This window comes from Mytilus trossulus, chromosome 1, assembly GCF_036588685.1.
Source record: "Mytilus trossulus isolate FHL-02 chromosome 1, PNRI_Mtr1.1.1.hap1, whole genome shotgun sequence".
In the NCBI taxonomy this organism is placed as follows: Eukaryota; Metazoa; Mollusca; class Bivalvia; order Mytilida; family Mytilidae; genus Mytilus; species Mytilus trossulus.
The window spans coordinates 15,787,210-16,037,974 of NC_086373.1; the positions used below are offsets into that span (position 1 = coordinate 15,787,210).

Below are 250,765 nucleotides of genomic sequence, written 5' to 3' on the forward strand. Positions count from 1 at the left end.
GGGAAAATTGTATTTATATATTAGTCCTAAGATCTCTAGTTAAACATGAATATTCATTATTTGGTGTAAAATGTGGTGCATATGTTTGCAACTGCTTTGAGAAAAATCTTAAGAACTAAAATAAGTCAATTTGTAGCTTCTGATTTTAGCTCTGGACTTATAAAAAGTGTCTGAATACTATTTCATCATTACACAAATCATCTTTTTTTGAATTTTATTCTGTAAGCTTTAAAATCTATAATGGCTTCTTCCAACAGCTATTGCTTGAGCCACCCATTTTAGAATTTTTTGTGTGGTTAAATGTTAGAAAGCATACATGTATGAACTGTTGTATTTCCACTGTTTGATCAGTTTATATTCCGAGTGTGACATGTGATTCAGTCAGTCAAAAAGTGTTAATAGTATTTATGAATGGGTTCTTTTTTATGTTGTTCAAATTGATTTTATTAGGTTGTTATTGTTGTTGTTGGTCTGTTGTTGCAGTTAAATCATTGATTGATTTTTTTAACTGGAAGATAATTTTGGATTGGTGTATTACCTATTGAACCGAAAAAGAATCATGGAGAAAGTAAAAGTCATATGATATTAAAGCTATCCAGGTCAAGCATAGAATTTTATCAGATTTGCTTTGATTTTTAGTATTTAGGTGATTTATTTTTAATATATCAATGATATTAATGTGATTAAAGGGTAAATTTACAACTCAACAACCATAATACCTTGATGATATGTTCATCAAAATTATTTAGCATAGGTAGCAAGACTAAATATGAATGTGAGTTAGTCATTAATTTATGATTATAAATAGTTGACCCCTGAGGTCCATGTAATGAAAGTGAAAGTAGAAATTATTTTGTTGACAATCTTGTTATTTCAATCTTGGTATTGTGTGATTTTCTGTTAATTGAGAAATGAATGAGAGTCAGCGATGACAAAAAGTGGCATTTTAAGATATAAATTTGTCAACACATGTGATAGAAATGTGTACATGTATCCTTCCACATGAGTGATAAAAAAATTTGCATGTTTTTTTCCACACAAAAGATAGAATATGTTCATGTATCCGTCCACATGTGGGATAAAATTCGTGCATGACATTGTCTCCGTCCATTGTTTTGTTTAGTGTTAAATGTCTTGGGCATTGCCAGACCCCTCATGAGTCAAAATTGTTTTTTGTGTGTTCCATACAAATCAGATGATCATGAAATATTCTTTCTGTTTTCGTTGTCATTTCTATGAAAGAATATTTCACTCATTCAGATCCATTCATCAACATTGTTTACATGGGATAACATTTGAATTCATGAGAATTTTATAATATAGTGAACGTTATTTTAGTATCTATAGTATTGTACTCGGTATATCCAAAGCCAGTTTAACTGCAATATTAGCATATCAAATAATATTTGACAATTATTATATTTATATCAAGTCACAATTTATTGTTTTCATTTTTTATACGTTTAATTTATTCACATTTTATTTGTTACTCATTTTGTAAAACTTTATACATCAAAACAGTTATTTTAATAAAATATATCAAACAGATGTCTTTGTCAATATGCATTGTTACCATGGCCTGCAATTTAAATTGCTCTGGTTCCTGGCTACTGTTGTCACAATGCTAATATAGTTAAGTAAGTAATGATAAATGGTCATTTTGGCGTTTGTTTTGTGTTTGATTGTAAAGAAACTATGGATAAAGATCATTATGGTGTACATGTTGTGTTACAGAAACTAATGATATAAGGTCATTTTTACCTAACGGCAAACATTTGAAAAATTTGGTAGTATATGTGTATTACGTTGTTGTCGTCCAAAGACAGATGGTTTCCAGAAAATAATTTTAGTATTAGTAAAAAGAAATCCATAACATTTTAACACATTGTTTATAACCACAAAAGGAAGGTTGGTATTGATTTTGGGGGTTGTGGTCCCATATGGGGTTGGGGACAAAAACAAGCATTTATATAGTTGCAGGACAATAAGTGGTGTACAAGTATTTTAATTGCTCTGAAATTGTACCACAATGTTTAATACCATAAGTAGAAAATTGATTTATTTTAGGGGTTATGGGTCAAACAGTGTAGGAATTAAGGACCAAAAACAAGCATATTTCTAATTTCAGGACAATAACTTGTGTGTAACTGTATGGATCACTCTGACATTGCACCACAAGGTTCCATATAACGAAGGGAAGGCTGGGATTTAGTTTTGGGTTAATTTCCCTGAACATGTAGAAAAAGGGGCCAAAAAAAGATTTTTTTTTAGTTTACAGATACTTGTGTTTAAGTGTATGGATCTCTCTGAATTTATATAACAAGGTTTCTTACAACAAGGAAAGGCTGGAAATGAGTTTTGGGGTTCTTGCCCCCAGAGGATTTTAACCAATGGGTGTTTATACTAGTTTGGGACCAAAAAAGGGGCCACAATAAGCATTTTTGTAGTTTTCAGTCAATAACTTATATGTTTAAGTGTATGAATCTCAATGAAATTATACCACAAGTTCCCATATCACAAAGGGGTGGTTATGGGGATTATGGCTCAAATCATTTAGCAAATAGGGGAAACAAAGTTTTTTCTGGTTAAAGGACAATTTAGACAATTTAAAAGCAGACTTAGCAGTGTAAGGGAGGTAATCCAATTCTATATAAAGAATACTGTTGTATATATGTTTGATTAGCTCCCTTACACTGCTTGAAAATTTAGAAGTAATTATTCATTAATATTAATTTTGACCATGAGGCATGACTGTATGATATGTTATATTTTAATATTCTATGATGTATTTAAATAAATAGTTATTGTTTCAAACTCCATTAGAAATTTGAATTGAGATTATTTTTGGAATACAGGAAAGGGGAGGGGTACAATTTTTCTCATTTTAGATTTCAGATACATGTATTGAAAAAAATTTCTTCGAATATTTGTTTCTTTGAGGGGATTAATATTCAACAGCATAGTGAATTGCTCAAAAGCAAAATCCAAAAATTAAGTTCATTAGATCACTTTTATTCAGTGTCAGAAACCTATGCTGTATCAACTATTTAATCAATCCAAAGAGCTGTATCCAGCTCAAATGTTGTGTCCATACTTGCCCCAAATTTTTAGGGTTCAGATCTCTGTAGTTGAATAAAGCTGGGGCTGGTGGAGCAGCTGATTGTCGTTGGGCTTTGTGTTTGATAATAAAGAAACACTGGATAAGAGATTATTTTGGTATACCTTTTGTGTTCGATAGTAAAGATACTAAGGATTTTAGGTTATTTCAGCATTGGCTTTACTTTTCCCATTCTCAAGTTTCAATGTACCTAAAAGATTGACTAGAGTATAGGCTGGAATTTCATTGTTGTGATTTAAAAACTTGATTCATAAAGAAGCACAATATATTTCAACAAATTTTATTAAATATATTTTCATATAAAACATTTGTCATTAAATAGTATAGATTAAAATTATAAATTAAGTTTTATAACTGAGAGTAAATATACTCAACCTTAACTTCTGAACAACAATATAAAAAAAGGATATCAATAACAATTTTTTCATGTTCTAAAATTCTTATCGGTAAGTACATCACATATGCTTTAAGAAACTGTATAACAGTAACATGTGAAATAAGACAGCATACTTTATTTTTGAACACAAAACAAATATTCCCAGTAAGATGTAAATCAAACATAAGAATGAAATACAACACTTTTGAACATCCAGGGCCCTGGATAATAAATAAAAGTTAAAAAAAAAATAACATTTTTAAATATTAAAATTATTTTCCTATACATTGCTGATTATATATTTAATTTAATGTTGGAATTTGAAGGTATATGCAAACTGACTGATTGTCAATAGTTTAAAATCTTTTAAATTACAACAAAACTTAAAATGATATATATAGCATTAAAGTGGTATCTAATGCTACAGGGAGATAACTCTGTAAAAATACGCTAAAGGTTTTAGTTGTATTGTTTAGGAAATATTAAGCTTCTCAATGACCAAAATTAGGGTTTGTCAAAGTGCTATATATGCAACAAAATTTTCTGGTAAAGTATATAGTTCAAAGTTTTTGAAATTTTTATGTTTTTGTAAAAGGGTCCAAGTTAATATTTTGTCAAAATTTTATGAAAATTAAACAAACAAAATTCATTTGTAGTCGAGGTGTTTGGTACCACCTTTACATCCTGGATTTCAATAAATTGTTATTTATCCATATTTGTTTGACAAATAATGGACAGGAAAGATAACTAACATCTATTTTCTACCAAGTGTACAAATTCATATTAAAAAAATATATATAAAAATTATCAACCCAATGTCAATTTTGTGACAATAAATAAAATATCTTTCAATCTTTTTTTAAAATACAATAAATTAATCTCACATATTTAAAAAAAAATATATATTTATTTATCACTTCATATTTTGAAAGTCTAACAATGCTCACATAAAACCAACCACATAGGCCAACTTAATGATGGAACTTTATATCACAATATGTTGGCATTGGATCATTATGTTATGTAAAAAAAAAAAACATGAAAAAATCCCTTGCACAGCTGATATTATCAAAATCTTTGAAAAGAGAAGGTATTGAAAACAAAAAGCAATGAAAGAATTCATGTTAAGTTCAGTCACCTTTGAAAGCAAACTTTTTGCCTCAGCAATATTGACTTCAAAGCCTCTCAATTTTTTAAATAGCTGTTAATAAAATTAAAAACTAACTGACTCTCTGCAAGAAATTGATTCACATGTTTATGGTTTTGGTTCAAATTATGCATATGAAATACGCCAATCAAACTTTTAAATATACAAATAGACAAACAGTTAATGCCTTTTAACCTGTATAAATCGAGCTGAAGTGTGATATTTCAATAACATAATAGGCTTATATCACATCTTTTATTTCTGTATTTCAAAAATGGAAAAAAAAAGATAAAAGTTTAATACAACAGTACCATTTAAATAAATGAAAATATTTTAAAATTACACATTCTCTTCTAAAACACTTGACCATTCATTATTTTAGAGTTGACAACACTTAACTTTTCTTAACAGAAGGGCATTTAAAATGCAATCCTACAGATTTAACAATTCAATAAATTCTGGATAATACGGTATTCAGTATTCTTGTTGAATACTGTTAATTTAAGTTTCCCTGATCTATTTAAAGCTTCAGTTGTCAACAATGTACCGTTAGGTTTCACTGATCAACATAAATAACAACAATATAAGTAACACTGATCTATATAACATTCATCAACAACCACACCCTGACTGTGTAGCTAATACAGTACTTTGTTGCTTTAGATGGATGGCTTCAGGGTTGGTTGCTGCTTGTCTCATAGACTCTGAAAATCCTTCCATCTCTGTGTGTTTTATCATCATCTCTTCCATCAAAAATCTAAAATTACAAGGAAAATACATATTGCTTAGTTACTTTTGTTAACTATTCTGACATCAGACTTCTTTTGAGTTTTTATTGTGCATACTGCTATGTTTGTTTGATCTACATTGACTTGCAGTATAGGAGGGTTGAGATCTAATAAAACATGTTTAACCCCGCCAAATTTTTGCACCTGTACCAAGTCAGGAGCCTCTGGCCTTTGTTAGTCTTGTAATATTTAATTTTAGTTCATTTATATGTTTTGGAGTAGTATGACTTCCATTTTCACTGATCTAGTACACATTTTTGTTTAGGGGTCAGGTGAAGTCTACCTCAAGGTGCAGGATTTTCTTGCTGCATTGAATACCCATTGGTGGCCTTCGGCTGTTTGTTTTATTACTCTTTGGATACTTTGTTGTCTCATTGACACATTCCACATTTCCATTCTCAACTTTATTAGATAATTTAATACCAGTCTTCAATCAATCAATCATCCCTATTTATGACCTTACATGTGTTTTCTTTATTATCATCCCTATTTGGAGGACTATACTACAATGTGAATGTATTTCCTGCTTTTAATCCTCTATTTCAAAATGTCCTAATTAACTTGTATACTATAATCTTACTATTTTTTTGTAACAAACATTAGATCAGTGCATTCTTCTATCAAGATGAGGATTGTACGGTTGATGTGGACATTTCTTGGGTATGTATAGTGTGTACCTTATGTATTGATTATTTCCCTTACAAAAATGAAGGTTATTCAAAATTAAAACCTCTTTCTAAAATTTAAAAAAATATATATCTACGTTCTAAGACTTATTCATAATAACTAACCTCATTGGTTCTTCAATCATTATACCCTCTTTGACTGATATTTCAGTCCAGCCAATGAAATCATGTTCTCTACACATTTCTTCTATCTCAGACTGTTCCACTTCTCTATGACTGAGATCACACTATCAAAACAAAAGTATAAGAAAGTTACAAATACTTCATTTTCTCCATTACTTGAAGGAATATAAATTTAAAAGTTTGAGAATGTATTTTTTATGTCATGAGGAACATATTTAGATGATACGTTAAAAATCCAAGACTTTCCTTTTAAGGCAAGCACAATAGTCATGGTAAATAAAACTGAATTTCATGAGTCCAAAATTTTTTAATATGAGTTTTACTGTTCAGTTTGTTCTCAAGGCTAGTTTCCAGAATTCTATTAAACCATGAAATCAAGTTTCCACAAAAATATAATTTTTATCCTCATAGATTTAAATGAATCACTATATTTGTCTTATTTTTGGTTAATGTTATGAGAAATAATTGTTTAAAATCTCACTGGTTTAAAGTTACATGAATTTCAGGTGAAAATTGTCAACTAATCAATAATTACCTTGTTTGCTAAAAGTAAGCAAGGGACTGGGGTACCATCAGTTAATGAACACTTAGAATCTAGGTCCTTTTTCCAGTTTACGGCATTTTGGAATGTGGATCGTTGTGTCAGATCAAACATTATGACACAAGCATGGGCATCTTTGTAATAGACTCTGGTCATTGATGTAAACCTTTCTTGCCCTAAAAAAAGTTTTCAATATAAGGCCTAATATAAAATATTGTTTGCTTCCCCAATCACAACCGACCCTGCGAAAATAGTCGGACTCATAGAATTTTATTGTCAAAACTAAGTCAAATATTATTTTACTCATTTCTGATTTTCAGGCTTCAGATTAACCGATATTGTTCCAATATTTTGGAAAAGATAAAATTATTTCCCTACCAGGGTTGGCAAGGACAAAATTGGGGAAACAAGCAATATATTAATTTAGGCCTAAGTAAACTGTTAAGTAGTTTGATTACTTTTGAATTTTATTGACAATTAAAAAAAGATAAATTGAAAACATGTATGAAATAAAGAAATAGGAGATATTAATTATCTCTTATTGATCAATAGTCTTCATCTTTTTGATATGTTTTCTATCTGATATTAATTTTTTTTTTCTACTTTCATTTCCCCCTATTATAACACAGACTTTGCTAACTGCACTTTTTACCAGTATCTCTCCATATACTTAACTGTACCTGCTATGTCCCACAGCTGTAGTTTGATCATCTGGTTTTCTGTCCATTTCACAACTTTTAGTGCAAAATCAACTGTAATAAAAAATCAGTAACTTTTAAGTACTTGAGTCATATTTCTAATCGTCAGTTTGGCTATCGTAATTATTTGGAGTCTGACTTTGGAAAATTGCTTATCTTTTATTTTTGTATAGTTGGTTTATTGGGTTAAACAGAAGTGATTGTTTATATATCTATTTTTGTTGAAAAATTCTGACATTTACACCATACCATAAACAATGATATGCATCAATAAAACCAGTCCATGTCATGCTCACACTATCAAATTTTTACAAATAATTTTACTTTTCCTAAATCTCTCAGTCCATTGTCAGAAATTTAAAAATGTGTAAAAATATCTGTATTTTTATTATTATAAATAATTTATCTTATTATATAGCAATATAATATTTCCTACAGAAAGTAACCAAAAGTTAGCGTGCAATAAATTCCATTATTGCACTAGTGCAATAAATCTTCAAAATTCATGCCGTCATCAAAGACAAAAACTCAGTTTAAACCAATTTTTACTTTCAAATATTATATTGCTTTACAATAAAAGGGTTATTGCATGAATATTGGGGAATATTGTCCCTCGTAGAACATATATTGCACTCGCAAGCTTGTGCAATATAAAATTCTACTCGGGACAATACTCCCCAATATTCATGCAATAACCCTATAATATAGGTCTTATATCATTTCAACACACTCTGATCCATTTAAACAGTTTATCTTTAAATTGACCTTTCAATACCATTTCTTTAAAGGTCACTCAAGTTTAAATCCTCTTATTTCTTAGTACAGATTATAATGTTCAACATTCACCATTGTCATTATTGTTATCCTGTTTTACAAAAGAATGTAACTTTTCTAAATATTATGAAAAAAATATGTGTAAGAAATAAACTTGAAATCTCAAGTAAACATAACTTTTTAATTGTCCTAGTTATGCATTTAATATTTGCCACTTGACCTGAAGCAACCAACAATCAATCATCCTTTCCGTTTCGTAAAAATAATTTCTTATATATCATGCTTTAGTATGGAGCTTATTGAACTTTGATATGGATCAAGGGATTATCGTAACCAGGGAGGATATTGAAAAGAGACATGTTATAATCTTTTTATCACCATGAGTAATAACTCTTTTTATATCCCCTACCTTAATTCCTGAATCTTTTGACATATTGACAAAATAAGAATAACAAACAACATTATATCAAATTCTGATTTTTGATTTTTCCCCCATTTTTTTTATATAATTATACTACTGCTATTGACCATATATTTTTTGCACTTTAGATGTAAATATATATAGTTTGCATTTATTTTTATGGTAACACAAAATGGATCTCTTTTTACAGTATTTGAGTTGAGTCAGACTTCATCACTTAATATAGACCAAAATTTTAATATAATCTATAAAGATGTTATAATGATATTATTAGATCTTTAAAACTTAAAATTATATATCTTAAATGAAGATAAAACCCAAAACAAAAATATATGTTGAATAAGACAAAACAACATTTATCCTGTTATAATGGTAAACTGAACTCCAATAACAGTGTATTATTTTACCAGTTTCCACCGACATGACCTAATACAATCAATGTATGAGAAATATGTGTTTGTCATTAATGAAGTTTCTAACCAATGAACTTCTTTCAGTTGATTTGAAATAGATTATTTCATACACAAAAGAGATATATATAACTAGAGGCTCTAAAGAGCCTGTGTCGCTCACCTTGGTATAAAGGAAGCAGACAGTTCATGACAAAATTGTGTTTAGGTGATTGTGATGCTTACAATTATCTCTATCTATAAAGAATTTGTCCGTGTAGTTTCAGTGGAAAATGTTAGTAAAAATCTACAAATTGTATGAAATTGTTAAAAATTTATTATCAAGGACAATAACTTCTTTGGGGTCAATTGACCATTTTGGTCATTTTGACTTATTTTTTAGTCTTAAATTGCTGTACATTATTGCTGTTTACAGTTTATCTCTATCTATAATAATATTCAAGATAATAAACCAAAACAGCAAAATTTCCTTAAAATTACCAATTTAGGGGCAGCAACCTAACAACGAGATGTCCGATTCATCTAAAAATTTCAGGGCAGATAGATCTTCACCAGATATACAATTTTACCCCAGTCAGATTTGCTCTTAATGCTTTGGTTTTTGAGTTATAAACCAAAAACTGCATTTTCCCCCTATGTTCTTTTTGGAGCCGTAGAGGCCATCTTGGTTGGTTTGCCCAGTCACAAAACACATTTTTAAACTAGATAGCCTAATAATGATTCTGGCTATGTTTGGTAAAATTTGGCCCAGTAGTTTCAGAGGAGAAGATTTTTGTAAAAGTTAACTAAGATTTACGAAAAATGGTTAAAAATTGACTATAAAGGGCAAAAACTTCTAAAGGGGTCAATTGACCATTTTAGTCCTGTTGACTTATTGGTAAATCTTACTTTGCTGAACATTATTGCTGTTTACAGTTTATCTCTATCCATAATAATATAAGATAATAACCCAAAACAGAAAAATTTCCTTAAAATTACCAATTTAGGGGCAGCAACCTAACAACGAGTTGTCCAATTCATCTGAAAATTCCAGGACAGATAGATCTTGACCAGATAAACAATTTTACTCTCTCAGATTTGCTCTAAATGCTTTGGTTTTTGAGTTATAAGCCAAAAACTGCATTTTACCCCTATGTTCTATTTTTAGCCGTGGCGGCCATCTTGGTTGGTTTGCCCGGTCACAAAACACCATTTTTAAACTAGATACATCAATGATGATTGTGGCCAAGTTTGGATTAATTTGGCCAAGTAGTTTCAGAGGAGAAGATTTTTTAAAAGATCATGGAGATTTACGAAAAATGGTTAAAAATTGACTATAAAGGGCAATAATTCCTAAAGGGGTCAACTGACCATCTTGGTCATGTTGACTTATTTGTAAATCTTACTTTGCTGAACATTATTGCTGTTTACAGTTTATCTCCATCTATAACAATATTCAAGATAATAACCAAAAACAGTAAAATTTCCTTAAAATTACCAATTTAGGGGCAGCAACCCAACAATGGGTTGTCTGATTCATCTGAAAAATTTCCGAGCAGATAGATCTTGACCAGACAAACAATTTTACCCTTTGTCAGATTTGCTCTAAATGCTTTGGTTTCTGAGTTATAAGCCAAAAACTGCATTTTACCCCTATGTTCTATTTTTAGCCATGGCGGCCATCTTGGTTGGTTGGCCGGGTCAAAAAACACAAGTTTTAAACTAGATACATCAATGATGATTGTGGCCAAGTTTGGTTAAATTTGGCCCAGTAGTTTCAGAGGAGAAGATTTTTGTAAAAGTTAAGGACGACGGACGACGACAGACAACAGACTACGAACGCCAAGTGATGGGAAAAGCTCACTTGGCCTTTTAGGCCAGGTGAGCTAAAAATATCTTACCTCCAATGGTCATTTTATAATCTCTGCGGAATGAATCGTTGACATATCTCTGAATAAAGGATGTCTTTCCAACTGTTGGATCACCAATAATGATGATCTTGAATAAAAGTTCTGTCATTGTCTACATGTGTTCCTATGACATATCACTCTATCTGTTTATCATATTCTTGTCTTATATATTTGTACTTTGCATAAATGTATCTTTCTTCAGACTCTAAAACACATTAAAAAAAATTGATAAAAATTCTTGAAAAAAGTCAATTCATTTTTAGCTTTTAACTTTGTAAACAACGATTATCAGATCTTCAACCCTATTGACATTATTTATTGAAGAACATATCTTTTTTTCATTATACAGAAATTTAATAGCTCAATTTATTGTTTATGAGGATTGTTTTGATAATCTCTTTAATGATTATGTTAAGCTAAGCTGTAGGCAGTATATACCATGTATACATATCTCCTAGCTATAAATATTTCCTCATACACAATATGTATGCAAATATTTTTTGTTTTTGATTGATAAAAATGAATGAAACTATTTTATTTAATGTTCATGATGTTTGTTATACTTACAACTCTTGTCACATTTATTATTCAATGTCTGCTTAACAATGACAAAGTTTAAATAAAATTTCTGATTGTAATGTCACATGAAAAGTAAGGTCATAATTTGGGAATTGCTAAACTTGTCAGAAGCTTGAGTTCATTTGTACTAAGCACAAATTCGTAAAACATTATAATCATGGCATGTCATGTAAAACTGTCTTATGAAATACCTATTTACTGGATCTCCTAAATTGTCGACTGATATAAATGAGTTCTTAGCTAGGAAAAAGCGACAGTAAAGATACTCTATAAAATCCTCATTTGTGCATGTTGTGTTTTTAACTCAACTTTCACTTTACGATCACATGACAAAAGAAGCACACACGTGATTACCGGATGTGCGGTTTCAATAACGCGTTCTTTAAAAATGGGCCGGGTCCCCTTCGTACAACATGTTATCCTTTGATGTGTTTATATGCTAGGATGTTATATGTCTCTAGCTTGGATGATTCATATGAATAAAACTAGTTCTAGGTTCAAGCTGGTCAAATTTGAGAACCAAGTTAAGATACATCAATAGAATGTTCACAATGATTAATCATACATAAATAATTTCATAAATATAACTTAGTCATATCCAATCCGGCAAGGATTATAATATAAGTATTTGCACAAATCTTTGGTATAATAGTATCAGATATAGCATACCAGGTTAAGATCGGTAAAGAAGCGACAATGTTTTTTTTTCTTTATGACAATATCAAGTTTACAAATAAACCCATTACAATCCCTCAAAGGAAATAAGCAAATGCAAACTATTCTACCATAGATATATTCTATGATCATACGGATTAAGATTTATGTATCCTTGTTAATATTTGTTAAGTGTTCAACCTATATCCCAAGTGTAAATGTTTCAATAGAGACCATGCAGGAAAATATTTTACAACCAGTTAAAGGGCATAAGCTGTCAAATTCATGTTCACCTGTTTGACTCAAAATCTTATGTTTGATTTACAACATACCAAAACGTATATCCAAATTACAATAAAGTCTGAAATAAACAATTCAAAATACATGCACTGGACAAAAAAAAAACATAAGTTTGTGTGTCCTTTTATTCTAGACGTAATCTAATTAAATTTTAATCTTAAATATAAAGATGACCTCAGAAGACTGACGACGGTGACATAACCCGACTATAAGCTATAAGCATCAACATAAATATTAATAGATTGCGACCTCGTGCAAGTGGATTTTTAAGGTCTGTTTGATTTCATGTCATAGGTTAACAAACGGGTTAATTGTCATATTAATACAAAATACAGATATTTTTATTGGCACAAACTCGATCATTAAACAATAAATGGTTAAGACCTATCATGTATGGCATTACATATAACTAAAATAATTGACATGGTAGAATAAAAGGTTCCATGATAACCGATATCATGGTATAATGAAAAATCGTATTAAAAGAGTATAAATGTTACATTGTAAATTGTATATTCAATGCAAACTTGGACTATTAGACTTATATATACTTAGCATAAAAGTCGCAGGACTGAGGTGCAAACAATGGGGAAAAGTATATATATTCTTATTCTTATTCATATTCTGTATTCAAATCATGTACATTAAGACTGAGACTACTATAACACATGTGTTATAGTAGTCTCAGGTTAAGAGCGGACGTCGAAGAGAACACTAATAAATCTGCTTGTGAATATTCAAGTAATAATCCGAACGCACGTAGTTGACATGTAACAACTTCCGTCAACATGGCGGATACTATCAAGAAGAATTTGCCTTTCCTAAAAGAACAAGTTACAATGACTATAGGAAACAGCAGTGTGGTTGTCAAGGGTGTAACTGTTGCTGTGACACTGGGATACTTTTTGTCATTTGCCTCTTCAGCTATACCTTACCTAGCCGTAACACCAGGTTATGTCATGCCTCCAAATTTTCGATTTTGGACTTTCATTACTCATCCATTTATCGAAATGCACGTATGGGATGTTCTCATTGATGTTTCAGTTTTAGTCTTATGTGGTAAACTCTTGGAACCGTTATGGGGTGCATTAGATATGTTAATATTCTTTGTCATAATTAATACAGGAGTTGCCATAGGAACTGCGTTTGTTTATATTGCATTTTATTTAGTAACAAAAAATGAAGAATATTTATTTGAAACATACATCTATGGACTTGCAGGCTATATTGCTGGATTTTCAGTGGCAGTTAAACAAGCTATGCCTGATCATGTATTAGCAACATCGCCGTTTGGAAAACTCCGAAACACTCATATTCCTTTGTTATTGCTATTTGTAAGCATTACCTTGAGGCTGATTGGTCTACTAGAAGGACCATATCCATTTATGTTTGGATTTGGAATTTTAGTTAGTTGGATATACCTTAGATTTTACCAAAAGCACAGCAATGGGAATCGTGGTGACATGGCAGATAATTTTGGATTTTCAAGGTACACATGTATACATTTGACCTGCTGCGAGCTTTTACATGTACATGTACAATAGACATATTTACACTTGTATGCAAATTTGTCCGCCATTACATAACATCACACAGGTTCCCGTAAACTTTGACTTCATAATTCAAAACATATGACGTCACAACTAAAAAGTGATTTTTGCTTGACGTCAAAAGGTTATTCGGAGGTGATGTAAGGTCATTCGGAGGCAAAATACAGCTAAATACCAAAAGTGTAAATACGTTTATTAATGTATGATGGTTGTAGACTTTAATCTTCTAGAGATGACTCTCCATGGTTTAAATATCTTTATAAAATGGATATATTTAGCTACAAAAATGTATAAAACTACACCAAGACCTTACTACTTTTGGTTGAAGTAAGCTTAAAAAATCCTATTGCCCATTATTGCCTAGTACATGTGTACCCTAGTACATGTGTACATGTAATAACCATTTCTAGGTGTATTGCCCAGCCACACTTTGCCAAGCCTGAAATATAGCATGTACCTGTGGATTTCAAAAAAGTTGTGGGGGATTGAATCTTGATTTAATTTTTTTTTGTTCAGTCTCGTGCTACAAGACTGTACAACTACAATTTACATGTGCAACTATCTTTATAAGTTTTGTGCCTGTTGATCATGGCAATATCCTTATAAAATTTACTGTTAACAAAATGGTTAAGGAGATGAAACAAACATTTTAGAATAGAAATACAAATATCATCATTTCACTGGGAATATTGGAGTTCAACATACCTGGCAAGTTTTTAAAATGTCCATGGGGGTTGGTGCAAGATGGCTGCCATACGCCTAAAAAACCTTCAAGGGGGTCTTCAAAGACGGTGTAATGTTGTATTTTTTGGCTTCTTCATACTTTTATACGCCTCAATTCATTGTAAAATTAATTGTTTTATTAAAATTGTGGACATAATTGCTCTTTAAAAAATTTCAATTTGGGAGGCTCCAATAGTGACAGTTGGCAGGTACATGTATGGTTTCAAGGACATGCAATATGTGAAAGATAGATTTAACAAATTTAAATTTATTGTGAAAACAACACATGTTGACAACCTTCATTATAGACCTATATGTATATTTTATATAAACATGAATAAGGAGTCATATATACATGTAAAATTACCATTATACTGAACTTAGAGGAAAATCAAATCAGAAAGTCCATAATCACATGTCAAAATCAAATAACAAAACACATCAAAAACTAATGGACAAGAACTCTGGTTATATTCCTGACTTGGTACAGGCATTTTCAAATGTAGAAAATGGTAGATTAAACCTGGTTTTATAGCGCTAACCCTCTCACTTTGATGACAGTCTCATCAAATTCAGTTATATTTACATTGATGTGTTAATTAAACAGACACATTGAAATACAATAGTCATCATCGTATAACAATTTTAAAAGTAACAATTTAACAGAACACAAAAACATCTATCTACAAACACATTCATTGACTTGTGTGTCTGACTTCAGAAAAAATTATACGTCACATAGATTTGTCATTCAATGTAAATACAAACAATTTTAAAATTAACATATTACATAGTTATACATTCATTTATCAACATCATACATTTGAAGTAGTCATGTCTAAAACTTTAAAAACTGTTTCCCTTGTTTTTTTCAGCTTTTTTCCTAGCCAACTTCAACCTTTAGTCTCAATACTGGCAAACACTGTGTTCTTTGCCTTGGTGAAGATAAAAGTGTGTAAGAAGCCCCAGAGGAAGTACGATGTTAGTTCTCCATCAACTATCACTATAACTTTACCTGGTACAGACCCTCTAGATGCTGAAAGAAGGAGGTATTTATTCATGTGTTTCTTGTATTCCCACACAGATTCCAAGATATCTGTTAATTTCAGTTCAATTAAAATTACTTACATTGTAAGTTCCACCATTATTTTGAAATTCTTGATTTTCACAATAGTGTGGTTTAAAAACAGTGAATTCCTTTTAAACATATCTCTAAATTTTGTTGTTTTTTCTAAGCCATGTACATGTAAGTAAGTGACTTAATGACAAATTCAACATAAAAATAATAAGAAGAAAAACTATTGGACCACAGGGGTGAATCCATTCATTTTAAAAAGGGGGGTTCCCAAACTAGATCAAAGGGGTGGTTCCAACCAGGGTTTCCGCTGGCGGTCGCCATTTTCGCAATTTGCGAAAAAATAATAATTGTTGCGATTAAAATTCGTCATTGGCGAAAGAATTTGGCGAAAGAAATATATATAACGATTTATTTTCAGCCATCTTGTTTGTTTACTTTTTTCGGGTTTCTCTGACTTTACCGATCAGACAATACTCGGAATTCACCTTGAACTCGTTAAGATTTTGACAGAAAATCAGTAATCAGCTGATTGCATTTATAGCTATCGACATCAAAGGACTAATTAATAAAGGTGTTGATTGTATGATATGACAAAATGATATGGTTAAGTGGCTCGTGTCACATGTCTCAAAAGGGATTTATTTACCGCTTTGCGACGCACGTGTTTGAAGCAAAATTTTCGCTTCCTCTTCCTTCTTTTGAAAAGAAAATAATTGTTATGACGAAAAATGTTCAAAAGCTAGAAAGGTCTCTGATTTTAAACTTTTTCATTTAACTTTCATATAGATCATTGATTTGAGTAGGTACTTCAAAGTCGTTTCAGTAACACAGGTGTTTCAAGCATATAGTTTTACTTATTTACGATGGTCTAGAAAAGAAAACTGTCGTTATGAAGAAATCTATTTAAAGGTTGGAATGAGAGTAACCCTTCAATATAATGACTACACCTTACACGAGGGATCAATTCCAAGTAATAAGATTCTTCGTTTTGTTTTAAAAAAAACACTTCTTATTTAGGAAAGGGGGGGGGGGGGGGGGGGGCTGGAAAAAAAGAAAATTTTTAAGGGAAAATATAATTGGCGAAAAAAATAATAAAGTGGCGAAAAATATATTGTTTTGGCGAAAGAGGTGGCGAAAAAAATAATTGACCCAGGGGAAACCCTGGTTCCAACTATATTTTCCCATTCAAATGCATTGATCGCCCCCCCCCAAAAAAAAAAGGGGGGGGGGGGTGTATCTGTGGTAAGTGTGTGGTATCAGATTGATTCACCTTTATACACATGTGTGACGTGACATAAGATTTGTACAGTTATGTTGGTTTAATGTAGTATCAAATAGACAAAACCTGGTTATTTTTACTACGTAAGACATTTACAGAAATGGAATAATGATAATATTGTGTACTTTATACATGTACATGTATGTTATGAGGCATTGGAAATCAAAATGCTAAATGATTGTTCATTCTTTATTTTACAGACAAGTTGCTTTGAAAGCCCTGAATGAGAGGCTAGTTAAGGCTGAAGGTCAGTCAAACTGGCCTTCTTTAATAGATGAAGAGGAAAAAAGTGAAAGCAAAGGAAACATAGAAGAGAAAAAAGAAGAAGTAAAACTTCCTATTCCTGATTTTAAAGAAAATAGTACTGAGGGTTGAGAATTAAAATATGTAATATAAAAGATGTGGCTTAAGTAACCAAATTACTTACAAGTGTCAGAACTGTGATTCTTCTGGGCTTATTATTGGGGTGTGTATATTTATGAAAAGAACAAGTAGAGAGATTACCTAACACCATTTAATTGTAAAGATAATGATACTGATCGAAAGGAAAGCTATAATTCCAATAGCTTGTATATTCCAATCATGCATGTTAAGATAACAAATGTATATGCTATGAAAGCTGATGTTTTTCCTGCATTCTAATGTAAGTTGTCTTCTCTGAAGTCTTTTGGAATATTTATGCTCAACCTATTATCATTCCAATGAAACCTAAATTATTGTAAAACTCAGAGTCTGTTCAAGAAAAAATAAAGAGTGTAAGAATAATTTTGTACTGTTTTGTAATGCTTAATTTTATGTTGAATGACGTTGGTTCTAATTGACTTTACTTGTTTAAAACTGTTGTGAGGTGCTGCCATTGGAATTTCTCAATATTTTCATATATTATCTCATTATAACTAGCTATAGATTTCTGCATCAAATAATTCACAAAATTTTTTTTTAATTAACAAAATGATTTGCATTTATGGTATATAGATATATACTTGGGAATATTTTATACAAATATAATTATCAATCTGTAATAAGAATAAATATTGTATTTGAACTTTGTTAGTACAAGCATATATTCTGTCATACAGTACTTGTTTATACCCCTTACTTCATGCATCAAAAGCTGGATGATAATTCTTACAAGTTTGTGAGTAAAAGTCACAGCAATCATGTATTTCTTATTTTTTTTTAATTGTCATGTAAAAGTCATCTATTGGCCAGGTATAAACATATGTAGTAAAAGAATAAAGTCTTATGAATATTTATCATTTTAAAAAAATGCATACAGTTGATATATGTTTACCTATTTTATTCATGAATTGGGTTTGGATTTTGTTGGTAAATTTTAATGAGGGATTTTTGTATCTAAATGTAAACTTGATTCTTATGTATTAAATATGTTTCTCTTTTTTTCTTTTTTTTTTTTTTTTATGTTAGATGACTATTTGACATTTGGTTGAAATTGTAAAAAAAATAGTTGAACAGAAACAACAGGAATTGGAATTTGTTTGTTTCTAAATAATTTGAATGTTCGAGTTCTTTTTTTATTATTTAATAAATTTTCTCAAATTAAAGTTTTAGATAATTGATACTTCTCTCAAATTGAACAACTATTTCATAATTTTTATCATGGATTCAATTAAGGCATTGACACTTAAATTTTCCAACATGTTGATTTTTAGTGGTATATAAAAGAGACAAGTATTCTATCAAAATCAGACATGTGTTTAGTGTCTTCAAATATCAGTTGTATTTATACTAGGCTTAAAAAAAGATCAAATACAATCTTGAGAAAACATTACTGTTGTTTTAAATGTAGTACAAAACATCTTATATTTATCAACACTAAACACATGTGGTCTCTATTCTGAAATTAATACATTGTATGGGTTCAATTATTGCATTTACTTTAATATTTATGAACGTACTTTTATTGTAGTAATTTTCACTTCAAAGTGATTACTTTTTTTAGTATCCTACGGAGACCACACATTTTCATTATCACACATTTAGAAAATGACACATGCAATCAGCTAAAGATCTATACACCAACACGACCCAAACGATGACAAATTAAAAGTAACAAATTAATTATAACAATAGGTTCATGTAACAATGATATAATATTGTCAAGGTTTTGTGAGTAAATATTTGGTTTTTCCACTGTTCAATACTGAATGCAAGATGATTTGGTGTTGGCAAGGCTTAGACAATAATGTTGAGCATACAAATATAACAGCCATATCTGTTGGGTTGTAAATATATTTATAGTCATCTAGTTGATGGATAAATACAGAGTTTTCAATGTTGTTTTGTTGCATCTTTGTATAATTGCAAAAAAAGACATTTCTGTAAATTCATCTGTATTTGTGTTTCATACCTCATAGAATGTAGTTATAGAATGTGTATTTTTCCAACTCTTATAAAGAGGATTATATTTATTTAGATGTCTTATGTAGACATCAACTATCATGGTTACATGTTAAGAGTAGAAATGTGTTTTATTCATGTGTTATTATTGAAATATTTGAAATAAATTATGCTTCCATTATAAAGACTTCATTTTTGTCCAGCCTGTGACTTTTGTTGCAAAAGAGACATAGCGATCCTGCATTCTGTTGTCAGAAGTGGTGGCATCCACAAATATTCACTCTGAGTTTAAAGTTTTTGAAATTTTAATTACCAGTACTGTGATAAACTGACCTGGATTTCTACCAAATTATTTTTTGACATTAGCAATGATTCATATTTGATCAATGAACTATGTCAATGAAGTCAAGAACAGATGAACCCTGTGAGATGGCAGTATGAGGGGTCCTGATCCCGAATTCCCAGGCTTAAAAACGTGAAATCCCGAAATCCCGGACTTAAAAACACGAAATCCCTAGGTCCTGAAATTCGAAAAAAGAATTCCCAGATCCTGAAAGAGTCAATCCCGAAATCCTGAGCTTAAAAACACCTAATCCCGGAGTCCCGATAAAGGTCCTATCGCCCCTGCAGTATGCACTTGGTAAAATTGACAATTTGTAAAAACATCTAAAAAATAGACATTGCCATATTAACTTCATTCCATTCAGTGCTTCTCTAAAAGAAGAAATTTGTATGTATTTTTTAAAGTACTATGTTAAACTAAGTCCCCTGCTGGCTGCCGTCTTGGATGATGGATCAGTTACAAAGTAACAACATTTGGTGACGGTCAGCACCTGATAAGAAACATTCATGCTATGTTTTGTTTCATTCCATTCAGTGGTTCTCTATAAAAAGACATTTGTATGTATTTACCATAGGGTCTCATGTTTAACTAAGTCCCCCACTGGCAACCACGTGGATGATGAACTAGCTACAAAGTAACAACACTTGGTCAGCACCTCATACAGAACATTCATGTCATGTTTGGTTCCATTCCATTAAGTGGTTCTCTAGAAGTTCAAAATGTAAAAAAAAAATCATGATGACCATGACGGCTGACAGATGCCAAGTGATGAGAATAGGGAAGGGCCAGGTGAGCTAAAACCTTGAAGATATTTGCAAACTGGTTGTGCTTTCCTTTTAAACTTACCAATGAAGAAATATTTCTTTAAAACAAGATATATTGATTCTATTTAATCCATTTCCAATAAAAGTAACAAAAAAATTAAAGTTACATGTTTATTTCCCTTAAAGTAATAAAAATATAATATAAACAATCATAACAAAGTATCTTTTCAAAAAAAATGTATGCACATTTATATAAAGTAACTTCAGTTACAAAACCAGAAAAATACTATCACTTCCATGACAAATTGATTGATATAAAATACAAATTGGTAAACATATACAACCAAATATATATATCATCATTAATCCGGGATCACCACAGGCTAACTGAGGATGGTGTGTCTCATTATGAATCTCATCCCCTTATTTTTTGGCTACACCTATGAATTTTCAGCATAAATCTTGATTTTCTCAGCACCATTATAAATTATTTGATTACTGGTACATGTATATGCAAGAAAAATTAAAAATTGTGTTTATTCTTAATCAATTTAATTTTGAGTCACTATAATTTTATTTATACAAAATTACAAGTATAAAATATGTACAACAATTAAGATATTAGCACCACCCCTTGAAAATTTCCTCTGTAGTGATCCCTGTTCATATATGTACAATGTATAATTGGCAGTATCATAGTAATACAACAAAGAAAAATGTTTTCATCATCTAAGCTAACTTTATCTTACTTGTGTAAAAATACTATTATACTATCCTACACTTGGAAGACCAGGTCAAAGTACAAATACAACTTCAAAATGACGTATTTTCACATCTGTTGCCACCCTTTTGAAGATGGGAGCTCTTATTGTTAATAATTATGACAAAATAGTTTTTTTTCAAAAAGGAAACACTGAATTAAAAGAACAAGAGTACTGAATTATAGCACCTGTGATACTTATCAACAAAATTAACTTATGTTGAAATCCAATAACAAAATAAAAGGATTACTAGAAGTATCACATACATTTAACATTATTGATCCATATACAATGTATGTGAAATCAAAGCCAAGGGAACACAGCCAGACAGACATGCACACCTTACAATCACACTATAAACCAAATATTGTTAACCTATTGCTTATACATGTAATACCTAACTACTGAAATTTAATGTTGACCAATGAGTTATTTTAATGAGGTAAATCTTAAATGAACCATGCCAGACAGACATGATCACCATGAAATCTTTATTCAGTAAATATAGTTGACATAGCATAACAATGAAAACTTAACATTGACTTGTGATCCATTAAAATGATAGACCAGACGAACCTTCATTGCAGGCAAGACCATAACCATTCAGTTTCTAGCTTTAGATGTTAACAATCATCATTTATAAACAATGTTTTACAACAACAAATAAATTATAGGACTGTTATTTTAATCACTTTGAATCCTAATTCTATCAGCCTTTACAAATTATTTTTATATAAAAATACTGTTTGGTGATCCATTCACTTAAACAAAAACTTTTCACTACTTTCAGATGCATTTCATGCACACATCATAAATATCATTTTTTAAACACTCTTGTGGTGATGATAGCTGATGAGCAACAGGAATATGAAAAGTGCTAAAATTGTAAGATGAAGAGAAATATAAATAATATAGCAACCTTACAATATAAAGAATCAGAAATGAATATCTACTCTACATCAAATCTTATCAATATCACAGTACATACTGACATGTTGTCACAAAATACAAATATTATGCAGTGTCAAACAACAATACACATTGACATTCAAAGGAACATTTATGTATATAATATCAACAGTAAGAATAAAATGACTAGCACCCAGTATTATTTGAAACGACAGATTACTTAATGGGACATAACAAGGTTACGGGAGAATCTCTTTTTGAATGTGGAAAAATCAATTACATCATCCAAGTAAAATAGAATATAAAATTCTGTTTTATTTAGAAGCTTGGAATGTATTTATGAAACAGTTGACACACATTTTCCTGTGATTTATAAGAGTTGTTTTAACCAATGGTCAACCCCCTTAATTTTCAAGCTATGTTAAGTTTCATCAAACTCATCTTCCACAAGGACTGTTCTTTTCTTGGTTAAACCACTGTACCATGAGAAGGAATAATTAGCTATGGCACCTTTACATTCGTTGATGAACATAGGCAATATACAAACTATTGTCAACGCAATCTGTAAAAGAAGAAAAAAAATATTCACTAAAGTTTATAGAATAATTTATTCAAGAATATTTAATAATTTAATTTACTTATGAGCTAAATATATTTATTAATGTGCATTTTGGTCACTCCTTGAATATTTTTCAATTCTTAAATCATAAAGTTAGTAATTTTTTTGTTTAATGTGAATTAAGTAGAATATGCAAGGAACACTTCATTTTTTTTATTGAGTTCTGGCAAAGTGTTGATGCATCTTTTTTTTACATTGTCCTGATAACACCTACTGTAAATTCAGAAATAATGGCGATTTTATCATTTTACACTTGAATGCGGTTTTAATTTTTATGATTTTGAGAAAAGTCATGCTTAATTCAGTTAAAATATTACAAAATGCAAGTTTTAATTATTGCATTTACAACTCAGTCGCATTCTTTGCAATAATAAAAACCTCGCAATAATTTCTGAATTTACAGTATTGTTGTGATTTTACAAGGGAAATATCTGTTCTCCAGGATCAGTTAACTTGGGAATCATGATGTCTAATTGCATAAATTCATAATTTTATAAATATGATAGTTTTAGGACAAGGAGTGATAACCTACTTTAACCATATTGCAGACGGTTGACATCAATATAGTTCAGAAAATAATGAACAATACTACACTTACCATTATCATAAATACAACAAAAACTGACTTCCAACCAAACTTCTGCTGAATAATAGGTACCAGTACCTAAAATGAAAATCACACTTTAAGTTGGTGTTATAATTATAATCATAATGCAACAGTGTTAAAATATTAAAAAGAATAAGAAAAACTAGAGGCTCTAAAGAGCCTGTGTCGCTCACCTTGGTCTATGTGCATATTAAACAAAGGACACAAATGGATTCATGACAAAATTGTATTTTGGTGATGGTGATGTGTTTGAAGTTCTTACTTTACTGAACGATTTTGCTTCTTACAATTATATCTATCATGAACTTTGCCCATTAGTAACAGAGAACTATATTTGGTAAAAATTTACATAAATTTACCAAATTAATGAAAATTGTTAAAAATTGACTATAAAGGGCAATAACTCCTTAAGGGGTCAATTGACCATTTAGGTCATGTTGACTTATTTGTAGATCTTACTTTGCTGAACATTATTGCTGTTTACAGTTTATCGCTATCTATAATAGTATTCAAGATAACCAAAAACGGCAAAATTTCTTTAAAAATTACCAATTGGAGGACAGCAACCCAACAACCAGTTGTCCAATTTATCTGAAAAATTCAGGGCAGATAGATATTGACTTGATTAACAATTTAACTTCTTGTCAGATTTGATCTAGATGCTTTGATTTCATAGTTATAAGCAAAAAACTGCATTTTACCCCTATGTTCTATTTTTAGCCGTGGCAGCCATCTTGGTTGAATGGCCAGGTCATCGGACACATTTTTCAAACTAGATACCCCAAAGATGATTGTGGCCTAGTAGTTTCAGTGGAGATTTTGTAAAAGATTACTTAGATTTATGAAAAATGGTTAAAGATTGACTATAAAGGGCAATAACTCCTAAAGGGGTCAACTGACCATTTTGGTCATGTTGACTTATTTGTAGATCTTACTTTGCTGAACATTATTGCTGTTTACAATTTATCTCTATCTATAATGATATTCAAGATAATAACCAACTAGAGGCTCCAAAGAGCCTGTGTCGCTCACCTTGGTCTATGTGAATATTAAACAAAGGAAGCAGATGGATTCATGACAAAATTGTGTTTTGGTGATGGTGATGTGTTTGTAAATTTTACTTTACTAGTCTTGCTGCTTACATTTATCTCTATCTATAATGAACTTGGCCCAGTAGTTTCAGTGGAAAATGTTAATAAAAATTTACAAATTTTATGAAAATTGTTAAAAATTGACTATAAAGGACAATAACTCCTTAGGGGGTCAATTGACAATTTCATTCATGTTGACTTATTTGTAAATCTTACTTTGCTGAACATAATTGCTGTTTACAGTTTATCTCTATCTATAATAAAATTTAAGATAATAACCAAAAACAGCAAAATTTCCTTAAAATTACCGATTCAGGGGCAGCAACCCAACAATGGGTTGTCAGATTCATCTGAAAATTATAGGGCAGATAGATCTTGATCTGAGTAATAATTTTACCCCGTGTTGGATTTGCTCTAAATGCTTTGGTTTTTGAGTTATAAGCCAAAAACTGCATTTTACCCCTATGTTCTATTTTTAGCTGTGGCGGCCATCTTGATTTGAAAGTCGGGTCACCGGACACATTTTTAAAACAAGATACCCCAAAGATGATGATTGCCAAGTCTGGATTAATTTGGCCCAGTAGTTTCAGAGGAGAAGATTTTTGTAAAAGATAACTAAGATTTACGAAAAATGGTTAAAAATTGACTATAAAGGGCAATAACTCCTAAACGGGTCAACTGACCATTTCGGTCATGTTGACTTATTTGTAAATCCTACTTTACTAAACATTATTGCTGTTTACAGTTTATCTCTATCTATAATAATATTCAAGATAATAACCAAAAACTGCAAAATTTCCACAAAATTACCAATTCAGGGGCAGCAAACCAACAACGGGTTGACCAATTCATCTGAAAATTTCAGGGCAGATAGATCTTGACCTGATAAACATTTTTACCCTGTCAGATTTCCTCTAAATGCTTTGGTTTTTGAGTTATAAGCCAAAAACTGCATTTTACCCCTATGTTCTATTTTTTGCCGTGGCGGCCATCTTGGTTGGTTGACAGGGTCACGCCACACATTTATTAAACTAGATACCCCAATGATGATTGTGGCCAAGTTTGGTTCAATTTGGCCCAGTAGTTTCAGAGGAGAAGATTTTTGTAAAAGATAACTAAGATTTACGAAAAATGGTTAAAAATTGACTATAAAGGGCAATAACTCCTAAACGGGTCAACTGACCATTTCGGTCATGTTGACTTATTTGTAAATCCTACTTTACTAAACATTATTGCTGTTTACAGTTTATCTCTATCTATAATAATATTCAAGATAATAACCAAAAACTGCAAAATTTCCACAAAATTACCAATTCAGGGGCAGCAACCCAACAACGGGTCGACCGATTCATCTGAAAATTTCAGGGCAGATAGATTTTGACCTGATAAACATTTTTACCCCATGTCAGATTTCCTCTAAATGCTTTGGTTTTTGAGTTATAAGCCAAAAACTGCAGTTTACCCCTATGTTCTATTTTTAGCCGTGGCTGCCATCTTGGTTGGTTGACTGGGTCACGCCACACATTTTTTAAACTAGATACCCCAATGATGATTGTGGCCAAGTTTGGATTAATTTGGCCAAGTAGTTTCAGAGGAGAAGATTTTTGTAAAAGATTACTTTAATTTACGAAAAATGGTTAAAAATTGACTATAAAGGGCAATAACTCCTAAACGGGTCAACTGACCATTTTGGTCATGTTGACTTATTTGTAGATCTTACTTTGCTGAACATTATTGCTGTTTACAGTTTATCTCTATCTATAATAATATTCAAGATAATAACCAAAAACTGCAAAATTTCCACAAAATTACAAATTCAGGGGCAGCAACCCAACAACGGGTTGACCGATTCATCTGAAAATTTCAGGGCAGATAGATCTTGCCCTGATAAACATTTTTACCCCATGTCAGATTTCCTCTAAATGCTTTGGTTTTTGAGTTATAAGCCAAAAACTGCATTTTACCCCTATGTTCTATTTTTAGCCATGGCGGCCATCTTGGTTAGTTGGCCGGGTCACCGGACACATTTTTTAAACTAGATACCCCAATAATGATAGTGGCCAAGTTTGGTTTAATTTGGCCCAGTAGTTTCAGAGGAGAAGATTTTTGTAAAAGTTAACAACGACGACGGACGACGGACGACAGACGACGGACGACGGACGACGACGGACGCCGGACGCAAAGTGATGGGAAAAGCTCACTTGGCCCTTCGGGCCAGGTGAGCTAAAAACAGCAAAATTTCCTCAAAATTACCAATTCAGGGGCAGCAACCCAACAACCGATTGACCGATTCATCTGAAAATTTCAGGGCAGATAGTTCTTGACCTGATAAACATTTTATGTCAGATTTCCTCAAAATGCTTTGGTTTTTGAGTTATAAGCCAAAAACTGCATTTTACCCCTATGTTCTATTTTTAGCGGTGGCGGCCATCTTGGTTGGTTGACCAGGTCACGCCACACATTTTTTAAACTAGATACCCCAAAGATGATTGTGGCCAAGTTTGGATTAATTTGGCCAAGTAGTTTCAGAGGAGAAGATTTTTGTAAAAGATTACTTTAATTTACGAAAAATGGTTAAAAATTGACTATAAAGGGCAATAACTCCTAAACGGGTCAACTGACCATTTTGGTCATGTTGACTTATTTGTAGATCTTACTTTGCTGAACATTATTGCTGTTTACAGTTTATCTCTATCTATAATAATATTCAAGATAATAACCAAAAACAGCAAAATTTCCTCAAAATTACCAATTCAGGGGCAGCAACCCAACAACCTATTGACCGATTCATCTGAAAATTTTAGAGCAGATAGATCTTGACCTGATAAACATTTTTATCCCATGTCAGATTTCCTCAAAATGCTTTGGTTTTTGAGTTACAAGCCAAAAACTGCATTTTACCCCTATGTTTTATTTTTAGCCGTGGCGGCCATCTTGGTTGGTTGACCGGGTCACGCCACACATTTTTTAAACTAGATACCCCAAAGATGATTGTGGCCAAGTTTGGATTAATTTGGCTCAGTAGTTTCAGAGGAGAAGATTTTTGTAAAAGATTACTTAGATTTATAAAAAATGGTTAAAAATTGACTATAAAGGGCAATAACTCCTAAAGGGGTCAACTGACCATTTCGGTCATGTTGACTTATTTGTAAATCTAACTTTGCTGAACATTATTACTGTTTACAGTTTATCTCTATCTATAATAATATTCAAGATAATAACCAAAAACAGCAAAATTTCCTCAAAATTACCAATTCAGGGGCAGCAACCCAACAACAGGTTAACCGATTCATCTGAAAATTTCAGGGCAGATAGATCTTGACCTGATAAACATTTTTACCCCATGTCAGATTTCCTCTAAATGCTTTGGTTTTTGAGTTATAAGCCAAAAACTGCATTTTACCCCTATGTTCTATTTTTAGCTGTGGCGGCCATCTTGGTTGGATGACCGGGTCACGCCACACATTTTTTAAACTAGATACCCCAATGATGATTGTGGCCAAGTTTGGTTTGATTTGGCCCAGTAGTTTCAGAGGAGAAGATTTTTGTAAAAGCTAACGCCGGACGACGGACGACGGACGACGGACGCCAAGTGATGAGAAAAGCTCACTTGGCCCTTTGGGCCAGGTGAGCTAAAAATATGTCTAGAATAAGCAATTTAAAACTAAAAGCTTTATTTCAAACAGTTTAACAAACGATTATTAAATATTTTATACTTTTTGTATCTACCAGTAATACCTTTTAAAAGCATGATTTTTAAAAGCAATAAATGTTACAGTTCTATTCTGTTGTTCCCAAATTGAGTTACTTGAAATCCCTTTTAAGTTCACTGAAAAATAATTAAATTCTTATGGAAATGGTAGTTGTAACAGTTACCTGGCCAATGGCTGCACCAGCACTGCCTGTTCCATCAACAATACCAGTAACTGTTGCTAAGGCTTCAGTATTACCTTGTACAGGGCCTTGGCGACCTGTGTGTAAGATATAAATATTGCAGTACAGATGAACAAAATTAACAACATATAGATACAAGAAGATGAAGAAGATGTGATATGAGTGTCAATGAGACAACTCTCTATCCGATTTACAATTTGTAAAAGTAAACCATTATATGTTGAAGTACGGTCTTCGACACCAACATGCATATAAACAGAATTAAATTTAAAAAACAAACTTCAGTTATTCTTTCAGGATCAATAGAATCATGGATATTTTAAATGCTCATGTACATAAAGGTAAGGATGTTAAAGCATTAAGAATATAACAAAATGTGTCAAAAGGACATAGATTACCCCACCTATCTAATGTAGCTTGGAGTTGTTAAACAACATTCCATTGCATTTATTTGTGGAACTTTATTCATACGACGATGAAGAGTTATATTGCATTCTCTTGGGGAAGCACATAACAACAAACAATATAGACACCGACAGTTTTCATGATCTTTGTCATGTGCACGTTGCACACTGTGTCGCTGCATATAGTAGATTAAGGAGAACAAAAATTCTTTAATGTGCCAGTGCATGAACCGTCGTTAGTGAGAGCAATTTTTGTCAAAATTTTCTTCAGTTATATAAAAAAGCACTGAACTTTATTTTGTTATTGTACATATTGTAATATTATATTGTGTTATTATCATGTTTTGACAACTTTTGTAATTTGATCTGTTTACATATATGATTGTTCATTGAATCTCTTAATAGAGGAAATAAAGATATGAATGAATGAATGTGTAAGTTCAACATGTACAGTTATAGTTTTAATTTTATTTACAAATTTTTAAACACTCTCTTGAAATTCAAATGAACAAACAAAAAACAAACAACCAACCATTTAAGCAATAATCATATAGTTACCTAAATCTGCAGAAATAGCTGCACTAATGAGATTAGCTACTCCTCCAACAAAGAACCCTGCTACTGCCATTAATACACCATTTATTGTTTTGTTATTTGGTGAATCTGTAAATAAATATATACAAATGATTGTGAGTTGTCTATCATCTTATAATCAAAATAAAGTATGAAAGTATTGGTATCAAAAGTTAATTTCTAAATAAGAAATTCTTATCAGTGTTGGAAAATGAGGGCCTTGAGGGCCAAAAGATAATCTTTTTTTCATGATAAAATCGTACAATAAAAATGTTTGCCTTTGCCTGCCCAATGCTATTCATTTAATTATCACTAATTACAACCCCCTTTCACAAATCCTGGATCTGCACCTGTGTTTGGTTATTGTATAATACTATCCAGCTGTTAGGTAATAAAGATAACAATGTAAGTGAGACAGATCAGTATGATTTTTTTTATATTTAAAGTAAACTATAAAGATAATTTAATTTTGAAGATTTGACACAATAACTTAAATACACTTACGACTATAGATAAATAATGCTGGTATTGCTAGAACTAACATTGGTATTACTATTAGGGATCTTTTTCTAAATCTATCAGATATAAAACCTGCTATTGTGCCACCTGTAATAAAAAAATATACACAGATGTGAAACATGCTGTTCATACGAAAGGAATTGGACAAAATTGTAATTAATATTTTATGTGATAAACTAATAAGGTCATGCAAATATGAAAACTAAAACTTGAGGGGATTCTGACCAAACAAGGTCAGAGCTACACAAGAAGAGCCGACTCATAAAGATCTTTTCTCATTAAAAATCACCTTGGAACTGGACATCAGAGCTGCTGATAAATTTCAGGCAGAGATGAATTTGTTAAATTGCTGCTTTTTTCTTAATACCTGTCATAGAAAATTATTATCATCATGGGGAAAATATTTAATGTTTTTTCAGTAATAGACAGGACACAAGACAATGCTTGCTGATGTCAATCTTATGTCATCAGTGGGTTTTTTACAATTGAGTTGCTGTTTTTGTTCGCTAATTCTTTTATATGAAAATATATACAAAATATGACTGACTGCCAATCATACCTATTAAAAGTCTTAAGGAGGCTCCTGGGTACAAAAATTTTAGCAAAAAATTAAACCTTTACCTTTTCATTACAATTTTTATTTATTACACTATTAGTTGTTACTTTATGATATGGTACAAAAAACAACCCACAAAAATGATTTCGTTTGGCCCCAGATGACTTTAAAACTTGAAAAAGCTCCAAATTATCTCCCTTTGGTGCGAAAATGCCATTTTTTGGCCTTAAATTTGAAATATCTTTTTTAACTCATCGGTGACCTATATTTTTGAATGTAGGAAAAAAAGTCACAGGAAAAAAAGTCACGGAAAAAAGTCACGGAAAAAAAGTCACAGGAAAAAAGGTCACAGGAAAAAAAGTCACAGGAAAAAAAGTCACAATATATATATATTTTTTGCATGAAATAGTCATAGGATCTGCACATGCATGTATTAACAGGAGAAACATTCCCAATTTGTATTTTTTTTATGGAAATGGTCATAAGGCCGCACATATATATGAATATATTGGGAAACATTCCCAATAGATATTTGTTTGGAAATAGACATTTTTTAATTCATTTTATACGACTAGCTTTGGAAATTTAGATATAAATTGCAAATCATTTAAATGGAACATGTACATGATGGTGTACTAGATTGATACATGTTTTTAAGGATTTGTTGTAATTATTTTTGTTTTATATCTCTTAGAGATGTGAGTTTAACAGCAACAATTTCATTCAATTTGAATACAAGTTAGAAGTTCAGTATATAACTTGACCACATGTTTTTTTTACTTTTATAAAGATAAGTATTCCTGAATTTAGTGTTAAACAAACAACTCATTGTCATTAATAATAGCTTAGTATTTGTATACATATATATCTAGGGACTGTTGATATTGATGTGTGGCTTCTTATGGCACCTCCCCCCTTTGTAGACCTTCCATTTTCTGTCTTCGTAGGAAGCCATATCAATGAAATACAACTTATGCTCAATATTAAATAAAAAGACACAACCAGTTTTCCCTGTTTGTTAAAAAGTCAATTTTGAAAAAAAGAGCATTATTTATTCCAATACACTTTTATTAGTATATATATAATTCCTTTATAGTTTTTAAAAATTAACCACTGACGTAACTAAAATAGGTATTAAATCTGATACAAATATATTATGACTTTTTTTCAATGCATTCAAAAACTCCAGTTTAATTATTTATTGCCATGTACATAATGACCTTTTCACATGCATTCCAACATTATTTCGGACACATAAGTAGACTTAAAGAAATTGTGACTTTTTTTCCTGTGACTTTTTTTCTTGTGACTTTTTTTCCTGTGACTTTTTTTCCTAGGGATATTGTGACTTTTTATCCTGTGACTTTTTTTCCGTTTACCATATTTTTTAGTATTGTTTTCAAATAAGCTGTTTATAAACTAAATTATTGTAAAATTTAGGCGATTTCTTATATTAGGTTATTTTTTTATTTCGATATTTCCTCTTTTTCTCCTATTAGTTCAACAGAAAAAAAGGACACTTACAAAAATGTATGCTTTTTCCAGAGGCAGATTTTAGCTTAAATGAACTGTGACCCCTTTTTTTTATTTCATTTTTCTTTTTAAGTATATGATAAAGTTCATTTATGAAAAAATATAGCGAAATTCTATATTAGAAAAAAAAAATCATTTATACCCAGGAGCCCCCTTAAGTATAATAATACATTGTACTTACTTAAATATTTTAAGAGATCTTGTGATGAAAAATTGTAATGAAGTCAAAAATTGTATCAATCTGATACATACCTATAATTCCACCAACATCATACCATATAGATATGTCATCTGCTACTGTCTCCTTCCAACCAAAGGCTCCATGTAAATAAAATGGCAGCCAAAAGAAGAAGGAATAATTCACAAATTTCAGACAGGCATATGATAAGGCATACTGAAAAAAAAAAGATTTTTTAAGCTCAAAATGAGCATGTATAGTGGTAGCTCACCCAATATATATACAGAACATTCACTATAAAATCTTTCCATCTCATTACAAATAAAGTATGGTACTTCCTCCTTTTTGAAGCATATTTGATGACATAAATTGAGCAGATTCCCCAAACTCTGTCTGTCCCAATATGGTCTAAAAGTATTTGTTAATTGTTTGTCATTCCCAACCTTTATATTAAAAACATCAATTTAAAGTAATCTTGTTTGAAATACCATTTAGAAAGAAAATTGGTAGGAGCTCTTCACAAGCAGCAGGTCATTGTTTAATTATCATCTAACCTATAGCTAGATATAACTACTGTTTAAAAACACCAGATGTCAGATTAAACAGTACAATGCATGTGTGATGAAAAATACTTATAACTTACCAATATAACTCCAGGTAATAATAAAGCTTGAATAAAACCCAGAGCTTTAGGTCTTGTAACAACTTCTGTCTCTCGACTTGAGGATCTGCTGAGCAGACGACCACTTTCAGTATCATCACTGTCACTTTCTATAGATTCTATATTTTCTAAAAATAGAACACACAATTCAAATAAATACTGGTTAAATTAAACTATTATAGTGCAAAGGGTTTTCTCATCTTAAATTTTTTACAAATTGGCCCACGAGTCTCTGCTGTTGTTTTTTTATTTGGTCGGGTTGTTGTCTCTTTGACACATTCCCCATTTCCATTTTCAATTTTATTTATATGTGCAAATCATGAAAGCAGATTTAACACAGAGTATATAATAAGGTAGTTATTCATTTAACTGCACAAATATTGTTTGATAAATGAACATTAAAAATAGGTAAAAGAGACTTAATTGTCATTAAAGTTAAATTCCTTGGCGTTTATGAACAAGTACTATACAGTTGTCTACTTACCTGAAGTATTGACAGAGTTAGCATCAATGGTCACTTCTTGGTTTGTAATCATCTCATCAGGAACAGGTAAACCTTTACAGAATAAGTTATGATTAGCCACTATTTGGTCTATACAAAATTTGAAAACTGTTCACAACAGTTGAGACAGAGAGAGCCCTCTCATGTATGTAATTTCAATTGTGCAATGCAAATCTTTAAATTGGAATGGCAATTAAGTGCTTCCCTGATTGCAGCCTGGTAAAATGTACTGCCACAGAGGTCGAACCCTGAACAGTTGAGGCAAGTTTGGACACTATTTTCAAGCTTGAAACTGTCTGAATTTTGATCTTGATCAAATTTTATATTTTGACATAATATAGGTTTCTGACACAAAATAAATGTGGTCTAGAGTTTAAAATTGTATTGCACAATACTTTGCAATTGAAGATTTCTTCTTTAAGATTTCAAAAAAATTTGGAAGAAAAAAATATGACCTCCCCAAAAAAATCCCCCTCTTGGAGCTTTCACCCTCAAACTCAATATCGGCCTTCCCTTTGTGGTATGGAACCTTATAGTACAATTTTAGATAAATCTGTACACTTTAACACACATGTTATTGTCTAGAAACTCACAAATGCTTGGGTTTTTTTGCCCTTTTCGCCTCCAATTCCAACACTGTTGGTACCATAACCCCCGAAATCTATCCAACCTTCCTTTTGTGGTATTGAACCTTCTTGTAAAATCTCATAACGTTTTTTCACTTTGACTCAAGTTATTGTCCAGAAACCAAAATATCTTTTACTTTTTACTAAAAGAGGTTCCCCTGAACAGAACTAACAAAAACTTTAATGTAACCAGTAGATAGAAAAGTTTCAAATCATGAAATTAAAAAGTATGTCAATTATTTAAATGATCAAAATTTATTTCTTACCTAGTTCTTTAGGGGTACTGACCAAACCAAAGAATATGGCTACTCCTCCTGCCATTAGTACTGTTGATGATAATAAGAAAGCATACTGAAATGTAAAACATTCTCATTTTTTGGAATATTTTCTTTTATATTGTATATTTGCATTAAAGTTCATATTTTCAAACAAGATTTCTATTTTCCTTTTTCGTGAAGTTTAAATTTTCTGACACAAAGATTATCGCAAAATGTTTATGTAATGAAATTGGAACAAAATTTGCTACAAGAAACAAATCTATACCATGTATACCAAATGAACAAATTGTGGCACATATACTTACATCATATCCATAATCTAGTACTGCTGACGCTAGAAGTGCTCCTATGATATTACCAACAGATGCACAGGCACTCCATAACCCTAGCACAAAACCTCGACTGAAAGTACAAAAACATAGGCATCATAGTTTTGATTCCTGTTAGAATGGAAGATTATGTTTCAGATTGACATTATATAAGATTTTAGAGCAAATCTTCAGATTTAGTTGCCAAGTGCTGGTATGCAAGATACAAACTCTGGTCATGGTACAGTTTTTACTAAGATTATGGCAAACACATTGCATCAAACTTTCTGAGGAAAAAATAATTGAAGGATTAACATATAATTTTCTTTTATTCCACTATCAATGGAGACAAAAGAAATAAAGAGGAAAAAAACCTTAAACACCTCCACAATCATGACAATGGGAGATGTTAAACTTCAATATGTGTACAAACTTTTTTATACAGCCTCAAGGATCTTGGTTGAAAACTATAGATGTTGCTGCCATCAGATTGTTTAGTCTTTTTGTAATAGCAGGTGCACAACTTATGATATGTGTGTACAAGTAAGTTTTTGGTTTAGGAGTTTAGAATGACATCCATTTTCACTGAACTAGTACATATTTTTGTCAGTGGACAGCTAAAGCCTGCCTCTGGCTGCCGAATTTCACTGTGTTGAAGACCTATTGGTGGCCTTATGCTGTTTTCTGCTCTTTGGTCAGGCTGTTGTCTCTTTGACACATGTCTCTTAGACACATTCCCCATTTCAATTCTCAATGTTATCATTATGTTTTTAACTTAGTCTAATTATAAATCTCATTGAATCTTACCTTGATCTACCAAACCAGTTGCCCATTACAGCTACAACAGTAGGCCACCCTGTTGACTGGAGGAGTCCATTTAATATCCACACTACTACATATACATATTTATTGTAGTAACCAATCCACTCAAACAGAGTCCCAAATATAAATACCTAGGAAAAATAAAACACATAAACATAATTATCACACCTAGTGTAGTAAACAAATCACTCTTGACACTGTCTTAACATAAATATGTAGAATAAAAAACCATTGGTGGCCGTCGGCTGTTATCTGCACTTTTGGGTGGGGTTCCCTTTGAAATCTCTCCCATTTCCATTCTCAATTTTATATAATATCAAAAAAGATGTGGTATGATTGCCAATGAGACAACTCTCTACAAGTAACTAAAATGACACAAAAATTAAGAACTATAGGTCACTGTACAGAAAACATATTTATTGTAATAACCTATATGCAATTCACTCTAAGAAAAAGCTAAATATATAAATATCCAGAAAAAAACAAAACACATGAACATAATAAAAGCATTCATAGCATTAGAAAGTGCACACAATCTCCTTTATAAGTAAATATCACAGTACTTTAAATATTTATTTCTAACTAATGTAGCAAATAAGCATTATAGGGTTACAAGAATTAAATTTTTGGCGTTCATAACTTTGATACTATATGTTCCAATATTTTTTTGACCGATATATAAAATACAAAGCTATTGTGACAAAAAAAACTGCATAGGAGTCTGTTACAACAAAAATATCAAGATGGCAGACAACATCTTTTCTTATCTTTTCTCAAAGCAGTACAATGAACTGTGGTTGTAAACATCATTATTCTTTTATTCTTTGGTAGGTACAACATTGTATCATAATGACATTGGCAATCAATCTATATCTCTGTATTTTCATATACTTTTCTTTTGACCATAAATTTATTATCTTTCATGTGTTAAATTTGAATTTTGTTCACATTTTAATTCTTATCTTTGTAACATCTTAAATCGTATGTATTTATGAATAACTTACACTCAATCCTGATGACACCATCCCAAAAGACAGAACTAATCTCATATTCAATCTAAAATACAAATAAATCAATTTGAATACTACCCTAGGAATTGATCACCATGGCTGCATTTGGTAAAATCTTTCAGAACTTTGGGTCCTCAATGCTCTTCATCTTTTTATCATTCTATTCTCTTTTTTTTTAATTCAATCTTCACTGATGAGTCTTTTGTTGACTAAATGAACGTGTCGTACAAACTCATAAACCTTGTGTGTTTGATGAGTATTTTTGTAAATGATTAAACTTCATGTGTCAATGCATTTTCTTTAACATTTCTTTTATTTTACAGACATGACTTGTTTGAATAGACATATGGAGTCTGTATTTCTAATTTTCAGTGGTTGTCGTTAGTAAGAGAGCTCTCAAATCATAAAATACAGAAAACCAGCATTATTGCTTAGAAACTCTACTGTCATACCATACAAATGTTGATTCTGCATACATCATTAATCAAAATACCGTCGGTCTTCCTCTAATTTCAGATTCTTATTACCAAATGTATACTTTTGTTTTTTATATTTATAGATTTATAGAGGTGTAAACAGAATACATTGAATACAAAAACTTTAATTGGAGTTATCTCTCTTTAATGTCTTACCTGTCACCAATAATCCCACTGATATAGAGTCCCTGCAAATAAAATTGTTTTTTCTAATAAAACTGTTCCTTTCAATAAGATTAACTTCACATTTAATAAGGTAATATTTTTGGATAAGTACTACAATAAATTGTTAAAATATAAATACATATAAATCTATCAACAACAAAAAACTTAAATTTTACGAATGAAGATATAAAAATCTTATTGACGGAAATATATTAAAAAAATGTAGATTTCCACAATTTCTTTTCATTATCATAATGATCATGTTATTCAATGTTTTAACTTGAAGTTCTTTCCCTAAATTATGTCAGTTGATCTTAAAGGTAAAGTAACTCTCTGACAGAAATAATAACTTATTAATCAAATTATCAAATTCAGTTAAATTAAAGCATACCACAGCATAAGATATAAGAAAAGCCCCATCTAACATTCCAAGAAATGGTTCAGCATCTTTTGGATTGTCAAACATTGCGTGAGAATTCCATATCTGTTAAAAAAATAATATATGTATTAATATTTTTTTGTTGGTTACAGTCTGATTCTTAAACTGATCAAATTTAGTAACAAGTACAGTTGATAAAGTATTGAACTCCTATCTTAAGGAATTTATTGGTGTATAAACTGGACCTAGTCACCATCAAGCAAAAAAAGTCCTATGAATTTTATATGGTTGTGAGTGACATGGACCAGTTTATTGACAATTCCCTTAAACTTGGTTTAAGAAACTGAGTTTTCACACATGTAACCTTCATTACATGAAAATTGTATATTTGAATGATTGAATTGGCCTGGTGCATGAATATACTTTTTTGAAAAAAACAGATGTAAAACATGAAATAAACTTTTTGATAAAAATAAACCACAAAATTTTGGATGAATGTTTTGTGTTTATTTTATTCAATTCATATCAACGACAAAACATGCAAAAGCAAAGTGAAAATGTAGTGTTATCATCACCACCATCTTGTTTACATTAGGTACAGAAAGTCGTTCCATCAACATTGTCTATCTTGTTATCACTTGTGGATTCAAATGCAGTAGCATCCTTCAAATCAGTTTGTGAATATGATTAAAAGTTGAAATAGTTAGAATTTACATGGGTTCCTAATTTTTTTGGTTGACGTCACACATGTATAATAAAATAAAAAGAAAATGTGCATTTCCATATTACTCTTACCATTATAGATGCTTATAAAATCTCTGGTCTATCTATTAAATGTCTTAAAGTTAAACATATATTACCTTGTCTGGTTGAGTCTTGTTAACAGTAGAATTATGGAATGACGGTGTCCACTCTTCTGAAATTGTAGTTTTGACATTGCTGAAGGTCTTTCTTGTTGCATGGAAAAAGGCATAACTAACAAAATATAAATGATGAAATTGTTACCTAAGTTATAATTTAATGTGAGTTAGAAACAAACAGTTTTTAAGAAGGACTGGTTTTAAAATAAGAAGGTTTTTGTAGACTACATTTGTAATTTTCTCATGTGACTGCTTGTCAATCAGACTTACAGATTTTGACAAATTAAAAGACCACATGATAGACACATGCAAGATATCTTTGTACAGACATTAAAAAACTACCTTTTTACCATAAAATGGGCAAACTAACTAATGAACACTGTGTATAACAAGATTGTGACAAATTGCAGCCCTATACATGTATATATATTCAAATGTATGTACATGTAAAGGGCTGTTATTGATTATGTTTATAAAATTAGTGACTCTGAAAATAACACTTGAAAGAGGTTGGAATGCCAAGTATTAACAAATATCAAACTCTCATTTTCAGCATCCATTAGCATTAAATTGGTTAAAATATCATCGTCGTAGATCGCCAGATGTCTCAAATAGTAATCGATATCATTATTTTTGGACAAAAATATCATGATTTGTCATAGTTATATGAAACCTCCAATTAAAGAAAAAATATGCATCTTTTTTATAATTAGATGAATAGTTTTCATTATAAAACTTATGTAAAATATACCTTTTTTAAAAGAAAATTCTTTAATTTGTCCACACCTAGAAGAAGTTTACTATTTTTTAATTGCTTGCATGCTTCCAGGAAGCTATTCACCGAAACATTTTCTGTATGCAAGTGACCTAAGAGTGACCCTTCTTGTAAAAACCCGATGATTGCAATACAAATGTATGCATGGATCTGTCATTGAAATAAACTATTATCTGATTGTACAATCTACATGATATAAACAAGCTCAATGTCCATGCTTCTTTTTTTATATTGTTTACTGTAAGTTGACAATCTGTAAATTTTGGCTTCAAAACATAATCATCATGCCAACATTTTTAGCTTGTCCACTCTGCCCACCCATGGGAGTGGGCATGAAATTTCTTTTGTTTAATCAATAGACTTACTAGTACAATCAATTGACAAAAGCAGATAAGCATTTGTAATCAATATTTTTACAAAAAAAGAGATTATAGTTGGATTGGGACGGTAGAAAAAGCAAAATCCACCCGCGCTGTTGTATATATAAATGCATTGGTTTAAGAATTGGATAAACATTATTTTTCAACGGTCACTTGTTTCATAACTTTAAAATCTGTTGATTTTATAACTTATATAAGTGTCTAATAGAAAGTGTACATTTTATTGTCATACACCAAAAATTACCATTAACTTCATTTGGCAATTTTTTTTACCATAAACATTGATAAATCGTCAAAACCATTTATGCTTAAAAATTTACGTCCCTCTTAGTTTGAAGCTGATATCTTTTGTGTGTCTCCAGATGAAGTTAACAGTCATTTTTCAGGATTTAATCAAGTCACAGTACACAATCCCTTGTCTAAGTTTATGATGAAAAACATTAACAGGTTGTACATGTAATATGATGTATGAATAAATAAATATTACCTAAAAAATGTCAACAAAAAAACAACCACATGGTGTGTTGTAAATTGAGAGGTTTCACTCTTCATCTTGAGTTTTTCTTAATTTTCAATCATTTCATTAATTAATGTTCAAAACATCATCATCAAATTAAGCTTTTTAAAACGATAAACAGTAAATGTTATAGTTGACACATCTCTGAGATCATGGGACAAAATATAGTCAATGTCAACTTAGATCCCGTTTCAAGACTTTTAAGAGCTTGAAGTTTATGTTGATGTCAAACGCTCGTCTGATGCCGAGCACTTGTCATTAAACCGGAAGTTTATATTTCAAAGGACAACAAAAAAAAGAAAACAGTTGCACATGGGGAAAACAATTTAACATACGTACCAAATGGAAAGATCAGATAAAATCAAATTAGAAAAGTTGCTCGGAGAGGGTTCTTTCGGAATTGTATATCAAATAACAGATATTGAAACAAACAAAAAAGTATGAATCATTTGAGTGAGCAGCAACAGTTGGCACATAATTTTCTGAACAGCTGCCAAGTGAACTAAACAAAATCAATCTGTCAAACATTTTATCCCCCAGAGAACAGTGTTTATGTCTCTTCTTCTTCTTTTAGTACAGAGTTCGACTCTTCTTGAGTGTATGCCCTTTATAGCTTGTTGCATATAAGGCACAAAATGTGCACCTGAATATAGGTATCTTGTTTTGTAACCCCCATTCACATAATGGTTACATTGGTTACATTGGTTACACCCATACAAACTATCATTGATTATTCACAACTTCTCCAGTTTATTTGTAACTTTCCTTCACCTAATGGTTACATTGGTTACACTGGTTACACACATGCAATTTCTGTTACCATGGCAACCCGGACAACCCTTGCATGACGAATCAGGTTGGTTACATTCATGGAGAATCAGGGGGAATTTGGTTACAATGGTTACATGCATGGGGAATCTGGTTACAATGGTTACATATATGGGGTATCTGGTTACAATGGTTACATGCATGGGGAATCTGGTTACAAAATGGTTACATACATGGGAAATCAGGTTACAAAATGGGGAATCTGGTAACATGTACGGAGAATCTGGTTACAATGATTACATGCATGGGAAAGTTTGGTTACAATGGTTACATGCATGGGGTATCTGGTTACAATGGTTACATGCATGGGAAGTCGGGTTACAATGGTTACATACATGGGGAATCAGGTTACAATGGTTACATGCATGGGAAGTCGGGTTACAATGGTTACATACATGGGGAATCAGGTTACAATGGTTACATGCATGGGAAGTCGGGTTACAATGGTTACATACATGGGGAATCAGGTTACAATGGTTACATGCATGGGAAGTCGGGTTACAATGGTTACATACATGGGGAATCAGGTTACAATGGTTACATGCATGGGAAGTCGGGTTACAATGGTTACATACATGGGGAATCAGGTTACAATGGTTACATGCATGGGAAGTCGGGTTACAATGGTTACATACATGGGGAATCAGGTTACAATGGTTACATGCATGGAGAATTAGGTTACAATGGTTACATGCATGGAGAATCAGGTTACAATGGTTACATACATAGAGAATTAGGTTACAATGGTTACATACATGGAGAATCAGGTTACAATGGTTAAATGCATGGAGAATCAGGTTACAATGGTTACATGCATGGAGAATCAGGTTACAATGGTTACATGCATGGAGAATCAGGTTACAATGGTTACATGCATGAGAAAGTCAGGTTACATTGGTTACATGCATGGGGAATCAGGTTACAATGGTTACATGCATGGGAAAGTCAGGTTACAATGGTTACATACATGGAGAATTAGGTTACAATGGTTACATACATGGAGAATTAGGTTACAATGGTTACATACATGGAGAATTAGGTTATAATGGTTACATACATGGGGAATTAGGTTACAATGGTTACATACATGTAAAATCAGGATACAATGGTTACAATCTGTTACATACATGGGAAGTCAGATTACAATGGTTACACTACTTGTGACTATCTTTTTATTGGTGGCCATAAAACTATGTCCACCAGGATGGCTCTATGTGTCCATCATTATACCCCCTGTTGCTAATTAATACACAAGGTATTCAAGGATAAAGGGAATTCATGTCTGCATTGAAGTGTTAAAATTACATAACTTTGATACAGGTAAAGTGTCTCAGGTAAAATATATGTGTTTGTCAAATTTAATTACTGTGATTATGATCCAAAAAAAAAATACAAAAAAATTGAAATAAAAAAATCAGTTGAACCAGAGACATTTGAAACAGAGTGTTTAATCTATAATTCTATCAATTCATATAAATGTTATTTTTTACATGTACTTTTTGACAACTGAAGATTACATGAATGTCATCTTCATATGATAATACAAACTTTCACAATGCCTGTCTTTTTCTATTGAAAAGGTGTTTCTAAAATAATTTTCCAAAATCAAAATTGTTTATATTTAGCATGCTTAGAGAGACTGATCTGCATTCAATGTTGTTTAACAAATGTTTGAGATAATATTTTTAGGACTTATTTTTAATAAAATTTAGGCAATTCATTATTTCTCTATTGAATAAATATATTCAACATATATTTATTACACATACATGGCATATTTTCATAATTGATTTATTAATTATTACAGCAAAATTTTATAATATTTTTTATTGTCATATAACTGAGACTCTGACTACTAGCATGATTGGTGTGTCTAAACACTGCTTAGGAGTCCTTAGTGCACCAAGGACTAAGGACTCCTTAGCAGTGTTCAGACGCATCCTAAGTGCACTAAGGACTAAATGGGGTGCTGTTACATGTATTTTTTTTCATATTATGGTAAAAATTAATATTTAATGCATAAATTACAAATTTAATAGAAAAATAATCATAAATAAACGAAATATTCAACATTTTTAGACATTGGTTAGCACACATTAGCTTTAATGTGTTTTGTACAAGTATCTCTATACAATTTATTTTTACTTGCAAGTGTGCTTTAATGTGATAACAGGCGACGCTGGACATGAGTTTGAATAGACTGCAATGGAGCTAAAACACTTTCGCTTGTTTCTTGTGGTGCACTTTTCAAAATTTATTTTAATATATTAAGACATTAAGCAATGTAAGAAAAAAAAAGATTTAAAGAAGTTAAAGAAGTTGTAGTTGAGAATATTTCTGTCGGCTTTTTCATTTTTTTCATGTGATATATTTAGGTTAATATATTCAAATAATAATATAATAAAATCATATTGTATTACAAAAAAAGTATTTACACATCATGTAGTAAAGGCATATTTTTAAGGCATTCATAAGAAGGCAAGCATTCTCTTTCTCTGTCAAAATTATATTTTTAGCTCTAAATTAACACATACTGAAATTTTTTCGTAATACTGTACTAAAAACTGTGGAACATTTACAAAAAAATAATTTGTCTCTTTTATATATTTGAAAATGAAACTTAATCTGACTAAAAAATGGGGAAATGATTTTTTCAACTTCTTTTATACTTTTAGAAGAAGAAAAAAATGTCTAACATATACAAACAAATAAGTATTGTATGAAGCCTTGAATATTGAACTCAATCCTGATATCAAACTGGTCAAAAACTAGTGATTTTGATAAACCCGAAGGACGCCAAATGATTTTTTTTCTGAATTCAATTGCAATTTTTAGTGAAACCATTTGTACATACACGCATCTTTGTCGAAATCAAAATGAAAACAAACACTTATCAATATATCTATTTCTAATGTCTTCGTATCTCTTACATAACAAGCTGACCACACTCTAACTTATTTGTCAGTTAGTTGGCGCACATCACAGTAGTGCACCTGTGACAAATGACTGACAGGAAAGAAGTAAAACAAAAACTAAATTATTGTTTTTTTCATCATTTTTAATAAGAACAACACATTTAATTGTATAAATCTTTTTCGATATAATTGTTTATTACTTAAAATAAAAAAGATTATGATTGTTTAATCAGTTGTTATGTCATTTGGGGTACGTGTCAAACAGTTCATTGATTTTCGGCATATCAAAGAAAAATAATGTTGAATTTCTTGTCTATTTAGGATTATTTTTCTATAAAATTTGAAATTTATGCATTAAACATTGTTAAATAACAATTTCTAACATAATATGTAAAAAGAATACACACAACAGCACTCCTTTTAGTCCTTAGTGGCAATGTATAGTCGTTAGTGCACTAAGGAGCCCTTATCAGTGTTTAGACGGCAGCAGTCCTTTGCGCTAATTACTGTTTTTTAGGGATATCATTTGCACCAAAATTTGCTGAATATTTAATAAAGATTTGCCAATAGAGAAGAAAATAGAAGCTTTTGCTGATTATGTTTTAGCCAAATATGTTGTTGACACAGTGCTTTGTTCCGACATTGAGACAACTCTCCACAAGAGACCAAATAACACAAAAATTAACAACCATAGCTCAGTCTTCAAGAATGAGCAAAGCTCTCACCAATTAGTCGAACTAACTATAAAATTCAGTTGAAAATGTCTTATCTCATCAGATGGATGCAAATAGAAAGTACTACACAATGGACCTGGTCAGGTACTTGTATATCCAAACAACAAAAAGACACATTAGTTCAGCCTCTGAGAAAACTTGCAGTTACTGATAGCTAGTTCAAAGCCACTTACAACAAATAAATATCATGCCTCTTTAGGCTAAATTCTTGTTACCCTATTTTATGGATTTTCTCCAAACTTTGTAGAGTGCCAGAATGGAAGTTATTAATTATATTATTTTTGATGATTTTTAAAGTTTAGTTAATTGTTCAATTAAAATATTCGTAAATAAACCTTTTCATTCCCCCAATTTTTATTTAATAAATAATAATAAAAAATATGTTTTCATTTTCTTTCTTTCTTTAAATTCATAATAATTCAAACCCTTTTTGCTTTTTTTCTTTTCTTAAAATGTGGCAATTTCACCAAGTTCACTAATTATTTTTACAGTTAAATACTTATAAAAACACCTATTGTTATTATAAAAACATCCATAGAAATATTTTTGTTGGCATTCAAGGAATAGGTAAAATATAAAATGTTGGCATTCGAGGAAGACACCAAGTCAAGAATTACCATCATGACCATTAATTATTCAATTGTTTATTGGATATGATCAGTGTGTATATGTGTCTGATATGGTTGATTGCACATGATAATTTGCAATTTGCTCAAAGTCGTCATGGTCATCAGTCATGTGAAATGTGCTGTTTAAAAAGTCATTTAATTGCTAAGTCATTTAATATCTGTTAATACCAAATTTTATTTATGGTACGTTTTATATGCTCATCTTTTCTTACATCACATAATAGAATAGAACAAGGACGTATTTTAGACTTCATTGAATAGAATAAAATAGATTATTCCATTTTGATAAAATATTAGTAGGTTTTTCTATATGAATGGGATTTTGAATAAATAAGCATATTCACCTGCGGAAAAAGGATATTCACTGCGCAAAACGTCGCGTGCTTTTACGTATATAATTTTGCCGGTAAAAATACGTTTGATGTACAATTGGTTTTGGTAAATATTTCCATTACATTAATTTCTCTCGGAATATGGAATTAAACATTTACTGTCTTTTGTCTCGGTAAATATGTGGTTTTATTGACTTTTGAAAAACTGATATTCACTTCGGCCGTTGGCCTCGGTGAATATCAGTTTTTCAAAAGTCAATAAAACCACACATTTACCTCACCAAAAGACAGTAATTGTATAATATTGCATGGCCAATTAGTGGCATAAAATCAGATACAATTGATTTACAACAATAATAGTCACTTGTAAATATATATTTAGTAATTTTATCAGCATTGGTAAGAATCAGAGCCAAAAACCACATATATATTGTGAATAAAAGAATAAAATTACATTATATCAGAGACATATAATACATTATGTATTATATGTCTCTGATTATATGCATGCATTCTCAAATCATTTTCTTGACTTAGTGTCAATATTCATGCCTGATCTCCTTATTAATTCAAAACAGTCACAAATATAACAGAAATAAATTTTTCTTGGGTCAAGATCATGCATCTAGAGGCTGAGCCATAAAAATTTATAAGATTTATTTCAAAATTCAAATATTTTATTGGACAAAGCACATATGATACAATGCGTATTCCAAGATATAAACACATTAAACATGACAATTTATGCAAATACAACATAAAGAAAACATTTGAAGTACCAATTATATATATAATATCACAGTATTACACAGTGTTATACTTATGGTAGACCAACTGACATTAGATTATTATTACGAGCTTCAAAAGCTTGACTTAAATAACTACATATTTGTCTGGTGTTAACTAGATTTACTGGATTAAGTAAATAGATCGTTGATTGAATATCATCATCATTATTAAGGTTTTTGAAAATATCAAACTTCTCTCGAAGGTCTTTATATAGAGGACAATGTAAAAGAAAATGAACTTCATCTTCCACTTTATCTTTACAAAGTTTGCAGTATCTTTCACTTGCTAAAATTTTTGGTTTGCTATACCTCCCAGTTTCAATTGCAAGTGAATGTGCACTTATTCTAATTTTTGTAAGCAGTGACCTATCATATTTTTTAATATCAAATCTTAAGTAAGCTTTCAAGTCAAATGATGAGCACATTTTACTATAAAACCTTAGTTTACCTGTGTTATTAGATTTAATATTCTCAAGTTGACCCAAAATCTTGCATTTATAAAAGTTTTTCAGTGAGTCCTCAAACATATTATGTGATATTTGAAGTGAATCAAAGTTGATTAACTTTTTTAGTTTATGTAAGGACTGTACCCAGCAAGCGCTCTTTAGTGTATACAATTTTTTATCTTCAATGAATGCAGATTTTAATAGATCAAATTTTGGGTTGTTTCCAACTTCAATGTCAGTTAATCTAGCATAGTATTTAAACATTAGTTTATATGATATAAAACACACTGGATATAGCTCAAGTTCTGTACGTAAAGCTAAATTGGAAGCCTTACCATGAACACCAAGAACATTTTTCATAATCATATTCTGAACCTTTTCAAATGGTAGTTTATCAGCAGTGTCAAGATTTATATTAAAATCTGAGATCCAAATTTCAGATCCATAAGTCATAATTGGTGAAATTAATGAGTTGAAAAGTCTTACCCATTTTTCCACTGCAATACAATTAGAATATGGTAATTTTGATTTCAAGGCGAAATATGCCTTACGTGCTTTATCAGCAAGATTTTCAGCTGCTATATTAAGTTTACCTCTATTGTTGAAGACTATACCTAAGTATTTATATTCCGTAGCAGATTCTAATGGTTGGGGACCAAAATAAAAATAATGTTTATCTAATAAAGATCTATTTTTACTATTTGATAAAATCATAGTTTGTGTTTTCTTGGTGTTCACATTTAGGCCCCAATCAATACAAAAGGATTGTAAGGCATCCACACAGTGTTGCAAGCCATTAGGTGTTTCTGAAATTAAGATTAAATCATCTGCATAAAGAAGATGACTAAAGTTATTCTGATTTAAATTAACTGGATCAGACAAAACAGGGTTGAAATAGGAATCTATGTCATCGACAAAAATATTAAAAAGGGTGGGGCTAAGACTGTCCCCCTGTTTCACCCCTAAATTAGCATGGAATGATTCACTAATAAATCCATCTGTTTTACAACAATATAATGTATTACTATACATATGTTTTAACAAGTCATAAAATTTCCCACCTATTCCCTTTTTGAGCAATTTATGTAGTAATGCCTTTCTTACAACACTGTCGAATGCCTTTTTAAAGTCCACAAAACAAATGTAAAGATTTTTCTTACACTTATTTAGATATTTATTAATTAAAGTTTTCATTATGAATATATGGTCACTTGTTCTATATCCTTCACGAAAGCCACCCTGATTGGCACTCAACAAGTCTTTAGACTCTATGAACACAGTTAATCTGTTTTGCAGTAATGAAGTAAATAATTTACCTAAACAGCTAGAGACACATATACCTCTATAGTTATTGCAGTCACTAGGATCACCTGATTTAAAAATTGAAGAAATATATGACAGATTCCATGATTTTGGAAATTTTCCACATTGAAGTATTTTATTAAAAAGTTTTACCATAACTAGTACCATGGATGAGGCACTACATTTAATAAACTCATTCAATATCAAATCAGGACCACCAGACTTACCAGATTTAAGTCTAGTGATACCCTTTTTAACTTCATTACAAGTAAATGGGTAATCCAGAGAGCAATGATTGTCCTTTGATGTCTCAAGATCATCAGGAAAATTAAGTTCTGAATCAGAGTTTAATAAGGATTTGTAATGTTCTACCCATTCCTGCTTTGATAATGGACTGGGTGCCTGTTGGTGGTTATTTTTTAGATCGTTAATAGATTTCCAAAAGGACTTAGAGTCTTTGTGTTCTAGGCTATTCAATTTACTAATAAATTTTTTAAATTATAACAATTGTGAGAAATGTATTGACAAACATCTTCCCTATGAATATTATAAAGAGTACATTGTAACTAAAAATGAAGCTCATCTTCAACTTAACCAAGTGAGCAATTTGAACAATGACACCAGCAAGGGATTCAGAATTTTTCAAAAAGGGGGGCCCCTGACTGACCTAAGGGGACCCCGCTCCAGTCATGCTACAATGATTCCCTATATAATCAACCATTTTTTTCTCTCACAAAAGGGAAGAGCGGGCCCTCCTTGATCTGCCTTATTTTTATTTGGACACTCAGATCTTTCAATATGTTTTCAAATATGTCATATATATGCACACTGTGCTTCTAAAACACTGATTTGTGGTCACAAGTTTCAAAACTTTTGTTTCCGGTGCACCAAAGACAAGTACTTTGCTGTTTTGTAAGCACCAAATACCACCAAAAGATTTTCAAGTCCCATCATGTTTAAGTCCCAGTTTATTCAAGGATTTGTATAGTTAAAGGTTTATTCTAACAAGTTCAAAAAATATTCCTGTGACTTTCTTCTTTCCTACATTCTTAAAGGAGATCGCATTCATAATGCTATGAAATGATTCAATGCAGTCTTATTTACTTTCATTATTTTAACCAGACATATATAATACATTATAATCTCTGTTCCATGATATTAAAACAATTAAATTTTCATTTTCATTTGGTGGGAACTTTATGTAAACTATATTTTTATTCGTTTATTTTAGAAAATCAAGCCCAAAAATTAATAAATAATAATAAAGACATAAAAATAAAGTTCTATGACAGAGAGACAAAGGCATAGATTATCTTATCAACCACTTCTTCAACAATCTGTTTATTCTTGTTGAATTTTACATGACTTGTGTGTATCATGTTTATAGTTCTGATATATACAAATTTTAAATTTCATTATAATGTCTTAAGTTGACAGATTCTAATTCTGACATTTTGCTAGTTACACAATTTACATGTATGTTAAATTTTCAATATATATAGGGCAGGGTTTTACATTTTAGGTCTAACCTTTTTTTTTAGGGTTTATTTAAATACTAAGTTATTTGTCAATATATATACATGAATACAAGGACACACTTTTATTTTTAATTCAAGAATTCTGATATTATATTTATATATATTTTTTTCAAACATGTCTTCTTTCTTTACCTTTAAACATGTTGGAGAAATTTACAACTTTCCAATTGAAACAAATAATTATATAGATATATGCCATGCAAATATGAAATATGAAATAACAGGGACATATAATGCATATGTAATATGTCTCTAGAATAGACAATACGCAAGATGTTAACATTTATAAATTAGGTATTAATCTGAGTTTGAATTAAAAGTAATTAACAGGATTAAGATTGTAAGTTATACCCAGAGTTTAAATTATATGTAATAAACAGAGTTTGGATTGTGAGTTGTAAACACATGATAAAGTTAATATTACATTGGGGAAGATGTTTATTGATTCATTAAATTTGAGGCAAGTTTTAAAAATGGAATAGCATAATATAATAAAGTTAAACTAAAATAAAGAGTAGAAGATGTTGTTTGTATTTTTTTTTACTGTTCAAGATTAACAACCAGCATATTATTTTATTTTTTTGGATTGTCATTGTCAACAACACAGAGAGAAAAAATGTAGGACAGTAAGTCACAGGACAAAATGTCACAGACTAAAAGTAACAAATCATTTTTTCTGATTATTTTCTTTGAATAATAACTGATTATTTCTACAAAAATATTTTTGTATTTTTCTTGAACTATTATATATTAACCAACTTTGTAAACAAATTTATCAAAAAAATATAACAGATGATCAAATAATTGTTAAAAAAAACAAAATGTTAAAGTAGTTTGTCACTAAATAATAAATTAAATGGCTTCATGGTGCCAAGAAATATATCTTTAGCATGATTGAAATTAAATAAGTCTTGACTTTTCAAGTATAATGACACATTTCCTAAACTTTAATATGAATATATGTATTAAAAAGTAAATATTTCAAGATATTTGTCTTTTATATTTAAAAAATTGTCAATAAATTATTTGTGACTTTTTGTCCTACCAAATTAGTGACTGCATGTCCTGTGAATTTTTGTCCTGTGACTTTGTCCATTTACAAAAAAACCACACCATCATAATCACTTAAAATTCGTGATCTCAGATAAAACAATTATTTAAAAGAATAATCCCAGGCTGAATGTTATATTAAAGTAATTGATCTTGACATGAACATTAACAAAGTCCTGCTTCTAGTGGAGTTTAATGACCTTGACTAAGTTGGTCCTGAAACTACTGTGTTATAGTAGTCTCTGAGGTCTGTTGCAGAAAAAAAATAAATTTATTTTACTCACAGAAGACACCAAGTCAGTTTATATACTTGTACATGCATATCCAGACATTTTCAAACAGATTTATCAAAAAGTATAAATGTGTCGGGACAACAACAGACTTTTAAGTTATGACCTTGAAAAGTCCATTCATAGTATGTTGAGACAAACTCATACCCAGTCTTCCAATTGTGATATAGAACCTTGTGTTACAATTTCAGAGAGATCCATACACTAACACACAAGTTGTGGTTCCTTGAAACTACAATATAAATGCTTGTTTTTGGTCCCTTTTTTGGTCTCTTATTTCTTAACCTTTGGTACCACAAACCCCAAAATCAATCCAAACTTTCTCTTTGTGGTATTGAACATTCTAGTAAGATTTGATAGAGATGCATTCATTAAACCTTTTTGTCTTAAAAACCAAATGTGTCTTTGGGCAACACAGACGACGTCATAAAAGACTGGACATAAAACTTATTTAAAAAAAAGTTTGCATTTTTAAAAGAAATATTATTAAAATTTAATAGATTTTCTTTTGACAAGGCTTATGAACAATTTTCTAAACAGTGAAATGAATATAATATGTTACTTAAATTTACATATGATTTAAACAATTCACCAAAGTTTCAGGTATATAGCCATTGTAACCTAATTCTCTATGCATGTAACAATTGTAACCTGATTCCCCATGTGTGTTACCATTGTAACCTAATTCTCCATGCGTGTAACCATTGTAACCAGATTCCCCATGCATGTTACCATTGTAACCTGATTCCCCATGTATGTAACCATTGTAACCTAATTCTCTAAGCGTGTAACCATTGTAACCTACTTCTCCATGCATGTAACCATTGTAACCTGATTCCCCATGTATGTAACCATTGTAACCTAATTCTCCATGCATGTAACCATTGTAACCTGATTCCCCCATGTATGTAACCATTGTAACCTGATTTTCCCATGCATTTAACCATTGTAACCTGATTCCCCATGTATGTAACCATTGTAACCTAATTCTCCATGCGTGTTACCATTGTAACCTGAATCCCCATGTATGTAACCATTGTAACCTGATTCCCCCATGCATGTAACCATTGTAACCTGATTCCCCATGTATGTAACCATTGTAACCTAATTCTCCATGCATGTAACCATTGTAACCTGATTCCCCCATGTATGTAACCATTGTAACCTGATTTTCCCATGCATGTAACCATTGTAACCTGATTCCCCATGTATGTAACCATTGTAACCTAATTCTCCATGCGTGTAACCATTGTAACCAGATTCCCCATGCATGTAACCATTGTAACCTAATTCTCCATGCGTGTAACCATTGTAACCAGAATCCCCATGTATGTAACCATTGTAACCTAATTCTCCATGCGTGTAACCATTGTAACCAGATTCCCCATGTATGTAACCATTGTAACCTGATTCCCCCATGCATGTAACCATTGTAACCTAATTCTCCATGCATGTAACCATTGTAACCTAATTCTCCATGCATGTAACCATTGTAACCTAATTCTCCAAGCATGTAACCATTGTAATTAGATTTCCCATGCATGTAACCATTGTAACCTGATTCCCCATGTATGTAACCATTGTAACCAGACTCCCCATGTATGTAACCATTGTAACCTAATTCTCCATGCGTGTAACCATTGTAACCTAATTCTCCATGCGTGTAACCATTGTAACCTCATTCTCCATGCGTGTAACCATTGTAACCAGATTCCCCATGCATGTAACCATTGTAACCAGATTCCCCATGCATGTAACCATTGTAACCTGATTCCCCATGTATGTAACCATTGTAACCTAATTCTCCATGCGTGTAACCATTGTAACCTAATTCTCCATGTATGTAACCATTGTAACCTAATTCTCCATGCGTGTAACCATTGTAACCTGATTCTCCATGCGTGTAACCATTGTAACCTGATTCTCCATGCATGTAACCATTGTAACCTGATTTTCCCATGTATGTAACCATTGTAACCTGATTTTCCCTTGCATGTAACCATTGTAACCCGATTCCCCATGTATGTAACCATTGTAACCTAATTCTCCATGCGTGTAACCATTGTAACCTGATTCTCCATGTATGTAACCATTGTAACCTAATTCTCCATGCGTGTAACCATTGTAACCTGATTCTCCATGTATGTAACCATTGTAACCTAAGACTCCATGTATGTAACCATTGTAACCTAATTCTCCATGCATGTAACCATTGTAACCAGATTCCCCCATGCATGTAACCATTGTAACCTAATTCTCCATGCGTGTAACCATTGTAACCTAATTCTCCATGCATGTAACCATTGTAACCTAATTCTCCATGCGTGTAACCATTGTAACCTGATTCCCCCTGTATGTAACCATTGTAACCAGATTCCCCATGCATGTAACCATTGTAACCTAATTCTCCATGCGTGTAACCATTGTAACCAAATTCTCCATGCATGTAACCATTGTAACCTAAATCCCCATGCGTGTAACCATTGTAACCTAATTCTCAATGCATGTAACCATTGTAACCAGATTTGCCATGCATGTAACCATTGTAACCTGATTCCCCAGGTATGTAACCATTGTAACCTAATTCTCCATGCGTGTAACCATTGTAACCAGATTCCCCATGCATGTAACCATTGTAACCTAATTCTCCATGCATGTAACCATTGTAACCTAAATCCCCATGCGTGTAACCATTGTAACCTAATTCTCAATGCATGTAACCATTGTAACCAGATTTGCCATGCGTGTAACCATTGTAACCTAATTCTCCATGCGTGTAACCATTGTAAACAGATTCCCCATGCATGTAACCATTGTAACCTAATTCTCCATGCGTGTAACCATTGTAACCTAATTCTCCATGCATGTAACCATTGTAACCTAATTCTCCATGCATGTAACCATTGTAACCTAATTCTCCATGCGTGTAACCATTGTAACCTGATTCCCCCTGTATGTAACCATTGTAACCAGATTCCCCATGCATGTAACCATTGTAACCTAATTCTCCATGCGTGTAACCATTGTAACCTACCCGTAATTCTCCATGCGTGTAACCATTGTAACCAGATTCTTCATGTATGTAACCATTGTAACCTAATTCTCCATGCGTGTAACCATTGTAACCTAATTCTCCATGCGTGTAACCATTGTAACCTAATTCTCCATGCGTGTAACCATTGTAACCATATTCCCCATGCATGTAACCATTTTAACCCAACTTTCCCATGTGTGTAACCATTGTAACTGATTTCTCCATGCATGTTGCACTTTAACCCAATTCTGCATGTATGTAACCAGTGTAACCTGATTTTCCATGCATGTAACCATTGTAACCAGACTTTCACAGGCTGGTTACAAATGTTTACTGCATTCCCCATGGACAGCCATTCATGTACAGTTTGCAACAGATAAAGCCACCTTTGCATATCAGTTACTAAAGGTCCATGTGTGTAACCAATGTAACCAATGTAACCATTGCATCAATGGGGGTAACAAAACAAGATACCTATATTCAGGTGCACATTTTGTGCCATATCTAGCTTGTTGTTCGGTGTGAGCCAAGGCTCCATGTTGAAGGCCGTACTTTAACCTATAATGGTTTAATTTTTAAATTGTTATTTGGATGTAGAGTTGTCTCATTGGCACTCACACCACATCTTCCTATATCTATAAATGACTCTTGCTCGTTAAATCATGAGGCCTTCCCTCCTCAATTAATAAAAACCGAAGTATAACTATTTACAGGAAAATTATTTACGCTTTCTGGTCGATCTGGCCCAAGTCGAAACGTCCCACGTCGATCCTGCCCATATGTAAAGTCGATCTGGCCCCAATAAAAATATATTCATAACTAAGGAATTAAAAAAAAGACATATTTTATTGTAATTCATACATGTCATAAATTTTTATGATTTTAATTATAATGTCCTTTGAAAAATATTTTCTTTAGATGAGTAAAAAACAGTATAAAACAATTTCCTTCCTATGTTGTACTGATATATACGACTGTCCCAGGTTAGTGGGGGGGGGGGGCATGTTTAACCCTGCCACATTATTTATGTTTGTGCCTGTCCCAAGTCAGGAGCCTGTAATTCAGTGGTTGTTGTTTGTTTATGTGTTACATATTTGTTTTTTCTTTCATTTTTTTACATAAATAAAGCCGTTAATTTTCTCGTTTGAATTGTTTTACATTGTTTTATCAGGGCCTTTAATAGCTGACTATGCGGTAGGGGCTTTGCTAATTGTTGAAGGCCATACGGTGACCTATAGTTGTTAATGTTTGTGTCATTTTGGTCTTTCTGTGGATAGCTGTCTCATTGGCAATCATACCACATCTTCTTTTTTATAGGTTGATCATGTTTTTATTACAAGTTTTCAAGATTTTTGGGTTAAATTATATTAAAACTTATATAAAAGAATTCAGTCATCAAGATTAATCAGCAGTGATAAGCATTTTCTTTCAATTGACTTGTGATCCTAACAAATCTTTCATCTTGTGTAACAGTAATAACAAAAAGTTACAAAAGGGAACAAGCTGATCCCTAAGCTGATACATACGAACTTTGTTTTTAAAGGCCCATCAAAATTTTGACGGGACATATTATGGTTTTCAAATGTCCGATTTCTGTCAATCTGTCCGTCTGTCTGGCGTAAGCATGTCGCACCGTAACTTGAGAACGACTTATCCAAATTTCATGAAACTTAACATAGTTGTTTCCTATGATGGTCAAATGATCTGTATACTTTTTGGTGAAAATAAGATTAAAAAATTTTGAGTTATGGCACTTTGTAACGAAAACAGGGGTGTGTTTTTTTCACATGTCGCACCGTATCTCAAAAACGATTCTTGATTATGGCTTAAAACTTTAAACACTTATTAGTGGTATTTATCTTAATATCTGTATACTTTTTGGTGATGATTCAAAATTTTATTTTTGAGTTATTGAGTATTTTGTAAAAAAGGGGGAGGGTTTTTTTACATGTCGCACCATATCTCAAAAACAATTTATGATTATTGCTTAAAACTTTACACATGTCTTGTTTATATTAATCTAAAGATCTGTATACTCTTTGGTGGTGATTCAAAACTTCATTTTTGAGTTATTGAGTACATGTATTTTGTAAAAAAGGGGGAGGTTTTTTTTTTTACATGTTGTGCCGTATCTCAAAAACAATTATGATTATTGCTTAAAACTTTACACACTTCTTTGTTATATTAATCTAAAAATCTGTATACTTTTTGGTTTTGATTCAAAATTTTATTTTAGTGATATTTATTTTTTTGTAAAAAAAAAAAACAGGGTTGGAGGTTTCACATGTCCCGCTGTGTCTCAAAAACAATATATGGTTATTGCTTAAAACTTTCTCAGAAACTATTTATGATTATTGCATAAAACTTCCACACAAGACGTCGGGCGTATCATGCGCTCATGGCGCAGCTGTTTATTCTTTTAAGTTTTAAAATTTCTTAGACATAATAACATATGTGTTATAGCAGTCTCAATAATCCCGCTGCAAATGTTTGCACCTGTCCTAAGTCAGGAATCTGATGTACAGTAGTTGTCGTTTGTTTATGTAATATATACGTGTTTCTCGTTTCTCGTTTTGTTTATATAGATTAGACCGTTGGTGTTCCCGTTTGAATGGTTTTACACTAGTAATTTTGGGGCCCTTTATAGCTTGTTGTTCGTTGTGAGCCAAGGCTCTGTGTTGAAGGCCGTACTTTAACCTATAATGGTTTACTTTTTAAATTGTTATTTGGATGGAGAGTTGTCTCATTGGCACTCACACCACATCTTCCTATATCTATACACACAACTTTTCAAAATATTGTCAACTTTAAGAAAAAAATATATTGACTACATTTGATATTACGAAAGAAAAAAAAAAGTGTTATAGAAGCCTAGGTCTGATGTTACCTGAAAAAAAATACAATTACTTAATATAATTATATACGCCAAACAAAAGATCAAACTATAAAGACCTTACCTCAGTTCACAATTATCAGAAAATTGTTGAATAAACAAACCAATTATAGACTAATGATTTGGTTAAACAAGACATTTATATGATGAGTTAAATTTTAACAGTTCCATTGGACTAAATATTTAGCTACTCTGTGTGAGAAGAAAATAAAAGAAAAATCGCCATGACATTCAAAGTCAACATGTAAAATATCTTCACATTTTAAAAATATGTTGGAGCTATATATATACATGTATGCTATACAAACAGACACAACTACACTCAGTTTCGTATCGATTTAAAATAGTTCTTTTACTGATACTCCAATACTTCACTTGCCTAGACATGTAGCTGTTGTCATCCATCATCGACACTTTTGAAAGTTCCGTTTATACTGTTCAAATTTGTCAAAAAATCCTCCAAATAGTGAATATAGTTTTTGAATATTTTATTATGGGGCCGGATCGACATGGGCCGGATTGACTTTGGGCCGGATTGACTTGGGGCCGGAACGACTGGATACCTTATTTGAAAGTTTAGTTACAAATAAAACTATGTACAAGCTCCTCTTTTCACAGTTCGCCAAAAATTGTGCTACCAAGTGTTTTCAGGTTTGTTCATAATTATTTGAACTTGCAATTTGTGTAACTGTTACTAAAGGTTTACTAAATGAGCTAGCAAGTAATGAATTCTTGTCAAATTGGCACCCGTAAAGTCACATCGGCACCAAGTCAAATTGGCACCTGGTTAAATCTGCACCTTGTATCTATATAGTCAATTTGGCACCCATGTTAATATATATATATATAAAAAAAAGAGTTAAATAAGGAAGGGGTTGTCCAGAAATATAATCACTTATAATTTATTCACATTTTGTGGGGTTCATGTATATATTTTTTCTCTCAACCAAATGTGTATTTTTAATTATTATACGAATATTATATGAGGTATTGGATATTTTTGACGCATTTTTTAACCCATTGAGCATTTTGCAGGATTGTTGGTTTAATGCTGTCTAAACCATCCTGAAAAACACCTTAATTGCTAATTATTTTTCATGAAAGTTTGAATTATTGAAAGGGACTCATAGTTTCCGTTTTATTTTTCTAATTGTCTCATTGTTAAAAAATAGATTGGTTAAGGGCTTCATTGTTTTGTATCGCTCACTTGACAAAAAGCTTCATATTATGTCTCGCAGCTGATATTTTACGATATCAACATGCAGATAACCTGATAATCGGTACGTACTCTATTGAGTTAAAGCAACAAACATATTAACTACATGTATGTACTTGATAAAAGTTTTTAATTAATTGAAAAGAAAACTTATCAAAAAATCAGTCATTGGGAAAACTTTGAATATTTAACTTATGTGTTCAAATGATGCTTTTTATACGACCGCAAAATTTGAAAAAATTTCGTCGTATATTGCTATCACGTTGGCGTCGTCGTCGTTCAAATACTTTTAGTTTTTGCACTCTAACTTAGTAAAAGTTAATAGAAATCTATGAAATTTTAACACAAGGTTTATGACCACAAAAGGAAGGTTGGGATTGATTTTGGGAGTTTTGATCCCAACATTTTAGGAATTAGGGGCCAAAAAGGGCCCTAATAAGCATTTTCTTGTTTTTCGCACAGTAACTTTAGTAAAAGTAAATAGAAATCTATGAAATTTTGACACAAGGTTTATGACCACAAAAGGAAGGTTGGGATTGATTTTGGGAGTTGAGGTCCCTACAGTTTAGGAATTAGGGGCCAAAAAAGGGTCCAAATAAGCATTTTTCTTGGTTTTCGCACCATATCTTTAGTATGAGTAAATAAAAATCTATGAAATTTAAACACAAGGTTTATGACCACATCAGGAAGGTTAGTATTGATTTTTGGAGGTTTGGTCCTAACAGTTTTGGAATTAGGGGCCAAAAAGGGGTCCAAATAAGCATTTTTCCTGGTTTTCACCCCATAACTTTAGTATAAGTAAATTGAAATCTATGAAATTTAAACACAAGGTTAATAACCATAAAAGGAAGGTTGGTATTGATTTTTGGGAGTTTTGGTCCTAACAGTTTAGGAATAAGGGGATCAAAGGGTCCAAAATTAAACTTTGTTTGATTTCATCAAAAATTGAATAATTGGGGTTCTTTGATATGCCGAATCTAACTGTGTATGCAGATTCGTAATTTTTGGTCCCGTTTTCAAATTAGTCTACATTAAGGTCCAAAGGGTCCAATATTAAACTTTGTTTGATTTCATCAAAAATTGAAAAATTGGGGTTCTTTGATATGCCGAATCTTAAAATGATCTTAGATTTTTGATAATTGGCCCAGTTTTCAAGTTGGTCCAGATTGGGGTCCAAAATCAAAGTTTGTTTGATTTCATCAAAAAATGAATAAATGGGGTTCTTTGATATGCCAAATCTAACTGTGTATGTAGATTCTTAATTTTTGGTCCTGTTTTCAAATTGGTCTACATTAAAGTCCAAAGGGTCCAAAATTAAGCTTAGTTTGATTTTAACAAAAAATGAATTCTTGGGGTTCTTTGATATGCTGAATTCAAACATGTACTTAGATTTTTGATCATGGGCCCAGTTTTCAAGTTGGTCCAAATCAGGATCTAAAATTATTATATTAAGTATTGTGCAATAGCAAAAAAATTTCCATTGCACAGTATTGCACAATAGCAAGAAATCTTCAATTGCACAGTATTGTGCAATAGCAAGTCTTTTCAATTGCACAGTATTGCGCAATAGCAAGAAATATCTAATTGCACAATATTGTGAAATAGCAAATTTTTTTTTAATTAGAGTTATCTTTCTTTGTCCAGAATAGTAAGCAAGAAATATCTAATCGCACAATATTGTTCAATAGCAAGAAATTTTTTAATTGGAGTTATCTTTCTTTGTCCAGAATCAACTTAAATCTTTGTTATATACAATATACAATGTATATTCACTTTTTACTACCAACTGATAAATTAAAACAATCTTTACCATTCAGTGATAACAAGCAGTTTTTTTACATCTTAATATTTTATGATGTATTTTAAAATGAGTAGTTATTGTTGCAAACTCCATTAGAAATTTTAATTCAGATCAGTTTTGGAATAAGGGAAAGGGGGATGTGAAAGAAAAAAAAATGGATTCAATTTTTCTCATTTGAAATTTTATAAATAAAAAGAAAATTCTTCAAACATTTTTTTGAGAGGATTAATATTCAACAGCATAGTGAATTGCTCTAAGAGATAACAAAAATTTTCATTAGAACACATTCATTCTGTGTCAGAAACCTATGCTGTGTTAACTATTTAATCACAATCTAAATTTAGAGCTGGATTTAGCTTGAATGTTGTGTCCATACTTTCCCCAACTGTTCAGGGTTCAACCTCTGCGGTGGTATAAAGCTGCACCCTGCGGAGCATCTGGTTAATGCTGTAATGCATGATAAAACCCAAACCCAGAAATAGATCATGAATTTATACTTTGGATGCCGAATTGACTTTTAATAGGTGCTGATTTGACTAGATGCTGATTTGACTTTTTCTATGGTTGTTGATTTGACTTGTACTGGCAAGTAAATCTGAAGTACAAATAATTATGACCTTTTTTAATTGTTTAGACTATAAGGACTGATTTTTTTAAATCAAATTTTGAGTCAACAAGTGGACATAGGAGAAACATATAAACATGATAAACTCTTTATGCTAGAACACGGAAAGTACATATATGTAGTATATAGCTTGCTGTTAGTTGTAAGCCAAGGCGTTGTGTTGAATAGTTATCCAAGTTACCAGGATTATAATTTAGTACACCAGACGCACATTTTGTCTTCTTAAGACTCATCAGTGACACTCATATCAAAATATTTATAAAGCCAAACAAATACAAAGTTGAAGAGCTTTGAGGATCCAAAATTCCTAAAAGTTGTGCCAAATACGGCTAAGGTAATCTATGCCTGGGATAAGAAAATCTTAGCTTTTCTAAAAATTCAAAGATTTGTAAACAGGAAATTTATAATAGTGACCACATAATTGATATTCATGTCAACACCGAAGTGCTGACTACTGGGCTGGTGATACCCTCAGGGACAAAACGTCCACCAGCAGAGGCATCAACCCAGTGGCGTAAATAGTTATCAAAGTTACCAGGATTATAATTTAGTACGCCAGACGCGCGTTTCGTCTTCATAACACTCATCAGTGATGCTCTTATTAAAATAGTTATAAAGCCAAACAAATACAAATGAATACCATACTTTAACCTTGCTTTATTTTGTCATGAAGACTTATTAATTTTTATTAATATATTGCTTTTTTTATTGGAATTTGCATGTTCAAAAACAATGAGTACCTGGACTCACCTACAGAAATCCTTTTAGAGAACCCTGTAATGACTCCCATCTATTCTTTGCGGGCATTAAATAATGGACTTCATTAAAGATAACCGTTTTATTTATTGTCATATAATCCACTCTATTAACACAATGTAGCATGAATAACAAAGGTATGCTGGTGCTCAATGAATGATTACAAATGTTGACAGGTAAGTATAACTCCAAACTGAACGTGAACATCAAACGGTAAAAGGCTGAAAGAACAAATAAAAACTCAATATAAAACCTATCAATCAAAAAGATTTGCCAAAACATACAAAATTACAAAGTTGGCTTATGACACTAATTGTGTTCCATACATTCACATAAAAAATACAAGTATTAACAATATATCAAGTTTGGTAACATAACTATGAGTCAAAACTGAGTGTGTACAGCTTTTAATGGGTTGAAAACTCGACAAGTATAAAAAATTATGTATGCAAATTATGACACAAATTGCTTTCCATACTTTAAAAATATTGAAATGAGGGGGGTGCTATGAATCATACAAAAATTACCAAAAAGGGTATTTGAATGTTTATAGAACATTTTTATAGTGTAAATGTTGTCTCTATGTGTTTACAAGTAATAACAAACGGTTGTGAAACAATAAAACAAATAATCTGGTGACGTGGCATATTTTGTCATCATTGTCATTTACCCAACGTTTTATACGTCATCAAAACACTATACATGTTATATATGTTTACAATAAACAGTTCTTCAGATTGTCAATATGCTATAAACTTACACTGTGCCGGAATCTGGCAGATATATCAATAAATGATGCTGAATCATCAATGTGAGCATGTAAATATGGGGAAATTACAAAAGAGGGGAAAGTAACGAAGAAGATAGTAAATGTAAGTCAACTTTCGGAAACATCATGAAATAATTACGGACGAGTCAGTACAAACCCTATGATAACAATGATAATGATAATTACCTTTTATTAAATGCTGTATATGTATGTTGAGTTGTTGACCAGAACAATGTTTTTTGATTGCTGTCTGATTGATGTACTAGCCACAACTTGTTGTGCCGTATATACATGTATTTATACATTTAATTGTAGTTTGCCCTCAAAAGAATAGACTTCTGTGATCAAGAATCAGAAAGGGAACAGGCTAAAAGAGAAGCAGATTTGTTGTCCAACCTTCGCCATGATAATATCTTGCAGTATGTTGAATCATTTGAAGAGGATGATAGCTTGTTTATCGTGACAGAATACTGTGAACGTGGGGATCTAGACACTTACTTGGAATACAAGTCACGAATACAGGAACCGTTACCAGAAAATAAGATAGCAATATGGATATATCAGATAGCAAGTGGTTTACATGTAAGTCTGAATTTACAAAATCGTTAATATCATAATTATATAGTTCAGTCATATTCCTACATGTACATTATGAATCAATCATTTTTTATTGAAATAAGGTCGTAGGTACATGTGCATCATATTCTTTGCCAGTTAATAAACTGGGGTTTTCATTATCAGTGAATCAAATTCCTAAACACTAAAAGTTTCAGAGTAAATATACTTCAACAACAAATAATTTCAGAGTAAACCAACAGCAAAGAGTTTTAGAGTAAATTTACTTCAACAACAAATAATTTCAGAGTTGGACAACAGCAAAATGTTTCAGAGAAAGTTTTCTTCAACAAAAAGTTTTAGAGCAAATTTTCATCAACAGCAATATTTTGGGCAAATTTTGATTAACAGCAAAACATTTCAGAACAAATTTTCATAAACAACAAAAAGTTTTGGAGTAAATTTTCATCAACAACAAGTAGTTATAAAGTAAATTTTCATCAACAACAAAAAGTTTCAGAGCATATTTTCATCAACAACAAAAAATTTCAAAGTGCATAGGGATGCTATAGTTTAAAATTAGCTAAATTGTTGTATTTCATCAGGGACTATTAATCAGTATAATAGTCCCAGATATACTCTTAAGCCTAAATATATATTTGTGAAATAATATTACACAAATGCAAGTATTTTTTAGAAAAGAAATAAAACAGCAATTTTACCTATTCATCTCTTCTGACATCTTGAAGGTTAAAATGTTGGTGTGCATGCTATTGTGTAACCTCAATACAAATTTTGTAATTTATATGATGTTTGTTTTTAGTATTTACATGAAAGAAAGATATTACACAGAGATCTGAAGACAAAGAACATTTTTATAATGACTGACTGGAATGTTAGAATTGGTGATTTAGGTATAGCAAAGTAAGTTATATTGATAGTAAGATGGAAACCCATACATTACATTGGCTTCTTTGTAATATGAAGGAGATGACATCCAATAATATTATAATTCACAATAAAAGTAAAGGAAGCAGCTAAAATGCTGCTCATTTATTTTTGTGATAAAAATATGATACTTTGCATTAAAGGAGTAGGTTCAGTAAGACCCCTTTTTGGCCCCTAGATATAGCAGTTTTACAAAATTGGGAAAATGTAATCTGTAAGCTATTTATTGGAAATTAGAATGCTTTTGCTACACAAATATGGGCTGCTTTTGACAATACAATGCACAAATACCGGGTACTAACATCATTAAGTCATGCTAAATTACTGAAATCTTCACAATTTTAGCATTTCATTTAAATTGTAGACGAATTCCGTCTGAAATAAAAGTGGCCGCATTTGTGTTCATTCATTATATTGAAATGTTAGTTGTATTCGATGATTAATACATAACATATAAAAAGGTTGAGGATGAACACGATGCACCTTCAATTTTTGACAAAAAAAACATCTGAAAAGTGACGATTTTTTGCATATTTGATAGATTTTTTTATATTTAAGCTTGAATCAGAAAGTTTTTTAAAATGACTTAATCAGTTAAAATCTTTCACATAAACTAACTGAATCAATTGAAATAGATACTAAAGTGTTTAAAAAGTGTCCAAAATATTTTGTTAGATGAACCTGAAATTTGAGGCCAAAATCAACCCTTACTGGACCTACTTTCAGATTGAATAATTATTGTTAGTCTGTATTACTTCACTGAACTGAAAAAAATTGTTACCCTGCATTAAAATTTAAGTTAAAAAAAATGTTATTGGTGAGATAATTTTTTTTTTAATTTTGCATTTTTTAATTTACCGTACATTTGAAAATATGAAATAAATGTTTCAAACACTCTTTCACAGATGATTAAAGATTTGATTTATAATTAAAGATGACATATTTTCTAGAGTTCTGGACCTTGGTCAGAGTAAAGCCAACAGTTTTGTGGGAACACCTGCCTATATGTGTCCTGAGTTGTTTGAACAAAAAGCTTATAACAATCGTGTAAGTATAAAATGGTAAAAAGAATTTTATAATTGACTGACACATTAAAGTCATATGAAACCAGTGAGTGGTGAAAAATAATGTTTGTCCAATTCTTGAACCAATGCATGTATACATCATAAACGTAGTCCAACTCCTAGGTGGATGATTTTGACATTATTTTCGCAAATATATCATATATTCGTCAAATTTTTTTCTCTGTGTTTGTTATGATTTAACAAATATGGCTGCTCATTAAATGCCGTGTTTTGAAGCTGAGTTTTACCGATTGTCACCTTATAGTAAACAAATCACAAAAAGCATGGGTATTGATCACATGTTTAACATGTATAATCAGATATTTGTTTATTTCAATGACAAATCCATGCGTATTGTGGTCACCAGATTTTTACGAGGAGGGTTACACTTGGGTCACTATGCATACGGAAAATATGTCAGCGAATTGCTTCCTGGAAGCAAGCAATTAAAAATAAGTAAACTTGTTATAAATGTGGACAAATAAAAGAATTTTCCTCAGAAAAAAGTATATGTACATAAGTTGTATAATGAAAACTATCCATTTAGTTATAAAAAACATATGCATATTTTTTTTTAAATTGAGGTTTCTTAGGACTTTAAGAAAAATGTAACAGGGTCAAATGAATTTACATGTATCTTCTTCATCCATTAAGTCTGATAAAACACATTGGTTGATTAAGGATTATCAGGGTTCAGGAAATATAGGTTCAGCTTAACAGGTATTTATAATAAGATGTGATGCCAATGAGACAGTTATCCTTATTTGTCATTCTCTATATGACTCGTTGATCTTTTTCAGTCTGACATTTGGAGCTTAGGGTGCTGTGTATTTGAAATGATGGCACTGAAGAAAGCATTTGAAGGAAAAGCTATATTTAAAATCATCCATAATGTGATATCAGGGAAGGTATTATAAACTTGTACCAGAAAAATGTAAAACCCAATTCATTATTTCAATTAATTCAAATGATTCCAGATATTGAGTGAAATGAATTAATTATTTTCATGAATATTATAGCTAGTCTTAATTAAGTTGACTGACGTGGATCATTTAGTGACATTACTAACATTTTGTTATGCTCAGGAAAGTTGTGTAAACAAGGTATAATTTTTATTTCAATTTTCAATTTGTAATTACTTATTTGTGGTTTTACATATTCAGACTTTATGAAGTATGAGTCTTCCTCACTGCCTTGCAAAGCCTACTATTAATACACAATGTATTGACAGTCATAAAGAGTCATTACCAAATAAATCTAAACTAAAGATTTGTTATAAGGATCCCCCACTGTAAACTGATTTTTTAAAACAAAATATATGTATTTAAGTAAAATTTTCATTTGCTTCAGCCTCCTAAACTGCCTCAAGGATATAGCTCTACTCTTGAAGATCTTACATACGCCATGTTACAAAAGGATGACTTCTTAAGACCAACAGCTTTCTACATCATGAATCACCAGTATGTTCAAAAGAATTTACTAAAGGTATGACAATTTACTCATTATGTGTCAAGACAGATTGAATTTTAACACTATTATGGGTTATATCATGGAAGAAGACGGGATAACCACCAACCTTCAGAAGAAAAACTGGTAATTCTTGTCAATTAGGATTGGAGTCAAACCCACCTTCTGTGAGGGGGTTTTGAACTCCCTATTTCAGTGTTGACAGTCCAGTGATAAACTACTTAGACCACTCAACTATTGAGGCCTGTTGTACATATTTGCATTACATATGAACAAATCTAAGTCATTCATAATAAACATTAATTAATTTTTGAATGCTAGCTAAATCAAATATTCTGAAAACCTTTGCTTTAATTATTGATTGAAAGCTTAAGGTCTTGGTAGTACATGTAGTAACTTGAAACAAACATATTTTTTTTATCACAGCTGATGTGTTTTATCTTAAACAGGTTTTATGATAAGCTTGAAAAAGAAAAATAATTAACCGACTTTGGCAATCACTAGCTATTACAGACTATTAAATCATGTCTTTCTACAAATATTATTATTACTATGCATGTAAAATAGGAACATTGAAATTCTGAAAGTTGAGAATAGATTAATTTTAAGACACTTTGAATAAAAAGAAATTTCTTATTTCAGACAAATGCATTTGACAATTTTGATGAAGATTATGACCAAGAACTTGCCGTTAGATCAAAGAAAAAGAAAATCAGATCACTGGGTAGTTCTGGTGACAGCGGCAGTGGAAGTGGCTCATCATTGACTTCATGGAAAAACATCACTAATCGTATTCATGAAATGGAGGATGATTTGAGGAAGTTGAATGAAAAAAAAGTTCATGAATTAGTAAACTCACTAGAATTAAATAAATACCGTCATTTAAAGAAAAAGACAAAAAATCAGAAAAATGCTAGTGATGCTCTGGTGGAAAAGAACGAAGAGGGGGATGAAGAAGACTCAGGGACATTTGTTTATAAAGGAACACTCAAGAGTGAAAGTGATTCTGATGAAGAGGATCAAGGTACTTTTGTTTACCATGGGACTATAAAGCATTTAAGTGATTCAGAAGATGAGGGGACAATAATGCATCCCGTAAACAAACAACCCAACAGAAATGGTGTTAATCCTAGTTCAGAGAAACTTAAACATTCTAATACAGGCAAAAATCTAAAAGAGGACTTAGTCGCAGCTACGCTTCTTAATAGAAGGGAAAGTCCGACTGAAGAACATAGGGGTTTAAGTGGGGAAGATCTTAAAAATTTATTAAAGAAAAATCCAAAAGACGCAGCTAAACAAATTGTTCAGGGATTGAAGAAGACTATGTCATTGGACGATGAGAAATCAGAAGGAATTCTGCAGGACATTCAGAAGGGGGAGGAGAAGCAAGTAAGTATTGTATCCTTATTGATTATAAAATTTTACTAATAGTAGCTCACTTTAAGGGGATATATTCAAAGTTAAATAAATGCTCAGCTGCTATGATAATGTCTGTGAAACTTTAACTAAAAAGGGTAAACATTTTAATTCTCAAATTTTAAATACCTCATGAATGTATTTTTGATTGTTGTTGGAAATGTTCATAATGATAAAGATTATCTAACATATGCACACAAATTGTAACAAAAATGTACATTTCTCTCCTTGTAGTTGAAAAAGAAGAAAGCAGGATATTTAAAGAAGGAAGGTAAGAATAAGACACTTAATCTGTAAGAATGTTTCTGCTAAACTGTTTGAATTTAAATTAAAATTTATTTGTTCACATCAAAGTTTATTTTGTAATATTTGCTTTGATAATTTCAATTTCATTATACCATTTATTGTAACTAAATTTAATGCCATAAATATTATACTCTAAATTTGAAATACATAATCAGAACAAACAAACAATCAAATACAATTAAAAACAGAGAAGTGAATAATTAACAGTTGAAGTTCAAGATAATACCAGCACGTAATTTACAGAAATTTAGACAGATCTGTTTAAGCCTTGCATCTATAATGATTGCTTTTATTTATGATTCGTACAGAAAATCTACAGCTTTACAATATGAAAACTATTAACTTTATGCTTTATACATCTGCCATGTCGACCATTCTGTCCTTCTATGGCATTATACGATCATAGCTATTCTATCAATGTCATTTTCTGTCAATTTTAGCAAGGAACAGAAAAAACAGTGATCCTGGTACCAGTCTGGTGAGTACCAGTTATTTTACAAAATTTTGTTATGCAAAGGTTATTGCTAATTCAAAATAGGAAATTAGACGACTTTTAAATAGTCTTTCAAATATTAGGTAAGTTTGTTTGTTAAAAACATATTTTGGTGAAGAGGAATCCATTTTATTTCCAATTCAATGGACACACTTTTGAATATTTAGATAAGAACAGTAATATATACAGAAACATCATTCATGAATTATTGAAATTCAGATTATTTTTAAAATTAAATAATAGTCTTGGTAATTGATATGCTATATTCAGTTTAATAGAACTGTACATTGTAATTTTAGTCACCAGATGCGTCCTATGCCTCTGCCCAGGCTGTCAGACTTTACCCAAGAGGAGAGTATGTATCCTACAGCCCAAAAGGCAAAGACAGTGATCAGGATTTTAGTTATCTAAATGATGATAGGTAGTAGCTTTATCTTCTATATGATTGTCTAATAGCTATTCTAAAGATATCTGAATCCTAGTTTGGAAGACATTTTAATAGAAATTAGTTATGATTGGAGAATAGAGATATATTGGTAAGAAAATGATTGAAAGTCAGTATAATAAATCTTAGTGGGCAATCTAAAAAATGTCTTCTGATAATTTCAAAACCATACACAAGACACATATAACGGTAATAGCCCTCAGTATTTATAGAATAGCTGTAGCAATCATATAGACAGAATTTCCTTAAAAGCCCTTTTTTTATTTTACATTGATGTAGCAATAATTATACACAGGACAAATTCTGCAAATTGATTTAGCATGCTGATTGTTTGCTGTTTTGGCAATGTTTCGATTCATTTTAGTAGTAACACTATTTAGTTTTTACTCATTTTTTATCATGATCCTGTCTTTGCCTTGTTTAGACTTTGTGTTTTGGGATATGATAGCATAATGTGCCATACATAACATATATTAGCTTTAAGTATTATACCTTAGTGTACACTACATTTTGTATCACAAAGAATCTTGGTCATGGCAAGCCAGAAACAATATTACTTTGGTAAGGTCTAGGTTATGACAATTACACATACCTTTATATATCATCCCCCTCTATGGCCACACTCCAATTGTATGGATTTTTGACCTCCTATATCTGTTTTTCCAAAAAAATTAACCTATGCATGCAATCCCCCTCATATTCAGTGTTTTTATTTCAGTCTTCAGTTTCTAAGTTATGCTCTAAGTTAAGGTATAAATTCTTTTGTATTCAAATTTTATTGTAAGGAGTATATGAAAGTCACTGTTGTTTCATTTGAATTTATCCCAGTTTCCAAGTCACAATTCTTTTACTGTGATTTATCAAAAAATTAATACATTTCACATTACCCAAATTATGACAATCAGTGTCACCAAAATTATCTCAAGAATCTACATGTGTATAGAAAAATACATTTTATTGAATTTTTTCACCAGTGTAATAATTATATATGAGATTATCTCCCTTTTCAGTATGATAATAGGGGTTTATAAACTTATTTAATATCTTACACTAATAATTATTTACTCATGCACTTATAATAACCTGAAATTATGAATTATATGTTAGTATGACTTTTTTAGAATTCCAGAATTGAGATATACATGTACTTCACTACTTTTGACAGATTTTTTTTTCTTTCAAAATATTTATATTATCATTATGGATTGTTTTGAAATATTGCATGGTGCTAGAAACATTTAAAGATTATTTAGAGATTAGCTAATCATGCATCTTATGGGTGCTCCTGCTTATTTAATGCTATGTATCATAATCCATTATCTTTTCAATAATAAGTTTTAGATGATCTAATTGACTTAGTATAGATGAAAAATACAATGCACCTTATCTGCGCTTTGTGTGATCATAGATGGTGTGATTAAGCGCTTATCATTAGTGATAAAGGTTTACATGAATATTATAAAAATATTACTTGTTTAATCACTATACTTTTATATAAGTTCAATTTAAAATGTACTCGAAATTCAATAATACACATGTATTAATGTTTAAAACTTTGAAACAATTTCAATATTTTCAAACTATTTGATTTATAAACCACCATTTATTTTAAAGAATAGTATGTATTTTGTGTTTTAGAAGTCATGTGCCATTTGAAAGAAAAGTAACAACTGAATCACTGAGAGGAATTACAGGTAAAACAGTTCTTGAATAGAATTATAACAATGTATTCAAAGATTCAATTAGTCATAAATTTACTTTAAATCACATACTTTTCTCTTTTAATTATAAATATGTGGTCTTATGCACACTTAAAGCACCATAATCAACAGATAAGTTATAATCAATTTCACAAAAAATAATTAATAATTGCTTTCATTAACCATATTCTTTTCTTACTTGTTATAGATCCATGTGAGTATGAAGTGTTCTTCCCATCACAGTAACACCCTAAATTATCTTAAGAAAAATAGTATCAAACTTGGTTTTGGCTTCCTGAAATATTGACGTTCTTTGTTTCATATTAGCATTTAATTCTATTTATAACCAAATTCTAATTATTCATAACCATGCAATGTTTTACCATTTTCCCTCACATGTCTGTAGAAAGGTAAAAAGCAAAAAAAAATAAAAACTACAGTTGAAAATATGTACAGAGCGAAAAATTGATTACTGTAAATTCAGAAATTATTGCTTGCATTTATTATTGCGACTTTGTCATTTCAGACTTAAATGCGATTTTAATTTTTACGATGATGAGTAAAACTCTGTTTAATTCATATAAAATATTTCAAAATGCGAGTTTAAATTATTGCGTTTACAACACTGTCGCATTTTTCCTATAATAATAAAAACCTCGCAATAATATCTGAATTTACAGTAATTGTTTATGATTTAGTAGTCTCCATGAACCCATATATTAATGATACTTTGTACATCAAGATGAATAATATTTCCACAATAATGCTATATGGTATTTGCTGAATTTCTACTACACTTTCACATATATTTCAATACTCAATCTTACCTTTGTGGCTGACTTTACCAAACAAAAAAACATCACTGAAAATCAAAGTTATCACTGGTTGAATTATGTACCATTATTCAATTAATATTTTACCTGTCCAAACCTAAGTATGATATCAAAGGTTTTGTTCTGTCAAAGAATGGACTACTCATAATCAGTAATCTAATGTACACTTTTCATAAATAAGCATTAGGAGTAAAAAATTTCTACTACACTTTCACATATATTTCAAAACTCAATCTTACCTTTGTGGCTGACTTTACCAAACAAAAAAACATCACTGAAAATCAAAGTTATCACTGGTTGAATTATGTACCATTATTCAATTAATATTTTACCTGTCCAAACCTAAGTATGAAATCAAAGGTTTTGTTCTGTCAAAGAATGGACTACTCATAATCAGTAATCTAATGTACACTTTTCATAAATAAGCATTAGGAGTAAAAATTCTTTGTTATCAAAGTTATATTTTTAAAATTGATTTCACATTTAAAATATCTACTATGATTTACCATACTATTATTCCATGAAAAAATACATCTCCAGCTTGTCATGATTTAGTATTTGATATATTTCAGCAATGCTAGGAGATCCCAACAACAAGACCATAGTTATGGACCAGATAGCACAGTTACAAAGGTACATTATATACAATGTCACTAGATATACTCATACTGTACTTTTCATTTGTGTAGTGCTCTTTCCAGAAGCAGCAGTTAGTTTTCTAATGAAAATAGGGTTCCATGGATAACAGCTGAATAATAACATCCCTGAAGAATTTGTCATTCTTCTATGTTGACATCAGTTAACAGGCCCGTAGGCTGGAATTTCCAAGAGGAGGGGGGGGGGGTTCGTTGGACTCACAAACTTGACTTTAACAGTCACAATTCGAACAGAACATTAACTTTAACAGTGCTTATTTATTTTCAAGGGGTTGTTGTCCGAACCCCCTGGCTACGGGTATGATTAAAGTTGCCTTATTTTAAAGTTCAAAGTAGAATTTAATTTAAGATATAAAGACACAAAGAATGGGTTTTAATTGGATTAAATAAATAACCTTTATGGTATGATTGATAATTTGCTATACAGAATTTTAAAAGTCAGAAAACGTCTTAATTACAATGAAAATTGTTCATTGGGTTACTTACAAAAATTAATTTATTGTGCCTGATACAAAAACATTCTGGCGATTTCTGTGTACGGTTCGGTTTTGCATTAACATTTGTTTAACATTTGTAGAGACATTGCTAAAGACATTGGAGAGCAACAGTTGTCAAAGTGTTATGATGTAATGGGTCAGATTGAAGATGATAAAATTGTTCAGGTAACTACACAAAGAAATCAGTACTTGCTTTTAAAGCACTTGCAGACAGTTAGACCATATGGATGCAACACTTACATTTATTTCCAAAGTTACAGTTATTTAAAGGGTTCATAACATTTTCATATTGATAGTCACAAGATAAATGGTATTTGTAACATGAAAGAAGAGAATATTACTCACTAGACATTGAAAACTAAACCAGCATTCCTCTGGTAGTATATCAGTGGGTGCTTTTAATAATGTACTTGTTAAACCTTACCTAGCTACAGATAGCAAATATAACATTCGTCTGTGGGTTATAGGTATTTTGGGGATATATATTTTTAATAAATTGGGTGATTGTACCTATAAAAGGTCATTGTTCTTGAAAATACCAGTAAGAAGATTCTCATGTAAAGTTCTTATTGAAATTATGACCATATGAAATAAAATTCATGCAATCCTCAAATTAAACATAATATGCAAAATTGAGTTGTAATTTTTGATAATGAAAGTTTTGATGATTTTGATGTTTTTTTTTGGCTCTTGAGGCATTCTACATAAATTTAATTTATTTCTGAACAATCAATCACAGTAAAACTTCTACTAATTATCCATTGTATAAAATGACTATCTGTTTTAGGCTGCACTTAGAGAAGTTTTAGGACCAAAGAAGTATGAGGAATATAAAGAGCAACTGTTTTATCTTAGAATGTTTGAAATGAGTTCAGCGGCAAAGTCCTGATGAAACATCAGAAGTAGGAACGCTGGATAGGACTATGAAATGACAGTCAATTAACTTACACGTCACAAAAACTCTGTGATAAATGTCTTGTTTTTTGTCCATTTTGTTTGTTAATGCCCCTATTGGCAAGTGTTGAAAGTCATTTGAATATCGAATAAAGGTTGTGAAATTTTAGAATTTTATATATTAATCAATTTACATTCCAAATTTTTTATAACTTATTAATATATGAATAGGGCTGAATGAATAATACTTGTACTTAGGCACATCCATTTATCATCTGGGGGAATATAGGTATTTGGGTGTATCTTAATAAATATGGTGATTACAATTTTCTTGAGTGGATAATTGTCATTATTTCAGAACAGACTTTAAGAAATACATTGTTTCTTTTGAAAATTGTTTAAAAAAATGTTTAAATAACTGTGATATTTAAGTGTTTAAAGTCATTTGAATATCAAAATTAAGGTTGTGAAATTTTAGAATTTTATATATTAATCAATTTACATTCCAAATTGTTTATAACTTATTGATTCATGAATATGGCTGAATAAATAATACTTGTAGTAAGGCACATCCATTCACCTTCTGGGTGATATGGGTATTTTTATCAGATATATACTTTTAATAAATTTGGTGATTATACATTTCTGGGTGACAGAAAGGTATTATTTCGGAACAGAATTTGAAAAAAAAACATTGTTTCTATTAAAAATTGGTAAGAAAAAAAGGAAAAATGATATAACCAACAGTGATATTAAAAAAAAGTTAATTAAAGAGATTGTTTGTCTTGTGAAAAAAAATTGTTCCTCTCCCAATAGATGGATGGTCAGTACTTAAGTTACTATACATGTTGCCAGTATTGACAGTTGTGTATATTAAATTTTTATGGTTGTATTATCTAATTTCAATTATGGGAAGCTTGCTTATTTACAGTAAATGCATTTTATTTTCATGGTGTCAGATTTTTTGCAGTTTATTTTTCTCAACAAGATTCCTGGTATTTATTCTCCTCTTTTACAGTATTATGATGCATATTCTATCAATACAACCTTTTTAGAAAATCATCAATTGCAAAAATAAGTATTGCACCAAACATGCATTTTGAATAAAATATTTTTCATTTATAAGCTCTTCTACAAAGGACCACTAGAAAATGCATGTATATACAAATTATTTCAAACTGTATATCACTAATAAAAGTAATCCATTACTTTATTTAAGAGATTCATGTGAAATTCTTTAAAAATACATGTAATTATTTTTCTAAAATTCATGAAAATAGCAGTAAAAATTTAAAGTCATGTACACATTTATATTACATTATGTCAGTTGTGAGTATAGTACATACATTGTTGAAAATGCTTTGTAAGGTTGGGGTAATTTACTGTTAACAAATTTACTTTAGAGTTTTGTCAGTTTAGAATCATAGGGCATAGGTTATGTTTTGTAAGTATGGATAGTGTTGAGCCATTTTTGTGCTCATGTTACATATTTCTATCATATTTATTTTTCTATGTCATATTATATGTATAATACAGAGAGGTGCATTGGAATCATTTAATATATATATATATATTTTACTTTAATTGTGTATTTAAGCTGTATATTATCATAACATTTCGATTTATGTATTTTGACTTAGCAAAGGTGCTCAAATTGAGAAATTTTACCTCTAGATTTACTCATAATTATCAACATTTTACAAAAGTGACATCACACACCAAGTAAAGTGAGACTTGAAAATGTTTGAATGTCTTTTTTTAGAAGGCAAACTAATGTGATAATTTTAACTATTATTTATATTGCAATATTGCCTTATTGATATACAACTTTATGTCAAGTGGCAAATATCACATGCAAATATAGAATAAATGATAATGATTGTCTTCCAAACTAAATTATACATTTTCAACTTAAAAAACATGGAAAGCCTTAATTGATTTTAGTACATTTATACAGGGAATTATGGAATTTCAGCAATGTTTATATAATTTTGATCATACTAAAATGTTGATAACTATGTTTGACCTTTTTAATAGTTATATATTACGAGTAAAAGATTTTATTATTTCACTTGTTACTTATCATCACCTATTATTTTGTGTTGTTGTCTCCCCTGCAACAAAAAGAAAGAGAGACAAAGGGATGCAATAGATGCAATCTTTTATTCTTAAAAGGGAGACGACCTTGATGCTTAATGTCTTGTATATATACCTTATACTGTGGATTCATTAATATTCGTTGGATACCAATTTTCGTGGATTTCGTGGGTACAGGAGAACCAAGAATTCAAATGTTCAACGAATTACAAATTTTCTAAAGGAATGATTAGGCCCGAGACCACAATTAATTCTACTATCATTTCTTTATAACGTTTTGTCGCATTAAAAAAAATTGAACTGTTCTTTTTGTCTGATTTTTTGTGTGAGTAATGTACAGTTCAAGTCCCAAAACATATGCAATTTTCAGAAAAATTGCATGTTTACATCATACAAATTTGGCCAATACACATCCATACCCCTATAGGCAAGTCAAGAGATGTTCCGAAAAGTGTAAATATAACCTTTTTGCACCTGGCCTAATCACTCTTTCCTTATTAAAATCAGTTAAAATAAAACATCCAAAAGTTTATTTCAGCTCTCTTCTTTCATTCCCACCCCAGAAAAGCTAAGAAATGAATGAGAAAGGGAAAGAAAAAATACACTATAATTAAAGGGAACTATATTCGTGAACAACGAAAAGTGGGGTCATTAATTGTGGTCTTGGGCCTATTAGGGGCCAAAAACTTGACCAATTCCAATAAAACTTGGCATGATTTAAGCTTAGTGTTTTATGAGTCAGTTTACAAAGTTTCATAGCCATATGATTTATATTTTAGAAAATGTGGCATTTTTTATATCTCAACTTTGGTTGCTGAATTGTGACGTATAGATAGAAAATTTTCAACTTTCAAATTTTGGCTTCCAAAATCCCCCCAAAACACCAAATTGCACTTTTTTATGTCTCAATGTATAAGATATTATCTATTCAAAGTAAAGTATAGCATACTTAATGTATGAGACTTATAAAAATTTGACAAAAGTTAATTTTATATGTGCCTATGCCAAAAAATAGAGGTTTTCAAATGAAGCGAGGCCTTATATGAAATGTAATATTTTCCACTTACAACAATTTTCTGAAGTTGTTAAGTTAAAACAAAACATTTAACATATCATAAATATTCTTTTCATGTAAATATAAGTTTCCAATGGTATAACACATGAGTTTTACTTGGTCTTAAGCAATGTCAAGCTTAAAATAACAAGTTGTCAATTTAGGACGTTCCCTGTATTTCCATATTTAATTGCATATAAATGATATTGGAGATGGAAATATGCTTCTTTTTGCCAAAATCCTTGCTAAGATATGATCAAATATGAAGCCTGGATGTAACAAGACTGTTGCTTTTAACTATATATGTAGACAGTATGGTCTGATGCAAAGTTTTTTCAATTTAATGTTTAAAACCTGCATGAAATTTCAGTCTTAAAATGCCAATATTTTAACAACCAGCCATCCAACAGAAGAAAATAAAGGTATTCTGTGAAACAGACAAGTTTAAACAACCAATAATAAGTGCTTTTGATATAGATTCAGTGCAATCTGTTTAAAGAAATACAATTTTTAAGTGCATAGAACTTCATATTTCACTTGCTTCGTACGGACCGCTAGACCTAGACTATTAAAACAGCACATTTTGCACTATTTTTATGCTTTTATCCACCTTTCTTTGTGTTCAGAGTTCACAAATGAGTAAAACACATGAAATAAATACCATAAACACAAATAGATATCAGAAAAAAAATGTCAGAGAAAAATTAAGAATGCTGCTTTTGCAAAAATATTGAAAAAAGTGAAAAAGCTACTTTTTGGGCATATTAGCTGAAAAGTGACTTTTTTTACAAATTTCTATCAAATAAAAGTGGAAAACATTTCTTCTCATATAGTTTGACAAATAAATACCAATAGATCATTCAGAGAAGTTGTCAAAGTATAAATTCAAAATTTGCTGAAATGCACCTCTTAGGCCCGAGACCACAATTAATTCTACTATCATTTCTTTATAACGTTTTGTCGCATTAAAAAAAATTGAACTGTTCTTTTTGTCTGATTTTTTGTGTGAGTAATGTACAGTTCAAGTCCCAAAACATATGCAATTTTCAGAAAAATTGCATGTTTACATCATACAAATTTGGCCAATACACATCCATACCCCTATAGGCAAGTCAAGAGATGTTCCGAAAAGTGTAAATATAACCTTTTTGCACCTGGCCTAATCACTCTTTCCTTATTAAAATCAGTTAAAATAAAACATCCAAAAGTTTATTTCAGCTCTCTTCTTTCATTCCCACCCCAGAAAAGCTAAGAAATGAATGAGAAAGGGAAAGAAAAAATACACTATAATTAAAGGGAACTATATTCGTGAACAACGAAAAGTGGGGTCATTAATTGTGGTCTTGGGCCAATGAGTGTAGACTTTGTCAAAACCACGAAATTGAATATCAACGAATATGTAAGTTTTCTCCAAACCACGAAAATTGGTACCCACGAAAATAAATGAATCCACAGTACTCTGAATTTTCATCCTGTCATATGTATATTTTCCTTGATCTAATTTTCATGGTTCAGTGACTGCTTAAACAATAGTATTAGGATAACTTTTTTTGGTAAATTGGATCTTTGCAATGTCTGCATGTCCTCTGACTGGATTCATCTGACCCTGACAATATTTCATTTTATCAGCGATCAAGGTTAAATTTTCATGGTTGAGTCCTCATCTCAAATACTTATAAGCAACAGGTCAACTATTTGCATGGTTTATTGGTCAATGTAATGTTTGCTATGAGGACTTTCTCATTGACTATAGGTAAAAGGTCAACTGTAATTATTGTTTTTAATGATTGTATGGTGTCCATCTCACAGAGTTCCTCTGATCTTGATCCCATTTTCATAGTTAATTGGTCTAGGTTAAATTTTTGTGGTAAGGACTTTTTAGCAGGTATAGTACTATAAAGCAATAGATCAAGTATTTGTGTTGTACGGCATGATTGTGAGGTGTTTATGTAAAAGGAAGATGTGGTATTATTGCAGATGAGATAACTTTTCACCACAGTTCAAATGAAGTGGATGAAAGACATTAATGTTGGACAGGATTTATCTTACCTTGAACTCATGGTGCTAGTATAAAACATTAATCAGAAAGACTTTCAGTATAATTTCAATCATGATAAGTAAAGCAGGCAGGACATTTCACCTTATGGCTACTTGTATAGTTTAAGGATATTAGATTGAATAAATTTTAACATTTCTATAATTTATGTATGAATTTTTATGAGAGGATACTAATGAGTTACTCAACATTGCATCTGTGTTTTGTAATACATGTATTTAACAAAATAGTTTAAATTTTCTTATTATATATTGCATGATATATTATATCTATATTTGATTATGTAGTGTAGTGTTAAAATATAGTTTTAAATACTGTGGATTCATTTATTTTCGTGGATACCAATTTTGTGGATCGAGGAAAACTTGTATGTTCGTGGATATTTAATTTCATGGTTTTGGAGAAATCTGCATACAAGCCTATAGAAAATTTGGTATTCCTTGAACATTTAATTTCGTGGTTTGCCTGTACCCACGAAATCAACTAAAATTGGTATTGAACGAATAATAATGAATCCACAGTAGATTGTTTCAAATGCTCAAGGCCATTCATAATTCTCAATATTATTTTTCAAATGAACATGTTTAACAAGCTGTCTCTTTAAAACCACCAAATCCCCAATATTTTGTACACCAATCATTTCTATGTACTGAAATTTTGAAAAAAATTGACAATCTGCATTTTGTGAAAATACATGTATAAGATATAGTATTGTGATGGATCCCATATAAATGAGTTCATTTCACAGACTTGTTTGAAATGACTGAGAATTAGGGATGACTGAATTTTGTAAAATCAAAAATTATTGAGTGCATTTATTATTGCGATTTTGTCAATTTAGACTGAAATGCAATTTTATTTTTGTGAAATTATAAAAAATCATATTTAATTCATATTAATAATCTCAAATTGAGAGTTTAATTTTTTGCAACTATAACCCTGTTGCATTTTTCACAAAAATAGAATCATGGCAATAATTTATGAATTTACAGTAGTATGTCTCATATTGGTTATTTTAAATATTTATTGTCTTGAAATAAGAAATAGTCTTTTGTTTTAAAAAGAATTGAAGCATCTGTCTCTATAAACTTTTTCTCTAAGTGTAACCAGACATATCTGTAATTATTATAGTCTTTATATCATTTTATGTTCCCTTTTACATTATTGATTATGTTTGCAGCTTGGTGCAGATATTTTATGTTCATGGAAAATAAATCATTTAAAAATTACATTTTTGTTATATACAGTGTAAGCAGAAAAAATAAATAAAAACCTCATCAAATGCTGCTGTGGTAGAGCAAATCGTATAAATGGTTTGTTAATAGATTTGAAGTTTTGCAAGGTTTAGTTGTTAGAACCTCCAATGTAGGATTTCTCCCTGTGTTGAACACCCATTGGTGGCCTTTAGCAGTTTTCTGCCCTTAAGTCTGGTACACATTCCCAGTTTTCTGCCCTTAAGTTTGGTACACATTCCCAGTTTTCTGCCCTTAAGTCTGGTATACATTCCCAGTTTTCTGCCCTTAAGTCTGGTACACATTCCCAGTTTTCTGTCCTTAAGTCTGGTATACATTCCCAGTTTTCTGCCCTTAAGTCTGGTACACATTCCCATTTTTCTGCCCTTAAGTCTGGTATACATTCCCAGTTTTCTGCCCTTAAGTCTGGTACACATTCCCAGTTTTCTGCCCTTAAGTCTGGTACACATTCCCATTTTTCTGCCCTTAAGTCTGGTATACATTCCCAGTTTTCTGCCCTTAAGTCTGGTACACATTCCCAGTTTTCTGCCCTTAAGTCTGGTACACATTCCCAGTTTTCTGCCCTTAAGTCTGGTATACATTCCCAGTTTTCTGCCCTTAAGTCTGGTACACATTCCCAGTTTTCTGCCCTTAAGTCTGGTATACATTCCCAGTTTTCTGCCCTTAAGTCTGGTACACATTCCCAGTTTTCTGCCCTTAAGTCTGGTACACATTCCCAGTTTTCTGCCCTTAAGTCTGGTATACATTCCCAGTTTTCTGCCCTTAAGTCTGGTACACATTCCCAGTTTCTGCCCTTAAGTCTGGTACACATTCCCAGTTTTCTGTCCTTAAGTCTGGTACACATTCCCAGTTTTCTGCCCTTAAGTCTGGTACACATTCCCAGTTTTCTGCCCTTAAGTCTGGTATACATTCCCAGTTTTCTGCCCTTAAGTCTGGTACACATTCCCAGTTTTCTGCCCTTAAGTCTGGTACACATTCCCAGTTTCTGCCCTTAAGTCTGGTACACATTCCCATTTTTCTGCCCTTAAGTCTGGTACACATTCCCAGTTTCCATTCTCAATTTTATAAAAAAAAAAGTTACCAAGGGAGACAACTTGAAAATAAAATGAGAACATAAACCATGAAAAAGCTACACATAAAACTAAAGGAGGTCAGGAGCAACACAAACACAAATAAAACAAAGGGATGAACTCAGAGGGTTTCTTAGTTCCGGCACCAAAAGAAGCATTTGTCATGTTACTTTAAAATACTAATTTGAAGGAAATTCAGGCATTCAGCCATGTCGCAATAAGAGGGGTAGTATTGTCACTTTGGCAAGATTAACATATTTATGTCACTGTGATGATGTGACACAGATATTCCATAATGGTCAACTAAATCATGGTCATGTGAATGAACATTTTAAAAGGATGATTTAACTGTACCATCTGAAACCGTTGTTTCAATAGTTACCTTATATTTTGTAACCTTCTATGAAGGAAATCATGATAGGAATTTAATATTGTATTTTACATGCACAATATACAGATGATGTTGGAATGTTGCTACAAAGAATATAAATGTGGTACATTTACAAATGGATTAATAAAATCATCTCTTTTGTTGTAAATTTAAGTTTGAAACCTATATTCAGTGTCACTACCTAGATGCAAGTCAAAATATTTAAATTATTTCAAGTTAGATAGATGTAATCAGCATAGTCACTAAACTTAGAATTCTTTGGTGTGAGGACATATTTATAGAGGATTTTGAAGTTAAAGGATGATGCAAATTCTTTTCATTCTTTAGAAACTTTTTAATGAAGTCTTCCTCATACAAATGGAGGTATAAGTAACAAAGGAAGGGAGCACAAATGCTAACCATAGGCACACGGATTGTCTCTTCCAAACATTCTAATTTATGCTGCAACTTGAGTTGATAGTGATACCTTGTAAACAAGCGCATTTAAAGTTTGGATGTGCATGTCTGTCTTGTACATAGCTGTGTTAATGTTCATATAACGTTAACATGCTCTCATCCCTCAGCCAGTCATCATCATAATCATCAGTAAAAACATAATTGTTCGTAGCTTTGTATGCACAAACAACATACTTGTTATGAATAAAACACAGGTGCTTTGCATATTTTGGTTCTACGAAAAATAGTTGCAGCATGTGTTCATTGAACTACATACTTGTTATGAATAAAACACAGGTGCTTTGCATATTTTGGTTCTACGAAAAATAGTTGCAGCATGTGTTCATTGAACTACAATGTATTAAAATTCCAATTTGATCAATGTCTTCCTAGCTTTGAACCAATTTGAAGGCATCTATATTTTCTTTTTCATATTTTGGCCCATCATATTTGTGTCACATCATCCCAGATGTACATTGTAAGCAATCAACAATCAATCAATCAATCCGTCAAAAAAAAAACTATTGTGTTGAAACATTTAGTTTCCAGTTTTAAAAGTGATTGAGGTTCACAGAATCTTTATCATTTTGCTAATACATTTGACCTGTAATATGACTTTTAAGAGCTCTTTTGTACTAGACCCATATGCTGAATCAGTCTAAACATTCTGATTCACTCTACATCATTCTTCAGGATGAAATGTTGCCTGCCTAATTACAAGTTAATTTGAAATTCTCAGACTCATACAGCATAGTGCTTCCTTAAAGGAAAAAGATTGTATCAAAGCTTTAAAAAACAACACTTGTTTTCAAATATGTATTTAATAAATATGTAATATATAACTTTGTCTATATAAAATTCATTTATAAATTAAAATATATCACAATCATTAAGAAATTAAAAAAATCCTGATAAACTATAAAAGTGTAAGTCAAGCAAACTAAAATATTTACTGCATTATTGAATATATGTGTGTTGTTCCTAATCATCTTTTTAATTTGTTAAATATGCACCATGAAAAATCATACTGATTAACAAATGACTTAAATCTGTGTAAACTATTTGAACATAAACTCTTCATTGAGTCAAGATATCACAAATTTATTTTCCACTTGGATGAAGACAGAGATTATCATTCTCTTATATATGTCGTGTACAAGTTGCAATTTTGTACAGGTTATAACATGTACAAAAATGTTGTACATGTTATAACTTGCATAATGCAAAAATACAAGTTATAACATGTACAAAAGTACCTCATACATGTTATAACCTGTACAAAATATTGCTTAAAAATAGTTTTAACTTGTACAAAATTTAAGATAAATCTTATTGAAGTAAAATTTACATTTAAATTCACCAATGCATAAAGAATAGGCCAGAACGTGTCTTTTTCTGTAGAGGACAATGATCACAAAGTTTAAGAAATATATGTTTCATAACTTATGTAAGCAAAATCTGTTTACATGTAATTGACGTATGTTTATGCAGTCCATAATGGCTTAAATAAGTGTGACACTTTTTACTAAAAGCTTGCATTTCCTCAATGACAATTACATTAGATATTAGTAACTAAATTCTACCAAAATATTTAAGAACAATGCCTTATAATTTTGGGTAATGCTCCTCCCTCTCGTTTTATACCATGCAAGACTAAAACAATGTCTTATATGCTTACTCTGTAAAAGCAATAGAGAGCTGAAATAGTTTTCAACGGACCATGCTTCATTATCAATATCTTTGGATCTACTCTTCAACATTTTTGGCCTTCAGCATGACTTATGTAAATTGATAACTCAATTTTTTTTTATAAACTATAAGATCATTGCATGAGGCGAATGTCATTTTGATGTTTTTAATATATAAACCTTTACTTTGAAAGCATGTATTTGTGGCCTTTGGATGATGTTTGCTCCATGGGCGGGTTGTTGCCTTTTAGACACATACCCCATTTCCATTCCCAATTTTATTTGTAGTCACATCTATCCTGGCCATCCTCTTATCTCTTTTAGTGTCAACTAAAATGAAAGTATTTTACTATTGCCTTCAAAGTGGACACTCACAATCATAATTTATCCAAAAAAAATATGTCCATAGAAAGTCATACGAGGACCATAACACATGTCCTTAAGAAATATCTGATGACAGGTCTTAGGAATGCTTCGTAATACCGACCCATGGACATTAGCTGTATCTAAAAAGGACAAAACACACTTACATGAAAAAAAATAAAAAATTATGAAAATATTATTGAGGTTAATAACATCTGTTGCGATAATAGAAACATATCCTTTTTTTTATTACTTTGTACAAGTTAAAACCATTTTTAAGCAATACTTTGTACAGGTTATAACATGTACGAGGTACTTTTGTACATGTTATAACTTGTATTTTTGCATTATACAAGTTATAACAGGTACAATATTTTTGTACATGTTATAACCTGTACAAAATCGCAACTTGTACACAACATATATACTATTATATTAATGTTCAAAATCTTTTTTTTTTAAAGGCTTCCTTTGTTCATAATGGTTATGGTTTTTTTCATCATTAAAACATATTGAACACTTTTCAAGGTTGAGCAGACTATTAACAGTGTATAATGCACTAGTATACCTATAAATCATATCACTATGTTGAAGTTTGTAAATTCAATTATCTCCCCTTTGTCATGTAAGACCAGGATTATATTCTTGCATGTACATCCTTCGGTAGTGTTCTTCAACATTGTAAAGTCTCATCAATATCTGTATAGTTATTTAGGTTTTGGGCTTGCAAGAGACTGTGACAACAAATTGCAATATTGAATTATGTGAATTTGATTATCTCCCCTTTAAAGTATTGGACCATGAGTAGTGTAAATTTTTTATAGTTTATATTAAGCTACTCTTTCAGGAGAAATTGCATTTTATGTCACATAGAATGACCAAGAGACAAGATGGACAGGGTGAATCCTATGTACTTCCCAAAAATTAAGCTTGCAGGGTGTATATAATAATAAAACAAGAATGTGTCCTAAGAAAACGGATACCCCACTCGCACTATCATTTTCCATGTTCAATGGACCGTGAAATTGGGTAGAAAATCTAAGTTTCAAGTTGATTGGACTTTAGCTTCATCAAAAACTACCTTGACCAAAAACTTTAACCTGAAACTCGCACTTTCATTTTCTATGTTCAGTGGACTGTGAAATTGGGGTCAAATGTCTAATTTGGCTTTAAAATTATAAAGATCATATCATAAGCAACAAGTGTACTAAGTTTCAAATTGATTGGACTTCAGCTTCATCAAAAACTATCTTGACCAAAAACTTTAACCTGGAGCGGGACAAACGAACGAACAGAGGCACAAACCAGAAAACATAATGCCCCTCTACTATTGTAGGTGGGGCATAAAAATATTGGAGCTAATTGTGAAGTTAAGATATAAATCTAAAAATGTTGTTGAACCAAGAGATGTAATTTGTTTCTTCAAAGGCCATATCACTTTTTTTATAAGTAATAAAGTAGAATTTCCATTTCCACAACACACTGCATAAATAACTTATATTCAATACCAATGTAAAAGACAAAGATTTAACAATTAAAAAACACGATAACTTTATATTTATATGTTACTTTTTCAATAAATAAATTAGAACAACATAAATATACATAACTATAAATTCTTAAAAACTGCATTACACAGATCAAACTTTACTGAACTTCTATAAAGGAGATTGTGTATTATTTATGGCCACAATTGTCCAAATTTAAAATGTTCCTGGTATATTTCAAATTTATTCAAATTGCATAAAATAATGTTAAATAGATGTATTAGAATACAACACACCTGTTTAAAAAAACAACCTTTTCATTGCATTTACAATACATTTGACTATAAAGGAAATACAAGTGAAAGTAGCCTAGTTTTTGCTTGAATTTAATTGTTAATAGTAAGGAAACCAAATGCTTACAGAAAACTGAAAATGTCAAGAACATACAGGGAAAATTTTCTATGTAAAAAAATAAATAAATGATAACCCTGTCCCAGTTTTAATATAGTGCTCAGTCATTTTCAAGTGACAAATAGATTTCATCCTAAGATATATAATAGTACAAGTTGTGAATCTATTAATGTAGTTAGAAATACTGATTTTGTTATCACTGTTTCTCTGTATGGACACATAATTCTAGGATAGAGGTATATTGTTTTTGGTTTTTTTTCAGTCAAGCTGAAAGTTCAGATTCTAATTGGTCAAAAGACTTACAAAAATGTTCAATGATGGAACTGTACAATAAATTTTATTCAGATCATGTCCACTGCACCTGAAGTTGTGGAAGATACTCTTCTGAATACTGTAACAACTCAAAAAATTCAGCCCTTGTAACATGGTGACAAGCATCTAATTTTAATCTGGTCAAGCATTGTGCAACAGTTAAAAAATGATAAAATAAAGAACCCTCAATATGATTACAATTCGTAAATTCTAGCTCTTCCAAGTTTGGCAAAGCATTATGATTGATATAACGTCCAAGTTCTTCATTGGTCAGAAACTGTATATTGGTCAACAAAAGGGACCGCAAATCTTTACAATTTTTCAAAATGACTGAGAAAGAATCTTCTGGTAGCATGTCGTTCTCTCCAATAATGATACATTTGAACTTTTGAAGTTCTGTATAACTTGTCGTGTTGTCTGGAAAATGGCTTCTATTGTCCTGCAATGTTGACACCATTAAATTCAAATTTTTCAGATGAGGACAATATTTACCAATTGTAAATAAACATACATCGGTTAATTCAATAATTGACAAGACTTGAAGATACATCCCTACACTGCATAACAGAGGTGAAATTGATCCTTCAAATGATAATGTAACTCCATCATGTGTGTCAGAAACTATTTCTAAATGGCGTAAATGATTCAAAGTCATAAGTAGAAGGACTTGGTCATCATGTGCAACTGGGTTTAATGCTGCCATTGTGATATTTGGGCAATATTTACAGATTAACTCAATGTCTGTAGTGAAGATATCTTCAGTTCCAAAATCTAAACATTGAATTCTTGAATATTGAAGATTTGATGTGATAATAGGAGGTGAGTTGTTGAGTTTGTGAATTCTTGACAACACCAAATGTATCTTTTCATAGTCAAGGTCAAATGACTTTGTTCTTTGCAGTAATAATGAGGTAACACACTCTATGGTAATTGGTGGTTTACAATCTTCACAATCTCTTATCCTCAAAGTCTGTAACTTTGGACATGGCAGCTGACTGTCATCTGAGCACAAGGAATTTAATCCTCGCTGTGATATCTTGCAACTTGAAACATCTAAATGACGTAAATGAGAGCTATATTGACCTAGAAAAGAACATTAAAACAACATATAATTGATAAGATATGAATCAAACTCAGTGTCAGAGCAGTTAGTTGGTCTTAAAGTCATTTTTTACCAAAATGTTATTTTTCAATTACCTTTAACTTTTTAGAGCATTCAGAAGGGAAGATGATGATCTTACATTTATAAGGGAAGAAGAAAAATAAGTAAAGCTGAACACCAAACAAGAAAGTTGTGAAAACAGATATGGTCTATGAAACAAATCCTAAAATACATTTGTACCTTCTGAATCTACTGTTTTCATGGTCTGTCAGAACTGACCATTAAATGATATGAAGCGTCTACTGAATTAATATACTGTGGATTAACTCATTTTCGTGGATTAGAAACTTACATGTTTGTGGATATTTAGTTTCGTGGTTTTACAAAAGTTTGCGTACAAGCCTATAGAAATTTCGTTATTCGTTCAACATTTAATTTCTTGGTTTACCTTAACCCATGAATTCCACTAAAATTGGTATCCAACAAATGATAATGAATCCACAGTAATAGTAAAAGAATCCAACTTCTTGGTGTGGTTTTAAGTGATATAAATTCAGATTAAAAACATGTACTCACTTATTGCCATGAGAACTCTATCATCACATTTAGTACTTTTAAGAATAAGAATCTGTAGTGCTAACAGCTGGGTTACAACATTTTCTAAGGCTCGGGAAGATACATTATTGCAGAAGGATAAATTCAGCTTTGTTAGTTTCTGAAATGAAAGAAATATTTTTTTGGTATATCTACTTTGTTTCACTTAAATTTATAAAAATGTTCATTTATGCATATCATATGCACAGTGTAGATACTATTTTGTACGCTTTCCGGAAGTCGCGATTTTCGAAGCGAGAACTTTTTGGATCACATTTTAAATTTGTTGGATATACTATATTAAACGGTAAGATGTTCATCTGTACATTGCTTAATGATTAATTCAGCTGACATCGATATTCACAAATGGTTTATAATTAAATTTAGCACATTCATTATTCGTATCTTTCCTTTAATCAAGAGATTTTCAAGTGCATCACTAAGGAAAAGCAGTCGGTGAACCTAAAAACAATCTTTTTGCACCCTTACTGTACAAATTAACGTAAAATCCAGACTTAATTTACTAAATAAAGTATATTCTAAGTGGTGGTAAAAGTTTCAGCCAGATCTTTGAAGCCAGAAATAAGAAAATTACACTTGTTTGGATTTATCACTGAACGATCAGTCTCGCTTGTATATTTTGAAACTGTATGATCAGTCTTTATTTCACTGTATTCTAGTAGTGATTTCAAAGTTATTTACGATACATTAGAAGATGGCATTTTTCTAAAGAACACACATGTATTTTAATAAATTCACATCCTGTAAACTTTTCAAACATTTTTTAGCTTGATAGGGTGAACTCGACTTACTACATTAAGTATAATGATGTTTGAATGTGACTGAAATAGAAGAAGGTTTGTTTGTTTATAGAAGTTTCAGAAATGTCCTCCGCTATACTTACAATTATACAAACACACTGATTTAATTTTTATATAAAAATGCATGAATTTACAAACATTCGAGGCCGAACTGTAGCCTATAATTGATCACAGTTCCTTCACTTTGTTTTTGGATGTAGATCTGCCTCTTTCACACTCGATTGTACACCACTTTGTAAAGCGTTGGTTTATAGTGATAATGAAGTCCGTCTTTCCGTTCGTCCGTTGGACCGGTACAACATGTTTCGCCGGTTTTGCAAGCGCATCTTCTCATAAACCACTTAATATACATAGGGGTTTCCAGACATTTTTAAATGGAGAGGGGGTCCAATCCAGGAGAAAAGAGGATTCCAAATATATGTTCCCATACAAATGCATTGAAAGTTAAAAAAGAGTTTCAAACCGCCGGATCCCAATTTTCCTGAATCCGTCACTGGTATAACTATTAATTATTTTTTCTCGGATTCCGTATCATAAATTATAATATAAAAAAGAAGATGTGGTATGATTGCCAATGAGACAACTGTCCACAAGAAATCAAAATAACACAGACATTAACAAATATAGGTCACCGTATGGCCTTCAACAATAAGCAAAGCCAATATCACAAAGTAAGCTATAAAATGCCCCGAAATGACAATGTAAAACAATTCAAACAAGAAAATTAGCGGCCTTATTTATATAAAAAAGGAATGTATTTCGAATTTTATCAAAAATCTTTTATGGGGTTTCTTTATATAAGATATGGACTTGAACATTGCATTATATGGGGGCACCCATCAGGTTTTTCCAACTGTGACTTCCAAAACCAATTGTTAAACTTTTCTAAAATTGCTCCATTTTTACTCTATTAATGTATTATGGACCTTGTATTTCGAATTTTTGGTGAGAATATTTTTGATGTTTCTATATCTAAAATACGGACTTTGTCATAACCTTATATTGGGCGTACCTATTTTATATCCACAACTTCCTTCAGACACTTGTCATAACTCAATGAATCTTTTTCAGATTCCTGATCATTTAATTCAATTGTGTACCTCTTATTTTGGTTTTTCGAAAAATCATCATTTTTTTATTTCCATGATAAGGACTTTTCCATTACCTTATTGTGTGGTACCCGTTTACTATATGCAACTTTCAAAAACTTACCATATACTAGTATTTATAAAACTTCATCATATTCGTTATTAAATGATGCCATTGTGCACCTATGATTTAGTTTTTCTGGTGGTTTATTTTTTTCCAAAACATGGACTATAGAAGTGGCGGGGTATAATTTCGTTAATTCTTTCCTCAATACCTTAATTTTTAAAGCAAAGCTTTCTCTGTCTATTTTTTGTCATTATAAAAGAGACAGGCTTGATTTATGTTATCACTAATTGGTCAACGGCAGATGGTGTAAATAGTCTTTAAAAATGTAATAGTTAAACAGATAGATGCAACGACACTCTTATACAAAGTCCACAAGCGGATCATGTATTGCTTTTTAGGCATTAGATTTTAAGTAAGACTGACGGAACAAAAATATAATTATTTTGCCGTCTATTAAAATCATCAGAAATATATTTGTATTGTCTGATGAAAGAAATCACACGTTATAGTTCCATGGACACAATCATAATATCACATAGACACGTATATACCTTCAAATTGCCTTTGTTTTTCAGTCAAGGTCGTTAAAAACTTCCATTTATTGTTGTTTTTTTCTTCAAAATCACGACTGATCATACAGTCAAAAAATCTGAAATCTCTACTAGAATACAGTCAGTTTTAGACTGATCGTACAGTAATTTATTTTGGGATCCTCAAGGAAAACATATTTTTTATTTGAAATACGAACATTCTACTTAAATACGGTAGGAATATTGAAACAGTATATATTTTACTGTTAACTGATGCAAATATTTGCAATAAAAGATTATTTGCTTTTTACTACGAGAGCAAAATTGTCAATCGATTTCACTTTTTTCTACGAAGTTGGTGTGATGCACACGTATATTTTATATTCTACTGCATGTTTTTGTTACAGTTACTCATATTTATGATGTTTAAGATGTGCAAAGCACTTTATAGATATAGGAGTAAAAAGATTATGAGAAAAGGCACCAAAACAAAACCGTTCTGTTGACCAGTTTGAAATCCTCGCTTCGAAAATCGCGACTTCCGGATAGCGTACAGAATAGTATCTACACTGTGATATGTATATATATATAGTATTTTAGCTTTTAGTTGTCATGGTTAAACAGTATTTCCTCACAGTGAATTGTCATTTTCTTGTCACCTAATGACTTTTTGACAGCACATTACAACAATTCAGATAATTACTGGAGAAAAAACAGAGAAAGTCACTATCTTGTAACTTCAAATTCATTATCAAGGTGAAAAGCATAAAAAGTAAAAATGTTGACAAAAACTGTGAAACTGTTGTTAAAAACTTATATCCAAGATCAGATCTCTTTGAACATGTTAATGAATAAAATCAATAATGATAAAGCAGTAACCAGATTTTTGCAGACAAACAACTGCAATAACTGCATGGTATAAGTCGGCTTCAGACCACAATTAATTCCCTTTGTTCATGGTATGGGTATATAGTTCCCAACTATTAAATTAGGTAGTTCTGTCTACTGTTTTCTTTGAAATTTTTACTATTTAACAGGTCCTATCAGTTGCATATATATATTGAAATAAGTCAATCATATGAAAAATGTATTGTTGAAAGTGAAAGTAGTGATTTGGCCAATATGAAATTAAAGGGTAGAAATTTGCCTTGGTCATTTATTCAAGATTCAAATCCTTCCAAAAAAGCACTGATGGATTGTCCTGGGACAAGCATATTTTATTTGAATAATAATGGTCTATAAGCAGTTAAATTTATTTCATGTTTGAAGCAGTGCAATTTTTTTATTCAATTTCAACTTTTACCAAAAAATGCATTGTAGCAAATGGAAAGAATAATTGTGGTCTGAAGCCAGTAGTCTGTACTTACATGACATCTATCACCTATGGTATTTACAATACTATCACTGCATGGGTACACACAATTTGGTGCCTTGCTCAAATTTAGTTCCAGTAATCTGCTACTGATGAGAAGTTGTAAATATTTTGTCTTAAGTAACTTTTCTTTTACCAGAACATCCAACAAGTATTGAATCAATTCACTGGCTGAAAGCAGAAAATGAAATTCTATCATATTGCCATGCACATATTTATAAAGAGATTTTAATAATCATGAAAGTTTTAAGTAAACTAAAACATAAAATGCATTGAAATTGTACTGCTCTGTTTCTTTAAGTTTTTCTAGGTAAGCAGGTTTGTCGTTACTCAAGATTCAGTTGTTTTGTGTAAACAAGGACTTATTTGTCAATACCTTATGACAATGTAGGATAAACTGTGAGCCCACTGTAAATAAGTATTTTTAGCAGAATAGAACTAAAGGATCTATTCTTGTTAGAAACTTTCAATATTAAAGGCATATAGTTTTACATATTCCTATATTTGTTGAACTCCTGAAAGTGAATGTAAAAATAGCTGATGGGCTTACCCTACTTTTCAGGTACAGTGTGAACATCATACAGGCTAGAGATATAGGGGAGGGTTGAGATCTCACAAACTTGTTTAACCCCAACAGATTTTTGCGCCTGTCCCAAGTCAGGAGCCTCTGGCCTTTGTTAGTCTTGTATTATTTCAATTTTAGTTTCTTGTGTACAATTTGGAAATTAGTAAGGCGTTCATTATCACTGAACTAGTTTATATTTGTTTAGGGGCCAGCTGAAGGACGCTTCCAGGTGCGGGAATTTCTCGCTACATTGAAGACCTGTTGGTGACCTTCTGCTGTTGTTTTTTCTATGGTCGGGTTGTTGTCTCTTTGACACATTCCCCATTTCCATTCTCAATTTTATGATCGAGTCCTAATTTATTAAACTTTTTAAAAAATGACCCTTAAAGTGGAGAGGGATTAATATAAGTTGCAAAACTTGGTTTCCAATCCACTATAAATAAATATGTTTAAACTAAAAATGACCCTTAATCACTTATCTGAACTATTTTGTCTATTACTTTTAAATAAACTTGATGATTAATAGTGTATGCAGATGACATTATTTAGCCATCTCATTCTGCTCTAGTGCCCAAAATATGGCCACTAGATAATAGATAATTTTGATAATGCAATATTTTAAAATGTAAGTTATGCAACACAATTTGTTCAGGACAGAAGAACTGATCCCTTTAGGGCGTCTGCCCTTATAAATCTGGCTATGGTTTTCAAAAAGCAACACATTGCATCTGACGCAGGGGACACCTCTAGAAAGCATTTATTCAATCAAATACAAGGGATCTTCTTCTATTATGGGTCAGTTATTTGACTGAATCTCTCATTGCTCCCAGGCTGTTACCATAATGGTAACACTATTGAGCTATACAATGTAACTAATTTATGCTTAGTTAAAACGCAAATTAACAGATCTAATATTGTTGGGCTGTTATTTAGACAAATTATATATCGCAAATTATCAGATCTAACATTGTTAAGGCTGATATTTAGACTAATCATATAATATCTGTTGCACTGTACCCAACATGCTAGATCACTCTACCACCTAGGCTCTACAAAAATAAAGCTTTTAGTGGTCAGAAATCACCGTCAGATGTTATACATCTCTTGCAGTTTTTATCTGACATCCTAAGAAAATTTGTTTGTACTTCCCTCATACCCAAACTCATGCTACTGAGATAACATGGCACCATATTGCATTACACTTGCCAGACATACTAGACCACTTGATATATATGTTCCTGGGGTCTAAATACAGCACAAATATTTTCCCAAAAAACAAAAAAAAGTGAAAAGGTATATTTAAGGCGAAGTGTACGTAATTAAACTTTACAATGGATTTTTTTTAAATTTCACATACGAATTCTGCTAGTAAAATTACACCAGAAAATGGACTAAAAAAAGGGGGTAACCGTTTTTGTTTTTGAGATACGAGCCGTTGAAATTAACTACATGATACACCAAAATTACAAAGGATATATAGGGAAAATCATCAAAATTAGCAGATATTTTTACATAATAAAGATTTTCTATTTTGTTGGACAATGGATTTTTTTCTAAAATTGATATACGATTTACAAATCAAAGACAAACCCATCGGTGCATAGAAAGTCCTTAGCAACCGTATTAGTTTTTACGCTACTGTCTGTTGAAGTTTAGTTTTTGGCCGGAACATTGAAATTATCTGGCGACGTCATTGTCTGCAGTAACGTCGCCACAACTTCTACGACGAAACTCTATTATACCGTACAATGCCGTAGCAATGGCGTTCGTGTGTATTACCCGTCTTCCTATGTATTACAAATGATCTTACGCTATAATTTGATAAGGAAATAAACTAACTTATTTTAAAGAATATTTCTGTCGCAAAAGAAAATGCAAGTTTGTAAATTAATTTACCGCAAATGAAAGAAATTTGCCGTAGACTCTAATTTCATCTTTTCTATATTAGAGTTATTTCCGAACCTTTTTCAATGCTGGCATGGATTGTTTAATTCTTTTATGAATCAAATATCGAGTTTGAATTAGTCCCAGTTAACACAGTGTTGTCAGAATGAATTGATCGGCTTTAAGACTAAGATCGGGTATACACCTCGTTTTCAATCTTACTTCTGTATGTTTGTATTTAAAAAGTAGACCTATTTTCTGCATATTTTCATGCTCGTCATTTCTGCATGTTGTTAATCTGAGGATTTGCACACAATATAGTCTACATCATAAACCAATTTCATAAGTCATGTTTACACACATGCTAAAGGCGCATCTCTGCCAAAACATATTTTATTTTACAAAATTTCCAATCTCGATCACTTTCCCTTTTCTTTAACTAAATGACAAAGAATGATGTAATGTTTGCTGAATGAAGTTTCAGTAACAAAAGAAAATATTTGTTTGTTCCATGCATTATTTGTTAAAAATCCACATTTAAGGATTTAAATTGATTGATTGATTGTTGGTTGCTTAACGTCCAGTGGCAAATATTTCATGCATGTTCAGGACGAGAACAATTTAATAATAAATACAATAGGAAGTTTTGTTCATAACAGAGGCCATCCTGGATGACGGTCTGGGAAATTTGGAGTGCCACTAGAAAATGAGAGTACATGTATATTGGATAGGGACAGAAATTTTGCCGTGTGCAACAGTCCACATATTCAACCCTTAAATTATAGTTGTTACAATGGTTTTTAACGGGCATAGAGTGTGGCACTCTCTTTACACTAGGAATCGGATTAAGCGTTTCCATTCTGACCGGACGTGACTGCGAGCTTAATAAATCATGCACAGCCAAACGGACCCTCCTCTTCGGAAAATCTTTTACTGCCGGTCAGGAGAAGACCAAGCGACCATATTTCGTTACCCTAGTCACCCTTGGGGTAACACGGATTTAAACAATAAGCATAATGCATACTATGGTTCTTCAACTATTTTAGTTCTTATACATCCGTGGCTTTAAAATGTTCTGCCTGTAGTGTCCCTTATCTAGGTTAATCCAGAAAAGCGCTTCATTTCATTTTATCTTCAGAATTTTTTAGACCGCAATGAGGTTAAAAAGATGGACTCGCTTATATATACATTTTTTTTTAAAAATTAGAAAAGATCGGAGTATTTGGTACAACTACCAGTCGCAGATATTTCATACATGTATATTCAAAATGAAAACCTTACACCTTATGTGATTCTTTTGAGATCGACGTACCTAGTCAGTGCAATAACGACCGCAACATACCCATGCAGTGGGGGGTGGGGTCAATGTTGATAATAAGAAAAGTAATATCCTATAAAAAAAAAAAAATGTTGAATGTCAATGATATGAAACTCCAAATTCTTACATTATTGGACAAGTAATTTGCAGATCCTTATGGGAGTTGGACCCCCCTTTTTGGGCCGATCAATGCATTTGAATGGGGACATATAGTTGGAACCCCCCCTTTTTTTATGGGTGGATCCGCCCCTGCTAGTACACCACGGGCTTCTCAATTCTTGTATTATGATCTATTATCATGAACTAAGTGAAAGCATAGAGCTGACTGAGTGCGAGATCTTCCTGGATAATCATTGAGGTCATTTCACCTCTCATTTCACTAAACATTAAATTACAGTTACAAGTGCCACAAAACTTTCCTGGCCTCTTTTCTTTAACCGTAAAGATATTTTTTACTCATTTATAATCTTGAATTGAGACATATTAGGAATAATTAACACGTTTCTCTGTCAAAATTACATATTTTTTTTTAATTTGAAATGATGCACACAGGCACAATAAAAGAAAACAAATTTTGCTATCTCTTCGAAATTGGAATTTGAAAAAGAAGAAATGACGTGTTATATTTTTATCATACATGAATCATGTGTATTTGTACTTTCAATTTCAATTTGGTTCTAAATTTAGATTCAGTTTTCCAATAAATTTCGGACGGAATAGAAGACACCTGTTTATTTTCTGCACATGTATAAAAAGTTGAAAACTGGAAGTTGAATGACATAGTTTTTACTTATTCTAAGATAAATGTTTAGAGTGATCACTTTTTAGTTTAAGATGAGTATATTTTTGGGGCCTAATTTGTTAACTTTTGTCTTTGTTCTTCCGACTTGTAAGTGTTGCCCTAGACTAGTCGTCAAATTATATTCTCTTGGTATCGTCTTATTTTCTAAATTGATATAAAACATGTCCTAAAATTTTCATTAGCACAAAATACGAACATGTCAACGTTTTTTTAATCTAATAATTAATTTCACATGTCATTCATTAATTGTTCGGTAACCTAAATCTGTATGTTGAGTACTGTGTGTTTTTGTTCAAAACTACGGCTTTTAAAACGATATTGTTGGGTCAATTCAGGTTTAATTTTAAAAATTAAATAATTAATAATAGAAGTAGAATCGTCACATGTTTATTTATTTATAATTCTGTTGTGAGGCGTTTTTACAATCTGTTGATATCATAAGTTTTTACACGAAATGCCTTTCATGTCCCATGCGTCTGAAACAAAAAAAATCAACTAGTATTAAAGTCAGGCTGCACTAAACAATAGAATGCTTTGATTTCTAAATGGAGTAATTCAGATAATTTCTCATGATTAGGTTTTTTAAGACAGCACGGGCGTGCTTGTTGGATTTATGATAGACTGCACGAAGAATTTTCTCTTTCGTGTGTCCTTTCTTGGAGTAAGGGAGATAACTTGCGTAACTAACGTCGAACGTTATTAATCCTGTATTCCGCTAGGGGCATGCAATTACTTACACTTCGCCTTAAACTAAATGCATTTGACTAACAGGTTAAACAACTGCTGTTCTTGAAATTCTGCGGACTGCCATTGACCATTGCCAAATAAATTGATCACAAGATTTAACAAAGTGAATCTGATACCAAATGGAAAACAATACACTTGTGGCAAAGATGGTAAACCACAAACATGAGGTGCTAAAATTTGTACACCATATCTGGATTTTGACAATTAATGCTCATGGTTTTATATAATAATGAAGGAGGTTCTTAATGGGAGTTCTTCCATGACAAAAAAAAGTAAAAAGTCTTGCTAAATTAAAAATAATTGCAAGTACAAATAATAGCCTGTTATTTATACTACCTTCATGAAGACTACAACTACAAGTATAGCTGCGAAACCGTAGCTCTTAGGTCCTTATGTTATTTTTTTACTATTTCCGGACCATATGGTCCACTTTATCAAACAAACAAAAAAGGACCATAAGAGTTACAGTTCAGCAGCTACTATAAGTAGTACAAGAGCAAAATTATCTCAACCTTCAATAATGCAATTGTACACTCAATAATTATCTTTGGGAATACACTGTCAAAATAATATGAAAATCGCTAAGTTAATGTACTAGATTTTGACCTTAGTGAAAGTATTTCATAACAAAAACAAACCAAAAATAGCACTGCTATAAAATTGTCAGAAAACTTACTGATGTCATCAAAAGGACCAATAACGTGGAGAAGTTTTCCTGTTGAGATAAACTGCTCCTCAAAAGGTTTATACCAAAATTGATCAAAGTTTCTCGCAATATTCTGCAAACAAGACAATTTCAAAGATGTAAGACGACGTGCCATCTCTTAGTGTAGAGTGCCGAATGAAGCCTTCGGAAGAAATATGATGTATTATTATGCCAAACTCGTCCCTTCACGAACTCGGACCAACGTTCAACAACTCGAAGTTTCGGTAACTCGACCGACCCTTTACAACATGTGATGTATGCAGTAAACTTATTCTTATAAACAAATGCATACAGCTTTATTTTTTATTATTGTTTATAAAATAAAGTATTTTTACCTGAATGTGATGTCATTGATGTACGAAAAATCAGTGGCGGATCCAGAACTTTTCCTAGGGGGGGCCCTGCTGACTGACCTAACAGGGGGGGAGCTCCAGTCATGCTTCAATGATTCCCTATACAATCAACCAAATTTTTCCCACGAAAGGGGGGGCCCGGGCCCCCCAGGCCCCCCCTGGATCCGCCTATGAAAATGCGTCTTGCCTTTGTGTAAAATAATGCATACAGTATAATGCAAATATATAGATTTATAATGGGCTTTGCTTCATAGCTTTCTTTTTACTTATACTTCTTAATATTTTTTCGAACACCAAGTGTCTTCAAACGACGCAGACGATGTCGTGATACCAATTATACAATTGCAAAATTTGTTGCAGTTGTATAAAAAAAAAACTGAATGATAATTATTTTGCCAACTGTGACTTCATTCATAGGGATTTAAATATAAAAAAAATAAATTGCTTTGCTGAGCACAGCCTGATACGACCGCAGAGGTCGAACCCTGAATATTTGGGGCAAATTTGGAAACAATATTCAAGCTTGATACTGTCTGAATTTGGATTGTGATCAAATTTTTGACATAATATAGGGTTTTTTGGTCAAAGATCAGTGATATTGTCTGCCTTAAATTACTGGAGAATAAAGGCTTTTTTCCCTGGAGAAGAATCCCAATTTGAAAAAAAAATGGCTTAAAATTATTCCCAAAAAGACAAATTTTTTCCCAAACAATGCAGTCTCAGTAGTAATTGTGCATGAAAACAAATGAAAAACACTCTTTTAAACATTTTTCATGCCTAAAATGACTAAATGTGAAGATTTGAGGGTCATTTTATGTATTTTCACTGACAATAAGTGGTCTTATTTCAAATGAGGGTTTACCTCTTGAAAGGGGGTCTGCAAATTGAAGTTCTTGTCATAACCATGGTTTATTATTAATTTCCCAATTTGATAAAAATGACGTATATTTTCCCAATAAAAAAGGGTAGAGGTAGTTTTGAAAAAAGCCAACAATATCACTGAAGATACTGTGCAATTCAAGGTTTCTTCTTTCTTTTTGAAACTTTTCAAAAATTTGAAAAATTTGGAGAAAAAAAATCTGAAACCTTTAAAAAATTGGAAAACAATCCCCCCTCCCCTTGAATCCTGGCTTAAAGCAATCACCACCAAACTCAATTCAAGCCTTAGTAGTAAGGTGTGGTACAATTTCAAAAAAATTGATTCACTCAAACACAAGTTATTGTCTGGAAACTAGAAAAAAATGCTTGCTTTTGGCCCCTTATTTCTGCATGTTATGTATGGGCAATAGTCCATTTGCCAATTAATTCTGTTATTACATACTTTTTAAACAAATTACTTTTCTTTGTCTATCTTAGAATGGTTCTATACAGGACAATTATGACTTTTGCCAATGCAAAGTATGATAAATTGAAAGTGATGTATCAGCGGTTTAACTTATTTTGCCTGAAAAATAATTTCTGATGTCCTTAGTATTTAGCTAAACAACAAATTAATGTAATTAAAAGATTACAAAACCTTAAAGATTATTCACATTACGCACAGGTAAATTTGCTCTTTCTGCTAGTTCTCCATTGTAAATAAAAATGTATGTCCCTCATAAAGGGAGACAACTTAAAAAAAGGTCTCTAATTACAGTGTCAGTAACGGGAATTGGCAAATGGATTATTAACCCCAAACTTAATCGCAGACTTCCCTTTGCGATATGAAACCTTGTGGTACAACGTCAGAGAGATCCATACACTCACATACATGTAATTGTCCAGAAACTACAAAAATACTTGTTTTGGCCCTTTAGTCCTAAACTGCTGGCACAATAACCCCAAAATGAATCCCTTCCATTCACCTTTGATATTAAACACTGTGGTATGATTGCACAGCAATCAAAAACTTATACACAAGTTATTGTCCTGAAACTAGAAAAATGCTTATTTTTCACCTCTTTTTGGTCCCAACTGCCTTAACAGTTGGGACCAACATCCCCAAAATATTTCCCAACCTTCCTTTTGTGGTATTGAACCTTCTTAAAAATATATCACAGAGATCCATTCTCTTAAACTGAAATTATTGTCTGAAGACTAAATGTGTATTGGGACAACCACGACGCAGACAACGATGCAGACGACATCATACCATTATACGATCCCCAAAAAATTTTTGCGGTCATATAAAAACCCAACTGATTCAGTTATAAACAACTAAAACAATAAGAAAGACTAATAAAACAAGATATAATTATCACTTTTTTATTTAAATTCATAACAAATATTGATACATTTTTATGATATTTGCAGACATTAATAAGGTTTTAACTTGAAAAGAAAAGTCAATTATCAATTTTTTTTATAACAATGAACTATAAGTATGAATACATATCATATCAAAGAATAATTGTTTAATTGAGATGATTAAGTTACAGAAATTGCCTTTTATAAAAAAGAAAATATTTCCCCAATTGTTTAAAGTATGTCAAGATATTAACATTATATGTCAGGTCATTGTCATAAGACAAGATAACTCCAACAATTAAGTGCACAGTTATATGGATGTTAAACAAAAGTAAACTTTATATGAAAAGAATATAAAATTAACATTCTGTATAGAAATCAACATTTCTCTACAAACGAAGCAACTAGAAGGACTGTACAAATCCAAATGTTTTTAGTTGCTAGAATTGATAATGAAATAAATTAATCTTTGATTTGTTTTAATTGTAATATTGCAACTCTGGCAAAAAAAATATATAAAATAACATTTATTCTGTTTAGGACTATTTGGTTTTGATGCTCACAAGTTTTATGTACAATGCATTTGGCTTCCCAAACTTTGGTATCATAGTCATGCCCACTAAAATCGGTTTCATACTTATATCTCCATTGGGTTGGCACCACAATTATGAGAGTATTAATCCTTTAAGTACCATGCACCCTTTATTTGGTATTTGAGTCAACGTATGAATAAAATGATAAATTCTTACTGTAAATTGACATTTCATTAAACATGTAATAAAACTGCAGCTATAAGGCTTCAACTCTTCCAGGCAAAATTGACCAATCACTAATTAGCTACAGAAGGTTCTTTATTTTTTTCAGGGAAACCAAATTTTGTGGACTACATGGCTATAGATAACCACAAGTTTATATAATAAAAAAAGTACACATTTTTTGTAGGCTTAAATGCAGACTCTATCAAAATCAAAAATAAACAAAAATATAATTTCTCCCCAATAAACAAACAGAACCGGCTAATATAAATCGACAGTATTCAAGAATCCAGTAACCATCCTTTGTGTGAATGAATATAAATAATTATTTCCACTGATACCTGCAATGGTAATAAATGAAGGGACAAGTAATACTTCAAATATTAATGCCATATACAAACTCAAGTCTTTCAGTTTCTTTAGTGTCAAAGGATAGTGAAATGGTGCAAAAATTAACTTCTTTTCTTATAAAACACAAAAAATCGATTCTTCATAATACACAATGTATACACAAATATGATAATATGGAGAAGTGGCATGATTGCCTGTTAGACAACTTTTCAGTATTAACCATAGTCCCCTAAAATGTTTTCATTAATACAGAAAGCTACTTAAAACTTTTCGATTAGAGAAAAAAATATCTAAAAGAAGAATTTAATTCTGCAGGTTAGGAGTGATGATTAAAAATGTTTAACAATTTTCCTGATTATTTTTAAATGATTTTTTTTACTTGGAATTATCACCAATTTAACAATTAAAATAATGACATATATACATGTACTATATCTATTCAAGTAAAAGCATAACCAATCAAAACATACATTCAACACTAAAAAAAATACAAAAAAAATAAATAACATATCTACAAATTTCAAACTTTATGTACATAACAAAATTCTTAACAGATTATATATATATATATTATGGCAATATTGCACCTCATAAATAATTTTGTAAATTTACAGTTTTCTACTACAATATATTTGTCATGAGTATTCGCAATTTATATTTCTTCTCTGTTATCTTGATTTATGAAATATAAAATGAAATAATCATTTCTGGAACATTTTCCTTCAAATTAGAGTAAAAGATTCAAAATTGGCCATAATGAATTTGTTGTCAGATTTGTCAAAATTTGAAGATCATAATTGGTTTCTTTATGATATAAACTACTTATTAAATACAATTTCACCAGGAAATTTTCTGTACATTTCAAACAATTTAAAATTGTAAAATTGGGTCAATTTGTATTTATATAACAAGTAAAAGACAGTTATAATTAAAATTATCTAAAATTCAAAGAATCTGAAACAGATTTAAGAAACACAAACGATGAATACATATGACTTTTGACAATTCTACTAGTAAATGGAACATGACAAGTATAAAAACTGACAGTTATATTTGTTGAATGATTTCTATTTCTATTTCTCACAATTGTGTTATAATTAAAATGTCACATCTACAATAATAAATGTAGCATTGATTCCCAAATCTAATATAATAATATTATGTCTAAAATCTGTACATGAATTAGGACAGATAGAATTATTTTCATAACAGTGTGGATAAGACCATTTCTTGGCATGCTCAGGTTATCAATTGACAGAGTCAGATTAAGTGAACATTCGTCTGTGACAATCAGTTGTCACATCCTATGCGTTAAAGACATTTAAAGTGTGGGATGGTCAACTGTTCTGACCGCCTAAATGAAAAAATACAAATTACAAGCAGAGGACTAAACCTTGTGTGTTGATTTAAATACTGAATACTTAAACTTTCTTTTTTTCTTCTCTTGCAACTGCATTTACTTTACTCATTTATTCTATTTAAATCCCTTTTGGAAGGCCTCTGACAGGCTGAGTGAGCATAAAATCACCATTATCGATAGCCAATGACAAACAATTTAAATGTAAATGATTCGGTATCAAGTGCTGTTGTTGCACACACTGTTATGAAAATGTTTTACATGTTTGTAGCTCAAGTGCTAACAAAACTATTGATAAGTCTCCTCCTGCATGATTCAAACTAGAGACACAGTATATCCATATAGTTTTCAAGTCCAAAATTTAAAAGCTTTCCTAATTTTTATATTTTAATGGATACTAGAACTACTTTTTTAAAGGTCGAAACCTATTTTTGATATTTCATTATATGTTTTTTAAAACAGCTTAAAATTAGGAGATAACTGTATTGTATTTTAAGCTTGGCCTTCGTAAAACATAGATTTTACTGTCGCAAATTGAGTTTACCTAGCGACGCGGAGCGGAGATAGGTAAACAGATATTTGCGACAGTAAAATCAAGTTTTACGAAGGCCAAGCTGAAAATACAATACAGTTATCTACATTCTAATGCCACATATTAAAATAAATGTCATTTGATAAATATTTTGGCTTAAAAATGGCATAAATGAAAAAGTCCACGAAACTGTTGCATTGTTTTTAGCATCTAAACAATGTGACTCTGGATGTCAAACATGAATACTAAACATATTTTTACTTTTCGTGCGCTTCAGAATGGTTTCAATATAGACTAAAAGAAGATTTTGAGGCTCAAAATGTGAATATCTTGTTTATTTTTTGAGAAATTACATATCCCAGAATTCAAAATGGTGGCTTTCTTAGTTACGGACTGGTAGAACTTGGAATCTAACCCCTCAAAATATTAATCAACGTCCAATGAAAATTATCGTTACAATCTAATTGCATTAGAATTGCTTATTATAGAATACATGTCAACTTCAGTATGTGAATAATTTTAAAATCATGAAATGCAAATAAAATTGTCTTTTTAAAACATAATTATTTATAACTGACCAACTAAATATAACCTGAAAAACAGATTGGAGGGATTTATACATTAACTCTGACCCTATACATTTCTATAAAACATATCTTAAAAAATCTACTTTTCATTTAGTCCAGCATAAGTTTTAATTATTCTATATAGATAATTTATCAATATTTTTTTATAAATTGATGGATCATTATCACAGATTACAATTTTGCAATTAAATATAAGTGTGTAGTAAATTCAAGTACTTCCCAGCCATTTTTAGATTAATATTATGCAATTTCAGAATCATTCTCATAATATTTTTTTTTTAAATCAGTACCAAATCCAAATGTATATCAGATTTAATTTTCAGCTGAATCTTCCATAATTTTTTTTTACAGTGACTTGACTGTTAGTGTTGCTATCCACCAATTGCAACTCATTCAAAATAGTGACCCAATTGCAATTTGTTTTATTGAATCAAATTGTTCAACTGGTCAGAATATTGAACAAATTGTTCAGTCAAAATGTGAAAGTGCAAGGTGATAAAATAAAACATACTTACAATCCTATAAGACTTTAACTCCACTTTAATGATGTTATGAAAATTTGAGTCTATCAGTTTGTATAGGTATATTATAGTCATTACCATGCTTAAGGTGAAATTGTTTATTTTGAATAGCTATAAAAATGTCCAAACTAAGCTTTCATATAGTTTTTCTTTCTAAAAGTATTCTATATTCATGAGAACCAGATATCATTTTAAATAAAACATCATTTACTCAGAAAAAATATGTGTGAAATAACAATATGCTATTGATAAGTTTTCATGGGGAGACAACTTAAAATATTAATCTTTTGAATTAAGACTTTTTGAAAGAAAAAAATATTATCTCCCCATGGAAACTTCCTACAAACATATTGCAATTTTACACATATTTTACTGAATATGAAATGTTTTAATTCACACAATGTCTGATTCTTATGAATATAAAAGACTTTTCGAAAGAAAAACTATATGAAAGCTTAGTATGGACATTTTTACAGCAATTCAAAATAACAATTTCACCTTAAGCATGGTAATGACTATAATATACCTATACAAACTGATAGACAAATTTTGTCACAACATCATTAAAGTGGAGTTAAAGTCTTATAGGATTGTAAGTATGTTTTATTTTATCACCTTGCACTTTCACAACCTGACTGTGGTTTTCTACAGCAATTGGTTCAAATTTCTGACCAGTTGAACAATTTGGTATAATAAAACAAATTGCAATTGGGTCAAAATTTTGAATGAGTTGCAATTGGTGGATAGCAACACTAACAGTCAAGTCACTGTAAATCAATTTTTATTTCTTTTCAATTTTATAAAAAAGTTAATTTTTCGATTTCTCATGCAAACAGAATCTTGCAATCTGATTGGTTAATAACCCTGGTGTAAATAACACCCCAAAAATTCAAAAAACATAAAATTAAATTCCAGATTTCCAGAAAAATGAACAAAAGTAAAAAGAGGTAACATTTGATAATGAGCAGCAACATCAGTGTTGAAAAAAAAGTTGTAGTGGAAGTTCTCCATACTCATTTTCCATTTTTACATTCTGGTATAAAAATGAGTAAATAAATATATTTGTTATCTTGGTTTAATCAGGGGTGTGTGAATTTTCCAAACTGATGTAAAATTCAGTATTATAAAGTACACCCCTGATTACTTAAAGATACCTAATTATCTTCTTGACTAACAATGTGTTTTATTTAAAACTATAAAGCTTAAAACAACTTCAATATAACATTCCTAATATTTAGTATTTAACTAACATACATGAAGCTGTTAAAAGTGAAATGTCAATCCTAATAAAAATTTTGTTATAATACAACAAATTCTTCTGTTTCTTCTGTTCCAGATCTAATACGTCCATACTGATCCATTTTGTAATGTTTGACTCGAAGCAGACGGTCCTCTTTCTCAAAACTATCACTCTCTATATTAGCATCTGACGAGTTTCCTTCATGGAATACAAACATTGGATACGAAAGTTTTTGTTTAGGTGGTGAAATCATCTAAAAATAAACAAAATATTCAGTTATTAGTTATGTTTCATTATAAAAAAAAAAAAATTTCAAACTACAATGTATCATTTAAATTTCTGTTGAGTGGGACCAAACTGTAAATATAAAACCTTTTTACTCTGAGGGTGCCATTTGCATTACAGTGACCTGCAGTCATTCACATTGTTGTTATTTGGTTTTATGTATAGTTGTCTTAATGGTAATTATATCTCATCTCCTTATTTTGCAATTATGAAGCTTTTAAACAACTCAGTGGACAAATTATTATAAAAAAAATCTTACTGTGAGCACATATTACTGTTTCGACAATAAACAACTTCCAGTAACATTTCTGTTTATACATTTTTTAGTTTAAAGATATTTATTTATGTTCAAACTGTTTGTAGTAACCATAACTATCTTCAAAACAAGCAGTCATCAATTAAAAGTTCAAACAAGAATCACAATTTATTAATATGACTTCCTACACTCAGTATTTAATTTTTTTCTCTCTCATAAAAGTAGCTGAAAGAAACTAGTTGCAAATGAAGGTTGTTTTGTAATTGTAGCAAAGTTCACAACTTCAGCTACTTACTATCTATTTATTAATAAATGTAAATGTACAAACCTCTTCTGTTTGCTTTACAAAACTGTTAAATTCAGCTCTTGTCTTGCAGTAAAATCCAATGGTACAACTGGGATCCATTTTAGTTAGAGAGATTTTCCTTGGTGATAAACAGTGAAAAGTCTGAAAAAAATAAAATTAAGAAATTAAGGTGGCTCGTGGGTACAAAAATTTACGCAAAAAATTAAACCTTTATTTTTTCATGAAATTTTTTACAATATTAGTTATTACTTTATGATATGGTACAAAAATCAACCAAAAAAAATGATTCAGTTTGGCCCCAGATGACTTTTAAAATGTGTATATCATTGAAAAAGCTTCAAATTATCTCCCTTTGGTGCAAAAATGCCATTTTTTGGCATTAAATTTGAAATATCTAATTTAACTCATAGGTGACCTTTATTTTTTATTATTAATTTCAAATAAGCTGTACAGAAACTAAATAATTGTAAAATTAAAGCGATTTCAGTAATTAGGTTATTTTTTTATTTCGATATTACCTTTATTTCTCCTATTAACTAAACAGAAAAAAAGGACATTCACAAAAATATATGCTTCTTCCGTAGGCAGATTGTGAGCTTAAATGAACGGTGACCCCATTTATTTATTTCTTTTTTCTTTAAGTATATTATAAAGTTCATTTATAAAAAAATTATAGCGAAATCCTATATTAGAAAAAAAAAAGATTTATACCCAGGAGCCCCCTTAAGAAAAAAAATACATATTAATATTTATTATGTGTTTTATCGTTTTATATCTTACAGAGGTAAAATGTAGAAATATAAAATAATTTAAAGTTATCGTTATAATTAATTATAACTCTTCTACCTTATATTAATAGGTAACTTCAAGTTACATTTTAACAACTAATTATACATTTCTAAAAGGACAACTAAAGTTTACTTTCATAAACTTGATAGTAATTTTTGTGTCATTTGGTCTCTTTTGGAGCTGTTTCATTTGCAATCATACCACATCTTCTTTTTTTATAAGATATTGATAGTAATTGTTTATCTACTAGTTGTTATATTTTTCAAACAATAGGTAACAACCTAGTTTTTTTTTACGTGATGTGAAAATGGTTGGTGATTAAAACTGGATATGTATCTGTAAACTTGTGTGATAGTTCTACAACACAACAAACCTGAATTGGAAAATTTCTTTCTCTAGTGTCTATTGCATCTTGACAGTAGTGAGGATCTAAATATATAACTTTGTCATCTAAAAAAGATAAAAGGATAAGTGATTTAAAAATAAAAACATTCACTATTTTTCAATGGTTCAGTTTTCTCTTAAAAATTTCAGTAAAGTATTTGTAGTTATCTTACACAAATGGGAATGTAACAGTTAATTATATATATAAATAAATGTTTATGAATTGATTGTTTGTGATGTATCATATCTTGACAAAACCATAATAAATCTTTAACCCTATAGAAATATCTATGTAATGAATTTTTTGATGAACATTTCATTTACTCTGTATTCTATACCATTTATGTTTAAGATATGTACGTGAAAGGTCATGTGTTCTTTCAAGGTCAATTTTTTTGTTATAACAGCAATATTTCCATGCTTAACAAAGACTTTAAGTACAATAAAAATTTCTCTTCAAATATCTGTTTAACTTAAGAATAGTTACCTTGCCATCCTACAAAATAAAGTGATGTTTTAGGTTTTCCTCCTATGATACCTATACACCCATCCTGTGCTAGTAGACTCTTGATACAAGGTATGTAAACAGGGTTTAATTCCTCTCCTCCAAGTCTGACTGGTACTAGAATAATTGCTGCTCTCTTCCACTCCTCCTCTTCCTCTGTCTGTGTGTCCACAACTGTATCAGTTGAGTCAGAAGAACTGCCGAATTTAGTTGTAGATCTCCCTCTAGCACAACACATCTCATGGATGTCTTTTTTGTATACTGCAACAGAATAAAGTAAAATACTCATAGCACATCCTGTCATGTATTGCTATAAAATTTCTTCAAAAATTTTTATTGAGCAGTCTAAAACAGGACAAATCAGTAAAATTTTTAGAATTAAGCTTCTTTTTTTAGGTTAAGTTGGATCAGAAGCTGAAAGTTCTCAAAAAGTATATGTTCAAATGAAGAAAACTTCATTATGCAAGTCTGGATCATTGGTTGGCATTTCATACAGGTATGCAAGGGCAGTCCAATCATCCAAAAATTATATTTTTTAAATTACAATGTTTGATATTTTTTTATAAAAAAGAAGTTTTAGTTTGCAGAATAGAATATTAAATTTACTTCAGTATAGTTGCGACAATTTCATAGACCACTCTTTATATTTAACTTTTACAGTTTTATTATACCTGTGCAATCTTGTGCCACATAGACTACAACATTTTCAAGTAGAGGCTGTGTCTCTATTGCTTTCTGCATAGACTCTCTGTAATGAAATAAGTTTTAGAAATAATGTTTTCAAAATTAAAAGAACAGTATAAGATTTGTGTGGCTTTTTTCTCTCTCTCAAATCTCCTTAAAGGGAAAATTCACGATTTTTTACTTATGGTTTAAATATGTTCATTATGACATAATATATATATTCACAAAGTTTTATCGTTATATGTGCAGTAATAAGGGGAGAAATTCAATATTTAATGAAAAATTATTAACTACTTCCTGTAGGTCGTGACGTTTTCACCTGGTTTTTGCATGTCGGGATTTAAAATACAATCATTAAAAGTATTGGTTTTTAATCATATTTTAAAGTAATCGTAAGCGCGCCGATGACTTATGCTTTATCTAAATAACCATCCGATAATAAGAAGATAAAACGCACAGGCGTTCAATTGTACATATTCATGAGATAAATTTTCTATGTTAAACGTATATATTCGAATTATTTTTGTAGACAACACAAAAAGTTATAAAGTTATTTTTAATTAATATATTTTCGGACTGATAAGGTGAACAAAGTAAAGTACAATAATCTGTAAAGACAATATGTTGGTGTACTCTTATTGACCTTTTACTATCTCTGCTATGACTTGGTTGATACGATGTGTGTATTCACGGTTCTGTGACAATACTCGTAGATGGCTTGTTGAAAGGTAAATTGTTATTTGCACTTCGGTATTTAAACACGCCTCTCGGGCACACCTTGCCAGGTGTGACTGCCTATTCGGATCAGTGAATTATAAGACAAGGGAGCATTCAATACACATATTTAAAATATATATTCAAGTTGGTGACAATTAAAAATTGATCGCCGTGGAATTATTTAATTATGTTTGGTGCTATTATTTATTTGAATTCAAATAAGTTAATTTACTAAGAAATACACAATTTTCGGTTAAAGACGGGAAACTTAAATCATATGTCCGATTGAAATGATTTACACCTTTTGTCCTTGATTGATGTCTAATAAAAAGGAGAACTTAGAAATTATAAATAGCTTTACCAAAGTATTTTTATTTGTCTTTATTAGGCAAATAAATGAATGAGAACACTTAGATTTAGACTTTTTAAAAGCCATGTATAAATTAATAACTGAAACTAACTGAAGATAACTCTACCGAAGCGGAATATAATATGAACGAATAAAGAAAAAATATTTTTCTACTTGAGAAGTTTTAAAAAATTGACAGCAAATTTAAGGTCTTCTTGGAATGGAATCGAAAAATTTCGAATAGATATTCTTTATCAAGTGTGAAAAACGTCAACCAAATTTAATCATAATCGGGGACGTCCTTATTAAAATAGTCTTCGTCTCACAACGTATAATACTTAATAACTATTTGATCAAAGATGTTTAGAAACAAAAGACAACGAATTTAATGTCATCTTTCCCTATTTTTGAATGTAATTATAAGTCTGTTCAACTGGCAAGAATACCCCTAAAGCGGACAAATATCTGACAAGCAGTTTATTCTTTAAATTTGCTGTCATTGAATATCAAGAAAGAAAATAAATCCCGAAAATGATTTGAAACTTTAATACTCAATAGCTTTCCTAGAAAATATTCACATCCCTCGGGGATTATTAGTGTACGTCCAGTTGCATATGTCGGTACAATTGTGGTGATGACGAATTTCTTTCTTTATTCGAGAACAATCTAATTGATATATAAATCTGTGATTTTACTATGTTCATAACTTCGATGAACCAAAGCAAGTTATTGATCGACCTGTATTTAAATAAAATTGGTCCTCTTTCTTCATCTTTTGGTATACAATAGTCTATCGAATTGGATGATTACATACTGTTGGTATACGTGGACTAGTCTATTTACAAAACTTTTACCCCAATTTGCACAAAATGTATGTTTCTTTCTTATGTTCAATGTATACATGTATATATTTTAAATTGCGCTGTAGTTCCGTAACTTTCTATCCGGGCGTATAAACGAATCGTCAACAAGTGCGCACATTTTTTTAATCAACATTTCTGGAATGATCCAACTATGTCCTTTACTATTGACAACGAGTAAATATTACATTTTCCCAGAGACATATAATACAATATTTTTTTATAAATAATATTCTTTACACCAGAAATTTTATTTATAAACAAGCGTATGAGTTAAGTAATGACTAGTATATTATATCACTTTCGGACACGCAAGACAGAGATGTATATTAAACATGCACCTGATAGTTCAAAATGGAAAGTTATAAGTTATCGGCCGTGTACACTGATCAATACCTACAGAAGTGAAACGATGCATGAACTTGCGAAGCCTGACAGGAACTCGCTTGAATACCTGGACGTGTCACCTTACACCCCTCACAATACCTTTGGAAGTAATACCTTAAGCCATGCGGGTGATCAGTGGAGCGAAGATCCTAATTTATTTGAATAAAGTATATTACTTTAAAGAATTATGAACGAATTAGATTTTCGAAAATAATTTTCACGGAACACTTATTTATGATTTGAACTTTGACTTTTTAACTAATTCCAATATTAACAGTTTTAAAATAACAGACTATAGGGTTATTAAAAAAATAAGAACATTTTCCGTATCAAGTTAGTTAGTCAGATAAAACAACCGTACGATTGACAAGATATCGACACGCATTAATTAAGACTACATCGGTTACTGTAGTTTTGTTTCTTTGTGGTTTATAGACATATCATGATTTTTATTTGGACAAGATAACAAAATGGCGGAAGGCAGAGAACTGATACTCAAAATTTAAAATCGATGGTGATCTCTTATCTAGCGGAATAAAACTTTAATATTTATAAATTTGAGCATTTTTATACAGAATGGACATAATATCAATTTTTGATTTTTTTGCGAAGTTTCCCTTTAATATCATTAAAATTTGATGAATATAAGATAATTAAATAAGGTTTGATTACAAATGAGAAAACTTTCCACAACAGTCAAAACAACAGGAGTGCAAATAAGTTTATATTTTATGCTAATTGGCATAGAAATGATGTTTAACAACAACATAATTCAAGTACTGAAGAAATGGTCTTTAAGGGTTGAGTGATCAACCACTCACATGTACCTGTCCCATGCTAAGAGCCTGTAACCCATTGGTTGTCCCATGCTAAGAGCCTGTTACCCATTGGTTGTCCCATGCTAAGAGCCTGTTACCTTTAGTGATCAACGACTCACATGTACCTGTCCCATGCTAAGAGCCTGTTACCTTTAGTGATCAACGACTCACATGTACCTGTCCCATGCTAAGAGCCTGTTACCTTTAGTGATCAACGACTCACATGTACCTGTCCCATGCTAAGAGCCTGTTACCCATTGGTTGTCCCATGCTAAGAGCCTGTTACCCATTGGTTGTCCCATGCTAAGAGCCTGTTACCCATTGGTTGTCCCATGCTAAGAGCCTGTTACCCATTGGTTGTCCCATGCTTAGAGCCTGTTACCCATAGTGATCAACGACTCACATGTACCTGTCCCATGCTAAGAGCCTGTTACCCATAGTGATAAACGACTCACATTTACCTGTCCCATGCTAAGAGCCTGTTACCCATTAGTTGTAATTGATTATCCTCTGTTGTAATTGGTTTTTTTTATTTATTGTTAAAGTATGAATATGACAGTTGTTTTTTTTACTTTTGAATGGTTTCACATTTTGTAAACCTTGGCCTATTAAAGCATTCTATGGATTTTGCTCATTGTTGAAAGAAATTGTCATAAAAAATGTGAGTGTTGGTTGTGAAAAACTAAACATGTATTTTTTTAATTTTTTTTTAAGATACTTTGCACTCTCATATAAGGGAGATAATTTCTGAATGAAATCAAATATTCATAAAAGATGAATTACATGTATATGCAGCATCTTCTTAACATGCCACATTTTTATACAACAGAAGACAAAATCTCAAATGTTCTAATGCAAGAAAAATACCTTATCAGAAAACATACATATTGAAGAAAGCGTAAAATTTTCAAAATCACAGAGGCATGTCTTAACAGTCAAAGCCTAAAACAACTTGAATGATGAAGGAATGAGGCTTCAATTACTACAAACAACAGAGATTAGTGTTGACAATTTCAATTAGTGGAAAAGCAACATCTATGTCTTACTTTGCTTTTATAAATGAAGTCACAAAACAAAACCAAAGCATAATGTGTTACATTACCTGAGTATAAAAGCCACAGAGGAAGGACCATACCAATCACCTGGCTGTTTACCATGTGACTTCCCTGCTTCCACTAGACGATGAATTGAAAAAGGTGAATTTTCACTGGGAAAATCCCCAAACCAACGAATGATTTGTCGTCTGTATGTATCATGCTCTCTTGACTGCTCCCGAAATACACTCCAATCTAAAATCATAAACATTAAATAATTATCTAACAGGATGAAGAAAAATAAAACAACAACAAAAATTGTGACCTTAGGGGAAAAGAACCAAAATTCCAACAGCATCTGGAAAGCCTAGAAACCATCTTAATATTGATTTTTTTTCATCAAATAAACATTATCATGAGTGCATAGATAATATATATATATATTGTACATAAAAGGACCAACTAATTCTTGTTGTATGCTGTTTCATGACTGTCTGTGGTTACTGGATGGTTGAGTGATAACAAACATGTTTCACCTTGCCAATGTGCCTGTCCCATTTCAGGAGCCAGTAATTCAGCTGTTGTCATCATATTAGAATTTCTTGTAATGGCAATGCTTATTCATTTATCAGGCTTTTTCTTTGAAATGATTCACATTTTATCCTGATGGCTATTTGGCCATTTTCTATTTTATTACATGTATCATGACTATACAGTATTAGATTTGACTCATTGTTGGAGACTAGACCATAATCACCTGTGGTTGCTTAATAAGTGTCATAATCCAATCAATCAAAGACCATAACTTCTAAAGGGTAAAAATGCATGAAAATGACATAAAGAGCCATTTTCCAATCTATCAAAGGCCATAACTTTCAATTTTGGAACAGCTATGTGAAAACAATGGATATCAAAATTGCTCTTCATTTTTTCTGCAGTAACAACATATGTAAATTTGACAAGCATTGATTAATAAGTTCAAAAGTTATGGCATGGTCAAAGCTGGAGCCATCCTTCCACCTGCTGTATTATCTTAAATCAATGACTGGATTAACACTAAAAATAAAAAACTTATCATAAAAAAAAAACAATAACATTGTTTTATATTTTGTCAGGTAAATTAGAAGTTGGTAAAAGCCTGAAACATACTCTGTACAGATTTTAATCTAAATTAAACAGGGTTCTCACTAAGGCGAGTCCATGAGTCATGGACTCATCAAAATCTGTCTGGACTCACCATTTTCAATACTGATGAGTCCATAGATGCATTAAGATTAAAATATTTTGTATAAACTGAACACAGTTAAACACAAATATCATCATTTTATAGCAACAGTTTAAAAGTAATCTGAATTTAATGTCATTTCATTGCTCTGTTAGGCCATGGAAAGTCAAACTAACATATTACATTATATTGCAATAGAAAATCTTCTTCTTGTTGTTGGACTCACCATTGCCAAAAATGACGAGTCCCTGGACTCGCCTTCAAAAATCCTTAGCGAGAACCCTGATTAAAGCAATCAACTTTTCCAAAATTATTCAATGTACATAAAATGAAATTTTTTACCTCTTCCTAAGAAATGAGTAAGGAAAGCTCTTGCTAGCATCATCTGTCCACTTCGTAACATACATCCCCAACCACAGTCTGATGTCATCTTTGTTCCTGGTATCTGCGGAAAATCTTGACGGTAGGTAAACCAAATCTGACTAGCAAAATCTTGTTTAAACATCTCAACATTTGGAGGTCTTTTCTTTCTTTCACCTGGCCTCACTTCTTCGTCTGTATAAAAGGATATAATACATTCAATGATACACAAAAATAAAATGGTCTTATTAGCAATATAACTGATATATGTACATGTAGGTTAAATTCCTATATTTTTTAATTATCTTAAAAACTTTTTATAGTAGAGCCTACACATACATGTATGCAAATATATATGGTTACACCCAAATTTTACACTTGAGAAAAAATCAAGCCATACAAATATGTATTTTAAGGACAATTAACCCTTCATTAGTCACAATAAGAGATATAAATGAATAAATGTGTGAGTATATATACTTACATAGATATAGGAAGATGTGGTGTGAGTGCCAATGAGACAACTCTCCATCCAAATAACAATTTAAAAAGTAAACCATTATAGGTTAAAGTACGGCCTTTAACACAGAGCCTTGGCTCACAACGAACTTACATGTCTTGATAAATCAAACTAATTAATTGCAACAGAATTTTCTTTAGTTCTAATCTAGAGCATCAATTTAAGCCCTAAATATACACAGAAAAAAAGTCTCATAAAATCTTACTTGAAGAAAACTCAAAATCAGCATTTTTAATAAAGGAAATTAACATTGGAAGGGGAGGTAACTCCACAAAAATAAGTCTTTTTTCAGTTTTTGTTTGATTTTTTTAATTTTTTTATAAAGAATGATACTTTGGTGGGGTTATAAGTTCAGATTTGAATATATCATATAATCTACTGCTCATGAAATGAACAAAAGCAAAGTGTTATAGATATTTATTTTTTTGCATTTTTCATTTAAGAAATTCCAAATTTGTGGCTTTGTGACATGATCATTTTGAAAAATTAATGTGAAAATTGGGTATTGTTTATATCTGTATATTATTTTTGTTAAGCATCTTCCTTGCAATTTTTATTGATATTTCTGCCTTTTTAACAGATTTATCTCCTCTTTTCAATGCAAATCTCCATAGGAATTTGAAGTCATGATTTTTTAGTCTTCCTCAAGTAAGATTTTATGGGACTTGTTTCTTTGTATATTTGGGGAATAATGCCTAAGAATATGACTTAAAAATCTTCTGTTGCAATTACTTTAATGTTAGGTCAAATTTATGCTAGATTGACTGGACTACATATATATATGCATGAAAATCATGTACATGATATACATGTACTTTAATAAATTTTGACTGCAAAAAATGTCATGATGTATTAAATTGTATTTATTAGCATTATACATGTAGCATACATGTACAAGTTTAAGCTAAAAATGAATTCTTTCATGTTAGCTCAAATGCTACATTGTACAGTATAATATACATTTTGTATGTATATAGTAAATAATTATACCTGATGGTCTAATATGGTAACAGGTCCCCAGTAAGAAAATTGGACTGTCACATTTGAATGCTGTTTTTGTCTTTAAAGTCCAACCTGAAATTTAAAAGAGCTCATGTACATAAAACACCCTACAACATACATTGTACATGTACATAATATACCCTACATCATACATGTACATAAAATACCCTACATCATACATGTACATATACATGTATGATGTAGGGTACATGTACATTAAATACCCTACAACATATACATTTGTACATGTACTATTGTACATGGCAGTAAATGATATCAAGTATCAGAACAGTGTAGTTCTATATAAGCTTTTAATGTACAAGTACTTTTTCTAGTGCTTTAAGTTACTGTAGTGGCTTTAGTACAGGCTTTTATGAGTTACACATGGTAGATTGTATACAGTATAATATTGTACATTTGTATGTGGCAATTTTCATTTACATATTGATGCACAATGTACAAGTACTTACTACATTTATACAACGTTTTGGAGACTTTAAAATATTTAGATATACCAAATCTTTATAAATATAGCTCCGGTAACCATATGGGATTTGAAATAAAAAAACTCCTTTAACTTATAGCCTTAGTTTAACAATGCATGTTCATTTAAAAATCTAATCAAATAAGACATTAGCATGCTACTGCATGGTGCTACAAGTAACATGAATCTACATGTATTCTGACTATTTGATATTGTATCTCCTCTAGTTGTAAACATTAATGAATTATGCATGTAGTTGTACAACATCATGAACATAGTACATTGTATTTTCAGAAAGTAAAATGTACAATGTACATAATGCATATAGTTTATATAATACTGTACAGAGTAGATATTGTATTTTCAAAGATGTTTTGTTTCAAAACCACCCTTTTCCTCTAAATATTATTTTACCATATTTCATGTTGTTCCAAACTGACATTAGTTTATTTTTAACTTTTTCTTTCTGATCCACATCATCAGTCAACAAGTAACTTCTATTCAGATCAGGAGGTAGAGATCGAGGTTGATCAGATTCGTCATCGTCTCCAGCAAAAAAAGAACCAACTTCAGCAGATAAGTTCTTGCTTAATCCTTGATAAGATTTACTTTTGAGTTTATAAGATTGTCCTTGTGTCTTCATAATGTCACTTTGGAAACTTGACGATTCCCTGTTCATTGGTAACGGCAGAGACATGTTTAGGGGTACTGGAAGTGATGAATAGTCTAATGAAGTGAACTGATCAGATTCACATGAGGACGTTGACCAACCACTAACCCTATTAGATGAGGTGGATGGAATTTGGTCTGAAGTCTGTATGGTTGAATTTTGTACAGTGTCATTGGAATAATTATCTGGACACAAATCTACACTCCTTACATGCTCTTCATTATTGATACTTTTCAATGTTTTGGGGTTCAAAACCACAGATTGTTTACTTAAACTTTTCCGATTCTTTAAATCGTTAATATGTTTTTGTGACTCAGTTTTCGTTTTAGTTTGTCTTTTCTGATATTGTCCTGTACCGGTTTCGCGTTCGAATTTCCCTTTTAAATCTACTTCTTCGTCATCGATTGCTTCACTCCATGAATCTAAAGATGTTACTTCAGCCGAGAACTTTCTGTTTTTCGACGAATTTTTAGACTGAATTCCTCCAGATGAATTTAAATCCATGATTATTGTGGACAAAAAACTGAAACGTCAAATCTTGTCTTCCGCCATCTTGAACTTTGTGTACAATGGTCACATGACATTATTTTTTTATATTAGATACTTCTAAAAGACAGAGTTATCATCCCGAACCTGTCTCCAAAGTTTTCATATATATTTACACAAGGATTGTATAGTACTGTAAAAATCCTTAATTGACAGAAGCGTTATTCAAATACATTACGCAGTCAAATAAACTGACTGTTCAAAGAAATCTTTTTAGTTTCTGTCAGAATGTCACTAATTAATTCAAACACTGTTAAGCCTGTTAACATAACCAGTCAAGTTAACCTTCTACTGATTAGCTTAATTTAATTAACACTATTTTTCCTAATTACATTTTATAATAAATTTTGATAACTGTAATATATATAATATTGATCTGAAATAAGGAATGATTGCCATGAGTTTAATGATTTTATGCAGAGCTATGTTCATTGGAATATGAAAACGCACTCAAATAATAAGTTTCCTCACTTAATTCGTAATGCTGAAGAGTTGTCTCGTTGACACTTACACCACATCTTTTCATAGCTATTGGTCATACTAGTGAATTTATTCGTTCATAAGGGGTTGTTTTTTCCACGATCTTACGGAACATTTCGGTTACATGATATATATATAGTAACAAAAAATACTGTATATAGATTTATATAAAGTAAATAAACGTTCCCCATGCATGGTTGTCGTCTCTTATGTTCGATTTTTTAAAGAAACGATAGTACCATTTCGGACAGTTCTTATCTTAATCTAGTTTTGTAAAATCTACTATTTTTTCAATAAGTTTTAGCAAAGTTCTATGACGATATTCCAGATTATTTTTATTTAGTTTAACATATGGAATTCAAGTTATCAGTTAATGTGAGAGTTTGATCCACTTCCATACAATTCATCAATCTCTGGTTAGGGCCCACATAATATTTAAATTTAATATCAGAGACAACTTATGTACAATGATACTTAGTCTAGTAGGTCTATAAGACTTCGAATGTTAACAAAGAATGAAACTAATTCAAACCTCAATGCTATAAGTTATAGAAGACTTCAATGAACTCCAGGTATGTTTTAAAGATTATCGACATTTTGAATTTTCTCCACTCTTTTCAATACTCACAGCTAGAATGCTTGTTTAAAAAACATATTTCTAATATCATGTTTAAACTTGCAATTAGGAATTCACAAAATCTCTGGCAATATTATCACTGAAACTATTAGGGATTTTACAAAATCACTAATTATTTCAGTGATTTTACAAAATTCACTGTAACATATATATATCACAATTCGTTCGCTACTCGGTTCGCTATGCCCGTATCTACAGTCACAACGTTTTAGATTTTAGTGAACGTAACTTATGTGTCTGTACTTGTAGAAAACTCATTTATAACTGGATATTATATCCTAATTCAAAGAAGATACTGTTTACCGAGCCTTGAAATTAAGATACAACATGAGTAAACTGATAAATCCTCTTTTTTTCTTTTTTTTTTATTATTAATTTCTAAACGCGTTTTCTCTATACTCTGAAAATGGAAAAAAAAAGAATATGAGGAAATTCTTAAACTCCACAATTTTTAGCTACTTTTTACAAATTATTTTCAACGGGCCCTTATCCTTCTTGGTCGACCTTCCTTTTCCGTTGTATATATACTTACGGTGCAAACGTAGAGATCAACGGACCCGAATATGACGCTCTTGATATGATTTGCGACAGAAGGCTATTATCAAAACACTGCAATATTATACTATATACGACTGCATGTGCACAGAAGTTCAATGTCTTATTATTCATTTTTTATTGTTATTCTCTATAATTTGATTTGATAGAGTCATACTGAAAATACGTGAACTTAACATTAAAATCGACAATTTAGTTAAATATCACCTTTCGTCCCTTTTATCTCCCACGCTATCGTTTTACACTCATATAATAACTATTTTAGAAATCATTGGACCTTACAACAGGTATATACCGGTGTATATATATAGGTAAAAATAAATATGGCGAAAAGACGAACTGTACGAATAGATATAGGTGTGTTCCAAATCACTCCGTGCACTTTACTAAGTGTATTTTTATTCGGATACGCATTACATTTCATAGGATTCTTTTCCCCCTTCTGGGTGATCGAAGGGTGTCACGAAATTGGACTGTTTTACAGCTGTAGTAACTGTTTGACATTGAATCACACAAGCAGTTTAAGGGGATGTTTTATTCACGATAGTCTATGTAAGTATTCATAACCTCTAAGTCTATTTTCAAGTATAACATTTCCAGCACACGTTGATGACTATTTCAAATCATTTACTTTCGATTTCGGTTGTGTAGACCGATTTACCATTTTACAGCTTTAGGAGGAAGAAAAATAGTCAGAAGTATGCATCAAATATAAGTATTATAATAAGAATCAAGGACGTATATGTTAGTTTACGTCCTTGCAAGAATATATAAAACAGATATGAATTTTCTTCATAAGTATTACAGGAAACCAACGGACAAGGTTTTAGCGCAAATAAGATAATATTCTCATGAATACTTAGAAATACCTAGTGAGTCTAAGATTACAATTTTTTAAAATCCAAAGAATTTGTAACTTTGCACATTATTTCACATAGGTAACCGTATAAGAAGTTATATATGGGTGCCAATCCGAGACAACTCTCGATCTACCCAAGTCACAATTTGTAAAACGTAGACTGTGTGTTTGTGTTATACTTTGTTTGTTTTTAGAGCAGGAGATTCAGAAGCTCCAACTTAATATACGACTACAACACCGTTGAAATGCCTTGCCCTTAGTCATTGTCATAACCTTTTTAGACAGAAAGGCAAAACATTAACATGAAGCATGATTGATTTCAAACTGAGTTTTAAAAATCAATTATGCATATGCAACATACTACTTATGATTTAATTTGTTATTTACTATTAGTTGAATTATCGACACATTCATATTTAATCTTTTCAATCTATAAGTAAATATTATTATACAACTTTTAGTTCCGCGGATTTGCGTGCTTTAACATTTAATTCGTGTATACAGTTAATATTGACACTTCGTAGCTTTTAGAACCTCGAAGAATGGATATGGCGTGCTTCTAATACATGACTCCAATTCCTTTATGCTGTAGTCAATGGAACTTCCCTTTTATTACTGTTTTCATTTCAAAGTCACGGTTAAAGAAAAAGCGATCGCATCAACATTTTACATTTACAAATGGTTGATGAACTTATGTTTTGTCATTGTACAAAGTCAGACTAATTTTAAAATTCGTTTTTACTAAATCCATCGGATGTGTACGAATTGATACTTTAGTCAAGGGAAACTGTGATGAATAATAATTGGCCTTGGCCTAGGTTTCAGTAACTGTTTCTATTTTTAGATCGGTACTTTGTGTCTTTTTACTTTAAGTTATTTTTTTTTACTTCGTCCCAAACTGACCATTCAAACAAATTTTAACTGACTCTACATTATGGTTTTTATGCCCCACCTACGATAGTAGAGGGGCATTATGTTTTCTGGTCTGCGCGTCAGTTCGTCCCGTTTCAGGTTAAAGTTTTTGGTCAAGGTAGTTTTTGATGAAGTTGAAGTCCAATCATCTTAAAACTTAGTACACATGTTCCTTATAATATGATCTTTCTAATTTAAATTTCAAATTAGAACTTTTATCCCAATTTCACGGTCCACCGAACGTAGAAAATGATAGTGCGAGTGGGGCATCCGTGAACTGGGGACACATTCTTGTTTACATTATAATTTAATATACATTTCATTTTTTATTTCCAGATCAGGAGGTGAATCTCTGGTTTCAGGTAATTTCACTTTTGTTCAACACTTTCCTGCTGGTTGTGTTAATAGTTTTCACACTGTGGCGTTTCTATGTTCGAGATGTGGTGGGTGACGGTACAGACTCAGGGAACCCATTCGACTACGACTGGCTCCATGAAATCATTGCAGGATGTATCTTTAATTTAATATATACAATTTCAGGTATGTAATTGATTTAATTTTACCACAGTCTGTAGTATAAAATATGATGCTAACTACTAGGTTATCTTTTAAAGTTTCAATTTTTAAATTACACTTACAAATGTAGGCGTCACCTTACGATATTAAATGACGAACATTCACCTAAATTCAAAGGGAAACAATGTATATCCAAACTGTTTGTCTTGTTTTCGCTCTTGTGTTTTTTTTATAGATAATGTTTGATACTGCACCATGCTCCGTGTGAGCCAAGTTAAAAAGTAAACAATAAACATCTTCTTTATCGAGAATTTCAGGCTATCAAACGAATGCAAAAAGGAATACTAGTAGTTATGGATTATCTTAAATTTTCAAGCTTTTAGAATATGCAAAGAGTTCATTACACGTTAAAACCAATTTAATGTCAATGTTTTTTTTAAAATCTTTTCCAGGATTATTAACTATTGTAGTTATGGATACTCTTAAATGTCTTAAATGTTCAAGCTTTCAGAATATGCAAAGAGTTCCTTAAACATTTAACCAATTTGAATATCAATGTTTTTTAAAAATCTTTTCCAGGATTATTAACTCTCATAGGATGTATTATACTAGCTACGCATCGTGTATCCCAGCTTTCATGGTCTTTTGGGCTAAGCTGTGCTGGAGGAATATATTCATTAATTATGGTATGCACTTAAAATATATAAATAAATGAGATGTGGCATGATTACCAATGAGACAACTCTCCACCATCCAGAGACACAATGGCATAGAAGTTAACAACTATATGTCACTATAAGCGTATGCCATTCAACAATGAGCAACACCAATACCACATAGTCAGCTTTAGCATATACCGAAATGGCAAATGTGTAATTATTCAAAAGAGAAAACGAACGGCCTGTTTTATTTATAAAACTATGAACGAAAATCAAATATGATACACAGCAACATACGACAACCACTGTATTACAGGCTCATGGTTTGGGACAGACACATTCAGAATGTGGTGAGGGTTATCTAGTTTTCTGATGTCAAACCTTCCCCTAATCTGGGATAGTGGTCTAACAGTTCAACAAAAGAACAAACCAATAAAATGTGTTGAACTCATCAGACTGAGTCGATACAGAACAGAAAAAAAAAACATTTAACAAAAACACACACCGGACGTGGCAGGGTATTTTTACATCCCAACATCAAAAACTAAAATAACAGATCTGAGGTTTACAAGTTTATCTGACCTGAAATGTAAAGGCTTATATTTACAGACAGTCTTATCCACAATTTCTTTCACTTTGCCTGTAGGGTTTCGTTGTATGTTATACAGTGTATTACATGATGTAAAATACTTACACGAAAAATACACACATGTTTTAATGAAACATTAAAGATTTATATTTTCAAAAGCATTAACTTTCCTAAATTAAGTTTCCCAATAGAGATATGGTTTCTACCACACAAAAAGAGACAGAAAACACTTAGTCTAAAGGAACAACATATAAATCGTAAGTCTATATATAAAAAAAACCTTTCAATACAATGGCAAAAACGACGTGACAATTTACAGCGATCTAAAAAGCATTGATATCTTGTATAAAGAATCGGTTTCGAACAAAGTTTAATGGTACTTTAAGTATAGTGTGACTGAATGAATGAGTTTTGTTGGCTATATGTCTAGTATAGAATATTGCATGCATATTCTGGAGGACAAACTAAGATTTTATAAAAGAAAGTGTAATGCTATTTGATATTTTTTGTCTATATTTTTTTTTATTTGCGTTGATGCACGCGAATAAAAATTATATACAGGTTCCCATCTTGTATTAAGTGGAATTTCTCCTTTTGTAGGTAATTCTGGCAGATATTGTAATTATTCAAATAAAGAGAGGTCGCTTTCATTTAAATGAAATAGTGGCAACTGATTCCGACCCAGAGGATGATTCAAAGACGCTTGATGTACATGTTCAGAAGCATGCGCAATGGAAACTTTCATTTAAAAGAGACTGTACTGTCTTAGTCTAGTCCTTATGCAGGACTGTATCAGTTTTATGATTCGCAGTTTTTCATTTTGTCAGTACCCGCACTGTAGTGAAACAAGATTGTGCTTTGAATTGAAAAATTGGACTCGATGTACGACTGTGATATTTTTTTTTTTCAGGATGAAATCAACAATCATTTACCGCTCATTTCAAAATGTGTTCTTTTTAGCTAAGCTTGGCCCGAAGGGGCCAAGCGAACTTTTCTCATCACTTGGCGTCCGTCGTCCGTCGTCGTTAACTTTTACAAAAATCTTCTCCTCTGAAACTACTGGGCCAAATTACACCAAACTTGGCCACAATCATCATTGGGGTATCTAGTCCGTCGTCCGTCGTCGTTAACTTTTACAAAAATCTTCTCCTCTGAAACTACTGGGCCAAATTACACCAAACTTGGCCACAATCATCATTGGGGTATCTAGTTTAAAAAAATGTGTGGCGTGACCCGGACAACAAACCAAGATGGCCGCCACGGCTTAAAATGCTTATGTTATAACTCAGAAACCAAAGCATTTAGGGCAAATATGACAATGGGTAAAATTGTTTATCAGGTCAAGAGCTATCTGTCCTGAAATTTTCGGATTGATCGGACAAAACAACCCGTTGTTAGGTTGCTGCCCCTGAATTAGTAATTTTAAGGACATTTTGCCGTTTTTTGTTATTATTTTGAATATTATAGATAGAGATAAACTGTAAACAGCAATAATGTACAGCAAAGTGAGACCTTGAAATAAGTCAACATGACCAAAATCGTCAATTGACTCCCGAAAAGGAGTTATTGTCCTTTATATAGTAAATTTTTAACAATTTTCATAAAATTTGTAAATTTTTACTTACATTTTCCACTGAAACTACTGGGCCAAGTTCATTATAGATACCTTTACAGAGGAAAAGTAAAACCTGACGTTTATGGTTTTTCAAGTTAGTCTATTTTGAAAAATAATGACACAAGCTCTTATAAGATATATATATATATCATACGTTACATAGTGTGTTAGTGACCTAATACGATATTATGGGGGTACTGGCCCATATATATCGTATTAGGTCACTAGCACATCGTGAAACGAATTTATCTTACCGACTATCTTTATTTGTGGTATTTTGACAAGCGTAGTGATTTTAAAGTCTTCAATACTTTTAAAGTATTAAGATCCTACTCACATTTTTGTAACATGTTTATCATATGTGTTCGGAGTGGAACCGATTCCCGTACTATTTTTTTTACGATCAAAAGTGCATATATGAAAATAAAGCTTAGCCATGTCTATTTTACCATTTTGATAACTTGGCGGAGAAGGGGCACAATTACTCTTGCTAGGCTCTATTATATTTTGGAATGCCTATGTTTTTTTTAGTAGAATGTTCATTTTTATCCTGCCTTGGGCAGTTCTTACAGGACATACCAGTAATTTCCTGCAAAAACCTGCAGCTCCTGCACTCTTTTCACTATTTAAAATGTATGAAAGCTGGTTGAAAAAAACAACAACTTTACGTCGTATTACTAAAGTCGTTCGTATACAAATTTACCAATTTTTAAGTAAGTTGAAGGCAGAACTATATTATTTATTGTATATATATATGCTTTGTTGTATAGTTTTATAAAACCAATATTTTTACATAAATTTTATTTATTTTTGTTTTATTGTCTTTATGTGAAAAAATTATATGACACATGTTTTCGGAACGACCATCACTAGTTACACATGCTTCTTAAAGTCTTGATCATCAAATACACAACACATTTTTGAATATCAGCACCAAAAGGTGCATGGTAGCTTGGGTCCGCCTCCGTGTGCGGGATTTAAGCAGATTTTAGGAACCAATGGTGGCCTGCTGACGTGTTACGCTCTTTGGTCGGGCTGTCTCTTTGACATATTCCCCATTTCTATTCTCAATTTTATTTTACTGTGCGAAACAACAGTTGTATTTCATTCCTAATTTAAAGAACAAATTGATTCATAGATATAGGAAGATGTGGTGTTAGTGCCATAGTTTTTTTAATTAACTCTCTTCATTTGTTTCCCTTTGTCCAGTTTTGCAAAGTACAACCCGAGTGTACCATCATCCCAATAAAATTGGTATAAATAGTACCTTTTGTACAGTCAAAAACCTAGTGCAAGCCAAGTTTTATAGTTTTTGGCTTTTAACACTAACATGATAATTGATCTGATAAAGTATTATCATAAGACGGTGTTTTATCTTCGTGTGACTTACTATAAAATCGTATTGGTTTCGAGGAATTTTTCTTGTCCCTTTTAATATATGTGTATGACTCTTAACCGCTTTAATTGGTTGCAGGGAAAATAATAACAGAGCATTTCTTTTTTAAGTGTTCATCGATTCATAAAAAAATCGTAAGGGTTCCTCGGAACCCAGTGCCTCGCGTTTTTTGCTGTTAGTCGCAGACTTACAAAAAAGAATTGGAAAAGAATATTAAAAGTTTTCCTTTAGATACTATCTTTTGATTGTAAGAAGCTTCTGTTCAATTTTGGGAAATATCCAGGATGGTTTATGAATCTAAGAAATCTTTTTAAAACCTTAACTGCAGACTGTATGTAATGTTAACTAGAACAACACTAAGCCCATTTACAAAGGGAAAGAGGGACGAAAGATACCAAAGGGACAGTCAAACTCATAAATCTAAAACAAACTGACAACGCCACAGCTAAAAATGAAAAAGACATACAGAAAAATAATAGTACGTATGACACAACATAAAAAACTAAATAGAAAACTAAAGAATAAACAACACGAACCCCACCAAAACCAGGTTTTCCGGAAGGGTAAGCAGATCCTGCTCCACATGTGGCACCCGTCGTGTTGCTTATGTGATTACAAATCCGGTAAATAGTCTAATTCGGTAGGTCATATTTATGAGAGGGAAGGGGATTGTAGTTACGACGTAAGGAACATGTCCGATATCATTTGTGAAACGGTTATTCCATAACGGTCAACCAACTCGTGATGGCGTCCGTAAAATTTACGAAGGGATGATTTCAACTTCACCATTTGGAACTCTTGGTTTAATAGCTTCCTTGTAAGCAGTAACCCTCTATCAAGAAAATCATGATAGGAAATGCAAGCACGGGAATATCGTATCAATTGGGAGATATATACCCCGTATGCAGGTGCTGCTGGAATGTTGCTACTTAGAAATGGAAAGTTCACAATTGGAAAGCTGAAATCATCTCTTTTGTCGTAAAGTTTTGTTTTCAACCGACCCTCATTGTCAATTTCTAGATGTTAGTCCGATATGAATTCGACTTAACTGTATCTGTAGTATCATTTATCTCCAGTTCGATGGGATAGATGCGTTCCACAAAGTCACCAAATTTTGAATTGTTTAGTGAAAGAACGTCATCTATATAGTGGAAAGTAGAGTTAAAGGATATTGCTAACTTCTTATCTTTTTTCCTAAGAAGTTCCTGCATGAAGTCAGCCTCATAATAATAAGAAACAAGTCGGTGAGTAGAGGGGCACAGCTTGTTCCCATTGGAACGCCGACAGTCTGTTGAAAAACACGTCCTCCAAACGTAACAAATATGTTGTCAATCAAGAAATTAAGCATCTTGATAATATCAGTTTCAGATAATTTTTTGTTTGAATCAGAGTGATTCTTTTCAAAGTAGGATTTATCCCTCCCTTAGACAAGATACTTGTATCTACGCTGGCGATTCTTTTTTATGAAACAAAGTAGTACCAACTCTTTCAATTGTCTCTTAGTTTGGAATGTGGAATACTTGTGTAAAGAGTAGAAAAGTCAAATGGTTTAATACTGTTACATGATGAAAGAGAGTTAGATTGTATGTAATCTAAAAGATCTTTGTAATTTTTAAGTATCCACATCTGATTCACGCCTCCTCTAGAATAGGCAGTTTCACAATAACTTAGAAGCCCGTCTTTGATTGCTGATAAAATAGATGTTAATAATTTAGAAAGAGGTTTCGTGGAGCACTTGGAAGACCCAGCAATATACCGTTGTTTGCAAGGACACTTAATATGTAGTTTAGGTATCCAATACAGTAATGGAAGATCCAGTTCTTCATCTTTGGTTGAAATTCCAAAGGAACACAAAACAGACCTATGATTATCCAGGATTTCCTCTTTGGTAAGTGTCGTGAGGGTATATGTTGAGTTTCCAAGTGAATTGTCAATAAATGTACCTAATGCGTTTATCAAGCAGTTAATGTAATGACTTTTACACACAAAAACGATGTTATTTGGGGCTTTGTCTGCGGGGACAACAACATATTTATCATGGAGGTCGGATAGGTGTTTAGCAACATTTGGGTCTTTAAAGATTGACGTAGCATTGGTGTTGATGGACCCATTCAGTTTCTTAATTATGATGTGTATCAACGACCTCACTGCCTTAATTCATTCGGATAGAGTGTCTACGTCTTCCTTCTCGAGCTTAGCTCATTGCCTGGCATAATCCTCGACTGAATCCATCAAAATTTTAAAGTTGTATTTCCAATTGATGGATTTAGGCTCACGATAATTCGGACCTTTCAATAACACATTTCGTAGAGAAGTGTTATTAACAATGTTAAGGTCACCGGTAATAACGTGGCCAGCAGGATTATATGTAAATTGGGAACTAGCACAAGTGCAATCAGGAGGTTTAGACTTTAAGTCGTCAATATCGAGATCCTGCAAAACGCGTTTGTAATTGAAAATTTTAGTTGCAATAGGTTTGGTATAGGTATAAGAATTTATTGGTACAGACTGGTCTTGGAAATAAGGAGGTATTTTCGATTGAACTAATTTATGATGAAGGATATTGCCTAGGTTGACGCCATCGAGACCTTTGTTGGCAAAGGAAAGATTTAAAAAAGATCTTATCTTACAAGTTATAACGGAAACTCAGGAAATAAATCTTTACACAATATCCTTTTAGATACTCAGTAGCGTTTTATCATAAACAAGCTTCTGTCCAAGTTTGTTACAAATCAAAGAAAGTTATCATAATTTTAAAAACTTTAACCACGGAATGAATGTAATTTTAACTGACAGAAAAACTAAGTTCATTTATGAGCAAAATAAGGATAAACAGGTTTTCTTCTTTTTACAAAATTTAATTTTGAATACTATCTAATGATCATAAACAAGCTTCTGTCCAAGTTTGGTAGAAATCCAGAATAAGCAACATATCCATAAAAATTAGGGTGTAATCCATAAAGAATATCAATCATCATTAAAAGGCAACAACTCCTACAAACGACGAATCGATTGGTTCAGTCATACAGGTATTTTTATGTCTTCTACTGTTTATTATTCCTGAAATTAACAGTTTCATTCTCTCTGTCATGGTTTATTGTAAGTTGATTGAATGGTTTCATCAATGTTGCTATTTTATTAGACATTGTATTGCTCATCATATTTGATGTTTTACAGCTAAAACCCAGGTGCTCCGCAGGGCGCAGCTCTAAGCCTCTATACGACCCCAGTGGTTGAACCCTGAACAGTTGGGGCAAATTTGGTCACAATATTCAAGCTTGTTTCTGTCTGAATTTGGATTGTGATCAAATTTTGACATAATATAGGTTTTTGTCACAAAATTAATGTGGTCAAAGAGCTTACAAAGATTGAAGATTTCTCCTTGAAACTTTTCAAAATTCGAAATTTGAAAAATTTTGAAAAAAAGGAAGCCCTTCAAAAAATGGTAAACAAAAAATCCCCCCCCCCCAACTTTTTGAAACCCCCTTGGAGCAATAACCCTTAAACTCGATCCCATGCTTTCCATTGCAGTATTGAACCTTGTAGTACAATTTCAGAGAGATCCATACACTTAAACACAAGTTATTGTCATAATTGTTTGGGAACTAGAAACATGCTTCTTTTTGGGCCTTTTTTTGGCCCCTAATTCCTACATATTTTGGACAATTAACCCAAAACTTAATCCCAGCCTCCCCTTTGTTATATGGTACAATTTCAGAGAGATCCATACAATTACACATTAGTTACTGTCTTGAAACTAGAAAAATGCTTGTTTTGACCCCTTTTTAGCTCACCTGGCCTAAAAGGCCATGTGAGCTTTTCTCATCACTTGGCGTCCGTCGTCGTCGTCGTCGTCTGTCGTCGTTAACAATTTTTCAAACATCTTCTCCTCTGAAACTACTGAATGGATTTGAATGAAACTTAGCATGACTGTTCCTTAGTATATCCTGCACAAAATGTAAATGTGCGCTTCGATTTTTGATCCGTCAAAAAACATGGCCGCCGTTACTTAAAATAGAACATAGGGGTCAAATGCAGTTTTTGGCTTATATTTCAAAAACGAAAGCATTTAGAGCAAATCTGACATGGGGGTAAATATGTTCATATAGTCAAGATCTATCAGCCCTGAAATTTTCAGATGAATCAAACCAACCATTGTTGGGTTGCTGCCACTTAATTGGTAATTTCAAGGAAGTTTTGCAGTTTTTTGTCATTATCTTGATTATTATTATAGATAAAGATAAACTGTAAACAGCAAAAATGATCAGCAAAGTAAGATCTACAAATAAGTTAAATGACCAAAATTGTCAGTTGACCCCTTAAGGGGTTATTGTCCTTTAATGACAATTTTTTACAATTTGTTCATCATATTTGCTAACTTTAAAAAATCTTCTCCTCTGAAACTACTGAATGGATTTGGTTAAAACTTAGCATGATTGTTCCTTAGGTAGCAATAAACAGTTAGGAAAAAATAATAAAATTAGCCCTTATGAATTTTACCATTCCCTTTTCATTGCTTTCTTGCAATATCAAGCTTACTGTTTGTGTCATATATGGGCATATGTATGTAATCAGAATCTTTCATAGATTTTATTTCCAGTATATAAAATGGTAAAATATAATTTCTTTTTGGTGTATCCATGGCAACAATCTGCATTTATTTGTTATAAAATATTGCAAAAAAAGGGGGGAAAGATGTCACAGATTTCCCCAAAATTTGACTAAAAGTAGAATTTCAATTGCTTGAAGTAATACCTTTTCTGAAACTGTGTACATATATCATTCAGCAAATCCAATGAAAATCATATGTCTTTCATCTCATTTTTTTGTAAAATTCGTCAAAAACTTCGTGTAGAAAAAGAGTGTTTGTAAACAGTACATTAATTTCTGGACCGATGGCCGGTCTAGCTATGAAAATACGGACTGTCAAACAGAAAACAGCCCATAAAACATGTAAAAAATAATCTTGATGCTCTTATAAACTACCTTTGAAGGCTAAATTAACACTCATCTGTCTAAAAATGAATTTTATTTCACAATAACTTTCCTATTTGAAAAATCCACAGGGGCCATAATGCGAAACTAAACTCCTAACTGTGTATTGCTACCTTAGATTATCCTGCACAAAGTGTGTGCTTTGATTTTTGATCCGTCAAAAACATGGCCGCCGTTACTTAAAATAGAACATAGGGGTCAAATGCAGTTTTTGGCTTATATCTCAAAAACGAAAGCATTTAGAGCAAATCTGACATGGGGTAAAAATGTTCATTAGGTCAAGATCTATCAGCCCTGAACATTGTTGGGTTGCTGCCACTTAATTGGTAATTTCAATGAAATTTTGCAATTTTTGGTCATTATCTTGAATTTTATTATAGATAAAGATAAACTGTAAACAGCAAAAATGATCAGCAAAGTAAGATCTACAAATAAGTTAATATGACCAAAATTGTCAATTGACCCCTTAAAGGGTTATTGTCCTTTAATGACAATTTTTCACAATTTGTTCATCATATTTGCTAACTTTAAAAAATCTTCTCCTCTAAAACTACTCAACTAAATTCAACCAAACTTCAACTGAATGATCTGTAGGGTGTATAAAATAAAGTTTGTGCTTTATTTTTTATTTCGTAAAAAAACATGGCCGTCATGGCTAAAAATAGATCACAGGGTAAAATGCAGTTTTTGGCTTATATCTCAAAAACTCCAGCATTTAGAGCAAATAAGACAAGATGTTAAAGTATTTATTAGGTCAAGATCTACCTGTCCTGTAATTTTCAGCCGAATTGGGTAACTGGTTTTTCAGGTATAATGCCCCTGAATTGATGATTTAAAGAAATTTTGCAGTTTTTGGTTATTATCTTGAATACTATTATAGATACAGATAAACTGTTAATAGCAAAAATGTTAAGCAAAGTAAGATCAACAAATAAGTCAATTTGACCCAAATTGTCAATTGACCCCTTAAGGAGTTATTGCCCTTTAAAGACTTTTTTCACAATTTGTTCATCATGTTGACTTACTTTAAAAAATCTTCTCCTTTGAAACTGCTGTATCAATTTCAGCCAAACTTTGGCTAAATGAGTTTTAGAGTATCTAGTATAAATTTTATATTTCATTTCCTTGTATGTCAAGAAACATGCTCATATGGCTAAAATAGAACATAGCAGAAAATGATTTTTTTTTGCTTTTGAAGAAAATAGGACGATTCAAAGAACATTTAAATAAATTGAAAAGCCAAAAATGATCATTGATGAGAGATTTAACCCAAAAAATTCAGGTGAGCGATTCAGGCTCTTGAGAGCCTCTTGTTTAAATTCCTAAACTTTGGCCCCATAACCCCTAAAATGAATCCAAACCTTCTACTTGTGGTTTTAAACATTGCAGTATGATTTCAAAGCAATTGAAATACTTGGACACAAGTTATTATCCTGAAACTTGAAAAATGCTTGTTTTGGGCCCCTTTTGGCCCCTAATTCCTAATCGGTTGGGACCATTATCCCATAAAATCAATCCCAAACTTCTGAGTCTGTTGCAATTTTATTGTAGCAATACTACAGAATTGTCTGGAATATTTCAATTTGATTAAATAGTTAAGTTGGTTTCAACAAACATTTACTGATCAACGACAATTTGCTATAAATCCAGGAGAGACCTTTTATAATTATTTCTATTCTGATAGAGCAGGGACATATAGATTCTACAACTGCAACAAGTATGTCACGATATTTCTCCACTCAAGACACTTAAATCTTAATATTTAAAGCGTGAGGCTTTGCCGAGCTTTTTAAATAGTTAAGATTTGGCTGTCGAGAGTCGAGAAATATAATACATGAGTTATAGTGGTGGATTCTGTTTCCCCTTATGATTTTTATCCTTCTTTTTCAAAGATTTGAAGAAAATTGTGTACTTTTTATGTGATATCATCAGTCATTGTTACCTTTTTTCATTACGTTACTAAAGGAAAATTCAGAAGAAACAAAGAAAATTTAACATCACAATAAAATTTCGACCAATCATTTGCTGAGAACAAATTTTTCACTTGAGATTAGAAATACTTTTCTCACACTGGTCAGGAAATGTGAAAATAGCATGAAAATTAGGGAAAGTGATTTTCTCTGTTGATTAAGAGGGGCAACAGATACCAGCGGGACATACAAATTCATATTACGAAAATAATCTGACAACGCCATATGGTAAAAAAAAAAAGTTTCTTAACAGTTGGTTGAGGTAAACTAAAGTTAAAGAACAGAAACATAAAATGCAGCAATTTTTCCATTTGTAAAGGGGCATAACTCTAGAACGGTTCTACTGACACTACCAAAATTCAAATTTGATCTGTATTTTGTGATTATCAGCATTGTTAGTAAGTTTCATAACATTTTGTTGAGGTATATTTTAGTTTGAGATACAGGGGTAAAACTTAATGCCCTCTAAGCTATGGAGGGGGCATAAAAAAAACTGCAATGGCCATCTATGAATTAGTTGATCACTGACTTTAAAGAAGGAAATACATTATGGCACATAATGTGGGAAGCAGGGTTAAAATGTGCTCTCTGCCTCATGATTGATTATTTGATTGTTGGTGTTTTAACCCCACTTTTAAGCACAACTTTTGAGCTATTTCTTGGCAGCCAGGCAGTTTTTATTGGTGAAGGAAGCCAGAAAGACTGGAGAAAACCACTGACCTTTGATAGGAAAACTGACAATCCTCTTCAATTAAGATTAGAGTTGAGTGCACCTTCACAGGTTGGATTCTATTTCACAACCTCAGTGTTGACTGGCTAGTGATTACAGTAGTTCAAATTCTTTGAGACCATGTGGCCACTGAGTCCCCTCCCCCAAAAACCCAACCTCATGAGCAAGGTAGATATAGCTGTTGGGTAAAAACTTGGTTGAATACTGCCTCTGATTAAAACAAATGTTAGACAAACCAGAGAAACCATGTATAAAGTTAACTTTTGACACGACGTCTGTCTATATCATGGTAATGCCACCAGTTTTATTCTATAAAGCAATTAATAACAATAATATTTAAAGATCTTTTATTCATCTATCTCACATTATGTTGTGAGAGAAAGACATCATATAACATAGTCAAGATGAAAAAAACATGTAAAACGATTACTTTAATTATAACCACTCATACAATGTATAATGATTGAAATGAAAAGTCATTTGATTTTCTGAGATACACAGCTATTATTTCCATCATTAAAAAAAAATGAAAAACATTGTAATAGAAATAATCGAATCATTTTTATTTAATAATTAAGCAATTGTTCCATTTTTGCTTTTAATTGTGACCTGGAAAAAGAGTTTATCTATGTTTCATCTTTTTATTTTTTAAAAAAGATTTTATAGATAGTTTATTCTATGTTTGAAATTGAGGCATATCTTATGTTTAATTTTCACATTTTTAAATTATCAATTATAATACTTTACAACTCAAAAATAAACTTTTTGTATCCAGCATTATGCGAATAGTACAATTTATAATTTGTCCATATACATTGTATATGGATTTTTAAAAAATATTTCAAGAAAACCAAAGTCATGAAAGCTCGTATTACAGATCCTTTAAACCTTTTCTTGATATGGAGTTCACAGCACTGAATGCGAATAGAGGTATAGAATTTAAAGCCACTATAAGGAGTAAAGCTAAATTTTGCACACACAAATCATAAAACAAAGAACATCACAAAAGGGCACATATGATTACATAAATTAACAAAAAAGTTTAAAATATTAATAACATAATAAAAATAATGAAACTCAATAATCTAACACAACATTGACCTTAATAAATAATTTTAACAAAAAAAAACCAACAACGATATATAGAACTATCTTAACATTTGCCCTTGAATCAAATAAATTAAAGAATGATCCTTTACTTAATCCCACAATAGACTATGAGGGTCTGGATGAAATTTAATAAATAGAGAAAACTGGCAAAAAAAAAGAAGAAAACAAAAGAGAGAGAATTGAGCAAAAAACTAAAGAATAAAAAAATGGGGTATTTATATATAAAGAATAAATTATAATTGACAAGAAAAAACAAAGAATAGAGAAAAATTGCCTATATAATAGTTTATTTGCCAATTCCTCTAATGACCTGTGTAAAGAGATAATTTTTTTAGTTGTCTCCCTTATGAAGGCCATTATTTTTTGTTATTTTCAATGGAGAGATAGCAGAAAGTGCATAATTACTTGTGGCTAATGTGAGTAACCGGAAGTTTTCAAATATTTTATTTGTATTAATTTGTTAAATAAGCTAAAATACTTTTGACATCATAAAAAGTTTTTCGCAATAAATACATCACTTTCAATTATTCATGATTTGCATTTGGCAAAGGCAATTTTGTCAGGTATGGAACCAGTTTACAATTGACAAAGGGAAGAAATTTGTTTAAAATGTGTGTAATAACAGAATCATATCGGTAAAAGGCAAATGGATCATTAGGAATAACGAAATGAAAACCTTGATCCAGACCCTCCATTGTAAATAAAAAATATAACAATTAATGAAGAAAATCTAAGCAAAGCCACAGAATAGTAAAAAAAAATTCAAGAAAAACAAAATATTCCCAAACTTAAGTTTAAATTCTGTTCAAACACTTGATAAATTATTAAATTTTTGGCTGGCTATAACATCAGCTTTGTCTAGGATCCAACACAAACCAAATAAATGTTTTTAAGTATTGCATCCCCATTGAAAATTCTATCTTAAAACTTAAGCAAAAGTAAAGCAAAGTATATAAAACATTATAGAGATTTACAGAAAGAAAGAAAACATCTAAGGAAGACAGTAAATAAATATAGAACTCTACAAAAACAACATGGATATGATAAGAGTTATGGTGATGTTTAAAGGATTGAAAGAAGAAAAGTACTATCTATTAATAATTTTTACCAAAAAAAAATGTTATTTGAATTTAACTTACAGTATGATGTATTTTTTTTTGCTGATGAACAAAACTTCAGACAGAAAGTTATTATAGAGTAATAAGTTATTTACATCATGTAATAAGTTATTACTATGAACATTGTCATATAATATTTACATCAAGTAATTAAGTTATTACATTGTAATAATATATATACATGTATTAAAGTATATTGGTTTCATTTTCAGATTCTAAAGGCCTGAAGGATTTCATTTTTAAGCACAAAGACGACTTAATCTACATGTACAACTTCTCCCAACACTTACATTATAAGACAGCAGAAGAAAGTTTGAAACTGTACCATTACTTCAGATAAATCATACTTTTGATACTAGTTTTTATCACATACAATAATGAATTTAACTATTGAACATTTTAAAAAGGATGTCTAAATCTTCATTTAGATGCAGTCCAAAGTTCACAAACTGCACTCAAAAATAAGTTTCAAAATATGTATATCTTTTTGACAGAATATTTATTTCAGAAGAAAATGCAGTTGATGTACCTTCATTTCAAGACAACATGGCTTTGAAATAAAAGAAGTCATATAAAGACTCTGAAATACTAATCTTTTGATCATTCAAGATTATTTATTTATATAGAAATAAAAGAAGCCAAATAAAGACTCCGAAATACTAAATTAGTCTAATATTTTGATCATTCAAGATTAGATTTGTAAAGAAATCAAAGAAGCCATTATAAAGACTCTCAAATAGTAATCTATAATTTCCAATTTGATATTTAGCCATTTACATGGTTTTAGATATGTGTTGCCACTATTTTTCTGAAACTGAATTTTGTTCTTCTCTAAAACACAACTATATGTCTACTTTCAGTCTAAGGCCATTCACAGTTTGAAGGACTGTTTTCAGAGTTATCAAATGAAAAGGGCAGAATAAGGATATGATGTCACACCTTTATTTTTAACACTTGCACAAAAATAAGACAAATTTTATACAATAACAATTTCTATTTTACAAGAATTTTCACTTTTAAATTATGATAATTTATACAATAACATAAGGCTCTATTTTACAAGCATATCTACTTTGAATGATGATAATTTATTATGGTTTAGCAACCTTTGTAAACTTATTTACATAAAAGACTTTTAAATCTGAATCACTATAAAAACATAATATGAACAGGCAGTGGACTGAGGACACTTTATATAGATATCCTAAAACATGTGAATCTTGCATACGTACAGAATCTGTGGAGATTTGAACACTCACAATCATGTGTAAATGCAGTTATGGAAATCACAAATTCATCTATCTATAATATCATGATCAAAAATCAAGATGAAAATAGCTAAATGGAGATAATTTAAATGCATTTATGGAAAATTGGCGAGTCTTAATTAAATGCAGCAATACTGTCTCATAGATTCCTATTTTTACATATCACATTACATATTTATATATGAATAAATCATGCATACTATGAGGTGGATATGTCTTTCTTAAATAAAAGAAACATCTGTTATATCCTTTAAATGAAAATAGAATAATGAAATTTTAGAGTTTACTTCAGAATTTTTTAATTAATTTGAAGGATTTATTTCAGATCATTTAAAGAAATGTTCATCCTTTTATTTAGAGAATGAAAGAGACGAAGTAACAAGTCATAAATATCAAATTTTGCAATCCCAGTTGATACGGAATGAAAAACAAACATTATTCAAAAATCCTTTTTTTTTACAATTCCATAATGTTTAATATTCTCTGTAGATAAAATTAATTTTTATTAACTTGCTTAACTTGGATTTTCATTCATCAATTATTGCCCCATACCAATAAAAAGTTCATAGCATTAGCCAGATAGAGCACACAAAATGTGGATGCATCTGTCATGTATGACAGGAAATAAAACAAACAAAATAACACCTTTTAGAAAAAGTCTATATTCTTCCTTAAAGACACAGAGACAGATTAACCTTATATTATAAATCTTCCATTTCATAATTCTGAATAACAATGTTTCAGACAATATAATATTTTTCCTATCTTCACAATACTGATTGTGATGGATTTCAAAAAATCAATATCAACATTATGCAAATTTCTAACATTATTTGTTTTATGATCAATAATTCATATGTTATTACCTTAAACAAAATATCATTATCACAGCTGTCCATCTTGTTTATTAGAAAAAGACAAAGTTTGAAAAAACCACTAAAAATATTGACAAAAAAAAAAAATAAAAAAAAAAAATAATTGTAACAGGTTATATATTTACAAACACTTTGTTTAATAAAAATACTGAAACTTGGAATTTTTTTGTATTAAATTCATCATATTAAGAGCTATAACCGAATAATAAGAACTAAACCGAAAGAATTTTTGAATAAGAAAAGTTCTATCATTTTTCTCCAGACAAAACTGAAGATGTATATTGAAGAAAAATAAGAAATAATCAATCATTTTGGAATGCAAAAACTGTCTTTAATTAAAAAAAATGTCTTTTAATGCATTCATATATGAAATAAAGTTCATCATGATAAAGAACACACTAGCACTAACACACAAACAAAAACATGAAATATAACACTTCAGCACTTGCACACAAACAGACCTATATCACTTGTTACATATATACAATCACAAATGTACATTATCACACACATATACTCAAACTAGACATTCAACTATATGCATAAGTTTTCATTGCACAAGTATTTTTTTCTGAAAATAAGCTTAAATTTGCCTTTGTATTGCAAATCTTATGATATTACTCTAGATCATTTTTTTTTTAAAACAAAAATAATGTTTGACTGCCATTTTACACAACTTCTAATCTAATGGAAAATTTACGGACTAAAAATGTCTTTCCTTCACATTATAACAAAACTCAGAATACATTCTACTTCTTAATCTTCTGCAACATTTAAATTGCAACAATATTGAAAGCCCATTTTATTATCTTCCTTTGTGAGATCACAGTCTGTTAACAAATTATTCCCTCATCCAAGTAGCACCGAATGTTATAACTAAGTATGTACCATCTTCAATTAGTTTCATACGTTGTTAGAAGTGCAGCATCTACTGGTTCACAACACGATGGACACGTAAAAGATCTCATTAACCAGTCATCTATACAGTCTTTGTGGTACACATGCATACATGGTAAATAGCGTAAGGCTTCACCCATAACAAACTCACACATACAAATTGCACACCTACAAATGATAATCAAAATTATTTTACTACATGTATATGTAAATTAAATTTGCTTCATATATCAATTCGGGTCTGTCAGGTTCAGAAAAATGTAAGCTTTACTCCGGCACATGAATGATCTCAATAAGTTAATCAGTCAACAATCTTTTCACTGGATGGCCTATTGAAGTGTTAATTTTTTTTTTTATTGTCTCCGATTTGTTCTTTGATTTTCTTCTTATCTTGCAAATGACCTTTTTTGTGAGGGCGACTGGCTGTCCACTAGTGTAACATATGATTAAGGATTTAGTGAGACAGAAAAGGGCAAATGTTGGACCCCCCCTTTATTTTGGTCTACCAATGCTTTTGAATAGGGACATATGGTTTGAACACCCCTTTTATCCTGGGTTGGACCCCCTTTTGAAAATGACTGGATCCACCCCATGGTTTGTATTCTTTAAGCACACCATAATTTAACTAATTTAATAAAATAAAAAGTTTGTTTTCATTCCATTCCATATTATCAAATTTGTTGACATTAAAAAATACAAACAGTAGAATGTGCTGTGATCAAAATGATAAATATTATCCTATTGCATAAGTTTAAACTTTTAAAGGTCACATCTGTGGGAAATTCCTACTAAAAGAATATTCTTACAATATCAGTCCTTTAAAAAAAACGAAACATTTCTTAGTGCACAGTCACTCAAACTTCATCATTTTAACCCCTACCCTATTTTTATAATCATTTTCTTTTCAGTACTTTTAAGGACACAATGTCTTTGAAGTAGACTATGGTAATATAAATTACCTATTTTTAAAATCCTATTTTTTTTCATCATGTGACAGTTAAAAATATGAATATTTAAAAATAAATTACCTATTTAACATCCTAATTTTTTTTCATCATGTGACAGTAAAAAATATGATTTTTTTTTTTATCATCATGTGAGATTGACAGTAGAATATGAATATTTTTTTGTTGGCCTTTAAAAGTTAAAATTATTTAAATCATTTACAAAAGAACCTTTTAAAGCACTTAATATGATGGGGCGGCCTAAACAGGAAGTTTTGACAAAATAATGTAAATGAAACAATACATAACTAATTCCTGTTTACTATATGAGTATTTCCTTATGATAATAAGTAGGTCACATTAAAGTGCTTAGTAAAGCTAGATTTAAAGATAGTTAACCAAGCGTATTTTCTTCAACCTGTCTACATACATGGAAATATAAATAATGTATGTTTATTTATGGTAGAGAAAAGGAATATAAATCAATTGAACTCTTTTATGACTAGTTACACAAAATCAATAAATCATTAAGTATATACTTTTCAAACTAATTAGGTAGACAGTTTCAAAATGTGATAGAAACTAAATATAATTTAAGCTATAAAAGATTATTTTAAAGACTTAAATCTGTATAAATAAATGCAGACCAAAACTAGCAACTCTTTTCAGAACAAATAATACAATATCGTAAACATTTTCAATAGTATTTTGTTTTATAAAAATCAAATCCTAAATCTTTTAGACTATTAAATGTAAAACATAACTTAAGAATATAAAATACTAAGCAAAATGCTAGTCTGATATTACCCTGACCTGATCTCCAACCACTGTTTTGCCAGAAAATAAGTTTTTTACAAAAAAAAGGAGCTTGCAGCCAGACATTTTTGGTACATTTACATTGTACCTTTTAGTTTTGTTAGCCTCAAGCTATTTCAGCCAGTAACCATGGGGAAATCACTACTTTAATATTCATACACATATTAAAGAAATGATAAGGCACATACACGTACATACAACAAGCATGGTAAGGTAACCACTTAGATAGTGACACCCATGAATAAATATCATCAACTTACTCTTTTCCTCGTTTACTACAGCCATCATAAACTCCTGTAGGTAAATGACTTATTAGACCTAATCGCTGGGCAATCTTTATCTGTTCATCTTCTGTAAGCATATTAGCTGGCCGACTGACATTGGGTGATGGATAATACACTGGAGCTCGCTCCTGAAATATCCAAGACGTAAGTTACAAGTGTTAAGAGCTGACAGAGCAGTTGATGAAAGCAGAAGGCCTATGTATAATTACATGTACTTCTTTGTTAGTCTTGTAGTATATATTAATTTTAGTTTCTTGTGTACAATTTGGAAATTAGTATGGCATTCATTATCACTGATCTAGTATATATTTGTTTAGGGGCCAGCTGAAGGACGCCTCCGGGTGCGGGAATTTCTCACTACATTGAAGTCCTGTTCGTGACCTTCTGCTGTTGTTTTTTCTAATGTTGTCCCTTTGACACATTCCCCATTTCCATTCTCAATTTTATTCATGTCATGAGAGTGGTTTATTAGAGCCAAAATTAAATCACTGCAGATTCCTTATTGTCAGTTATTGCCATGGCCATGAATTTCTAGTCAATAAACATTTAGGAAATTCTTACTTAAGAGGTCCTGATACCTAAAAGGGGTTAAACTTACTTACCAATACCCTAACCTGAAAAAATCCTTATATATCTGTATTTATGTCCTGTGTAAACTTATCACCTTTCCTATTTTATTTACTTTTGATTGACTTAAAATTAAATAATTTCTTTTTGACTTAAAATATTACAGTACTTAACAGAACTTAATACCAGAAGATCTTGAAAGAGAATTAGAAATATATCTTAAGTGTTTTGTTATATTGTTTGCAGATGACACTGTGTTGTTGGCTGAAACAGCCTAAATTAGTCATCTTAGTGCCATCTTAATCATTATACTGAACTTGAAGGTGAAATATACAATAACCTTCATTTACCATGTATATTTTTGTAGTCAGATATGTCATGTACAAAAAATGTACATGTATATAAAATAACTTTATAAACATACGCTCTGTGAACATGGTGAAGTTTTTAAAACTGAACCAACATGAATTTTAATATTATGCAGAAACATTCATTGTTTACAGGTCCATGTGTTTGTGTGTGTCACTGTTCTAAAAATAGGTCACAGACTGTCTTTGTTGTCAAGATCAGCTGATCATGGGGTACATTTATTATACAAACACTAACATCAGCTAAGACATTTTCTTTTAAATATACCCCAACTATACATTTAATTCTTATATTACTGAAAAGTAAATGTTTTTTGGTTTGAGTACATTTCTCATGATGACAATAAAAAGGAAATATTTACCTGATATGGTGGTGGAGGTCCAACTGGAACAGGAGCTGCCTGCTGAGTACCATCTTGGCTGTCATTGTCATGTAACAGCGTAATATCGTCCGTACTAGGTGTTTTGAAACAGTTGCCCATTTCTCACAAATTATTTATATATCAAAGAAGGGTATTTAATCGGTCATTGTTGACGAAATTCTGCACCATAACATTAACCAAACAACATCAATATTTTTTATCCTTCCACATTTGTTGACGTAAATAAAAGGGATTATTTTTTTTATGACAAAGAATTTATGGATTTTATTTTGAATATCTTTATTGTTAAAATTAAATTTTGAACAGTAGAATTACAGGAAAAATATTGAAGATTTTTTGCTGTTGTTGTTGTCAATAAGAAATAATATTCATAGCGTATGAATATGTGTACTTTCATTTTAGAAAAATAAAACGCACACGGGAAAGCAATTTTATTAAAAATGATCTTAAATCAGTAAAAGTTTTCGGTACCACTGTTTAAAAAAAAATTCTTGCTTTTGGAAAACATGCTTTACAGTAAAAATCATAACATTAATATGTTATGCGTGAATGATGCACTTACGCTGCATGTAAGCTTCTATGGTACTCTGATCTACTTTCATTTTGTCAATTTTGCAAGTTGTTCAGAATAACAAACTGAATAGATATAATAATGTCTTAAGCAAATCATCTTTAATCAGCTGGTAGTAGAATATGGAAGTAACAGACAAAATAGAATGGTAACATGCTATATTTTGTAATTATACATTGGATTTTTTTGTGATCAATTGATCTGTTGATACAAATTTATGTTTTGTTTGCTTGCTGTATTTTTTACTCTCTACACATTCCATGGGAAAGCATATACAAGACAAATGCTATCTTATGATCTCTCTAAATTATTTTTTTTATATTAGGTGTGGCTGTGGCCTCGCCAGATGCATCATGTCCAGCTTTTAATTTATCCAATATGCGTCTATCAGTGGCAGATCTGAAAATTTTAATAAGTGGGGGCCAACTGACTGCCTAAGACATGTAAGATGGGGTTCGCTCTGGTCATGCTTCAGTGATTCCCTGTATAATCAACCAAATTTTTCAAAGAGCCCCCTAAATCTGCCTCTGTCCATGAATGGTTTCTATGTAGCTTTTTGTGATTTAAGGGTCAGTTTGTCTGCAGAGAACAGACTGTTTTTGTTTTGTTTTTTTCACTTCAGTTAAGATCTCAAAGCAGAAATAGACTATTTGTATAATTATTACCAAAATGTGTGACAATTTGGGAATTTGTAAACAGGAATATATTTTTGTTACTCAATTTCAAACAAAAATTGCTAAGGATTACATTTGCATATGAAACAGTATGATATGTATTATTAAAAATGCATCCTAGTTTCATACACTTTACAATGTATTGGTGGTGCTGAAAAAATATCATTTTGCAATTTTTTGAAATGATTAGTTAACATGCTAAAGGTACTTTTTTTAATATATATATTAACTTTCAATATTAATCCATTTAACTTAACATTTTCATTTTTGATTTTAAACATACTTATTTAACATGCTTAATATATTTGAATAAGAAAAAAAATTGAAAGAAAATATTATTTTAACATAAATGTACATTTTTAAAAAGATGAACAAGCACATACAATCATAGAATGACAATTTAGCCAGGTCTTTATATTTCAAGACATATATAAAAAAGTAACATTCAAACTAGTGGTTTATACAAATGCATAACATTATTTTAAAATAGTATAATATTAGCATAAAGTTTGATTTATAATTTATTTTTTAGGTCAAACATCTTGCTTGAGTATCTTCCAGCAGGTGTTATATTTGAGATCTGCAAACATTTGACTTGGCAAGATATTTTCCACATTAGTCAGACATGTAGGAGATTTAACCAATTGTGTGATAAAGCAACTATATGGTAAGTCAAATATCATTTTAGTTTTTTACCAGTAACACTGATTATCTGTAAAGGTGCTACATAACACTACAGGGAGAAAACTTTGTAAAAATCAAATGAACATTTAAATCACATTCCCTAATAATGGTTAGGAAATATCAAGCTTCTCAAAATAAATCAAAATGTGTGCTTGTAAAACTGCTTTACACCCAATGACATTTTTTTGATAAAGTGTGTGTTTCAAGTTTTTTGGATTTTTTTATATTTTTGTCAAAGGGTCAAAGCATATATTTTGTCAAATTTAAGAAAATTAAACAAGGCAAATTAATTTTAGTCAAGGTGTTTGGTACCGCCTTAATCTATCGGTACATGCAATTGAAACATTCATACGTCATGCTACATATATTTATCTCTTATATGTTTTAAAAGATGATTGGTGGTAATGAACATTGTTGAATTCACAGTTTTTCAAATAAAGAAATTTTGTTTTAAAACCCTTACTTTGTTCCCTATGAGAAATTTTGTTTTAAAACCCTTACTTTGTTCCCTACGAGAATTTTTGTTTTAAAACCCTTATTTTGTTCCCTATGGTATATCTGACCATAGATGGTTTTATATTTTCTTTTAAACAGTGTTAAAGAAGGTTTTTGTATTTTGTCAGTGTTTTATTAAATTGTTCTATTTTCCATTGCAATATATTGACATAGAGTATCCTCAAAGAAGATTAGTCTAATAAGCTTAAATAATGTTGTGTGTGTATTGTTTGTGTATTGTGTGCAATATTTTTTTTCCTAGAACAACAAATGTTTATTAGGTTTCCAGATTAAATTTATAGATATAAATGGTACAGTTTAGCATGATGATAATTTCATGTTAGATATTATTGCTGTATTCTAACTCCAGGTTAATACTTGCTATCATCAGGTCAATTATGTTGTACTTCACAATGATCTCATAGTGTCACAGAATAACTAACTATATTTTTTCTTCTATAATTGTAGGAAAAATGCATCAAATTATGCTACTGATTGATTTACTCCAGCATTAGCACTTAAAACATGGATTCATTTATTTTCGTGGATATTAATTCCTCGGGAATGTGGAAAAATTTTGTTTTTTGCGGATATCCATTTTCACTGAACTAGTACACATTTTTATTTAGGGGCCAACTGATGCCCAACTTCAGGGTGCTGAATTTTCCAATTGGTGGCTATCAGCTGTTATCTGATCTTTGGAAAATTGGTGGTGTTGTTATCTATTTGACATGTTCCCCATTTCCATTCTCAATTTTGTCATATTTTATGGTTTTGCCAAAGTCTGAATACAAACTTATAGGAAATTTGTACTGCATGGAACAATTCAATTAATTGGTTTATGGGTTTAACCTACACTCAATGTAAATCCATGTAAATTGGTTCCAACAAGTAATAATAAATCCACATCAATCTTTACTTTTGATTCTTGACTTATATTTATGATACTTGTTATTTATATTTTTGTCTCATAATTTTGAACCATAATCTATTTTCAGGCTACAGTTAAAATCTCTAGATTTCAGTAAATGTATGATTCCTTTAGACTTTAAAGTTCTAGATGTTGTCAAAAGATGTCCTCAAATAGGTAAATATCTTTTCGCGATTTGTATGTTTCCTAAATACTGAGGAAATAAGATTTACAATATGTAAGTAACATGTTTTAATTTAGAATAAAATGTTTCTCTTTAAAATTTCATTGGAGTGTTAAATTGTCAGCAGGACATTCTGTCTGAAGCAGAGTCACTAGATATTAAAAATGTTTGCACTATCAATGCTTTTATAAATGTCTAAAACTATATAATAAAGCATTCAGTCCTTATAATTACATTTTTATGCTACAATGTTGAAATTAAGAGTTAAATGATTAGCATATATTATTAACATCTTTTGATTAAAAAAAATATTTGAATTACTGTAAATTTAGAAAATACTGCATGCATTTATTAATACAATATTTTATAAATGGACAAAAATGTCAGATCAATTATTGCAGTTGTAGGAAAAATTTGCATACAATATATGTCAGATATCAGAATGACAGTTCTTGTTTTTACAACATTTAGACAGTCAAATTTAATTCACATTTATTAAAACATGGCAATAGACAATTTTTGAGTTAAATTCATTTACGTCAAAAACTTTGGTTTTAGTAAACATCATTTGTGCCTTTAGAGGCGTCATCACTTCCGATACAATGTTGAGTGAGTAGATAGAAAACTATATAGCTATATTGCACGAATTATTTTGCTAATTGAATTCTCATAATTGTCTTTCAGCACTGCTGTTATTAGGGAATTGTGATTAAGTACCTACTAGTCCAAATAATTATGACGTCTGGGAAGGCTATTTTTTTTTCTGGGACGCCGTCATAATTATTTGGACTTAGTACCTACATAACAAATATTATTTCTAGTTTATCCTGCACAATGGCAATCACTAAGACGCTTGATGAACATTTATAGTGCAGGGATACAGGCAATCCCCTCTATCTGGTAAATGACATCATAAAGGTGTGCATAATTGTCTAGATTTTCCATGGACAGACAAATTTGAAAGAGGTCTATTAATTCTGAATTTACAGTTGTGTGACTTATTTTAACATAATTTTATTTAACAGGATTGTTGAAGTTGACTAATGTGGTTTCATCAGAGAATTCACGAAAGTTTAGGGAAGAGCAGACAACTCCTGCTGACAGATTTCTTCTGAAAGTCTTACGCCATTGTCCAAGTCTATACACAATGGACCTGTCAATGGTAGAATTAACTGATAATTCAGGTAATAATTTACTGAAAGTCTTACGCCATTATCCAAGTCTATACACAATGGACTTGCTTATGGTAGAATTAACATATAAATCGGGTAATACATTATTAATATTGAGAAAGGAAATGGTGAATGTGTCAAAGCGACAACAACCTGACCATAGAACAGACAGCAGCTGAAGGCCACCAATGAGTCTTCAATGTAGCGAGAAACTCCCACACCTGGAGGCATCCTTCAGCTGGCCCCTTAAAGAAACTAAAATTAAAAATCACAAGACTAACAAAGGCCAGAGGCTCCTGACTTGGACAGGTGCAAAATTGCAGCGGGGTTAAACATGTTTATGAGATCTCAACCCTCCCCCTATAACTCTAGCCAATGTAGAAAAGTAAACACATAACAATACGCAAATTAAAATTCAGTTCAAGTGAAGCCCGAGAGCCCATTATTAACTATTACTTGAAAGGTCAGGTGACTATTGAATTCTTGTTAGAGTCAGGATAAAGATTTTGCATTCCATAAGAAATAGACATGTACATGTTAAACATATTTTAAATGTACTGACTATGCGGTATGGGCTTTTCTCATTGTTTAAGGCCATATGGTTACATGTACCTATAGTTGTTAATTTCTGTTTTATTTGGTCTCTTGTGGAGAGTTGTCTCATTAGCAATCAAACCACATCTTCTTTTTTATATCACAGAAAAGATCAGGAGTCGATTTCACTAAAAAAAACTTACGACTAAGAGTGGTTGTAAGTCATGAACAGTTCAGTATATTTATGATCAATCTGAGTTGTAAGTTTTTTTTTGTGAAATTGACTCCTCAGTTTTCCAAGTTATAATAAGTAAACCATTTGTAAAATATATAACCTTTTTATCATTTTTTTATGGTTTAGACTTATAATTTCATATTACATTTTATCTGATCATAGAAATGTAAATTGACCACTATTTATTTTTTTACCTTTTATATTGATTTATTTTAAGTACCCTTTTATGTCCCAGACAATTTAAAAACTACTTTTTTTTTCAGTGAATGCAATATGTACCAAATGTGAGCAGTTGCAGAGCTTCACTCTAACAGACAATGACTTCATCAGTAATGAAGGAATTGTAAATCTACTGTCTTATCTTCCACAACTAAGTCAACTTCATATTATTAGGTATGTAAATAGATTATCTCCCTGATTTTTTTAGGAATTTTTTTTGCCATCAACTAGATTTAAGAAGAAAGACAAGTTACATATCATTGAAACACTACACATAAAGTAAAAATGAACATGAACATGGCAAATTTATTCAATAATTTGACTTTTAATTGCCTTATCTTGAAACCATGACATATAAATTTATTTTATAAATGAAATGTTAATTGCTGCTGAAATTTACCTTTAAATAATAAAACTTTTATCTATTTCTTTTTCTGCCATATTTACCTAGCTCAGCCATTTTGACTTATCAGTTTTCAGCAATCTGTATTTTTCATATGTGACATAAATTGTCCTTTTGTCAACCACATAAAGCTCTGCCTTCATTAGCCTTGAAACATTACTTCAGTTAACTTTCTGGATATATATGGGTATCTTTGTTAAAAATGTATATTTAAAGATACCATCTATCTGAAAAATCATTTGAAAAGTTGATTGTACTTTTTAGCTCACCTGGCCTAAAAGGCCATGTGAGCTTTTCTCATCACTTGGCGTCCGTCGTTGTCGTCGTCTGTCGTCGTTAACAATTTTTCAAACATCTTCTTCTCTGAAACTACTGAATGGATTTGAATGAAACTTAGCATGATTGTTCCTTAGATTATCCTGCACAAAGTGTGTGCTTCGATTTTTGATCTGTCAAAAAACATGGCCGCCGTTACTTAAAATAGAACATAGGGGTCAAATGCAGTTTTTGGCTTACACTCAAAAACGAAAGCATTTAGAGCAAATCTGAGATGATGTAAAAATGTTCATTAGGTCAATATCTATCAGCCCTGAAATTTTCAGATGAATCAAACAACCCATTGTTTGGTTGCTGCCACTTAATTGGTAATTTTAAGGAAATTTTGCAGTTTTTGGTCATTATCTTGAATATTATTTTAGATAAAGATAAACTGTAAAGAGCAAAAATGATCAGCAAAGTAAGATCTACAAATAAGTTAATATGACCAAAATTGTCAATTGACCCCTTAAGGGGTTATTGTCCTTTAATGACAATTTTTCACAATTTGTTCATCATATTTGCTAACTTTAAAAAATCTTCTCCTCTAAAACTACTCAACCAAATTCAACCAAACTTCAACTGAATGATCAGTAGGGTGTATAAAATAAAGTTTGTGCTTCATTTTTTATTTCGTCAAAAAACATGGCCGTCATGGCTAAAAATAGAACACAGGGTAAAATGCAGTTTTTGGCTTATATCTCAAAAACTCCAGCATTTAGAGCAAATAAGACAAGAAGTTAAAGTATTTATTAGGTCAAGGTCTACCTGTCCTGAAATTATCAGCCGAATTTGGTAACTGGTTTTTCAGGTATAATGCCCCTTAATTGATGATTTTAAAGAAATTTTGCAGTTTTTGGTTATTATCTTGAATATTATTATAGATACAGATAAACTGTTTATAGCAAAAATGTTAAGCAAAGTAAGATCTACAAATAAGTCAATTTGACCAAAATTGTCAATTGGCCCCATAAGGAGTTATTGCCCTTCAAAGACTTTTTTCACAATTTGTTGATCATGTTCAACTGCTGTATCAATTTCAGCCAAACTTAGGCTAAATGAGTTTAAGAGTATCTAGTATAAATTTTATATTTCATTTCCTTGTATGTCAGAAACATAGCTCCTATGTCTAAAATAGAACATAGGAGAAAATGATTTTTTTTTGCTTTTGAAGAAAATAGGACGATTTAAAGAACATTTAAATAAATTGAAAAGCCAAAATAATCATTGATGAGAGATTTAACCCAAAAAATTAAGGTGAGCGATTCAGGCTCTTGAGAGCCTCTTGTTTTTAATCTACTTTATTTTACATTACAGATGCACAAATGTGATTCCTATGATAAAACACAAAGATGAAGGAAAAGTTCTGGCTCTGAAGGATATAAGGTAGGAACAGTCTGTGATCAACATAAAAATAAGGATATGAATTATGATTGCCAATGATAACTATTCTAAAGTAGGTCTCATTGGGGTCTAAGCGTGACGTGGGATTACCGATTTTTTGTAAGTGTGACACGTGAAAGTCAAATTATTGTGTCCTGAAAACGGGATATGAGTTCTTTTGGGACCCGGGAAATGACAAAAAAATGAGAATTGCTTACGTATATAGTATACAGTAAGCAGGATCTGGGATTGGAACCCCCCTATGAGACCCCATCTCAAGGGTCGACATGTAAATGACATATAGAAATAAGAACATGATGTACAATTGCAAATGAGACCACTCTTCACAAGAGAACAATCACCACTGAAATTAACAACTACAGGTCACTGTATGACCTTCAACAAAGTGTAAAACACATACAGCATAGTCAGCTATAAAAGGTCCTGAAATGACAAAAGTAATATGAGTTAACTAACAGCCTGATTTATGTACAAAATAATAAATTAATAGCAAATATGATGTACAGCAACAAACAAATACCACTGAATTACAGGCTCCTGATTTTGTTTTGTGCTATGATTATAAAAAGATAGCATGTTAAAACCTTTAACTAGGGCTTCTTTGTCAGCTGTTGCACATAGAAAATTAATTTGAGGAAGATAAAGATAACATTTGAGTTTTACATAGCATTATAATTTAACAGAATTACAACTAGGATTTTATTGATTATTTTTTTAAAAGAAATGGAACTCATAGATAGTATTTCTTATGGAACTCATAGATAGTATTACTTATTTATAAAAAAATACACTTACCGGTATGGATTTTATTGATACTTTTACAGAATTTGAACCCATGAATTGTATTGCTTAAATAATAAACTTACTAGAGGGATTGTTATATTTCAGAATAGAGTCCTGTGAGTTATTTAAAGCCAATGTATCCACATTGTTAAAAAGTTGTGTACAATTAGAACATCTATGTTTGATTGATAATGTAGTTCTACAAGGATTCCCTAACAGTATACCAAATGTAAGTATGTGTAATATTATGCCCCAACTTTAAAAAGGGCATTCTTGGCTTCAGATTCAGGAAATGTTTGATAAATTTTGTCTTGGCCCCAACCTAGGATTCAATATGTTCTGTAATCCAAAGTTGCCAATGATGATATTGAAGTCCTGGATATCAACACTTTCTGGATTATGGATGCCGTCCAAAGTTTATTTAAGTAAATGTAGGGTATTCAGTAAAGTAAAAAGAGCCTCACCATGCACAAAACGCCATCTTGTCTCTACAAAATGTCAATCACTAAATGTTCCCAAGTTAAAACAAGTTTTGAATACTAGAGACTAATACAGATCTGTCATTAATATGATTTAAAAAATTGCAAAGATCTTAATATTTCTGTAAACAGAAGTTGTGAATTGATATGCATGTCCCATTAAAATGTATTGTAATATATAATGACAGCTCAATGCAAAAACAAAATTGCTACTTACTAAGAAATAAAGATTAAAAATTACTTTAAACTTGGCAGTTACACTGTGCATGGTTTTGATTTCCTGCAATGATGATGTCTTTAATGTAACTAAACATGTGTGCAGAATTCTAAGGCTTAAAAACAACTTATTTGGAAACATATGCTCCGTTAATGATTGACTCCATATACAGATAGCAAAAATAAGTTCATACTGATTCAAAGTAAAGAGTGAAGCTTTTAAACTTATAACATAAAACTTTGACACTAAATTTAAATAATGTATAGAAATGCTGTTACTGACACATACTTATATTACATTTCAGACAGAAAAGAGTGGTATGAATACTTTAAAAACATTGAAATTATATTCTCAGCCAGGTATGTTATTTATATATCAATATACTGTAAATTTGAAAATTATAACAATGTTTTGATTATTGCGAAAAAGTGTAACAGTGTTATAATCGCAATAGTTTGAACTTGCATTTTGAAATATTGTATGTGAATTAAATAGGATTTTTCTCAACATCTCAAAAAATTTAAATCTCAGTTTGGTATAAAATGACAAAATCGCAATAAATTTCTAAATTTACAGAATACAGTCTATACACAACTTAAGTTTGTTTGTTGTTTTTTGTAACTTTCACATGACTTCCCTCCACCAACAAAAAAAACCCCTACCACAACAACAAACAACAAAACAAATTCAAACAAACCTGCAATCAAGCCAAAAACATTTTTGAAATATAAAAAATATATAAAAAGAGACAAAAGTTAATCTAATGAAAGGAGAAGTTGTCTATAAATCAATGTGAACAAAAGGACATTTTAATGTCAGTAAACAGTTTATATATAATTTGTTTAGGGGCCAGCTGAAGGACACCTTCGGGTGCGGGAATTTCTCGCTACATTGAAGACCTGTTGGTGACCTTCTGCTGTTGTTTTTTTATTTGGTCGGGTTGTTGTCTCTTTGACACATTCCCCATTTCCATTCTCAATTTTATTCATTATATGTATCCTTATGTCATTTCTAATTCACTAAGACAAGGTTAGAAAGAATTAATCCGACATTGCTATAGGTTAAAATTTACAAAAAAAAGTATTTGAGCATTTAAGGTCATCTGGATAAAATTATGTACAGAAACTAATTTTTTGATTTCTTTCACAGATATGAGAGAAGTAAATTTTGAAAAGATGGAGCAATTAGAGTGTTTAAAAGTAAAACAATGTCCGCATTTACTTCACGTAAATATGTGGGCCCCAAAATGTAAGTTCTCATTTATAATTTTGAGTGAAATTCTATACTGCAATGTAAATCATTATTAATTTATTGTTTTGTCAATTTAACATACAATTTTCAACCTAGATTTTTGAAACTTCACAGGAAGATTGCAAGTATGTTGAAGTTATGCACCAGTTATTGTGGAATTATTAGAGAAAACTTTTCTTTTTTCCATTCTTTTGAACTTAGTCTTAATGAGGGGGGATAGGAGGGGTCCTGATCCTGAAATCCCGGACTTAAAAAAACGAAATCCCGAGGTCCTGAATTTAAATAAAGTAAATCCCGACCTCCCGAAATCCGAAAATAAGGATTCCTGGATCACAAAAGGGTCAATCCGGAAATCCCGAGCTTAAAAAGACCCGATCCTGGAGTCCCGATAAAGGTCCTATCCCCACTCTTTTATCAGCAACATTTTTAAATCAAATCCTACTACTACTACAGTTTTCATGTCAAGATGTGCACCTGCTATAATGGAATTGTGTGAGGATTTTTTCCCCCTCATTTTTCCAGTCATTCTTCAGCCAAAGCTATAAAAGAGGATACAAGTTTTTAACTTCTTCAGTTTTCAGTCTTCTTCTGACTGATAGTACAGCTTATACGAATGCAAGTGAGTTGTCTGTTCCTGTATGCCAGATGTATAAATTTGAAGCTATGTCTTGTCAGAACAGGAACTTTAATTTAAATTTGATGGAGGGTGTGTCACACTCTCTGTACATTTAGGAAGCTTGCAACAACTCTTTGAGGGGTTCGAAGGTGACCTATTGCCAGACTGAATTTCTACCCTTATTCAATATACCCGTGGCATTCAAATTAACCACCACCATCAACTCTCTAGTGCAAGACCTACCATTGTTTCTATTGTAATGGTATTTTCATCCTGAACATGCATGAAATATTTGACAATAAGAAAATAACATTCACTCAATCAATTAATGTCACATGGGTTAGTCAAATATTGAATTCATGATAAACTTATTGTTAAATATCATATAATTCTGATTACAACATTGTAAATGTGAAAAGAGAACTTTATAATTATATTAAAAATTAGATGTAAATCCAGATTTATCAAATAGATAAAATCATAAAAACCATAAAAACTATAATTTGAACAGATATATTGAATCTTAGATTGAAAACTAATGATATATTATTTTTTGTAGTGCATTGTTTTCAGATTGCTAAATGTGAAAATTTGAAGTCTGTGAATTTCTATGATGTCAGATTAACTGAAATAAATTTGTCTGGTTGTGAAAATTTAACTGAGATAGGTGTTGACAGTCCTGTCCTTAAGTCAATAGATATTTCCGATTGTAAAAGGTATTTTATTTTTTATCATATAGCTGTTGATTTCCCTGATATATTAAGAAAACTAATTTGATTCAATCCTATATTAATGTTTATATTTGTTTTAAATGATAGTAGACATTACACTTTACAATATTTTTACTGGTTGCCACAAGTTTAGTTTGATTACTTATTTCCCTCCCCCTTTTCTCCAGATTTAGTAAGGTAGTATTGATGTACCCATATTTTGACTATTTTATTGTTTATTTAACGCATCAATGTAAATATAGCGAAATTTGATAAGACTGTCATTAAAGTGAGAGGGTAAGCGCTATAGAACCAGGTTTAATCCACCATTATCTACATTTGAAAATGCCTGTACCAAGTCAGGAATATGACAATGAACTGTCCATTCATTTTTGATGCGTTTTGTTATTTGATTTTACCATGTGATTATGGACTTTCCGAATTGATTTTCCTCTAGGTTCAATATTTTTGTGATTTTACTTTTAAGCACACCTTATTTCCATAGAAATTATTTGGATCGGTCCCCTGAAGGCAGAGACTATTGACTGTGAAGCTGTTGCACTGTTTACATGTTTTAGTTTGTGATTATTTTTTATGGAGAACCACTTGTTTATTTGGCACTGCATGCCCTCTCAGTCATGGTGAATTGATTTTGAACATTTTGCATAGTTTTCATGTTAAAGTATTGCCATTTTAATTTCAAAATTTGCTTAAAATATACATTCAAACTAAAGACTAGACATATCTCTGTGTCATGAACATTCTACTTTTATTGTTTCTGAGTCAATAAATAGTCTTGTTAAAAATTGGTACACATGTGAAATGAATTAGTTTTTACGAGTGTAGTTATTTTGTATTTTCAGTTTGACTGCTCATCAGTTTGTAATTGGTATAAATATTAAGAGTTGTGTAGACTATATAAACATGAGTGGTTGTAACAAGATGAATTCAGCAGAGATTGATACCATAATACAGGAGGTAGTTTTTTTTATATTCAGACATATTATATGGGGACGAAGTCCCCAATAACAGTAGAAAATTCAATAAAAAAAAAAATCGGGAAAATTTCCCGAATTTTGCAATGTACTAATGAACTCAAAATCATTCAATTTTTTTTATGTCATGTTTTGAAATCCCGGACCTGCGCAGAAATCTACTATGTACATCCTTTTTCCGATCTCATTTGTACGACTCTTTGAGTAAAATATATATTTATCAGTCTAGCCTGTATAAATAGGAAGGAACGCAAAACCAATTTCATTTTTAATAATTCCTTCATATGAAAAAACTGTTACTTGATGATAGCGTTTCTTTGTTCATATAGCATATGACGTCATAACTTAAATAACATGACAACTAAAATCCCTAACAACAGAACCAAAATCGGAAACGTTACGGTATTTCCGTTTCTTTTTTTTGACAAATATTTTTAAGCTACAAAAAAATTCATACAGACTTCAAAGTCAAAATAGGTCAAAGTACTATCTTTAACAGAGCTTTGGCTCACACTGAAACAGCAATCTATAAATGGCCCCAAAAATTACTAGTGTTAAGGTGGTACCCAACACCTTCTCTAAAATTAATTTGGCTCGTTTAATTTTCATAAAATTTTGTAAAAGTATCACTTTGACCCTTTGACAAAAATATAAAAAAAATCAAAATATACGAACCAACCAATTTATCAGAAAAATTACACTGGTCTATATGACAGTTTGACAAACACTAATTTTGATCATTGAGAAGCTAAATATTCCCTTCACAACACAATGGGATTAAAACGTTTAGCTGATTTTACAGAGTTATCACCCTGTAGTGTTAGGTACCACCTTAAACTATTCAAACAGAAAAAAACAACGCACTAATCTATATAAAAAAAAGAATCGAAGAAATACTTATAAACCACATAAACAGACGACAACCGCTGAACATCCAGTCCTGACTTGTCTATTTTTTTACATAATCAGTTAGTTTTGTTGGCTATATTATGAGCATTCAAAGAGTTTTTTTTTCTGCCATGAACATGACTGAAACATGAAATATCTGAATAATAAAATAGGATTAGAAAGTCCTGACTTGTCTATTTTTTTACATAATCAGTTAGTTTTGTTGGCTATATTATGAGCATTCAAAGAGTTTTTTTTTCTGCCATGAACATGACTGAAACATGAAATATCTGAATAATAAAATAGGATTAGAAAGTGGAGCTGAAAAAATGTTTTTGAAATTAGAATATAACTCACTTGAAAGAAGAGAATTCCTAAATAAAGACAATTGTTAATTTGTTTAACAGTTTAAGAGTTTAAAATTTAATATTTGCTGTAAATTCAGGAAATTATTGCAATGTGTTTATTCCATTCTCAATTGTATTATTGGGAAAAATGTAACAGGGTCATAATCGTAAAAATTTAAAGTCACATCTTGAATTTTTTATATAAATTATACAGGATTTTTCTAAATATTGTAAAAATTAAAATCGCATATTAGTTTAAAATGACAAAATTGCAATTACAAATGCTCGCAATAATTTTTAAATTTACAGTAGCTATATTTCACATCTGTCACCCAAACATTTAAAAATCTTTTCTCAAGGATTTTGAATTTATACATCTGAGTATTGCTACTTGGATTTATTTTGTCTTTTCAATTATCATATTTATCTGTTTTCAGTTTCCTAGCCTGAATTCCTTTGTGTTTGGAGGCGACCACTTAACAAACACAGAAATAAATTCAGTAGATATAACAACCATATGCTTTAAGGTTTGTTAGTATTTGGTAACAATTTTAAAGAATACGGAACTTTGTGGGTTAATTGGTAGAAAGGGGCTCCTATCAGAGACTTTTGTATATTACACCATGATAATTGTTTAGTCAGTTCGTACTTATTTCTCATGCCTTACTGAATGTCATTTAGGTATGAAATTGTATGGTGTTTCAGAGGGAAAGACTCAAACTATTCAATCTGATATAAATAGAGGAATAAAATTGAGAAAGGAAATGGTGAATGTGTTTAAGTGACAACCACCAAACCATAGAGCAGACAACAGCCAAAGGCCACCAATGGGTCTTCAATGTAGCGAGAATTCCTGCACCCGTAGGTGTCCTTCAGCTGGCCCCTAAAAAATTGGCATACTAGTACAGTGATAATGGACGTCATACTCAACTCCGAATTATACATAAGGAACTAAAATAAAAAAACATACAAGACTAATAAAGGCTAGAGGCTTCTGACTTGGGACAGGCGCAAAACTGCGGCGGGGTTCAACATGTTTATGAGATCTCAACCCTCCCCCTATACCTCTAGCTAATGTAGAAAAGTAATATGTTTGTATTTTTTAAGACCACACATACAGATACTGAGATTATCAAAAGTGTTGAAGAATTTAGACACTTCTTATGTTGATTTAAAAAATCAAGGTGATAACAAATGGGGACATGCTAATTAAATGATGCAAACAGAAACTGTAGATATTGTGCTTAAATACTGTTACAAATGTATTTTAAAGATTTGAACAAATTATGATTTTTTTAGAAAATAGTTTTCTGTTGTACTGGCTTCAATTGTTAGACATTATTATTATATTACAGTAGATATTTTTTTAGCTCTGAACATTCTTACACTACTAGTGGATTTTTTATTCAGCCCAGTAGTCAGCACTTCTGTGTCATTTCTATGGTCATGATTATAAATTAACTGTTTACCAACTGTTGAAGTTTTTAAATGCTATAGCTTTTCTACCTCAGGAATAGATAACCTTAGCTGTATTTTAGCTTTGAGGAGTTTTTGGTTCTGAATATAAAAAAGAAGATGTGGTATGATTGCCAATGAGACAACTCTTGACAAGAGACTTAATGACACATAAATTAACAACTATAGATCACAGTTATGGCGTTCAACAAAGAGGAAAGCCTTTACAGCATTGTCAGCTATAAATGGCCCTGAAATGACAATTTAAAACAATTCAAAAGAGAAAACTAACTGCCTAATTTATGTACATATAACGAACGAAAAACAAATATGTAAACAAAGCTCTTCAACTTTTTACTTTATTTGGCCTTTTAGACTTTTTTTGATATGAGCATTGATGAGTCTTTTGTAGACGAAACGTGCGTCTGGTGCAAATATTAAATTTCAATCCTGGTCTCTATGATGAGTTTATTTAAATATCATTTTATTTTAGGCAAATAAAATCATGTCTTGCCTAGCTCTGAACATTCCTACTTTAAAGACATTGAGATGTGACAAGTGCTCAGGGTTAACAGAACAACACTTGATGGACGGACTGCTGTTTGGGGAGAAAAAGGTAATTTTATGTTCATGTTTAAAGCAGTAGACTATGTATTGTTGTTTTACAAAAAAATATAATAACATGAAAGATTGATATATATAAATTAGAAGATTATCAAACTTCATCTTTAACATAGCTTAAGTAAAAATAGGTTGCATATTGAGGTTTCTATGTAATGGAAAGCAGACCTAGGTTTACAAATATTTGTGACAGTATTGTTTAGGTTTCAAGTTCTCATAATTAAAAAAAATAAAAATGAATCCCTCATACATTGTTCTTATCTTTGAAATCTAAATAGTATGCTGTTATCAAATGTAAACACCATACAATTATGAGCTCTATGCACTGCCTGGAATTGGTTAAACAAGATTTCAGGTAATACTATTGATTATTTGGTTTATTATTGAAGAAGTTGCACAACAATAAGTTCAAAATTCATTGTTTGCAAGTAGCATCCTTTAACCCATTGATTTTACACCATCAAAATATATAATGTTTTTCAATAATAAGGTTGATAACATACAAATTGCATCAGCATTAAGAGTTCATTTATTGTCATGAGGGTGATTATAGAAATGTTTACGAAAAATTTGGTAATGTTTGAAGTTTTCTAATTGAATATATTCATTATTGAGAGTCTTATTCCTTTAATTGTTTTGAGGAATCTATAATACATCAGACCATTTAATGTTTCTCAAATGTTTTCAGAATCATGGAGTTCAGGGATTAGAAACTCTTATAAGAGATATAGGTGACTATACTCCATTTAAAGGTAGAGTAGGGGTACCAGGTTTAGAGACACTAGTTCTGCAACATGTACCAGGAATTCAGGGAAATCTGTTGTGTGATTCCCTGTCTTATTTTAAAAATCTGACAGATGTTCAGTTGAAAAATTGTGCCTGTCTGAAGGAGTAAGTATAGATATGAGTACAACTGTATAGGTATGAGCTAAAAATATGTAAAACAAACTTCACATGTTTCTGACAATTTTTTTTTGAAGTAAAACAAAATATAAGGCTTAATGAAAATAAAAAGATATGGTATTGTTGCCATTGAGACAACTCTTTGCCAGATTCTTCTGTCCATCCAAATTAATATGACTATGGACAAGCCAGATGATTCCTTTGTAAAAAATCATGCCAAAGTAAAACTTTTGTTTTGATTATCAATATGTGGTGCTATATTGTTTCTTTGTGCCTAACCTGTATAAATTCATTTAACTCTTGCAAAACCAGACTCCGTTTATTAGGATTACACTGAGTTGCGACTTATGTTACTTTCAAATTTTGCTATATTTCTCCACTAGGGTTTTTACATATATTTTAGTTGTCTAGTTATCTTTGCAATAAATATAGTTTGTTGAAAATATTTATTTATAGATTACACTTCCGTAACTTGAAGCAGTTATCTACCTTGACCATAGAAAGTTGTAATCATCTGTCGACAGTCAAAGTCCATAGCATGAGCAACCTGAAAATAATGACTTTAAAGGTAATATAAATGATTTTATCGCACCACAGGTAAATTATCACATTGTGATTGGTTAAACGCTGTCATGTGGTGACCCCCTATGAGACCGTAGGGGGGTAGTAAATTTCATAGGGGGTTCATGGCACGTTAATGGTGATGTCATCTATTAATGTTGTTGTGTTTCATTGTTTATTTTTCAACATAATGCAGCAGAAAAAGTCCAGTGTGTGATAAATTCGTTATACTGTTAATTTATTGACCACCTACAGACCATAGAAGGTGAATGAATTTTACTAACCCTCTATGGATCCATAGGGGTCAGTAGCAAACCAAATAACTTATAATATTGTTCCATTTTTTCTTTTTTGAAAGATTTTACAAATGTATGCCTTTCCTTATTAGATATTTACTTGACGATTTGAGGTGTACATAGATTGTCTTAATTCAAACAAGCCTATTTCTTTTTTCACAAAAAATGTCATCCTGAACATTAATGACTTGCCAGTATATTTTCTTAGAAGACTTTTTTGTAATACAGTTGCTGATCCATAATTTGTATAGATTTTGTTAACACAAAAGTCATTTTTCAGTGATATAACGATGTAAATATTCATATTGCTGGTATGCTGTCAAAAATTATAGTTCTTAGAATATTGAAAATTACTTCAAGTCAACACTTCTTTCTGAACATCAGATGACTTAATGATCCTTATATGGTAACAGCGTTTCCGCTGGCGGTCGCCATTTTCGCAATTTGCGAAAAAATAATAATTGTGGCGATTAAAATTCATTATTGGCGAAAGAATTTATATAATGATTTAATTTCAGCCATCTTGTTTATTTACTTTTTTCGGGTTTCTCTGACTTTACCGATCAGACAATACTTGGAATTCACCTTGAACTCGTTAAGATTTTGACAGAAAATCAATAATCAGCTGATTGCATTCATAGCTATAGACATCAAATGACTAATTAATAAAGGTGTTGATTGAATGATATTACAAAATGATATAGTTAAATGGCTTCTGTCACATGTCACAAAAGGGATTTATTAACCACTTTGCAACGCACGTGTTTGAAGTAAAATTTGTACACTTCCTCTCCTCTCCTTCTTTTAAAGATAGTCCAGAAAAGAAAATTGTTGTTATGCCAGAAAATGTTCAAAAGCAAGAAAGGTCTCTGATTTAAAACTTTATATCATTCAACTTTCATATAGATCATTGATTTGAGTGGGTACTTCAAAGTCGTTTCAGTGACACATGTGTTTCAAGCATATAGTTTTACTTATTTACGATGGTCTAGAAAAGAAAACTGTCGTTATGAAGAAATCTATTCAAAAGGTTGGCATGAGAGTAACCCTTCAATGTTATGACTACACCTTACACGAGGGATCAATTCCAAGCGATAAGATGCTTCGATGATTCTTATTTAGGGGGGCTGGAAAAAAAGAAAAATTCTAAAAGAAAAATATATTTGTGTTACTTGGCGAAAAAAATAATGAAGTGGCGAAAAATATATTGTTTTGGCGAAAGAGGTGGTGAAACGAATAATTGACCATGGGGAAACCTAGCTGCAGTATCGTAGCTCTTTAGGTCCTTTTGTTATTTTTTTACTTTTTGCGGACCACAAATAGTAAAAAAATAACAAAAGGACCTAAAGAGCTACGATACCGCAGCTAGGGGAAACCCTGTATGGTAACAAAATGGCAGCCATACTCCCGTACCTTACAGACTTTAACTTTCTAAGATTAAATATATGAATTATTAAAATAAAAATTACACCATAACAGATAGAAATATTAAAGTGTTCATAGATGATTCAAACTATCCTATGACTTTTTCTTGTTAAAAATAGTTTGATGTTTTTAATTTCAGTGGTGCAGTATGATAAATTACTTCAATGTTGTCGATGTGAACTTGCTCAAACTTGATGTTACTGGATGTAACTTTGCTCATTTTACTTTATTGTCATCAACATTGTCAGATCTGAGTCTGTCAGGAGTTTGTACCCAACCTTCTCATACAATGTCTCTCAAGTAAGTGTTCATTTCAATATACCAGAGAAAAACATTATGTGATATGCAATATGAAAGTTTACTGAAATTTTCTAGATTTCCTGATTTTGACATATTTTGTAGCTATATATTCCTTAACAAAATATGGAATATTTTCTTTTTCTGTTCTCTTACTTATGAGAGCAGCAGCATATCAACCATAAGTGGCTTATAAATGATTTATCCTTAACACAACTGTTCAAAATACTAAAGTATTGAACAATGTAACTACACTAGACTGAGGGACGAGAGTCTGATATTCTTCACCCTATGTGAGATATATTGATTGTAATGCAACTGTATGATACATTCAATTATCTATCATAAGTTCCCCTTTCAAATATTGAATGAGTTTCGTCATTTTTGCAAATTTCTTGAAAAACATTGTAGAGGTGATACTGGTAGGCAGAAGTGATTTGTTTAAACCAATAGGACACATATGCCCATGTATATTAGAATAATTAATTTCACAACTAACAATCAATATTAAATCTTAAGTGAAAATAAAGATTTCTTTTACATTGTAGATGTCAAAAGATGACAGAACTAGCCATTAATAAGTGTAATTCACTGGATGATGTGACACTACATCGTCTTTTTACAGATAATCCAAATATTACCAGTCTAACATTGTCTGTTTCTGATCATATAAGGTGAGTAAGGGAAATAATCCAACACTACTTCCTTACATTGTATTTGAACACATCAGTTAGATAATAAAAGGGAAACAATCCAAAAACCAGCTATCTTACATGGACAGGAGCTGATCTTATAAGATAGTAAGGGGAGATAATCAAAATATTATCTGACATTGTTTCTAATCGTGATGTAAATCCAAGTATAACCACTCTGAGATTATGTCTAATTACATTAGGGGTGAATGAAGATAATCCTAAATAACCTGTTTGAAAAGTTCATTGTCAGATCTCATAGGTGAGATCATTCAAATATTACCTGCCTTACATTGTTAGTGGCCGATGTCCTTGGGTAGAAAGGGGAGATAATTAATATATTACCTCTGATATTGTCAGGATCTGATCTCATAGACAGTGGTTGATTATATGAATAGCCTATTAGACATTTTTATTGTCTGATTTAATATGGTATGTAGGGAAGTGATCCATATATTAAATTGACATTGTCAGTGTCTCATCTCATAATTGCAAGTAGGGGGCATAATCTAAGTATTATCTTTCCTTTGTAGTTTCTCTTTTTAAGTAGATTTGGAAGTTATATAAATTACATTTACATTATCTCTCTAATTTAGAGCTGCATTGGACATTTATAAGGAAATGAGATCTATAGAATGTCTTTTGTAGTAAAAAGGTTAAATTAAAAAAAAACAATGTATTTCACATAGTGACACATCCAAATATACACATATATTAGAGCAATTACCAGTAAAAGAGTGACATTGTTATTATGATGCACTGGTTTTCAGTTTAGCAAATTTATACAATTTTGTTATTTATTTTATTCAGGTGTATATCAGTGCCATCAGGAGTGACATCTTTTAGTATAACTGCTCTAAAACGACTGCAAGCAATCACAATGGAAAAGCCAATAAAAATCCAGCATCTCAAACTCAATAACCTTATAAAGGTAACATTTTGAAAGTATTCATAGGTTTTGTTACCGGTACATATGTTAAATTTTTAGAAAGTTAATATTTGTTGATGTTCAGTCCCTGAATTTCCTGTTGCAGAGGGAAAATTTAAAATGTTTTAACCGAATTGTTAGCTTGAATGTACAGAAATGATTATAAATATTTAGATTAAATAACAGTGAAATGCTTTTCAGACTTTTATGTATAAAAGGATATTAGAATGGGTAATTTTATTGTTCTTATATCAAAACAAAATAATACAAAGCCATTGGTTGGATGAACAGTATTTAAGATGCTGTTGACTAATCAGAAAACATACCGGTAGTATAAGCTTTTCATTCATATTTCATTAAATTTATAAGAGGTTAATGGGTTTAATCATTAACAGAGGAGATGTGGTTTGATTGCCAATGAGGCAATTATCCACTGTAGTCCAAATGAAGTGGATTTAAGAATGCTTTTCTAGCTAAGTATCAGACATGCATAAATGAAAAGCTCTCACAATTTTTTATCATATATCAGTTTCAATTTATGTTTAATTATAATTTCTGTTTAGGCTTTACAAACATATCCATGCATGCAGAAAATAAACTCCATAAAAAACAATACTTTAACACGTTATAAGATCAACACCAATAAGTTTTAAAATGAGTGAAGAAACTTCTATAAGCATTGATAAAAAAAGGAATTTAAATTTCTTATTGAAATGTTTACAAAATGTGTGGAAGACTTTCTTACAATTTATGGATGGAATGTTTTATGGTTTAATCTGTTAACACAATGATTATCTTTTCAGTTTACTCCATTAAGCAGAGTAGACATACTGAAGACATGTTCACAAACCCTTACTAAACTAGAAGTTAGAGCAATTCCAAAAGAGCAAGCATTATGCTTAGAGTTACCTTACTTAGAATCATTAACTCTTGATCAGGGTATAGATTTAGTTGAATTAGGTATGTTTCATAAATGATTAACAGGGCCTTGGTTGCAGAGTGGTCATAGTAGCAACAATAACAATAGTTTTTTCAACACTGAGTTTGTTAGTTTGTGAGTTCAAATTGAATGTGGTATGATTGCAAATGATACAACTGTCTACCATAGACCAAATGATGTCGAAGTCAGCAATTATAGGTCATTGAACCACCTTCGATAATTTAATTTTGGATGTAACACGTCTTCTGATTGGCTGACGTTATTTTGTTTTGAGCCCATAGACATAATTTAGTCATGTGACTGTGACGTCATCAATGTTTTTTCATGGTTTTCTTTGGATTAAATAGGAATTTAGAATAAAATTATAAGAAATGACTGTAATATTTTTTCTGTCTATTCGAAATAACATAAAAAATGGGGTGTACACTGTTAAATAACGCGCTACGCATGTATTCAGCGTGCACCAAATTTTTTATGTTATTTCTTCATAGACAGAAAAAATATTACAGTCATTCCTTAAATAATCAACAAAACCCATACTGCATGGCAAGCCATAAAAGCCCCAAAAATTGTAAAGCAATTCAAACAAGTTTATAACAGCTTGATTTATGCACAAAACAACATGATATACAGCAACAAATAACAACCACTGACTTGAGATTTTATATGGATAGATTTTGCAACGGAAATTATACCATCTCTTTATGTCATGAGGTTTTGAATACAACCTTTTATTTTTCAGAAATTTTCTGCCCAAAGTTACTATACCTTCGTATACAGGTATGTATTTGCAATTTTTTAACAGTGCATTATATGATATGAAAATTGTCATACTTGTATTAATTTCCGACTTTTATAATTCTGCAGTAATCTGAAGCATTCTCATTGTCCTAAAATACTGATTGTTATGATTAATGTTTGTAGAAGTAAAAATATGTCATTCGTCAATAAAAATGCACAGAAATATTTAATATGTGGTACTAAGGATTTTTTTAAAGAAATGTTTTTATAATTGTTTATTTATAGGGATGTCCAAGACTGAATCACATGTTGTTGCAACTAAACAAGTTATCCCAGCTTCAGGTTAATCATAGTTCTCCCTTGTTGGCCCTCAAAACCATGGTTTTACATGTAATACATGTGCAGCATGTTGCAAATGTTTTAGCTCATGTAAGTAGGGATATAATACTTAGAAAATATTATTCAAATGTAATGCATATTTGTCAAACTTAGATAATATTTGTAAATTCTAGAACACATAATTGTATATTGATAAACTTGAATGATAAACATCTAGACCAACAGTTAGGTGTGAACAAACCTAACCACTTTATTTCAACACATCTGAATGACATTGTATGAATGTCTGGGGTAATAGATGTGCATGAATTTATGTAAATATTAGGACAATAAGAGAAGGAAGAAAGAAAGAATCAAAACTCACAAGTTAAAAAAAGGCTGACAAAAATTTATAAAACACCTAAACAAACTTATATTTCATACAACATATTTAAACATCTTGAACAAGATTGCAAAAAATGCATTTAAATGAAGCATACATTTCACTGTCGCTTTGAAATTAGAATGTACTTTGAAGTATTAGAGTTGGAAGAAATTTAAGTTATTTATAGAACCATGCGATTATTTTTTCTACAATTTTATTTTTACAGTATTCACCTAACCTCACCACTCTAGAATTTAAAGGCAGCTATGTTACAAAAGGTAGGGCATGTTAATTTTTTTACTGAAATATGCCAAGTATAGCGACAGTTTGTATTGTAACAATGATTTATATGTATCTTGTCTCATACTCCCAATTAAATATTTTCTTGGGTTCATTACAAGTTAAAAGTATTCAATAAGCTTGATAATTGTACCCCACATTATCAAGTTGCAGAGTGTATAATGTGTTTGGCCAGTTTGTCCTACTGTATGTGTCAGTCCTGGTTAAAATTCATCCACAAACTCCATGATAATTAGTATCCTTTAAACAAAAATGAGGTCCGAGACCACAATTGTTGTCCCTTGATTTTCGTTGTTCATGAATATAGTCCCAAGTGTTGACAGTGGGTTACTTGACATTAATTTTTATACCCCTTCTAAATTTATTTCTCCATGTTTAATGCTTCAAAATGCAAGTAGGGGTGAAATTACACTGTAAAAAATTTGGGTGCAGATGTTTAAAGTAAAGTAGTGATTTGGTCCAGCAAAAAGGTTAAAAATTAGCACTTTGGAAGCTGTCAAAAGATTTCAAGACACCCTAAACATAAAATTGTCCATATTTTGAGTTAGAGCCGATGAAGTCTTCTATAATTTTGATATAATTTGTCCCAAAAGTAGTACAACACACTGTAAAAGTTTCATTGAGAAAGCACAGGTGGGAATTTTTAAATTTTAATTTATGTTCTAAAAGAAATGCACTACCAAATTATTGTGTTCTTGGACCTGAATCCACAGTAGTCAGATATTGTTGTTGTTATTATTGATTTTATGTATTATATTCATCCTTTTTATATTGAGTAAAACATTTTGTTATTTTATTGATCTTTTTCAGAATATTTATGTGAGCTTGGAAGAGCCATAGACAATTTGGCAGTTGTAAATTTATCCAGTTGTAACTTGGATCAAGATTTAGAAGACTGTAACAGTTCACTGGTTCTTGATGGATCTGAATGTGGAAGAAGTCTTCCATTAACTGTCAATATACACAATGATATGGATGTTGGATGAAATTATATGTTTATTTATATTGTTTAACTTTTGATAATGTTAAAAGTAGCAGCTATCATGCCTCCGAATGAAGACTGGTTTCAATTTGGTTGCACAACATATTTTTAATGTGTCTCAAGCACAGAATTGTAAAAGTTAGAAAGATTCAAAACTTTTTTAATAATTTTTTTTTGTTCAATATTGTTTTATGGTGAAGAAATTCTTCACCTGACAGAAATTAAAGGGTGGGTGGGGGAGATAGTCACGATATTATGATTTTTTTGTGTATTACTTTATATTCACTTCTAACAATTTCTATTGTGGTATGATATATTCTCTGTTTGTACTTCAATGTAAAGAAGGAATAGATTTCTTCAATGCAATCAAAATGATACTGTAGATTCAGATAGTATTGCATGCATTTAAGAATGAACAAAAATGCAAAATTAATAATTGCAATTTCTGTAAAAGCTGCATACAGATATATGTATCAGATATCAGAATGCAGGTTTGTATTATTGCGATACTCAGTCAGTGGCATTTTTCATATTAATAAAACACTACCATTAATTTATGAATATATATTATAAATAAATATCATGTCATTTACTTTACCAGTTGTTTAGACTTCCATGGTGTTGATTACCTGCTTAAATCAGTCACTTTGACCTATATTTTATGTCTGACTGATTTTCGATGATTTTTTCATTGACTTCCGAATTTTCTCAGTGTGAACATAAAATACTTGGATGTATATAGGTAAGAATGTGTTTTTTATATTTGAAAATGTAGTATCAAATTTTCTAGATTTTTTTTTATATTGTTACATTTTTTTTGTAAAATTCCATATACACAAAAGAGTGTTAAAATTTGATTTTTTGAAACAATATTCACTGTTATATAAGATGTTATGCCTCAGGAAGATTCTCCCTTTCTGATTATTTACAAGCACCTTGCTTTATTTTATCAGCTGATTGGCATTTTAAAAACTGTTATCTGAAAGTGTCTTATCCTACCTAGCTAAGCAATATGTAACCAGTATTTGACTCCCCCAAAATATCATACTAACAAAATGAGCGAATGAATTTAGATAGATCTTAAATTGACCTATGCAAATTGTTGAATATTTTTATCAAGGTATGACAGTTGGTAAGAATAGCTTATAAGTTTGTCCAAAAATATTAAGATGGCTTTAAAGTAAGACAGATATATTTCTATGGATACAAATTATTAGAAAAAGAAGTCGAATTATTTTTACATTGAATAGAGATATCTATATAACTATATTGAATAATTATGCACGTGGTTTTTTTTTTATTGTTTTTGAATTATTAAAAAGTGTTGATGAAGATTTATTATATCGTTATTATATGAGCATGAAATAAAATATACAAAATAAGAGATTTTGTATTTTGGTAAAAAACAAACAAATTAATTATAAAATTAAAGCTTGATGTCAATTTGTTTTGTTGAACTCTAGAAAATGCATGTTTATAAATTGATTATTCTTGGACAATACAAAATGAAATATTCATTTTGGGGCTGAAAGCAGTGTTGTAAATTTGTTTTGCATCTTAATGAGGCATAAGACTTCTTGGAAAAGTTTTCTGTATTGTTTTTCAGACAATTGTTTGTGTATTTATTTTACTTTGGACAATGGTGTTTTGTCTTTCAATGAATTTTGGGTTCTTTGTATTGCACCTTTGAAGTCTTCTATTTTTAAGTATAGAAGCAATTCTTTTTTGTTTGACCTAATCCTTGTCAAGCCACTGATAAGGTCATTCTGTTTAATAAATGTCATGTTGTACAGACAGATAGAAGGATGACCAGTTACACTATTAAACAGAATGACCTTATCAGTGGCTTGACAAGGATGAGGAGTAAAGTGTAAGCATGACATGGTATATGTTATATAGCCTCCACACATAGTGGGGAATAGCCTCAATAGGGGCATAATAAATCCTAAATACAGAAGCTAAAATATAAATAAAGTTATTGCGAACCCAATTGAACTTTTCCATAGATTCATCTGATAGTTACCTGTCCATTTAAACTTTTGGCAGGTTCAATTGGGTTCACAATAAAAGCAGCAGGATTAATGGGCAGATGGACTATATGATTGTAGTATACCTCCCCCTCTGGATTTTATGTACTATAATAATAAAAACAGATGGACAAACAAGGTTATTGCAGCACATTTTTAACAAGTATCAATATATATTTTGTTGAGCTTGCAACTTTTGTCACAGATTGCTCAACATAGGGAAAGTTATCCAGCTGCATTAACTAATTTCTTAAAAGCTTAATGTTTCAGAAGGTATAATACCTGGATCCTTCATACTCTGTATATAGATACCTTATGATATGAAGTTTCGGTCTGTCATATGTGCATTGTCCTTGACCTCATTTTCATGGTCCAGTAACAAGTTGAAAAAAGGTGTTTTTTTAAAGTATTCTTAATTTCTCTCTTATGAGTGATAAGATAACTTTATTTGTTATGTAAGTACCTTGCAAGGTCCTCGTACCAGTCAGACAGTTTTCACTTGACCTCAATGTCATTTCATGGATCAGATTTTGGTGGTCAAGTCCATATCTCAAGATACTATAAACAATAGGTCTACTATATTGATGTATGGAATGATTGTAAGGTGTACATGCCCAACTGACAGGTGTCATCTGACCTTGACCTCATTTTCATGGTTCAGTGGTTTAGGTAAGTTTATGTGTTTTGGTCTGTTTTTCTTATGCTGTACCATATTTTATGTATGAAAATATTTTATGATGTACATGTCAGTCTGGCATGTTTTATTTGAACTTGACCTCTTTTTCTTGGTTCATTGCTCAGTGTTAAGTTTTTGTTTTTAGTCTATTTTTCTAATACTTTTAGCAATAGGTCAACTATACTTGGTGCATGGAATGATTATAAGGTATAAACTGTACATGTCTGTCTGGCAGGAATCATCTGATCTTGACCTCATTTTCTTGGTTTATTGATCAATATTTAGTATTCTGGTTAAGTTTGTTCCTTAGCTATGCAATAGGTCAACTACATATAATTTTGAAGTATATTTGGTGAGTTGATTGATTGTAAAGTGTACATGTATTTCCAGTTTGGTTTATCTGACCTTTGACCTCCTTTTCTTTGATTATGTTAAGTTAATGTGATCGTTGAAGTAAAGCTTTATATTCAGGACTATCAACCTAATATCAATGTTTAGTAAAGGAGGTACGATGTTTCAGTATGTGCACTCTTGTTTTACAATATCAGTAATGAGTCTATTAAATATATCGTCTCTTTTATTAAATGGCATTCCTTTTTGTATGCAAAAAATATTTAAACACATAAACATCATTAAACATTAGCATAACATGTATCATATTATAAAAGCTTTAAAGGCAGATTTTTCAAAAGAAAACAAAGGTGTTAAGAAAACAAGAACATTAAGGTAAACTACAAAATGAAATATTTTTGTCAAGATATTTTGCTATTGAAAGACATTATTTTGGACATAAGCTAAAATCCCTGAGTATGATTTGGTTGAAAAATTAGCCATATGAACTTAAGTTCATGCTACAAGTATATAAGTCAACTTGGAGCCTGCTTATTTAACATTTCATTCTACCACTATCATCCTTCCTTGTTAAAGCTACTTGGCTGACGAGACAACATTTTGGACGGAGGGATATTTCACAAAAAAAAAAAATTACTTAACAAATCCAATCAAATACAATTCATATCTAATAAAGATATCTGTGTGACAAGTATGTAAAAGGAGCACTATCAGAAATGTTCAAAACTGTCAACAGACATGGACTTTTTTTAAGTTTAAAGTTTTAATTATAAAATCATAATTTCATTAAAGCATTTGGTTTATTTGATAAATACAAATCTTGTTTAGTATAATCTCTCACACATAATAACAATGACTTCATAACTACACTCTGATCATTCAGACATACAAAAATGTTATTAGTTTTGGTGACACCAAAAAGATAAGAGGGTGATTGAATATTCCTTGGCACAAAAATGTCATGTCTCTATCAAACATTAAAGCTATATCTTTATCTTATAAATTCTGATTATAAATATTAAATCTTGGATATTAAAAAGATCACAGATACGTTTTTAAATGCTCCATAAACCATGAGGTAAAAATGTTCTTAATTGTATATTGTTTTTATAATCAACATAAAATTGTAAACCAGTCAATAATTCTATATCCCTTAATCTGGCCTCATTATCTGTCAAATAATCCTCTGTACTCTGAAAATAAAAATAAAATCATTTTCAAACTCTCAATTAGTTCATACAGAATTTGATTACTTCAGTTTACGTGACATTTATAAATATTTTCTTCAAATTATCGAATACTAATTTGGTGCTATTATTTCCATCCAAACTAATTTCACTGAGTGAAAGTATGAGTTTTCCAAAGAATACTTATGTATGCCTCCTGTCTCCAAATCATGATAGCAGAAATCAATGTTTTGGTATGGGTGGTGACCAAAAAATCAGTAAGATCAAAATTAAATGAAAATTGTTTAAGGTTCTTTTTGACTGAAGTGTATATTTTGATTTTTTCTACTACATGGAAAATGTCTTTTATGAAGGCACTTCTTGATTGATCATCTGGTCATTAACATTCCCATTATCAATTTAGGCGTTAACTGTTTCAAATGTTAAATTAATATCTCATGACTACCACAATCATTATAATCATTAAAAAAAGAAGATTCCCATAGCTTTTACTAATGCAAAAACAGAAAATTATATTCATATACTTATAACTAATAAAACTTTACCAGTTTCATTGCCATGACAATATATAAGCTTACCTGACAATTATTTTCATGTTGTATGTTAGGTAAAATAAATGATATGGTCTTGAGGCTTGAACACAATGCTAAATCAGACCCTGGCGTATCACATCTGGTCACTATAAGGAAAAGATGACTAGGTATGGCAATGTCTGTAGTGTTACCATGGCTGCAAAAACAAAACAAAATCTGAAAAACTTGAAGCAAATAAAAAAATAAAAAAGCTTAAATTCCAGAAATCAGTACAAGGTCATGGATAGAACTTTCCATCATTTGGCAGCAACTTGTGCTGTTACAAATAATCAGTAATTTGTTGAACATTTAAATGTGTGCTTCCCCTCTGACCAAGAAATACATGAAAAAATTGGTATCCAACAAATAATAATGAATCACCAGTATATCTAAATGAATAATTCAAACTACTTGATGAATCATCATATGCACAGGAATTTCAAAAGTGCATGTAATATGTGGAGTACAGCCTGGTGAACTGTGTGTCCCTAATGGTATTACCTGCCCATTACCCAGTCAAACATTATTTTTAAACTTGCTATTAATGAATTTAGAAATACTTCTCAGGTTCCATCTTATATATAATTGATCTTATAGCGAACCCTATTGAACCTTTCTATATATTCACCTGCAAGTTACCTGTCCATTTAAACTTTTGGCAGTTCTATTGTCCCATCTAACAAATACAACAGGTATTGTTCTCTGTATAGTTTATTCACTCAGACCTTTAAATTTCTTCTAAGAGAAATATATCACTCATTGATTAATCTACCTCAGTAGAAAATTTATCTGCTAAATTGATAGAAATTACATGTTTCACATAAAAAAAAATGCCTGTGATTTCGTGTTTATTAAACATTTATAATATTTTTTTCAATATGTTCAAAATAAATAATAATTTAATCATAAACAGTTTGTTTTTAAAATAAAAAGTATTGTTCGTATGAAAATTTGCATTTTTTAGTTTTTGTTTAGTTATAGAATACTTTTAAGAAGGCCTTAATATGTAAACATCAACATTTTAAGGGGTTTTTTGTCAATTTTTTTTTGGAAATAGGAATTATGTTAATTTTTTTTAGGAATCAACTTTTATTAATGTTTGAATCAGTGTTTACATTCAACAGATTGAAAATATAATACATTCAAACTCATATACAGTTTTTTTATAAATAGTACACATGTTATTCCATCTAATTTAGCAGATAAATTTTTTACTCAGGTAAATTAATCAATGAGTGATAGATTTCTCTTAGAAGAAATTTAAAGGTCCTGGTGAATAAACTATACAGAGAACAATACCTGTTGTATTTGTTAGATGGGACAATAGAACTGCCAAAAGTTTAAATGGACAGGTAACTTGCAGGTGAATCTATAGAAAGGTTCAATTGGGTTCGCTATAAAAGGTTTTTGGTCTCTTGTGGAGGGTTGTCTAATTGGCAATCATACCACACCTTATTTTAATATTTTTAATGTATAACCTTAATACATACAATTTTTTAATATATTTGTGTAAAATATCTGTTGTGTCAGCTCGTCCATCATAATCATAATCATATGCAGGACCAGCTATTATGTTTACTTCTCTGTATTTTGCAGACCACTGATGAATCTTTTCTTTAAGTTTACTCCAGATTCCTGCAGAAAAAAGTATAAAACATTAAAAACTATCACTAATTATTAAACAAAATATTTTACAGCATTAACAAATTCTATAAGCACTACAAAGTGATATTAGTTATAAAATCATGCATTTAAGCTTATATTCCAAAGCGATCTAAGCATAACTAATGATCTATCTGTGATATGTTCAAGCTAACTAGATATTTTAAAGCTTAAAGTAGACCTATACTCTTATTTCTATCGACAGGCATAGTGCGGAACAACCATACTGACCTGGTAGTTGAACTTGTTGTATTTTAAATATTTTATAAAATTTCCCAGTATTTAAGTTTGTGACATGGATTGATATTAAGTTAAGTGGGGAATACCCGCTATGACCTAATAACTCTGTATACAATAATAATGACAGCTCTTTCGACGAAATACGAAAGAACATTACACAAATTGAGAAAAGCAATTTACGGTATAGCGCGGGAAAACCACACTGACCATTTGCTTATTCATAATCATTCAAAATTTAGAAATTTGAGTATATGAAAATAGTTCAACAATTAAAAGAGGTATAGATGAAAAAAATATTTTTCAAAATTTTAATTTTTCAATTGTTCTTAGGTAGGAAAACATTTAAAAGTAATGTTCTGATGTGTATTTGCATTCAATTAGTTTTATATTAAATCCTTGTACTAATAAAAACATAAATTTAAGGATTATATTGTAGTGACAAAAACAGGGGAAATAACTCAATTTTCAGCACTAAAGTGCATTTTCATGGCCGTATTTTTTAATTTGTGGAAGAAGCTTGAGGGAACCACCAACCTTCAGTAGGAAAACTGGCAATTGTAGTCAATTGAGATTGAAGTCGAGCACAGCTGCCACATGCAGGGTTTCAAAAACTTGCAACCTCAGTGTTGATAGGCTGGTGATACATTAGTTCCACTCGGCTAACAATGCCCCCTCATATGGCATATGTAAACTAGAAGTTATATGAGCTGAGCTCACTTAAAAATACTCCCACTCCTTTTGCTCAAAGAAACTTTAAAAGTTTAACACTAAAGGCTAAACAAACATAAAGACAGACTCCCCCTTCACTGTATACTGCCTGCTTTAGAAAAAAGGGTGTATAACATTAACAGTAAACCTATGTAGTAACAAATTAGAATTTGTCAATAGTACATTGATGCCCCACTCACACTATCTTTTTCATTATTCAGTTGACCATGAAATTGAGGCCAAAATTCTGAATTTGGCATTAAAATTAGAAAGACAATATCATGGGTAACATATGTACTTAGATTTAAGTTGATTGGACTTCAACTTCATTAAAAACTACCTTGCCCAAATTTTTAACCAAAAAACTTTAATTTGAAGCCGGACAGACAGATGAGCAAGAGAGGCAAACAAATTAACAGACGCACAGACCATAAAACATAATGCCCATAATTGGGACATAAAACACATGGCAATATGTTCTTTTCATGAATATGATTGGAAGTTTTATGGGGCATGTTTTTCTTTCTTACCCATATAAAATCCTTTATAGACAGGTAAAAATACTGATGATAATCTGTTATAACCTGTGGCTTCTTTGTCATCTGAAATAAAAAAGAAAATTAAAAAATAAAAAAAATATTGTATATTAATTTCTACATTTTTAAAAAAATTCACCCACCAATACCTATGTCCTAAGAAAAAATAGAGTTAAAAACAAAGACAAAAAAATAAAAGTTGAAAAACAAACTTAAGCATCAGTTGTATGAATGGAACTTGGTCCATTTTACTTATTTAATCAGGTTCTAGCGGTCAGTCCACAAACATAAGGAACCATATCAATTACTTCAGATAACAAATGTGCACATTTAGATAAAAGTTTTGCTCAGGATATATGAGGGTAGTAACGCTCTTTAATTTCAGGCGTCAAACAGTTATTTTTTGGCTACCTGTAGCGTCAACCTGGTTAAAATTTACCACAATTTGTCAAAAGATCCTTATAGAGATTTGTCAGAGGTCTCAAATAATAAGCGTCATTTTGGAAAAAAAAATTACAGGATGCGTCAAAATCAGTCTACTTTTTTTTCGTCTAAAAAAGATTATACATTTTATTGTCATGCAACAAAAATTACCGTTAACGTTATGGCAAGAATTTTTACTATTTTTTATGGTCATGAAGGGCGCCTCTACTACCGTCATATAAAGGTTATAAAAACTTACCTGAAACCATAAATGATGCCCAGGTAAAATTATTCGGCAAGTTACTATTTATTGCACATGAACTTTTATCGTCAGAAACAGTATCTGTTCTTTTGTCTGGTAATAAGCACCCTGGGTCTAACTTGATGGATGTCGACTGTAAAAAGAGCAAATTCAATACAAAATCATACCACAAATATGATTTTTATTTGCCAAAGCTTGTAAAGATAATAAAAATACACATGAGAATCAGTTGTAGTTTTTGGAACAGTGTTTCTCCCTTTCATCTATAGAAGTAACTGTGTAGGGAAGGAAAGTATAAAGTGCAAAAGAAAGATGAATGAGGGGTTTATAGGTGGTAAACTGTTGCAGAGATTTCTAAACAATTTATGTTATGAAGGTGCATCTTAACTCCAATAACATCTTTTAATATCTTACTTTTTTAGGCCACATATGGCCCTTTATAATCTTTAAAATTCATGAAAGATAGATTACTTCATGATTATATGATATATCACTCTTTCTGCAGGTAATTCATACTCTTTAGATACTTGATTCATATGCACTTCTAAAACTTTATTATACTCACATTTTGACCAATAGTGTATGATATCCAAGCAGGACTTTTAAGGTTTCTATCAAATCCAGTGACATGGGAAGGCTGATATAACAAATCTACAGATAACCTAGGATATGTCTGTAACACAGGGATACCTAAAGGTGTGTGTCTTGTTTCTGTGTTGTTCCTGTTCTTGGTTGACTGTGAATAGAGTTTAAAGACAAATAACAATATTGCACAGTACATTTACATCATATTTTAAATGATCCCTTTCACAGGCAATAAATTAGATTTTTTTGAGTGGGGGATGGATAATGTTTTATTTGCAATTTACAAACAAAAATCCTTATATTTTATCTTTGAATCAAACACAAGATGACAAATCTATCTTTTCAAACTTTAGCAGTTTGGAGTTCAAATATATTGTGCATACATTTATCTAGTCCAAATAATTATGACGTCTTGAAAGGCTATTATATCTTTTTTCTTTGACGCCTTACTTCAACAAGACGTCATAATTATTTGGACTAATATTTATCTATTGTTTTCTTCAAACCTAAATCTATATCATACAAAATGCATGCATGCTGTATGCATATCAATCATTATTTCATGTAATCTTCTTATCTCCAGATGCAAAATATATTTCATGCAGTCAGATAATGCAATTTGAATATATAAGTTCATGCCATCAAACATTACAAAAAAAGTACCTTATTTATATTTGTAAATGCTGGACATCTCTTTAAACATTCTGGTGACACTGTAGTATCTATTGTATCGGTGATAGTTTTGTTGTATACGCTGGAAGGTGGACTAGTCATTGTAACAGGTGGTTTTCTCAGAAGCTGATTCAAAGATCCTTTGGTTCCATTGTTTGGTGCAGCAGTAATATTCAATATGGCTGGAAGATTTATAGTTAAAATCATATGCGAAAGAAAAAAAACAACAGCTGAGCATGTTTCCTAATTGCGACCATTTGATTAAATTTACAAGATTTAATATGAATCTACTATACTTTGATATCATACAATTTGCTTGAAAACTCAATTCAAATTAAAAACTTAAAAATATACGAAGGAATTTGAGTTTTAAATCATATAAATTTTTTAGAAATGCTTTTTGAAAAGGTATCGTAGGTTTTAAATGTTGTCTCTATAAATTATCTACAGAGATGGTTATTTTTTACTGTTTATCAGATCTACTATACACATATCTGGTATCATTAATATTATTTTTTTGTTGATACAACAACTTAATATTTACTTCTAACACGATTCATAAAGTCTTTTATTGCACAATCAGTCTTTTATATCTTTTCTAATAAACCAATGGTAATCCACATATTCTGAACTTATCACTTTTCAAAATTATTTTTCAACTCTTAGATTGTCTATTATTTAACAGTCATGAAATATGGTAAAATATACAACATAAAATTAACATATAATTCAAAGTAAGGATCATGACTTTGGTGATTTTTTTCTACATAAGAAATCAGTTAAAAAATCCACACTGGTATAAAGCCTTACATTCTGCCTTACTAGAACACCTTGAGGGTATAGGTTTGCCTGGCCAAACCACATATATCAATCCATAGAATACATACCTGACATCAAATTGTATATCTCAATATTCTCGAATGGTTCTACTGTTAGATTCTGTTTAAAAGACGGCCCATGTGCCAAAAATAAAGCCTGAAAAAAGTTTGATTTCATAATAGCTTATTACATACATCATGTGCAGGTGGTTCAGATATATTTTTCAATAATTTTGTTAAACATGATACTGTGCTAAAAATAGTTATTAAATGTCTTTCGTGAATTGCAATTGAAATTTTGCTCCAAGTACAAGATGATTATTATTTATAATTGGTCAAGAAATTCATTTTTTTTTTAATATATCTTTTAAGAGCACAAAGCTGCACAATACCATTGACAAATAAATACATTAACAGGACATTACTTTTTTTTTTTAAACAAAATTATCTGAGTTATCTCCCCTTATAAGGTAAAGTTTTCTATTTTTTTATCAATCTAAGAAATATTGACCCATTTAAAATGCAGTATATAATTCCTGCATATAATTTCCTTTAGATATTTATAGATTATCGTTGATTATCTCAACGAGATTGATTTTCTCGCTTGAGCTGGTACAGCGAAAGTGAGAAAAGCATTCGGGTTGAGATGACCAATGATAATCTGTTTATCGCTATTTTACCTATGTCAATTTCAATGTCAATTTCATTAGCAGCGCCATGCGGTCTCCTTAGTTTCTAGCGATAATTTTTCTATCTCAAGCAAGGAGCATGATATGAAAATTATCACAAAAAAAGATTAAAGGAAAAATGCACAAAATAGCGATAAAAAACAGTATCATTTAAATTGATGGTACAGGCAATCATGTCCTAATACTATTTGTTTTGTGATTGAAGATTCTTCTTTTCACTGTAAAATTGAAAACCAACCATTAAAGAACTATTCTCTTGATCTGTGGAGTATTTCCATTCATATAATTTATGAGATATTTGTCTTATCTAAATCCATCACATATTCTTGCCATTACAGATGTCTCACATAATTATCACATTAAAATAAAGTTTAATTGAAAAGCTAATGTGAGGAGATATTTATACTTACATTCATAGATTTATACATATTATCATAACCATGGTTACCACCAACACAGAATTTCTTATTATAACCTTTAAGTGCTCTACAAAGAAATGAGAATTATCAAAAAAAAAGCTCCATAAAATTAAAAGGAAAATAATGTAAACGTTGAAAGTGAAACAAATTAGAATGAACAATTTGGTTGACTAATTCAAATTAGTAACATGAATTTAACAGCTAACACTGGTGGATCTAGAAATTTTCCTAAGTGGGGGCCCATTGACTGCCTAAGAGGGGCCCGCTCCAGTCACGCTTCAGTGATTCCCTATATAAGCAACCAAATTTTTTCCCAAAAAGGGCCCCTCCCTAAATCCACCTTTGGCAAATGCCGCTTAAAGAGCAAGAATCCAACACTCAACAGACAGTTTAGTCATATCATAAAAAATAAAATAGAGAAAGAAAATGGTGAATATGTCAAAGCGAAAACCACCCGACCATAGAGCAGACAACAGCTGAAGGCAACCAATGGGTTGAATGTAGCGAGAATTCCCGCACCCCTAGGTGTCCTTCAGCTGGCCCCTAAAAATATGCATAATAGTACAGTGATAATGGACGTCATACTAAACTCCGAATTATACACAAGAAACTAAAATTTAAAATCATACAAGACTAACAAAGGCCAGAGGCTCCTGACTTGGGACAGGCGCAAAATTGCGGCGAGGTTAAACATGTTTATGAGATCTCAACCCTCCCCCTATACCTCTAGCCAATGTAGAAAAGTAAAAGAATAACAATACGCACATTAAAATTCAGTTCAAGAGAAGTCCGAGTCCGAAGTCAAAAGATGTAACAAAAGAAAATAAATAAAATGACAATAATACATAAATAACAACAGACTACTAGCAGTTAACTGACATGCCAACTCCAGACCTCAATTAAACTGATTGAAAGATTATGCCTTCATCATATGAATATCAGGTTCAATCCCTCCCATTAGGGGTTTAGTATTATACTATCATAAAATATATGAGAAGAACATAACCCGTGTCATGCCAACAACTGTTTTTTTAGAAATAAATGTGTTTAGTTCCGATGCAAAGACCCTATCAGTGAATCAATGTTAAAGCCAAAATATGCAATCTTTAATGACCTGACAACAGTATCGTAACTATATCCCCTTTTAATAAGTCTATTTAAAGGTTTTGTTAATTTCTGAGGAGAATACTGACATTTTTGTGCTTTATAAAGAATATTTCCATAAAAATTTGGATGTGAAATACCTGAACGTATAAGATGTCTGCATGTTGAGTTATATTTACAAATTATTTCCTTATACCAGTGATAAAATTAATAATTTTTCAGTAATACATAAATTTCTCTCGCTAAAATCTAATACGTTGTTACATACACGAGCGAATCGTACAAGTTGAGATATATAAACACCAGGAACGTCACCATCTAAAAATGGATAATTAACAATAGGAAAAGATTACTTTTCAAATTGTGAGAATAATTTTTAGATTACAGCAAAATACAATACAAAAAAAAATACAAATACAAGTGTCGGATTTCAGAATGTGAGTTCTTATTATTGCAATTCTCATTTGATCACATTATTCCCAACCATTAAAAATCTTGCAATAATTTCTGAATTTACAGTATATGCCCTCAGCATCTTTATGTCAGTATTTGGTTTTAGAGGAGAAGATTCTTTTAGAAAAATCACAGATGAAAACAAAAGTAAAAGAAACCAAGTAATGGCAATAGTTTACCATAGTTCTTTTAGTCCGGTGAGCAAATGAGAAAAGCATTACTATGTTACATATGAAATAAACCTAGAATATAGAGCAAACAATATCAAACTAAATTTGGATTTAAATCTAAAGAATTACACATTATCCATTGAATCAAGGCACTTTTTATTAATAAATACCTATAAGTAAACAACCATTTATCTTCCACATCAACTATAATGTCTGCTATCCTTGGGCTGTTGGCATAGTGATGTCGCTTTGGTAACAATTGTTTGTTATATACTTTTATATGTGGTGTTTTACAACTCATATTGGCAATAATATTAGCAACAGGCACTGGAAAATGAGAAAGACATTGATTTATAAACAAACTGATAAATAGCAACTATTGAGTTACTTTGATTAAATGCAGTCTTTACAATAAACAATGTACAATGTACAGGCCCTGGAGTTCAATTCATGGAAAATTTTGGTTATATTCTATTACCCTATAGAGATGATTTTGACAGGCCAGCAAGTAATTTTACTAGTCTTTGCTGTTGGGCTTGTTGTTGTGCGAGTGCTGCTTTGTAGCAGCATTAGCCTGCTCTTTTTTTAAATCTAAAAGGGTGTCTTTTACACGCAAGAAATATGGCTCTCTCTTAACAGGGGTCAGCCCTTTATGGTCCCCTTCCGACATACTATCATCACAGGCTTGTAGTTAAATATGAAAACTGAAAATAAAAATATATTTACCATCTCAAGTATGCAATATAGGTTATGGTATTGTAGAACACTATGTGACAGGAATGTGTGGATTTTTAGGAGATTTAAATAGTGTTAAAACATCACTGATGAAACTCATAAGAATTTGGTGAACCATAGCCCTTCAATCATCTTAGTCACTTGAGGAATATTGTGGTGGTTGTGATCTTTGATATCAAAGCATACTGTTAATTCAGAAATTATGGCGATGTTTAAATTATTGTGAAAAATGCAACAGGGTTATAATCGCAATAATTTAAACTCGCATTTTGAATTTTTGTATGTGAATTAATTGGGATTTTTTTCAATATTGGAAACATTAAAATCGCGTCTAAAATGACAAAATCACAATAAAAAATGCATGCTATAATTTCTGAATTTACAGTATGTGAATCATGGTGACCTAAATATAAAGCAGTCTATACCATTTCGATTAAGAAAGGATGGGAATGTGTCCTCCAGATTTATATTTAACTATCATTTTTTTTTAGGTATATGGTATTACCTGGATGTGGTACAGATTTAGGATGGGTTCTCCCATATTTGATTTTAGGATTGATTCTACTGAATGCTCCTTCATAGATATACATGTTATTATACTCTGTTAAATAATCCCTGGCTGTTATCAGTCTGTTACATGATGTATCGGACATTCCTGAAAACAAACAGAAGCTCTGATTACAAGTTCCGTTTTCTCTGTAAATTAAGGATTTAAAGACAATTTCATGAATAAATCAATGTGCACAGAGATTTTATGTCTCTTGATGTACTGATTTCTTTGTTTAGAGCAGTACATTTGAACATTTATCAAAGCAAAAAAACTTGAAAGACCATGAACATTAACAGTTGTAGATTCATTAAAATGGTGCCAAAAAATATCCATTTTTACATTCCAAAGATCAGTATCATACAAGATCAATTATAGAAAAAAAGGAATGCAAAGATATTCATAAACACTACAGGTAAACTAAAAAAAAGTTAACAAACAAGATAAATAGAAAGTATTTTAATTACTTTATAATGCATTTTATATTCTGTGCAGGTCTTACAATTTAAGAAAATAGAGGAAGAATGATAAGAAATTTAACACAATTAGAAAGCTAGTAAAACCTTCCTGAATCTCCATTCAAACACCTACCATGGTCAGCTACTATAATAATATTAGCACAATTGTGTAAGTTACGGCGGTATAAACCTTCCATCAATCTGCCTACAGCTTCGTCTACTTTATCCAGTGCCTGACCAATCTGAAATCAGATAATTTAATTTTTAGTTACTTGTAAGTTTGTACAGCTACAATTTTTCAATGGTCATAACTGTTAAAGATAAGAGCAGCCTTATAAATTACATTTTTTCACACATCACCCATATCAGTAACACATACTGTAGAATAAACCTAATTGCTAATCCCGGCTGACCAGGCCACTTGAACTTTTGACGCAAACAACAATCACTTTTCCATTGTGGCGTCAGATATTTTGTTTTATGATGTCAAAATTTCACGGGAACCTGTATGATATCCAGTAATGGCAGACAAATAACGATAAGGTGTATGGGACCTTTTTTGTAAGGAGTTTATTTTTCGGTTATTTTGCTATCATCTTTGACGATATTGAGAATTTAAAATTTGCCAACAGTAAATATCGAAAAAAGAGAAATAGAATCCTCTTACTTATTAAGTAACCAAAACAATCACATTTGAGATACCTTTGGAATATCATCAGGCCCAACAGAATGACCAAAACAATCACATTTAAAATACCTTTGGGATATCATCAGGTCCAACAGAATGACCAAAACAATCACATTTGAAATACCTTTGGGATATCATCAGGTCCAACAGAATGACCAAACAATCACATTTGAAATACCTTTGGAATATCATCAGGCCCAACAGAATGACCAAAACAATCACATTTGAAATACCTTTGGAATATCATCAGGCCCAACAGAATGTCCAGTGTGATCTGGTTCATCAAAATACAATGTGATAAAATCTGGTCTCTCTCCTGCTGGTAATTCTACCCATTGTAGTAACTCATCAACTCGAGAGTCAAAGGGAATTTTTCTGTAACAGAAATGATATCATATTTTTTTTAATTAAACTGCATAATTTTAAAACAATTACACACATATCTCAATTCTCTTTTTGTTCTCTTATAGATATTCGAGTAACTTAATTGGCAATATGTATGAATGCAATGTAAATACAGAAAGTGTTTTCAAAGAGAAGATTTATATGACTTAATCTCCATTATCTACATTATCCATCTTTATGTAATTTACTAAATAAAAAAAGTGTATTTTTTTCTTTACAATATAAAGATAGTGTTTTCTGCTGAAAGTGAAAGAGAAATCTTGGGGAAACTGTTTCAGCGAATTAAGGTCATGAAATATAAGTTCCTTCATAATATAGGTTCAAAGTGGAAGAAATATTCTATTATACTATTTTCAATGCAAACAAATATTTTTGCATTTGTTCCTTATGGAATAAAGGGTATAGAAATATAGATTCTTACACTGCAACAAGTGTATTACGATATTTCTCCACTCGAGACAGTTAAATTTTATTATTTAAAGCGCGAGGCTTGACAAGCTCTTTAAATAACAAAATTTAACTGTCGAGAGTGGAGAAATATCATAATACACGAGTTATAGTGTCGGAATCTGTTTCTCTTAATGCTTTTTATCGTTCTTTTTCAAAGATTTTCAGAAACTTGTGTTCTTTATATGCAACGTCATCAGGCATTGTCGCCTTTTTTCATGACGTCACAATAGGAAAATTCAGAAGAAAACAAAACAATTAGACGTCATAATCAAATTTCGACTAATCGTTTGCCGAGAACAGATTTTTCACTAGTGAGGAGAAATGTTTTTCTCACACCGCTCAGGAAATATATAAATAGTACAAAAATTAGAGAATATTTGTTCCAACAGGAACAAATTCTTAGCGTTGTTTAGAACAGTTTCCAGTGGAACTTCTGTTAAGTGAATCAAATACACGTTGACAACACCTCAAGAGGATACAAAGATTATAACTGATCTTACCCATCATATTTCTTCCAAATATCAGGGTGCATTCCTGTAAAAATAATAAATGTATCAGATTTAAAATACTGTTGATTCATTTATTTTTAAGTAGTTACCAATTTTCATTGATTAGGTAAAATTTGCATGTTTATGGATATATATATGCCTATAGAAATTTTTTTCATTCTTTGAACATTCAATTTCGTTGTTCACCTGTAACTATGAAATCCAGGTAATTGGTATCCAACGAAATTAAATGAATCCACAGTACAAGACAGTATCAGAAATTTTAGGGATACATTTACAACCTATAGTGTCGTAGGTTTATTAATTAATCAATTAATAAGATGATTTTTAATGTCATATATATAACCTTAATTTTGGACATAATGATTATAAATTTGTATAAACAAGTAAGACATATGATTGCTTTCTGACAATAACACTGTCAATTCTTTTTCATGTATTTTCTAAATCTAAGTCTTGATATTATTCAATTTTCTGTCAATTCAGGATTTTAGACCTATTTGTTCTGTTCTGTTTTGTAAAATGTTATGTATTCTGCTTTTTTGTTTTAACCATGTGCATCTTTCTATGACTGGATCATTGTTTTTCTTCACCCTTTCGTATTCCCCTCTTTAAACCTAATAATGTGCAGACTGCCATACCTACCTTGAATTTGTACATCAGATCCAGGCCAGAAATATGTGGCTGATCTTTTACTATTCTTCTTTGCTGTATTCCATATCTATAAGTATAAGATTTAACTATGTACTGTCTTTAAAAAAATTACTTTACATTTATAACTATTGTCATACATATTTGTGAACAGTAAACCTTTTATTTCTTTAATTCATATAACTTTTATCTAAAATAAGAACCATTATAAAATGATCCTCATAAAAAATGCAGGTCAATTAATCTTACAAGGACATTTGAACCTATCCAAGATGTGTCCATTAACAAAATATCTTTCCTCCACAACTTGTTTTTGTTAAAATATATAAACCCAGTAAAAAATATTCATTTGATTGAATTCTGTCAAGCTCTCATTGAGTTACTTGTGTGACATTGCAAAACAGCAGCCAAAACTGGAGGTTTTCAGGTGACACAACAAAGTATGGCATGTTTGACAATTACTCATCCTCATGTCATTTAGCTGGACAAAAAAAGTTTTGATGTTAGGGAAAATGCAGCTTACTTACTGGTTCCCCTTTCCACCATCTTGGATCGCTAGCATTAGCTTTACTCATACCAAAAAAAGCACCAATAGATTCATCATACATGTTATTGTCTATCACACCATGGGATTCAGGATACAGACCCTAATAAAAAGGCAATAAATATCAGATAAATCTAAACATAACTCTGCCCCCTCACCCCATACCAAACCAGGCACCAATAGAATCATCATACATGTTATTGTCTATCACACCATGGGATTCAGGATACAGACCCTAATAAAAAGGCAATAAATATCAGATAAATCTAAACATAACTCTGCCCCCTCACCCCATACCAAACCAGGCACCAATAGATTCATCATACATGTTATTGTCTATCACACCATGGGATTCAGGATACAGACCCTAATAAAAAGGCAATAAATATCAGATAAATCTAAACATAACTCTGCCCCCTCACCCCATACCAAACCAGGCACCAATAGAATCACCATACATGTTGTTGTCTATCACACCATGGGATTCAGGATACAGACCCTAATATAAAGGCAATAAATATCAGTTTTACCATCATGATTTTCATGCACACAACTTTTTTTGAATAACCTTCTTGCTATACTCAAGACTAACATTTTGGAAAGCTGAAGATAAATGTTGGAAATCACATAAACCAAAGTGCCAAAATAACAAAGTCTATACCATCTTAGTCAACTTTTCCAAGTGAAGTTAAAATTTTAGCTCAAAAAGGTTATATATGAATATTTTAACAAAATATATTATGTAAAAAGTTTATTTTACACCAATACAATCATCTTTAATCAATGATTTTCTATAACTCTCCAGTGCTTATTGCCTGAAAAAGCAATGATTCTAGTTAAACTTTACACTAAATTTTTCACAGTACATGTACTTAGTTTGATTCTTTGCAACTTTGAAGAATAACGAGTAGTTAAATTGCCAATTCAGAAAAAGTATCTTACCGTAACAATAGAATAATGATTTGGGAATGTCTTTGTTGGGTATACAGATCTCATATAAGGAGCATGTACTCCACACTGACTCAGTTTTCTGATGTAAGGAGTAAAGTTTCTCAGTAAATAATCAGCTCTAAATCCATCTAATGATAATAAAATCAGAGGCTTGTAACTGAAATAAGAAAAAATTAATATCAGAAATTTTAAAGATAATACAATTTTAAATATTAATTTAAACAATAATCTTAACTGGTTGTCTTTAAGGGCATACGATACAGTCTTGATCCTGTATTTACAGTTTGTTGAAAATTTCCATATAGGCTATTTTTTTGCCCGATTAAATAAAATATGTAATAAAAAGTATACCTTCATGTGCTACTTTTTGAGTTAAATGAGGTTGATATTTTTATATTTGCTCAAAATTTTGGATTTGTGGCCGGTTTTTTTTTCTTTCAAAAAGAAAGACATAACTTTTTAGTTTTAAAAGATAAACACAAATTGTTTTTTGTTAAATAATTTGTAATTTCTTTTTTTTTATAAGTATCCTAAAAAATTATGCATTTTTTATTCAGAAATAACTTATATTCATCAAATTGTCATGAATTAAGAAAAGAAACATCATTTTTTGCTGTATATTTATCAAAATTAAAAAAATGCACTATTTACAGTTTTATAAAATTTGGTCAACAAAATCTCCCTGCAAAATGAAACAAAATGTTGTTTTAAAAATAGGGGTACATGTACTTGTTTTCAAATTAAATCAGATTGAAAATTAAAAATCAGTCGAAAAATGCATCTTTTCCCAATATGTCACAGTTTGACGTCGCGAAAATATAATTTTACGTTAGCAAACGTCATTACCTCCCCTGTAACTGTATTGTATGCCCTTAAGTTCAATATACAGTCGGAAACCAGGTTGAAATAAAACAAAAGAATCGAAGCTCTTTATTAGAGAAGGCGAAAAAAGACTACTGTATAGTTTACTATAGTGACAAAATTTTTAAAAGTTAATAAAAACAAACAAAATTGCAATTTTCTTCTCAATTACGAGGTGTTTTATTTTAAAAACACTATTTGCATAAGTTTTCAATTTATCTAGTACATAGTTAAGCAGAACAATTAGATACCAAGTCAACGACATGCATACATGTGATGGACTGTGAAACTCAGATCTGGAGATTTGGAAATTTTGGTCAGGAGATTAGGACTCAGATCAGGAGGTTTTTTATCGACATAAATTTTGTCGTAAATGTAACCATATGATGTAGAAATTGTGTTTTTTCTACAAATTGTAATATGTTTATAGTACCCTTATTGCCTTTCTATTTGAATAAAATAAAATATTAAGAAGAATCTGTTTCCTGTTTAGTTTTGTTTTGTTTTTGATAAATGATTGTTCACCATGTTCACTGCTTGCAAATAAATCATTATATTTATTAATCTTATCTGTATAGATTTTTATTCATGTCTCCATCTCCTTATCATTGGTAAATGTATAGACAAAAAAGAAAGAAATAAGCTCTACATGTTTGTTTGCAACATCATAAATTAATCAAAAAAATAACAAACACTTACAGTAGTACTGCATGACTTTTAAGCATTATGAAAGTCATATTTGTAGAAAACTAAAAAAGACTTAAACAGTGTAAAATGTTTTGCCATTTCTAGCTTACACAATAAAATCTTATTTATTCTAACATCTACCATTCTCAAACCCAAGGTTTTATAATCCCACTAAAACTAGCTAGAACTTTTATCAAATTGTATATTTAGGATACATAGGTGATAAACAGATTTAAAATATAAACTTCAATTTAATCCTTGAAAGGAGGTCTAGATTGCTAAAATAATTTATAAATTTATATTTTTTTATTTCTCCCAAAACATCTAAATTCATTTAATCAACATCCTTTTATGATTATTTGATTAAAATATTAATCATTATAGTCTTTTTACAATTTACATTTTTAAAAGCAAAATAACTGAAAACAGGATAAAACAAAGGGAAGTAACAAAAATGTATTTCAATATTCCCAATACACATCGTTTTTATAACACAACGGCAGTTAGCCAGAGGTAAACATCGTTGATTACCAGTATGTTTGACACCCAAGCTGTCAAGTGAAGCCAATTAACTATACATCTTCTTTGATGTACAGGTAAAATTTTACACAGGTGTCAATTACACCCGTACAGTAGTAAGAAATGATCAAATATGGCGTCTGAAAATTTTCATTCACGAAATATTTCATACACGGGAGTTTTTTCTCCTAAACGGGAGGACGGGAGGAGACCCCTGAAAACGGGAGTTTTGTACTCCCGTCGGGAGGTTCACATGTATGGACATGGGTATCTTTCAAGTTGGATGATGAAAATGCATAATCTACGATTTTTTTGAAAAAATTACCACGGACGGAAAACATATCAATCTATTAGTTCAGTAATTTTCGTGTAGCCTTCCATTATGTGACTGAAGAAAATTTTTAAAAAAATGGGTAACAATCGTATCGAAAAGAGAAAATCGAGTGCACCTTTTTATGTTAGGGCGTGTTTGAGTTGAGTATTTTGTCTTAATATCGTACAAAGTAAGAATATTGCATACATCGTCTCCCTTCAGATTCTATCATTTTTATATATTAAAGCTACAGGTTGACTTTATTACACCAAAAAATCACAGTACTAAAAGATGAAATATATTGGTCAAGTGAAATACCTATCTAATGAGTCACAAAAACAGAGAAGGTGTGTTCGAATAGCTATTTTTTTACTGTAAGTACTTGACGACAGTCTTTCAAGTTGGATGATGAAAATGCATATCTTCGAAAATTTATAATTTTGTGTGTGTAATAACTAGGGTTTATAGTCATCATACACTATAAAAATCTAGTCTGCCCTTACACGAAATATTTAATTAGAATTTTTTTTAATGTTTATGAATTTTTCGAAAATTCAACCTGACAACCGATCAGACAATAGTTTTAAGTTGAATCATTGCAGAAAAAAATATTAACTGATGCTCATTAGCTAGTTGATACATTTGTCTTTGAAAATACAACTGACATATAAGGATCGTAATGATGCATTGAATGTGGATAAATTTATCAGTTTCCAAGAGCAAAATTGGTAGCGCGTCATCCCAACAATGGCTTCCATTACTACGATTGTAAAAATGAACTGGCGTAATGGGGAGATAATTTTGACGAAGTAGACTTCTATCTGTATAGGACCAATTTAATTTAATTCAGTAAATTGAGTTATTGATTGTAATAAATTTTATCTAAAAATATTTTAATTTAGTATAAAAATTTAACCTTTTAAATTATCATGGTTTGAGGACACGTATTTGCACTATTTTTCATATGTCTTGGGGAAATTTGCGTGTCAACTTTATTGAAAATAATGTAAAATCTTTTTTTCAACTATGGGCTTTGAGTTTGATCGGCCATAAGTAGTCAAACTACTGTATCACTAGCCTGTCAACACTGAGGTCATGAGTATGAATCCTGCACAGGGTATGTGCACATGAATCCAAATTAATTAAATAGGATTGCTGGTTTACATACCGAAGGTCAGAAGTTCTCTCTGGGCACAATAGCTTCCTCCACTAATAAGAACTTACAACCAAGAAATAGTATAATAGTGATGAAAGTGTCATTAAACACCAATCAATCAATCTATATTATTTGCTAATTAACTAACTATATTATAATAAGTTATGAATCAAAATTTCTTAAAATTTAATATGTCCATTGGCAGTAAATATAATATTGCTACCAAACCACTTTCTACTAAAAAAAAAATTATCCGAGGAAAAAATCTTACTCTGAGTTGCATGTTTCGTGTTGAGAAGGACATGGTTTATCTAACCAGGTTTCTGTCAATTCTGCTGGCCATAGATTTACAGGTAAATATGTTCTAAATTGAGAAGCTAATGATTGGTCAATGTTTTCAGTCAGAAACTGGATCCCTGTTAATAATTCAATGTCTCTTATCCTGGCTACATTGTCTTTTAAATACTCCAAATTATACTAAAATAAAGACAAAAAGATATCTATCAACAGGAAAAAAACTATTAATTATATGATAAAGCATCCACATGATGTTTCTTTAACATTTTTAATCACAAAAGTGCAAGCAATTGGTCAATTCTGTTTAACTATTATGTAGATATCCGCCATCAAAAGAATAGATATATTCCATTACAATGTATGTGAGGAAGCGTAGTTTAATTATGGGTCTTTTTTCAATATGCGTCTATTATCATTATGCAAAATTGTAAAAAAGTGGTTCTTTCCTTTGAAGGGATATTTTGAAAGTCCCTTCCTACCATCACACTTTTAGCTGAGATATGTAGGGTCACTGTCAAATAGACTTTAACATAGATTTGAGAGGATGAGGCTGTATTCCTGCATACTTACCAAACAATTGGGAACACTCTGTACATGTGGTAATATATATGACTGTTCTCTGGACTACTTACCAAACAATTGGGAACACTCTGTACATGTGGTAATATGTATGACTGTACTCTGGACTACTTACCAAACAATTGGGAACACTCTGTACATGTGGTAATATATATGACTGTTCTCTGGACTACTTACCAAACAATTGGGAACACTCTGTACATGTGGTAATATGTATGACTGTACTCTGGAAGACTTACCAAACAATTGGGAACACTCTGTACATGTGGTAATATGTATGACTGTTCTCTGGACTACTTACCAAACAATTGAGAACACTCTGTACATGTGGTAATATATATGACTGTTCTCTGGACTACTTACCAAACAATTGGGAACACTCTGTACATGTGGTAATATGTATGACTGTTCTCTGGACTACTTACCAAACAATTGGGAACACTCTGTACATGTGGTAATATATATGACTGTTCTCTGGACTACTTACCAAACAGTTGGGAACACTCTGTACATGTGGTAATATGTATGACTGTTCTCTGGACTACTTACCAAACAATTGGGAACACTCTGTACATGTGGTAATATGTATGACTGTTCTCTGGACTACTTACCAAACAATTGGGAACACTCTGTACATGTGGTAATATGTATGACTGTTCTCTGGACTACTTAACAAACAATTGGGAACACTCTGTACATGTGGTATAATATATGACTGTTCTCTGGACTACTTACCAAACAATTGGGAACACTCTGTACATGTGGTAAAATGTATGACTGTTCTCTGGAAGACTTACCAAACAATTGGGAACACTCTGTACATGTGGTAATATATATGACTGTACATCAATGTCACCATTACACGGGAGATTTAGAGTCTTGTTCTTGCATTTCATTAATATCATATAGAAATGAGTTGGTAAAATTACTGTACTGTTGCTGTTTACCGTGCTAAAATGATATATAAAAAAAAAGGTCTTGTGAATTTCTTCATACAGATTACAGCTGATTTTTTTTATTAATCTTGATAAGAACAAACTGTACATGATCAACAATTAACTTGAAAACATTGACAAGACAGCAAAATAAGGGAGTAAAAGATAGTATTTATTTTTAAACTATTTTGTTTAAAGCCGTCTCAATATGTAAATTCTCAATACAACATCTATCAATATCATAACCCTTTTTGGCTGTGAACACAGCACCATCTATTTAATTCAGATTCCAAGATAAATAGAATATTGGAACTAAAACTAATGCCATACAAGTGTTTACTGCAATGCAAAAGCTAGTAAAACCCTCATCTTTCATTTGAAATTGAATTTCAATACTGTCCATTCATTATGATTCATTTCATTCAAAATTCCGAGGATTTGTAGGTACAGGTGATTCACAAAATTAATGCTCAAAGAATAACATTTTCTCTATAGGTTTGAATGCAGACTTCAGACTCCAAAATTAAATATCCAAAAACATGCAAGTTTTCCTCAAACTCACAAAATTAGGATCCACGAATAACAAATGAATCCACAGTGCATTTTTTATCCCCTATTCAGAATTTGTAAGGTTAATTACTAATATTTAATGATAAAAAAGTTTATAGCATAGTTAAATTACCTTTGACCGTCAAACAGTAGATCTACTAATCCATCCCCATTATAATCATATATAGGTCCTGTTGTAACACTCATGTCACCATATCTTACACTGTAATCTCTAGACAACTGCCATACGTACTCCCATATACCTATAAAGTACATTTTATTAAAAAATCATATATGTATTATACTACATTGTATTAACATTTAACATATGTTTGCATATACCTTTAATGCTGGTAAATGAATAACAGTGTTGTAAAACCCAATATAAATCATTCAAGATTTAACCATTTTACTTCATGTATTTGCAAGTCAGAAGGGGTCACCATCAATTATACCTTTACTAACTATGCCAACATTTCTATTAATGGTGAGTTGACTATAAGTCTTGTAGTCTTGCCATTGCTTCTAAATAAGCTGTTTTCTCAAATTGCAGTTTGTAACACCTTATGATTTTAATTGAAAACCACACCCAAAAGCTGATCACAAGCAGTTTTTATTGTATGAAAAAAATCTTTGCTTACATTACTTTTGTATCTGTGTTCGAATGCATTGTAGAGGTGTAATTATAAAATATTACTGGTTGTTCTTAAATGGATGGTATGTTTTTTAAACTGTAAAAAAAGCCTATGCCATTTGCCATCTTTGGGGTGATGGGCATACAGTGACCCTTAGTTGCTAATTTTTAAGTAATTTGCTCTCTGGTGAAAAATTGTCTAATTGGTAATCATAACTATCTATTTTTATAAAGTAATTATCTTTCTCTTTTATATCAGGACTACTCTCTCTTTGTACTTGCTTCATTACTTTTATGAAAACATACCATGTTTAAACCCATCAAACATTGGAACAGTAAAACTGAGAAAATTGGCACCTGCAACTGGTCTGGCTAAAGAGAAAAGAAGAAATTTAAATTATTATAATTGCAATTTAAAAGCAATTAGTTATTGAAGCTTTTTAGAAAAATCTGACACAAACTTTAGTTTCCCAATACATGAAAGGTGAATATAAATAGTATAAAACAGATTAAGATCTCGATTAATATGATTTCTAAAATTTTCATTTTTATTTTTTTTTACAATTTCATACTAAAATATTTTTATATATACATAATTGAAACTCAAAAATTCAATTTCTCAAAAATGGAGTGTTCCAAAATTAATCCTTTTTTTTTTAAATTTTCCTTGACACAATTACTTACGATACAAAGTTTGTAATGAAATGTTTCTATCTTTGTTAACATAATCATCACAGGTTAGTCCTCCATTGCTCAGGTCATTTACATAACATACTTCTGTTGAATTAACATCTCCCTAGAAAAACAATGTAAGTCACACATGAAGTCATTGTTTACAAGTACTGTATAAAACTTAGAAATATAATAAGTTTCAATGAGATATTTACTTACACACTCAATTTTTTTTCTAATAAAAAATGTTTAAAAAAAGCATTTTTATTCAAACAAATCCAATGAGTTTTCATCATCAATGTATTTTGTGATAATTTCAATATTTGGTTCTCTAGATTATTTTAAAAGGTAAACAAATTAGAGAAACAGGTATATTTTAACTTTCTAACCTGTGTCTGTGGTAGGGTAGCTGTTGTCCAGAAAGTTCTGTTGTCATTGTAACCTGATGCTAAATCTTTATACAGTTTTGTATACAGTGGGCCATGAGACAATACAGGTACTCCAAAAGGTAAAAGTCTGGCAGAATCAGGCAATGTAACTGGTATATTTAAATTCTGCAAAGAAAAACAAATTAAAAAGAATTATCACCACTTTATTTTTTTTAAATTTTAAAGTTAAAAGCAATTTTCAGGAAAACAATGAAAGCTTTAAGTTCCCAATAAGAATATCACATTGAATTTAGTATAAAATCTAAACAATTATAAGTTTTGGCACAAAATGTACATTTCCATCTTTCTGTATATTGAAATTAACTTTTTTTTTATATAAACTTCACCTTTGAATCACAACCACAGAGAGGAATAGGTTTAGTCACGTTACTCTTAATTTGATTGGCTGGTACTTGTGGTATAATATTAGGACGATTCAAAATATGGTTTAATGCTCCTACTGTTCCATTGTTTGGTGCTGGGTTGATGCCAGATATCTCTGGAAAAAATACAATTATTAAGGCTTTAAGTTTCTGACAGTACTTTGTAATATTGCACTTATAATGGCTATATTTTATATTCAAACAATGGGAATCCTATAAGTACTTACTGTACACAATCTATGAGTCACAGAAAGAAAGATAATAGTCAACATCTAAGCTCAGAGGACTGTCCCAAAGTTTGTCCTCATGTGCAAAAAGCATCAATTTTGATGTTTTTTCTTTCTTTTTCTCAAACCAGAAGTCCAAATGATGCCAATGGGAACATCTAACTGTAGTTTACATGTAGAGAGGACCCCAGTGAACATTTATAACACTGGTAGATCAGTCTAAAAAGGTCATTTGCACAATTTATTTTTTTTTAAATCGGATTTTTCAGATTTTGGACTTTAACTAGACTTGCAACTAGAAGTAGTCATTTTCTTGGTGTATTTTGATAAAAAACATGATCAGTAGTAATATGCCTTCGGGTAAACAGTATTTGTCAGAGTTTTAGTTCTCATAACTCTGTGTTTCAGACCTCAAAGGTAAGCCCACCTCTCCAAAAAAAATATTTTGTCCAATTTCAATTTTGAAATTGGTATTTGAGCTCAAAATGAATATTAACACTGAGAAACATCACAATCAATAGTGTCAAATTCCGGAAACATGCATACACTTCAAAATTAAAATGGCATTTCGATGACCTTCAAATGTATGGAGCGCCATTGGTGCCAAATAACGGTGGTCTTGGTACAGCCATAATATGACAGCCCCCACATGGCAAAGGTTAAGGATCACTGCCATAAAAATTGGCAAAAATATGAACATGCAGCATTCTTTATATATATATATATATATATATATTCCATATCCAATAATTGAATTATCTTTATATTTACCTGTTTTCTACAAAAGTATCATCTGCTTTTAGCAAAAATTATACAGAACATAATAAAGAATAAAGTATAGAAAGTAAGTTGACATTCAATCAAATATAAAAAAAAAGAAGATGTGGTATGATTGCAAATGAGACAACTATCCACAAAAGACCAAAATGACACTGACATTAACAACTATAGGTCACTGTACGTACGGCCTTCAACAATGAGCAAAGCCCATACCGCATAGTCAGCTTTAAAAGGCCCCAATAAGATAATGTAAAACAATTCAAACGAGAAAACTTATGGCCTTATTTATGTAAAAATATGAATGAACCAGATGCTCCGCAGGGCGTAGCTTTATACGACCGCAGAGGTTGAACCCTGAACGGTTGGGGCAAGTATGGACATAACATTCAAGCTGGATTCAGCTCTAAATTTGGATTGTGATTAAATAGTTGACACAGCATAGGTTTCTGACACAGAATGAATGTGTTCTAATGAAATTAAAATTTTTGTTTTCTCTTAGAGCAATTCACTATGCTGTTGAATATTATTCCTCTCAAAAAAATGTTTGAAGAAATTTTCTTTTTATTTATGAAATTTCAAATGAGAAAATTGAACCCATTTTTTTTAATCACATCCCTCTTTCCCTTATTCCAAAACTAATCTCAATTAAAATTTCTAATGGAGTTTGCAACAATTACTACTCATTTAAATACATCATAAAATATTAAGATGTAAAAAAAACTGCTTGTTATCACTGAATGGTAAAGATTATTTTAATTTATCAGTTGGTAGTAAAAAGTGAATATACATTGTATATTGTATATATAACAAAGATTTAAGTTGATTCTGGACAAAGAAAGATAACTCCAAATAAAAAAAAATCTTACAATTAGATATTTCTTGCTTACTATTCTGGACAAAGAAAGATAACTCTAATTTAAAACAAAATTGCTATTTCACAATATTTTGCAATAAGATATTTCTTGCCATTGCGCAATACTGTGCAATTGAAAAGACTTGCTATTGCACAAAACTTAATATAATAATTTTAGATCCTGATTTGGACCAACTTGAAAACTGGGCCCATAATCAAAAATCTAAGTACATGTTTGGATTCAGCATATCAAAGAACCCCAAGATTTCAATTTTTGTTAAAATCAAACTAAGTTTATTTTGGACCCTTTGGACTTTAATGTAGACCAATTTGAAAACAAGACCAAAAATGAGGAATCTACATACACAGTTAGATTTGGCATATCAAAGAACCCCATTTATTCAATTTTTGATGAAATCAAACAAAGTTTAATTTTGGACCCCGATTTGGACCAACTTGAAAACTGGGCCGATAATCAAGAATCTAAGTACATTTTTAGATTCAGCATATCAAAGAACCCAACCGATTAATTTTTTGTCAAAATCAAACGAAGTTTAATTTTGGACCCTTTGGACCTTAATGTAGACCAATTTGAAAAAGGGACCAAAAGTTAAAAATCTACATACACAGTTAGATTCGGCATATCAAAGAACCCCAATTATTCAATTTTGATGAAATCAAACAAAGTTTAATTTTGGACCTTTTGGGCCCCTTATTCCTAAACTGTTGGGACCAAAACTCCCAAAATCATTACCAACCTTCCTTTTATGGTCATAAACCTTGTGTTTAAATTTCATAGATTTCTATTTACTTATACTAAAGTTATGGTGCGAAAACCAAGAAAATGTTTATTTGGGTCCCTTTTTGGCCCCTAATTCCTAAACTGTTGGGACCTAAACTCCCAAAATCAATATAAACCTTCCTTTTATGGTCATAAACCTTGTGTTTAAATTTCATAGATTTCTATTTACTTATACTAAAGTTATGGTGCGAAAACCAAGAAAATGTTTATTTGGGTCCCTTTTTGGCCCCTAATTCCTAAACTGTTGGGACCTTAACTCCCAAAATCAATATAAACCTTCCTTTTGTGGTCATAAACATTGTGTTTAAATTTCATTATTTTCTATTTACTTAAACTAAAGTTATTGTGCTAAAACCAAGAATAATGCTTATTTGGGCCCTTTTTTGGCCCCTAATTCCTACACTGTTGAAACCAAAACTCCCAAAATCAATCCCAACCTTTCTTTTGTGGTCATAAACCTTGTGTCAAAATTTCATAGATTTCTATTAACTTAAACTAAAGTTATAGTGCGAAAACCAAGAAAATGCTTATTTGGGCCCATTTTGGCCCCTAATTCCTAAAATGTTGGGACCAAAACTCCCAAAATCAATACCAACCTTCCTTTTGTGGTCATAAACCTTGTGATAAAATTTTATAGATTTATATTCACTTTTACTAAAGTTAGAGTGCGAAAACTAAAAGTATTCGGACGACGACGACGACAACGATGACGACGACGACGACGACAACGACGACGACGACGACGCCAACGTGATAGCAATATACGACGAAATTTTTTTCAAAATTTGCGGTAGTATAAAAACAAATATTTAACACATAAACAAACGACAACCATTGAATTTACAGACTCCAGACTTGGAACAGGCACATACATAAATAATGTGGTACTAACATGACCTGATTTCAGGTTTGTCATGTGAGGAGAGGACATTTGTTTATCATTTTAATTGGTCAGAACTGTTTGATTATATCAAAAACACATTTATCTTTAATTCTAACTCAAATGCTAGTTGCCTTAACAGAAGTATCTTTAAAAAAACATTTCTTCTGAATGGTCCCTCAAAATATCATGTCATATGAAAAATTATTGATTCCACTTGAGGTGAACACATATATTGTTACATTCAATCTGTTATCTTAGTACATGATGTTCAAATAAAGTACGGACTACTTACCACACATAAGATTATATAATTCTATATTTTCAAAAGGTTTTATTTCTAGTTGTTGTTTAAATGCTGGTCCATGTGCCAAAAACAAAGCCTACAATAAGAATTATGCAGAGAGATAAGTCATGACAAGCTAGACCTACTGTCAATAGTGTTTGTAGATTTTTAACCCATTTTTCATTCGCAGAACTATGTCCCTTTGTGTTACAATGAAATTTGTCAATCTCTTGCAGAGAAGTGTTGCCTGTTACCCTGTCAGAAAAATTTAAGTCCTTCTTATTTTTATGAATAAATTTGACGTATATACTATCTTCTGATTGGTTAAAGAATTAGCTTTTTTTTCAATGTTATCAATTTTTTTATGGTGATACGCCCACTCTAATGTTGTATATTCATACGAAAACATCTGTGTAAGTTGTTCGTATTAATATATATCTTTGAGCCTTATTTTTGATAGAAATTTATTTATAATGAATGGCCATAATTTATTTTGAATTTATTGAACCATAAAATTAATTATTGACTCTTCACATTTAACATAATCCGCTTTGAGGATTATTCAATGTGAAGAGTCAAAAATTAATTTTATGGTTCAATAAATTCAAAATAAATAACAGCCATTCATTAAACATTCTACAATTATTTGTTAATGAAGGGTACTACCCTACAGTCAATATTGTATAAAGTTACAATAAAATATAAAGGAGTTACTGTGAATAAAAACTTACATGCATAGATTTATACAGATTATCCCATCCATGGTTTCCACCAGTGCACCAAAAAGAATTAGTACTGAAATATAAAAAAACCAATTATTGTGGACTATAAGTTCCTGAGAATTCTTCAATACTAACATTATTTATATCAGACCTTTCTTAAATTATCATAATTATTAAGGTTCCAACTTCTTTAAACTTTGGAGTTGATCTCAGATAGAGTTTGTTTTTATTTTTTGGTACCTTTTGGTCATATATAGCTCTTCGATAATTTCAGTATTTATTCAACATTGGCGTTTGAACATTTGGCTTTGAGAGTTCCTAATGTAGGAAATCAAGAAGAACCAATTGGACACAAACAAATTTTACATAGTGTTATTTTCATTCTATTTTTCCACAGCTTTTAATCATTATTTTGATTGATTATTGTTGCTTAGCATCCAAGAAATCAAGATCAATGTGAAACAAAATTGAGAAAGACAAAAGAGTATAGATTTTCATTATAAAAATGTAACATTTAACAAGAAATCTGGACATAGACAGAACAAAAATTTACCAAGAAAATAAGGTCTATACAAAAAGATTAGCAAATATTTTATTTCAATTTAATCAACATCTATTCATATATCTTTTTTTTTCTTCTTTCTTTTTTTTTTGAGAGGGGGAGGGGGGTTCACATTGCCAACAAAGTAAATTGTTTGGTTATGACATAGATCCAGAGATCAAGGCCATTGACAAGTAACTCAAGGTCAAACTTACTCTGTAACAAGCCACTGGTCCTGCATATCTAATAATACATCACCAATTCGTTTGTTGTTAAGGTAATGGAAGCGTTTCGGTGCTGTTTCTTTGGTAAAAACTTTCATAGCTGGGTTTTTGCACATTAACTCATCTGTAATCTTAGATACAGGTACTTGAGTGAAATCTAGAAAAAATAATTACAGAAAAACATTGTCAAGTAGTTCATGTACAGTGATCAACAGCCAATCAAATCTCAGGTTGTATGTACTAATAAAGAGAGCGTGGAAAATGAGTCATCATAAGATTAATATTGTAATGCCGTCAACCCCCCTTTTTGAATATGCTGTGTTATTAAGTACAAATAATAATACGGAGATGTCTGTGAGATGATATGCTTTGCATATGAGTGTATTTGATACCCTGATTACACTAAAATTGATTTAATTCTATTGTGTTTCAAGTGATGTTATGAGTGGAATTTAATCGCGGTGACAAAGTTTGTCCCCGGAGTGCCGGTACCTTTAGTTCTGTTGTTTATTTGAGATATTAACCTTTTTCATGTGTTCCTAAGTTATCCTGTTGTTGAAATAACCTTCATGATGAATACATATGTTAGTTCTTAATGATTTTATGCTGGAAAACATCTTTATTTACATAAAATGTCCAGTGTTTATGTTCCGGACCATATGAGTATTTGGACCATACGCGTATGGTCATGACCATATGGGTATATACTCATATGGTCGAGGTAATTAACAGGTACATAAATGCTTACCTCTTTATATAACCATTTTAGTTGTTACGTCATTAAAAAGACACTACCAAAGGTAATTTTTTCATTAAAAATTAGTAATAACAAGAATGACAAAATAAAATTAGCAGTTTTACACAGTAAATTTCATCACTACTCACAATTATAGAAAACACATTTTTTTTTTCATTACCGATATGTTATTACGAGTGAATGGGAAAATGTGGACCTGGGAAGTTAACTTCCAAAAATATATTAATGAGCTGTTTTACTATAACCTGACGTAAAAGTCGACAGGATGGAGAGTTTAATACATTGCTTACTTTTGAAACCTAATATAATTAGCATTAGCAGTGCAATATTCATAATTTTTTATATTTATACGTGCATGTCTTGTTTTAAAAATATGAATGACGTCACCGGCAAGGACACTAGTTCATTATTTAAAGTTGTCTGGTGATATGATGTACTTCAGTCATTTTATGATATTGGAGATCTAGAGGGTTTCCACCGTAGACACATCGGAATGACCCAGGATCCAAGAAAAGCTATGGTACCGTGTGGACGTAAGTGTCACCCTACGCATGATGATGCAAGAAAACTAGCTTTGACATCAATATTTAATGTTATTTGAATTGTAAATAATACAATTGAATGTAGCAATCATTGTTATTTTATAAAGTTTTCTCACGCATATTATTGAAAAAATACCTATATGGTCCAAATACTCATATGGTTTGGCCCGTTTATAACCAAACGAGTATATACTCATATGGTCCAACCATATGCGTACGGTCGGACCATACGCGTATGGTCGGACCATACGCGTATGGTCGGACCATATGAGAATATGCATATGGTCATGACCATACGCGTATGGTCCAAATACTCATATGGTCCGGAACATTTACATTTTGATTTGCCATTTCAGGAATTTCCCTTATTAGAGAGATGGTTGCTGATTGGTCTGACTTATGTAAGATAGTCTGTGAATGATCAACTACGGAAGGCAGTAATTGTTGTGGTTTGGAATTGAATGTTATGAAACACCAAACTTGAAATCTCGGAGGAAATTAAAGAGACGAATTTGGGAGACTTTAGGAGGAAATTAAGGAGATAAATTTGGGAGCTGTGGGAGTAAAGTTAAGAGACATATTTGGGAGACTTAAGGAGGAAAGTACGGAGATAAATTTGGGAGCTGTGGGAGTAAAGTTAGGAGACATATTTGGGAGACTTAAGGAGTAAATTAAGGAGTAAATCTGGGTGACTCAGTTTGGATTGTAATAGTTGGTGACAATATATGTAGAGGTTAAATTAAACCTTTAGTGTTTTTAATTATTAAAGAGATATATGTCTTGGTGACAAAAATAACAAGTATTTTTATACGGATAATTATTTTAAATAGATGTTGGTGAATAATCTAAGGCTACATAATTTTATAGGTGTTCTTTTATTGAGACCCTTTGTAAGCCTGAATGAGCTATATTATGCTAATGGTAGTTTTTAAACTTGTCGACTGAATCTACAGAGTAGTTACTCTGGATTGTTATATATGTATGTGCATACATATATTTAATAAGATAGACCAACCATACCAGGAACCCAACCAAACCAGTAACAGCTAGAGCCTTCACAGTTATTCTCTCTGCCATTTTAAGATTGTCAAATAAATGATCAAAACTTTTATATGCTTTGTCTTTATTTATCAATAATAATTATATAACATTTGATAGACCTCTGAAGTCTAGGTTAATGAAGCTGTAAAGTGTGTTGGTTCGACTGTATTCCAATTAGACGTCGGCCGTACATTTTATAGTATTATAAATCATACCAGTTAAAGAAATCCCTTTTATTTGTAACCTGTTATCTCTGGTGTCCGACTCTAACACCAGGGAGGCAGCGTTATAATATATCAGTAAAATCATATTTAGTGCAGCAGCATGTGGCCTATGAAACATTTGATTTGACGTTAAATTTGACTTACTTTCTGTTTTGACTTTATACTTTGATATCCTGGCATAATCATTTTCAATTCTTCCAAAAGTTCCATCAAATACAAGTACGTTTTTGATGTCATCAGGCATATACTGCGGAAGCTTGACCATGTTACTACAAGACACATGCTGCATACCTGTAACAATATCATAAACAATAATTCACAGTAATGTTGGTTGCACTGTAAAAATACTTAAACAAATAACCTATATAACAATAGAATAATCAATCTAGCAAGGGATTACTAATTTATTGCTAACAAGTCTGGTATTCTGTAAACATTTAATTTTCACCCCTTTTACTTTAATCTCCAAAAAATTAGACCACGCATTTCTCTTATCTTCATATTTTTTGCCAGTTATTCTCTAATCTTCATTTTTTAAGGGCATTATTCTTTAATCATTTAACCCCATCCAAACCCTCCTAAATATGGTTGGAAAATTTGCACAAACACAGTTGGTTCAACCACACATTTATTTTTTTGCCGCACTCAAACCTGGATGTATGGTCTATGTTTTTGTTTATTATTGTATGTTTCTGTTTTAACTTATCTGTATTTTTAGCAGGTATTTTTGTTGATTCCTGTTATCCACTCTCCGATCATTAAAAGGGTCTGAATTCTTTGGAACAACAAAATACAAACAAGCCTAACAATACACTACATAGAAAAGTTTGGAAATTCTAGTGTTAATAAAACATTACCATGATCGGCTATAACAATCAGATTGACACAATCCTGCTGTCCTTCCTGATATAAAGTGTTCATCAACCTTCCTAACATCTCATCAGCTGTCTCTAACTGACCATTAAGCTAGGGAGAAAATTATTTTCAATTACTTCATTCATTGATACTAACGTTGAAACATGATATTCCTCCCCCCCTTCCCACAAAACAATTTATTTCAGCTTTTTCTCATTTGAAGAATTAAAAATGGTGTAATTTGTTCAAATTTTCCCGAGTGGTCAAATTGGTCGAATAAAAATACTTAACAATAGGAAAACCATGGTATGGAAGAAAATGATTTTAAAAGAAATTGTGGTAGTCAACCATATTAATTTTTAAGTTTCTTAATCGAATCATTAATTTAAGAAAATGTGTACCAAATCACTGTCCGGTCCTTTCTGGTGCCCTGCATGATCTGGTTCATCAAAGTATAATGTGATTATGTCTGGTTTCTTATCATCAGGTAGTAGTAGCCATTCCATTACTTTCTCAAGTCTCTCTGGGAATCCTATTTTACTGTAACAATAGATTTAAATCAATACTACTAGAAGATGACTGCAAAATCATGCTACAATGGGTTTGGGATGAAAATTTCGGGAACTCAATTTTCGGCTCTATCTTGACATCATTTGCAAGTATGGTCTTCAGGAAACGATGATAGTCCGTCAGAAGGGGACGATAAATGGCTGGCCCTTGTTAAGAGAGAGCCATATCTCTTGCACGTTAAAGACACCCTTGCAGATTTTGAAAAAGAGTAGGCTGATGACGCTACAAGGCAGCAATTGCACCCACAAAGTAGAAAGGGATTAACATAAGTTGCAAAACTTGTTTCCCAATCCACTATAAATAAATATGTTTAAAAAACAAGAGGCTCTCAAGAGCCTGAATCGCTCACCTTAATTTTTTTGGTTAAATCTCTCATCAATGATTATTTTGGCTTTTCAATTTATTTAAATATTCTTTGAATCGTCCTATTTTCTTCAAAAGCAAAAAAAAAAATCATTTTCTTCTATGTTCTATTTTAGCCATAGGAGCTATGTTTCTTGAAATACAAGGAAATGAAATATAAAATTTATACTAGATACTCTGAAACTCATTTAGCCTAAGTTTGGCTGAAATTGATACAGCAGTTTCAAAGGAGAAGATTTTTTAAAGTAAGTCAACATGATGAACAAATTGTGAAAAAAGTCTTTAAAGGGCAATAACTCCTCAAGAAGTCAATTGACAATTTTGGTCAAATTGACTTATTTGTAGATCTTACTTTGCTTAACATTTTTGCCATTAATAGTTTATCTGTATCTATAATAATATTCAAGATAATAACCAAAAACTGCAAAATTTCTTTAAAATCATCAATTCAGGGGCATTATACCTGAAAAACCAGTTCCTCAATTCGGCTGAAAATTTCAGGATAGGTAGACCTTGACCTAATAAATACTTTAACTTCTTGTCTTATTTGCTCTAAATGCTGGAGTTTTTGAGATATAAGCCAAAAACTGCATTTTACCCTGTGTTCTATTTTTAGCCATGACGGCCATGTTTTTTGACGAAATAAAAAATAAAGCACAAAATTTATTTTATACACCCTACTGTTCATTCAGTTGAAGTTTGGTTGAATTTGATTGCGTAGTTTTAGAGGAGAAGATTTTTAAAGTTAGCAAATATGATGAACAAATTGTGAAAAATTGTCATTAAAGGACAATAACCCCTTAAGGGGTCAATTGACAATTTTGGTAATATTAACTTATTTGTAGATCTTACTTTGCTGATCATTTTTGCTGTTTACAGTTTATCTTTATCTATAATAATATTCAAGATAATGATCAAAAACTTCAAAATTTCCTTAAAATTACCAATTAAGTGGCAGCAACCCAACAATGGGTTGTTTGATTCATCTGAAAATTTCAGGGCTGATAGATGTTACTCTAATGAACATTTTTACCCCTGTCAGATTTGCTCTAAATGCTTTCGTTTTTGAGATATAAGCCAAAAACTGCATTTGACCCCTATGTTCTATTTTAAGTTTCAGAGGAGAAGATGTTTGAAAAATTGTAAACGACGACGACAACAACGGACGCCAAGTGATGAGAAAAGCTCACATGGCCTTTTAGGCCAGCTGAGCTAAAAATACGATTGGGCAAATGTTGAAACAAAGTGTCTTTAATTGTGCAGGCAGTATGTTGACAGATCAAGCATGAAAATGTGAAAGACACCAATCAATACTGAATAACAATCTCCAAATTTGGATATTTTCTCAAAAATTTGGGGTTTTCTGTGGAAAAAGATTGTTTCAAAAAAATATTTAGGAAGTACAAAACACTACATTTATATGTTATATCAAAAATGTATGGTTTCAAAGGAGATGCGGCTCAGTGAAATTGGTATCTTCCTTTAATAGTCTAGATATCATACCACATCTACAGTTAAAGTGATATATAGTTCATTTAACTTACCCATCATATCCTACCCACACGTCTGGATAACTTCCTAAAAGTAGACAAAAATATAAATGCACAGCTATATGTCTTCAACCAGTGAAATCACAGAATATTTACTGTAAGAGCAAACATGTTTTAAAACACAAAATTAACAGTTCTGCATTACATTAATTCTGGGAAAAAATTTACATGATTCATCTATATTATCTGCATAAAGAAAGTGTACGTTTTATTGTCATGCACCAAATATTACAGTTCAAGTCATTTGGCAAGATTTTTTACTGTTATTCATCATGAAGGTTGCCCTACTACAACCCTCTATAAACAGTCATGATTTGTTATAACATATATGTCTTGTACCTTACCTGATATGTTAACATCTGATCCTGGCCAAAAGAAGGTATAAGCTTTCCTCCCTTGCTTCTTGGCTGTATTCCAAATCTAAAAATTGATCAAAACTTAATAACGTAAAAAAAGATGTAAATTCAACCACCATGAACAAAAATTGTTGCATAAGACATAAGACATAAAGCTTTATTTAGAGTTGGTATAAGCATTGCAAGTACAAACAAAAATTTAACTTAATAATTTAGGGAAAAGCTAAAAACGGCAATAAATGGAAAATAAATATCTTCTTGAAAACAAAATGCAGTAGCTGTTTGAACAATAGCTTGATAAAGTTATTCCATCTAAACTAACCAGAAAACCTTGATGATGAGGTAATTTGATTTTTTGTTGTTGTTGCATCACTGTTCCATTGATGTTTACCCCATCTCATCTAGTCGTAGTAACTTTTTTAGACTAAATTATTAATAACAAAACTTACCAAAAAAGTTCTGATAAAGCAATATACTTACTGGTTCTCCTCCCCACCATCTTGGGTCCATTTTTGTATGACTTGAGAGTGAGAAGACTTCACCAATATCTGCATCATACATGTTGTTAGATATAATACCATGGGACTCTGGATACAAACCCTGAAAACAGGTTGTTTTTTCATTAGCAATACTATGTAAATTTAATTTGTCATTTAAATAGAATTCAAAAAATAAATTATGTATGCAATATTCCAATAACAAAGTTTAATTCAAGCAGAAAAAACATCAAAAAAATGTTTAGTTTTTAGTTCAATATTGTTATGATCATATTCCATTAAGATTTATGTCCCACTGGGAACAAAGAGGATAGGTAGTGTTCTGTGAAACTAAAACTGAACACAAAAAATGTATCTTTTGAGATGGAAGCTATCTCCTCAAAACTCTGCATTTGCATATTAACTGTTTTACTTTTTAGCTTGAGTAAGATTTTGTTGATTTTAACTTACTGTAGCTATTGTGTAGTGGTTTGGGAATGTTACGGTAGGATATACAGATCTCATATAAGGTGTGTGTACACCACAGGTCCTCAGTTTCTCTATGACTGGTGTTAACTTTCTCTGAACATAGTCAGCTCTAAACCCATCTAATGATATCAATAGAAGTGGAATTTTCCTGAAAATAATTATGATTGAATGTATGAAAGAATGAATCTTTATTGCAAAGCATAGACATGCTATGGCAAACATTACATTTTATTTATAATTATACATTTTATTTTTGCCTTTATGAAAATAGTTATCAAATTTTTTACTAAGTAAAGCTAGATGCAAAGTATTGTAATGTATCTATGTTTGCTGCATTTTTTAGAAATACAAAGAAAACAAGAAAATGTAATGAGACAAAAATCTATTTGATGTGTATAAAACATATTTTACTGAAGGTTCAAAAGAGAAAGGGACCATATTCTTTACATAAAACAATCATACGACTTCTGACAGAAATATCAAACAGCAGTAAACAATTTATGAATATCTTTTCATAATTCATTTCAGGTAGGAAACTAAAGGGATATAAAATTGAAAATTGAAATTAGGAACATGTCAAAGAGACAACACGCCCAAAGAACAGCCAAAGGCCACCGATTGGTCTTCAATGCAGGGAGAAAATCCTGCACCTAGATTTGGGCCTCATACTTTATATATAACATACTTTACCCTTGACATTTTGTTTTACTTGGAGCACTACATGGTACATCTTTCCAATGAAGGGACATCTTAGATGGCTTCCACAATGATGTAGGTAGAAATGTCCTAAGACTGGCAGCTGTATCATCTGGTAACCCTGTCAGAAACTGGATCCCTGTTAATAACTCTATATCTCTAATTCTGGCAACATTCTCCATCAAATAATCCTCATCAGGCTTTGAAAAAAAATTTAAAAGAATAAAATATTTCTTTAAACCATATCAGTACAAACCAAAATCTTTATTTGCTAGTTGTCATTCTTAGTCAAATAAGAGAATCAATATGGGTTAATATATTATTACATTGGTTGCAATGAATAACATTGATTTCTCAGTGAAATAAAAACCAATAATTTCATGTGAAATAAACATGGTTATTTTACTCCTCTGACTCCATACAGCAATAGGCATTGTCATGATGTCAGATCACAACTTATTATGAATGCTTAGAAAAAAGACATAGTTCTTTACATTTTTACTTTAATTTCAGAAAACTGCCATATGATTCTGTAATAAAAAGAATTATATTCAACGATTGACTGAACAACACATTATTTCATGAATGCGTGTATTAGTTATTCTATAAATATTTCATTTATGATTTGCTTCTAATGTCCCCTGCATTTCACATATTTTAACTATCTAAGGTACAAGGACAATAGCTAATTGGAACACTTTTTTTTGTTGTTCTTTAAAACTTTTTATCAATATTTTAGAGAAATGAAGGCTTCAGAGCAAATGCAAAAAGATTTTCATTATAATTATCATTTCTAAGGGATATGCCTCATTAAATATATCTTATCGTCACAAATTTTCAAATGTCAAAGACATTGCTGATATAAACCTATGATATATTAAGTTTCATAAAATTCTGACAATAATTGTACACATTTGAATGCTGACAATGCAATTTTCCATACAATCAATGTTTGCACGGGGCATAACTCTTTACAAATAATTGATTTTGGAATTTGTCAAAGACAAAGATGATATAATTTTCAATGTAAGTTATGTTTCCAAGGGGCATAATTGTATGAGCTGTTCAAGTTTTAAGATAATTAACTTACCATGCAGTTAGGTACAGCAGGTAAGTGTGGTAAAATAAATGACAAAATCTCAAGGTCAGCTGTGATACAGCTGAGAATATCTTCATGTTTACATGATATTATGATAATGTAATAATGAGTAGGTAAAGGCACTCCATCTTTCCCAACATACCTAAAACAATAAGCATCATAATTAATCATTATAAATTTATCACTATCCATATGTGTGATATAAAGATGGTGAATTACAACCACTGTTGCAGTTTATATAATGTGCATTCATCATAATTAGTGGGCTACTAACTTTATGGATTTGGTGGCTAAAGGCAAATCATGAATGTCTAGTTTCATAAAATCCCATTTTTTTATATTATAAATTCAATTACAAATATATAAATCATACAAACTGTTATTCAAGCATTCTGGACCAAAAAAGTAATACATAATAAAAAAATTCTTACTTTGTCTCATTTGAAACATCTTCCCATAATCCATCTCTGTTATGGTCAAAAGCTGAACCAATGATCACTTCCATACCAGATCTTTGATTACCATAGTCTAGTACCAACTTCATTGTGTACTCCCATATACCTAAAAAGTACATCTTTGATTAAATCCTCAAGCAACAAGAATGTGTCCATAGTACATGGATGCCCCCACTTGCACTATCATTTTCTATGTTTAGAGGACCAACTTCATCAAGAACTACCTGGACCAAAAACTTTAACCTGAAGCAGGACAGACTGGAGAAGGGACAGATGCACAGACTGAAAAACATAATGCCTCTAATTGGTACATAAAAAAATTTGAAAAGGGATTGGAAGGCACTTCAATAAAATTAGTGGATTTTGGCAACCTGCTTGTAGAAGAATAGAACATTATTATTAAAATTATATTCAAGTTGAAAAGGAAAATGTGATTAAGGGACCTAATCCCCTATATAATACTGAAATAGTTTAAACAATATCATTGTGAATTTCAGACAATTCAATTTTTGTCTTCTTACATAAGGGTGAAATCCACACAAAACAGAAAATAATTAAATGCTTATGAAGTATAACAACAATAACAAACTTCTTCAGAGCAAATCAGAACAACACATAGTGTCAGATGATAAAATACTTTTATTTTTCAGAAATCAGATTATCTCCCTTCTTGTTCTAAAATTTTGTATGTTCAGTATTTAAATATTTTGGTTTTTTTTAGGAAGAGATGAGATAAACAAACTCATGAATGTACAGTTGCATATATAAAAGTGTTGGAACTGAGTAATAGAATGCATTGTTTTAATGATTGGTATAACCTAGTATTTTTTAACATAAATCAGGTGGTCTGAGTCTTCTTATTTGAATTGTTTACATTTGTCATTTCAGGGACTTTATTATCAGACTATGCTGCTTGCAGTATTGGCTTTGAGTATTGTACAAGGCACTACAGTGACCTATAGCTGTTAATTTCTGTGTCATTTTGGTCTCTTATGAAGAGTTTTCTCATTGGCAACCACACCACATCTTTTGATAATAATAATTACCATCTTTAAATCCATCATACATTGGTACAAGGCTGGAACTAAGAGTTTTCTCAAGGTCTGAGTTTTTAACTGAAAAACCTGTAAATATATATTTAGGTTTGAATCTTCATTTCCTGATTTGACCAATAACTTAAAAGTTTCTTAAAAAGTCATTTTATCTTTTCTAATGTTTATATTTGAACATAAAGACTTGTCTTATTCAAATACATTGCTGTCTTATTATAATGATATAGTTTCAGAGGGTGTGAGTTTAAAACCCACTAGTGGTGGGCTCTGATATGTTAGACTTTGAGAAATATATTGCAAGTTTGCTTACAGAATGTTGATGGTTCTCCCTGTGCACACTTGCTTCCTCAACCAATAAAATCTACCCAAGATACAGCCAAGGTTGCTGACAGTGGCATCAACCACCAACAAAATTTGAGACTTGAGAAAATATTACAGACAATATAAAAAGAAGACCTTTTTAATGCTATTTATTGTGTAAACAAGTACATGAACTTAGTACTGTGGATTCGTTATTATTTGTTGAATACAAATTTTCATGGATTTTGTGGGTACAGGTGAAACCCGAATTCAAATGTTCAAAGAAAAACATATTTTCAATAGACTTTGTATACAGAGACTGGCAAAACCACGAAATCAAATATCCACAAATATGCAAGTTTTTAGCAAACAACGAAAATTGATACCCACGAAAATAAATGAATCTGCAGTATTAGAATATAAAAGTGGGAATTTAGTGATAAATTTTAAATAATTAATTTTCAAATGACATTACAATGTAAAGTCATACCTGAATTGACAATAAAATGGTGTGATATTGACATATTATTATTCCTATAACTACTGCAGGGGAGTAACTCTACCCTAGGATCAATATTCACACATCTACCAGTCATATTTTCTACAGTCTGTAAATAAAAAGTTAATGTATGATTGTGATAAATTAATGACATGGTTAAATTTGGCTCACTAAATAATAAAAAAATTAGATCTCTTCTTATTTTGAAACAAAATAAGCAAAATGCAGTTAGTTTCTTGTGGGTGTCACCTTATTTGGATAAAGTTTAACTAGATTTTGATAGCACTCTTTAAATAGACTATTTGCTGAAGTGGCAATATTTCATATTTCATTTTTGTCCATTCTTAATTATAAATCAACACAGTAATTTCCAAAATAATGCTAACCAACGTCCATACAGATATGTGTTACGAAAGATTTCACACTAAATAGGTATCATCTAAAAGACACCAATACAGACATATATCATTCTCGTATAATACATGTTTTTTTTGTACTAATGTAGCAATATAGATCTCACATTATGTATATGTCAACACAAGCACATGTTACTACATATCTTACCTTATTTGGATAGAGTATAAATGAAGTCCACACAGGCATCTTATGTGTTTTACTGTAACCACTAGCTGTATCATTAGTGCTCAATATACACACATCTTCAGCTACACTCATCTCAGGTTTACCAAAGGGGCTGCTATAAACAGTATTACTAGTAAAAGACTTCACCTAAAAAATCAAAAGTCTTGATTTACGTATTAACGTATGAATTTTAAAAGACTAGTCAATTTTCGCAAATATCTAGGATTTATCTTTTCCCCAAGACTTCTTATATCCTTTTCCTGTGAATGAGACAATGTTATCTTTAAACTAGAGGCTCTAAAGAGCCTGTGTTGCTCACCTTGGTCTATGTTAATATTAAACATTGTACACAGATGGATTCATGACAAAATTGTGTTTTGGTGATGGTGATGTGTTTATAGATCTTACTTTACTAAACATTTTTGCTGCTTACAATTATCTCTATCTATAAAAGTAGTTTCTGTGGAAAATGTTAGTGAAAATCAACAAATTTTGTGAAAATTATTAAAAATTGACTATGAAAGGCAATAACTCCTAAAGTGGTCAGCTGACCATTTTGGTCATGTTGACTTATTTGTAGATCTTACTTTGCTGAACATTATTGCTGTTTACAGTTTATCTCTATCTAAAATAATATTCAAGATAATAACCAAAAACAACAAAATTTCCTCAAAATTACCAATTCAGGGGCAGCAACCTAACAACCGATGATCCAATTCATCTGAAAATTCCAGGGCAGATAGATCTTGACCTGATCTACAATTTTACTTCGTGTCAGATTTACTCTTAATGCTTTGGTTTTTGAGTTATAAGCCAAAAACTGCATTTTACCCCTATGTTCTATTTTTAGATGTGGCGGCCATCTTGGTTCATTGGCGGGTCATCGGACACTAATTTTCAAACTAGATACCCCAATGATGATTGTGGCCAAGTTTCAATTAATTTGGCCGAGTAGTTTCAGAGGAGAAGATTTTTCTAAAAGATTACTAAGATTTACGAAAAATGGTTAAAAATTGACTATAATGGGCAATAACTCCTAAAGTGGTCAACTGACCATTTTGGTCGTGTGACTTATTTGTAGATCTTACTTTGCTGAACATTATTGCTGTTTACAGTTTATCTCTATCTAAAATAATATTCAAGATAATAACCAAAAACAACAAAATTTCCTTAAAATTACCAATTCAGGGGCAGCAACCTAAGGCCACGGGTTTTTAATTTGTTGGTTTAAGGATTTTTCCCAAAAAAAAGTCGGGTCGGTCGGTTGGAAAAAAAAAGGAAAAAAATATCTTTCAAAACAGAAAAAATATGCAAAATAAATATAATATATATTTCACCTTACTAACAAAATGTTTGTCTTATATGCTGTTTTGTCATCATTTCTTAACATTATTTTAAGTTCGATGAAGTATTATTGATCAGTGATCATGAACATCGCATGACATCGTTTAATAATTTCCTGTAAAAAAGGGGGGTTGCACAGACAAAGACGAAATTAAATCATCATTTCACAAACAAGAAAAACAGATTCGCGTAGCTCTCAATCAATTCCAGAAAACTTGGTGAATAACGATCTTCAAGCACAAAAACTGATAAAGAAAAAAAATGTAAAAACGTCGTACAAAAATAAGTTTCAACACACGTGTCGAAAAACGTAATAGACTCGTCCACTGGAAAAACGACAAAATCGGGTTAATCAGTTGTCATGCAATCCGGTTTTTATCCCAATGATCGATATTTTTTGTTTTTATCTATGAAACAAGAAAATTTCAAATGATTTGTTAATATTCAGTACTTTAATTGATGTATTTCCCCTGTCCACATTTGGACAAGTCTATTTCTCCGAGATGATGCATCTTACGGACTGATGACAATAAGGGAAACGAACTTATTTTGTAATTGGTTTTAAACACAGGTTTCGTTCCGCAAAATTATTTGCGCAAAAGACATTTCAAGGTCAGTTATAATTGATTTGTCTATTTTTAGAAACGTAAATTGAAAGTTTTATTTTTCACAACAGAAGTGTTATCAACTTTGTTAATGATAAATGCATTTCATTTCATAAAAAAAGTAAATTTTAATTATATTTCAGGGATAATGCATTTATAAGGGTCGGCGGGAATAAAAAAGCATAAAAAGTCAATTTTATTTTTATTCTGAAAATCGGCAAAATCGGGTCGGCGAATCCGTAAACCAACAAATAAAAAAACCATGGCCTAACAACGGAATGTCAGATTCATCTGAAAATTTCAGGGCAGATAGATCTTAACCTGATAAACAATTTTACCCCATGTCAGATTTGCTCTAAATGCTTTGGTTTTTGAGTAATAAGCCAAAAACTGCATTTTACCCCTATGTTCTATTTTTAGCCATGGTGGCCATCTTGGTTGGTTGGCGGGGTCACCGGACACAATTTTTAAACTAGATACCCCAATGATGATTATGGCCAAGTTTGGTTAAATTTGGCCCAGTAGTTTCAGAGGAGAAGATTTTTGTAAAAGTTAACACCGGACGCAGGACGACGACAGACGACGGACGCCAAGTGATGAGAAAAGCTCACTTGGCCCTTTGGGCCAGGTGAGCTAAAAAGTGATTATATTTCTTAAGTATCAATAATGATATCATGTTTCACAATCGATAACAATTTGGCCAACTTTAAGAATTAAAAAAAAAAATATTATTAAGGGCTCTTATTTATCATTTTATTTTACAATAAAACTGAGAATGAATATAGGAAATGTGTCAAAGACCCAACACCCAAACCAAAGCAGAAAAGAGCAAAAGGTCACCAATGGGTCTTCAACACAGCAAGAAAATCATGCACCCAGTGACAGGCTGCAAGCTTTTATATCATCAGACATGAATTACCCTGGACCTTTGCTGTTTAACTATTTTCTGGTACATGTATTGTCTTTCAGGGAGATAAATATTGACTAATTTTAATCATTAAGGAATGACTGTAATATTTCTTATGTTATTTCGAATAGAACGAAAAAATATTACAGTCATTTCTTATAATTTAATTCTAAATTCCATTCTTAACCGTAGAAACCCAGGAAAAAACATTGATGGCGTCACAGTCACATGACTAAATAATGTCTATGGGCTGATAACAAAATAAAGTCAGCCAATCAGAAGACGTGTTACATCCAAAATTAAATTATTCTAAGATATACCTTATTATTACAGTAGCAGTTCCGATCAGGTATACTGTCTTCTTTGTTGTGACTACACACTGGTGACATAGTTCTATTTGTTGTTGTTATTGCTGGAGGTCTACGTAACAAGTGATTCAATGATCCCATTGTTCCGTTATTTGGTGCTGGAGAAATTTTCAACAATTCTGGAAAGAATCGGTCATGTCAGTATATTAAATTGAGGCCAGTACCAGTAATACAAAGAACAAATATTATTTGTTTAACAAAAACAAACGAAAGGTAAACTCCACCCTGATAAGTAATTAAAAAATAAAATAAAGTTTCTTAGCATCCAGCCAACCCCAAAAAAATCATAAAAAATATTATAACAAATTCGAAGTGCAATGTAGTCATTCTTTTTTTTTAAATTGAACCTTTATAGCTATGCAGAACTTTTAACATTGTAGAAGTATTCTTATAACATCATAACAATGACGTTATCTATCATGTACTGAAAACGAAAGAAATTACCCATACCAAAAATAATTCATAAAAGCTAAATCATATGGTATCTTAAAATTCCATCTTACCACACATGAGGTTATAAAGTTCAATATTTTCAAAAGGATCACTTTCTATTCCTTGTCTAAAATCTGGACCATGGGCCACGAATAAAGCCTGTAACACAAAAGATACATGTATTGGCAAAAGAAAGTTAATTTTATCATAGGTTTAATCAGTGTTTGGAAAATCCAAATTCAAGGTCAAACACAATTTCATGTACCGGTACTTATTTTAATAGATTTTCTGCTATCAAAGGCCTGCCCAAAAACAGAATAGTGGTCAGTTTGTTGTTGCTTAGATATACATTTAATTAGACTAAGAGATACAAATGAATTGAATCAACTATAATACTTATCTAGTTTGTTATGTGAAAGAAGAAAAAAAGAAAGCTTTAATTACCTGCATACTTTTGTACAAATTGTCAAAACCATGATTTCCTTTTAAACAATAGCTTCTACTGTTTCTACAAACAAACAAAAATCTCATTTAGATATCAATACACTATCAATTAAAACTCTAATTTGGCATTAAAATTTAAAAGATCATATCATAAGGAACATGTGTACTAAATTTCAAATTGATTGGACTTCAATTTCATCAAAAATACTTTGACCAAAAACCTTAACCTGAAGTGGGACAGATGGACAGACAGACACACAAACCGAAAACATATTGCCCCTAGATGGGGCATAAAAAAAATAATATTTAGTTTTCAAGTAAGTTTGCTAAAATTAAACAAACTGAAAACAAGCAGTTTATGAGCTACCATGTCCCATTAAATAAATCTATAACTTCATTAAAACTCAACTTTCAAACTTTACACGAAACAACTAAAAATTGATGTGTGGATGGGGAATATCCTGCTAAAATGTTTATCCCCAAATATTATGTATGTATGTGCCTGTCCCAAGTCAGGAGCATGTAATTCAGTGCAGGTTGTTTGTTAATGTGTTACATATTTGTTTTTCATTTCATTTTTTTGTACATAAATTAGGCCATTCATTTCCTTGCTTGAATTGTTTAACATTTATGATTTTGGGCCCTTTTATAAATGACCATAAGGTATGGGCTTAGCTCATTGTCGAATGCCCTATGGTGACCTATTGTTGTTTATTTCTGTTACATTTGTTATCTTTAATATAACATCCCCAAGTTCCTGATTAATTCAAATGTCTGACTATACAACTTTACCTAGCAACAGTCCATCTGTTCTGCATGTCTAGTATAACATCACCAAGTCTCTGATTGTTTGTATAATGATGTCTGACAGGCATGGTTGTTTTATCAAACATTTGAATGTGTCCACTTTTACACTGGAGTAATTTCTTAACTTCTTCTAATGGTAAAGCTATAATTTAGAGTAAGACATTTTAAAATCAAAGTACAAATAAAAGCATGCCCTAGCACATGAACAAAGACATATCGCTTGCACTACACTCTATATCTCCAAAATATAGAGTATGCTTCCACCTCATTTTTCATATATCACATACATTTAACATATATATATAGATTATCGCTGATTATCTCAACAAGATTGGTTTTCTCGCTTGAGCCGGTACAGCGAAAGCATGAAAAGCAATCAAGTTGAGATGACCAATGATAATATGTTTATCACTATTTTACCTATGACGATTCTGTCGATTACATGTCAATTTCATTAGCAACGCCATGTGTCTCCTTAGTTTCTAGCCACAATTTTCCATTTCAAGCAAGTAGCATGATATGAAAAATTATCACAACGAAAGATCAAAGGAAAAATGCACAAAATAGCGATAAATATATATACCGTACCAATTTTTTTTTTATATTTTCACATTTTTAAGCAACTTCTCTGAATTTATATTCAGTCCACACTTGTTGTATTAAAATTCTTTAGTCCCACCATTAAAATACAACAGTTTATTTAAATTCACTCCTTTAAATAGTACAATGTATAGAATTATAAAGTATTAAATCTTTAAAATTGAGAATGGAAATGGGGAATGTGTCAAAGAGACAACAACCCGACCAAAGAAAAAAAACCCAACACAGCAGAAGGTCACACACAGGTCTTCAATATAGCGAGAAATTGAATGTGAAATACCTGAATGTATAAGAAGTCTGCATGTTGCAAACTATACTAGTTTGAAATTTTCTCTTTTCTTTCAGTTTTAAAAATGGATTGTTCATAACGATAGTCAAGAAAAATTTACTTACAATTTAAAGTACAAAATACTATAGATTGGTAAAATGTATACATACGATTAGGAGTGTTCTTGACAACATAACCACTTCCAACTTTTTCTTCATGAAACTTTGTATGTAACTGTCCTATTGTTCCATCAAAGATAAGATAGTGGGAAGTATTCATATACTGATTGAGATATACTCTTCTGTCACAGGAGGTAGATTCCATTCCTGAAAGGAAAAAAATCTGCAGCTTCTAGAATTCTGGGCAAAGTGTCTGTAAGAAATTGAACAAAAAGTTGTAGTAAGAGCTCTAAACTAATTTTATCATTTACTTATAAGGACAAGATATGAAAATGAAAATCAAGACACATTATGCACACCTAAATTTAAATTCTTGATACATTTTTCAACATCTTAGGAAACATGACCTAGCAATATCATTGTAAGTTCTGTAAATTGGAGAAAATAACTTCCATGCCAGGGTAAATAAAATGGTAATTACCTGTAGCAGAAGCCGTATAGACTGTGTCTACGGTTTGAAGATACTTAATCTAAAAATACATTGAAACCTGTACATAAATGTTACCCTTGTGGTCATAGAAAACTGACCTTGTATGATAGGTGACCATTGAATTCAGGTTTAAAATACATTTTTATTTCTAAAACAGAACACAATGAGGATGAACTGACAAGAAAGATTTTGGCTTTAGAGGTAATCTTCGATGCAGGTTTGACTGCAGTACTATTTGTTAAAAGGGGTATCAAACAGTCCTCACCATGGTCAGCCAGTACCATCAAATTAACACAGTTGTGTATCTGACGTCTGTATAATCCATTCATCAGTCTGTTTATAATTCCATCTACTCTACTCAACATGGCATCTACCTGTAGGAATTATACTGAAAATCTGAATATAGTTAAAGTTTTCAACATCACTGCCAAGTTCTCAGTAAAGACTATAAAAAAAAAAAATACAGTAAACCAAAAGGATGATGAGGTCATATTTTTCACTGTAGAGGAACTGGGTTCACAGAAATGTAACTGAATGGTATTCTAATCAATCTAACAGACACTCTAAATTAATTAAAATAATTTTTAAGCTGCTTTATAACACGTAGAAATCTAATGATATACATTTTGAATATCAATTATCTTATTTCTTCATGGATATTTTTTTTTTCTCTATACTCTGCGAGATTCAAAAACAGTTCTCAAGAAAATCAGAAGAGGAAAGTTTTCAGCATTAAATGTATTTTAATAAAAAAAACAACGCTGAATTCAGGAATTCATACATGAATAAAATTTGTAAAAACAATATGTGCATGACTATAGAGTGGCAATAAAAAATAAAGTAGTAATCTACCTCAGGACTAACAGGACCATTACCATGTCCAGTATGATCAGGCTCATCAAAGTACAGGGTAATCAAATCAGGTCTTTTATTGTCTGGCCAACTCAACCATTCTAATGCTTTGTCCACACGTTCTTCAAATGTCACAGATCTGGTGCATAGTTTAATAGTAAAAAAATATAGTAAGTCATCATAAAGTAGTCACGCCTTTCTATGGTGAGAAAAAAAAAATGTAATTGTGTAATTTTAAAATTACAAGTCAATTTAAATATTCTGTGGTTTTCATTCAATTTCATTATACTGTAGAAATATTAATTTTGGTAAGATGAAAAATTTGTGATTTTGATTATTAAATTGATTTCCTGAGGCATTATATTTCAAGTTAATTCTAGATTTGGGTTTAATCACATGAATAATATTTATCCATGAGATAAACAAATTAAAATCCAAACATAGTTCCTCTTTTCCCAAAAAATCTTTAAACAGTATAAAACCAGGGTGATTATCAATATAATCAAGATGCCATACTATTAATCATCTTGTGAATACAGCAACATTTTCATTGTGAATTTGAAAGCAAATTTTCCTTGTTTTAAGCATTATAAATAACCAATTGAACAGAGGTAAGTTTTGAAGATTATTAATGAGTTATCTCCCTTTACTCAGCGAATAAATATGATTCACTGGACAATGGGAGATAATTCATTTTTGTTTAAGAATTTCACTTAATTAAATGATTTATGAACTTATAAAAAGATATCAAAACACTCACCCATCATAAGGATAATATATATCAGGCATTATACCAGATATGTTGACTTCAGATCCAACCCAAAAATAGGTTGCTGTTTTCTTTCCTTGTTTTTTGGCAGTTGACCAAATCTATAAAATATAAAACATGTATGTAATATAATATTTTTAATCTTTAAAACATATAATATTCTTTTTAAGATCAAAGGCTAGGTTTTTTTTCACTAAACCACTTTAAAACATATATGTTTAAAAAGTAATTTGTCTAGCCTATCCTAACAATTTCAAGTTTTTCAAGTTACCAAAATTTTAAACTTTAAAATACTATATTTACTAAGCATATAAAAAAAAAGATTTCAAAGTTGTTTAATAAAACTGAAATCAACAGGGTAAAGTGGTAGACTCTGTTTCTCTAATGCTGTAATGAAAACATTGAGGACAATATGCCAAATGGATTTGATAGGAAATTACAGGAAATTTGCATTTAAATCATTTAAGGTTGTTAAAATTTTTAAAACTGGGTACAGCTGGTTTAAATGCATACAGAAATTATTTCATGTATTTATTTATTGCAATTTTTTAAGAATGAACAAAAATGTGAGATTAATTATTACGATTTGTAGAAAAGCTGCATAAAGATATATGTATTAGATATCCGATTGTGAGTTCTTATTGTGGTGATACTCCCCCAGTCCTATCATTTGCATTAATAAAGACCTTGCATAATTTATGAGTTTGCAGTATAAGAATAACTTCCAACTGTATCACTTACTGGTTCCCCACCCCACCATGCTGGATTCTCTTTTGACGATCCACCAATAGAGAACTTTTCATTAATTATGGGATCATACATATTGTTATCTACAATACCATGTGACTCAGGATATAATCCCTGTAAATAGAAAATCATGTGAAGAAAAACAAGAATATAATATGTTATAAATCAACAGATTGGTTTGCATAACGAGAACCACTGCAATGTATTTACGCTTTCTCAAAACTTAAAAATAAGACCATTGATAATAATTTCAGCAGATATCAATAGAGAACTCACAAATCAATGATTGTAAAAAAGATATTTTTGTGTCTGTGCCAAGCCAAGGGCCTCTGTCCTATGTTAGTCTTGTATGGTTTTTTTTAATTCTAGTTCATTTATATGTTGTGGAGTTTTAAGTATGACAATTATTTTAACTGGACTAGTACATATTTTGATTTTAATCTCCAGCTGAGGCCTATGTTCTGGTGTGGGATTTTCTCGCTGCACTGTTATGATATAGCCTTCTTAAGACTTATTACAACTATTGATGAACCGAAATAAGGACAATAGTTGTACTTATATTTGTTCAAATCTTAGAGTGTATTCATTTACTTACTGTGACTATAGTGTAGTGATTTGGGAATGTCAATGTAGGATATACAGCCCTCAAGAATGGTGTATGTAACTTACTGTGACTATAGTGTAGTGATTTGGGAATGTCAATGTAGGATATACAGCCCTCAAGAATGGTGTATGTAACTTACTGTGACTATAGTGAAGTGATTTGGGAATGTCAATGTAGGATAAGCAGCCCTCAAGAATGGTGTATGTAACTTACTGTGACTATAGTGTAGTGATTTGGGAATGTCAATGTAGGATATACAGCCCTCAAGAATGGTGTATGTAACTTACTGTGACTATAGTGTAGTGATTTGGGAATGTCAATGTAGGATAAGCAGCCCTCAAGAATGGTGTATTTAACTTACTGTGACTATAGTGAAGTGATTTGGGAATGTCAATGTAGGATAAGCAGCCCTCAAGAATGGTGTATGTAACTTACTGTGACTATAGTGTAGTGATTTGGGAATGTCAATGTAGGATATACAGCCCTCAAGAATGGTGTATGTAACTTACTGTGACTATAGTGAAGTGATTTGGGAATGTCAATGTAGGATAAGCAGCCCTCAAGAATGGTGTATGTAACTTACTGTGACTATAGTGTAGTGATTTGGGAATGTCAATGTAGGATATACAGCCCTCAAGAATGGTGTATGTAACTTACTGTGACTATAGTGAAGTGATTTGGGAATGTCAATGTAGGATAAGCAGCCCTCAAGAATGGTGTATGTAACTTACTGTGACTATAGTGTAGTGATTTGGGAATGTCAATGTAGGATAAGCAGCCCTCAAGAATGGTGTATGTAACTTACTGTGACTATAGTGAAGTGATTTGGGAATGTCAATGTAGGATAAGCAGCCCTCAAGAATGGTGTATGTAACTTACTGTGACTATAGTGAAGTGATTTGGGAATGTCAATGTAGGATAAGCAGCCCTCAAGAATGGTGTATGTAACTTACTGTGACTATAGTGAAGTGATTTGGGAATGTCAATGTAGGATAAGCAGCCCTCAAGAATGGTGTATGTAACTTACTGTGACTATAGTGAAGTGATTTGGGAATGTCAATGTAGGATAAGCAGCCCTCAAGAATGGTGTATGTAACTTACTGTGACTATAGTGAAGTGATTTGGGAATGTCAATGTAGGATAAGCAGCCCTCAAGAATGGTGTATGTAACTTACTGTGACTATAGTGTAGTGATTTGGGAATGTCAATGTAGGATAAGCAGCCCTCAAGAATGGTGTATGTAACTTACTGTGACTATAGTGAAGTGATTTGGGAATGTCAATGTAGGATAAGCAGCCCTCAAGAATGGTGTATGTAACTTACTGTGACTATAGTGAAGTGATTTGGGAATGTCAATGTAGGATAAGCAGCCCTCAAGAATGGTGTATGTAACTTACTGTGACTATAGTGTAGTGATTTGGGAATGTCAATGTAGGATAAGCAGCCCTCAAGAATGGTGTATGTAACTTACTGTGACTATAGTGTAGTGATTTGGGAATGTCAATGTAGGATAAGCAGCCCTCAAGAATGGTGTATGTAACTTACTGTGACTATAGTGTAGTGATTTGGGAATGTCAATGTAGGATAAGCAGCCCTCAAGAATGGTGTATGTAACTTACTGTGACTATAGTGTAGTGATTTGGGAATGTCAATGTAGGATAAGCAGCCCTCAAGAATGGTGTATGTAACTTACTGTGACTATAGTGTAGTGATTTGGGAATGTCAATGTAGGATAAGCAGCCCTCAAGAATGGTGTATGTAACTTACTGTGACTATAGTGTAGTGATTTGGGAATGTCAATGTAGGATAAGCAGCCCTCAAGAATGGTGTATGTAACTTACTGTGACTATAGTGTAGTGATTTGGGAATGTCAATGTAGGATAAGCAGCCCTCATGTATGGTGTATGTACTCCACAGGATGTTAGCCTCTTTAGTGTTGGTGTCAGATTTCTCGTCAGATATTCGGCACGAAAACCATCCAATGAAATCAACAATACAGGATTTGATCTAAAATTAAATATTATATGTACATTTAAATCGAATTTTACTATAAATTCAAAGAAACACTTCTTTATTACAAATTTATCTTTGAAAAGTTTAGAGGGATTTTGATGTCTTCAGCAATCTTTGATTGTCAAATGACAGAACAGTGAGAAAACAATCTAGATATCTAATGAAATATGCAAATTTGGAGGAAGGAATACATAAAATTTGTTATACTTTTCACTACTAAATGGAGAAACTTATAAATAACATAAATTTTGGTTTATCCATTTTTCCTCCAACTTCACCATATGAAGGAATATCAGGAACTCAGATATTCAAACTTTGGTAAAGGATTATGAAGTGAATTTATCTTCTCTGTTTTGTAGCAAAAAAATCAGTCCAAAGACCCCAATTTTGTGTTTTTATTTGCTAAAAGCACATTCTAAGAGCCATCTTATATTTCATTAGAAACTTCTATTAATTTATCTTTTGTGATCTACTGCATGATAATCTTTTGTACATCACATTGACTGTATAAGAGAATGTTTTAGGTTTATTTGCCCAATGGCCATGGACATATAAATGTTAAAGAGTAAAATAAAATTAAAATTCCTAAACCCTTTACCATTATTTTCATGCATTTCTGACACATTTGACAGAAACAGTAGCTGAAAGTGTGACGATATTTAAAAAACCAGAGGCTCTAAAGAGCCTGTGTCACTCACCTTGGTCTATGTGAATATTAAACAAAGGAAACAGATGGATTCATGACAAAATTATGTTTTGGTGATGGTGATGTGTTTGTACATCTTAATTTACTGAACATTATTGCGGCTATCAATTATCTCTATCTATAATGAACTTAGCCCAGTAGTTTCAGTGAAAATTATTAAAAATTGACTATAAAGGACAATAACTCCTTAGGGGGTCAATTGACCATTTCAGTCATGTTGACTAATTTGTAAATCTTACTTTGCTGAACATTATTGGTGTTTACAGTTTATCTCTATCTATAATAATATTCAAGATAATAACCAAAAACAGCAAAATTTCCTTAAAACTAACAATTCAGGGTCAGCAACCCAACAACAGTGACGGTTTGTCCGATTCATCTGAAAATTTCAGAGCAGATTAGTTTTGACCTGATAAACAACTTTACCCCATGTCAGATTTGCTCTAAATGCTTTGGTTTTTATGTTTTAAGCCCAAAACTGCATTTTACCGCTATGTTCTATTTTTAGCCATGGCGGCCATCTTGGTTGGATGGCCAGGTCACCGGACACATTTTTCAAACTACATACCCAAGAGATGATTGTGGTCAAGTTTGGATTAATTTAGGCCAGTAGTTTCAGAGGAGAAGATTTTTAAAAAAGATTATTAAGATTTACGAGAAATGGTTAAAAATTGAATATAAAGGGCAATAACTCCTAAAGGGGTCAACTGATCATTTTGGTCACGTTGACTTATTTGTAAATCAAACTTTGCTGAACATTATTGCTGTTTACAGTTTATCTCTATCTATAACAATATTCAAGATAAAAACCAAAAACAGCAAAATTTCCTTAAAATTACTAATTCAGGGGCAGCCACCCAACAACGGGTTATCCAATTTGTCTGAAAATTTCAGGTCAGATAGATCTTGACCTGTTCAGCAAATTTATTCCCATGTCAGATTTGCTCTAAATGCTTTGGTTTTTGAGTTATAAGCCAACAAGAATGTGTCCATAGTACACGGATGCCCCACTCGCACTATCATTTTACATGTTCACTGGACCGTTAAATTGGGGTCAATACTTTAATTTGGCATTAAAATTAGAAAGATCATATCAGAGGTAACATGCGTCCTAAGTTTCAAGTTGATTTGACTTCAACTTCATCAAAAACTACCTTGACCAAAAACTTTAACCTGAGCTTCAAACTATCTTTTTCTTTGTTCAGTGGACCATGAAATTGGGGTCAATACTTTAATTTGACATTAAAATTAGAAAGATCATATCATAGGGAACATGTGTACTAAGTTTCAAGTTGATTGGACTTCAACTTCATCAAAAACTTCCTTGACCAAAAACTTTAACCTGAGCTTCACACTATCTTTTTCTTTGTTCAGTGGACCATGAAATTGGGGTCAATACTTTAATTTGACATTAAAATTAGAAAGATCATATCATAGTGAACATGTGTACTAAGTTTCAAATTGATTGGACTTCAACTTCATCAAAAACTACCTCGACCAAAAACTTAAACCTGAAGCAGGACGAACGAACGAACGGACGAACGGACGAACGGAGGCACAGACCAGAAAACATAATGCCCCTCTACTATCGTAGGTGGGGCATAAAAACTGCATTTGACCCCTATGTTCTATTTTTAGCAATGGCGACCATGTTTGTTGATAGATCAAAACTTCGGATACAATTTATAAACTAGATACCCTAAGGAACATTCAGTTAAAGTTTGGAAGTATTTGGCCTAGTAGTTTCAGAGGAGAAGATTCTTGAAATAGTTTACAACAACAGACGACGGACAACGACAGACGCCAAGTGATGGCATAAGCTCACATGGCCCTTTGGGCCAGGTGAGCTAATAAACCAAGATTATAAAAAACAAACAAATACATGTATATTTATAGTGTTTCCTCAACTTATCATGATTATGGGCAAAATCAAAAACAATAGACTTCTCACAATAACAAACATCCTCCTGATTTAATACATATTCCTTCAACGCTTTGAGTACACACCTGTGGTAAAATATGAATATATTGATTTGGCTGTTCCGATCGTACTCCCACGTCATATGTTTTTTTATGAATGAAGTACCCAACGTCACAGAGTGATGACGTCATAATTTAAGCATTATACGGGAAAATACACGCTTCTGATACCGAAAATCATCACAACAAAGAAACGTAAACAAACGATGCTAAAAGTGGTATAAGCCATTTTTTTTTATATACATAGAAGACATATAAGTAAATTATCATTAAAATTCATCCAAATCTATCTAAATATGTTATTGTAAATAGTTTGAGCATATGTCACTAATGACTTATTCTGTTTTCTCCGTTCTTTTACACCAATCTAAAAGTGGGTAAATTTATGGGAACGGCAAATACTTGCCTCCACCTAGAGTGCTTTGATCCAAAAGAATTGCTGTATTTGTCCTATTAGAATCGAAATAATTCATGGGGGCTTGACTATAGTCTAGATTTTACCACGGGTTGTCCCTTTATGCCGATATTTTACCCCTCGCTATCGCTCAGGGTAAAATATTTGTCATAAAGGGCAAACCCGTGGTAAAATCACGATATATTCAAGCCCCCATGAATTATTTCTTAATTCAAATTTATCATTACATGTACCATGAAAATGGGTGGTAGCCTTAGGGAGCACAAGAAAAATGTTGAATTCATTATTCAGTGCACCCCATAACCTTAAAACCTTAATCTGCATCTGATAAGTACACTTAAACTAAATTTTCAATTTCACTAAAACATTGCTATCTTTCTTTAAATATTGACAGACTTATAAAGAAAAATGGGACACATAACAAGTAGTCTAATAATGGCATGTGGAACTAAATCTGATATATAAGCCTGAGCCCCACCAATTTTGTTTACCTCAGATATCAAATTAATCTTATTTGACCAAAAAAAGATTAAGCACATCAATTTGATATGTTTTCTTAAGCTTTTATCAAAGAATGTGTCCTTGCTTGTGAATAAAATGTAAATTAATTACTTTACAATGTGTGTTTAACACTATCTGTTATTCAAGTTCTGAATGAACTACTGGAAACAGTACAAGATTTATGATTCCATGATAACATGTTTGTCAATTGTTTCATCATGAATTCCATAAATCAGTTAAAAAAATGCACAAAGAGTGTTCTGTAATCAACTTCTTACAAACAAAAGGACATATTAAGTGCAACATATATATATATATATATATAGGTTTGAATGTAGTTTTCAATTTAGACTCGTGTATATATATATATATATATATATAAAGGCATTTTGGTGCAATGTGCTTCATTAAATGCTTTAAGGGCAAATAACCAACTTCATTTTTTTTATGTAAAGTTCTTCTAAAATGTACTTACTGACGAAAGCATGAGATAAGAATTGAGATATACATGTACCATGAATGAAAATAACATTTTATTAATTTTGTGCATTCAAACCCTTTTGAGATATACCCTTTTCAATGTTTTTATGTATTTTTTTAAAATGTACTTACTGACAAAAACATCAAAAGGAGGATTAGAATTGAGATATACCATAAATGAAAAAAATAAATTGGATTTTGTGCATCAAAAGTGCTTTTTCAGATTTAACTTTATCGGGAATAATCAAACCCAAACATTTGAAAACCATAAATGTATAAACACACAAGGGACAAGTCAAGATGATGGAAACTGGTTATAAGTGATGGCAACACTTGTGTATTAAAAAAAACCACTTGTATGCTATTCTTCATCCTGACATACAATGGAAAGATATAACAATAAGCTGAAAAGTTTGAAACCTTACAGCAAGATTATAACTACAGATTAAAGTCTAAAGCTATGTGAGCTAATAAAAATATTCTTACTTCCATGGACATGTGGTAGCCTGCTTAGGTTGGCATGGCTCCTTTAACCAATCTTGGCCAGGATCAGTTGTTGTCAGGTATGGTTGCTTAGTTGAATGATAATTGGTAGTTGAATGTTTTGATGTTGTATAATGATCTGTAGTTGGTTGTTGTTTTGTTGTTGTTGATGTAAGTCTAGATGTTGAATGTTTACCTTGATCTTGAGCAGAGTTCCCCCCAGATTTATTTGATTCATCTTTATCAAATACCACAACTAACACAACAATGAGAATGACAATTGATATAAAAGCTACCTACAATAAAATTCATCATTAATATGTATGCTAAGAATCAGATAGACTTTTTAGAATACAATCATGATCAAAATTTATTACTAATACACAAAAAATATACTCTTTTTACAGGTTTAAAACAAGCAATACACATTCAATTTTCTAAAAGATAGTATTATACATATAATATAGAACGTTACAGATTTTGAAGTTTCTTTGGATTTAATACCTGAACTATGATGTTAATTTAATTGAGAGATTAAAAAAATTGTATCGACATTTACAAATATATATATTGTTGAAACAATAAGGCGAACATATTGGCAGATCCAGGAGGCACATTTTATAAGATTTTGCTATCAATTTAAAAAAACAACTAAACAAGAAGTAATTGTAACAGGATGCTGTTACGAAGTCTCCCAAACAAAGCTCCGATAATTAGCCATTCCCATGGTCCCATATTTTATTAGATTTGTTTTATTATCATATACAAGAAAATATTAGGTTTAGAGGTGGGGATCACTACTGTTTACAAGTTTTGAAATAGAAGGGTGTGGGATTACCCCACATACTCCCCCTATATTTGGATTGATTTGTTTTATCGTCCCATACAATAATATATATGATTTAGGGGTGGGGATCTCAACTGTTTACATGTTCTCAAACAAGAGGTAGTGGGATGACCCCTAGGGACTTCCCTTTTCTTTCATTTGATTTGTTTTATTGTCCCATACAAGAATATATATGGTTAAGGAGTGGGGATCTGGATGGTTTACAAGTTTTCAAATAAGAGGGGGTGGGGTGAACCCCATAGACTTTCCTTTTCTTTTATTTGATTTGTTTTATTGTCCCATACAAGAATATGTATGGTTTAGGGGTGGGGATATGGGTGGTTTAAAAGTTTTCAAACAAGAGGGGGTGGGGTGAACCCCATAGACTTTTCTTTTATTTCATTTGATTTTTTTTATTGTCCAATACAAGAAAATATATGGTTTAGGGGTGGGAATCTGGGTGGTTTACAAGTTTTCAAACAAGAGGGGGTGGGGTGAACCCCATAGACTTTTCTTTTATTTCATTTGATTTGTTTTATTGTCCAATACAAGAATATATATGGTTTAGGGGTGGGGATCTGGATGGTTTACAAATTCTCAAACAAGAGGGGGTGGGGCTGACCCCTAGAGACTTCTTTTTTCTTTCATTTGATTTGTTTTATTGTCCTGTGCTCATTTCTGAAGACTGCATGTACTTATCACTTACAGATTTTAAGATATAGTCATTTGATTTTTTTTTCAAATAAAATCCCATAGGGTTCTATAGTAAACCCCTCCCCTCTTTATGCCCTTCAAAATCTCCCTTAACAGACCCCAATGCACAAACGTTGTTAGTCTAAAATATTATAAAATCCTAAGTAAATCTTACAAGCTGTTTAGGAGAACCGCTGCCGACAAGTTCATTTTTTAAGTGGCAGGAGAGAAAGAAGAGGAAGAGGAAGAAGAAGAATAATAAAAATAATAAGAACTGACCAAAAACAATAAGTCTCCAAACTTTGTTTGGGAGACTAAATTAAACCCATAAACACAACCCCCCTTTTTAAAAATATCTAGTTCCACACCAGTGCTGTGACACAAGATGTGCTTATGGTTTCATTGTGTTCTTTTTGGTTGCTATAATTTGAAATTCACCCTACATTTATTAGTATGATGTAGTACAAATGCGAAGCTTAAATGGATATATTTTGTCAAACTCTAAATTATATGATAGGGTCATTAACCTATTTCAGCATACATTTTCATAAAGAGGGACATTTAAGTGTAATATTAAATCAATCAACAATGGATCATAATTTCTAAAAACAAACATCTCAATCACTCAAACATACTAACATGTATATAACGCACTGGAAATGATCTTATTTGTGAATGTAATTCAATGCATAATTTTATAACGTACAAATGTAAGTAAGTTAAGGTTATACATGTAGAATGGTTGGACAGAAAGAATATATGTCAATGGGCCTTTAATACCAGTTTGTGTTATTATATCAATATTCTGAATGATTTTCAATTGAAAAGAGTAGAGATCAGGTATGTGTCCTTGATTGGAAGAAAAGGGGAGGGGCATTAGAAAGCCAGAAAGCCAACTTTGGTGTAACACTTTAATACTATAAGCCACTGCATTTATTAAATTTATGCTCCATTTAAGGAAGTCCAGATTCCCAGACAAATAGTTAAAAGCAGATTAAGAAGACTCATGGGGTCCTGTCCCAGTTATAGAGCATACTTATATATGGTTGGTGCATAGACATTTAACTTGGCACACTCCTAACGTTGACATGTTAGCCCACAGGGGTTTGTTACTAATCGCAAGGTTTACTATCACATGATTGTTATGGGCTCTCATGGATAGTTAACCCCGAAAAAAGTAACAAAACCATGTGGTTGGCCAGAGACTTGGGAAATTCGAGACTTGTATATATGTAACTGGTTGTCACACAGGTTCCCATAAAAGTTTGACGTCATAAAACAAAATATCTGACGCCTCAATGGAAAGCAGGTCTCATTAGGGGGTTTAAATCCTGGATCCCGCTTACTGTTTTGTCAGATTCTCCGTATCCTACTTACACTATGTACGTAAACAATTCTCATTTTTTTGTCATTTCCCCGGTCCCGTAAGACCTCATTTCTCGTTTTCATGCCAAAATAATGACTTTCACATGTCACGCTTAAAAAATCGGCAATACTGTGTCATGCTTAGACCCCAATGAGACCCACTGAAAAAGTGATTGATTGTTGTATGTGTCAAAAGTTCAAGCGGCCGGGTCAGCCAGGATTAGCGATAAGGTGTATTATCATTCTATAAAATTCCTAAAATATAGAGTACTTCAACTGACTGTGTGTATGTAGATTGTGGTCCTTTTAAGAAAGAAATTGTGAAAAGGGTACAATTATCTCTTAAGGCCATATCCAAGGCAATATTATGTTCCCATCCTTACTAAGTTACTTACCACTTTTATCCAGGGAAATATCAAAACCGGAAACCTCTATTATAAAAGTTGCCCCGAGAACGGTCTATAACGTTCCGGATTTTCTTACTCGCTATCATTCGTAGTTTTTCACTGAAAAGTTATTTTTAGTATCAATGCTCAATAGCGGATCCATGGGTTGGGTTCCAGAGAGAGGGTGTGTTGAAACCCCCTCTATTTACGATCAATGCATTTGACTGGGGACATATTGGAACCAGGTCCCCCTTTATCCTGGGTTAGGATAACGGAACCGTCCGGAAGAACCCACTGGAAGAAGTTGACCCCCTCATGAAATGACAATATTCACCTCTGTTGATACAAGAAAACAAACTAAGATTCTGACATCATTTTATCACCGGAGATATATAATAATTTGTTTTATATGTCTCTGATATAACACTGAAATCCATAAAAACTAAACTGCTACTTACTGCAAGTCCTATTCTAAGTCTTTTATTTGGCTTTTTAGTTTTCTGCTCTCCGATCAACTAAAAAAGATTCAGTGACTTAAATATTTATCATGATAGGTGCGGTTTTTTCTTCAGCTTACAAAAGTCAGAATAAAACAAGAGAATTGTCATACAGTGACTTACACGAAAGTAGATATATTTTGTTTAAGGAAATGCGGTATCATCCACTTCAAGTTAGTGAGTTTACTTGAATGACTGAAACAACTAAGACAATGACAACATTTTCACAAATAATATATTCTTGCCTTTTAAATTTTTCCCGCTTCATTATCTTTTTCCGTCCCACATGAGTTTGTTTTAATTTTTTACTCAATTTTTGGAAAACCGTATTATTTTGACCTAGGACTGTATATTAGTTTTCATTTGTGTTTTTCAACCCATAATAAGACATACCTCATATTGCGATCCTATGACGCCGTGCGAAGACTGTAGATCGCCACGCTGGAAAGAATGAACCTTCATTAACAGGAGGGAATTCAGATTACATATTTTCACACACTCGGACTCAGATACAATCATAATTTTGATAGATGCTTGTTACTTATTATTCTTACATGCAATAAGGACCGATTAAGGATGTCATTATTCGACCTTTTTTTATTTTGAATATGGGCTATCTATATGTGTACTCATTATTCCGGTCGAATACAAGATAACTGCATGTCTTTGTACTTCTTACTTTATTCTAACTACAAAATATATATATATATTCGAAACACATTTCACAATTTTCCTAAATGTCCAACAAAAAACTAAAGGGATATCAAATAATGACTGAATATCATGTTTGTTTTTCGTTTATTATTTTATACATATCCCAGGCCGTTAGTTTTCTCGTTTGAATTATTTCACATTTGTTATTTCGGTGTCTATTCTTATTATGCAGTATTGGTTTTGTTCAGTGTTGAAACCCATACGTTGATCTTATTTCGATTTTACGGTCAAACCACTAAGAAATTGAATTGAAATTGTCTATAAGGGAGCTACCATTTGATTTATATGGGGGGGTGTGTGCTATGGGGGGAGGGGGGGTGTGTGCTAGCCTAGGATGAAAAATGTTGTCCTGCATTTTTTTTTAGCTGAAATCTCTGTCCTGCCTTTTTATTTTTCACTCTGTTCGGTCCTGCCTTTTTTTTTATAGTTTATCCTGACCTTTTTGTACCTAAATTGTCGTCCTGACTTTTTTGCAAGTGTCTCATCCTGCCTTTTTTTTTTAACTCAAAACTCCTGTCCTGCCTATTTTTTTTTCAAATTCCATCCTAGCCCCCCCCCCCCCCCCCCCCCTAAAAATCAAATGGTAGCTCCCTAACATAAAATTGAAATTTTATTTCACAATTCTAGATCCCTTCAAGCACACACATTAAGAACAGAGATAAATAGGTCAAAATAATATAAAGAATGAGAAAACTGGGATAAAATTATATATAATTGATTAAAATTACACAAAATGTTTGAAAACAGCAAAGTAGGGGTACAGACTGGATTAAGAAAACTCAGCCGTGAAGGACGCCTCCGGATGCGGGAGTTTCTCGCTACACTGAAGACCCATTGGTGGCTTTCGGCTGTTGTCTGCTCTATGGTCGGGTTGTTGTAGCTTTGACACATTAAACATTTCCATTTTCAATTTCATTTTCGAAAATTTTAATCCCAAATGATTGACTATAAAAATTAAAAACAATCAAGTTTCCAACTCCCTCAATTTCCTGCGTGTTCATGCACCCTTGGTTTACAAGTCTTTATGTTTGAGCATTCCTGATGGACGAAATCCCAAATACGTGCTATGATACTATACATTAAATAGAGATTGCAAGACTTTTTTGAAAATCGCCCTAGCTTTTCATAAATTCCTCGGAAATCGGTCCTACTACTTTGAAAAAATGACTGATAGGTTGGATATGTTCATTGGTGGTGCTATTAAGCTGTACGTAAATGAATAATTATAGAAATCAGAAATTAAACTGAATACTTGACTGCACTGTGAAAAACAGGATTATAATATGTAGCAAGATTAATATGTTTATATTGTTTATCTTATTTGTTTACTGAAAGAAACTACTGTAAACAGTAGTATCTAACTGATTTTTCGTCGTAACCTGAATACTTCCAAGTTCACGTTACCGTGTAGTTAACAAATCGGGTACATATTGTGTCCTTGTAAATCTCAGACATAAAATAGGGGTAAACATTAAAAAAAAATATGACATTGAACAGGGAAAAAAACCGTCATTTCTTTATTCTTTCATACAAATCATAAACCGGTCAACCAACTTTTGTGATTTCAAAAAAAACACACACTTTTTGAAACTTAATGCTCATGAACAAATAATCAGCATCTTCATACTCTTTTTGTCATCATCAAATAGTCATTTGGAAGAACTTGAAAATGGTTATAGAAATAGTATAGCTGCTACTTATATTTTTTTTTAATTATTGCTATTATTTCTTTTTGGACCGACTGATTTTTTCAAGGAACAGTAATTAAAATATCTTTATGATATATTCCTCGTGAACATGAACTTTTTTGTCTGTAACTTGCGTGCAAGTCTATGTGAACCTTACTAGTATGCCTTAAAACAGAAACAGGGAAATGTGACATTGTTTACGTCACGCATGAAAGGCCATTAATTGCACATTAAAACATATTCTATATAAACAGGTGACAAATGACTTACCTGTTCTAATTCAAACCCATATTTGTTAGCCTTCATTTTGCTTTATTCCTTTGCAAAGAAATTTCATCTACGTCTGATTACGAGTGACACTGTGATAAAATGGAGACACACTATAATTCCTTGAGATGTTAAAAGTTTAATGCGTATATATAATTCATTACTTAAAGATTATCAACAATTCAGCTAAAGTACATTTCCTGTACTAATCAAATGTGCTCTTAATATCACCGTATGTTATAAATGTCAACTAAACATAACATACAGTTTTTTTTTTTTAAATAACGACACAATAACCAGTCTATCTAACTGATTGTATGCAACAGGATCTCTTCTGAATGTGGTTTAAAAATGGACTGGATTCAGACTCATATCACGTCCACATGCGACGAAAAACAAAATTCCACGAATATCAAAATACTTTTTATTTAGAAGTGATTCGGACACTGGGAGTTAAAATTGTAAATTTTTGCTTACTGATAAAACGAAACGGAACGAGTTCTCTATAATTCACTGATAAAATAGATATTTCGACTAACTTATATCTACTCCTCCCCTTCAGTAGCTCGACCTTTAAAAATAAAACTTAAAATCATACGGTATTGTAATCAAAAACAGAAACTGGATTAATGAAATAGTGGTTACTTGGAAATATTATTTATCTATTTGTCTATTCAATTTATGCTTCTCTTTTTTTTTAAATTATTGTTTATTTAACATAGTGTAACATTATGAGACTAAATCATCATCCACAGACAAGTTATATTACCCAAACTGACCACATTATCTAAAGTAAATATGGGAAGCAGAGTATTCTTCTAAATAGTTTTATGTTTACGGATACGATACCTATTTGGTATGCATGTGATCATTCCAGAAAGTACTGGTGTGGCACGAAGAACGGACTACTTACAAACCATTATTAGTATAATAGTATATATGTATTGTAATGTTTCAAGTGATAGTCATTCCTGTGTTGTCTGGGTGGATTTTGATAAGTTTATAGGTTAAATCCAGTTGGCAGTTTGTCCTAAATAAAAAAAGATACAAGGCCATTATGGGTAGATCATATTAATAGTTAATTAAAGATAAAGAGATTGGCTAACTTAAAGGAGAACTTTAATATAATAAAACGTCAAATTTTAGACTGAATCTAGTGACCGCGGAATCATACTTCAAGAGGCAGCCATTATAATTTTAATTTTTTATATCATTGAGATTACGTTTTGTACAGAGCAATTTAAATAGATATATAAGGTTTTTTTACAGCCGATTTCAATGAGTGTGTAGGCAAAGGTAATATCTTTGGCTAGCTTGCTTGCTAGCTGAACTGTGAAGTCATTGTTAGGTTAGGTAAACAATTCATAATATCATTTTCGAAACTGCCATTTGAATAGCTTAAAAGTTAGAACACAGACCAAAGAGAGGACTAAAAAAATAAGAAGCGAAAGCTAGATCCTTCATTTATCGATTCATTTGTTGATAAAAGAAATATCCATTCGTGAAAGTTGGGTAAACATCAACTTTTGCTAACCAACGTGCAGATTACCATGTGTCTATGCTGTCACAAAAGCTAAAACACTCCTGTATGTTTAAACAGAAGGTTGGGATCGATTCTTGGCAGTATATTGCACACACACTATCAAAGCTGTTTGCAGTCGTCTATTTTTGAGCAAGAAATGATTCAGAACTTTGTTCAAGTGGACAATTTACTTGTATGCGCTGAGTACGTTAGAATCAGTCTTAGTTTGTCGATTTATCTAAAGCATGATATTATCGTCATGACTATAAGTGTAATATTTGTCATTTTAACGCTTAGCAACCATCAAAGTATTAAACAATCTATAGTTTCCTTTCCAGTATTTTTTAAAAAACGTTCTGAGATCATTTATTTTCTAAAAAAAGATACCCATATATAACAAATATTTCATCTATCATATCAGAGTAAAATACTAGTAGTACGAATTAAAAATTGAAAATGGACCTAACTTCAAGGGTATTTTCTGTATAAAACGGAAGAACTATAAGTCACTTGCAAAAACCAAAAAACACTTATTGTATCAGTTGAACCAGCAAACGGATATTGACTATTTCTAGACATTTTGTACTTAAGACGCATTAGTCGGGAAAATGAATTCAATTAACATAAATAGTACAGATATTAAACAATTTGAGGGATAAAATTTGAAGAATTTTCTACATTTCTAGGAATGTTTTTAATCATACTTCAAAACATGCTCCGGAAATTGTTTCATATTTATACAAAAAACTTTCCAGAATTTGTCAATCGCTGACACGTGTATAGACATTTCAACGAAATGTTAAAATGCTTAAGAAGGAATAGCAAAAAGGGGGATATATTTTGACTATTCAACGTGTATCATTCTAGTTTTTACGCATATTTTGACTTTTTGAAGTTCTTAAATGCATCCAATTTATTTTTATTTTTCTTCTTTGCATTGGATGCCTGTTAAAACGAGAACATCAACCGTAGCCTACATTTCGTTTTATTTATATTAATCTGAGTTATGCCCCTTGTCCGACGAATATCATTTTAAACAACAAAAACTGACGACAAATGGAAAATAAAACATATCCTCGCGATTCACCTGACCTAACATATTTAACATTATATCTTCAAATAATAAGATTGTTAAAAATTGATACTGCAATCATCCTCATGGTCGGAGATTCGCTGGGAGTTGCAAATCAAGTAAAACTCTAAAAATTGAAACCAAACACTCGCACATTGTAAAGATATACATCGCAAATCGAATACAGGATATAAAGGGCTAATCTAAAAAAAAAATCGCCAAGAAAGCAACGGACTTAAAGCAAAAGATGCGATAAAAAAGAACAAAATTCGGACAAAAAGCAGAAGTTACGACCAAAAAAAAAACTTGCGTGTCACACGCATAGTTTTATAACAGGAGATGAAGTACAGGACTTTTTTTTCTTACTGCTTTTCATACGTGTATTTGCTTAGTATTTTTTTTATAATGAACTGATGGAGAAAATATGGCCGAGAGGGTGCACCGTTGAGTATACAAAAATACTACGGTAACCTATAGTTGTTAATGTCTGTGTCATTTTGTTTTTTTGTGGATAGATGTCTCATTGGCAATCATACCACATCTTCTTTTTTATATTCAATGGATAAGTTATTCTCCAGGAACAACGTTTCTTTCGATCCGTACATTATTTCAGCTAATCAAACATATTTATCACGCAGACAAAGACAGATATTTCTGTCAGATGAATGTTTGTAGCATAGTTAAACTTCAATGTATTCATGTTCAAATTTCATGTGAGCTTCACATCGAACGAACTTATACACGAAACTCGCGTGACAAATTTTATGTTATTTTCAGGTGAAATGAGATCTCATGTGAAAATTTTCACGTGAATTTCACATGAGCTTTAAAGTAAATAATTGGTAATTTTCATGAATTTATTTGATTATGGAAATTAATTTAGATGTTATTTATTTTCAAAATTCACGTGAATTTCACGTGAAATTCACATGATATTCACGTACACTCACATGAATTGATTCATGGGAGTTTCACGTATAAGCTCGTTTGAGGTGAAAATTCACATGAGATTCACATGAATTTAAATTTACATGAAATTGTAGCGAGTGAGATTTTCCTTTGTTCTGAGTCAGTAACCGCACTTTCATATTCTTACAGGATGTGAACGAGGATCAACAACTTATCCTATTAACGGTACCAGACAACAAGACTTTACGCGCGGTTTTCGTACCTCATTGTAAAATCGGTGTAATATAATTTTCAAAATCATAGCTATTGTACGTATTTTAAAAAAATAATGTTTTTGAAAAAAGAAAAACGAAAACAATGTTTTATGCCGCAAGAGACAACTCTCCATCCAAATATATAACAATTTAAAAAAGTAAACCATTATAGGTCAATGTACGGCCTTCAACACGGAGCCTTGGCTCACACCGAACAACAAGCTATAAAGGGCCCCTAAATTACTAGTGTAACCAAACCATTCAAACGGGAAAACCAACGGTCTAATCTATATAAAAAAAAATGATCAGGATATCGCAACGAACTTTTATGATTTCTTTTATTCCCTTCTATGATTTTTTATTACCAAAAGTTGGATTTTAAAAGAAATATTTTTATGAATATACTGACATTTTAAATGATAGCGATTTTTTTTATCTATGTATACTGTATTTATGGTTTGTATGAAGCAAACACAGATACCCAGTTGGTGTTTGCCCCCGATGTAAAGGGATAGTTTCTCGTCTAAACATCAACCTAACAATGCTAGATCTGTGAATTTGCTTTCGCAAATTTTTTGTTCTTCCCTCGCCGGGATTCGAACAAATGCTGCTGAGATATCGTGACACCAAATCGCCTGCACTGTAGCCGACCCGCTAGACCACACGACCACCTGGGCTTATATATAAATAAGTCTGAGGTAAATCGTATCCAAATTGTCTGTTTTTTACATTACAAAATAAATACATGTAGAAGTAATATTGAGCTTTTATTTTTATAAAAACGGTATTGGTTTAACTTTACAAGATCCTTTTTGAGTAAGCACAACTGCTTTGTTTTCCATTGTTCTATGCCAAAACCGGCAATGTAACCTGTTTTGTGGATCACCTAAAAACCGAGAATTCGCCACATTAGGCCCAAGACCACAATTAATGACCCTACTTTTCGTTGTTCACGAATATAGTTCCCTTTAATTAAGGTGTATTCTTTCTTTATTTTTTTTCTTGGCCTTTCTCATTGATTATTTAGTTTTTATGGGTTGGAAATGAAAGAAGATAGGTGAAATAAACTTTTGGTTGTTGTATTTTAACTTATTTTGATATGGAAAGAGTGATTAGGCTAAGTGCAAAAAGGTGATATTTACAGTTTTCGGAACATCTCTTGACTTGTCAATAGGGGTAGGGATGTGTATTGGCTAATTTTGTAAAAGTGATTGCTTCAATCTTTCTGAATTTTGGATATACTTTTGGACAGGTACTATACATTACACACACAAAAGATTGGACAAAAGTGCATGGTGCAAATTTTTTAATGTGACAAAAAGTTATAAAGAACTAATAGAGGAATTAATTGTGGTCTGTGGCCTAAGAGGCTGATACCCAAATTCTTGAAAATGAAGAAAGGGCCAACTTTTTTGGCAGAAAGTCACTTCAAATGATAAATATTATTGTTTTATTGTAATTTTAATCAGTTTTAATTTTTAAACTGGCAATATTATGCAATTTAAGGCATTTTTGGCCATTTTGATGCACTGAAAGCCCTTTGACCCCAGTTTCAGCCCTTTCTGTCAATAATGTTGGACCCTTTTTATATTTTAATAATATATTACTACTCTATTGTCTTACAAAACATCACATCTTCAAAATGGATGCATTTTATTTGAAATATAGTCAGAAATTAACAGAAAGCTCTGCCCCTGGCTATAATGGGCAGTGTCAAATTTGGACAGGTTTATGTACACCTAATGGCAAATATGGAGTTATTAATTGTAAATTTCCAGATGCCAGGGGGTGGAGACAAATGCATGTGCACAGGCTTGCCTACATGGTGCATCATCAGAATATCATTATTGATAAAACTGATGATGTTTCGCACCTGTGCCACAATTCGAAATGCATTGCTGTCGAACATCTGTCGTTGGAACCTCATGGTTTCAACAACAGCCGGCAGTCATGCGTTTCAACCAGTTCCTGCTTGGGCCACCCAGATCCCCTCCCTCCATGCAGAGTGGAGTTGAAAATGGACAATAATAATTTGGGTAAAATGATTATCGGGTACTTCTATATTTTTAATTTTACTTCTTTTTTTTTTTCTGGGGCGGGCAAAAAAAATATATTTTGTTATCAGAATGGGAGGAAAAAAGTAAAAGAAATTTGGAAACTACTGTACAACAACTTTAGATTCTTTTTTTAATATTTGGGTGGCCCTTAAAAGGACCTTTTATGATTCTGTTGGCTGGTGGCTCTGGTATCTCAGTCTGCAGCAGGTCTTGGAAGTTTTGGTTTGCAGTAGCTGTCATGGTCCTGGAACTGTAAGGCAGGCTGTGGATCTAGTTGACCTTTGCAGTAATAGTCATGCTTTTTATTCAGTTCTCTCCATGTCTTGTGCTCTGCAAGCCTTTCTGCATTCTGCTGCAATCTCCTTTTTTGAACTTCTGGTCTTAGTATATAATCTTGGTTATATGTGAAGTCAGTGTCCATTTTCTTGAGGTAACGTTTACTTCGTTCTGAAAGTTCTACTCCTAGATTCGTACATTTAAGTTGTGTTGAGGTTCCCGGCATGTTGTTGTTTCTATGTACTCCTGAAGCAAGTCGTCCTTCCATATTTTTGGAGTAAATAACATTTTTGGGCAAATTTACACTCAGTGCTCTATGAACTCCTTCATTTTTGTTGGTATTGTCATAAAGTTTCATGCTTTCAACAGCTGCTGTAGTTAATTTCATTTTCAGGATTTCTTGAAGTAAAAATTTATCTGTTTTATCCATTTGCAGGGCAGTGATCTGGTATGTTGCCAAGTAATGTGAACGACTCCACCAGTTGAGTGCATCATCACCTTTGCAGACAATGGAATATTCAGGACACTGGGTGCAATCACCATCATAGCAGCGGAGGGTAGCATCGAGCACTTTTGGTAAGTCTTTGCTTATTTCATTAATGTTTTTGTCATATTTCTCCATCAGCTTCTTTAGTATCATGGAGCATCTGCACTTTAGATCTTTGCTAAACACCGTCTTAAGTTGTTTATTTTCCTCTTTGGTTTTACCATGGAACATTCCCGGGCTGTATTGAGCTCGCAAAGAGGCCCTGAATTGAGACTGTCCCAAATGTACATGGTCTGCCAGTCTTTCTACTTTCCACATTGGTTCCACAGCTGCAAGGGCTTCTTCAATACCTTTAGCTGAACGTCCATCTCCATCTGTGGTCACATACCGTACCAGACATTTCTGGAGTCCTATCTGGTTTCCCATCTCTTTTCCCAGCTCATACTCTGACAGGGCAGCAGCTCTGTATAAATTTGCTGTACATTCTTCATGACCAGGACATTCTATTGGAAAGCCTTTCCCTCTAAGCCATGCCCCTTTCCAACACATCTTATTCTGTACAACAGCAGCTACAATAAACTTTCTATCTGTTATTGTTTCTATTCCCAATGCAAAAACTTGAGTCGCATTCTGACCAGGCTTCTTTTTACTAACTATTGTGTTGCTGTTGTATCGTGCATCCACAGTTATGTTAATTTCATTTTCTGGGACACCTCGCCTCCTATTCACTTCTTTTACAAGTTCCAGTTTCTGTGCCATGTCTGTTTTGTTCAGCTTGACCATTTCAGCTGCTACTCTGCTGGATGTGCGTTGCATACTGCTTCTACATGGTGGTGGTGTGTCTATTCCTGCAAGTAGTTGCTGCACTGTTGTATTTCCAATTGGACAGTCCTGCAAAGCAGATGCTAGGGCTACATTTGGTTGTCCTGGGTTGGGTCCTGGTTTGCCATTAGCTATTTCCTTGTACATCTTCATTCTGTCTCCAATAAAACCACAGGCTATGCATTTTAAGGTAAACTGCCAGCAAGTTCCCCACTTTTTCTGTTCATAATAGTCAGCAATAAACATAGGACAGGATGGTGAGTCCACTTGGTGCTTATAAATATTAGTGTTGATCAAGCTTATATTTAGTTGACTGTCTATACACCTCATGCCAGAATGTAATTCTTTATTTTCTTCTCTTTTCAGGTCAGCATTATCGAGCGGTCGAAGTGTACAGATGTTACCAGTCGTCTCCATTTTGCAGTCAGACGATTTAAAAGTTTGCCGCACATAGGAAGTACTTGCACTAGCTGATTCAGGGATCTGTATTGACGTCTGGCTTCTGCTTCTACCACTGGATTTGCCTGCTTGGAAGCATCCAGGATTTCTTGGAGAGTTGTCTTTCTTTGACCATTTCTTGGTATGACCTTTAGTGAACATTTTGAAAAATTAAACTGGATCAGTTATATCCCAACTTGGACTAATGGCATAAAATTTGGACACCCTGATATTTATAATAAAGTGATGTACAATATCTGCTTTGATGTACATATTTGTTCTTTGATGCAATATGTGGTATGGTGTTACAGAGACCACCTTCTGAGGCAACTCTAAATTAAGTGTTTTCTTAACAGTATCCAGTTAAGCCAATTATTTCATTTTCAGGGGTCCAGATTAAGATTGTTTGATCAAATCTATGAAAATATGTTTCTTAATAATTTATTGAGTAATTAATTTAACAAGAAAGCATATTGGATGTTTTCAATTAACTTTTTAAATATTTTTTGTTGTCAAATTTGATCATGTGGATGTATTTTTTAATAAAAAAAAATTCTTACAAAAATCATTTAAAATATTTAAATCTCTTTATTGATAAAAATAAACAAATAGTTAAACTTCAATAAAAAGTTTATTTGAATGTGATATTTCAAGGAATAAAGAAATTACACTAGTTTGAAATTTTTATTACATGTAACATGACCTGGTGTTTCACATGAATATTGGTACCTCAGGTAAACAAGTCAAGTACCTGTGAATTTTGTCTAATTATTGTTTGAGTTATATTTTACTTATTAAAGATAAGATAAGCTTATTTTTAAGATAAGTTTTGAAAGTGAGTTTTGTATTTAAGTATTTTTAAAGGAATTTTATTTAATTTAATTTAGCTAAAAAAACAAGAATTTTTGAAAAAACCCAATTTTTATTTTAAAAAACATGATTTTTTAAAAAATTTCTTTCAAATTCTTGAAATTTAGCCATTTAGCTGCTACAGACACCTTACTTTTTTAAAATATCTTGTTTAACAAGAAAGTTATTAAACTTTAACTTTTTCTAGTAGATACATGTTTTGTAAATTTCCTGCCATAAAATTCCTGTAAATTTTAACATGAGGGTAGTGTTATTAAAAGAATCAGGACTACCATAAAACTTGTCGGATTGATTTGAAATTTTGTATGCTGGTTCGATATAGAATAAACTTAATGCATGCTAATTTTTTTGGCATTTAATTGAAGAATAAGGGTCTAATAGGCCCAAGACCACAATTAATGACCCTACTTTTCGTTGTTCACGAATATAGTTCCCTTTAATTAAGGTGTATTCTTTCTTTATTTTTTTTCTTGGCCTTTCTCATTGATTATTTAGTTTTTATGGGTTGGAAATGAAAGAAGATAGGTGAAATAAACTTTTGGTTGTTGTATTTTAACTTATTTTGATATGGAAAGAGTGATTAGGCTAAGTGCAAAAAGGTGATATTTACAGTTTTCGGAACATCTCTTGACTTGTCAATAGGGGTAGGGATGTGTATTGGCTAATTTTGTAAAAGTGATTGCTTCAATCTTTCTGAATTTTGGATATACTTTTGGACAGGTACTATACATTACACACACAAAAGATTGGACAAAAGTGCATGGTGCAAATTTTTTAATGTGACAAAAAGTTATAAAGAACTAATAGAGGAATTAATTGTGGTCTGTGGCCTAAGAGGCTGATACCCAAATTCTTGAAAATGAAGAAAGGGCCAACTTTTTTGGCAGAAAGTCACTTCAAATGATAAATATTATTGTTTTATTGTAATTTTAATCAGTTTTAATTTTTAAACTGGCAATATTATGCAATTTAAGGCATTTTTGGCCATTTTGATGCACTGAAAGCCCTTTGACCCCAGTTTCAGCCCTTTCTGTCAATAATGTTGGACCCTTTTTATATTTTAATAATATATTACTACTCTATTGTCTTACAAAACATCACATCTTCAAAATGGATGCATTTTATTTGAAATATAGTCAGAAATTAACAGAAAGCTCTGCCCCTGGCTATAATGGGCAGTGTCAAATTTGGACAGGTTTATGTACACCTAATGGCAAATATGGAGTTATTAATTGTAAATTTCCAGATGCCAGGGGGTGGAGACAAATGCATGTGCACAGGCTTGCCTACATGGTGCATCATCAGAATATCATTATTGATAAAACTGATGATGTTTCGCACCTGTGCCACAATTCGAAATGCATTGCTGTCGAACATCTGTCGTTGGAACCTCATGGTTTCAACAACAGCCGGCAGTCATGCGTTTCAACCAGTTCCTGCTTGGGCCACCCAGATCCCCTCCCTCCATGCAGAGTGGAGTTGAAAATGGACAATAATAATTTGGGTAAAATGATTATCGGGTACTTCTATATTTTTAATTTTACTTCTTTTTTTTTTTCTGGGGCGGGCAAAAAAAATATATTTTGTTATCAGAATGGGAGGAAAAAAGTAAAAGAAATTTGGAAACTACTGTACAACAACTTTAGATTCTTTTTTTAATATTTGGGTGGCCCTTAAAAGGACCTTTTATGATTCTGTTGGCTGGTGGCTCTGGTATCTCAGTCTGCAGCAGGTCTTGGAAGTTTTGGTTTGCAGTAGCTGTCATGGTCCTGGAACTGTAAGGCAGGCTGTGGATCTAGTTGACCTTTGCAGTAATAGTCATGCTTTTTATTCAGTTCTCTCCATGTCTTGTGCTCTGCAAGCCTTTCTGCATTCTGCTGCAATCTCCTTTTTTGAACTTCTGGTCTTAGTATATAATCTTGGTTATATGTGAAGTCAGTGTCCATTTTCTTGAGGTAACGTTTACTTCGTTCTGAAAGTTCTACTCCTAGATTCGTACATTTAAGTTGTGTTGAGGTTCCCGGCATGTTGTTGTTTCTATGTACTCCTGAAGCAAGTCGTCCTTCCATATTTTTGGAGTAAATAACATTTTTGGGCAAATTTACACTCAGTGCTCTATGAACTCCTTCATTTTTGTTGGTATTGTCATAAAGTTTCATGCTTTCAACAGCTGCTGTAGTTAATTTCATTTTCAGGATTTCTTGAAGTAAAAATTTATCTGTTTTATCCATTTGCAGGGCAGTGATCTGGTATGTTGCCAAGTAATGTGAACGACTCCACCAGTTGAGTGCATCATCACCTTTGCAGACAATGGAATATTCAGGACACTGGGTGCAATCACCATCATAGCAGCGGAGGGTAGCATCGAGCACTTTTGGTAAGTCTTTGCTTATTTCATTAATGTTTTTGTCATATTTCTCCATCAGCTTCTTTAGTATCATGGAGCATCTGCACTTTAGATCTTTGCTAAACACCGTCTTAAGTTGTTTATTTTCCTCTTTGGTTTTACCATGGAACATTCCCGGGCTGTATTGAGCTCGCAAAGAGGCCCTGAATTGAGACTGTCCCAAATGTACATGGTCTGCCAGTCTTTCTACTTTCCACATTGGTTCCACAGCTGCAAGGGCTTCTTCAATACCTTTAGCTGAACGTCCATCTCCATCTGTGGTCACATACCGTACCAGACATTTCTGGAGTCCTATCTGGTTTCCCATCTCTTTTCCCAGCTCATACTCTGACAGGGCAGCAGCTCTGTATAAATTTGCTGTACATTCTTCATGACCAGGACATTCTATTGGAAAGCCTTTCCCTCTAAGCCATGCCCCTTTCCAACACATCTTATTCTGTACAACAGCAGCTACAATAAACTTTCTATCTGTTATTGTTTCTATTCCCAATGCAAAAACTTGAGTCGCATTCTGACCAGGCTTCTTTTTACTAACTATTGTGTTGCTGTTGTATCGTGCATCCACAGTTATGTTAATTTCATTTTCTGGGACACCTCGCCTCCTATTCACTTCTTTTACAAGTTCCAGTTTCTGTGCCATGTCTGTTTTGTTCAGCTTGACCATTTCAGCTGCTACTCTGCTGGATGTGCGTTGCATACTGCTTCTACATGGTGGTGGTGTGTCTATTCCTGCAAGTAGTTGCTGCACTGTTGTATTTCCAATTGGACAGTCCTGCAAAGCAGATGCTAGGGCTACATTTGGTTGTCCTGGGTTGGGTCCTGGTTTGCCATTAGCTATTTCCTTGTACATCTTCATTCTGTCTCCAATAAAACCACAGGCTATGCATTTTAAGGTAAACTGCCAGCAAGTTCCCCACTTTTTCTGTTCATAATAGTCAGCAATAAACATAGGACAGGATGGTGAGTCCACTTGGTGCTTATAAATATTAGTGTTGATCAAGCTTATATTTAGTTGACTGTCTATACACCTCATGCCAGAATGTAATTCTTTATTTTCTTCTCTTTTCAGGTCAGCATTATCGAGCGGTCGAAGTGTACAGATGTTACCAGTCGTCTCCATTTTGCAGTCAGACGATTTAAAAGTTTGCCGCACATAGGAAGTACTTGCACTAGCTGATTCAGGGATCTGTATTGACGTCTGGCTTCTGCTTCTACCACTGGATTTGCCTGCTTGGAAGCATCCAGGATTTCTTGGAGAGTTGTCTTTCTTTGACCATTTCTTGGTATGACCTTTAGTGAACATTTTGAAAAATTAAACTGGATCAGTTATATCCCAACTTGGACTAATGGCATAAAATTTGGACACCCTGATATTTATAATAAAGTGATGTACAATATCTGCTTTGATGTACATATTTGTTCTTTGATGCAATATGTGGTATGGTGTTACAGAGACCACCTTCTGAGGCAACTCTAAATTAAGTGTTTTCTTAACAGTATCCAGTTAAGCCAATTATTTCATTTTCAGGGGTCCAGATTAAGATTGTTTGATCAAATCTATGAAAATATGTTTCTTAATAATTTATTGAGTAATTAATTTAACAAGAAAGCATATTGGATGTTTTCAATTAACTTTTTAAATATTTTTTGTTGTCAAATTTGATCATGTGGATGTATTTTTTAATAAAAAAAAATTCTTACAAAAATCATTTAAAATATTTAAATCTCTTTATTGATAAAAATAAACAAATAGTTAAACTTCAATAAAAAGTTTATTTGAATGTGATATTTCAAGGAATAAAGAAATTACACTAGTTTGAAATTTTTATTACATGTAACATGACCTGGTGTTTCACATGAATATTGGTACCTCAGGTAAACAAGTCAAGTACCTGTGAATTTTGTCTAATTATTGTTTGAGTTATATTTTACTTATTAAAGATAAGATAAGCTTATTTTTAAGATAAGTTTTGAAAGTGAGTTTTGTATTTAAGTATTTTTAAAGGAATTTTATTTAATTTAATTTAGCTAAAAAAACAAGAATTTTTGAAAAAACCCAATTTTTATTTTAAAAAACATGATTTTTTAAAAAATTTCTTTCAAATTCTTGAAATTTAGCCATTTAGCTGCTACAGACACCTTACTTTTTTAAAATATCTTGTTTAACAAGAAAGTTATTAAACTTTAACTTTTTCTAGTAGATACATGTTTTGTAAATTTCCTGCCATAAAATTCCTGTAAATTTTAACATGAGGGTAGTGTTATTAAAAGAATCAGGACTACCATAAAACTTGTCGGATTGATTTGAAATTTTGTATGCTGGTTCGATATAGAATAAACTTAATGCATGCTAATTTTTTTGGCATTTAATTGAAGAATAAGGGTCTAATAGGCCCAAGACCACAATTAATGACCCTACTTTTCGTTGTTCACGAATATAGTTCCCTTTAATTAAGGTGTATTCTTTCTTTATTTTTTTTCTTGGCCTTTCTCATTGATTATTTAGTTTTTATGGGTTGGAAATGAAAGAAGATAGGTGAAATAAACTTTTGGTTGTTGTATTTTAACTTATTTTGATATGGAAAGAGTGATTAGGCTAAGTGCAAAAAGGTGATATTTACAGTTTTCGGAACATCTCTTGACTTGTCAATAGGGGTAGGGATGTGTATTGGCTAATTTTGTAAAAGTGATTGCTTCAATCTTTCTGAATTTTGGATATACTTTTGGACAGGTACTATACATTACACACACAAAAGATTGGACAAAAGTGCATGGTGCAAATTTTTTAATGTGACAAAAAGTTATAAAGAACTAATAGAGGAATTAATTGTGGTCTGTGGCCTAAGAGGCTGATACCCAAATTCTTGAAAATGAAGAAAGGGCCAACTTTTTTGGCAGAAAGTCACTTCAAATGATAAATATTATTGTTTTATTGTAATTTTAATCAGTTTTAATTTTTAAACTGGCAATATTATGCAATTTAAGGCATTTTTGGCCATTTTGATGCACTGAAAGCCCTTTGACCCCAGTTTCAGCCCTTTCTGTCAATAATGTTGGACCCTTTTTATATTTTAATAATATATTACTACTCTATTGTCTTACAAAACATCACATCTTCAAAATGGATGCATTTTATTTGAAATATAGTCAGAAATTAACAGAAAGCTCTGCCCCTGGCTATAATGGGCAGTGTCAAATTTGGACAGGTTTATGTACACCTAATGGCAAATATGGAGTTATTAATTGTAAATTTCCAGATGCCAGGGGGTGGAGACAAATGCATGTGCACAGGCTTGCCTACATGGTGCATCATCAGAATATCATTATTGATAAAACTGATGATGTTTCGCACCTGTGCCACAATTCGAAATGCATTGCTGTCGAACATCTGTCGTTGGAACCTCATGGTTTCAACAACAGCCGGCAGTCATGCGTTTCAACCAGTTCCTGCTTGGGCCACCCAGATCCCCTCCCTCCATGCAGAGTGGAGTTGAAAATGGACAATAATAATTTGGGTAAAATGATTATCGGGTACTTCTATATTTTTAATTTTACTTCTTTTTTTTTTTCTGGGGCGGGCAAAAAAAAATATATTTTGTTATCAGAATGGGAGGAAAAAAGTAAAAGAAATTTGGAAACTACTGTACAACAACTTTAGATTCTTTTTTTAATATTTGGGTGGCCCTTAAAAGGACCTTTTATGATTCTGTTGGCTGGTGGCTCTGGTATCTCAGTCTGCAGCAGGTCTTGGAAGTTTTGGTTTGCAGTAGCTGTCATGGTCCTGGAACTGTAAGGCAGGCTGTGGATCTAGTTGACCTTTGCAGTAATAGTCATGCTTTTTATTCAGTTCTCTCCATGTCTTGTGCTCTGCAAGCCTTTCTGCATTCTGCTGCAATCTCCTTTTTTGAACTTCTGGTCTTAGTATATAATCTTGGTTATATGTGAAGTCAGTGTCCATTTTCTTGAGGTAACGTTTACTTCGTTCTGAAAGTTCTACTCCTAGATTCGTACATTTAAGTTGTGTTGAGGTTCCCGGCATGTTGTTGTTTCTATGTACTCCTGAAGCAAGTCGTCCTTCCATATTTTTGGAGTAAATAACATTTTTGGGCAAATTTACACTCAGTGCTCTATGAACTCCTTCATTTTTGTTGGTATTGTCATAAAGTTTCATGCTTTCAACAGCTGCTGTAGTTAATTTCATTTTCAGGATTTCTTGAAGTAAAAATTTATCTGTTTTATCCATTTGCAGGGCAGTGATCTGGTATGTTGCCAAGTAATGTGAACGACTCCACCAGTTGAGTGCATCATCACCTTTGCAGACAATGGAATATTCAGGACACTGGGTGCAATCACCATCATAGCAGCGGAGGGTAGCATCGAGCACTTTTGGTAAGTCTTTGCTTATTTCATTAATGTTTTTGTCATATTTCTCCATCAGCTTCTTTAGTATCATGGAGCATCTGCACTTTAGATCTTTGCTAAACACCGTCTTAAGTTGTTTATTTTCCTCTTTGGTTTTACCATGGAACATTCCCGGGCTGTATTGAGCTCGCAAAGAGGCCCTGAATTGAGACTGTCCCAAATGTACATGGTCTGCCAGTCTTTCTACTTTCCACATTGGTTCCACAGCTGCAAGGGCTTCTTCAATACCTTTAGCTGAACGTCCATCTCCATCTGTGGTCACATACCGTACCAGACATTTCTGGAGTCCTATCTGGTTTCCCATCTCTTTTCCCAGCTCATACTCTGACAGGGCAGCAGCTCTGTATAAATTTGCTGTACATTCTTCATGACCAGGACATTCTATTGGAAAGCCTTTCCCTCTAAGCCATGCCCCTTTCCAACACATCTTATTCTGTACAACAGCAGCTACAATAAACTTTCTATCTGTTATTGTTTCTATTCCCAATGCAAAAACTTGAGTCGCATTCTGACCAGGCTTCTTTTTACTAACTATTGTGTTGCTGTTGTATCGTGCATCCACAGTTATGTTAATTTCATTTTCTGGGACACCTCGCCTCCTATTCACTTCTTTTACAAGTTCCAGTTTCTGTGCCATGTCTGTTTTGTTCAGCTTGACCATTTCAGCTGCTACTCTGCTGGATGTGCGTTGCATACTGCTTCTACATGGTGGTGGTGTGTCTATTCCTGCAAGTAGTTGCTGCACTGTTGTATTTCCAATTGGACAGTCCTGCAAAGCAGATGCTAGGGCTACATTTGGTTGTCCTGGGTTGGGTCCTGGTTTGCCATTAGCTATTTCCTTGTACATCTTCATTCTGTCTCCAATAAAACCACAGGCTATGCATTTTAAGGTAAACTGCCAGCAAGTTCCCCACTTTTTCTGTTCATAATAGTCAGCAATAAACATAGGACAGGATGGTGAGTCCACTTGGTGCTTATAAATATTAGTGTTGATCAAGCTTATATTTAGTTGACTGTCTATACACCTCATGCCAGAATGTAATTCTTTATTTTCTTCTCTTTTCAGGTCAGCATTATCGAGCGGTCGAAGTGTACAGATGTTACCAGTCGTCTCCATT

The 250,765-nt window shown here is 31.4% G+C and overlaps 10 protein-coding genes across 13 annotated transcripts; 4 read left to right on the forward strand and 6 right to left on the reverse strand.

The window, feature by feature from the left end:
- Positions 1-5,059: 5,059 nt before the first annotated feature.
- LOC134716538 (ras-related protein Rab-7L1-like) lies at positions 5,060-11,893 on the reverse strand. Of its 2 annotated transcripts, none has more exons than XM_063579551.1 (6): positions 11,742-11,893; positions 10,963-11,176; positions 7,460-7,531; positions 6,774-6,955; positions 6,221-6,342; positions 5,060-5,398 (listed from the first exon to the last, which is right to left on the reverse strand). In XM_063579551.1, exons 2-6 carry the CDS (start codon positions 11,078-11,080, stop codon positions 5,254-5,256), a joined length of 639 nt encoding a protein of 212 aa, XP_063435621.1. In that variant the 5' UTR covers positions 11,081-11,176; positions 11,742-11,893; the 3' UTR covers positions 5,060-5,253. The 2 variants fall into 2 exon arrangements, with proteins under 2 accessions (XP_063435621.1, XP_063435628.1); XM_063579558.1 differs by lacking the exon at positions 11,742-11,893 and adding an exon at positions 11,539-11,663.
- Positions 11,894-13,256: 1,363 nt separating this feature from the next.
- LOC134716528 (transmembrane protein 115-like) lies at positions 13,257-18,531 on the forward strand. Its single transcript, XM_063579540.1, has 3 exons — positions 13,257-13,993; positions 15,653-15,826; positions 17,335-18,531. The coding sequence occupies exons 1-3, from the start codon at positions 13,293-13,295 to the stop codon at positions 17,507-17,509; spliced, it is 1,050 nt and encodes a 349-aa protein (XP_063435610.1). The 5' UTR covers positions 13,257-13,292; the 3' UTR covers positions 17,510-18,531.
- A 2,228-nt stretch (positions 18,532-20,759) lies between these two features.
- Positions 20,760-40,213, reverse strand: LOC134716567 (sugar phosphate exchanger 3-like). The gene is made up of 16 exons (XM_063579582.1): positions 39,976-40,213; positions 38,334-38,448; positions 37,486-37,578; positions 37,086-37,117; positions 36,448-36,499; positions 35,429-35,574; positions 34,619-34,715; positions 34,302-34,386; positions 33,392-33,463; positions 32,890-33,035; positions 32,321-32,462; positions 29,965-30,066; positions 29,446-29,550; positions 28,466-28,560; positions 23,490-23,555; positions 20,760-22,834 (listed from the first exon to the last, which is right to left on the reverse strand). The coding sequence occupies exons 1-16, from the start codon at positions 40,038-40,040 to the stop codon at positions 22,694-22,696; spliced, it is 1,554 nt and encodes a 517-aa protein (XP_063435652.1). The 5' UTR covers positions 40,041-40,213; the 3' UTR covers positions 20,760-22,693.
- A 31-nt stretch (positions 40,214-40,244) lies between these two features.
- Positions 40,245-75,545, forward strand: LOC134716553 (serine/threonine-protein kinase Nek1-like). 2 transcript variants are annotated; one of them, XM_063579567.1, is made up of 14 exons: positions 40,245-40,443; positions 62,267-62,533; positions 63,330-63,430; positions 64,405-64,501; positions 65,319-65,426; positions 65,869-66,003; positions 66,628-67,374; positions 67,636-67,672; positions 68,148-68,185; positions 68,500-68,621; positions 70,284-70,339; positions 71,751-71,811; positions 72,412-72,496; positions 73,119-75,545. In XM_063579567.1, exons 1-14 carry the CDS (start codon positions 40,348-40,350, stop codon positions 73,218-73,220), a joined length of 2,052 nt encoding a protein of 683 aa, XP_063435637.1. In that variant the 5' UTR covers positions 40,245-40,347; the 3' UTR covers positions 73,221-75,545. The 2 variants fall into 2 exon arrangements, with proteins under 2 accessions (XP_063435637.1, XP_063435645.1); XM_063579575.1 differs by having other exon boundaries at positions 68,500-68,555.
- A 6,838-nt stretch (positions 75,546-82,383) lies between these two features.
- Positions 82,384-97,612, reverse strand: LOC134716577 (uncharacterized). Its single transcript, XM_063579592.1, has 4 exons — positions 97,409-97,612; positions 91,412-91,587; positions 87,521-87,659; positions 82,384-86,925 (listed from the first exon to the last, which is right to left on the reverse strand). Exons 1-4 carry the CDS (start codon positions 97,551-97,553, stop codon positions 85,877-85,879), a joined length of 1,509 nt encoding a protein of 502 aa, XP_063435662.1. The 5' UTR covers positions 97,554-97,612; the 3' UTR covers positions 82,384-85,876.
- A 7,278-nt stretch (positions 97,613-104,890) lies between these two features.
- LOC134716587 (cysteine protease ATG4C-like) lies at positions 104,891-117,577 on the reverse strand. The gene is made up of 9 exons (XM_063579601.1): positions 116,741-117,577; positions 115,831-115,914; positions 114,303-114,515; positions 112,804-112,990; positions 108,558-108,634; positions 107,869-108,147; positions 107,371-107,447; positions 106,230-106,349; positions 104,891-105,613 (listed from the first exon to the last, which is right to left on the reverse strand). Exons 1-9 carry the CDS (start codon positions 117,498-117,500, stop codon positions 105,419-105,421), a joined length of 1,992 nt encoding a protein of 663 aa, XP_063435671.1. The 5' UTR covers positions 117,501-117,577; the 3' UTR covers positions 104,891-105,418.
- Positions 117,578-119,486: 1,909 nt separating this feature from the next.
- LOC134716597 (uncharacterized) lies at positions 119,487-125,177 on the forward strand. Its single transcript, XM_063579612.1, has 4 exons — positions 119,487-119,766; positions 121,322-121,525; positions 122,081-122,187; positions 123,350-125,177. The coding sequence occupies exons 1-4, from the start codon at positions 119,538-119,540 to the stop codon at positions 123,521-123,523; spliced, it is 714 nt and encodes a 237-aa protein (XP_063435682.1). The 5' UTR covers positions 119,487-119,537; the 3' UTR covers positions 123,524-125,177.
- A 12,798-nt stretch (positions 125,178-137,975) lies between these two features.
- Positions 137,976-142,292, reverse strand: LOC134716609 (RING finger protein 11-like). Its single transcript, XM_063579622.1, has 3 exons — positions 142,065-142,292; positions 140,744-140,895; positions 137,976-138,891 (listed from the first exon to the last, which is right to left on the reverse strand). The coding sequence occupies exons 1-3, from the start codon at positions 142,182-142,184 to the stop codon at positions 138,720-138,722; spliced, it is 444 nt and encodes a 147-aa protein (XP_063435692.1). The 5' UTR covers positions 142,185-142,292; the 3' UTR covers positions 137,976-138,719.
- Positions 142,293-142,610: 318 nt separating this feature from the next.
- Positions 142,611-167,698, forward strand: LOC134716620 (uncharacterized). 2 transcript variants are annotated; one of them, XM_063579638.1, is made up of 23 exons: positions 142,611-142,821; positions 143,863-143,997; positions 145,508-145,596; positions 146,629-146,787; positions 147,808-147,937; positions 149,799-149,867; positions 150,774-150,897; positions 151,669-151,723; positions 152,514-152,612; positions 153,791-153,947; positions 154,805-154,919; positions 156,609-156,698; positions 158,120-158,242; positions 158,936-159,138; positions 159,607-159,718; positions 161,572-161,732; positions 162,278-162,403; positions 163,232-163,352; positions 164,153-164,309; positions 165,032-165,069; positions 165,316-165,459; positions 165,960-166,011; positions 166,844-167,698. In XM_063579638.1, exons 1-23 carry the CDS (start codon positions 142,802-142,804, stop codon positions 167,017-167,019), a joined length of 2,655 nt encoding a protein of 884 aa, XP_063435708.1. In that variant the 5' UTR covers positions 142,611-142,801; the 3' UTR covers positions 167,020-167,698. The 2 variants fall into 2 exon arrangements, with proteins under 2 accessions (XP_063435708.1, XP_063435702.1); XM_063579632.1 differs by having other exon boundaries at positions 142,612-142,804.
- Positions 167,699-170,469: 2,771 nt separating this feature from the next.
- On the reverse strand, positions 170,470-234,993 carry LOC134681338 (uncharacterized). The gene is made up of 54 exons (XM_063541285.1): positions 234,115-234,993; positions 231,836-231,883; positions 231,404-231,460; positions 227,679-227,971; positions 222,939-223,104; positions 220,488-220,607; positions 219,738-219,847; positions 218,978-219,116; positions 218,391-218,499; positions 217,687-217,842; positions 216,634-216,790; positions 215,842-215,905; positions 215,469-215,556; positions 214,918-215,084; positions 211,724-211,888; positions 211,151-211,268; positions 210,355-210,432; positions 209,285-209,414; positions 208,845-208,995; positions 207,749-207,954; positions 207,041-207,206; positions 206,574-206,693; positions 206,082-206,157; positions 205,732-205,765; positions 203,656-203,794; positions 203,257-203,365; positions 202,544-202,690; positions 199,827-199,992; positions 199,080-199,143; positions 198,358-198,445; positions 194,485-194,636; positions 194,099-194,263; positions 193,722-193,833; positions 193,344-193,409; positions 192,537-192,666; positions 191,717-191,870; positions 190,315-190,520; positions 186,499-186,664; positions 185,540-185,659; positions 185,007-185,082; positions 184,353-184,386; positions 183,231-183,372; positions 182,443-182,551; positions 181,810-181,959; positions 180,740-180,896; positions 178,834-178,909; positions 177,804-177,891; positions 176,908-177,098; positions 176,225-176,395; positions 175,657-175,792; positions 174,969-175,040; positions 173,319-173,463; positions 171,835-171,985; positions 170,470-171,262 (listed from the first exon to the last, which is right to left on the reverse strand). The coding sequence occupies exons 1-54, from the start codon at positions 234,148-234,150 to the stop codon at positions 171,125-171,127; spliced, it is 6,774 nt and encodes a 2,257-aa protein (XP_063397355.1). The 5' UTR covers positions 234,151-234,993; the 3' UTR covers positions 170,470-171,124.
- Between the last annotated feature and the right edge of the window lie 15,772 nt (positions 234,994-250,765).

Bases quoted from the DNA above. Each gene is read 5' to 3' on its own strand.
- LOC134716567 (XM_063579582.1), bottom strand. From the start codon at position 40,040: ATGAAGAGTGAAACCTCTCAATTTACAACACACCATGTGGTTGTTTTT. The intron at 38,449-39,975 runs GTAATATTTATT...ATATTTTGTTAG, and splicing joins TTTTTGTTGACATTTTTTAG to TTATGCCTTTTTCCATGCAA. The intron at 36,500-37,085 runs GTAAGACATTAA...TTTGTATTTTAG, and splicing joins AGTGGGATTATTGGTGACAG to ATTGAATATGAGATTAGTTC.
- LOC134716620 (XM_063579632.1), top strand. From the start codon at position 142,779: ATGGAAGTAACAGACAAAATAGAATG. The intron at 151,724-152,513 runs GTATGTTATTTA...TTTCTTTCACAG, and splicing joins GAAATTATATTCTCAGCCAG to ATATGAGAGAAGTAAATTTT. The intron at 158,243-158,935 runs GTAATTTTATGT...AAATGTTTTCAG, and splicing joins TGCTGTTTGGGGAGAAAAAG to AATCATGGAGTTCAGGGATT.
- LOC134716538 (XM_063579551.1), bottom strand. From the start codon at position 11,080: ATGACAGAACTTTTATTCAAGATCATCATTATTGGTGATCCAACAGTT. The intron at 7,532-10,962 runs GTAAGATATTTT...TTTTTATTACAG, and splicing joins TTATAAAATGACCATTGGAG to TTGATTTTGCACTAAAAGTT. The intron at 6,956-7,459 runs GTACAGTTAAGT...AACTTTTTTTAG, and splicing joins ACAGCTGTGGGACATAGCAG to GGCAAGAAAGGTTTACATCA.
- LOC134716609 (XM_063579622.1), bottom strand. From the start codon at position 142,184: ATGGGCAACTGTTTCAAAACACCTAGTACGGACGATATTACGCTGTTA. The intron at 140,896-142,064 runs GTAAATATTTCC...TGGATATTTCAG, and splicing joins GACCTCCACCACCATATCAG to GAGCGAGCTCCAGTGTATTA. The intron at 138,892-140,743 runs GTAAGTTGATGA...TATCATTTGTAG, and splicing joins TGTAGTAAACGAGGAAAAGA to GTGTGCAATTTGTATGTGTG.
- LOC134716553 (XM_063579567.1), top strand. From the start codon at position 40,348: ATGGAAAGATCAGATAAAATCAAATTAGAAAAGTTGCTCGGAGAGGGT. The intron at 65,427-65,868 runs GTATTATAAACT...CATTTGCTTCAG, and splicing joins ATAATGTGATATCAGGGAAG to CCTCCTAAACTGCCTCAAGG. The intron at 68,622-70,283 runs GTAGTAGCTTTA...TTTGTGTTTTAG, and splicing joins AGTTATCTAAATGATGATAG to AAGTCATGTGCCATTTGAAA.
- LOC134716587 (XM_063579601.1), bottom strand. From the start codon at position 117,500: ATGGATTTAAATTCATCTGGAGGAATTCAGTCTAAAAATTCGTCGAAA. The intron at 115,915-116,740 runs GTAAAATAATAT...TTTAAATTTCAG, and splicing joins TTGGAACAACATGAAATATG to GTTGGACTTTAAAGACAAAA. The intron at 108,635-112,803 runs GTAATGTAACAC...ATTTCATTACAG, and splicing joins TCTGTGGCTTTTATACTCAG to AGAGTCTATGCAGAAAGCAA.
- LOC134716577 (XM_063579592.1), bottom strand. From the start codon at position 97,553: ATGGCACGTCGTCTTACATCTTTGAAATTGTCTTGTTTGCAGAATATT. The intron at 91,588-97,408 runs GTAAGTTTTCTG...TTCTGCTTTCAG, and splicing joins TGGTCCTTTTGATGACATCA to CCAGTGAATTGATTCAATAC. The intron at 86,926-87,520 runs GTGAGTACATGT...GTTCTTTTCTAG, and splicing joins TAGAGTTCTCATGGCAATAA to GTCAATATAGCTCTCATTTA.
- LOC134681338 (XM_063541285.1), bottom strand. From the start codon at position 234,150: ATGAAGGCTAACAAATATGGGTTTGAATTAGAACAG. The intron at 198,446-199,079 runs GTAAGTTTTTAT...TTCTTATTGTAG, and splicing joins ATCTGTATAAATCTATGCAT to GCTTTGTTTTTGGCACATGG. The intron at 176,396-176,907 runs GTACTTTTTTTG...CTCTATTCACAG, and splicing joins CATTTACAAATATAAATAAG to TCAACCAAGAACAGGAACAA.
- LOC134716597 (XM_063579612.1), top strand. From the start codon at position 119,538: ATGGCGAAAAGACGAACTGTACGAATAGATATAGGTGTGTTCCAAATC. The intron at 119,767-121,321 runs GTAAGTATTCAT...TTTTATTTCCAG, and splicing joins TTTTATTCACGATAGTCTAT to ATCAGGAGGTGAATCTCTGG. The intron at 121,526-122,080 runs GTATGTAATTGA...AATCTTTTCCAG, and splicing joins TTTAATATATACAATTTCAG to GATTATTAACTCTCATAGGA.
- LOC134716528 (XM_063579540.1), top strand. From the start codon at position 13,293: ATGGCGGATACTATCAAGAAGAATTTGCCTTTCCTAAAAGAACAAGTT. The intron at 13,994-15,652 runs GTACACATGTAT...TGTTTTTTTCAG, and splicing joins GATAATTTTGGATTTTCAAG to CTTTTTTCCTAGCCAACTTC. The intron at 15,827-17,334 runs GTATTTATTCAT...TTTATTTTACAG, and splicing joins CTAGATGCTGAAAGAAGGAG to ACAAGTTGCTTTGAAAGCCC.